Genomic DNA, 288,358 nt, shown 5'->3' with positions numbered 1-288,358 from the left:
ATTGCATAATCATAATTTTGTCTCTTTAAAGAGCACCTATCTGTCTTAATGGTAGGCACATCTGTGCTCTTGCAATATCACTCTCTTACAAGTTTAATAAGTTTCTTCTTTGCATGATCATCTAAATTCAAACTGGAAAGTTTAACCTACTCATGCTTTGGGGTTTCAAAAAGATGGTCCTGATGAAACATAATCAGCTTCTTTAGTTTCAACTGGAAAATGCCGCATTTCTGATTGTCTAGTGTAGCTGGCTACTCAATGCAGAAATCTCTAAGAGCTTCACAGCACTTTTAAAGTGCTACAGCAGTCAAATGCAGGAAATTGAGGATCTTTAAAAGTTCTAGGTTTCTGTCCTTTGCCATAGGCACCCACTTCTTTCCTGAATAACCCATTCAGGAAGAGATACTGCAGAGAGTTTAAATGGTGCTGCAAATAGGAGGATCCTGTTTACCAGGCCAACCTGGTCAACAGCCCTTTTATCTGCTCTAGGAGGTAGTGCCTTTCTTCTCAGTGGCCTTTCTGATTTGGATGTTCCTTCTGTGGTACGTGGGCTTGATCCTTGGGCAAGAATGGCTGGAGGCACTGCAAGTAGAGAAAGCAGGTAGGGTCATGGCCCCTGGCTGCAGGGCCAGCCACCTGGGGAATGCGGCAGCCACCATGTCTGCAAAAGCCACCAAGCCGGGAGGACAAGCCAAGAGGGCAAGCCAAGTTGTGTACTACTTACTGCATCACATCATGAGGCACACAATGACAAGTGTCTTATTACTGGCACATTTAATTTTGATCACTTGGATAAGGTAGTGTCTGGCCCTCTGTAAATTTACCATTTTTTCCTTTGTGATTAATAAGCAATCTGTGAGTACATATTCTGAGACTGTGTAATTAACCTTTTCCTCCTCAAACGTTCACCCAGTGGTTTTAACATTCACTGATTAATGACACAGTCATCACTATGATAGTTGCAAAATGGTGATTTTTCTAATTCTGTTGTACTTTCTACATTTATTATATGGCATTCTACTGAAGGAAGAACTTACCCATCTTCCTCTGTATTATTATTTATTTATTTTTAATTTTTTTTTTTTTTTTTTTTTTATGCCTATAGCACCTGGTCTTCCTAGGCAGTTCCCCATCCAAGTATTAACCAGGCCCGTCTCTGTGTATTACTTTTTGATCAGGGAAAAAACCCAAACGCTTAATACAAGAATTAGATACCATTCTAGTTGGAGCATGGTTGATTCTCAGTCCCCCTCAGTGTGCTGAGCCCAGCATCTGTGACTGGGACCTTCACTCTGCTTATAGAGCTCTCAGCCTGCAGGAGATCACACCAATTCGAAGCTCACTTACTACTTTGTTGTCTAGCTGGTAGTTTCAGATATTATAAAACAACACCCCAGTCTCAAAAGCTCGGGAAGAAAATGCTTTTGTGTCTCCATCTCTACCCTTTGCGTTTCATCTGTGGATCTTGCTGGGAACAGGAGATCTTCCCTCCCCCACAGCTTTCTTTAGTTCTTCTGGCTGGGATAATTATAAATAAAACTGACACAAGACTAGATTAACAGGGAAAACAATTTAATACGTGCACATGGGAGCATGACAATATGCTTAGATCATAAAATGAGGCTCAAAGAAATGATTGAACTAGGCACTTTTTTATACTTTTTAGACAAAAATTGGAGAAAAAGACAGGACAAAGAAAGTTAGTGCTCATTAGAAAGCAATCTGAGCAAACTTTGAGTATTCCTTTGTGAGAAATCTATAAGTTTGGGCTTGGTTGTAAATTAGTAAAGGCATTACAAGGTTTGTTTATACATGCTTTTCTAAACTTGCAATGTTTGTCTTAATCCTTCAGGAGCGGGGAAGGTACCTATCATGGAGATTTATTTCTTGCTGTTAAGGGTAGAAAATTTTCAAATGGCCAACTTTGTTTAATGTTAAACAGGGTATAGTTCTAGGAGATATTCTGTGCAAAGATATGCTAATGTTAAAGGTGATGTTATCCTGTGTTAAGATATATTAATGGCTAGCCTCTGCTTCTTTAAACCTGCTTGCTTGCTAGAGGGGGTTTTGGGGCTTTATAAGCTATTCCTTCTAGAGGCTGGGGCTGATTCTCTAGTGGGGAGAGTCAGTTGCTGGCCGGCTAAAAAGGCTCATAATTAATCTCAATTAGCTCTGTGGGTCTCAAATTTAACCACGCCACAACATTTGGAGGCCCCAGCAAGATTTCTCCAAAGGGGGAGATCCCCTAAGACCCACAACCCCGGCTACCTTGGGCAAGGACCTGCCCTGTCTAGGGGACGGCCGCTGAGAGACATTCCTCAGCCCCACAGGCAGATTCGCCCAGGAGGGCAGGCGGACAAAAGGTACAATTCTGTAACAATTGGGCACGAGCCATCTGGACCAGCTTCACCCACTGGTGAATCAGACTGCAGTACAGGTATCCAAGTTTCTGGGTATCTGTCGGGGAACTAGTGGAAGCCTGGACGCAGCAATACTTCCCTAGTTCGGTCAAGGTCTGAGAGGTCAGACTTGACTTCTGGTACTACAGGTATTCAGGTTTCTGAGTATTTGTCTGTGAGCCCTAGAGTTCATCTAAGTCTCGGCTTAGACCTGTCTGTGAGCTCTAGGGTACGTGTAAGTTTTGGTTTAGATCTGTTCCTGTCTGTGGGCCCTAAGAACTAGTGGAAGGCTGGACACGGCACAACTTCCCTAGTACGGTCAGGTCTGACCCAGTACCTGCCTGATAACGTTAGCGTTTTGTGTTACTTGTAGTCTGTTTTGTCTGTCTGTATTGTGTCTGTCTGTTCGGACTGGTCAAAATGCACTGTTACCTTCTTATTGCCTTGGCTTTCATAAGCGTACTCCATATATCGATGTGTGGTATTTTAATTCTCTCCTTAGATCTGGCCTCCGTGGCCCTGTCCGATTGGACGCTAGGTCAGAAGCTGATCCTAGCCCTGGCTTATTTGGCTTTTGCGGGGATCTTGCATGTTTTTACTAACATGGGTCAGGCTTCTGCCTCGAATCGTCCTACCCCCCTTCAGTGTGCCTCCTTAACCATTTTAAGGATTTCAGGAGACGAGCCCACACCTAAGGAGCCTGTGTCACTCCCTTTGACCTTCAGAGGTTCTGCCAGTTAAATTGGCCCACATTTGGAACAGGGTGGCCATCAGAGGGGTCACTCGAACTGCAAATGGCCTTTCAGGTGCGGTTCTTTTCTCACCAGCTGACCTGGGACGACTATCAGCAACTCCTCCAGGTCCTGTTTACCTTAGAGGAGTGGGAGCGGATCCAGAGAGAGCCTGCAACAGCGGTATTAGAGCCCAACGAGCAGCCTTCCACAGACCCGGCCCACATTCAACAGATTCTTGTGAACACCCGTCCGCCTTGGGACCCCGACACCGACCAAGGTAAGGAGGCTCTCCAACAGTATCGCCAGCTTCTGCTCCAGGGCCTCCGGTCTGCTGCCCGAGGACCCACTAACTTATCTAAGGTAAGGGAGGTCATCCAAACTAAGGATGAGTCGCTGGCGGCATTCCTGGAACGACTCTTAGAGTCGTACTGGTTATATACCCTTATTGACCTGGAGGACCCTAATAATAGGAGGGCTGTGAATTTAGCCTTTGTCAGTCAGTCGGCCCCAGATAATAGAAAGAAATTGCAGAGGATGGAAGGGTTTGAAGGAAAGAACCTATCTGAGCTGGTCGAGATAGCTCAACAAGTATTAGGTAGATATAGCACAGACTAAGAAGATGACCAAGGTTCTGCTTGCAACCATGCAAGAAGCCCAGCCAGAGGGATAGCCCGGAAAAGGCAGAGGCCGAGAACAGCCACCCCGGGCGAACAATAGACCCAGGAGAGTAGGGTTAGAAAAGGACCAGTGCGCATATTGCAAGAAAAAAGGACATTGGAAGAATGAGTGCCCTGAAAAAGAACAAGTCCCCCAAAAGAAGGCCCCCCTCATCCTCTTTGAGGATGCAGAATAAGGAGGTCAGGGCTCTTACATTATGGGCCCCTGGGAGCCCAGGGTAATTTTACAGGTCAAGGGCAAGCCTGTGAACTTCTTGGTGGACATAAGAGCTTTGCAGTCCACCAGACCCATGGATTTCCAATGCTTGAATCACCCAGTATCAGGTCCTGCTTCTCAACCCACCTCAAATACAGTTCCTGAAAACTGCTGCATTCAACCCAGCTACCCTACTGCCTGACGATGACCCTCGCCAAACTCTGCATGACTGCCTTGAGGTCCTAGAGAACGTCACCTGCACCAGACCGGACCTAACAGACAGCCCTTGGCCAAATCCAGACACTACTCTATTTACGGATGGGAGTAGCTTCGTCTCAGACGAGTCAGGTATGCCGGGGTTACAGTGGTTACCATCAGGACACAAGCCCTATGCCATAGAACTCCAGCTCAGCGGGCTGAACTAGTAGCAGTGACTCAAGCTCTGCGATGGGGTGAAAACAAGACTGTGACAGGCAGCAAAGGAGGCTGCCGGAAAACCAGTGGGGCCAATTGACAATGTGCCCTACCGTTAGGGTGCTAATGGACACCCCTACCTACACTTCAGAAGTTAAACTATGCACAGGAGAAGTACAAAGAGGAATCTACTGAGTGGGTTAGGCTCCCAGATGGGCCGCATTTTAGTACCTGAGGCCTTGAGCCGAGACCTTATAAGCCAGGTTCACCAGAGAACTCATTTGAGAGAAACCAAGTTAATTAAACTGTTAAAAAGAGACTATTACATACCGGGGCTGCAACGAATGGCCAAACAGGTATCAGCCCGGTGCCATATCTGCGTGGACAGGCACTGGGAAAACATTGAGAGTTGGATTTCACTGAGGTAGGTGTGGGAATCTTCGGATTCAAGTACTTGCTTGTGTTCATTGACACTTTTTCAGGATAGACTGAAGTCTTCCCCACCAAGCAGGAAACAGCTCAGGTAGCAGCAAAAAATTAGTCTCAGAAATAGTGCCTCGATTTGGCCTGCCCATAACACTGGGGTCCGACAATGACCCGGCATTCATCGCCCAGACCAGTCAATCTTTAGCCAGAGTTCTAAAAATTAATTAAAAGGTTACATTGCATTTATAGGCCTCAGAGTTCAGGACAGGTAGAAAGGATGAATAGGACCTTAAAAGAAACCTTAACTAAATTCAAATTAGAAACTGGGGAGAACTGGGTGAGCCTCCTTCCCTCCCCTCTCTTGAGGGCACAGTGCACTCCCTACTGTAGGGAGATTACACCTTGTAAATTCACATTTAAAAGACCTCCTCCACTTCTCCCCAAACTAGGGAGGATGGGCTTACAGAGGTCTGTAACTTCTCCCTTCTTGGGTCCTTGCAGGCTCTCCACCTAGTGCGCAAAGGCCTCACCAGTTGGTCTCCGTGGCCAGAGTCCCAGCTCGGTCTCTTTTGCCCAGCTGCAACCTGCCTCACCTGAGCCTCACTGACGGGGGACCCTTCCTGGTTTTAAATGTCTTTTCTGAATGTAAATATTTAAATGGAGTTTTTGTTTGTTTCAACCTTGGTTTTAGAATCTGCCTTTTCTACAGCTTAGTTTCAAAATCTCTAAAATTGGCTAACTATCTTGTTATTGATTCATACATGTAAGACCGATGTCTTCATAAAATATAGATAATTGTATAGCTCTAGGTAAAAATCTGTTTTTATGTTAATCATTCAGGCATTATTAGAAATAGTTGTGGTCAGACCAGGGCTCAGGGACAGAGAGGAGCAACGCCGAAGGACAAGGTCTTGGTGTGAGAGCGTGTTTCACTGGTCCCGTGGCTGACTACTCTGCTTTCTTCTATTACAGGACATTATTGAGACCTTATATAATTAAGTGGTTAACTACGTATGTAAAAAAGGATGCAGGCAGTAAAACTCACGGTTTTCAGAACTCACTGCCCACTGCTCCAGGTTGAGGAATCAATGATTTGAATTCCCCTAGAAAACCAGTGGGGAATGTTAAGGGTAGAAAATTTTCAAATGGCCAACTTCTGCTTCCATTGTTTAATGTTAAACAGGGTGTAGTTCTAGGAGATATTCTGTGCAAAGATATGCTAATGTTAAGGGTGTGGTTATCCTGTGTAAAGATATGTTAATGGCCAGCCTCTGCTTCTGTAAACCTGCTTGCTTGCTAGAGGGGGTTTTGGGGTTTTTTAAGCTATTCCTTCTGGAGGCTGGGGCTGATTCTCTAGTGGGGAGAGTCAGTCGCTGGCCGGCTAAAAAGGCTCATAATTAATCTCAATTGGCTCCATGGGTCTCAAATTTAACGGCACCACAACACTGCTTTTATGGGAACAGAGAGGGTAGGAGAGTTATATTTTTTAGGTAATTTTAATTAAAATAATCAATATGCCATTGTGGATTATTTTAGGACAGCCTGCAGAGCCTTGACAATCACAAAACTCGTTATTCCAATGTTTCCCAAACCAAATGTGTTTAGGATTCACCTAAATGCAGGAGAGTGTGTTTAAATTGTAGATTGCTGAGGTGCGCCTGCAGGGCCCTCTCCCCCAGGTTCCTATTTAGTGGATCTGGGTTAGGGCCCAGGGATCAGCACTCCAGGTGGTCTGCGGGTCAAACTTTGGAAAACATCAACCTGCGAAATAATGGAAGGCAACTCTCCCTTGCTCTAGAAGTCAGTGCCACTGGCAACTTGCAAAGTGCCCGCGCCGGAAAGGCTGTGTGAAATAAAAGAGGGTGTTCGTCCTCCCATGCGCCACAGGCTTTCAGAAACCTACATTTGGTTGATACCACTCGGCGGGGAAACCGAGGTGCTGGGACGAATATGGAGGCGAAGAGACCCCCCCCCACCCCCCTCATCCACAGAGTTTCTCACTTTGGGCAGAGCCAACCACTCGCGCGGAGGCGCGCAGGTGGACGGGCTGGGTGGAGATGGGGTTAGGGGCGGGTCCTGGGGAGCCTGGCCGGGAGCCCCACGCCCCCTCTCAACTCCCTCCCCCCGCGTCCGGCTGGGTGCTTAGTCACGGTGAGGCTGCGCTTGCCTCGGGCCCGCGCCCCCTCCTTCCCAGGGGACCGCCCCGGGGCCGTCCCCCTCCGCGCACTTCCGCGTGCATGGCCCTGCTCCCGGGGGCCCTGAGGCCGACCGCGCAGCCGAGCTGGCACGGGGCGGCGCGCGCCTTCCTCCGCTTCCCGCTGCCTCAGCCGCCGCCCGCCCGCGTCCTCGCCATGGCGTGCAGGCAGGAGCCGCAGCCGCAGGGCCCGCCGCCTGCCGTCGGCTCCGTAACCGCCTACGACTACCTGGTGATCGGGGGCGGCTCAGGTGGCCTCGGCAGCGCGCGCCGAGCGGCCGAGCTGGGCGCCAGGGCCGCCGTGGTGGAGAGCCGCAAGCTGGGCGGCACTTGCGTGAGTACCGGGTCCCTCCCGGCGCTTCTCGCGCCTTTGTGTCTGCAGCGCTGCTACCCGCAGCCCCGCTTTCTCTTAACGTCGGAGGGTGGGCTCCTAGTGCTCGCTTTCGGTTTTCCCACCCTCTTTCGAGATCAGGATCCCAGCAGGTTTTGATGAAAAACGTGTAGTAAAGGAGCTTCCCTGTGGCCCCCAAAACTAAACCTGTGTCTGTTCCAGTCCAGACGCAAAATTAGCGATTGCCGTAGGTAGGTAAATCTAAGATAACTTCTGCATCCTCACTTCTCAAGGTGCAAGAGTATTGTGTTCCACGCTTGAGCTCATCTCAGATCCATGAAATATAAAACTGCATTTGGAAAAATTGCACCTGGTCTGCGTGTATGTGGGCCAGGGTATGGGGTATATGCCCTTGAGCAATGTGGATCCGTGTTTTCTCCCTTCAATTTCAAGGGCAGGATGATTTATAGCAGTGGTTCTCACCCTTAGCTGCACCTTCGAATCACTTGAAGAGTTCTGCTCCCATGGCTTCTGATTTCATTGGTCTGAGGTGCAGCTTGGCCGTTGGGATTTTAAGAAGCTCTATAGGTAATTCTGAATTGCAGCCAAGTTATGAACCACTGACTACAAGTTACCTTCATGTAGGATTTACTATTAAATGAATTCTCAGACCTTTTGCCTTTCCCCCCCTTGCTTGAGGGGGATTTTAAAGCTACCTTAAAAAAGAGGGTTGTAAATCTTGCGATTGAGAAACTATACATCATTAAAAAAAAAATTTATTGCCAAGTTATTGGTGTGGCCTTTTCTATCTCAAGACCTGGGTGAGGTACTTGCCGTTAATATTAAAATGCAGTTTCCAGGAATAACCTGGGATTGGGGATGGGTTCTCCAAATTCCTTTGGAGACTGATGTTTAAGTTCTGCTAAATTGCGAACTTCTGGGCAAGGATGGATTCCTGTGTTTGTGCATCTCTTATCACCTTAACAAAATACCTTGCTCAATAACTAAATGTGAATGAATGAAACTCAAAATCAACGGCTATCACAGGGCTGACTCCCATTGTCCAGTGCTCATTTTTCAAATTCAAAATGAAAGTGGGAATGAGAAAAAAAAAGTCCCTGTTAATTATCAACTTGCATCTTGACACAGTCCTGATAGACTTGATTAGAAGTCTGTCTCTGCAGAAAGATTGATGGGTGCCACTTAGAGACCCTCTAGACATATGATAAAAGCACTTAATAACTGCTCAACTTTGTACCTCATTACTTTTCTCTGTTTTCAGCAATAACAAATTACAGTAGTTGAGAGAAAAGTTGTAATGACCACTTCTACCTGAGCACCATGGGGTGGTTTCCTGAAGGAGATAGTATGTTTTGGAATTTGAATGGATATTTTTTTGAGAGGGCAAAGGCACAGAGGCAGTATATGTTGTGTAATCAAATTTGGCTAGAGCAGAAGATGTCTCTAATAGAAAGTGAGTAGCCAGTTGGGTAGGTTGTAAAAAAGTGTAGAGTTTTGGGAAATAGGAAACTAGAAGGGTTTTGAGCAGGAGGGTGACACAAAAGTAGTTTTGTGGTAGTGGTACTATTGAGAAATGTCCCTTGGGGAAGTCAAATGAAGTTTCTTTAACATTGACTCTCCAACCAGTGTTTTCCTAAATGAAATACGTTGTCAGTAAGTGTTATAGGTGTTATCTGCAGTTTCTAAATTTTCCATGAAGTAGTCTAGTAACAAACAAAAAACTGAGTTTTTATTTTTAAGGTTTTTGTTGTTTTATACCTTCCTCCATAACAATTTAGATTCATGGAGTGATAGAACTGCAGGTGATTTTGGAGATCCACTGATTCAGTCTAACTATATACTTTTTTTTTTTAATGGAAGTGCTAACATAAGCTTGCTGACTTAAATTTTTTAGAGTAGTTTTTTAGAGTAATTCTGTCTCACTAACATTTTTATCAAGCACTTTTTTTTTTTTAATAAAAAGTAGGAGGTATAATTTCAAGTAAAGGACAGTCCTTTAAATTGAATACTTTCAGCTTGATGAAATTACATGGGCCCTGTTTTCCAGTTAAGGATTGGACTCACACAGATCCTTTTAGGAATTTAGTCCAGGACCCTCACTTTAACACACTGTCAGGTAAAATGTGGTTGAAACCGAACCAAATGTAGTATAACCTGTGGAATTAGCAGAAATCAAGGCTTTGGTTTAATTGTGTGGCGTAATTATGAGTTGATGGACGTTTTAAAGCATCGTTCTCAACTACAGGGGAAGAACCTTCTTACTCCTGCTTCTTAAGAAGCAGACATCATTTACTCTAAAAACACTTCATTAAGAACACATGGGTCTCCACCCCAGCCTTCCTGATTTAGTAGATCTGGAGTGAAGCCCAGCAGATTTTTTTTTGTTTTGTTTTGTTTTTAATTATTTTCAATTGCAGAATTCAGTTGGCATTCAGTATTATTGTATATTAGTTTCAGGTGTACAGCATAGTGATTAGTCATTTATATAATTTACGAATTGATCCCCCCCACCACTAGTCTAGTACCCACCTGGCACTGTACATAGTTAACATAATATTATTGACTATATCCTGTTCAGCAGATGCATTTTTAAGGAGCTTCATTCTGATTCTGGTGTGTATGAGTCAGACACAGTGCTGAGGTTTTATGGGAAGTAGGAACTATATGAAGACTTTCACCCCATGGAAGCGTTAGAATGAATCTGGTGAACCCCTCATAATTGTGGTCAGATGATAATGAGTTTGGTCCTAGAGTCATTCATTTCATAGTTTCCTAATTTCCTGCTTCTGAACTAACCAGCCTAGAATGCTTTCCAAGGGTGTGTGTTTTTAAGAAGCTTAGTATGAGATGACTTAACCCCATGTTGTTCTGTAGGCGATGAAAAACTTTTCCTCTGCCTTCTGGGGTCTTCAAATTAAACTGACAGTAGATTAATAGAAGAGGTTTGCTTATACGAACATGGGAGTGTTAGAGGAAAAAAATGAAAAAAAGCAAAGAAGTGGTTAAGCCTGGGAGGTTAATACCAGTTTATAAAGGGTGGTAAATTGTGGAGCAGTGACTAAACAAAGTGAAGGTGGTTGGGGCTTCTCGGGGTGGGTAAATTGTGGGAAGGTAAAATACATGGGGAAACGAACAAGATAAGGGTTACTATGCGTGTGCAGATTCATCTCAGTGCCGCCTTTCCATCTCCGCGGACAAGGGGGAAGAGTGGGAAGTGGAGCTTAGGGAAGGAAGGGATCTTTCTGATGTACAGCTTCACAAAGGGAAGTTTGTGCCTTGATTTTAGGCAGAAGACAGGGGAGCAGAGAATTCCTCCTGTGTCTGCCGTTTCTTAATTGTTTTATGCTCAAAATAATCCTATGCCAAAGTAGCATATTTCGGGATGCATATTCTTATCCCCTTCAGTTCAAAGTGAAAGAATCAATAGGAGCCAGACTGCTGCTAAACTTCTAATGATGAACTAGGTTAAGAAGCATGTGTAGCTCTAATAACATGATTTCTCTCTTAAATTAGTCTTTATTTTTCTGGATCAGGCAAAAAAAAAATTACAGTAGGATATTAGGTTAGACATTAAAAATGAGAAATTGAAAATTTATTTCCCTGTAATTCAATTAGATAAGCAATTTGTGATTGTCATTTTTTTCATGCCATAAGTTTATTTATAAATATATCTAGTATGTTGATTTCAACAGTTTGATTCATTTTTCAAGGGGACTGTACCTCTTAAAATGCTCTTCACATGTATTTCATGGATTAACCAAAACATCCTTATTTCCTAAGCAGCTGGTGTCTTACTATAAAGAAAGATGCAGCAAATCCAGATCCAAAGTACAAAGTCATCATAGCTAGCAACCGCTATTTATTTTCCACTGGAAGTGACAAATTCTCCCCTGGGCCCTCTTCATAGTGGCTTCTACAGACCACTGAGGTTGTGAACCTCCGGATGCTCTGTTTCAACATGGCACAGTTGGAAGCCCTGCAGAAGAAGCAGGGACCCAAAGCTGAGGAAATGGCAGTAGCACATCAAGTCATTTTTTCATGACCTTGTTCCCCTAGGGAAGATGGGAAATGGAAGTCATTTTTGAAGGCAGAAAAATATATGCGGTAATCTTGAAATTCAGTTTTGAGTCTCCAAAAAGCTGAATACAGTGCTTCTATCATGATCAAATGTAGACCGTGGAGAAATGCAGCGAGATTGCCCAAAGCCAAGGCAAATTAGAGCCTTCTGGGAGCTGTGTCTCTGTGGTTCATTTCTTTGCCTACGCAGATGTGGGAAGTCAGCTCAGGGAAGGGATCTTTCTGATGTACAGCTCACTCTTTGCCCCACAGCACATGTCCCAGTATTCTTGCTGCATGTACTGATTCCGTGATAGATTAACCAGGTTCTTGTGGTATAGGTGTGCACTTCTCACCAGTGAGAGTTGGGTAATAAGGATTGATCACTAGAATGAAAGCCATTTTTTAAAAAAATTTATTTATTTTTTATTGAGGTATAATTGATGTATAACCTTATATTAATTTCAGGTGTTCAGCATAATAAATATTTGTATATTTGTATATATTGCAAAATGATCACTACAAGTCTAGTTAACATCCATCACTATATATAGTTATAAAATTTTTTTCTTTAAGATCTCAGGAACTTTCAAATATGCAATACAGTATTATTTACTAGAGTCACCATGCCGTATATTACATCCCCAGGACTTCATTATGTTATAATTGGACGTTTATACCTAACAAAAGCCTTCTTGATCATTAACATCACTGGACTGTGCTGCATGGCAGGAATTGGAAAGGCGAGCTGGAAAGCTGGGGGTTTTGATGAGATCAGGGCATTCAGGGTGGTATGGCCATAGACAAGGTGGGAGCTTTGAAAGGGGCCTGAGAAACAGGCTGCTCAGTAGATTGTTTTTTTTGTGTTCACCTAGGCTGAAAATAATTACTTAGCAACACGTAATTCATTGCCTAACTTGAAAGAGATAGTGTGTACTTTGATATTATGATGTCTGAACATGCTTTTTCATACGGCTAAACTTGCTCTCTCATTTTATGGTAAGAACGTTTAGCATGAGGTCTGCCTTATTGGATTTTAAGCGTGCAATACAGTGTTGTTGACTGTAGTAGAGTGTTGTCAGCAGCTCTCTAGAGCTTACCCTGTGAAACTGAAATTCGTACCCGTTGATGACTTAACTCTCTATTTTCCGTCCCCCAGCCCCTGGCACCCACTGTTACACTCTTGACTATGAATTTGACTATTTTCGGTACCTCGTATAAGTGGAATCATACAGTATTTGTCTGTGACTGGCTTATTTCTCTAAGCTTAATGTCCCAAGGTTGAACATGCTTTTTTAAATGTGCATTTACAGAAAGGAGATCACAGTTTAAAGGAACCCTGCCCTTAGTTCCTTCATTATTGACAGGTATCCCTTACAAACAGGAAATTATTCTAAGTTGTTACTTGCGTTTAGAGTTTCTTAAAATGGGGTGCACATGTATGCTTAAGTGCTGAATAACGGGATGATCAGAAAGGGTAGGGTTAGTTGAAGTAGGCAAATCCTAATGTTGAAATTGATCTTGTAATTGACCTTATGGTTTGTTTAATCTTTTGCAGCAGTCTTATACTATATAATATTATACAATATATTGTGTTTCTGACCAACCAAGTTCTAGATTGATTAAGTCAATCTATAATATTATGTTGCCATTTGCCCCACAGAATCCACTAAATCTGCAGGGCCAGAAAATAAAAGGCTGCCTCAATCCCTCAGAGTTCCTTTTTTTTTTTTTTTTTTTAATATAGAAGGTATTTTGAACAAGTAGCAACAGAGACTATTTTCTCCTAGAGTGTGTTAGCCTAAAAGTAAAAGGCCTTTCAAAGTCAGGCAACAAGCATTTATTTGAGATCAAAGAATAGCTATTTGGGACACACTGAGTCAGGCAGAAGGACAAATAGTGTTCCAATTAGGAGACAAAGGCAATAGATATTTATGAGAAAAGGAAAGGGAACAATTACATCAATAGAAGGAATTGCATTTCCATTGGTGCAGATAACCTAACAGTGCTGTTTATTGTAAACGATTTTAATTTTCAGTCCTGTAGTCATATCTATTTTCTCGTTATTTTTGAAAACAGTTCTTTGGGGCATACGGCTGCTTTAGTCCCAGTGCAAAAAGTTATTTTGCCCTGTTTTAACATTCCAAAGATGTGAGGCATAAGTCATGCACTGCAGTTTCTCTGGCATGGCAGCTCTGGCTCCATTTTAAAGTGGCTGCATTTGTTGCTGTTTTTGACAAGTGGAATTGAAGAAATTTTATGGGAATTCTAATAATCTTCGGCATTTGTCAGTGGATATCAGTTAGTCTTAATTAATAACCATTTATCCACTAATAACCATTTATCCACTAGGTGTTGCAACATTAGAGATTAAATAGGATATGAGATCTCAGATTTTTTGGGGGGGAGGGGTGAGGAGCAGGAGATATGGGGCCAGATGTCACTACATTGGGTGGCAGGTGGTGGAGAGAATGGACACTCCTGCAGAATTTTGTCTCATAGCTATTTCTGGGTCCCCCTGGGTGCCCCAGAGTAATCTTATATGTTTTGATGATCCCTGAGACTGGGTGGGTCACGTTAATCTAATGTTCTTGTTAGCTAAGTACTGAGCAAAACAGTTTTAGTTCCAACCTGTGTTAATACCTCTTGTATCAATTCATTTTCTTGCTTTAGATTTTGCTTTACACAGAATACTTTTTCTTCTTTCTCTCTAAAGCTGAGTGCTTTCCTGGACACCAGTCTTTATCTGAAATCTGAAATTTCAAGGCTCTGCAGGTTTAGGGGAATCTTTGGATTCTGCTGCTACTGCTTGAGTCAGCATCTTTCATAGGCTGAGGGACTCTCTCTGGTTAGGACTGTGGGCTCCATGATAGCAGGGACTGTATCCTTTTAGTGCTTCGTTTTGCTTTGCATAGTGCTTGGCTCAAGTGAGTGCCTGCCTAATCAGTACTTATGAATGAATGGCCGCAAATTAAAAAAATTGAGAAGCCAAAAAGGCAGAAAATTCTAAAAAATAAGCCAAGTTTATACACTTGGCACCAGTGAAGTTCAGGCTCTCTTGGCTCTTAAAAAAGCATATTCCAAACTTAAAAAATTGCCTTAAATAACTTTCAGGTGGCTTCAAACGTACATGAGGATGTTTGTACAGGCCATTGATGAGAGGTGAGAGTGGTTCAGAGCATTTAGTGCCTTATGACAGTTTGAATTGCTTTTAAAGGTAAGGTTCCTGGGAAGCTGGAGAAGGTTGACTGGAGGACAACCAGAGTGTATTTATTTAATATGTTGAAATCAGCTCTACTTTTGGAGTCTGTCCTAGTTGAAGCATTTTAGTGAATTTAAGCTGTGAAATGCCAGGGTATAAAGGTGTGGATGGGAAGCACTTTGTCAAGTTAACTGGAAAGGCAGGTCTAATAAAATCTTCCCACACAGGGCTGGGATCACTCTTCCCACGGGGATTCAGCTGCCTTCCTCTTATGTTCTCCCACCCAGGAACACCTGCCATCCTCTGTAGAATTGACTCACTCCATTTATCCCCATGACTTCGTAAAAACACTTAGGGGTTGAGGAATAGCATATACTCTGCTATATACTCAGATGGGAGGGCAGTCTGGGTAGAAATCCATAAGTTATTCTAATTGCTACTCTCAGGTACTTTCTGAACAGTGTGCTTGTAATGCTGCTGTAGGTGTTGATTATTTTATTTTTATTTTTATTTTATTTCGCCTGAATTCCTTACCCTTCTTTTAGTTCTGTGAGTTCCTGCTTCTGTTGCCTTATGAATCCTTATTGTAACATAATCTCATGAAAAACCAAGTCCAACAGCTAGGCAGTATATGACCTAACTCTTTCTAGGAAAAACAAGATCCCAAATGACTGATAACTTGAGAACTCAATAGAAACATAACTCATTCTTTAAACTTCCTGAATGCAGAATTATAGCAAATAATACGATAATACGATTATAATGAAATTGCATCAGGTATGCTAGCAAATAGAATTTAGAACAACAGGCAGAAATAGAAGGTTTAATAAGATTCCTTTCAAACATTTGCAATCTTGATGAGATTTGGGCAGGTTCCTTTTAATGTAGCCTTTCATATAAGGTCCCTTGGCAAGTGTGTATGAAGTTTAGGTATTAGCGTAGGACACCCAGAAAGTATTCTTCTTTAAGAATAGGCTTGTATTCTTTGGGATACAGAAAACTAACCTAGTTCCTTATGGTCATGATCAGCAGAGTGATAAGTACCTGGTTTAAGTTATGTCTAGAAGGCATTTATTTCTATATAAAGGAAAAATAATTATGATAGAAAATAATAAAAATAGACAAAAGAGACCAAAGTATCACCCATCTAAATTCTACCCAGGTAAAATCATTTTAGTTTATTTCTTTAGCTAAATGAATTATACAAGTAATGAATGATGATATTCCCATTATAAAAAGCTTATAGAATAAAACAAAGTTTTTTTTCCCCTCCCAAGAAGTGGCAGTTATTAACATTTTGGAGTATTTGATTAAACTCTTTAAACGAATGTGTACATTTACAAATATATATAAATGCAAATTGAATCAAGCAATACATATTATTCTGTAACTTTCTTGATGTCATTTAATTTTCTATCTTACAACTTGTTCCATAACAGTACATAGGAATCTACTTTCTCCTTTTAAGTAGCTGCAATGTACATAGGCTCGATGTACAAAAATTTTCCTACAGTAAGACTTCCCTACTGACAGATGGTTCATTCACTATGACAGTGCTACAGAGAACATTTTTATACATGTATTTTGTGGCACTTGAGTATAACATGTGACAGTTTCTATAGGAAACACTCCTAAGCGTAGACTTGATGAACAAAATGGATGTGCTTTCTGACACAGATATGAATAATTTTTTTAATCAATAGATCTAAAATATTTTATTACTTATATTATCTTTTATCTTAAACTTTTAAAAATATAGTTTTCTATTGAATCTTGCTTTTTTCATTTTTATTACATAAATATTTTTCTATATGATAACAGTAGGCAAATGATTATACCTGTGTTTAGACATAACATCATCTTTGTGTATTTAGCTTTTGTATATCTTAGATTGATCCTTTAGGCTGAATGACTAGAAGTAGTCATAAGTCATAGACATTCTTACGAAGTCTGACATGTATTTATGTTCTCTCAAGTTTCTTTACTAATCGTTGATCAATGTCCTAAGTTCCATGCCATATATATATGGTACTATAGTACCTTATATTTTTGTGCTTTTGGTAAGTATTCACCAGTGTCTGAATATTTCGACTTTGCTCTGTGCTAATAGGCACGAATAAATATACTGATTTTTTTTTTTTTAAGATATACAATTGATACCTTGTTTAAGTTTCATTGTAGTGGCCAAGACACATCACTACACCTCCAAGTTGATGTTTATAAGGTTAAAGGGTATCCAAAATATATATTACATGGTAGGTTTCAGAGCTAAAGGGTCTTTAATTTGTCCTCCAAAAGAGAAGGATCAATCTAGTTCTCCTATAGTTAGCTCCTCTGCTAAGATATACTGAATGGTCATCCATTCAATCAAGTCCCAATTTCTTCACCCTCAAGGCACTTTAATCTCTTACTCTTGACCTTTTTTTTTTTCTTCAGTTATTAACATTAGAATGTCAAATAAACAAATGTAAACAAAAGTTTGTGTGTAAACATATGTCATAGCTAGTTTACAAGGACTTTTGAGAGGACTTTCTCTCTAGTCAAATGGACAAGAATAGTTATTTTCTTAAACAATTAGTTTTTACATGAAACCTTATATAAGTATTTGTTTTCCTTTGTGTACTGGCTCCTAGAAGGTTAAGAATCAAATTTGTGATCTGTCTCTAGCACGTATATGACTACATAGCGTAGATGAACATTACTGTTGGATTCATCATCATCCTTTGGTCCTGAAGGATAATGCGGATTTCCATGAGAGGTTTTCTCAAAGGCGGCATTTTCAGTGCTTTACCATAGATACTCCACAGTAGGTTTCCCAGAAATCCTCCAGGTTGGCCGCTCAGATGGTTCAGTTGCCCTTATTCAGCTGGTGCGTCCTCTCAGCTCTGTGCTGCTATTTCTCTTCTGCTGCTTTCTTCTGAGTTCTGTGCAAGCTCAGCTTCTGCCATCTCCTGACCTGTACTATTCCTGCAGTGCATGGCCCCCTGGAATTGGAATTCTCACTCTCTGCTCTTTTGGGAAAATGCTGATGAGGAAAATTCTCTGCCTCGTCACACAAGAAAAGTAATGTTCATCTTTTACAGCTCTGTAATAGGAAAATGGAAGTAAAGGTAGATTGTGACTTAGAACTCAAGAGTCTCCTGGGTTGATGCTTGGGGTTCATGTCTTAAAGGTTTGTTTGATGGTTTGAGTTTAATATTATTAAAATAACGTCTTTTTTCATTTTTTTTTTCCCCTCAGGTGAATGTTGGATGTGTACCCAAAAAGGTAGAATTTTTATTTCTCTTTCCTTCTACACTCCTTTTATGTATCTGGTAAATCATGATCAGAATATGATTGCTTCCAAATATATCAGTTAAAATTCTTTCTGCAAAAAATAACTGAGCAACCAACTAAAATGGCTTAAACAATAGGATAGTTTTTGTTTGTATTTTTAAATATCACTTATTAAGAAACCTAGAAGGGGGGTGGGGGAAAGAAGCCTAGAGATAGGCCATTTCTGAGATTGACTTAGCAGTTGAAGATATCTGAAGGGACCCTGGCCTCTTTCCATTCTGACATTCTACGTGTATAACGAACAGTAAACTCCCTGCTTCATGGCTGCAGGATAGCTCCAAGATCTCCAGGCAGATTTCCTCACTCAGCACCGCTTTAGCTTCTCCTGGTCAGAACTGAGCTGCCCTTGCAGGGGAGCCTGGGGGAGGGAGGGCCTGGACACTCATTGCATCATGCATGCAAAAGAAATTCATCCTGGACATTGGCCATGTGGTAAGTTCTCACCACATGGTGACAAAGTGACAGGGTTACTGTAGGGGCGCAGTGGGGAGGTAAATAGGAATGGAACACAGTGTCTGGTCTCAGACTTCTGAGGAACAAAGACCAGCCAAATATCTATAGTCATGGCACGAAAGAAAAACACTATCTATCTGCACAGGATAACTTTTCTCAATAGGGAGATCCAACAGGAAATAAAAAGTTTATAGCCAGTTCTCAGCCCAAGTGTTGATATGACCAAGACTAGGTGGATGATGGTGGCATATGGATGCTCCTCCTTCCGCAGATGGCTCTGGTTAACTGCCTGTAATCCTGGGGTGACTTCGCAGAGTGTAGGATGTTTGCCTCAAGCCATCTGGTCTTTTCACTTGTTCCAGTGCATCTCTGAATCAGTTTTCTCCAGGGAGACTGGAACTATTTTTCTCCTGGAAAGTCACGTTGAGGTTGTCATAGATTTTCTCGTTTTATTTTGTTAGTAGGAGTTTATTTTTAAACACAGACATGGATTTCCGTGTACATTAAAAATCTCACATTAAAATCATGTATTGTGACTTTGGATATCTGATGGCTACTCTAAGATTGAATTTTTTCAAGTTGCTTGAATGACAGTATTTTGCTACTTTTATGGTGAGCAGTCATTCAAGCAACTTTGCCTGTGACAAAGGGGAAGAAATGACAGCTCTTATGTCCAAAGCTGCCTCTTGCTTATACTTGCAAATAATTTTACTCTTTATTTGAATGTACTTTCAAAACATGTTATAATCTCAAGATTACAACCTTTTGTTACTGAGATTAGATAATAAATTGGCAGCTCTTTGGTGAGTAAGCAAATATCCTGAAAGATCAGTAACACACATCTGAGTTTAATTCCAGAAAGGCTTTCTACAATCTCTAGTGTAGGTAAAATTTTTTTCTGTCTTAGGAAAATTTTTTTTCCTATGGGACATTTTTCCTCAACTCTTTTGTTTTCGTCTTAGATTTTAGAATCTCTTCTACTTGGAATCATGTAATTATGGATATATGAATTGTGTAAAGTATTTCTAAGGAAGTTTTATGTAGTTTAAACCAATTATGGTAGTAAATCTGGTAGTGATTGCTGCTGCCTCATTGTTTTAAAATACCATCTGGGCTAATACTTCATAGTAGGCTAAATTTGTAATGTTTTGTTCCATGTATTTCACTTATCCCTTCTCTTCTGATCACATGTATTAGACATTTACTTTGTTTTTTTATAGGACTTTACTGATTTCAAAATACTTTTGCATTCTTGAAGTTATTTGGTAATTGCCTCTTTTTTATAGAACAGACTGAAACCTAGAGTAACTGCCCCCTGCAGAAAGGCAGAGTGAAGCGGCCATAGGGAAGGAGCCAGAGGGATGGGTCTGCTAACTGCTCGATTAGGTCCGAGCCTAAAAGCCAGTGCAGTTCATACAGAGGCACTGTCTCCAGAAGTGCTTGATGCTAAAGCATCATACATACTATAATTTGGAAGTAAATAAATATTTATTCAGAAAAATATGAGATACTGTGATGTTTCTTAAAATTACATAATGTATCTATAGTATTGATAAGTCTTTCATATGCATTAAGATAAAGAATCCAGCAGATAAAATAGTTAATACTCTATAACGTGAATTTCACCTCAGTATAAAAAAAAAATGCAATGGTCATCAATTTATTCATATTTAGGCATAAAGAGAGAAGGTGCAAAGATGGAATCTTAAATTTTGTTAGAAAAAGAGTCCAAGGCTTATCTGACAAAGAAAAATGGTAGTTTTTGTCTGTCATTGAGAGTCTTGGATGCTAGTTTGAATCCAGTTATCGTGATGATCTGTTGGCATTAAAAGGCCTCTCGAGATTATAGGCTACATTCCACAAGAGATGCATTGAACCTTTGAGTTCCAGATGTCTAATTACATATGTCTTACAAGGACATGTTTGTAGCTACTGAATACATAATAGGAGTTCATTCTCTTGAAGTTTTTAGTCCTCAACTCTGTCTAATAGCATCCTTTGAAATCACTTTACTGTGAAGTTACAGATAAAATTCCACTTCCTAGAACTAATCACAAAAGGCAGAGCTTAAAGAAATCAGGAACTTAAAAAAGAATGTAAGCAGTAATAAAGGTTAATGGAAGGACTTTGGGGCTTATAATATCCTGCTTTTACAGGGTTTATAAACTATGGAATTTAAACATAAAAGTAATTTTCCCCCAATATTTTAGCGGCCTCTCTATAAAATCTATCTAGTCATATTTCTGAACTCTTTTTAAATGTTTAATTTTAAAATGAAAATTTTTTATCTGCTGTCATAGTTATTTTTCATTCATGATTTGTTTTCCCTCAGGACTCATGCACTGTTTTGGGTCCTTTTTTCACAGGTAATGTGGAACACAGCTGTCCACTCTGAATTCATGCACGATCATGCTGATTATGGCTTTCAAAGTTGTGATAGTAAATTCAATTGGCGGTAAGTATTAATGCTTAGAAGGTTCTTTTTACAAATATAAATATTTTCTTTCATAATTAAATGAGCTGTGAATTTTGGTGTATGCGGGAGTGTTATTGTGGTAAACTATATAAAACAAGCTTTCAGAGGTGATGGGTGTTTATGGCCTTGACTGCGGTGATGGTTTCACATGTGCATACTTATCTCTAAACTCATCAAGTTATATACATTAAATATGTGCACATACAGACACACCACATAAAATGTCTATTTTAGCCATTTTTAAGTTGTCAGTGGCATTTATAGATTTGTAGTGTTATGCAACTGTTACCACTATCCATTTCCAGAACCTCTCCACCATCCTAATCAAAAATGATGTTTTTAATGTACCCATTAAACAGTAACTCCTCATCTTCTCTCCTCCGAGCCCATGGTATCACTAGGCTGCCATCCAGAAACTTTGTTTCTATGAATTTGCCTATTCTAGGTACTTTATACAATATTAGTCTTTGTATGCCTGGCTTATTTCACTTTGCGTAAAGTTTTCAGAGTTCATCCATGTTGTGACATGTGTCAGAATTTCAGTCCTTTATTTCTTTATATTTATATACCATATTTTGTTTATCCATTCATCCTTCAATGGACTTTTTTCCCCCTATTTTTGTCTCTTGTGAATAATAATGCTATGAACATTGATCCGTCTATGAGTTTGTGCTTTCATTTGTTTGGGATCTTTACCTAAAAGTGGAATTGCTGAGTCATGTGGCATTTTGTGTTTAACTTTTTGAGGAGCCTGCCATAGACTTTTTGAAGCCCTTTTGAATTTGTTAAATGAATTTTAACAAATTCATTTATTCATTCAACAAATATCAAATAACCACCAGGCACTAGGCACTATGCCAAAGCAGTTCTCCTTGTCTTCTTTGCAAAGAAAGGTCTATTTACACATCATGGATGTCAGCTGAACAGAGTGGAATAGAGCTTCTCTCCGTAGTGAGTGAAGATGGACACGGGGGTGAGGGTGACTATCTCAGAGACAGCCACTTATGGGGTTCTTATTGGTAGTCTGTGATTCTCTGCTCAAGGGCTGTTCAGGGATGGATGCCCTAGTTATAAACTGAAAGGGGAGAATCCTGTTTCTCAGTACTGACTTGGGTTTCACCACAGTGTTATAAAGGAAAAACGGGATGCCTATGTGAGCCGCCTGAATACCATCTATCAAAATAATCTAACCAAGGTGAGTGCGCTGAGTTTTAAACTTTGAGAAGGAGCTGTTCTGTTCTCTGCTGGAGTATGCTAACAAATCTGGCCAGATTAAAATGTAGCCATTACACGTATCTCTTAATGTTTCTGTAACTTCTTTTGTAATTAGTGATTTTGAGATTGACCTGTCTGAGAGAAGAAGCCTCTGACTCGGTAGGCCAGCCTCTTTTCTACGGAGTGGGCAGTGTGTGTGCCAAAGCTGGTAGACCAGGTCTCACATGATGGCTGTACCTTGAGTAAATCTGAAGCATTAGCTGGCTGGAAACCTGCCATTGTTCATTTACTCAGGTCATCCTCATCCTGAGTGGCTAGCTCTACTCAGGAGACCAAATTATGGTTCAGAGGCTGTTTTTGTGAATGAAATCTCATCCAGAAAGTTGGGCAAAGGTGTGTTTGCTTTCAGCAAATGTATGTTATCATTTATCATCTTGAGGCTTATCCTGCCTTAGTGCTTCGATATCATACCTCTGTCACCTGGGACCAGTCCGAGACATCGACAAATTATGTACCGTGCAACTCTTCTTTTTCTTCACAGCATATATCCTACCAGCTTCATTTGCCTTTTCGGTCTCACTTTTCAGTTTTTAAGATTTCAATGGAACTTGGGTTATATTTAGATTGGTAGATTTTTTTATGGTATTTGGGCCATCATAATCTCAGCAGCATGTGTATAAACCGGTTTTTAGGGTGAGTAACTAGTACAGATGGATAACCTTATATATATTTTTATATTGATTCATTTGGTTAATTTTTGGAGGGTCAAATTTTCTGACCTTAATCCCTAGTTTAAAAGGAAAATATTTGGATAATAAGAGATTTTAAGGCTGCTAGACGTGAGTGTAGAGATAGCACTTGCTACACTGAACCATTTTTTTTTTTTAAGTGTAGGTTGCTAAAGTGTAAAAGAGATAGGAAAATGACTTAAGAAACAGCATTTTAAAATACAAATCTTGGTACGTGGTAAAGCTTACTGTGAGCTCATTAGGAAGGATTTACTTATAGTTGATCCAAAAATTCTGAGTAAGAAAGGAAACTTTCAAATATCCTAAAAAATACAAATTTTGTCAGTTACCTATATTATTGTCACTTGACCCATACCCCTTTTTATGTAGCATTCCATAGGAAATTATTACCTCCCGAAGAAGGATTTAATGAAGGTTTGTGGATTTTGGCATTGATCTGATTCTACTTGATTGAGTAGGGCACCTGTTCAACAGGCCTGGAGGGGTGATTGGAAAGGAGGTGTTAACTCGTTTCAAAACCAAGCATCTTCCAAAATGTTTAAACGTTCTTTTCTGTGATCCTGCTTGCGTGATTTCCTTATCTTTGTGAATTGACCACATTCGCATGCCATTACTTGTATCGTGGCTGGCAGGAGCTCGGTGCCAGCAATCTTCGATTCCCAAATCGAGGCCCTGGCACAGAGGATTTCAGTGAGACCAATGAGAGTCTGAGTTCTCAACATCTCTAGCATGGAACTTTATTGTCATGTAGTTTTGTGGTGGTGGTCTTTTGTTTAGGAAAACGGAAGCATTGTATTTTCCTCCCTTGGCTAGAGTATTTCTCTTTTGCCTCTACTTCCTTCATCTTTATCCTTTTCTCTTAGCCTGCTGGTCTTCCTCCAGACACATCATTCTTTAGTGTGTTTGCATTGCAGGTGAGGAAGACTTCCTCTCTCAGCTCTTGGGGGCAAAGATGTAATCTTTCTCCTTGTGGGAGTGACATGCATATATTTTTTGATCTCTGGGTTTTGGCCCAAGATAGCACTCTTCTTACTGTACTCTTCCAGCATCCAGTGGCAACCCCTTACCTAAGTAAGTATCAGAAGTTCTGCAGAAACTCAAACGTTGAGCGTTGTCTTGGCCTCCACAAACCCCAAATCAGGATCCTTGGTAGAAATGAAAAAGCCGATAAGTTGCAGCAAGTGTTTTTGTTTTACCTTAAGAACAGGCTAACGTCATGGTTCCTTCTCCAGTCCAATATAGACATCATCTATGGCCATGCAGCATTCACGTGCGATCCCCAGCCCACAGTAGAGGTCAATGGGGAAAAATACACTGCTCCTCACATCCTGATTGCAACAGGTGGTGTGCCTTCACGTCCTCAGGAGAGCCAGATCCCCGGTGAGTCTTCCAACGACAAATGCTTATTAATAACAGCCAGGAGGAGTTTACCATTATGTTTAGCCTTATAAGCCATCCCAGGGGATCTGCCTATACTAGTTTTTTTTTTTTTTTTTTTTTTTTTTGGACAAGGCCACAAGAGAAGGTCTCTGCAGAACCTAAATGTAACTGGTTTAAGTGGTCCTGAGTGACAGGGCAAAGAAAGATATTTCTTCCAGCTCTAGCCTCAGACATACTACAGGTAACACAGAGAGAAAAAACAGCAAGAGCCTCATCTGTTCCTCTCAGCATTGTTTCCGCCTCAGTTTTTCACATGGGCTGCTATTTTCAAGACATACGATGTATTTACTGTTTTTGTTTAAGGGAGAGAAATCTCGTAGGGATATAACTTAATTACCTAATTAAACCTTTATATACATTCTTTTCTCATATAGAGAATGATAAAATTAAAGCAGAAAGGAATCTCAGTGATGTCTGCCTTTGCATTTTATATACACAGATGAATGATGAGCATACTGCTTTATCCTCGTATAAGACACATTGTCCATGTCTTTCTCCCCCACTAAATTATAAGGTCTTTGTGGATAGCAATCATAGTTTATACGTCTTTTGTAATCTCAATGAATTGGCTTCATAGGACCTGTGACCAACCTGAATTTATATGGAAAAATTGAGTCCGTATGGCATTTATGTAATTTTTCTTTCTGGAGAGAATTCACAAATTTTCACCAGCTTTTAAAGCAGGTTCATGACCCTCAAGAAGTTAAGAACAGCTATTATAAAAGACATAAAGGTACTGTTTTCACATAACTTAAAATTTAGTTGGGAAGATTAGATATAAGCATCCTCATATGGAACAATCTCCAAAATTATGAAATGGAAAAAAAAAGAGCAAAGTGTGGGACAGGGTATAGCATGCTACAATCCGTGTATTTTTAAGAAGGCAAGGAGACTATATATGTGCACTAGAATATCTCTGGAATGATATTCAAAGCCTAGTGATGCTGACTCCCTACAAGGAGAGGACTGGAGGTATAAAGCGTGAGACAGATCTGCTTTTTACTAGATACTCTGTTGTCTTTTTAATTTTTTAACATACACATTTTTTAATTAAAAACATACAATAAAAACAGTTGTAATGAAAATAGAAAGTAAATGTTACCAGGTGACTCTTAAACAGTGAGAGTTGGAGTGCTCATTGGTGGGACAGATTATTGTGGGCTGGTATAAACCAAAAATAATTCCCAGGAAAGGGGCTCACAAATTGAGCATTACTTGCTGAAGAAGAGGAAGACTGGAAGAACCAGTGAGTAATAAAAATGTCTTTGAGCGACATTCAACCAATATAACCAGTATTTCTAACATTGAAAATTCTGGAGGTGAATACATTGAGCTGAGACTGGAAGAGGGTCGGAGCTAAATTGTGACTTGTAAAGTCAAATTAATAAATATCTATAATTCATGACAACTGGGGTAAATAATTATTAGCTTATAAGTAAGGTAGTGACGATATCTAAGTGTTAATTTTAGAAAACGAATCTGACAGTGACTTACAGAAGAGCAAGATAAGTTAGAAAGCTGCTGCAATAGACAGGAGGTGATGATGCAGTTCTCAGCTACAGGGTTAGCATCTGAAATGTGATGGAAAAGCTTATTTCAGTTCTGCAGACAGTTACTGAGGCGCTGCTATATGTCAGGCCTCAGAGAAGAGAACAGAACAGACACAAAAGACTGAGAGAAGGAAGACTCATTTACTATATTTCATTGATTCCAGGACATTAAAAAGAATTAGTCAACACCTCTGAAATCAGGATGTGTCCTATAATCAGGATGTGCCGTGGATTTGGCGAAGTGCAATATTTTTAACAACTGATGAGATGTAAGGGGCAGTGAGAGAAGGAATCACTGATTGACAGTTCAAGATTCCATCTGGATTATTGGTGGAAGGTTGTCCCTTTAAGTGGATTGGTGAACTTGAGAGAGGGACATAGTTAAGATTCAATTCTAAATATATTGAGTTTGAAGCAAAGTAGAAGTGCATAGTGGGACAATTAGGAAATATGCAACTGGAAGCCGGGGAAGCCCTCCACAATGTGGGGAGAGTTGGTTAAATCTTTTGAAGAAAAAAGCAGAGAGAAAAGGATCGTGGCTGAGCCAACCGGTTCTTTCCTACCCTTGGGGGTGGGAGAGTGAAGCAGATCCAGCAAAGAGTCTATTCATGAGAGCTGAGAAAATTGTAGTTCCTCTGAAAAATGTATTAGTTATTTAGTCATCGCTGCTCTTATTTCTAGAGAGAAAATGAAAATGTCAACTTGGAGACTTGGTTGGCAGCTTCCGCAGTGAGGACTTTAACAAAACTTGTCAAAACAGAATGTGATGACTGAGAAAGTGTTGGGTCTTGAAGAAAATGTTACGATGATTTTCCAAGAGAAAGCTCAATCTGTGTAATCTATATTGTATTTTCTTACATAGGTGCCAGCCTAGGAATAACCAGTGATGGATTTTTTGAACTGGAAGAATTACCTAGGTAGGCCGGTTTCCTTCCTGACCTGTGTTCATTCTCCCTCAGTCTCTCCTGCTTAATTTCTCCTCCCCTCCCCCTGACATTTCTCTTCACCCCCAACCAATAAATGCAAGTATTTCTTGTATTCTATTCTCCTACCTCTTTTCTTTTTATGACCTTGGGTATCTCAACCACTAGTACCCCTCATTAAGTGACTCAGATCTTTCATGCTTTTGGTTAGAGGCCATTGCCAAGTTTTTAAAACCAGAATCAAATACAGGGTGGTTTGGAAGAATATATAGTAAAGACTTAAAACTGTCTTCTTTCTTCAGCTTGATAATGTGTCAAGTAACCGATTCTGGTACGGAAGGATCTCCATAAATGAAACCTCTGTCAGTATCACAAAAATAGATTTTTTTCTGAAATTCTTTATTTGTGTTTTTCCAAATAACCTTAGTAATCCACTGTCATGGATTTAGATACCTGAGAGGAAAAAGATAATGAGGAAGATTTTTTTCTCTAATTTGAAGAAGCTGCCAGTTGCAAGCTTTCTAGGTTAATGGGATCCTCCTTTCATTCGTGACAAGGGATGACATCCAACAACTGGAGGATGGACGCTTTTCGCCCCGAGGTCTGGCCTTTATCTCCTGAGTAACACTCTGGAGTCAGTATTGCTCAACTCTCCCACTCCCTCGGTGGTGCTGCCAATCTAGTTTGAGGTCTTAATCCCGTGCTTTTAAAGAGGCCTTCATGGAAGGTGACTAATAATCCATGTCCCTACCTTTACCCTAAGTCACCTAGAGGCACAATAAGGGACAAGAGGGCTTCTTTCTTTCCAAAGCTGCAGTGAAAATGTCCCGTTAATACCAGGGAATCTTTTGACTTTGTGAAAAGCAAACTGTCTTTTTGGATTTGCTGTCTGCAGGGCATGGAACTGTTAGAGAATATCCTTTTTCTCCTTGCGATCTACCCTGTACTGTTTGGTTTTAGGGTTGAATGTTATGACACATGTGAGAATGTTACCAGAAATGTGGTCATGACTTGTCTTGTATAGATGATATAATTCAGTCTAGACTCGCCCTCAAAGACGTTTTATTATGGATATCCCTCCATTAAATATTTTAAAATTATTTATTAAACTAGTAGTGCTAGCAATAAGTTAATTTATGCATGTCGTAAACAGAAGACTCAGAAAGATAGGAAAGTGAAATAACAATTATGTGAAATTTTTTTAGACTCATCATTTTTATGTTGATAAATAAGCAAATAATCGGCGAAAGAATAAATTCTGTAGACAAGGTATCATGTGCTGTGGGCTGTATGGTTCAGTTTTGCCCTCATTGGGCTTATGGTAGATTGGAGGCAGAAGAATGGACCCCGTGGAATGCTGTGGTACCGGTATTTCCGAGTTAAAGACAAGTGCTTTGGCGACTCAGGAGATCTAAGGTCATTTCCAGGGGATGCTTTAGTGACAGGAGGTTGAAGAGAGGTGCCTCTGGGAGCTGAGAGCCAAATGCTGAGCTGTGTATAGTTCTCTGAAGAAGCCAACTTGTTTCACACCCGTTCCTTGTATGTCCCCTTTGCTTGGAATGTATCCTTCAACCCCTGCGTGAGCCACTCATCTTTCAGGGATCTGGAACATTCTCTGAGCCCTCTTATCCTGCAAGAACTGACTGTTGACTTCTGTTCCTCAGAAAACCTCAGGAATTCCTCAAGAGCAGGGATGGATACTCATCTTGTCTAGCAAAATGCTTAACAAAAGTAATATAAGTGTTGGGGAAGAAAGAGGAGATAAAGAAGAAAGAGGGGAGACCTAAAGAAAGGAGAAAAATCATCATATAATAGTGAAGAGAGAGGTAGAGAGTGAAGAAGAACCGTTTCATATTTTCCAAACTATCTAGACATTTCTCTCTTCATACCTGGATTATAGGATAAGAGGGTGCATACTTTTTACTTGCAGCCATATGGGTTCATACTTCATCCTCCATACAGACCATAGCCTTCTGAAGGTAGGGACTCACAACATAGTACCTTAGCTGTGGAAGGAATGAAAGAGAGATTTCCTTTGTTCTTCCCTGATTACTTACTTCCTACGCAAGCACTGTAACAATGGTAGAGGATGTTGTTTGAAGCTTTAGGGAACTACAGTTTTGAATGGATTACTTTTTGCCTAGGCTGCAGCATGGAAGTACACATTATTTTTTATTCTAGGACTAGGGCCAGCTTCTCTACCATTGATGGAGTTTTATCCAGTACCTATCTAGTGTTTAGATGCTTTCTTAGACCATAATTTATGCAGGGCGTCTAGTTTTAATTCACATCTATCCTACAAGTTAAACTCTTCCTTTATTTTAAAGATTGATAGATAATGATCAAAGAGAAATCCTGAGCAGAGAATAATGGCAGTGAGAATTGGTGTCAGTTTTAGTTTCAGATGTGAAGATCTTTGCGTAAGGAATCTCTACTTTCATTGTTTTTGTGTATTTCCTCTCTGAAGAAATGAGGATAATGAACTTTTAAAACAACTAAAAATGTATTTCCTTTCTGCAAAGGGATATTGTCTACTTAAAATTGAAATGTGGTATCTGGATTGGATCTTGGAACAGAATGAATGGAAAACTGGTGAAATCTGAGTAAAGTGTGGAATTCAGTTAATAGCAGTGTACTAATGTCAACTTCTTAGTTTTGACAATTGTTCCATGATGATGTGAGATGTTCACTTCCAGAAAAACTGTAGAGGATATACAGAACATCTCTGTACCATCTTTTCATCTTTTCCTGCAAATCTAAAATTATTCCAAAATAAATTTATTTAAAAACATTAAATGTATATGCCTTACTGTTAAAGTGTACAGCTGAAACTTGTTAGATTTCGTTAACCAATGTCACCATAAAAGTACATTAATTGATTAAAAAAAAACAAATATCAACCCTCTGCTCTCATTTTAGCCGCAGTGTCGTCGTTGGCGCGGGTTACATCGCTGTGGAGATAGCTGGGATCCTTTCAGCCCTGGGTTCTAAGACATCACTAATGATACGGCATGATAAGGTAAATTTGTCCTTTTCCCTTTTCTTTCCTTGATGTTTGTCTTCTTAAACATTGCAGTGAGAATTTTCTCTCGTGTTGTCATTAAATACTAGGGTACAAAGCATGTGGTGGTCGGTTGATTTGTTCGACATGGAGTTGCATAGAAGCTTTTTGAATTAGGCCTTCTGTCTTTCACAGCTACCAGCTGCTCGTTGGTGGTAATGATTTTGATTCAATCAGACTGGCTGTTTTTTTTCATCATGAAGTGGTAGATAATATCAGATGGCTTTGTAAGGAGACATACAGGGTTAAATATAAGTATTAGTTAAAGTTTATAGACTATCAGGTTAGCTTCTTATTCTGGAAATCAATTTCATATGATCAGATAGTGTTGGATTAGTCAAAACAGTTTACTAAGTTCTTGACATTAAAAGGATACTAATAAAAAATATTTGCTTGCTTATGTTTATGGCAGCATTATTCACAATAGCCAAGAGATGGAAGCAGCCCAAGTGTCGATTGATGGATGAATGGATAAACATAATGTGGTCTATACATACAATGGAATATTATTTAACCTTTAAAAAAAAGGGTTTCCTGACACATGTTGCAACTAGGATGAACCTTGAGGACATACAAAGTGAAATAAGTCAGTCACAAAAAGACAAACACTGTATTATTCCACTTACATGAGGTATCTAGAATAGTGTGACTCATAGAAATAGAAAATAGAATGGTGCTTGCCAGGAGCTGGGAGGGAGGAGGGAATGGAGGGTTGCCGTTTCATGGGTATAGAGTTCTAGTTTTGCAAGAGGCAGAAGTTCTGGACATCAGCACAACAGTAAAAATATATTTAACAGTATGGAACTGTACACTATGGAAATGGTTAAGTTGTTAAATTTAATGTTATGTATTTTTTACCATATAATAATAAAGGAAGCTTACAGATATCTACTGAAACCTCATTTTAAGGCCAACAGAGATTTGTGACTACTAATTAGGATCAAAACTGAGAATCAACTAAGGTCTCAGAAGCCCAGAACAGTATTTTTTCTACTAAAATGCTTCCTCCATTTTTGTCGTTAATGGTGAAGTGTTGCTTTATACGTTTGCTGATTAATTGTGGCTGAGCACCCCTGGATAGTGGCTCAGTATTGAAGCTTTCAGAGACTCGGTGTGGGACAGCAATGGGTGTTGACCTAAGAATCTGGCTGATCCTAACAAGTGTGTGTCTTGGACAAGTTGCTTAATGCCTTTGGGACAGGATTTATCGGATCCCTACCACTCAAATGCTGTGATTCAGATTCCTGATGTATATACTGAGCGCTCATAAAATAAATTTTGTCAGACATAGTCCCTGTCTTCCAGAAGGATATTAACCCTCTCTGGGCTATTCCCTACTTATTTTCTTTAAATTTCTTCCATTCATAGTAGCCTACTTGCTATTTGCTGTCTGTAACGTGGTCCAAATTTTTATATTTGTATGGACTCTTTTGCTTAAACTGCTTTCCCTTCTCAAATCATCAAGATCTAATGCAGATGGTACATTCTCCCTGAAATCTTCCCTGTTCTGTATAATTTGTCTCTAATAAAACACCTTATCTGTATAGCCTAATAGTTAATTATTAGTCTTTTGTTCTAATATTTTATGTTTTCTATTTAGTAAAGCTTAATAAGTATTTGTTAATGGATTGAATGAATCAGAATTTATAGTGTCAACCTCAGTTTAGCTTGTAAAAGTTGCACATGTTTCTTCACTGGGAAGGGAACAGAAGTGTCAATATGCATATTTATATCCTCCTAGCACCTTTTAGAGTAAATTCCACAAAATAGACATTCACTGCATGTCTACTCATTTAAAATAATGATAGTGTTCCAACAAAGATTAAGTGAATGACTGCTGTGAAAAGGCGAAGTATGAGAATGTTGTTACAGCAGCAATGTTAATGAATATGTGAATACCTTGTAAGATAAAATTGACCAGTTGCACTGAGCTTCCCACCTCAGCTTGGTATGCTGAACTCAATTTAAAAAAAAAAATAAAGTGTCCCCATAGATATGGAAGGGAGATTAATGAGCCTTGGTTCCGAGGATATGAAGTCATATCTCATTACTCCTCATTTAGTGGCTCTATTAACTGGTCTGAGAGATGTGACGAAAGAATGGCCTTACTTTTACTTGAAACTAATGGGGGAAAAAAAAAAAAAGAAGAGACTTAACCTTGTTCTTCCATGGTCCTTGTGCCTTCCCACAGTCTATAGGCTTGTAAGGGATAATGGAGCAGAAATTGTCTGCCCTGGTAGGCACACAGTGGTCCATTCTTAATGGTTCCAGTGCCTTACATAGCTGCCATAATTATGGGGTGAGAAGAAGCCAGTGCACAATGTTGTGGAGTTTGATCTGAAGATTCAGGCCGATCTCAATTTGAATTCTGGTTCTAGTACTTTCTAAAAGTCACTATTTCTTAGAGTCTCGAATTTCTCATCTGAAAAAAATGGGGATAACATCTCCTACCACATATTAGAAAGATTTAAGGATAAGCAGAAGATGTATAGACAGACAAATATTCTCTAGAACAACCCCTAGCATTCCAGGAAAAAAAACCAACAGTGTTTTCAACTTTGTTGGGAACTTAATTGAAATGGATCCCACATATGCCAATCTAGGACCCTAAGTAGTTTATGATCTTAAACACGTATTAAGACTATTATAAAATAAAATAAATCTCGAAGGCCACACCGTTGACTTTTCTACCTAGATAAGGAGATTTTGCTAGAGAATCTTCCCTTAAATCATATCAAAAGGAAAGCTAGCCTTGGAGTAATAAAAGGGGAAAGAGAATTTCTGATCTCTAGGCTTATGGAAAAGGAAACTTGGAGTAGGGCCGAGATTGCCTATCTGTTTAACAGTAGAACAGGAATTTGTGAAGTCAGATGTAATACAGACATTGGCAGCTATGTAGGAAAATAGATTTATTAAAACTCCACTCAGACTAGGGCCATAAATGAAGAGATAAGAGGAAGGGTGATACTGACATTCCCTCCCGAGTTTATAGCATATCTTTATTTCCCGCCGCTCTCCTTCCGCTATCTTTGTTTGTATACAGGTACTTAGAAATTTTGATTCAATAATCAGTTCCAACTGCACCGAAGAGCTGGAGAATGCTGGTGTAGAGGTCCTGAAGTACTCACAGGTATGACCTAGCCCAAGGCAGGTTTATAGCCCTTGTCTCTCCGTGTGAATCATACTTCGTGCTTTTGGCTTCACCCTATTGGTTTTATTAGTATAAATTCTTTGTTTACCCTGGTCAGTTTATTCTTTTCTAGAGTACTACCAACTCTGCTTCATTCTAAGAAGCTGAATTTCTCACTAATTAGTTAATAAAGTCAAGGTATAAAAGATTAGAAATCTGGTAGTTGATTATAGTTTAGTAAGAACTAAAACTTTAATTTTTGTGCTCAGATGCCTTAATTGAACATCTTTATTTTCCAGGTTTATATTTATTTTTCAGGCAGTATTGTTATAGACTATTTTTAAAGCATGCCCTTTTGGGTTTTGCAGGTGGGAAGAATAACAAAGTGCTCTACTTCTCAGGAAATGACCTAAATTTCAGAATTTTCCTGGAGCATTGGCCTTGCAAAAATGGTTATTTATTTATTTATTTTTTTGGTCAGATATTTCACCCTTTCATCATAGGCCATATCAAGTAAAATAATAAATGCGAATATGCTTCGTGAATGTGAAAGTGCTAGGTCGGTGGTGGGGGTCAACATCAGAATCCCCTTGGGACCGTCACCAAACTGTAGCTGCACTCTCCCGACCTCTTACCCCAACCCCACTCCCGTTCTGGTTAAGAATGTCCAGGGAGAAGCAACGATTTTACAGTGTGAAAAAGTGTTTTAGTGTTGCCGCTGTAGCCCATTTCCTTCTCCTCTCACTCCAATCGCAAATCACTGTATTTAGATTTATGACTTAAAATTTTATCACAGTTTTTAAGAAGTAGAGTTTAAGATACTTTGTTTTTAAGTTGAAGCCTTAGGTTGCTGAAACGAGCTGACATTTCTGGCTGTTGGCTGGATGATTTGGGGGAATGTAGGAAACGGTCTTGGCTCCTAGGAGTTCTAGTGTTGGTGGCCTTTGGGGAAAAGTATATCGGCACGTAAGATTTACAGGTAGCAGTGGGTTTTTTTTTTTTAAGTGTTAAGAATTCTAGCTTTCCTTTTTGCTTTCCTTTTTCCCTCCCTTCCCCACAATTAACATGTTTATCTGCCAATAGGTCAAGGAAGTGAAAAAGACTTCCTCGGGCTTGGAACTCTGCATGGTTACTTCAGTTCCTGGTAGGAAACCCACCTTGACCACTATTCCAGATGTTGACTGCCTGCTCTGGGCCATTGGGCGGGATCCAAATTCCATGTCTCTGAATTTAAGCAAAGTGGTAAGCTGAGTTAGTTTGCACAAAACATTCTTGAATCTCTTAGTAGCCGTGTGTCTCCTCCACCCCCAGACCCCAAACTTGTAGTGGGTTTTAAGGGATTGTTTTCTGTTTATTCCATGTATCCAGTTTGTTATCAGATCTCATTGCTGCTTCTTTGAAATTTAAAAAAGGTTTTTCCTTTTTATGTCATCACCCCATATCAGGTTCCTGCCACCTCTAATCTGGATTATCCAGCAGTTTCTTGACTAGCCTCTTATAGATTTCCTTTTTTATTATGAAACTTGTCTCTTTAAAGCCCTATAATTATTCCTTATTGTCTGCAGCTCTAATCTTGATTGCTGGGTGTGTAATTTGTCCTGGACATTGTAACAGACATGAAGCTGAACTACCAGGATTACAATTAGCATTCTTATTTCTTTTAAATTTTGAAGTTAAGTCTAGTATAGTAGCTTAGAGCGTGGGTTCCAGAGTTTGATCTAATTTTGAACCTTAGTTTCATTACTTACCAGTTGTATGGCCTTAAACAAGCAGCTTAATTACTATTAAGTTTGAACAGCTTCGTGTAAATATGTTTATAAAAATAGTACTTGCCTTACTGGGTTATAGTGAAGAGTAAATGAGAGAGAGCATGCGAAGTAATTAGCTAAGATGTCAGCTTATAGTATGAACTCAGTAAATGTTAACGGTTGCTATTGACAATGATGGTGATATTTTTAATATCCTGTACTACTCTACTAGTAATAGTAGATATTTTATATGTTTGAGGTTTATATATTTGATGGAGTCTCTTGAGAAGTATAACATTGATTTACATTCTAATATTAATACCTGTTAATAATGTACTTTTTTTACATTTCTATAAAAAAGATTTTTTAGCATTAAAAAAATAAAATACCTGAGAGATGTTTTGCTTGTTTTTAATCTTATTGTTCAGTGAAATTTAGTAAAACTAGTGTTCTATTTTTATCTTAACAAAAGTAGTTATCTAGCATTTCACTTTTCAAGAGATATTTTGTCATTGTACAGATAGAGGTATTAGTAGGTCCAATTTTCAACTATATTTGCCGAATTTTTAAAAAACGAGGCATAAATTTTTGTCTCTATGTTAAGTTATATTTTTGTATTGTAAATCGAATGATTCCTGTGTATAGGTCTTGTCAACATGTTACTAACCTAATGTAATCTTTCCAACAACTTGTTGTGGGTAAGGATGAGGAAAACAGGAGCACAGAGCTAATAATTCATGGCTGTAAACTCCATGGAGCTGGGAGGACATCTATATTACTTACTACTATATTCACAGTGACTAGGTTAATGCCTCATTTGTACTAGAAGTTCAAATGTTTATTGATAAATAGGTAGTTATACAATGTCTCATAGCTAGCAAATGGCTGAGTTTTGAACTCAGATTTATCTGGCTTCAAAGGTAAATTGCTCTTGACCTCTCCAGTGCCTGCTTCCTGCTTCTGTTGTCTCTACTCACATGGGATTGCCACAAGATAAGCATGATCCATCTTGGAGCAAAAATTCGACTCGATTTATAGGACAATATTTTGGTTAAAGGAAACAGCAATATACTTTAGGATAGAATGCAAAATTTTCTTGGCTTTTCAAAAATAAAATGGTAAGCTTCACAGAAATCTTTTGATGACCACTTCAAGTTGTGCCCCTCTAGGGTATGAGTTAGCAAGCTTCAGGAGGACTGCTTCAGTGGAAAAAGGTTGAAAAACACTGTCCTAGATGGACTCCACAGACATAGCAAGTAGCAGGTCTAATGGTTGAGTGATTCTTGTTCATGTTTACCTCTCCAGTTGAGTTGTACATTGCAGATCCTGTTAAAAAGCCTCAAAATTGGATAACACATTTCTCTTTTTGATTAAACAAAAGATAGGAAACTTGCCAACTTCTGTTTTTCATCTTGTAGTTCTTGGAGATTCAGGCTGAAGAGGTAGCTGAAATGAGATAGATCCAGAGATTTGATCTGCAATTTTTTGCAGATAAGCCGGATAGTTACACGATCCTTTCTCAATTTCAGGGGATTCAGACTGACAAGAAAGGTCATATCCTCGTAGATGAATTCCAGAATACTAACATAAAAGGCATCTATGCAGTTGGTGATGTGTGTGGAAAAGCTCTTCTTACTCCAGGTAATGTTTCTTCTTTTCTTGGGTAATGGAGACTCTGTGTTATATAAAACTGTTCAGCAGTTCATAGTCAAATCAGCTTAAGCAAAATTAAAAGGATGAATGTCTTTATGTCATCAAAATTATAAAAATATTGAATTAGGTATTGGTTAGGAACCTGATGTTTTCTGAATAATATTCATTTCTACTTTAGAAATGCTTAGTGAATACATTTTTATATAGCTGATACAGTCATTGTCTGAACACTGTAAGTTAGAATCAGTTGTGTGTGGTGACAGTTTGGGAAGAAGTAATTTTGAGTGGGATTCTTATAGGACTATTTGGTCTTAATACAGCCAAGACTGACCCCCATCCCTCCCCTGAATTCCATACCTCAACCTACTTCCTGAGTTAACAGGCACCTTTTCAAGCTTTTTGTCACACTTCTATCTGTATCAACATCATTCCATCTGCTTTCACTCCATACCCCTCTGTGACCTCACCAGCCTTTCCAAAATGGCCCTGGGCCTTACCTCAGAATGGAAACTTCCCATTATACACAGCTTCTTTAAAGTTCTCTTAACCAAAGCAAAATAACAAGCAAAGTTTCAAAAACTTTATAACACAATCTTGAAAATTGTGAAAGTGAAGAAATTTCTTCTGTATCCTATGATAACTTATTTTCCGAGGGGTCAGTTTCAAGTCAAAATTAATAGCTGATGCTTTTACTGAACTCAGTCATTTATTTTAAAATTAAGACAGTGGTAAGAACAGGTTAACGAGGATAAACTTTTTAAAAATAATAAATGATTATAAAAATAGACTTTAAAAAAGTTAGTGTGAGCCAGATGTGGTTATAAAGAAGAACTGAAGATGCTTAAAGCTAAAACAGTCTGCTTCATAAATGTTGTATAGAAAAGGTGATATCCTCATTAACTAGATCACTGCCAAATGGTTGGGAACTTGTGTGTGTATCCTTTTTTTGTTATATTCGAATGTACAGAATTCACGTAGCTGATAGTTTTGAATTGTTCACTGAGCCATTGCTGTCGCCATATTGAACTCAGTATTATGAACATTGTTTAAAACGTTGTCAGAACTAGCATATTAAGCCAGGCGGCTAAACGGTAAGACCGGTTCTGCTGTGTTAAAATGAACAATAAACTAAACACTAATTTTAAAATATCTTTGCAGTTGCCATAGCTGCTGGCCGAAAACTTGCCCATAGACTTTTTGAATGCAAAAAAGATTCCAAATTAGACTATGACAACATCCCCACAGTGGTCTTTAGTCACCCACCTATTGGGACAGTGGGACTCACAGAAGGTAGGTATTTAAAAATGAAGGTCATTTATGGTTTCCTTCCCTCCACTCCCAACTTTAGATTAGATGTCAGCTTAGTAAATCTTTCTCCTTTTTGGTCACACTCCATTTTGGTTAACCTCTTGTCACGGTTCCAGTTTCCTCCCTACCATCACTTTAAGCATATAATTTCCCCCCATACAACACTGTCATCTCTTACTTTTTTTAAGCTTTTTTATTTGAACTAATTTCAAATTTAAAGAAAAGTTGTAGAAATAGTCCAGAGGACTCCTTCATAACATTAACATTTTTGCTTTATTTTTTCTTTCTCTGCATGTCACATGTGCGCATACACACTTACTCACTTGAGTATCTATTTCCTAAGAACCAGGCAGTTTCCTTACGGAATCACAGTGTAGTTTTCAAATGAGAACATATAAATTGATACAGTATTATCTAAACTTTGAGCCTTACTTAGATTTTACCAATTATCTCAAATGATGTCATTTTTAACTTTTTTATCCTGAAGTCCAGGATTCAGTCCAGGATAATCACTGTAATTAGTTTTCATACCTCTTTGGCCTCCTTTAATCAAGAGACGTAATTCTTCAGTCTTTCATCTTTTATCATATCAACATTTACTTTGTAGAATAATGCTCATTTTGGTTTTGTTTGATATTTTCTCATGATTTGATTCAGGTTATGTATTTCTTGCTCTCTCTTTGATAGGTTAGTGGAACTGTTTGCTTTTTTGATAGATTTTTTTTTTTTTTTCATGGTGCATTACAGATGAGGCCATTTCTAAATATGGAAAAGAAAATGTGAAGATCTACTCAACCACCTTTACCCCAATGTATCATGCAGTTACCAAAAGGAAAACAAAATGTGTGATGAAAATGGTTTGTGCCAACAAAGAAGAGAAGGTATGGGGAAAATCCAGTAAGCTAAAGAGCGACTTCAAGTTGGCAGGGGTTAGGGCATCTTGGTGAGGTGGGGAGGAAGGAGACCAAGTAGTTAAGTCTCCTGGTTCAACTGGAACAGACCCACTTTTATCTGCCTACATATATTGAGCATCTTCATAATATTTCATTTAGAAAGAATGTTCTACTGCAAACCAAGGGGTAAGTTTGAAAACCACAAAAAGCTCACAATCATTGGCCAGGATAGATAGGAAACTCAGAGAAATATGGGTAAATGTCAGGATTTAATGTAAGATAAACTTAATCAGTTGAGAAGAGCAAGTTTATTCAGTAGAATAATCTATTTTTGGTTTAACTTTTTAGGGACCACCAAACTATTTTCCAGTGTGGCTGCACCATTTTACATTCCCCTCAGCCTTGTATGAGAGTTCCGATTCCTCCACACTCTTGCTAAAATGCTATTGTCTTTTTTATTATGAGCATTCTAGTGGATGTGAAATAGTATCTTATGATTTTGAACAAAATTTTTAAAACATTTGGTATTAGGTCAACCTCTTGGTCTTTTCTACAAGTTGAATTAAATACTAAAATGGAACTTAGCAATATGCCTTGGGAACGTCGCTCCATGAGGGATAGTGGCTCAATTGAAGATTCAGATGTAGTTTCTAACTTTTCTTATCAGAAAGATCGTAGTCTGTATCTGATTCAGTGGCCCTGTACTCCAAAAGCCATAAGACATAGTCCCTGGCTTATAGAAGTCAACATCGTTGAGGATTGACAGACTCAGAGAATCAGCAGAGAAGAAAATAAGTGGGTTGGCAGCAAGACAAAGGTTGCTTTTTTTTCTTGTCCCAGAACGTTCGTCAGTAGCCTAAGATTTCCAGATGTAGAATCAGCAAGATCCCTTCTTACTGCTTCATTATCAGTTTATCATTCCTCCTTATCTCTTCGTACCATTTATCATTCGTTCGTTTGATAAACCTTACCTGACAGTCCGCTAAAGACTACGAACTGGAATATAGAGAGGAATAATATAAATTTCTCGCTGTCACCAGAAATTCTGGTATTGTAAATTCAGTTTAGATCACAGTATCTAAAAATCTGACTGTGTTTGATGCATATATGATACATGATTTGGGATTTGTTTGTTTTAAATTGAGATATACTTTTTTTTTTAATTGTAAAAAGCGCTTAACATAAAATTTACCACTTTAACCATTTTTAAATGTACGATTCAGTAATGTTAAGTGTATACTTGATTTGTTTTTAAACAAAATATTTTTGTAGATAAATTTTATGTTCTCTGTTTTTTAATGGACTATTTACCCTCAAAACATTTGCTGAGGGGAACATTAACTAATAGTTTTAAAGTATAGTGAGAAAGCTCATTGGAAAATGTGATTCGAAACGAGTGCCTCGTATGGTCCTTCATGCAATCATCCAGCAAGTAGGACTGAGTGCCTCCGGAGGGCCATCTTTGTGTTGGGCTGTAGGGATAGAGTGAGGAGCAAAAGCAGACAGGGTTCTTTCATCTGGAGATTAAAGTGTGCTGTGAAAGATGGACTGTGATTGTCTGGTCCCCCAAAAAATATAAATACAACATTGCAGTTGTGATAGAACCATGGTGGAGAAACATTGGTAGTGAGAGATCACGTGATAGTTTAACTTGGTTGGGAAGGAATGCATTTCTCTGAAGAATGAATGGTTTTTAACTCTCAAAAGAGGGGTTGGAAGATTGTCTAGGCAGAGGGGGAATGACTTGGGTAAAAGAGAGCATGATGGGTACCCAGGGCAGAAGGAACATCAGTGAGGCAGAAAGCCTGAGAGAGGGCTATGTGAGATGGGCTGGGAAGGGATGTTGAGTAAGGACCATGTAAGCTTTGTCATGCCTGTTGGGGTTGGAGGTGTAAGTTTTTTAAAACGTTTTTAAATATTTGGTATCTTTCTCTTTTTCCTCTTCAGGTGATTGGGATCCACATGCAAGGGATTGGGTGTGATGAAATGCTGCAGGGTTTTGCTGTTGCAGTAAAAATGGGAGCCACAAAAGCCGACTTTGACAACACGGTTGCCATTCACCCCACCTCTTCAGAAGAACTGGTCACACTTCGTTGAGAACTCAGACTCCTGTGGCTGGCAGCTAGAACAGTACACTTTCTGAAGTGAACCAAATCACATTTACTTAAATTGTTCTCATTTTATGTATTTCTTTATTGTAATCAGGGTCTTCTGACAGTGGAAATTTTCAGTAAATAATACGAATTTATTTATGTAATTGGGATTTTTTTTTGTTATGCAGGATGATTTTCATTTGATTACTTCGCAAAATAATTAATATTTTAAAGTTTTTTATTAACAGCTCTGTGCTAGCTGGTTTTGTTTTGTTTTTGTTTTTGTTTTTGTTTGAGCCTCATCCCAAGTGTAAAACTATATGAACTACAATTAAGTTAGTGTTCTTTGAATGAATGAATGAATGAATGAATGAATATAGCTTCCTACTTTTTATAGAGAAGTATAATAGCAGCTGTTCACATTTAAATAATGCAAGTGCACAGAATCTCTTTTTTTGATTTGGTTGTTTTTTTTTTTTAAAGCCAGTACTGTGCTCTGCATATTGCAAAGCTGCTTCAGGGATGTGACCTTTCTCTAAAAACATGACACAAGAGGCCTGCCTCTTTTATTCTTTCTTTCATTTTAAGTGATTAAAAATTATTTATTTTACTTTTATGAGATAAAGTACATTAAACTTGGAAAAGATTTGAGGAAGCTGGTTACATAAGTGAGGGACATTTTAGAAGTGATTCCTGCTTTCAGAAGGAGAGAGACTCAAATACTTCACAAGTCTCTCTGCTCAGAGTTCATATTCAGTGGCTCAGTGAATGATTTCAGTTCTTTTATGTGTTCTTGTCCTTTTATTTTTTTCTGGAAATTATTTCCAAAAATTTAAAAATAAAATCGCAGCTTTTTCTTCTTATAAAATTTGTTGTTATTAATTTATAGGTGACAGTTCATTTTCTAAGAATGTTGCACATTGGAGGAACAGATGCCAGCACTGAGCCAAAGGCTTAAGGCCTTATGAAGGGGAAAAGATATTTCACTTTTATAAATATAAACCAGAAGTATAAAAGAAGCATTTAGCCAATTTAATGGTTGAGTTGGAAGAACAATCTAGAAATCACTTAGGTTTTTAACTCTTTATTTCCATATGCCTTTATCATCTAGGTAAGTTAGTTCAAATTTTCCATGGCTTTTATTAGTGGCATAGTACTACTGACTTCTGTCATAAAGCTTTTAATGAATGTCTTTCTGGTTGGCCAGGTTGCTACACAGACTTCAAATAGTTCCAGTGTCAATGAAAGAAAAATACCACGTTAGTTAACTAGATTATGTGACTGTTGCAGCAAGAAAATAGGGTTTAAAAACCTGGACATGGACTGGACTGATAATAACCACACACTACTCTCTCTCCTCCTACCCGTCTTACCTGCCAGCCTACAAGATGGTGGGTCAAGATTCTGGGAAATGATAGAATTCATTTAATGTGTTTGGATAAATAAGAGTGCACGTTTATTTTGTATGGAATGTTCTTTCCCACTTGTTTACCTGATGATCCAGTTATATATTGCTGCATAACGAACTGCCTGCAAACTTAGTGACTTGAAATAGCAACCACTTTATTATATATCTCATGATTATGTGGGTTAGGAATTCGAGCAAGACTCAGCTTGCAAGGATGACTCTTCCATTGGTGTTGACAGAGATCATTTGGAGGTATTCAACTGGTAATTGGACTTGTCTAGAAAGTCTAAAACAGAATCATTCATATATCTGGCACTTAGACGAGTATGACTGGAAGGCTGGTCTCAGCTGGGGCTGTCAACCAGAGTGCCCACATGCGGTCTTTCCAGCATTGCAGCCTCAAGGTAATGGACTGATAGAGAAGCTCAGGGCTCCCAGAGATTGTTCACCAGGCAGGTGATACATGCCTTATGACCTAACCTCAAAAGTTCTAGAACATCACTTCTGCCACATGTTACTGGTTAAGCAAGTCACTAAGGCCAACCTAGATTTAAGCTGAAGTTAATGACTCTTCACCTCTCAGTCGGAGGAGCGTCACAGAATTTGTGGCCATTTTAATCACAGTACCTGGAAATCTTGTTTTACAAGGCTTGACCAAAACCAACTTTGTGAAGACTTAATACTTTTTAAAAAAAAATTATCATTACTTAAACCCGCAGCACCCGGTCTTCCTAGGTGGACTCCCATCCAAGTACTAACCAGGCCCAACCCTGGTTAGCTTTACGAGATCAGACAAGGAGCTTGTTCACATTGGCATGACTATAGACCATGAACTGTAGCTCCACTGGGGCACAAACCAAGGACCTTCTGCGTGTAAAGCAGACGTGCTAACCGCTACACTATGGAACCATGTACTGAAGGCTAATAGTTTTATTTGTTATATATTCCCATAATACCTGGTCATGCAGTAGGTTGGCACTACAGTTCACCTTGTATATGTCGTTTTACACTTGACAGTCATTTTCTATATTCTTTATGTTGAGTTTCATAGTATCATTCCTGGTATGTCATACAATGGCTTTGGTTGCAAGAGAGCAAAGGTGTGTTACTGTGATTTTTTACACTAATATCTATAGTACTAAAGCCAAAATTTTAATCCTTTATGTTTTTGAAAAATGAGTAGGCAGGATTTTCAGGTCTTCAACAGACTTTTCTCTTTCCATGAGTCTGACCTGGATGTAGGTGAAGAGCTGTTAGCGGAAGGCATAGAAGGTGGTTTCCATTATGCCCCGCTCTGAGAAATACTCTTTTATTGCCATTGCCTTTTATACAATAATTTAGCTTGTTGATTCTTCAATAAAGATCTGTCAACATCTTAAAGGTAAGTGATTAGTTATTTCTGTTTTTCACGTAGTATATTTTAAGTGCTATTTAATGTGTTAGGGCATGGTGTTAAAAGATAAAGTGTTAGATGGTAGGGCTGGGGCGACATCTAGTTTTTACATAAATTTTTATAACAACAGTTTCCCTTTTAAGTCCTTTTTCTGTAGGTTGTAGTAGCAGACATTTGTCTTTTTGGCCGTTTGTCATCCAGACTTCATAACTTTGGGGAATCCCAACCTTATGAACCTCAATAAGAGACAAAACACATATACTCACATAGAGCCCCAAAATATTAGGTGCATGCTTTTTCAGGCTCCCTCGCAGCTAGGGAGAAAGCATATAATGTAGGCTTGGCCAATCAGATGCACCCACCCCTGACTACTCAGAAACAGAGATGAGAGAATTCTAGTGGCTATGGCAACAAAATTAAGGGTTGGTCTGGCAGTAGTACCAGTACTTGCCATGTCAGTTTCTAATTACGGCAACTAGAATCCCATGGCAGCAATGCTGACCTCACTGGATCATTTCTGAGTCATGATTTTGGCCACTATGACACTAGGCGCCTAGCCTCTGAGCCTGGATCAGATCACCAGCCCTCCCAAGATTCTGTGAGCTACCCTATATAGGATACATTCATTGTACTTAAATTAGCCTACGTCAGTTTCCAATTTTTAAGGTTGCTACAGTTTTGTTTTCCTAAAATATAACCTTGAATTACAAGAAAGCTTATACATCTATTACAGCACTTGTTGAATTGACATTAAGTATAAGTCAGTATTTGCTTCTTACAAACACAGGAGTATGCTCTACATTTTTATACAGTAGTCCCCTTGCCTCCCCACCATCTATAAGGGTATATGTTTCAAGACCTCCGATGGATGCCTGTAGATAGTACCGACCCCTATACACTGTTGCTTTCTTATACATACCTATAATACTGTTTAATTTACAAATTAGACACAGTAAGAGGTTGACAATAATAAAATAGAGCAATTACAGCCATATATTGAATACAAGTTATGGGAATGTGGTCTCTCAAAATATTGTACTGTACTCACCCTTCTTGTGATATGAGATGACAGAATATCTTATTAATGCAAGAAGTTTCACCTTTTCACTTAAAGGAAGCATTTTATGGCTTCTCTTGGTATATCCGAATTGCCAGCATCACTACTCTTGTGCTTTGGGAACATTACTAAGTAAAATAAAGGTGAGCTGAACATAGGCCCTGTAATACCTTGATAATCGGTCTGCTGACCGAGTGGACTGCTAAGTGACTAACAGGCAGGGAGCATGTGCAATGTGGATACACTAGACAAAGGGCTGAGTCACAGAGAGGGACTGTGAGAGATTTCATCACAATACCCAGAAATGGCTTGCAATTTAAGACTTAAGAATTGTTTATTTCTGGCATTTTCCATTTAACGTGTTTGGGCTACAGTTGACCATGGGTAACTGAAACCATGAAAAGCAAAACTGAGCATAAGGGGGGACTGTTGTACTGTATATTCACATTGCTTATTGCAGTGCAGTGCCCAGTACTGTTGAATTGAATGACCGAAATTAATAGGTGATGATGCTAGAAAATTTGATTGTGCTATTTGGAGAGGATGTTGATCAGTGGATGAGAAGATTAGGAATATGGAATCATTGATTGTTAAAAATTGAAGATCGTTAAAGGAAGAAATGTCATAAAAGTGGGACTGGAAGATGGAAGTGGGAGGAGTAGAGAGTAGAGCGGGAGGTCAGAAACGAGACTGAGGTTGTCCACGTGAGGCAATAAAGGGCCCGGACTAGGGTGGTCTTGGTGGGAAGGGAAAGGGACACATGTAAGAAAATTTGCAGTGAAAGAGTCAACAGAATTTGTGAACTGATAGTATTTAGGACTTGAGGGAAAAGGAGTCAAAACTAGTCCTGAAGTTTCTAGTCTGAGAGACTGGGAGAAAATTGATGCCATTAATAGGAAGAACAAAGATAGGCAGAAAAACTGATTTAAAGGCAGCAGACGCTAAGTTTAGGGCATATTGAGTTAGTGATCCCAGTAGGGATCTGGAAGTTTAAAAGCTGGAGTTTAGGAGAAAAGTCAGGAATAGGGAGACAGGTTTGTGAATTATATACCTGGAGGTCATAGTTAAAGCCAGGAGTGTATATAGGAATGTGAAGAGCGAGAGGAGTCCAGAGTGTCAGTAACACCCATGTTTTAAGAGATGGATAATGGCAAAGACCTTGGAGGAAAGGGACAGAGTTGTCAGGATTAAAGACTTGGGGAAGGAGCTCAAAGGAGAATAGTACATAAGAGGCCACTGAGCCTAAAGATTTAGGAAATAGAGTTTTCCTGCAAGAAAGGAGGTACATACCTTCCCTCTATTTGCCTAAAAAAGTAGGATATAAGTTTGTAAAGGTGTCTCCCTTACTCTATCAGGAAGGACAAAAATTAATCATTGGAAACAACTTATCATTCCCAGAGATGGCTCCAGAGGAACCTACATAATAAACTTTACTAACTAGCCCTTAGTTTCCCTGTATATTTGCCTTTGCATAGTTTACCACCGCAGAAGCTCAAAGTCCTTTTCACTCAAGGTTTTGTCACGTCTTTAAAAAGTTATTGTTCTTTTGTGAAGCTGCTATACAAGCCCAAGTTCTAACCACCCCTCTGAGTTACTCATCACTGGGCACTCCCATATTATGAACAATGCACATGCTAATAAACTTGTTATTTTTCTTGCTAATCTGTCTTTAGTTTAATTACAGGATCTTAGCTTCAGAGCTTAAGTTGGGTTGAAGGAAAAAAAGATTGTTTTTTCTCCCTCTTGGCATGAATGCCAGGGAAGGATGAATGCTAATGTCTTAGCCTGGGAAGTTATTTTCAGGATGGGCAGACTGCATCAGAAGGTAGGGGAAAAGGCTCCACCAGAGGAAAGACCACCAATGCTAGAGAAATCCAGGACAGGTAATGAGCAAAGTACTTTAGGTTTTGATTTCTGTGAATGTGGGCTAATTTGCTTTGTCTGCTATTTTGAGAATTTATATATCTAGTTAGTTGAGATGGATTGCCAGATGAGGGGAATTGTAAGGCAATTGCTATTTGATGGCAGAGTGAAGTAAATTTACTTTACCTTGGTTTTACTCTTCCAAACAATTATATAATATAAAAAAATTAAGCCACTACATAAAAAAAAAAAAAATGGAGTTCAGTTACGTGCTAGGACATGGATGAACCTTTAAAACATTATGTTAAGTGAAATAAACCAGACACAAAAAGACAAATATTGTATTATTCCGCTTACATAACATATTTAGAACTAGGGCAAATTCATAGAGAAAGTATAAGGAATTACTAAGGAAGGGGGTGACGGGGAAGTTACCAAGGGCCTTGGAGTGGAGGGAATGGGCAGTTATTGCTTAATGGGTACAGAGTTTCTGTTTGGAGTGATGAAAAATTTTGGAAAGAGTGGTGATGGTTGCATAATATTGTAAATGTAATTAATGTCACCCAGTTGTACATTTTAGAATTGTTGAAATGGTAAATTTTGTGTTATGTATATTTTCCCACAATTAAATAAAATAGTGAAAAAAAGACGTGCTATATCGGAATTAATTTTGTAGTGATATTAAGTTGTGTTTTTTGGGTGGAGGAGTTTGGATTGGCCAGGACAGGAGAATGTTTTATAAAATATACAAATTATATTCCCTGAAGAAGCCAGCATATTTTCTACCAAAAAGTATGCAGGGTTTTATAAGCATTCATGAGATAAGTAAAACATAATTGCTATTGCATTAGTAGCTGGAATCAATCATTCTTCATATAAGTTGACACTAGCTCATTTGGGAACGGTTAAGTTGATCATTGTTGTAGTCGACATTGCCAACAGACAAACCTTTTTTTAGTTCATTTTTAATATGTCCATGTGTAGTTCTTCTGCTACAAAAATAGCCTAATTATAGGCCATATAGAGAGCCCATTTTTATCTTCACTTGAGGAATATCTTCAGAGTACAGGGTATCACCCAAAAGTGTTTTGAATGAATGCAGTCATTGCTTTCAGTGTTATGACCTAGTCACAGGCCGCAGGCAGTATAAACAGGAGTGATAGTACTGGTTGATAACATCTATTATTTATATATTTCAATGGTTTGCTGTAGTCTGCAGGGGAGGGTTTCAAATTGGGCGTAATAATAGCTAATATTTGGGTAAAGGAGGGGCAATTGAGATTTGGGAGTTTGGATTATAAATAACATTCTAATATTGGCATTGGAAGGGTTAACTGTGTCCAAAGTCTGTTTCAACTGGCTAAGACATGAAATAAAGGAATAATTGTGAGCATTTTGTTAAATAAACAAGGAGGGCATTAGACTGTGGTGGCTCTAATGCCTTGGTAGCCTACATTAAGCAAACTGAAACCAAAGCCAGAGTCAATGCACTTAAATTGGAGAAAATGAAATTTAAGAACTAATTGCAACCCACTAGGCTTTCCCAAATAAACCAATCGCTTAAGCTATAGTTAATCATATACTTCTTTGCTTTTTTCTGAATCTTCTCAATGAAAACTTTTCCCCAAAGTCCTGTCAGTTGAGTGTTCCTAACCATTTTTGGTTTGGAGTTGCATGATTTCAGTCAATGTCTGCAAATAAGCTCTTCAAAGTTTTAATGTACCTCAGTTTATTTTTTAACGGTTCATTGAGTGCTCTCCTTATGGTAGATCTAGTTGTGAAAGAAGCATTATTCTTTAATTTTAAGCTCATAATTCTCACGTAACTAGATAATGAGCATGTATAAAAGTTTTTTTTTTTTTTAACAAAATGTAAATAATTGAAGACCACTTACATGAGGAAAGAAATTACAGAGCTTGCTATAGCAAGGAGTCAGCCACCATCACTTGTATTTGACAGATCAGAAAGAGGGGAAGCTTTATAGGCATACCTTGGAGATTTTACAGTTTGGTTCCAGACCACTATAATAAAGCAAGTATGGCAATAAAGTGAGTTGTAATATTTTTGTTGGTGGGAGGCTCTTGCCTTCAATATATAAAAATAACACCTGTGAAGTACAATATAGTGAAGCACCATAAAATGAGGTATGCTGGTATAGTGAGAAAAAAAAAGGATGCTCCTGGTGTGTTCTTATTGAAGGTTGTCGGCAGTGGAAGCTAGTGGTGAAGTAATTAGAAGCTGATTTGGAGAACATATATGGTTTTCTCTAGTTGGTCTTGGTGCATGTGTGTATGTGTATGTGTGTCCAAAATAGGGAAGTTGGCAGCCTTTGAGCAGATCCTGGCCATTATGAGCTGATTGCTCAAGGGTTGGGGGTTGGTTTCTTATGTGGATCAGAATTTTATAATCATTTATGGCCTAGTCGTCCATTTGTATACTAATTGTCTCAAGGACACCAGCATAATGATACAACTGATTCCACAAGGGATGAGAAACTGGAATTTGTAAAACCACTGGGGAAAGGAACAATGAAATAAAGATCAATAACTTGAAACAATGCTGGCTCATGCTTCTCAGCACAATGCAGTTTTAACCTCGGATTATTTTGTGTACTTGATATCTGCTGCTCCCTATCATACCTCATCAGTTTTTTACTAGATATTTCTGGTTTTACTGGGTTTTAAAATCTTCGAGCACTGCTAAATTATTATTCAAAGTTACATTTCCCTAGAGTATCAGATGAACATCGAGTGCGTTTATACAAAATCCTCTACAATAAAACCGATTTTAAAAAGCCACACAATCATCTTTTGCCTTTATTTTCAAGTTTTGACTAAAAATTTATCTCATTTAATCTTCATAACAGCTTAATGTAAGTAACCCATTGTGGTCGTACAATTATTCCCTGATGAGAAAAACCAACACAAGTAACTTGAGTAACCAGCACTAATTAAGAGAGTCTCAGAATAGTTGAGCACTGGCTATGCTGCCGCTTTAGGTTATAAGAGGAAAAGAGCGCAGAAATCTGACACTCCAGTACGTGGCAGGCTGTATTTCTACCCTTTTATGTTGCTTCTGAATCCGAAATGTTTTTCTAAAAAAGTTCACCCGTGTGGTGGTTATGAGTTTAGAAACTGGGCTTCACGTCAGGATTTGCCTTTGCTGGTTGTGCAGTTTTGAGCAAGTCATTTAGTTTCCCTGGGCCTCTTGTTTCCTCATATGTAATAGAGCTGAAACAATGTGCTTTGGACTTTAGATGCTGGTAACAGGCATTTTAATGTAAAGTCACAAAACACCTAGTAGACAATAACTTGAAAAATCGCGTAACAGATTTCAGATGACGTTGGAGGAGGATCTGGTAGCTTTAATTTTACGCAAAGTTAAGTTCCAATTTAGCGGCTGCTAATCGCCTCGCATCTGAGTCCTGTTCTCCGCCCCGCCCCCAGCACCCTCCTGTTGTCATGGAGACCCGGAACGCCTCAGGTGGCTGGTTCTCCCGCTATACACCCAGCAGGGCACGTGATGACGCACGCGCATTCTAGGTGGCGGAGGCGCCGCGGTGGCTGCTGGGACTGAGCTCTTAGCAGCCTGATCAGGAAGTGGCGGGCGGAGCCGTGGGCCGAGTCGTCGGGTGTTGCTGCTGTCGCTGCCAGTGCGGAGACCCCGACCTGGCGGGGGAAGTGCTGGGCGTGCGTGCGGGCAGGCGGGGGGACTGACTTGGAGCCGAAAGCGACGGCCACGCGGACGTGGGCGGCTGGCGGAGGCGGAGACGGTGGGAGGCGACGGCGGGTCGCGTGGGGCGGCCCACCTTGCTCAGGTAGGGGCTGCAGCCGCGGGGCGAGGGGCGCAAAACTCTGGCCTGTTGTTTGTCGTGGGGACCACCTCCTGCCAAGGGGCGGGTGTGTCTTCCACCCATCGGGAGGTTGGTGCTGCTCTTCTCTACGAGAAGCACTTAAACACAGTAACAAACTTCTTGGGAGCATTGTCTTATAGGCCGGAGGTTTATTCAGCAAACTTTTGGGTTGTAAAGGGGAAATTCGCAGTCGGATAGCCGATTGTGCCTCTTCGTAGCCCCCGAGTTTACATTAGCAGTAGCCAAGCGAACCGTGTGTGGAGTTTGGGGAACCACGATGCCCGCTCACCTAAAAGGCTGTGATTTAGATGCTCGTCCACGGACTTTTTTTTTTTTGAAGCCGCCTTTTGGAGACCTAGTTAGTAATGATTCCTAAATTTTAGTTATAATAATTTTCTGCAAAGGCCGAAGACGTTTTCCAAAACAAAACACTGCGGTGCAGTTTTCTCCCACGTTTACATTTCTGTCATTTAAGATGTAAGCAGTTTCTTTTCTTAGCTCGCCGGCTATTCAATGTAGCAGTGTTCTTAGATTCTTAGTGACACCTCTGAGGCTTAGGCAGGGAAAGAAGCAAAAGAGGTAAGTAGAAAGGTTGAAAGAAGTCGGATATTACAGTGGAAAGAACGTGGGCTTTGGAGACGGAAGATTGTAACTTAATTTTGGCTTCTCACTGTTCGTCTGTGATACGTGGACACATGAACTCCCTGTGGTGGTGGTATTTTCTAAATGTAAAACGCTCAAGGTGGTGAGTCCTGTCTACCACACGTCAGAACATGTACAACTACAAATATTGAGTAGTCTTCTGAGAAAAAGGAAAAGTTAGACCGTGCAATGGGAAAGATAGACATAAAGCCTAGATGCTGTTGAACATTACCCATACCCACACCTTTGTTTTAGGGGTCTTGACCAGCAATTCAGGTGTGGAGTAAGAAGTACAGGCCTTTAAACGAAAGTACCTGGACAAAGACCCCAAGATCCTGACTGTTAAATCCCGTGCTCCTTACTCCACACCTGAAGTGCAGTAAAAACCTCCACGTTTTGAAAGGTTCTGGAAGATAAAGCCTTGCCTTCAAGCAGCTTACTTACACTGAGAACAGGAAAACCTTGAGCATCTGGTTTAAAAGCAATGAATAAATAAAATGTGACCTAGAGTGTGTTAGAGACCTTTGCCAGCTTTGCAGGTGTGGAGGAAGGAGCGTTTGATTTGGGAATTAGGATATTTGGGTCCTGGTCCAAGTACTTCCAGCTGTGTGACCTTAACTGTCCTTCATTTCAGATTTTACATATTAAAATAGAAATAAAACAGATACCTGTTATTTACTGGAGTTGTGAGGGGTAAGTGCTGTAAGCATTTTAGGTCATCATAAACTGTAAGGCTTTTATTTAAGTTTGTGTTAAAATCATAATTAAAAGCCCAGGTTAATTACCATGTCTTTACAGAATGAGATAAACAGATGTTTCCTATTTTACACTTGTTGCTCCTACCTTACCACTTGTGAATTCTCCTTTCTTGTCGCACACTTTACCTCCCCTCAAGACTGTCTCCTGCCTTCTTGTTATTTCTTTCAAATCCAACTGAAAATAGTAATATTTTTAAATAGCTTTACTATTTAAAAATTCTCATTTTATTCTTACAGTTGGGCTAGATGTAGGCATTAGTAATATCCTCATTTTACTTAGGAAGAATTTGGATTTAGAGAGATCTAATGGATCACCTAGGGTTATGTTACTGTTAGGGATTAGAACTGAGGGGAGAAATTCTTTGATTTAAGGTCTGGTAGTAGTTTCTTCCTTGCTTAAGTGAAGTTTATGCTGGTTATTTCTTATCAGTGCTTTTATGTATATATAATACACATTATATATATATATAAAATATATATGTAATATATATTTTATATATATATTTTTTTAACACCTACAGCACCTAGTATTCCTAGGTGGTCTCCCATCCAAGTACTAAGCAGGCCTGACCCTGCTTAGCTTCTGAAATCAGAGAAGATCAGGCGCATTCAGGATGTCATGGCCGTAGACTCTGTGTTATATTTTTAACTTTTAGCACCCTAAGTCACATTTTACGTATTGTTTTTAAACAAGGTTCTCCCTGTTTTTGTGTTCTCGAATGTAAGCGCTTGAAGGCAAGAATTTATCTTCCAGAACCTTTCAAAGCTTGGAGTACAGTGCCTCACAAACAGAAGACATTTAATAAAGGCTTGTGAAACCAATAACTGTGAGGCTAGAGCAACTTAAAGTTGTTTTTCTGTTCATTATTCATTTAACAAATTTATTGAGCTACCTTGTGCTTGAAGGTTTTCAAAATATAAGAGTCTTTTTCTTCTGGGACCTTCCTTCCTGATTTACAAACATTAATCTTAACAGTGCACAGATCATTTATGAAGTCTGTTTGTGTGCTTCCTAGACTCTCGTTGGGATTCTAGGGAGAGTTCAGATAAGAGAGGAATGTTTTAAAAGACTCATTGAATGATCTGTGGCTACCCCTATTGTATTGTAGTTGCTTACAATTATAGCGTTTAGAACTGGGAAAAAAGCCAAAGAGGTTTAGTCCTACCTCCTTCCAAGTAAGGAATTTTCTTAGATATTTCTACCAAATATTAATGCACTTAATGGTGGAGAGTTCACTAGTTTAAAATACCTATTGTTGTCTTTCTCCCCATTTCCTTTACCTCCAGCATGCTAAATACTCAGCTATAAGTTTAATACCAGCACAGTATGTATGAAATGCCAAGATAAATATAAGAAGTCAAAAAGGAAACTTTTCTTTCAAGGAGCTTACAGTATTCTAACTATTTTTTAAAATTATTTTTATTATGGTGACATTACCTTTTTCATTTATAAGCATTTCTGATGGTTCTTTTTTTTTCCCACAGTTAGCCTAAATCTGCCTAATTTCTGCCGAGTAGACCTGATGTTATTTCTAGAGTAGCATTGTCCACTAGAAATACAAAGTAAGCTGCAAAAGTGTGAGCCACATATGTAATTTAAAATTTTCTAGTAGCCTTAGTTTTGAAAAAGTTTTTAAAAAGTAGGGAAAATTAATTTTAATCCAGTATATCCAAAGTATTATATCAACATGTAATCTATCTAAAAACCTCATTCGTAATTTTAAAAGTTCCTTCTGTTATGTGTTTTAAATCTGGTGTATATTTTACACTTAGAGTATAACTCATCTCCAGCCCCATTTCAGGTGCTCAGTAAGCACATGTGACCAGTGGCTACCATATTGGACAATGTAGTTCTAGCGCATTAGAGGGTAATTCTGTTTCTCTTTCCTAGTGCCTAGCACAATGCTTGGCACATAATAGGCACTATTTAAAGATTTTTTGATTGAATGAGTAAGTGAATAAATTCAAGTGCTAGAGAACTGGTAAGGGTAATTTTGTTTGGGGAGTAACTTGTTGAGACCTATGGATTTGGCATACAGGTTTGAGTGACTGGAATTTATATTAAACATACTTATATTTATCTTTGCAGCATTATGGATCCAAGCCTATTGAGAGAACGGGAGCTGTTCAAAAAACGAGCTCTTTCCACTCCTGTAGTAGAAAAACGTTCAGTATCTTCTGAGTCATCAACATCATCGTCATCGAAGAAGAAGAAAGCAAAGCTAGAACATGGAGGATCATCAGGCTCTAAGCAAAATTCTGGTTAGTAAAATCGACTATTTAGAACTGTTTAGTTTTATTTTTCAGGAAACCATTTAGTGATGACAAGTTCATTTTTCAGTTCAATGTTCATATTGATAGGCACTTTAAGTGATGGAATGATAGAATTTTTTGTTTTTCAGATATTAATAGTCTTATGTTATAGTTAGAATTTATGTCATTGAGGTTTAATTTACATACCATACAGTTTACTCAAGTATACAGTTAAGATTTTTAGTAAATTTACAGAGTTGTGCAACTATTAGCACAATCCAATTTTAGGACATTTCCATCGCCCCCAAAAGACCCCTTGTGTCCATTTGCAGTCACTCCCTGTTCCCACCCTAGCCCCAGATAACCAATAATCTACTTTCTACCTCTCTATATTTGCCTTTTCTGGACATTTCATATAAATGGATTTGTATAGTATGTGGTCTTTAGCATGTGGCTTCTTTTACGTAGCATCTATTAAGATGATCACGTTCTTGCTCTTTATTAACATGACATATTACATTAATTGATTTTCAGATGTTAAACTAGCCTTGCATTCTTGGAATAGATCTTACTTGGTTATGGTACATAATTCTTTTTATTTGTTGTGGGATTCAGTTTGCTGATATTTTATACAAGGATTCATCCATGTTGTCGCATATTATCAGTAACTCTATTTTTTTGCCGAAGAGTATTCCATTGTATGGATATGCTACAATTTGTTTATCCCTCGCCAGTTAATAGACATTTGTTTTCCTTCCACTTTTTGGCTATTATGAATAGTGTTGCCCTGAACATTCCTGTATAGTCTTTGTTTGTTTGTTTGTTTTTCTCTTGGGTGGAGAATTAAGAGTGAAATTTCTGGGTCCTGTGGTAAGTATATGTTTAATTTTTTAAGAAACTACCAAAATGGCTGTGGCATTTTACGTTCTCACCATCAATGCTTGAGGGTTCCATTTTTTAATTCATGCTAAGATTTGTTATTCCTATCTAAATAGCCATTCTAGTGGATGTGAATTGCTATCATTGTGGTTTTAATATTCAGTTCTTTAATGACCAATGATGTTGGACATCATTTCATGTACTTATTTGACCATTTGTGTGTCTTCTTTGGTGAAATGTCTGTTCAGATTTTTTACCCATTTAAAAATATTGGATTGTCTTCCTATTGATTTATAAGATTTCTTTATATATTCTGGATATAATTTCTTGACCTAATGTCACTTGTGCTCTCAGTGTCACATCTAAGAAATCTTTGCCTAATCTAGGATCATGAGAATTTACTGTTTTCCTCTAAGAGTTTTATAGTTTAGCTCTCACATTAGGTCTATAATATGTTTGAGTTGATTTTTGTGTGTGTGGTTTAACGTAAGGGTCTAAATTCGTCTTTTTATGTGTGGTTATTGAGTGGTCCTTGCATCATTTCTTGAAAACACTATTTTCCCCATTGACTTACATTAATTGGCATCCTTGTTGAATATCAATTGACTATAAGTGAAAGAGTTTATTTCTGGTATCTCAGTTTGGTTCTGTTAATTCACATGTCTATCTTTACGACAGTACCAGACTCTCTTGATTACTTTAGCACTGTAGTTAAGTTTTGAAATTGGGAAGTGTAAGTCCTTCAGTTTTTTTCTTTTCAAGATTATTATTATTATTTTTTTCTTGGATCCTTTGTTTTTCCATATAAATTTTAGGATAATTTCACCAATTCCAGTCTGTAAAAGAACCAGCTGTAATTTTGATGGGGATTACATTAAATCTATAAATCAATTTGGGGAGAATTGCTGTTTTAACAATATTAAATCATTCGGTCAATGAACATGGATATCTTTCCATTTATTTAGATTTTTAATGTATAAATCTTACATTTATTTTGTTAAATTTATTCCTATGTATTTTATCATTTCAATATTGTGAATGAAATTGTTTCCTTCGATTTTTTTGAGTTGTTTATTAGTAGTTTATAGAAATATAATAAACTTTTCTACATTGATCTTGTATTCTGCAACCTTGCGAAACTTGTTTATTATTTCTAAATTTTTTGTGTGGATTTCTTAGGATTTTCTACATACAATAGTATGTATCTGTGAATAAGAACAGTTTTACTTTGTCCTTTCCAATACGAATGCCTTTTATTTTTCTTGTCTGGACTGGGTAGTATAATGTCGAAGAGAAGTAGTAGTGAGAGTGAACAACTTTGCCTTGTTCTGATCTTAGGAGAAAAACATTCAGTTTTTCATCAATATGTGTGATGTGGGATTTTTGAACAGAGAGATGGGACACAGAGGCTATAAGCAGGAAGCAGTGTTTATTGATGCTGGCACCAGCTCAGCGGATTCTTATCCAAAGGCTGAGCCCCAATTGTAACATAACGGGCAATTTTATACAGTCTTGTCATTCCTACACAGCTACAGATATAAGGAAGAACATTGATTGGTTGGCAAGCTATGAGAAAATTTCTGTTAGCCAGAGAGTCCTTGGAAGGTGGGGGCAGTCAGGAACGAACTCATTCGAGCAGGAAATGGCCTGGCAAGGTCAGGCTGCCGCATTCCCTCCTTTGATGCTCAAACTTGGGACTGGGTCTGAGAGCATCATTTCCTTCTTCTAATTTTTAGTATAGAGGCTAAGTACTTCCATAGCTTTTGCTGCAGGTTTTTTTTTTTTTTTTTTTTTACTATAGCCTCTATGAGGGAGGTGGTTGACCAGATACCAAGAGGCAATAGGCATGAGATGACGAGGCAGGTTCCAAGGAGGAGGAGTACTATCCCAACTAAGGTCTTAAAGCCACTGAAAGTGGAGAACCAGCCTACAAAGAGACTACCAGGGTCCCATCCTTTCCAACTTTGGACGGGCACATGAGCTATTTTCCTAATATTAGTAGCTATGGCAGTCACAGCTTTGCCATTGTCATCTCTTTTGAGGCAACAGTCAGTCTGCTTAAACTGTCCACACATTCCTCCATCTTCTGTTAATAGATAATCTAAGGCTGGGCGGTTTTGGCAGATAGCTGACTGCATCTAGGATTGTTGCCTGGCTAAAAGCTCTAAGGCAGTTTCAGTCTCATTGGTTATGATCTTAAGAACTGCTTCTAATCTAATGATTTGGTTGAGCATGTATATAGGGGTCCAGTAACTCCAGCTCCCATCTGGGGCCCAAGTTGTGGGGCCATAGTATTGGATAATATGGTGGGGTGGCCACTTATCTTCCCACCTCATTTGTTGTCCCTCTATTTCAAGTGATCTCTTAGTTCTGGCCTTTAAATTTTGATATAGGGGAACACCTAGCTCATTTCCTCCTTGGTCAGGTAGAAGGAAGAAGCCAGACTGAATGCGCCCAATGGTGCAACTTCTGTTCCAGTTCATCAGAAGTTGAGTAAAAGTCCACTTTCCACAAATCCAGAGGAGCCCATCAAGTGCTTTCTAGCTTTCGGGGCTTTTGGAATTGAGTTTTTCCCAGAATGTGCTGATAGCTGGGATAGCGTGTAAAGGGTTAGGGACTGTGCCATCCTCTGTAGTACAGTTTGTGACACTTAAGTTTTGGTTGAGAGAGTGGCCCGAGGAGGAGTTAGCTGCAGTATTATTGGCCCAATCTCAGGAAGCAGCCTTGTGCCACCAGTTTAGGTGTGTGTGATTTAAAAATAGCATTTTTTAACATGGAGTTTATCCAACCCACTGAGTGTATCCTGGACCCATCCAGCTAAGACATTCTTCCCCTACCACTTCTGAGGAGAGGACCCATTTCTGGGGTCAACCCTCTTTGCGGTGAGCCACTGTGTAGTTCCACTGAAGGAGGTAAAAGGTATCTAGGCTTGTTCCCTTCCAAGGCCAGTGTTCACTCATGAGTGCTGCTCCAAGTTCATAGGCTATCTTTCCAGCTAGGTCAACAAAGAGGTTCTTCCCTAGGGTTGGGAGGTCTAGGTTTTGGCCCAAAGCTACCTTTAGCTGATCATACATTTGTGGGCTTTGGGGCCTATAAGATGGTGTAGGCTTAGGTGTGGTCGAACTACGCAGCCCATTGGACAGTTTCTCTGACTGCTGGGCCCTCTGTATGGTTATGGACCTTTCCCCCGCTTGAGGTCTATCACCACCACACCCAGGTTTTCCTTAATTTTTTAGGCTGTTGGCGGGATTGACCACTCTCAGATCTAACCTTTATGTATCCCATCCAATATTGGAATCCCCAGTGTGTGAAGAGTGTGGCGTTTAGGGCATATCCTTTGGGTACGCTGGTTACAGAAGTGAAGCCAGTGGCAATGTTGGACCTTATCCTGTACCTTTGCATGCAATGGGTACAAGGGGAAGAAGAAGTGGGGAGACTGGTTCCATACACATGATGAGGTAGGAGAGGCAAGAAAAGAGCCTTTAGGGGTGCCATTCTGATTAGACATCGTCCTCAGGCTTCTGCTGCATGTAGATTGGTCAGCTTCCGACGTGACCAAAGTGGGGCTGACGTCTTACCCTTGGTCTTTTGGTACAGTCGTTTTTTTTTCCAGAGGGGCTCGAAGGAGTCTGGAACACATTTCTGCTTTGCAGCAGCAGGTTTAAGTCTGCCGTGATGTTTCCAGGGCATTATTTCAGCAACCTGCAGTGAGGGTAGACAAAATACAGTAAAAGGGCCTCTCCACAGGGGTTTTAGGGGCCAAATGTTCCAGTCCTTTACCCAAACAGTGTCTCCTGGCTTAAAGGAGTGAACTTCAGTAGTTAAACTGACAGGGAGCCTTTCCCTAACCCATTGGTTGAGAGTCTGGAAGGTGGTCCCTAGGGCCGGAAGCTCTTGTCCCAGAGTCAATTCACTTGTTTCCTTGAGGTCTCTTTGTAGTCCTTTGATGAGTGGTGGTAGTTGCCCATATAGGAGCTTGTAGGAGGAAAACCCAGTCTTCTTGGTTGGGGCCAACCTGATTCTTAATAGTGCCATGGGGAGGACTTCGTCCCAATGTAGATGTGTTTCCTGACTTAGTTTTCCCAACTGAGTCTTAAGGGTCCTGTCCTGAACCCTGTGGTCGATAGGCAGTATGCAATTTCTGTTAAACATTTAAATTCTTAGCTAGTAGCAGCACTATTTCTGCTACAAAGGCTGGCCCGTTATCTGAGCCACTGGTAATTGTTAGGCCAAATTGTGGAATAATTTCTCAGAGGAGCAGTGTGGCTACTTTTTGCATCTTCTCAGTTCGGGTGGGGTAAGCCTCTTCGTAACCAGAATAGGTGCATGTAAAGACCAAAAGATACTTGAGGTTCCGTGATCCAGGCATTTTAGTGAAGTCTACTTTAAGTTCCTCAAAGAGAGTGCCACCAATACTTTGGACCTCCGATGGGGCACATAGCCCTTGCCTAGGGTTGTCGCGGGCGCAGACCTCACACTATTCACACACCGCTCAGGAGATGCTAGAGAGCCAGGGGACGTACAAGTATTGGCTCAGAGTGTTTTCTAGAGCAATGCTACCAAGGTGAGTCCTTTGGTGAAACTGCTTGACAAAAGCTGGGGCTAGAGCTTCCACCATCCACAGGGCGGAGGCTCTCCTTTTCAGTCTTAAGCTAGGCTTCTTCTTGAGGCGAGTACTTGGGGTTCCATTCGGCTAGGGGATTGAAAACAGGGAAGCAGTTAGAGCCATAGGGCTGGCCATTTTCTCGGGTGCTGCCGATTTGGCAACATGGTCTGCCCTGCAGTTGCCCCGGGCTGTTAAGTTGTCCCCTTTTTGATGTCCTCTGCAGTGCATGACTACTACTTTCATGGGGGCCTACACAGCATCTGAGAGTTCTAGAATTTCTTTTCCATATTTTATGCCTTTTCCCCCTGAATTGATTAGACCCTTTTCTTTGTACAGGACTCCATGTACATGGAGGGTCAGTCTGTATATTAGCACACACTCCTGCTGCCAGCTGAAGGGTGCAGGTCAAGACAATGATTGCTCTGCCTTCTGTGCTGAGGTTCCCTTAGGCAGAGGTTTTGCTTCAGTGGTAGAATGTAGGGTCACCATAGCATATCCTGCAAAGTGTTCTCCTCCCCTCACAAAGCTGCTACCATCAGTGTAATATTCTACATCAGGGTCCTTGAGGGGCTGGTCTCTCAAATCGAGTTGGCTGGAAAACTTCATCCATGACTTCAATGTAATTGTGGTCTGGCTGGCTGGACCCAGTGGGTAGCAAGGTGGCTGGGTTCAAGGTTTTACTACCTCTAGGCAGATTCTTGGATTCTCGTGTAACATCCCTTGGTATCTGACCATCTGGGCATTGGTTAGTCAATATTGTTACATGTACTCCAGTAATGTTATTATTGAATGTGGTACTCGAACTGTTAGTTCTTGCCTCATAGTCAGTTTGTTGGCCTCTGACACAAGGAGAGTCCTGGCTGTGAGTGCTCACAAGCAGAGTGGCCAGCCCTAGGGAACAGAGTCAAGCCACAGGACAGTGCCAAGATCCTAGCAGTTGGGTTAAGAGCCCTACTGCGACACCTGTACACTCATGTACGTACAGAAAGATTTGGTTAAATATGGGAATCCTAGTCGGGGGGCGTTTGTGAGTGCCCATTTGATTTCTTCAAAGGCCTTCTGTTGGGTAGATTCCCAGAGGCTCCACGTTCTTCCTCCTTTGTGACTTCATAGAGGGGTTTGGCCAGGATGGAGAAATTAGGTATCCAGATTCTACAGAAGCCAGCTGCTCCAAGGAATTTACGGACTTGTCACCGAGTGGTAGGGATGGCGATTGAACAGACTGTTTCCTTTCTGGGCTGAGTTGGCATTGTCCCTGTGACAGGTGGAAGCTGTGGTATTTGACTCTTTCTTGGCAGCTTTGAGCCTTCCTTTGAGAGACCTCATAACCCACTTCCCAGAGGAGATTGAGGAGTAGATGCCTTCCTTCTGTGCATTCCTCATAGGTCTTTCCTGCAAAGAGGAGGTCATCTACACACTGGAGTAACGTACAGCTGTGTTGGTCTGCCGGGAATGCCTTTAAACCTGAGGCTGGAGCTGTCCTGAAATGGTGGGGGAGTTCTTGAACCCTTGAGGTAGCTATGTCCATGTTACCTGGCCCTTATTTCCGCTTTTAGGGCTTTCCCATTGGAAGGCAAAGATTGGCTGACTTCTGGATCTGTTGACAGCACAGGCCTCTGTTCCTTTAACTGCCCTCAGGAGGGCACCAAGGCTCAGGCTAGGAGGACCCTACAGTTCTCCTTTAGGCAGACTCTCAATCAAGGGGGTCGGGTGCGAACTACTGTCTCCCAGCAATCGTCATAAGGGAATTGATCTGGGTGGCCTGGTTGACTGGTAATGACTTGAGACCTTTGCAATGACTTCCCTTTCGAGAGCTCCCTCTGCTGGCCACCCAATGCCAAAAGAGGGCCAGTTGATCTCACAAAAGGTACGGAAATAGTGGGGTGAGTTTAGCTCCATAATCTCCTGAATAACTCTTTTTGAAATTCTTAAGCATATGACCTAAAGTTGTCTGCTCAGTTGTCTACCCATCCTTCCACCCATGGTCGATGTCGCACAAGCACTCAGAGATTTGCTTCGCCAGCCTTTGGCCACTCCCCTCGTGAGGTTCTTAGCAATCGTACAGGAGGTATAAACCCCCTGCTCGGATCGCTGGAGTAGATTCCTCATGGAGATACAGTGACACCACCCTAAGCCGTATGAGGTTCGCCATGGACCCACATATAGGGACCCAACTCTCGCTTCGTAGGAAGGCCACGTATTAGTCACATGCAAATGCACACCATACATACTCCACCCTCCGCCCTGTATACCTGAGAGGTCATTGTTTCCTCTAATAAATGTAATCGGGTGACCTTGGGAGTTGAGCAGACTCCCCTTCTGTCCTCTAATGGAGGCTGTTCCTGGGACCCAGGTCCTTATCACTCGGTTGGATGGTGCTCTCCGGGTTCCATTGTGCTCTCGGAGCCGCTACCCTGGTCTGCTGGAAGAGTTGTCTTCCTCTACAGACAGTAGGTCTCCTGGTGCACTAGGTGAAGTCCACTTCTCCCAGTATCCTGAGGGCCAGACCCCAAAGACAAGGGAGGTGAAAAACCTCTGTCTCTGTATCCTGGACAAGCCCCCAGAAATGTTGCGGGATTCTCTGAGAGATGAGACACCAAGGCTATAAGCAGGAAGCAGCGTTTATTGATGCCAGCTTAAAACAACAGAAGTTTGTTTCTTTCATACCACATGTTTATCATGTGTTGGCAGGAGTCTGAGCTTATTATAGTCACACAGGGGCCCAGGCTTATAGAGTGCTGGTACTTTATTTATTTTATTATTTTTAATGCCTATAGCACCTGGTATTCCTAGGTGGCCTCCCATTTAAGTACTAACCAGGCCCGACCCTGCTTAGCTTCCAAGAGCAGACAAGATCAGGCTCATTCAGGATGGCATGGTTGTAGACTGTGCTGGTACTTTAAATGTTGGTTTCAGTGCTGGGAGAAAGAGAAATCTGGAAGATCTTTCCTGGCAGTTAAATGTTCTGGCCTGGAGGTGACACGCATCACTTCCTTTCACCAGTCGTTGGCTAAATCCAGTCACAGGGCTATACCCAGCCACAGGGGTTTTTTTTGTGCTCAGAAAGAGAGCTGCATATATTGGGTATAAATACTAAAAACTACCATATAATCCTAGTTCATGTCACTATCATTAGATTTCCCAATTAGTTGTTTACCAGGTCTTCTGGTTTAGCTTCTCTGCTGTCCATTCTCTGTATCCTAGTCAGTGCTTTTTCTGTTCATAAATCTGATGATGTCATCACTTATAGTGATCGTCATTGCTTTTCTGATAAAGTCCATCTTTTCCTACCTGCTCTAGTTTCCACTCTCTTTTATGCCCGTATCTTACTCTTCTTCTTGTACTCTCTCTTAGTGATACTGACTTGTAGCTCATCTAACATGTTTTGCTCTCTTTTTTGCCTCTTGGCCTTTGCTCATATTCTTTCCTCTAACTGCAAATTTTTTCTTACCTACTTCCCTTTTTCTTATGGCTCACTCCTATTTTTTTGAGCCTTAGCTTAAAAGTTATTCTCACTTTCCTACTTGAATTCAGTGCTGAGCCTTTGAATTTTCACAGCATTTTCCAACTTTCTAAGTTACTGTGTGCCATTGTAATACTGTGATTAGTTATTTGCCTCCTATCCCTCATATATAGAAGCATTCAGTACATGTCTGTTTAATGGGTAAGTAAATTACAGGGTAAGGTAGGGAAAATTGGTAGTGTTCATTATCAGAAAATTTAGTTATTAAAGGACCTGTATCCTTTCCATTCATGGCAAGGACCCTAAAGTTTACTGTTTTTAAAAATGTGGTTTTAACAGTGCTCAGAATAGTTCCTGGTTACCAAAATATTTTGTATACCTAGGTTTCACAAGTCCTTTGAAAGTTGGTTTCATTACTTGTGTTTGTTTCTAATGTTAGGAAAAAAACAAAAACTAAGTATTTTGTGGAAAAGCCATTTCAGACTGGCACTTAAGGTTTTCTAAATTGAAAATGAGATTTTTCACATATCAAATATGTTCTATTTTGCCATAATTTTCATTAGTTTCTTAATCTGTTGACGTGCCACATTTAGTTAAAGGCTAGTTCCAATTTTTTTTTTGTTAATTTTAGTAAAGCTGTAGTAAACATCTTTGTATCTTGAGCTTTTCTCTTTAGAACTAATTTTTCGAAAAATTTTCAGGAGTTGCATTTCGGGCTTAAGGGCATTTATAGTGGTTAAGAACATGCTTTGGCTTGCTCTTTGGTGGTAGCAAATAATCCTAGGGATATAAAATATATCTGTACAGCCCTTGGAATTCCAAGAAATAAAAGTGCCATATTTCTTAATAGGTGTCGAATGGTCCTATTTTTTGACTTTTTTTTTTTTTTTTTTGCATTCTTTTCTACATTGGGTATCTTAGCCCTGTGAGTGTGAATGTGAGAAGTAAAATGAAAGCACAAGCTCAAGAAATGAAATTTATTGATGTGCTAGTAAGTTTTAGTTTGAAAATAGCTTGCCTTTCTTAGACCAGGTATTTCAACAGTCCATTTTATGAAAATTTTATGCAAGTATACTTCCGACCTTTCTGAGTATTTGGAGACTTTTTCACACTAATCCTACATAAAACTTAAGTCTTTAAAAATGTGTATGTTATCTCCAATAAACTAGAAAATGTTGCTTTTTAATAAAGACTTTATAAGTGGAAGTATTTTACTTTGGATCTAAGTAAGCATTAAATAGCATTTTTATTATCAAAACATATAGGGCACTATATTTTTTAGTCCATATGATTTGTTTAAGTATCGCTTATTTTGGCATCATTAGCCTTGCTTATGTTTTCGATTTTACCTTTTGCTGTTTAATATTGACTTCTAGGAATCTTTCATCCAGTTTTTGAAGTGTCATTTTAAATAAATTAGTAAATTATTCACATTTATGTAGTTTTACTGTATATTTAATGAAATGATACGCACACAAAGTACATATTTTTCTCTTCTGTTAGAAACAATTTTGATCAAAGTCAGTCAATTTTGTAATAATAGTTGGCCTCAGAAAAATTTTTTTCTCAATAGTTGAAGGCTGTTTTCAGAGATTTTGTTCACCTTATTTAGAGTGCTAGACCACTTCAGTTTCACGTTTTCTGATGTTGTCCATCATACTTCTAAGAGGGTTAGGTTCACTTTTCAAGTCTTTCACAGTTTTGTTTTTTACGCAGCAACAGCAGTCAAGCACTTCATAAAGGAAAGCTAGTACCACTAAAGATACCACTGTAAATATAAATAAAAGCAGAATGACGAAGCAGGCAGTGTTCCAGTTATCATGGAAAGGGTAAATTTTTTGAACTTGAAAACCAAGGTACTGATAAACAGATGTAGTGGTTTCATTCCAGAGGCTGGAGCTCAAAGAGGCCATTCTTAGAGATTTCACTTCTTATATTGCTCTTTTGGATCTGTAAAAAAGTGGAACATGAATGTATGTAACCAAAGTACAGATTTGTCAATTCAAATCTCAGTTTTAACTAAGATTTGTTAGTGAATTTGTAGAGGCAACTCGTGTCTTTTTTCCTATCAGAATGGTATTTTTAAATTGATTTAATAAAGTAATTTAAAAATAAATTTAGTATTAACTTTTTCTGTATACCAATGTATTCTGTAAACCATCCTATATATTTTTATGTATATTAGTCATTAGACAAATACATATTTTTAAGACTTATACATAGACATTAACTGCTAATGGAAGGGGGAAAAAGGCAGCTGAATTGGTTTAAAATTTGACTAAAGCAGTGGTCTACAAGAAATCTTAACATTTTAAGGCCATGTTTTGGAAATTGCCTCCAGAAAAGCTATTCCCATTACCCTTGTGGATCCTTCTTACCTTCTTGGGTCAGTGTATTTACGTCTTCTATCTCCTTCCACTCCTTTAAACTTCAAGGACAGGTTACCTGAATCAGGAAATAGTGGCCGAGTGAAAATAGTAGAGAAAGAAAAGTCAAAGTTGCCTATGAAAAGACCTTAATCTTTTAAGGATTTTTTTGTTGTGTATATGATAATCTCAAATGCTTAATATAACTAAATGACCTAGATACATGAACAGTTTAAAAACAAATTTAGTGCCTAAGATATCATTTATTAAATTATTATTCCATTTCACAGTGAGTTATTAAGTCTTGCTCTTGTTGACCTGATATTTGTTAGGCCTTAAATGGGACCATGAGGATTAAAGTTTTGATAGCAGTAAAAATGATAGAATGAATTTTTATTAATCTTGATCTTTCAAAAATATCTCTTTAAACTTATTTTTAAAAATTATAAAATATCTATAAACTAAGAAAATCTGAAAATAAGAGGAAAAAATATATCACTAATTCAATGATCGTCAGTTTATATGCTTTCTTTTATGAAAGATGACTTATTTTGTTTGCTTTTTTCCTCTACATAGTCATAAAGACTTTAATTTATTCTTGTAAACAGATGTTTATTGATTACCTACTGTGTACCAGTACTTTTCTAGGTGCTGGAGATAACTTGTGTGTGAGAGTGTCATTTAAAGAAAACTTAAGGTGGTGCAGAAGTATAAAAGTATAATGAATCCCCATATGCTCATAATACAACTTCATTTAGCAGCTCTTGGCCAGTTTATAGCTCTACCCACTGCTGCCACCCCATGGATTATTTTGAAGAAAATCCCAGACATTATGTTAATTAATCTTGTAGAAATCTCAATATAGACCTCTTAAAAGGTGAGGACCCTGTTTTTAAACATAACCATAATATTTTCACATCAAAAAAAAAAAAAAGATTAAAAAGTGGCTTAAAAAAATCCAAAGCCATAACAATATAATTTCTTAGATTTCTTTGTTTTCTTTAAAGATATCATTTTAAAACTTTAGAGTTGATAAATGAATCTTTTCTAAGGTTTTTGGTTTCTTAAATCAGATTTGCTTGGCAAATCACTTTACCTCTCTGGATGGACTTTGTTCCTCCTTTTGTGTATTTTGAAGGTTAAATTGATGATGAGGCCAGATATAAAAGACTTAAATTAATTTTTTTTTTTTTTTTTGGATTTAAGAATTTTTCAGTTTCATGGTGCTTGGTGATCCTTCATCTTGAAATGAAGGATAACTAATGGATATTTATCAGTTGCTTCTATTCTGAGACATATAGAAATACATTGTAACACAGGTATGCAACTGCTCATTACATTACATTATTTTCAGACTATGCTTGGAGACTCAGCCTTTCAAAGTTACCCTCTTTTATCTTTGAATTTTTCTGTTGTGAGTGTATTATAGAAAGCAGTGCTACTATGTTACACAACTCTAGGGAACACCATTCATGTTGTGTTATGGGGGTGTTATTCATGCAGAATACAATGTAAGTGATGCCTCTTGGAGTTGTGTAATGTGGAATGTTCTGACAGGTTATCCTTCCAACCTCTGCATTGTTGCTGCCTCTGATTTTAATTACTCTGCACACAAATAGTCAAGTAACCCATACAAACTGATTCAAATGGAGACAAAAGTCTTTTTTGACCCAGTCTTCCTAATAATGTGTGTAGGTGCACACATACACACAAATGTGTATAAAAAGTTCATCTTTGGAACTCCTTTAAGATTTTAATCACTGCTAAAAATGCAGATATTCTTGGGAGGGGTAACACCATTGTTGCAATTATTTTTACTTCAGTGTGAATGAGTTTGTCATTTTTGAAAAGCAGCGCAAACAAAGAAAGGAAGAAGAATATGACCTTGGGGAAATAAGATACAGTGCCACTTACCGTGGGTAGGTAAAGAACAGAAAGAATTGCTTGAGAGTCTCTAATAATTTTACCTGGGCTAACTAACCTAGGACCTCTCCAGCATAGATGAAAATATTCTTAGACTTTCCGTTAAGGCCTTGTAGGTTGATTCCTTTATAAAATATGGGGATGCCTTTTGAAGGATTCTTTTCTAAATCTGGCATTAGAAGTGACTGTGGAGGTGGGGCAGTGATAGGGAGGGAAAAGAGAGGTTTCCCTCTGTTTCCACATTATGCCACTCAAATTAGTTTAATCTACCTTATTAACTTAATTTAAAATGTTTTACTATTAATTTCAGAAATACAGCAATTTTAACTAAAAGTTAAAAATTAAAAGCTTCACTCAGAATCTTGTCTCTTAATAAATCAGACTTTTAATTTTCCTAGAATTGGCTATATTAATTTATAACTCATGCCTTGTTGAAATTACACTGACGTTATTGGTGTATTAATCATGAATAGGCCTCTTTATTTGTATCGACTTTAAAATTGGGGAGAAGTTGTAAAGACTGATAATATAAGTTAATTTCAAAATGAAATCTTAAAATGATTAGAAAATTGGTTTAAGGAAGTTCATATTCTATTTATTTTTGAGGTACAAGTAAACTGCTTAAAACTTTTTCAGGCTCCCATGCCGTTAGAAAAATAGATGGACAGAAAGGCGAAAAGGAGGGGAAAAGGTGGGGGCATGCAGACAAGTACACAACTAAATTTAGTTACTTGAAGTTCACTTCTACCCATCAAAGACTATTCTTCTGGTTAAAATTAATATAGAATATCAACACAATTCAATATTATGCATCAGCGAGGTAATTGTGTAGTGGTGTGGAAAGATTTTTAGGATATGTTAAGTGCAGGACAATATGTTACGGGAGAAATATATATTTTTATTTGCTTGTATCTGCACAAAAATCTTGGATATACAAGAAATTAATAACAATGATTACTTGTGGGATTGGTTGGAGAGTAGAATTGGTGGACAGGGATATGTGTGAGATTTCTCAAGATATACCTTGTAGCATTTTAGTTTTTGAACCATTTGAATATATTACTTACTCAAAACCCAAACTAATATATTTAAAAGTATCCCTTGTCTTTAGTTTTTAAAAGTCTGTTATATATCTATTTAATACATTTATTGAGTTTTCTGGAATACTTCTGAAAAAATAAAATTAGGATTAGTAAACACTTATTTTGATTACACTTTGTACTTTACACACAAATGTGCTTATAATAATTCTTGCAACGATGACAGTGGATAGTAGTGTATACCACCTGCCAGGGCACTTGTAAGCTTTGCTAGAAGCATATAAGCAGTTTAAGAAAGAGTATATACATGTCAGGTTTATGTCGTAAATGATGGCAGTTTGCCTCTTGTGAGTGTATTGATAACTGATGAGCAACTCAGAACATTCATTCTTTAGTTAGCTTCTGGGAACATTTGAAAAAAATAAATCCTTGTAATATGGAGTCATTTTCTACTTCACATTTAATGCAGTTTATTCTTTCAAAATATGGCAGAGCTTTAGTAATTTTTTGTGTTAAATTTAGGGTAAAGTCTAAGATTTACTTTGATGGATTAGATATACTTACACAAGCAGAAATATATTTACCATTAGGATTTTTTTGTATCGAGACTATTTTTGAAACTAAAATTTAAATCTATATCAAGGAAATGCTGTAAACATACCTTATGCAAAGTAAAAGAAAATGGTAAAAAAAAAAAAAAAAAGGAACTGTCTGTATTTTCAATCTCTCATAGCCCCTTTAAAATTTCATTACAGGAATGGGAAGTTTTAAAGTAAATACCATATTTTTTTAGTTGTAGTTTTTTAATGAAATACTCCCTTCACCTATTTTTCCTCCCATTTCAAAACATTCTAGTGAAATATTTATGGGGTTAAGACTTGGAACCGTTTTGGAACTTTTAATTGCCAGATCAGAAGAAAATTATGCTTTTGCTGTATTTATGGTAAAAGCCCTTGAATTGAATTTTCTAGTGCCTTTAAGCATATTACTTTGAAATATGATCAATTAATCATAATGCCCTTTAAATATAGAGCAGTTCACTCAGCCCTGCATCACCGAGTTAGGCCATGCGTCTAGTCAGTTCAGTGAAACAGCAATGAGCCTCCATCTGTGCTAACTATAGATGTATTACCAGTAAAACAAAGGCTGTTTATAGTGTTAAAATAATGTGGATGGTAGAGGTTTCTGTTTACAATTTACCTGAAATTTGAATTACAGGTTAACTCTTTTATTTGACAGAATTGTTTTTATTTTACCTGAGACTTTTTTTTTATACTTCGTATAACAGGAATGTTTTCTAGGTAACTAACCCCATTGTGTTGAACCTGGGAGATCTATCTTCTTACAGCAACCTTTGGGCCTTGTAAGGGATATTTTGCTCATATTAGCCGAACACTGGCTAAAAAAAATTGAGTAAAAATTATGAAAAAAATTCTTTAAAATTTAAGTACATTTAGCAGCAAAGAAAAGGGAAGCTGGATCTTTAGGTCAGCATGTATAGGTAATAATAGCCTGGAACTCTAGCATCTGTTAAATAACAATAATTTTTATACTCGAATATTTTAAAATTAGAAATTTGGTTAGCAGTTAGTTGATAACTAATTTTTAGTAGGCACGAATGCTTACTCTGAGCCATGAAATAATCTTATTACCTAGAAAGGAACCATACTCTCCCCCAATTCTGAGGACATTTTTATTTTAAAACATAGTTTATCAAAAAGACTTATTCTATATTTATTTGGAGGATCAGTTTAAGAATAATTTAACATTATATTGAAATTATGGTGATAAATATTTTTTTGTCATACAAAATGAAAGTGTTTAAAAAGGTTTTCATTTAATTAGCATAACTTGTATATTATACTATAGATTTAAATTTTCACTGTAAGGAATTATTTTAATTAAAATGTTACGGAAGTCTGAAGTTCTATAAGTGCTGTCTTTAATTACAGTGTAATGCATACTACGTAAAGGTACTTCATTGTCTTTTTATTTTTACATAAAAGTTACATTTGTAATTTCTCAGCATTCTCTGCATCTACACTCAAAATCACATAAAAAACAATTCAAACTATTTCCTCATATTTGTTAAAATATAACAAACTTTCTTGTGATTGCTTTTTTCTAGCTAATATAATTTGCCTATAACAGAAAGCTTTAGTCCAGGATTAGCTTTTAGTCTAGGTTTTTCTTTAAGAAAAATCCTTTGTTTAAGACAGACCAAACTGCCGAAACGAAATAGCTCAGAGAAATTGAAATTAGCAAGTTAACCACTTAACATCAAATGCTTATGGTTTACTCTAAGGTCTAAATATACATCAGGTTCATAGAAAATAGCATGAATTTTCTGTTAAGGCACAGATGGTAAGGCTGCTTATCAAATAGCATAAGGCAGTCTTCATATTTTTATAATAAAATCCTACCAAGCAATGAAATGAATACATTGCTTTTTTTGGTCTTTAGTAGGAACAAAGCTTTCTGCTTGATTTTTATAGCAAAATATTTTTATATTGCATCATAAGGACATGTATTGCTAAATGAAAAAGATGTTATAAACCTACCTCTCGTCTGAAAGGCTGCTGTTGAAGCGATGGTATCGTCTGTTTGTAATGCAGTCTAGTGCACAGCCAAGATGGAGCGGTGCTTCTATTGGCTGAACCACAGTGCAGCTGACAGTTTCTTCTACATTCATTTACATTAAGTCTTGCCACCCTTAAGAGTAAATCATTCATAAACTTGAGTAGAGCTATCTGAGATATCAACTGTCACCCCTTTTTCTTGCCTTATTTTTTGTCCTTAAGTGGAATTACTGCGTAGGAATTTGTGAGTTAGCAACAGATATTTTCTTGGTGTTTATAAATTTTCAGATCCTTCTGTGAGTATTTCAGTGCCAGGGCTAGAAGATGATGTCGAGAGAGGTAGTAACCTAGGAAACAAACAGGTTTATCAGCTTTACATTTCCTCCAGGAAATGTACATAAAATCTCCTAAAGATATTTTCTCTCCTTTAAGTGCTTGTGTTTTATATGTCTTGCCCTCTGGGAGTGATTATTTCCATGTTGTAGTTTGATTTAAGAGAGATTCTGAGGGAAAAGGAATAAGGTTTTCAGCTTTACTAGTTAGGAGAATGTTAGTTTTGGTAGGTACACTGCCTACATTAAGAAAGCAGTCTATGAAATTTAAATGGCAAAAGAATCCTCAGTCGGATGTTTAGAGACTGAATATTTTTTTTTAGATGGTGTATTAAAGTTGTGGTCTAAGCATAACAAAGTTTTTAATTACGAGAGTGGCTATTTTAACAATAGCAGGCTGTGTAATGCTTTCTCTGCAGACTTATTTTTAGATAAATCAGCACTTAAGTTTCTGGGGCCATTAAAATATCAATACCTGGAAGTTTTCCCTTCCTCTCTTCCTCTCTCCCTCCTATTCATTTATTCATTTGTTCAACGTTTATTGAGTGTTTACTATGCCTGGCATTGAGTTAAATGCTGGAGACCCCGTGGTAAACAAAATTGTTTGTGATTCATGATTGGCCATTTGCTACTAACTTATTTGTTATCCGTTTTTCATAGTCTTCCCATTTAGTTGTTTATATGTGACAAACTTAACATTTTACTAAAGTTAAACAAGAAAATATGTAGATTTCTGTACTCTGATAAAATAGCCAGTTTCAGATGGAATAATCTCAGTTAAAGACTACTTAGTTAATAATTCTTTTACAAGGTATTATCACAGGGTTTACAACTGGATATGAATCTGTATTTTGCCACTTACTGTGTTCTTATGTTTAAAAGTAGATAATATCTCTCATAGGATTTTGGGGAGGGATTAAATGAGAAAATCTTTTAGCATGGCTTTTGGCAAATAGTAAGTGTTTAATAAAAGTTTATATTATTGTTGTGAGGGTCCTAAACATCTTGAAAAATGAACCATGACAAAGCATGAAGGCACACCTGTAAGGTATTTTTAATATCATTATTTTGGGAGGCTCTGGATATAAGAGCTTTAATGTGTCAAGTAACTTGTCAGATTGTAACAAAGTTATTTTTAGAAGACAATGGCATATGAAGTCTCATTTTAGTTTCAAATATATTTTTTTCACTAAACAATGTCAAAGGAGTATTATGTTCTCATCAAGAAGCTGTTCTTTTGGATCTCTGACAATTGTTACATTTGTCTTGCAGTTCTTCTAATGCATTCTTTTGCTTAAATTGTTATTACCAAGCTGGTGCCAGATATTGACATGCCCCTCTTTTATTTAACCTCTTTTGTTTGTCAGCCACATGGGAGGGAACTTTATACTATCTAATCTGATGCCTTACTAATAGAAGTACTTTTGAAATGTTTTCTTAGTATTTATGATGAAATTTTTAAACCTGTTTTTGCCTGTGATTAATAGAATGCATTTATGATGCAACAGTAGCATTAGGGTTTCTGCCTGTTAACAGTTAACATGCAACAAAATGATAGCTGTTCTGAAACAAATTATCTTCTATACAGATTACTCCTTGTTTTATGCTATCATTCTTTATAAGCATCCATGTTTACACAATGGAAGTGCCTATCATTTTTTATTTCTAGTTAAATGCTAATGTTTACTTTAAAACTTATGGTATTCTTGATTAATTTCTATTCCCATTTAAGTTGATAAGCAGAAGTTGATGTAATAAGTAATAAATTGAACTTTTTAATCCCTCAGAGTAATCCATTCACTTCTTATAGTTTTAAGTTTGTTAGAAAAGCACTATAGATCATATTGAGATTTGTATTGTCTTATTTAAAAAGGCTTGCTTCTAATTATGGGGGAAATCTAATCAGAATTAAGGAAAGAGTGAGATGAAGGTATTTATTAAAAGAAATGTATTTTAATGCCTTTGTGTTATTTATACTTTGTTCCCGTTCTAGCAACACACTGGATAGTTTATTCCACACTCAAAGATTTTGAATTCTTTACCAAAATTTTATAGGATAGAAATCACTAGGTAGAAAAACTCAAACAAGAAAAATCTTTATCAGGGTTAAAATCATCTTAGCTGCTTAAAAGTCATAATTATATCTAATGTGAAAATGTTGTAATTGTTTTTTGAACTTCATTTTCAGATCATAGCAATGGATCATTTAACTTGAAAGCCCTATCAGGAAGCTCTGGATATAAGTTTGGTGTACTTGCTAAAATTGTGAATTATATGAAGGTAAGTACTTTTCTCAGATAAAAAGCCTCTACTTTTTTGGCAGAAGAAAGAGATTGGGATTTTTGGAAGTAAATTTTACAAAATTACATATTTCAATATGTAGTTTATTGTATGCCTATTATACCTCAAAAAAAAAAAAACTAGAAATATTTAATGCTTTAAGCTTTTTGTATCAAATTAGCATTGCATTGAGTCACCTAGGTATCTTTAATTTCTATTAATTCAAGGACACGATTTAAGCCCCACATATAACATAATAAAATTGTGCTCAGGCAGTAGATAAAGTCACTCTTAGTCAATACCTGCTTGCAAAAGATACCTGCTTGTAAAAACTATAGGAAGAGGTAAATGATTTACAGGCTATTCCATTGATGTGAGAAGTGAAAACTATACAGTTTAGGCATTTCAGGCAGATGATGATGGCTTTTCTACATCTTGGAGAAGATTCTATACAGAGAGTTATTGAGAGTCTTAGAAAAACATCGACTCACAAAATCATTAGAATGTAACGTTTGATGGAACGTTTAGTAATTTTTTTTTTTGAAGTTTTGGTAAGACATTTTAGCTTTACTAAAATCTTTGAATCTTTAATTTATCAATGTAAACTTTTATAGTTAAGATGGCCAATTGATTTCATATTTGCCCCCTCCTGGTAAACTCTTATTCCCATTTAGATAATTCCTGCACATGGTAAACAATTGTTAAAACTGACTCTATGCTATTTGTAGTGGTAATGGTGGGAATACCCAGAAAGAAAAAGATATGCCCTCATGGTTTTTAGTCTATTGAGGGAGACTGACATTTAAATGTCTTCTTTTTACTGCTTTGCTAATAATTTTTACTTATCTAAATGACCCTTATTTATAACTTTGTATATCTAGGATAGTTTTCTTCAAAATTTTACTGGTGTTCCCTAAAAGAATTTTGAAAAACTGTATGCTTTTGCAGACAATTAACTACTACAATTTTTCAATAAGTTTATACTGACAAAAGAGAATTTCTGATATATTGTACTATTTCAATAAATTATATCACTCTTAAATTTATTGAAGGGACTCTAAATAGCATTATTAATTTAAAAATATAAAAACAAATTTCAGTGGTTAGAAATTTTATTTTCCTTTTGAACTTGTTTGTTCTATTACTCTTGTAGGATAATGTTATGTATTTTTTAAATGCATTGTTATGCTTGAAAATCTTTTATTAATCATCTATCAAACTTCTTTGCCACAACAATATGTATATAAATTTAAATGAACATTTTTCCTGCGACTGTAGGCTCTAAGTATTAAAAATATTTTCTGATAATTATCAGTTGATTAGAATAACTTACATATGTGAAAATTGATGAAAATTCACTGTGTATATAATTAAATAGAAATCCATTTTTAAATGAAATTGATGGAGCTATCTTTTTCCAGTAGTTTTTGTAGCTGGAGATGTATATTAATTATTGATAGAATGAAACAGGATTTGGCACCAGTTTCTGGTCTTACTTTTAGACTTTGTAGGTTTAAGTGCTGAGAAATAAATGGTCATATAAGTTGTTCATTCTAATGGAAGTTTAGTGATAGCAGAACCTTCCAGGTTATTTGCCAGAAATCACTTAGTAATTTATCATCAAGCATCCATCAGTTGACAATTCTATTAGGTCCTCCTTCAGTTTTGTTGAAAGCAAAAGAATGTGAACCACCTAAGGTACCAAAGGATTTGTTACCTGGTCCTTAACTATTTACTTTGTTAGTTTCTAGGAAGTTTATCAAAACAGCTTTATCAGGATTTGGCAAATGTCTGTTATATTCGTTCCCCCTCTTCCCCTGTAGGCACTTTCTTTAATCTGATATATTCAGAAGTGGTTGAGAAAATATTATTTTAGTATACTTTTGCTCATGTAATTTTTTTCATAAAATGCTTTTATGTGTATAAATATACTTTTGTCAAAACTTTGAGTTGAAGGTTTAGCTTATTCAGTTTATGTAAAGTATCAGTTAACAAAGCTAGTCTCCATTGTCAAATCAACCAGCTATATCAAACTTGTTTTTTTTTTTTTTTTTTTTATCATGGAATATCTTTTAAGTTTATGTGTCTTCCAATGCTTGTATCTTCTCCTTTTTGATATTCAACTTTTGAGTATAAATAGAAGGGAATGATTCAGAAATAACTTCATTAATAAATAACTTTATTTTGGGGTAATTAATGCAGGAGAAGGATACCTATTGTTAAAAGTGAATTGATCTTAAAGCTAGCTGTGATTGTTTTTTAAATAGAAGGTAGAAATATTAAACTTTAAAAGCTGTAATGAAAATTGACTAAATGAGAACAAAAATTTCATATGATTTGACAAAATAGATTTTAACTACCACATTAAATAATTCACACTTAATTTAAAATAGTTCCTATACAGTTTTTGAAAGGTTTTTGGAACATAATTTGAAAAGTTTGGTAGTTCTGGAAAATATTTGTTACATTTAAAAGAATCAACCTCCTTAATTGATTTGCTTCAGTTCTTTAGATGTGCTTTTTCTTTAAGCTAATAAATATTCAAGGAATGAGTTTCGAGAATTGCAGAAGAGAATTACTTATACTTAAAACTTGAAAAAAATCTAGTTTTATCATTAGATATTTCTTACCAATGTCTTCTTTACTTTGTTCTTATTATACACTCCCCAAAGAGCATTCTTGGATAGCATGGAGTTGTGGACTGTGTGGAGATGGAAGAGACAAAGTTCTTTAAAGAAAACTGCTCTCAATTGTCTATGAACTATAATGTATCAAGAATTTAGAATGCCCTAGCAGGGGCCAAAATATCCTATTAACTCTTAGATGTATGTAAAACTGGAAAAGAAAAAAAGCCCTATAGTAGTAATCTGTGACACCTCAGTTATCATTTATGAAGGCTTCCCCCAAATAATGTTTTTTGACATTCTTTTCTTGGGTCCATACAGTTTATTACATCTCCAGGCAATGCATTATCAATTTTGGGTGGAGGCAAGAGTTTTACCTCTCTTTTTTTGTTGTTGAAAATAGGGGAGGGTATATTTTCAAATAGAATATATATGGAAAATGATCTGTAAACCGATGCTTGGAAAGTCTTCAACTGTCCCTTGTGTACTCTTTTTGAAGATCTGATCAAACCAAGAACTTAGCAAAAAAAAAAAAAAAAAAAAAAAAAAAAAGCAATAGTAAAAGCTCGTAGTTTCTTCATTTGCTTATAGAGAAACTCTTTGTCAATGAAAATTATTTAGAAATTATATGGAAAAAGTTCAAGGAGTACCATCAGGCTACTGTTTGAGATACATACAATGCGATTACAGGAAGAAGTATAAAATGGAAAAATTAAAAGCAGATACAAGAACTTCAAAATCATAATACTCAGAACATTTGGCACAGAGACAAACTGCCCAGCACATCTCACTAGCTCCCAAGATGGTTATTATTATATCACAGCCTAGTAGTTTATAGCAGTAACTGAGACATCAGAAAGATTAAATTATATTCGGTCAACCTATTCGACAACATAGAAAAATTTTATGCCCCATTTTAGAAAGATTTTTATTGAAACAATTAATGTAAAACAAATTTAATTGCTTAAAAGAGTAAGTCAAAAAAAAAACCACTCTGAGTTATCTTAAATTCCCTTATGAAGGACACCTCTTTCTTCATATGAGACACCGATTTAGTTCTTGGATAACAAATAATAGTACACATTATTTTTGATAGAATGATTTTTCTATTGTTCTCATCATTATCTCTGTGTGGATGTATCTCAGTTATATAAAACAAGTTGAAAAATTTGGTTAGTTTGGTTTATTCTAGCTCAGTGGTTCTCACAATGTCATTTTCCAATCAGGTATCAGCATCACTTGGGACCTTGTAAAGTGCAAATTCGTGGGCCCCTTCCTAGATCTGTTGAATCTGAAACTCTGAGAGTTCAGCTCAACAGTCCATGTTTTAATGAGCCCTTCAGATGACTGATGCATGCTAAAATTTGAGAACCACTGACTTAACTCTTGTCAATTCTGATAATTATGTTTGAGTTTAGAAACTTCAAAGTCCAGAGAGATTAAGTGACTGGCTCATAGGTGCAGAGCTAGTCAAGAACCTACATTTATTTACAGCTTTAAAGTATTTAAATTCTATATCAATGTCTCATAAATACGGGTATAAAAATACCTTGCAAAACATTGTTATACCTTCTGCTCACATGTTACCTAATCAGTAAGTTGTGCATATAATAAGTCAGAAATAATTGTCAGAAAATTTGTTTAGAACAGAGAACAATATTTTCGTCTTTATATATTTTGCCCAATTTATTATTAGCTTATTCTTTTTGCATGTGTATGTGTGTGGTTCTTCCTTCCCAGAAAGGATATCAGTTCTAATGCAAGTCAGTGACGTAAGTAGATTTCAGTTTTTTTCTTTGATTTTTTTTGTTTTTAAACCATCTCCAATTAGGCATCTTGTTCATAAATGAGCAGAAGAATCAGGGAAAGGATCCTTTACCCAGCAGTACTTTCGTGTAGATAGGAAAATAAAGTACTATTCAGTTTTGTTTTTAGTTCTTCCTGGGGAATTTAAGTAATTCTTGAGATTTACTAATATTTTTCCTCAAGCCCAAACAGCATTGCAAGATTACTTTTTGCCACGTGATTTTTCCAAAGATTCTGTTTTCCTCTGAAATCCAAAAGTCTTGTCACTTAAAGTCAGCATTTTTTCCTAGAACCTTGTAGAAACAAGTTCAGCCAGTTCACATTATTTTAAAAAATGTCTGCTAAGAAAGCTGGCTTTGCAGCCATTCTTCATCTTCAAAACAGTAAAGTATGGTGGGTCTGCTGTTTTCTTGAAAGCACTTCTGTAATTCACCTTTCAGCTTAAATGTTCTTTTGAGAACTCCTCTGCCAAGCCACTAGATTTCTGTATGTAGCAGATTTATGTGCTCAAGTGCCCTGGTCTTTATTCAGTAAAGCAGATCATTTTTTGCAGCATCATTCAAGATAATTTTCATTTCATCTCTAGGGTTTTTGATACTAGTACCTCTCTGAAGAAAGTAGTGTCTAGAGACAACATCAGAATATCTTTTTTTTTTTTTTCCAAAAGAGGGTAAAACCTGTACTGAGCCAACCATTGATGGGGCACATCTGTAAAGATAACAATGCAGTCCCTCCAAGACCTTCGCTTCCAGATATGAAGACACCACATTAAATAGGTCCTGCTCTTTGTTTATTGGTGGTAGTTCTTTGCAACAGAAAAGATTTTCTTGAAATTCACCATCATTTAAACATTTTACATATGTTACTGCATGCATTTATTGGTGAAATCTGTTTATTTGTCAACCTGGATAGACAAGCTGTTGTTTCTGAGTTTATTAAATAGAACTCTTCACCGTCATGTGACATGTCTCCAGTTTGTTGACTTATCATATTGTTTAATACTTTTCACTTCCTCATTTGCTATGCATTTTACATGTTGACATTATTATGTTCCTACCAACTGTGTGATTTCTCTTTTGCCCTTCTCCCTCTTTTCTGGGTAATAAGTTCTACTGATAACTTACTTCCTCAGGTTTTTCACTGAAGGTGACTTTAAAAAATAAATACAAAAGCTTTATTTTGATTTGAGATTCCAGTAGCTGTTTAAAATAGTACTTTGACTTGTCCAATGCCTGTGATCTATATCTAAGTGTCTTTTTAGTTGTGCTGGAGCCGTTATATATTGTTACCTCAGATGGAATAGGATACTTGGATTACCAGCTTGTGTAAAACCAATTGATTAGTAGCTTTATTGTTGTGGTAGGTGTAGTTTTTATTTTTTTTAAATTTCTTGTTGCTCTGGTGCAGTGAAATGGCACAGAAGATTGTTCTTTATTACTAACCTTATTAGAATTGTTCATGGGCCTAAGCTTAGAATCCTCTTCTGTTACAAATACCATCTACAAAAATAATCACATTAGACTGTCAGACATGATTATAAAAAAAAATGCTAATAAAACCACGGGGAATAATAGCTAACTGAATGAGAACATCACAAAAAATAACATTTCACAATATATTTTGGCTGGTTTCAGTCTTTTGATATTTCGAATATATCATTCTCTCTCCTGGCTTTAGAGTTTGTGCTGAGAAATTTGATAACTTGATGGGGTTTCCTTTGTAGGTGACTGTCTTTTTCCCTGTCTGCCTTGAGAATACTTTCTTGGTCATTAACTTTTGACAGTTTTAATATAATGTGTCTTGGAGAATGTCTTTCGTGTTGAGATAATTAGGTGTTCTGTTAGATTCTTGTACTCGTATGTCCAGTTCCTTTGCCAGATTTGGAAAGTTCTCATTGAGCATTTCTTTGAACAGGCTTTCTGTTCTTTCTTTCTTTCTCTCTTCCCTTCTGGAATACCCATTATCCTGTTGTCCTTTCTAATGGAGTCAGATAGTTCTTGTAGAATTCTTTCATTTTTAAAGATATTAGTTCTTTCGTCTCTTGCATCTGAAGCATTTCTAGATTTTTATCTTTGCGCTTGCTAGATCTCTTCCTTCTGTTTTGCTCTGTTTTTAGTGCATTCTTTATCTCATTTATTGAGTTCTTCAGCTCCAGAATTTCTGTTTGGTTCTTTTTATAGCTTCAGTCTCTTTGGCAAAATGCTCCTTCTTTTCATTAATTTTATTCCTAAGCTCATTGAACTCCCTTTCTGAGTTTTCTTGTATCTTGTTGAGTTTCTTCATGACTGCTATTTTGAATTCTCTGTTAGATCCCAATCTTTCATGACTGTGAGTTTGGTTTTTGGTGAATTGTCATTTTCTTTCTGTGTTACCTCAGTTCATTCATGATGTTTGGTGTTTCTATGCCAACACATTTGAAGTGTAAACACTTTTCTTATTTAGGTACCGTTTTGATTTTAGCAATTCAGTAGGCTGATTAGAGGTTTTTTTTGTTTGTTTTTCAATAGATAGTGCTATAGCACACATTTTTGTTTTCTCTAACCTGCTCTGCTCGCACCTCTGTAGTCTTGGTGGTTGCTGCCTGGGCGACTGGGTTGGTGGGTGCCCCTGCTGTGCATGGGTTGCCTGGGTCTTGCAGCATCACCAGTGTGGTAGTGGGGGATAGGGGTGGGCAGGTGGCAGGTTGCGGGGGAGCCAGTTTTGCTAGCCTGACTTGCTGCTACCTGATCCCCTATGGCTGCTGGCACTGCTGTGCTGTGTCTGGGATGTCATCAGTGCATCTCTGCTGCTGCTACCAGGCGCTCTGGTGATGTGAGCAGCACCACAGTCAGGAAGGAGCTGGATTCTCATGGATTCTCAGGTACCAACGCTGCTGCTGCCCTTCTTTCCTTCTGCCAGGCTGTGATGTGGGGGCTGCACCCCAATTCCTCCACCACTACTGTGTTTGCTGGGGCTGCTGGCTCGGCCAGCGCAGCCGGGGAATTGCAGCTTCAGGCACCATTCCTGTTCAGCATCTGTGTGTTTCAGTATGCCCACCTTAGATGTACCAATATGTGCATCTCTCAGACATCCTCGTATGTTGAGCAGAGGAACATTTTTGGGGTTACGGATGTTTGATTAGTTGTAGATTTAAGGGGGGATATTAAGGGATTGTCTCACTCTGCCATGATGCTAACTTCATTCTAGGAAAAAGTTTTTAATGTGAAGAAAACTAAGGACAATATATTAGATTTAAGAATCATTGATAATGGAAAATATGAATAATTATTTTGAAAGACTTGATTTTGCTGTCCTTAGACAAGTAAAATTACCCCAAATTCCTTTATTCTACTTCTAGTTTAGACTATATACTTCCAAGTACATATATCTAAAACATGCAGAAACATTTTGGAAGTCAGAAGTCCAAAATCTATTTCACTGGGATAATGTCAGATTGTAGGCAAGGCTGATTCCTTCCAGAAGCTCTGAGGGGCCTTCTGTCTGTCTGTCTGTCTGTCTATTCTGTCTCTCCTGTCTCTCTCTCTCTCTCTCTCTCTCTCTCTCTCTCTCTCTTTTTTTTTAAGCTTCTAGAGGGTGTCTGCATTCCTTGACGAATAGCCTCTTTCTTGCATCACTCCAACCTCTTACTCCCATTGGCACATCTCCTACTGTTCACACTCAATCTGACTCTCCTGCCTCCGTTTTTCCTTTATAAGGACACTTGTGATTACAGTTGGGTCCACCGGGTAATCCATAATGATCTCTCCATCTCAGGATTCTTAATCACATCAGTGAAGTCCTTTTTGCCATGTAAGGTAACAGATATAATCATCAGTTGCAAGGGTTTGGACATGGATGTCTTTGGAGGAGAGAATGCAGTATTTGGGGAGGCAGTAATGACCACAATACATTATTACAAAATTTTGTCACTAATTTTTTTTATTCAATCTCACCAATTAGGTTAGTAAAAATTCTTTCCTTAGTTCATACAAACAAAAGGGTTTATAATTTTTTATATTTTTAATGAATTGATTTCAAACTCCCAGGAGGGTTTTGTTTGGAAGACTTTTTAAAAATAAAGGCTAAAAATTGTTTGTAAAAAATTTTAAGTGTAGGCATATTTTAAATTCTGAAATCACATGATGGAAATATGTCTTAAAACATTCTTTTGCAAAATACCCTTTCCACAGCATGAATTTCTTTGAAAAAGCAGTTACTTCATTGCTTTCATACATTGTTAAAATGCTAGCTTTACTTTGAAGGAACAGAATTAAAATAATTGTTTTTAAATAATTGTTAGCAAACTATGAATAGCATCTGTCACTATAAAAGTAGCTAACATATTTGAAACACTTGCCTTTTCGGGGAGAAAAAAATTTAACTTGATTTAATCATGTGGTATATTACTTATGGATTTAAAAAATCATTGTATGGTCTGTATAGTTTAAAAGTCTTTTTAAAAGACACATAATTTACCACAATGTTGGCATCTTATAGCAGGTAAACTGCAATATGTTGATGAATGTTGAACATGGAGGAATGAATGAGGCCACACCCATGCATGTCATCATCTGAAATGCATGTTATCTGACATGAGTGAAGCCAAGGGAGCCCCTGGTGTCCATCCACGTGTTAAATGTTAGTAAAGCATAATTTTTCAGTGGAAATTTTAGATTAAAAATTCAATAAAGCTTCTGTATGGTAGTCCTCCTTCAAAGGTCTGCCTATATCCAGCTTTCTCTTTCATCTCCTCTGACTATACCTGTCTTTTTGGCAGATAATTGTATACCTAAGTTTCATAATGTTTGTTTAGCTACAACCCTATTTTGGGAGCACTTGACAGGCAGAAGCAGCAGTTTACATTTCATTGTATATCTCATTGTAGGGCTTTTGGCACGTAGGAGTTACTACTACATATTTGAATAAGTGAACGAATAATAGCAAATGCTCAATAAATTATTCTTATGTGGTATGTTAGGCTCTGTCTTTTCTGCTTTCCAAACATATCTTTTGAAAATGATTATTCTAGTTTTACAGTGGCCTGACTGAAACTTCAAGATGTTCAATAACTTGCCCAACAGTGATGGAACTTAGAGGCTGGAATTTTTTTCTTTTTAATTTAATTTAATTTTTTTAAAATTGTTTGAAAGGTAATATATCTTATGGCATAAAAAAAAAACGATATAAAAAGGCATAAATAGTCTTGTTTCCTCCTGTAATTCTACTTATTTTCTCCCCTTAATCTCTTTTATTAGTTTTTTTATGGTTATTTCTAGTGGTTCTTTATACAGAAAGTGCAAGTATATATTTTTATTTCTGCCCATTCCTATGTAAAATGTTTTATATTACATTTTTTAACGTATACTTTTTAATATTTACTTTTTTTTTTAATTGAGACAATTGACATGTAACATTCCCTTACCTCCCTTCCTCCCAACCTCTGGCAACCACCTGTCTGTTCTCTGTATCTGAAAATTCGGATGGTTTTGGTCTGGTTTTTTTTTTTTTTTTTGGATTCCACATATGAGTGAGATTATTAAGGTGTTTGTCTTTCTCTGATTTATTTAGTCTACTGCTGTCACAGTCCAACCATGTTGTTGTAAATGCAGGAGTTCCTTCTTTGTTTATGGCTAAATAATATTCCCGTGTGTGTATTGTTGTTTCTAATTGATTTAATTTTTTTAGAGCAGTTTTAGGTTCATAGCATAACTGGGCAGAAAGTGCAGAGTTCTCATATATTCACTGCCTCACCCGGCAACTTCCCACGCCGTCGACATCCTGCACCGTAGTAGTGCATTTGTTAAAATCTTCGAACCTACGTCACCCAGTTTATATTAGGATTCACTGTGGTGTTTTACATTTCATGGGTTTTGACAAGTGTATATAATGAATGTGTTCATCATTATAGTATCATGCAGAATAGTGTCAGTGCCCTAAAATTCTTCTGTCCTCTGCCTGTTCATCCCTCCTGCCCTCGTAACCCTGGGTAACCACTCAGTTATTTACTGCCTCCATAGTTTTGCCTTTTCCAGAGTGTCATATAGTTGGTATGTAGCCTTCTCAGATTGACTTTTTTCACTTTATAATATATGTTCAAGGTTCCTCCATGCCTTTTTATGACTTGGTAGTTCATTTCGTTTTGTGCTGAATAATTATCATCTGGATGTACTATATAGTTTATCAGTTCACCTACTGAAGGATATCTTGGCTGCTTTCAGGTTTTGGCATGTATGAATAAAACTGCTATAAATGTGTGAACATTCAACCCCTTTGGCTAAATACAAAGCATAATTGCTAGATCATATGATAAGAGTATGTTTAATTTTAAAAGAAACTGCCAAGGTGTCTTCTACCATTTTCTGTTTCCACCAGCAAGAAAGTTTCTCTTCCTCTACATCCTCCCCAGCATTCGATGTCTACATATGTTTTTAAATTTAATAATTTTCCTGGGTGTCTTTCCAAATTAACACGGAGAAGAGCTGCATTTTCTTTAGCATCTATATAGTAGCATGATGTGCTGCAGTTTATTTAATTGGTTCTTTATTGATGGTTACTTGGGTTATTTCTGATATTTTCCTTTTACAAACAGTGCTGCAATGACCATGCCACTTTTATGTATATCTTTAGGATAAGTTCCTAGAAATGGGATTACTGGGTCAAAGGGTGTACATGCATTTATATTATGAAATTGCCCTACATAGTAGTTGTATCAATTTGCATTTGTGCTAGTAGTGTGGGAGAGGCCTGTTTCCTTACAGCCTCACCATCAAACATAGATTTTTGCCAGTGTAATAAGTCAGGAATATCTTGACAGAAGATATTCTTTTATGTTTAAGGTCATTTGCATTTCTTAAGGTTTGTGTGTTCCTGTCTTTGGGTCATTTTCCTGTTAGATTTTGGAGCTGTTAAAATATTAAGAAGATTAGCTCTTTGTGATGTTAGTTGCAAGTATTTTCTCTCAGTTTATCATTTGATTTTATAGAGCTACAAGTTTGAACCTGGTTCTGATTTTATAGTCCATTCTCTTCATCACTGTAATTGTACTGCCTTAATACATGTTCTACATTGCTGAAAAGATTCATTCACTTTTAGCTATTATTTAATGCAACTAGCATTTTAAAACACTCTCCTAATATTTTGACTAGACACGTCATCAGCGAGGAGATACACATCCTCTAACTTTAGAAGAAATTTTGGATGAAACACAACATTTAGATATTGGACTGAAGCAGAAACAATGGCTAATGACTGAGGTAAGAATAGGCTTAAAATATTATAAAAATAAGTTAATTATCATGAAATATTTGCTATAACTAGGGTTTTCAATATATTGAAATCTGATAATTTTACTTTTTCTTAAAAGATATAGGGTCTTTTTGTTTTTTAAACATACATATTTTAAGATTGAATTAATTGTTGGTTTTTATATAATGTTATATATCTTAAAAATGTCAAAGACTTTAGCATAAAAGTTGTAAAGAAGTCAGCGTTGTATCAATTCCATTTAAGTTTTTACATAATTACCGATGCTTATTTTGAATTACAAAATTTATAATGTATGTGTTGGCAAATTATTTGTTTTTTGTTTTTTTTTTGTTTTTTTTTTTGTTTGGTTTTTTTTTGCTTTAGGACGTTGAAAGCATGAAGTGTTTGTAGGGATGGGAAGATATTTTGTTAAGATACTTGTCACACTATTATTACTGTTAAAACTTGATAGTGATGTTACTGCCTGTAGCAAGTAATTTGGAAAAATAATCGTGAACATTGTGTATGTACATACAACACTGGGGGAAAAAACCCAAAGCAATCAGTGAGCATGCTAATTTGGAAATGAATAACATTTAAAAAATTAAGATATTTGCCTCTTTTCTGTTTAAGTATGAAATGGCAATTAAGAAGACTGTTTTTTAGGACCAGTGCTATATTTTTAAAGGCCAAATGTAAAATTCCTAAAATATAATTCAATTAATTTATTTTATCAAGCAAAATACTGTTCTTGATTTTCACAATATCAGTGAACCAGATAATCACTACAATTGTAGCTCATTATATCAGTGATATACAAAAAGCGATATACAAATTAATGATATACAAGTAATCCACATTTAAATTTTGTTGCTGTACCTAATCTTGGAACTTCACAGTCTATAGATGTTAGTTAAAGATTATTTTTATTACTTTTTTATTCATCCTCCTTCTTTATTTCGTCTCTTCCTCCTTTGAGGGTCAGGCTAGCAGCTGCAAAAGAAAATTAAGTTGCTCTTTCTTGAAGAGCTTTCCTTCTGATATTGGCAGTACAACAGAACTGGCTAGGAACATAATTATATTCAGTAATTCCTGTATTCCTACTCAGTTTCATTCTTGAACTGACATCATAGGTAAATTTTTTATGCGCACTAGTTAGTCTAGTCCTTTTCAGGTGCTAGTGCCATGTGATACCACATGGGGCAGACTATTGATATGTTCTCCCCAAGGTAACGTTTCTTACATTATAATGCTTATAATGCTAACATTCAATAAACTATACTTTGAGGGTGGGATAGGCATTACCTCATTCACTTGATTAATGTTAATAGAGGTTGTATTGGTTCTTACCTCTTTTGGATAAATTCTTATCCAAAGAATTTATGTAAATGATAGTTTATAAAAGTGAGCACCATGCTGATGTTTATCGTTTTGAATCCTGAATGTCCAGTAGTTTAGATCTAGTTGATATTCACAAGATACTTTTAATTTGCCACTGTGTTGAGTATTGTTATTTTTTAAATAATTAGTAGAATTTAAGAATTTATATAGGAGATTTCATTTTGTTAACATATTCAAATTTTGTTATCGTTACAGGCATTAGTCAATAATCCAAAAATCGAAGTAATAGATGGGAAGTATGCCTTCAAGCCCAAGTACAACTTGAAAGATAAGAAGGCCTTACTTAGGCTCTTAGATAAGCATGACCAACGAGGCTTAGGAGGAATTCTTTTAGAAGACATAGAGGAAGGACTGCCCAATTCCCAGAAGGCCGTCAAGGTAACCCTCTTTTCTTTCTGTGCCTTAATATAATTTGAATTAATAATGTCTTGGTTTTAAAAATAGTAGAAATTTTAAATTTTTTATTTTTAAAGCCTCCATCATATGTAGTTGGGGTTGTGGTGAGTCAGTTGAAGATTGGAAATTTGTGTCCGATGCTACAGAGCAGGACAGAGTGTAGCATTTTTGTGTACCTTTGACGGCTCTCTTCTGTATTGTCGTCGTGTAGGACTTTTCAGAATATTTCTGGAAAGTTTTCCTCAAGGACTTTAGTGTTTTTCTCATAAGTTTTTATTTATCTATATGAGAACTGATTCAATAAAACATTGCTAACCTGAGGAACCAGAGGCATGAAAAAACCAAAGCACAGACTACTGATCTGGTTGTTTTGAATTCCGAAAGGGGCTATTGATAAATTATACAGATTACATTTCCAGTTTAAATTTGGAACTCACTTGGAAAGGCCGCTAGTCTCTATTCTTCACAATTGCTAATGATCGATGCTAACCTGTAAGCGGGTTCATTCTTTCTGTTACCTGTAGCATAGTAAAACTTGCTCCTTTCTCTGTGTTTTAGTAATTTAGTTACGTGTATTGGACCTTTTGATATTATCCCTGTGGCTGGCTCTGTTTGTTTTTTTTAACCTGTGGGATTTTCGTTGTCTTTGTCGTTGTTCTGTTGATCTAGTGTCAAGTCCACTGCCTTTCCTTGTCTACCTCCAATTTGTTGTTAAGCCCAATTGGAGAACCTTTTATTTTAGAGATTGTATTTTTCAGTTCTAGATTTTTCTTTCTTATGGTTTTGGTTTCTTAGCTCAGATTTTTCTGTTTCATTCATTATATGCAACTTTTTCATTACACCCTCGAGTTTAATTTCTTGTAGTTGTTTTCAAATCCTCCCTAATTTCAACAGCTGGGTCATCTTGGGACTGGTCTGCACCGACTTTATCTCTTGAGTATGGGTCATGTTTTCCTGTTTCTTCATATATCTAATGTTTCTGTTGTGTGTAGAACATTGTGAATTATATATGTAAAGACTCAGGATTCTGTTACATTCTTCCAAAGGGTGTTTTTGTTTGTTTTTAAGTGGTCAATTACCTTGGCTAGACTCAAACTCCAAACTTTGCCTTCTCTGCAGTAGGTGGCATATGGTAGATCTGTTGTTCTTTTAGCTCTTTTACTTTAAAAATGTCTTGTCTAGAGTTTATAGTAGTTTTCTGTGGGAGGGTTGGCCCCTTATGAGCTATTTGGCCATTACCAGAAGCAGAACCCTTATAAGATATTTAACTTAAAAATTTCTAAATTAAAAAAAAAAGGTGTCTAAACATAAACAACCTTCACAAATCTTGCAAATAATATGTAATCTGAGCTTATAAATTGTGCACTGTATAGCATGTTAAAATATAGGACTCTGCTGAATCTTGGCTTAACAGTTAAGGGTGCTAGGTCTATCTTTAGTGGCTCTGTTTTCTAAGGATTAGAGCTGAAGGGGTCTCAAAAGACAATCTATTTCATTTTCAGGCAGGATTATTTCTAAATTATTTGAAATGCAGAATTTTTATTCTATTCTTACCACATGTGTCCAATGAAATCTACTTTATTATTTTTAAAAATATTTAAGTCGTGAATAATTTACATAAAAATAAAGGGATAGTGAAAAACAGCTTTATTGGAAATTTTAATAAGAATTTAAAATAGCAAACCTTGGTATCAAGTACATGTTGGCAAAAACATCAGAAAGAGGAAAGTACGGTATTACATGTCCTTTTAGCAAAGTGAGATGACAAAGGTTCTTAGCACACAGTAATGTATGATGAAGTCCTTCCTATTGAATAACTGGGTAAAAAATTACCTTATTTCCTTTATGTCCTTAGAAATATGTTGTTCACTCATTGTTTCTTAAGCTTGAGATTATTCATCTGGTATTGTCATCTAACCACTCATAATTTGAGACTTTGTTTCTGTGGTGAATTTCACCATCATCATTATAGTCTAGAGTGCTGCTCTCAGGCTTTTGGCATTCTTGTTCTTATTAATACTAGTGAACTAACTATCTTTTGTCACTTTTCTTGTCATTGTTCTGAGGAGTAGAAATGAATTCTGAATTGTCAGTTGTGCTCAAAATTAAAAGACAACAGATTCTGCAGTCTTTTGTATCTTGAAAGATTATGCAATACTTTGGGAACTGCAATAGGAAAACTGAAATGTGGCTATTTCGCTATCGCATCATATACTCTTAGGTGATTTAATCATTCCTTCATATTTTTTCTATGTTATTTTAGCTTTTAAAACATAATTGTTAATAATTGATGGGTAACGAGTAAGTAGCAAAAGATTTCATGGTAGAGGAAAAGTAAAAAAAACTAAGATTTTACCATTTTTATTAGATTAGTGTAAGAGTCCAGTGGACCCAAATCATAATTGCCACATATGTTGAATTTATTGTTTTTTAAAAAATAATTTTTCTTTTTTATACTTTGGAAGACCTCTAAAAATAAAAGCCTTGAAATATCAGTCCTTGAAGATAGAACTGCTCAAGAAAGAACCTCAAGAACTAAAATTGAATCTAGTGGACCCTAATGTTATACTGAGGGTTAAAGAAATGGGAATATTTTGTTTTAAAAACCAAAACAAAACAAACAAAAAAAAACAAAACAAAAATTGAAGGAAGGGATGAAGTTATTTGGAGGTAACTGAAAAATTTTTCTTTATCTTTAAGGCCTTAGGGGACCAGATAATATTCGTAAATCGTCCTGATAAGAAGAAAATTCTTTTCTTCAATGATAAGAGCTGTCAGTTTTCTGTGGATGAAGGTAAGTCTCTCCGTATAAATACTTTGCTTAGTTTGCAAGTATGTTACAAATTTAGGGTGACAAAATTTGTAATGTAATACAATTATAGCTTAAATTTTATAATAATGCCACCTTTTTAGCATTATCATTTCTTAGAACAGAGCTAATAACACATACATCTAACCTCGATTCTCAAAATGGAATTCGAGCTATGTAATTTGAAAGATTTTAGGTTAATTGTACTTACAGTCATGGTATAGCAGTTTATAATTCTTTATGCTTATACCAAAAAAGTTTATTTCTCTTATTTTATGAATATTACTTCATATCTTGATATGAAAGCTTGATACAGACTGAGGAAAAAACTTTTTGGTGACCGATAACTCTCGTAACTTACTTACTCTTTCAATTATCAAATTGGATAAGGAAGGAGATTTTTTTCCTTGTAATTATATAGAGTTGGATACTAAACTATATTTTGTCCTTCACTAAATTTGTGATACCTGTAGTTTAGATTTTAGTTTAAAATATTTCATCAGTGTATGTCACATGGAGTAGCAATTAAATGGGTTTAGTCAGAAATTTCTTTGCTATATAAGTAGAAATTCTCACAAGCAAATACGATTTTTACTGTAAATTTGTATTAGTTTTGTTTTTATAAAAAAGGCAAAAGAAATTAATATTTTAATTATAAAATTTCAAAACAATACAAAGAAAATATTCTAACAATGTTAAAGTGTTCATTAGACTCCAAATAGTGAAACTATTGCTGTGCTCACCTGGTAGTCATATTGACTCTTTATGGCATTAAATAAAAGAGACCTGTGGAATTAATAATTTTGTATAAGACATGCCTTATAAGTCTTGTTTCTTTAGCCTGCACATGTCTTGATTGTGATTCTGTAATTTGTACAATACCGTAGCTTTTTTCTTATATGTTATTTGGTTATAGATATCTTCAGGCTTATGGTGCTTGTAGATAGATATGTTAGTCAACTCGAAGTTACTTAGCTGACCGTGATTTGTTTTAATAAATAGAATATTGTGTTTTCGTGAAAATCGTGATCAAGAGTACCTTGTACGTAGTTGGTTCTCAATAAATGTTTGTTAATTAAAATAAAAATTTGGAAAGTATGCCCGTTATTTTATACTGCCCTCCATAATAAACAGGTAAGTTTTTTGTGGATAAACAAATGGGTAGTAGTGAACCTCCTGTACGTCATAGTGATAGGTGCTCATTTAAGGAAGGTTTGGCTTAGCAATTTTTGTTTTGCTTGATTCTTCTTTACTTGGAATTTTGCTTTTATGTAAACTTTTGTAATTGTCAATTTATTTAAAAAAAACAAAGATGGACTTGATCTTGAAAATCTCAGTTTAAAAAAACCAACTGATTGCTTTATTCTTCAGCAGTTAATCTATTTGAAAAAATCTGCAGTATTAAAAAAGTTACCACAAGTATCACATGTTCAAATAGTAAAGAAAATCTGAAAATAAAAAGCAGCTATGCTTTACCTTATTTTAGTTTCTTTCTTTTATGACAACTGGTTTTATTTTAGATGCTTCTAGTGTTTTTTTCCGTATTGCTAAATAATATGCTTGTATGTTCTTAATTTTTCAAGTTGAAGCACTGTTATGACTTATCTTTGATTCCAACATCTGTTTCTTCTCTGCTTCCCAATATAGTACACCACTAGTTTTAGTTTATCATTTATCTTGGCACCTTCAGTAAATGAAATACTTAAAGTTTCTTAGTGGGAATATTCAGTATTAAGTCTACTTCGCAGGTGCCAGCATAGTGAAGCATATGTGTTCTGAAAATTTAAATTGTTTAAATTGAGGCAGGTGTTGAGATTGCAGTGGATTTGAAAGTGTAGTGTGGAACGCCAGGATTCTTTGATCAGTACTCCTCACGCTAATCCTTATAGTAAGCCATTAGTATTTTCTGTCCCTATCGTCTAGGCCTTTTTCTCTTTGTGTATCTTTTATTTCTATTCCTTAATATTACCCCTATTTTCATTTACTATTTTATATGACCTTTGTTGGCCTGAAATTTTCTGTCTCCTTAGTATTTGGCTGATAGAGACCAAATGAGGATTTTCACCTTTTTTTTTTTCCAGATTAGAGAAATAAGCATATACCCTTGTTAGCAAAATCCTTGTTAGCAAACTCACGTCTAGACGTAAGTTTTGTACCTAGTTTGACGTTTATTTTTCTAGTTTACTTTCTCTGCATTACAGATATTCTCTAATGAATGCTGCATGGCTAGAGTTAGTATTCCATTTTATAGGTGTACCTGATGAATGGATTTTTAAATATTTAAAAATGCTGCAGCAAATAGCCTTACTCATTGGATATGTGTCTATGTTTTATGTTAATGAAATGGACATATAAATCAGGAAGATATTGGGAAGGTAAGTTGATAAATTTTTATATATTTTAAGATCTTCGTTGCCGAGTTATTTGATATGTGGTAAAATATATTACTAGATTTCCCAATATTGAAGCATTCTCATATTTCTAGATTAACTAGTTAATTCTTTGGTTTTATGTATTTCAGGGTTCTTTTTACTTATGTATTTAAGGATTTTTGCTTTAGTACAGTCGGTTTTCCTGTTTTGTTTTTTCTCAGGTGTTAGTATAGGTATAATACGTGATTCATAAAATATAATTTTCCCTCCTTTCCCTACCCCTCCCTTTATTTTTTCTTTTCTTATGAGAATATTGAATTCCTTGAAAATTTACAAGCATACACTTGTAAATGGATCTGACTTGTTGCTTTTTAAACAGCATTCTTTTTAATTTTTTATTTTTCATTTACAGTTGACATACAGTATATATTAGTTTCAGGTATATAACATGATTAGACATTTATATAACTTATGAAGTAATCACCCCTATAGATCTAGTACCCATCTGACACCATACATAGTTATTACAATGTTATTGACTGTATTCCTTATGTCTTATGCTATACTTTACATTCTCATGACTATTTTGTAACTACCAGTTTGTACTCTTAATCCCTTCCCCCCAACCCTCTTCCACCTGGCAACCATCAGAATGTTCTCTGCATCTATGAGTTTCTGTTTCATTTGTTCATTTGTTTTTTAGATTTCACATGTAAGCAAAATCATATATTTGTTTTTCTCTGACTTATTTCACTTACATCATACCTGCAAGGTCCCTCCATATTGTTACAGATGGCAAGATTTCATTTTTTTTTTTATAGCTGAATAATAATTCATTATATAAATGTACCATTAATCTTAACCTTAACCCATTTGTCTATCGATGGGCACTTAGGTTGCTTACATATCTTGGCTATTGTAAATAATGCTGCAGCAAATATATGGATACATATGCATTTTAAAATTAGTGTCTTGGGTTTCTTAGGATAAATACCCAGAAGTAAAATTGCTGGATCCTATTTTGTCTCTTTGTTTTAAAGTCTTTTTGGTATAAGAATTGCCACTCAATTTTCATGAAATATCTTTTTCCATTCCTTTATATTCTGTATGTATCTTTCAATCTGAAGTGTAGGCAGCATAGGTAAAGAAAGGTCTTGTTTTCTTATCCATTCAGCCTCCCTTTGTCTTTTGATTGGAGCGTTGAATTCATTTACAATGAAAGTAATTGTTGAAAGATATGTAGTTATTGCCATTTTATTGTTCATATTTTTGATCTTTTTTTTCTTCTTCTTAAAGAAGTCCCCCTAACATTTCTTGTAATGCTGGTTTGGTCTTGATGAACTCCTTTAGCTTTTTCTTGCCTGGGAAGCTTTTATCTGTCCTCCAATTCAAAATGATAGCTTTGGTAGGTAAAGTAGTCTTGGTTGTAGGTCCCTGCTTTTCATTGCTTTGAATATTTCATGCCAATCCCTTCTGGCCTACAAAGTTTCTGTTGAGAAGTTAACTGACAGTATTATAGGAGCTCCCTTGTAGGTAACTGCTTTTCTCTTCCTGCTTTTAAGTTTCTCTCTTTGTCTTTAACCTTTGGCATTTTAATTATGATGTATTTTGGTGTGAGTTTCTTTAGGTTCATCATCTTTGAGACTCTCTGTGCTTCCTGGGCTTATATTCCTGTTTCTTTCACATGGTTAGGAAAGTTTTCCATTATTTCTTTGAATAGGTTTTCAATTCTTTGCTCTTGCTCTTCTTCTTGAATGTTGGTGTGCTTGATGTTGTCCTAAAGGCCCCTTAAACTGTTCTCATTTTTTTGGATTTCTTTTTCTTTTTGCTGTTCTGATTGGGTGTTTTCTGCTGCCCTATCTTCCAAATTACTGATTCAGTCCTCTGCATCATCCAATCTGCTATAGATTATCTCTAATGTAGTCTTCATTTCAGTTATTGCATTCTTCAGTTTGGATTGGTTCTTTCTTATGCTTTCTATCTTTTTATATTTCCTGTCTCTTTGTTGAAATTCTCACTGAGATCATTCAACATCCTTATAACTAGTGTTTTGAACTCTTCTCACTGAGATCATTCAACATCCTTATAACTAGTGTTTCATCCTTATAACTAGTGTGTCGAAATTCTCACTGAGATCATTCAACATCCTTATAACTAGTGTTTTGAACTCTACCTTATAACTAGTGTAGATTGTTTGTCACTATTTTCTTTAGTTCTTTTTCTGGAGTTTTGTTTTATTATTTCATTTGGGATGTGTTTCTTTGTCTCCTAATTTTGGCTGCCTCCCCGTGTTTGTTTCTTTGTATTATGTAGAGCTGCTCTGTTTCCCAATCTTGGTGGAGTGGCTTCATGTAGTAGGTGCCCTGTGGGACCCAGTGGTACAGTCTCCCTGGTCACCTGAGGCAGCCTTCATAGTTGTCGGCATGTCATTGGGAGGGATTGACCCTTAGTTCTAATTGATTGTGAGGACTGTGTGACTACAATGGAGGAGCTGTCAGGAAGGGGCTGACCCTATGGAACAAGAATCACTTTATTGGGGCTTTGATGCCTGCTGAGTCTGTCTTTTGAGTATGTCATTTGTGGAGTTGGTTGGTTGGTACTATAATGTGGTCTGAAGCTGGGCACTGGATGGGTGTGTTTTGGGGCCTTTCGGGAGGAGTTCTTGGTGCAGACTAAGGTTAGCTCCTGCCTGTGCATAGCCCAGGGCTACTTGGTGTGAGCTAAGAAGTGATCTGTAGATCTTTGGCAGTTGTGCTGGGCTTGGAGGTACCTGGGAGAGGCTAAGCTTCAAAGGAGGCTGGCTACTGTTCATGCTGGGTTTGGGGCTGCTTAGCAAGAGGTACAGGGCACACTGAGGCCAGATGCTGCTTGTTTGGGGTTTGTGAACATTAGAGATTTTAAGAAAGTCTGTAACATGAGTCAAGATGGGCCATTTGTATGGAAAAGCCACTGGAAGCTGTGTGAGTGGGCCCCTAAGTTGGTGAGGTGGGATCTCAGGGAATCACCAGGGCAGGGCACCGTGTATTAAGCTAGGTTGATGGAGATCAGATATGGTGGCTGTCTGTGTATGCCAGCTGGGCAGGGAATGGCTCAAGAAAGGAACAATGCCCTCTGCCAGCACTTCTGCCTGGAAAGAAGCTTCCCCTCCAGCCATCACCCTGAAGCCAGACAATTCAGTTCCTTTCCATATGTCCCTGGCTCTTTTCGAGCTGCTGCCCCAGCACTGGAGCTCAGTGTGACTCCAGCCAGTAAGTCTATATATGGTTTTTTAAAGAGGAGCCCCTGAAACTCCAGCAGCCATCTGTCTCACTCATCTACAGTCTCCATTGGTTTTCACAGCCAGAAGTTATGGGGACTTCTCTAGCACTGGAACCTTGGGGAGACAAGTCCTTATATTTCTGGTTGTGAAAACCTGGTGTGGGGCTGGGACCTCTCACTCCTCATGGGGGACTTTTGCAGCCAGAAACAGCCCTCCCTATTTTTAACTGCCACACATGCATGTTGGACCAGCCTGTCGGGTGTCTCTGCCCTTCCTACCAATCTCTGTGTGGCTTCTTCTATTTATCCTTAGTTATTGGACTTCTGTTCAGCTAGACTTCAGGCAGTTTTCAGTGATGGTGGTTCTGTAGTTTAGTTTTGATGCGGTCGTGGGAGGAAGCAAGCGGTTTCCTACAACGCCATTTTAGCCAGAAATTTAAACAACATTCTTAATATTTTCTTGGCTATGTCCTTATTTAAGTTCTGTCTTGTGAATTAACTTTTGTAATTTGTGTTTTCCTACAAAATTATGTTTAATTTTCAGGTTTAATAAAGTGTGATTTTTGTGGAGTGTGGTCTAGAACTTGCTTAACTTTTTTTCTCTTATTTTCCCTTCTTTTCCTAGCTTTGTGTTTGGGCTTTCTCCCTTATTTCTTTGTTATGCTAGCTATTGATTTTTCTAATTGACTTTAGTTGTGTTTTTGTTTAAAGGAAAATATCAGATAACCATTTACATAGTAGTTTTTTGACTACTTGATCTGAGTAATGATGGAGTATATGTTAAAATCTCCCATTGCTTTTATATTTTTGTGAATTTTGCCAGTATTTTCTATAGTTAACTACTTTATATATTTTCCTGCAGAGTTTTTGGTTTATAAGCATTCTTAACAGTCACAGTTTAAAGATTGCATCTGTAATCATTATAAAGTATTTCTATTGGTCATATTAATTTACTTGAAGTCCAGCATTATCTCATCTTACTATCTTAACCCCCCTGTACCTTTAAAAAAATTTTTAATATATTTTTTGCCCATTTTTTAAAAGTTATACTTGTTTTCATTATATGTATTTCTTTTGTGGATAGTATACAGTTGGTTTTAACTTTTTGACTAAGTTCTAAGTCATTTTTTTTTAATATCTTTACAAGATGATGTATTCTTCCCATTTGGAAATTGTATGATGGGGGAGGTGTTTTGTATATATATATGTGAAGTGGTTCTATTTATAGCTTTAATTTGCTTAAATTTCTAGGTATCAGTTTATCAACTTTTCTCTTTTTATTCTGTAGTTGACACTTTCTGAGATTTTTGTTCCATTTTTGCTGTTTTTTTATGAATCTATTTTTTTCAACAAATATTTGCAAAATTATATTAATGATACACACACATTTGGTAAGGATATTAAACAGAAACAGCAAGTGATTGAATAAGAAGGTATTCTGGTTATCTATTGCCGTGTAACAACTTACCCCAAATTTAGTGACTTAAAACAACATTAATATCTGTCTTGTTTCCATATTTGCACTCAACTGAGCAATCATGTTGGCAGCTGGGGCTGAAGGCTCAACTGGACTTGATGTCCAGGTTGGCAGGCAGTTGATGGCTGCTGGCTGAGAGTTTGATTGGGCTTCTCCAGACCTGGATTTCTCTTTATGATTTAGGCTTCTTACAGAATGGTGGCTGACTGCTCAGAGGGAGTGTTGCAAGAATGAGCATTCAAGATACTAGATTACTGATTTATTATGAAAGTATATAACTCAAGAATAGCCAGATGGAAGGGATACTTATGGCAAAGCATGTGGGAAGGGGCGTGAAGCTTCCATGTTCTTTTGAAGTTTGTCATTCTCCCCACATCTTCATGTGTTCACCAACTTGGGAGTTCCAACAAATATTCATTGATCTCTTGTTATAGGTCTCATTTTGTTATATGTGAGGGGTTGATGATATAAGAAATATCCAAACTTGTAGAGAGTTTTTATAAGAATTTATTTGAGGCAAACAGGATACACCTGAAAGCAGGATCTCAACAGACTGAGATAAAATGCTTTCGAGAAATGACAGTTTGCAGCTTCAGTTATGCATTTGGAATTAAGGTAGGAGAAAGCAAAGTGGGAACTGATTTACAAAATAGTTAACAAGATTCCGTGTTCTGAGGGTGGTCACACTTTAGAAGGAGGGGTCTGAAGGGTCCTCTGGCTTTAGAAGGAAAGGTCTAAAAAGAGGCATTTTAAAGGTGTGTGAACCCGGATGCACAGAAACAATGGACAGGGCTGGCTTAAGGCAAAGATAAGACTTTTACTGAGCGAAGTTAGATGATTCTGCACCATGACTTGCCTAGTTAGGAATTCATGATCAGAATGCCCTGTGATGTTACTTTCCATTGAACCCTCTTTCCATCCACAACATAGTAGCTGCGGATAGACTAATATAAATGTGATGCATTGGCAACTTATATACTGTAATCGGTGTTTTCCTTAAGTGATAAAGAATCCTTCATAAAGATCTGAAAAATACAAAATGCAGCTTTTCCGTGATTGACAAAGGTTAATACTATATTCTACATACATTATACATTATATTTTTCTAGGAAATCCAGTGTGCATTAAACCAGTATAAAAATAATTTGTTTATATATGTAAAATGGAATTGTTTTCTAGGCTTCGTTTATCATAACTTGATATTTTTCATTAATCTGTATACTTTCTAGGAAAGATGGTTGGGAGTAAGCAGGTTTTTTCAACCTTGGCAGTATTGATATTTGGTGCCAGATAATTTTTTTAGTGTCAAGTTGTCACTATAAGATGTTTAGTAGCATCCCTGATTTCTTTAGATGACAGTAACATACCTTCCCCCATATTATGACAATCAAAAATGTCTTCCGACATTACCAAATTGCCTGTGTTTAGAACTGAAGGTACAGCTTATGTTTATAAAACAGAAAAATTAAGATATGTTGTCTTTAAACTTTTCATGCAGTCTTGCATTTAGCACATTCTTTGATACAAAGAATATCAAAGTAATTAAGATTTCTGTCCTTGAGCTTACAGGCTGAGGAATAAATGACATGGTAACACATATAGTACAACATGCTACATATTGTCATTGTGATTTTCATATGGTGCTATTAGGCCTTGGGAAGAACAGTTACCCACAGGAACCTCAGGGATAAGGCATTGTTCTTTGAGTTGAAAATGTTGATATTCCATAAATCACTGATTTTAAAAAACTTAGTTTTTGTTAATCATGTAAATCATGTGTGTTTCCATAGAAGACCATTGGAAATTAATGCATATCTTAATACTGGTCTTTTTTTCTTTCTGACTTTTTTGTATTTTACTATCTTATTGATAAAGATTTTTGTTTTAGTCCACTAGATGGCAGTTTTAGCCGTAAAAAAGAAATATATGGGCAAGCTTTCAGCCACTGAAAATTCATCCTTTATTTTGTCTATAATAGAAATGTCCTAAAATGAGATATAACACAAATAAGGAAAGAATTTATTGTAAAGCAATTTTTAAAAATCTGATAGATAAGTGGACACAGAGTAGCTGGACCTAGGTATGCATCATATTTCACAAAGGCATTTAATGTCTCCTTAAGTCAGGAGCTTATTCATTTAGAGGTAATATAAATACACTGGTCAAGAGGATGTCTGAGTAGTCAAACTAAATCTTAGCTCTATTTCTAACTAGCTTAGGCAAGATACTTAACCCTCCTCTGGGATTTCTCATCTGTAAAATAGGAATAATGGTATTTGTACCTCATGGTCCTTACAAGGATTAAATGAGTTGATATAAATAAAAGTGCTTAGAACTTGGAACAGAACTTGGCACATAGAATAATAGTAACAGTAATGTTAGCTCTTATTAGTCGCCCTCCAACCCCCCTCCCCTCTGGCTGTCACCAGTTGTCCGCTATATTTGTGGAGAAGGTATCAATTTCTTTATTCAAACCAGTACTGGATGCTTTTAGTTGACTTTGCCAGCGTCATACAAAATAAAGATTATTTTTTATTTTCTATTTTCTTGCAGTAATTTTTATAAAATTAAAACCAAATTATTTCTCTTAGTACCTCTGTCAGCCAAGCATTTTCTTTCCCCACATACATTAAAAAGTAATTAGACTTGGTATCCTGTGAGATCTTGCCTCTAAAATTAGGCCTTGCCTTCTAGTGTTCATCTTAAGTATTTATGCAGTGGTAATACATTTACGTAGTAGATGTAATATTTAAATGGTGCAGCAGCATTGAGCTAAGGACAAGCAGGGATTAAAGTAGACAAGTTTTATTGCCGGGGGGCGGACAAAAAGACATTGACATATTCTTATTTTTTAGGGATTTCTCCTCTGAAAATAGTTCCACTGACATTTCTTTTAGCAAAAGAGAGTTAAGTTTTGTTTTAATATACTTACATTTCCATTGTGCCCTGAAAACTTATAGTGTTGCATATATTTTTTGGTGGTACATTAATATATAGATTATCTTTCTAGACCATTGCTGTCACTATTCTAGTAGATATTGCCTTCGTGATATAAGAGGCCTAAAGTATATAAGCTCTGTACATATCAAGTAGAATGTCAAAGTAGTTTCAGTTTTCAGGAACTGAAATTTTGCAATGCTGGTAACAGAGGCTTGGTAAAAAGTGTATTGAATAAAATTTACCATGAGTAAAAGAGTAAAAGGTGTTTTTATCTTATGCATTTTTATTCTCTTTAGCTTCTTGTTATGCGGAGAAAAGTATACAGCTTAATTGGTATTCAGTTATGTCACGTGACACTTAATTCTAATTAATGAATGCAATTTTTACGTGTTCATATAATTTAACAAGTCTGGTTAAAATCCCAGGACTATTTTTTTTATGTGTGCGACACACTTCTTCAATAGCTATGGTAAATCTGATGTGTAAAATTTTGGTTATGGTATACATTTTAAAACAATTTTGTGTGCTTTCTTTGAATTAGAGAAATGTTTTTATTGCCGACTTGGAAGGTTAACTTGAAGCTGTTTTCTCTCTCATATACCCACAGAGAACAAAGCTTGTTACATTAATCATATTGTTCTTAAAGTTTGGATAAAAAGTAGGTAGTTGGCAACTTCTGTCTTTCACTTAGAATGGAGAAAGCTGGAAAAAGCATTGTTCCCACCCTTACAACAATAGTAAACTGTATACAGCTGCAAATTTATAGTTTTCTCGAACCTATCAGAGAGCTGAGGTTGCAGGGCCACCACCTATCCTGAAATCTAAGGAAAGACAGCTAGCTAGCTCTAAGAAAAGATGGGATGGAAGCTCTTGTTTACCTAGGGCAGACAAAATGAACACCTCTCAGAGTATTCAGCTGAATTTTTTAATGAACTGCTAAAGACCTAGTGTGGACTAGCAAGAGAATATAGAACTCCCGGGGGCTGCAGACACATGGGAATTTGTACCCATCTCTATATACTACAGTGGATGCTTACAAAAAAGACAAGAGGCTTGGGCTAGGGGTACTGCCCTTGTTAGATGGGTCTGGGAATGGGGAACAGTAGATGCTTCAGGAAGGACATAAAACTCTGTCTAAATCTTTCTCCCCACCTCCTTCTTTTAGACAAATGTCTTAAATTGCTGTGGGAAGGGAACAGAAGGAAAATCCTCTACCCCAAGAAAGGGCCAGGAATATGTGTTGGGTCTAGAACTTTAGCAGAGGAGGCAGGGCAGGAACACTTGAGAAGGCTGACCCCCAGACACCAGGGAACACAGCGCTTGCTTAAGACAGAGGCTTAATCAGAATATAGAGAGCTCCTGCCCCCATACCAGGCTAACAGATGTCGATTAACAAGTTACAGTGGAATACCAGGAGGCACAAGAGCATAGAAGCAGACAGACCATCCTAAGTGGAGCATAAAAGAAAGACATAAAACCACAGGTTGAGCAAACACTGAGAAAAACCCTCTGCCAAATAAATGAGCCTCTACCCTAAGCACAGGTATGACTAGAGGAATTTGAAGCCTGTGGTGCATTATGGGTGACCATAGCAAGAACAGATTCCAAACCAAGCTCTTGTCCTAACAATAATAGGATGACCCCTCCTCCACATGCTAAAGGCCTAGGAGAAGGAAAGGTGTGTCCATATCTCCAGGCATGAAAACTACCTGTCCTACAGAAGATGGTATATCCTGCTTTCAAAAAAATGCGGAGTAAAAGCAAGGAAAAGCACATCTTTACACTACATGTGAACTGGGATAATTTTACTTGACATTAGAACAGCATGGGGACTAGGAGCACCAATACCCCACACAGTCGAAAAGCTGAGTGTAACTTTCGACTCCCCCCAAACTTAGGTACTAATAGCCTACTGTTGACTGGACGCCTAACTGATAACATAAGCAGTCAGTTAACACATATTTTGTATGTTGTATGTGTTATATTCTTACCATAAAGTAATGTGGAGAAAAGAAAATGTTATTAAAATCATAAGGCTTATCTGCGAGTTTTTTTCAAATTGTTGAAGATCTCCAAAAATTTTTCCAATATATTTATTTAAAAAATTTTGTGTATAATTGGACCTGTGCATTTCAAACACCTGTTGTTCAAAAGTCAACTGTAAACTGTTACAGCTCCTTATTCCAGCATAAAACTTTGGTTCCCCATCTCACTGTCTGTTCTTACCAATAGGAGAGGAAATGGAGTATACTAGGCTCAGGAGAGATAAGCAGGAATTTGAACTATTTCGAAAGAGAACTGATTTTTGGAATAAAAGGAGAGTGTCGACTGCCTTTGTTCTCAGGAAAGCAAGGAGGCTTTAAGCATATGGTCCTTCATTTACTAGACTAAAAATAGAATACTACCAGTCTGGCGTGTAATGATGCAGTTCGTGTTCTCAGGCCCTTGAATGTTGCTGTCTTACTTCCTTAGTTTTTATAATGAAATCTCAGTTGTGCTAATGTCAACCAGAGGAGATAATATCGAAGCCTGGATTTTGATCACTGAGACGTCGTCGCTTGTAAACCCCTATAGTAAAATAACTATCATCTTGTTGGCATAGAGTTTCAGAAACTGTGGAGGAGTGTCACCGTGGATTCAATGGACGAGGAGAAAATTGAAGAATATCTGAAGCGACAGGGTATTTCTTCCATGCAGGAGTCTGGACCAAAGAAGGTGGTATGTAATTGCTGGACAAAAATGTAGTCTAGTCCTCTGTTCTTTATAAACTGTTTGCTTGCTTTCTATTCTCTAAGAGCAGGTTGTTCTCTCTTCCAGTTTTTTCTGTGTCCTAATCCATTCATCTTGGTCAGTTGCAAACCAGATCATGTAGGGTTTATTGAGAGCTAGAGGATCTCTGTGCCCTCAGTGCTGCTCCCCAGGTACGAGAGGGTTTTCGCCATCACTCCTCCAGCTGCATTCCTGGCAGTGGCTACTCTTAAGCTCCAGCCATACCGAACTTCTCCTCCTGCCCACATGTTGGCCTCCCAGTCTCTAACCAGGAGTCTGCTTTGTCATCTTGGCCCTTGTTGTGCTCCCCTCCCCCTTGCTCCAGTGAGCCCAGTAGTCTTGTGCCCGGGTCTTCCTTAGCTCTGTTCCCTTAGGAACCACATACTGTCCTTGTAGCCCCAAATCCTGCTCAGATGAGGGATTTGTAATGGAATGAAGACTTGTAAATTGCCTTGTAAAAGCTAATCAACTATTAGTCTAAGGACAAAGCCTGGATGAGGAATAATTCACCAGCCACTCTAGACTCTAGCTGCTGTACCTCTTTCTCTCTTTTCCATGTTCATTATGAGGCAGTGTAGCTTACCTTCTCTGATTTTTCGTGTGTGTGTGTGTGTGTCTGTGTGAGATTCAGTGAATTTTTTAGAACAACTTAAAATGGAAGGTTTATTGCCAGTGATCTCCATGACTTAGTGTAATTGCAGCACTTTATGGTTTCCTGTTATTGTTTAGCTTGTTGATTTTATCATGCATTAATATTTCAAGTATACTGAAAAGCATACAGAACAGTAAAAAATCTTCATGTGCCCATCCACTTCCCAATTTTGCCATATTTCTATGTTTAGCCCTGTTTACATCAGGTCTTTTTTTTTTTATTAGTAATGATAGATATATTTTTAGACCAGATAATGATGATGAAAAATAAAGAGCTTTACCACCTCTCTTATCATCCACTTAGTGCCTGGAATAGTTCTGGTACGTTTTTGTGCCAGCCCATTTATTCCTGGTGGAGGTATGCACGTCTCCATAACAGAAAGCACTGGTTCTTATTTTCAGTTGGGAGTGTGCTGTGGAATGGTGTGTATGGAGCTGGACTACCGAGCAGAAAAACAGGTCGTTGCCACATCTCTTTGCTCCTGGTTTCTGGGCATCCTTAGTAAACCCTTACCACATTATCCCTCTGAGTAGCTTTTTTTTTTTTTTTTTTTTTTTACCTTTTCCTGCAGGCCCCTATTCAGAGAAGGAAAAAGCCTGCTTCACAGAAGAAGCGACGGTTTAAGACTCATAATGAACACCTGGCTGGGGTGCTGCAGGACTATTCTGACGTTGCTCCTGGCAAACAGTGAACAGTTTTGTAGGTGAGCAAAGAGTTACAAATACAAAGTCAAGATCTTTCTTGTCGATACTGGGATCTGAAGACTGACTGTCTTCCCATTCTGCTGCTTAGAGACTGAGGAGAGGAGCAGTTCAGTTTACAGAACAAATGCAAATTACCAAACTCAAAGCTTATTTTAATTGAATAGGCTGATGAGAAATGTGATATTCCCTGTTAACCTCTGTTACTTCTTGGAGGAAAGGCACTTAGCACGGCATGCAGGTGTCTTTGCTATTTATCTCTACTTTAAGTGGTTCCTGGTTCTATTTTTCCTCTTTTATTACTTCAGAACAAGTTTGCAAATAGTCTTGAATGCAATATTCGTTTATTCCAAAAGAACATATTTATAATAAAATCATTGTAGAAGGAGTTCTAAGAAGTTAGTAAATTCAGTTTTCTCCTTCTTGGCAGTGGCAGTTGGCAGCTTCCATCTTTGACTCACACAGGGTGTGTGTTTGGGACATTGTTGGAGACTGTGATCTGTGCCATGTTGCTGAACATATGGATTTCACATTTGGACACAAAGTGTGCCTCTTGTTTGCTTGTGAAGCAGTAGAGACACACTACATGTGATGTTTAACGTTTTTTTTTTTAAAGGATAAATTAGTATTTAGCCTCTTGGATTTTGCAAGTCATGGTCTCATGCTATCAAAGATGAATAGAGTCTTCTTGCCAACCTGAATATCAGCTTTACATCCCAACCCTTATGGGGCTCTTCTGGTGAAGAGTTCCTTTATCTCCCCATCACTGGCCAAGCTCATGAGAGCCATTATTCACCCCCCTCTCCCCACCCTCTGCTCTTCCACCCCTGACCTAAGGATGTTGCCACCTCCCCTTAAGAACTGGATCTCTGAAGGCAGAGCGTCTCCTCCCATGTGCTCACGGTACACACCTGGGGCCTGGTGCCCCCGGCATACTCGGGGGGCCTGGCACACTAGGGGTGTGGTCCGTGGCTCCACCTGGGGCGCAAACCCTGGACCTTTTGCATGTAAAGCAGAAGTGCTAACCACTACACTATGGAGCCACCACCTCATGAGAACCTTTATTAAATACATCAGTTCTTAAGAGTCGTTGATGACTTATGGGAAATCAGTGTGGTTATTCCAATCTTCTGTGGCAAACTAAACATTTTCCTTATCTATACTTGTGATATGGTCTGTGGTGATTCTTTGGGTTGATCATTACAGTCCTCATGTCACAAGTTAAAATTGTAGTGAATTATAAAAACAAAGTTTGGTATTCTCAAAAAAGGTGTACTGGTAATCCAAAGCAGTAAGTGCTTTGTGCAGATGACAAGGAACCCTTTTTGCTGCTTTAGTTCTTTTTATTTCTTCTATTTACTTCTCACCTACATTTACAGTGTTACTGCTTACCTCTTTTTCACATCCAGGCCCCAAAATATGGCATGAGAAGATGTAAAACAGAGGCTTCCCATAAGAATTTAGAACACGAGAAACTCAGCCTGTGTAGATTTGTATCAGAGGTGTTTTGTTACCATACCAATGTCTTATGGTATAAAACCAGTTTTCTGTAAAAACCTTGGAGCTGTCTTATCTCCGAGTATGCCTACTTTTTGTGATCTAGTCATACCATCCTGTTGTTTTTGCCAATTTTATTGAGATATAATTGACATACAGCACTGTATAAATTTAAGGTGTACAGCATAATGATTTGACTTACCTATATCACGAAATGATTACCACAATAAGTTAACATCCATCATCATATAAATACAAAACAATTGTTTTCTTTGTGATGAGAAATCTTAGGATTTACTCTCGTAACTTATATACCATGTAGTAGTGTTAACTATAGTCACTGTTGTATATAATATCCCTTGTGCTTATTTGTCTTATAACTTTGTACCTTTTGACCACCAGCATCTAATTTCCTCTCCCCCTCATCTCCCACCTCTGGTAACCACAAATTTGATCTCTTTTCAATGAATGTGGTTGGTTGGTTTGTGTTTAGATTCCACATGTGTGATCATGCCGCAGTTGTCTTTCGCTCCCTGATTTATTTGATGTAGCATAGTGTCCTCAAAGTCCACCCATGTTGTTGCAAATGGCAGGATTTCCTTTATGGTTAAATAATCCATCGTGTGTACACGCACACACACGCATACATGCCGCCCCCATCATCTTTATCCATTCATCTGGCAGTGGACACTTAGTTGTTTCCATGTCTTGGTTGTTGTAAATAATGCTGCTATGAACATGAGAATGCATATATCCATTCAACATAGTGTTTTCATTTTCTTCAGCTATATTTCCAGAAGTGGAATTGTTGGATTATAGGGTAGTTCTACTTTTAATTGTTTTCCACAGTGGCTGTACCAGTTTACAGTTCCACCAAGAGTGCACACGGGTTCCCCTTTCCTCCACATATTGCCAGCATTTATTTTCTCTTGTCTTACTTCTTTAATTTTTTAATTTATTTTTCACGCCTATAGCACCTGGTATTCCTAGGTGGTCTCCAATCCAGGCACTAACCAGGTCTCACCCTGCTTGGCTTCTGAGATCAGATGAGATCGGGCACGTCTCTTGTCTTTTTTGATGCCAACCATTCTAACAGGCACGAGGGGATATCTTACAGTTTTGATTTGTATTTCCATAATAATGAGTGATATTGAGCATCTTTTAATGTACTGGTTGGTCATCTGTGTATCTTTGGAGAAATGTCTATTCAGGTCCTTTGTCCACACAGCAGTGCTTTTTTGCTTTAGATTGTATGAGTTCTTTATATATTTTGGATAGTAACCCCGTATCAGATACATGGTTTACAAATACTTTTTCCCATTCTATAGGTTGTCTTTTCATTTTGTTAACATTTTTTGCTGTGCAGAAACTTTTTAGTTTGATATAGTCCCACTTTTCTATGTTTTATTTTGTCGCTTGTGATATAGGTGTCATACGTAAAAATCATTGCCAATACTCATGTCAGGAAGCTTTTTTGTTATGTTTTACTTTAGGAGTTTTGTGGTTTCTGATCTTATGTTACTATGGCTTTATAATATAACAACTCGTAATGAGAAAGTGGGATGCTTCTTGCTTTATTCTCCTTTCTTGGAATTGCTTTGGCTATTTTGGGGTCTTGTGGTTTCATATAAATTTTGGATTGTTTTTTCTACTTCTGTAGGAAGTGCTGTTGGAATTTTGATAGAGATTGCATTTAATCTATAAATGTTTTGGGGTAGTATGGATATATAAAGAATATTCCTTCAGTCCATAAACATAGAATACCTTTCTATTTATTTGTGCTTTCTTTGATTTGCTCCATAAATGTCTTATAGTTTTCAGTGTGGAGATCTTTTACTTCCTTAGTTAAATTTATTTCTAAGCATTTTATATTGTTTTTTGATGTTATTGTTAATAGGATTGTTTTCTTTTTCTTTTTCAGATAAGTTGTTAGTGTTAGGAATGCTACTGATTTTGTATGTTAATTTTGTATGCTGCAGTTTTACTGAATTCGTCGATTTGATCTAACAGTTTTTTGGTGGATTATTTAGGATTTCCTATATATAAAATCATGTTATGTGCAAATAGAGACAGTTTTACTCTTTACAATTCTGACACCTTTTATTTCTTTTTCTTGCCTGATTGCTTTGGTTAGGACTTTCTGTACTGTGTTGGGTAAGATTGATGAGAGTGAGCTCCCTTGTTCCTGATCTTAGAGAAAAAGTTGTCATCTTTTCACTATTGAATGATATTAGGTGTGGGCTTGTCATGTACGGTCTTTATTATGTCGAAGTATATTCCCTTTGTTAAGAATTTTTTTTTTATCATGAATAGGTTGTGAATTATGTCATTCTTTTTCTGCATCTATTGAAATAATATGACTGTTTTACTTTTATTCTGTTAATGTGATGTATCATATTGATTTGCACCATTTGAACCATTCTTGCATCCCAGATATAAATCCCACTTGATCATGGTGAAGATCTTTTTATTATGCTTTTGAATTTCATTTCCTAGTATTTTGTTGAGAATTTTAACATCTATATTCAATGAGGGATAGTGATCTGTAGTTTTCTGGTAGTGTCCTTTTTTGTCTTTAATATCAGAGTAATCCAGGCCTCATGAAATGAATATTCCCTCCTCTTTGATTTTTTTGGAAGAGTTTGAGAAGGATTGACATTAATTCTTTAAATGTTTGGTAAAATTCACCTGTGAGACCATTCAGTCCAGAGCTTTTCTTCATTGAAAGATTTTTGATTACTGATTCAGTCTCTTTACTAGTAATTGTTCTCTTCAGATTTTCTGTTTTTTTCCTGATTCAGTTTTCGTAGATTTTGTTTCTAAGAAATTTTCATTCTATATTGTCCAGTTTTTTAGAGTATAGTTGTAGCATAGTAGCCTCTTGTGATCCTTTGTATTTCTTTGGTATCATTTGTACTGTTCACATTTTAATTCATAATTTTGTTGATTTTGGTCCTTTTTTCTTCAATATGTCTAGGTAAAGGTTTGTTAATTTTGTTTATCTTTTCAAAGAACCAACTCTTAGTTTTGTTAATCTTTCCTATTCTGTTTCATTTACTTCTTGGGCTTTATTTTTTCTTTCCTTCTACTAATTTTGGGTTCAGTTTGTTCTCTTTTTAGTTCCTTAAGGCATAGAGTTAAGTTGTTCGAGATCTTTCTTGTTTCTTAATGTATGTGTTTATTGCCATGAACTTTCCTCTTAGAGTTGCTTTTGCTACATCCCATAAGTTTTGATATATTCTTTCCATTTTCATTTTTCTCAAGATACTTTTTATTTTTCCTTTAATATTTTCTTTAATCCATTGGTTGTATAGGAGAGTGTTGTTTAATTTCCATGTTGTGAATTTTCTAGTTTTTCTCCCATTATTGATTTCTATTTTCATACCATTGTGGTCAGAGAAGATAGTATGATTTCAGTCTTCTTGAATTTGCTAAGACTTGTTTTCGTGGCCTAACATGTGGTTTATCTCAGAAAATGTTCCATGTGTGCTTAAAAAGAGTGTGTATTCTGCTGTTATCAGATAGAATGTTCTGTATATGTCTGTTAGGTCAATTTGCTCTGTAGTGTTGTTGAAATTAGCTGTTCCCTTGTTGATTCTCTGATCTAACGATTGTTGAGGGTGGGGTGTTAAAGTCCCCAACTATTGTTTTGTATTGATGTTTATTTCTCCTTTTAGCTCTGTTTTTTACATATTTGGGTGCTTTGACATTGGGTGCATAAATATTTACAGTTGTCATACATCATGATGGATTTACCCCTTTTTCACTATATAATGGTCTTTGTCCCTTTTTAACATTTTTAGTTTAAAGTTTATTTTTGTAAGTATAGCTACCCCTGCTTTCTTTGGATCATTTGCGTGAAGTATCTATTTCCATTCCTTCACTCTTAGTCTGTGTGTGTTAAGGCTAAAGTAAGTCTCGCGCAGACATTCGAATCTTATTTTTTTATCCATTCAGACGTTTTATTTTTTTTGCATTTTGATGGAAGAATTTAATTTACATTTAATTATTAATAGGTAAAGATTTACTGTTGCTTTTATTTTCTGGCTGTTTTATAGATCAATTGTTCCTTATTTCATATCCTGTAGTCTTTTTTTTTTTGATATCTTGTATCAGTATGCTTTGACTTCTTTATCTTTTGTGTAATTACTTCAGGTTTTTCCCCTATGGTCACCATGAGGCTTACATAAAATATCTTAAATTGGTGATGCTTTGGATTAGCTTCTTGCCCTAATCAGTGGGAGAACCAGCTTCAAGGCCAGTAAGGCTCTCTGTGATCTTGACTTAGGCTGACTTGTGCCCCAAGTTCTCTGGCTGAACAGGGACACTGGATTTTCTCTGCAGACTTAATGGTTTTTTTTCTGCCAGACTCTGTGCCTGAGCATTGTGGGCTATGTAACTTTCCAGGTGTTCTGGCCAGGATTTTTCTGGTCAGGTGGGGCTGGGAGCCTCACTCAGCATGGGTGAGGCTAGAATAAGTTCCCCCCACTCCCTCCCCCCTCGCCTTGAGCAAGGGAAGACCAGGCTCCAGGGCTGGCCAATCTCTTCGAGTACCCAAATCGTGCAGACCTGCACCCTACTAAGTTCCTTGCTCGAACAGTGCAACCTACTTATTTCTGCAGATGAGCAAAGCCGTTCTTTGGTGTTAAGTGCAGTCATGAGCTGCGTAACGATGGGGGTACTGTCTGAGAAACACATCACTAGGCAATTTCATTGTTGTGTAAACATAATAATGTACTTACACAAACCTAGGTGGTATAGCCTACAGCTATAGTTGTATGTGCTAATATACTTTTATATGACTGGCAGCACATTAGGTTTGTTTACACCAGCATCACCACAAATGTCAGAAGGTATTGTGGTATGACATTATGATGGCTATAACATCACTAGGTGATAGGAATTTTCCAGCTCCATTATAACCTTATGGGACCACCATCTCTTTGTGTTCCAAAGAGACTGAACCATCCTTATGTGGTACACGAGTGCTTGGGCTGTGCAGGTAGGAACCCAAAAATTTGGTGCTGGTTGTTGCTCCTCATCTCCCCTTCTCTGCCACAATCAGATTTCCAGTGGTTAATTTCCTGTACTCCCCATGGGGTAAGACAAGAAGGGGGCTCCTGAAAAGTAACTCACAATGCTGGGGCAGCTGGATGTCTGCCCTAGGCTCTCTTTTCTCACTGGAGAGGAACTGGAGGCTCAGGGAAGACCACTCGGAATGATGCTGCACCAGCTTCGGAGAGAGGCAGTGCGATCAGTGTGTAGCTGCTGCTTTTCCCCTTCTGATGTGGTCTGTCTTGGTCTCTATGGCTCACCGGGGGCGCTACAGCCTCACTCTTAAGTTCTGGAGTTCTCACTGGTGTCTCATCCATGAATAGTTAGTGTTCTTGTGAGGGAGAATAAAACCAGGAACATCCTAGGTTTGTATCTTGGGGATATCACCTGTCACTATCTATCTTGTTGGTCAGGTCTGGAAATGCATTTTGGACATCTCACATACTTCATCTTGTTTTGCAAGGAGACAGACAGCAAGGCCTTTATCATAGGTTCTAAGATAAGATGTTTTACTGCCAGTTGTGTATTACTGGTGGTTTCTAGCTAAACCTGTCCTCGTTAGTACTTTGTGTACTGGCCTTATAGTAGATTTTCGTTATCTAGTCTAAACTCATTTCATAAATGAAGAAATTAAGATTTAGAGAAATGAAATGTCTTGCTAAATTGTTAAAATTGCAAATTCCATAGCTTTACTTCATTTGCTTACATTTTCTTGTGTTAAGTCTCCTTTGCTTACTACATTGAAGAGATTCCTCCATATACCTCATATTAAGGTACTGATATTGGATCATCCAGTGACATGTGGGGAAGGACGTGGTCTTTGTGGCAAATTGTGATAGCCCAGTTGTGTTTGAAGATTGTAATAAAAAGAAAGGAGTCTTTTCCCAATTCTTCTTGGTGTCTAAAAACATATCCACCATATTCAGATTAAAGTTACAGTCATGTTTTTGCCTCTGCCCTGATCTGGCCATTTAGAAGTGGGAATGGGCGTGGCTGGATGCTTTAAGAGATTAGTCTGTAGTGTATTTTGATCTATAATTCATCAGTCATTGAAGGCTTTTAAAGGGGGATAGCTAAGAGAAATGTAGTTGAGCTAGACCAAGTGTAAAAAATGAATCTTTGGCTGCTGCTGTCACATCTTATAAGCATGGCAGGATGATGGTGGGACTCAGGGCACAGAGGAACACTTGATACCTGTAGAGCAGAGCTATAACGAAAAGGCAGTGCAGATCCATCCCATTATTTCCGTGCTGGTGTTCGTGGGGTGGGCACTGCGGATGTACAGGCCTTGATTACTTCCGTGAGCTGTTCGAAATCACTGGTAGAAAAAACATGTTCTGAATGTGGCAGTAGGGCATCTGGATTTAAAAATTCTCCAATTCTTAGCAGCTGACAATTTCCTGAGGCATAGACGAAACTCAGTGGCCCCTCTAACTATCGTTTTTACTTGCAAATGATTCATTTGTGGAAAAGAAATTTGGGGTTTCCTAAGGGCTTATTGACTGTTGTTAACGAGCCAGGATGAGCACTGTTGCCCTGTGGCAAGGCTGGGGACAGCAAGGATGACCTATCATCAACGTATTGCTGTCTTTGGGGCTTCGTGTAGGACATATTCTTTTGCTTTCTAAGAATGTTATGAAATTGTTTGATATTGTGATAAGGTGGTAGATTAAGAGTTGAAGAGTAAGAGCAACCATGTGCTGATACCCTTAAAGTGGGTCAGAATGCTCTTTTCCAGTGATATGGAATACAGTAAGAAATGTACACATAGTCCTAGCACTAAGCATGTCTTGCTGAGAGCACTCCAAAATAGTTGACTCCTCTGTCACCCTGACACAGACACCAAAAATGCTTTCGTATTGAGATAATAGAATTCAGAGATGTTAGTTAAGCTATGCATCCTTCATTCTCAAGAATGTTCATTATGCCACACAACTCAGGACCCAAAGGTGCCATGGGTGCTGGGGTTCAGGGAACCTCAGAGATGAGGACTCTAATAACTGTGGTTTGGTTCCATTAAAGTAGGTCCAGCACGTGTGCAAACCCTGGCTCCAGTGAATTCAAACCCTAGATGGGATTAATTGGAATTATAACTTTCATTTTGCAAGTTTTAAGGTTCTTTTCCAAATTCCTTTAATTTGCAACTTTGTTAGAGGTGGAAGGCATAGTATTTAATTTTAAATGCCAGTTTTATAGTATAACTACCTTAGTCTTGTGTTTACAAGTAGCACATCTTCCCCTCCTGATGGAGGGTTCACTTGGTAATGAAACAAACTGATGGCTTAGTTACCATCTTTAGGGAGCCTACAAACTGGGGCATTATGCGTGGAATAAGCAAGAGAACAGACTTGCCTTTTCTTATCTCAAGTTCCCTATTCAGGACACTTCATCCTGCATAGTAGTGTGAGAGAAAAGGCAGTTTTTCAGACTGTAATGAGGCTGTGATGGTCAACTGAGTGATCATATATCTGAATTCCTATATATACCATCTAGACTTGTCACTAATGACCCATCAGCATGGTGATTATTGGGGCACTTATTTATCTATCCCTAAGTCCCTTGTGAAAAAGCATATGGAAGTGACTGTTCAGGTAGTGACTGTGATGGGAGGTGGCCCAAAGCAGGCAGGAGGGGCAGTAAATCACCTTTAGGGGAGATGCCCTCAATTCTAGGTTGTCTGGCCAACCTCTGGTACCTCTGAGATGGAAGGTCTCAGACGGGCTAAAGACAAAGCTGTGTGTCAAGCTTGTCCTGGAGCCATGCTGGGTGTGGCCTTCAAAGCCTGGGCAAGGTTGCAGAAAGCCTCACTTTAGTTTTCTACTATTATATTTGGGCTCCAGGGTACTGGAAGGCCAAGATGGGGACCTGCTTTTAGTGATGGTCTCCTGCAAAAGGGACATGAGATCCAAGCCACAGAACCAGTTATGTCAGGACCCAACAAAACTAATAGTTATTAGTGATTATGGCCATTACAGGAATTGAGCACTGTGGTTCCCCTTGCCCCTCCCTTTTGGGAGAAGAAGGGTTGGTTAGAGCAGTGGTCTCCAACCTTTTTGGCACCAGGAACTGGTGCTCCTATGAGAATCTAATGCCTGATGGATCTGAGGTGGAGCTGAGGTGATGACGCTGGTACTGGGAAGTAGCTGCAAATACAGATGAAGCTTCGCTCCGTGGCCCGCCGCTCACCTCCTGCTGTGCCTAGTTTCTAACAGGCCAGAGACCAGTCTGCAGTTGGGAACCCCTGGGTTAGAGGGTAAACATTTGTATCATCTTGGCTATCAATTATATATATTTTTTTAAGTTAGCAGGAAACCATAAATGACTATAGATTTCAGATAATCTAGCTAAAGCTTTGTAGGCTGAGGTGGATGTGGAGTCAGCTGAGTGCAGGAAACGACATCAAGAAAGAGCAATGCGACTCTGCCATGAGATTCCCCTGCCAGGTCAGGAAGGCTCCAGTAAGAACCCAGAGGCCTGAGATATCAGTGTCACTCACCCAAGTACCCACATTAGAGCATTTGTGGAGGTTATTCTCTGGCTCTCTTAGCTGTTTCTTCCTTTAGTTTCTTTGTCCTTAGCTCAAGGGCTAATGCTTAGCTTTGTCAAGACCTGAAAATGAGAAAATCTGCTTGTCTCCAGTTTGCAGTATAGTTTGTACTTGGTTGATCGTGCAAAAAGAAATTTGCCAAGCAGTGGTGTGACAGCTGGGATAAGCAGTTTATTTTTAAAAATGACAATAGAAAAGTACCTTTAAACAGTTTATAAAAGCATAATAGGCTGTGGAAGTGGTTTGTTTTCCTTAGAAACAAGAGTACAGAAGTCTCACCAAAAGCAGGTGATGCTGAAGCTGTTAGCAGGGCCTGAACACAGCTGTCCCCACGCTGCTGTAAGTGCTCTTTGCCTCATCTACATGAGGGTAAGAGCCCTTCTGCCTTTGCTCTTTGTCATTTTTTTGTTTTGTTTTGTGATGACCTTTAAAAGCTTCTTGACATCCGTATTTCTAATGGAAAGTAATGAAACAAGAAACCCCGAAACAAACCATATGGTCATTAAAACAAGCATTTATAATGTGAGCAGATCAATAAGGAAGATTGTGATGTTTAGCTATATCAGCATTTGAAAATTCTTAGGTCAGTATATTTTTATACATGGCTCTTCTACAAGGGGGAGAGTCTGAACTGTCACAGATTCTAGAAGTGTGTCAGCTTATGATACAAGACTGACTTTGGTTTTGGACAGGTCTTGAAGCAAGCTGAGCAGTAGTCATCCCAAACGCCCACTGGTTGTACCATCTCTGGGCTGATGTGGTAGGTAGTGTCCCAGTGAGCACATGGGATTCAAGATAAAGTTTTAAATGGCTTGTTTGGCGTGGTGCTGCCAACACTCAGCTCAGCTGATGTTTTGCAGAATCCCTTGGGAGCTATGAGCTGCCCACTGCAGCCACACAGGTTGGGCAAAGACAGCTTCCTCTTGAGGTACCATGGGCCTCCCAAGCCGAGGTTTCCCCTTCTCAGTGAGACAGACTCTGCACTGGGGGTTATGCATCTGTAGGTCACACAGTTTATATAGTCACCTGTGGAGTGTGCCGAGGCTTTCTAAGGGCACACTGAGCAGGAATTCGTACCAAGGAAAGGCTTCTTTGCCCAGCTATGAGCATGCCACCATGGAGGCTTTTGATTGTCTTGCAGGGAGCCTACACCTAGTACTGTAGACGGCACAGTTCTGTTTCTAACATCTAACACTACATTTCTAATTCACCCTGGACTCAGGCCAGGCACAGATTTCTATACATTCACAATGCGATTCTGGAAATATTTAAAAACATGCCTCAAACATGCAGCTTATTTTAAAGGAAAAAAATAGATATTTTTAATTACAAGCATTCAAAAGTCAAGCACAAAAATTGTTATCCAACCCAGTGTAAGATCATCCATCCTGCCATACTTAAATGTTTGATATAAAAATACTCATTCCTGATTTTATTGTTGACATCTTTTTTGTTTCATTTGAAAATATCTCCAAACTGTACAGAAATGTCAGACCATGCATTCACAAATAACACTATTTCTTACAATTATACAGTGTAAAAGAGTAAAACATTTATTTTTTTCTTCAAGAAAAACAGATGTGTGATAGAGGCTGTGGCAAAGTCTTGAAGGGCTCAAAACTGGGCAAGGTTTTTTCAAGCCTGAAACAGAAAGATGTGTAAGGAAAGCAGATCTCACAGGCATGTGCAGTACTTCCTCCTAGTGACAGGGCTATTTGGAGACACCTGTTGATAGAATTCATGGCTTAGAAACTTTCCCCTGGGAAAATTCATGGGTGATTCCCTACGAAAGTATATGTGTATATCACCATGGGTTGTATTTACTGACTCATCAGATAAAACCACACAAGAGTGTGAATGGTCTCACCTTAGATACATAGAGAGGACATGTTTAATTTCCATTTATCTCTTACTAGAAACTTTTCAAGACCTTCTTCCCCTGAAGTTGCAAGGAAATGCTCATATTTATCTTGCTTTGTGGCAGAAAAAAGGCCCTTCAATCACTGAGACTTTCTGACTGCTGCTGGCAGAGTCCTACAATTTTCTTAAGTATATCTGCTTTATCTCTGGATTTATTTACCTGTGTTAAAGACTGCATTGTGAAACCTCTGCTAGTATTCTGTCATTTATTTTATTCTCTTTCCAACTCCCAAGTCATTTGTTTTCCTTGCTATTATCTTACCAACATCAGACTCATGTAAATTTGTGGCTATAGAAAAAGTACATGCAAAGTAAATCAGCATATACTAGAATTCCATACAGGGGAGTACTTATTTGGGAGTGGGAGGAGGCTGCAAAGAAAATAGCATCATTACTGATAACCCATGTAATTATCCTTAAACTTAGGAAAATGTATAATTTAGCAGTAAATCTTGAAATTAGAAACAGATTTAAGTGAACGTGCAAATATAGGTAATTGAATGATTTTACTAAATACTCCTGTCCAGATCAGATCTATACAGTACCAGCTGCATCTGAACTTGACTCATTGAATCTTGTCATAGTCTAGTTTGTAGATGGCAGCACAAATGGGTAGAAATAATAATGGGCCACAAGTCAGAAGACCTAATATAATTGTAATTACCACATGCCTCTAGATTGTGGGAAGAAATCAGGGTCTAGCTTTTAAGAGAAAGGATCTGGACCTCTAAAACCTTATCTCTAACCACCTGTCTTTTTAGCTAATTGCAACTGTTAGTCCTGGCACCCACACGGAATCTCAGTCGTCCCTTCACCCCACCTCTTGCCTGTTCTCCCTTTCTCAGCAGAATTCTCTGAAATGGGGGAAGTGAACACCTTCAGAAAATTTCATTTTCTGACTCCTTTGCCTCCCCTGATGCCCAGCACAATAGGATGATCAAATCCCAACTCACCGGATGCCGGATGTGGGCCAGGCCTGTTCACACCCCATCTCTGGTGTAAGTCACATATCCTGTGATGCTTAGCAGGGCCATCAGAAGGACCCTCTCTTGAAAGCTACGTTTCTTCCTCACTGATTTCTACCTGACAGGGAATGGAGCACTGGGATACCACAATCCAGGCGTGCGTAGCATGGAGCAGCTCTGGGTAGATGGCAGGAGTGAGAGTGCCCAGGCTTGGGACATCCTTCCATGGGGTAGGAATCCCTTTGAGACCAGGCATTACCTTTAGGACATACTAGCTGACTTCCCAATGAACCCCCAACCTTCTGTCCTACCTCGCATCCCACAAATGCCTCTCTGCCCTTTAACATCCAAAAAACCCTCAAGTGTAAAGAGGCGCTGCCCCTTCTACCCAAGTCACCGTACAACAACAACAGAGGAGGAAAACTGGCTTAGAGGAACTGGATACAAGGCCAGTTTCCTTCCCCTACATTCTTGTCTTGCCAGGCCTGGAATGACATGTTCCACATCATCCCAGACTTGACCATGTGCCAGCAGCTCAAGCTGTGTGTGTTAATTCCAGGAAACTTTCTGAGGAACAACAGTCACTCTATGGCTGTTCGTACTCTGGAAGAATTCAGAGGGGATGGTACTTGGCAGCCCTTGGATTCTGGGAACCTAAGGGGCCTGCACGCTGCCAGTGGCTTCTGACAGAGCACGGACTTGGAGAGGGCCATCTTGGGGAACAGCTGAAACTGAATGTGGTGACCAGGCTCCAAGACCAACGGCATGAAACCAAAGCTGCCACACTGTTTGCAGGGACTGAGAGAGAAGGGACTGAATGAGCAGGCAAAGAAACATCGGCCACAGGTGACCTCTCCTTCCTTGGCGCTGGCCCCACTGCTCTAGGATGGACGAAGCCCCTTCCATCTCCTCCAGCCCTTGGCTGTGTCTGGTAGGGGTCTGCCTGGTCTACTTCTGCTTGCTTCTCTGGAGAGCTCACAACCATCTTTGGGCAAATGCATGCTGCTAGTCCTGGCCTTTTTCTGGTTCCATAGCCAGTTCCTGAGCAATTCTTCCGATCAGCTGTCCCCTGGACATTTGTGCCGTGACCTCAAAGGCAACATGTCTAAATTCGCCTTGCCTCACAACACAGCGCCTGACCGCTCTGCCCTGGTGTCTGTGTCCCTACGCCTGGCCCCTCGTGCTTCATCCCTGACACAGCTCTGCTCTCTCAGATCATTGTTACTTCCTGACACTGCCCTCACGGGTTTCACTCTCCTGATGTGTGTTTCTAATTTGACTCTTTGTCTGTTTTGCCTTGGGCATCAAGATGACAATGATTCCTGACATCCTCCCCAAGACCCGAATCCCTAACACATCCCTCAAGGCCCCTGAAAGCTTAGTCATATTCTCACTTCCTCCTCCTGTTCCAGTCTCCCTCATCATATACAAACCCTACTATCTTTCTCTAGCCTTCCCTGATCTCTGGCTTGCAGGGCTTTCTCCAGCAAACTCTTAAGAGCTCTCACAGTCCAAGCTACTTGTTTAGCTTTCACAAGGATTATCTTGGATTATTTTCTTCCTTAAGACTATTTCCTCTTTCTTCCACCCCAGATATAGTCACTTGCATATAGCAAAAATTTAGACACTTGGGACTACAGGTCAAATCAAACAGGAATGATCGGGTGTTAAAGGGATGTGGTCTCCTAGTCTTGGTAACGCCTTGGGCTGAAAGCCAGGAGACTATGCCTAGAGACTCATGTTGGGCTCTGCATACTTGCCCAGTGGTGCCCTGAGCAGGAAGAAAGGGTGGGGGGGGGGAGGGGTCCTGGTTAATTCTGGCTGATTAGCAAGTTTTATTTGAAGTAAAAAATATGGAAGGAGGGGGATGGGAGTCAATAGTTTCCTGAGCTTTTCCATAACTGCTATGTAAATGTAATTCTCACATGGGAAAAGAATGCGTCCACATTGCCATAGATGTTCTCAGACTGAACAGAAGGTCAAAATGTGGCTATTTCAGTCCCTGTAAACAAGGAAGGGGTTTAGCTAGGAATGGAGTTCAAACCTTGGAATGTATTAACAAGGACATTTTAAGCAGAATGCAAAGACATCCGAGAACACAGAGCACCATGGGGGGAGAGGGTCAGGCTCTGTTTAGAGAGCAGACTCTCCTCAGAGAACCTTTCCTGAAGGGGGATCAGCTGGACATGCGTGTGATGGGATAAACAAGGGAAGGAAACACATGTTTAAAATCTTGTCTGAGGTAATCACAAAGGTCCAAATTTGAAGACAATGGAGAAAGTCTCCTGATATCTTAAAGAACATTCTACAATTCTAAAACATCTCATTTCAGTTGCCCTTGATCAGAAAGACCAGAGCTCGGAGACAGCTGGATGTAGGGTAAAGGTGCTTGCTGACTGGGGGAGGGGAAGAGGGGGGCAGTGCGGAGACCTGGGAGTGGCAGCTTTGCCCTGACTCAACTTTCCCATTGGTAAGTTAGAGTCTGTCCAAGTGCCTTGTAAGCTTTTTCTCCCAATAAGAAAACTCTTTCTCTCTTGCTCCCCAGTTCGTCTACATATACAGGTGTTTCTCTACTGATGACGGGGTATAACCCCATCATAAGTTGAAAATGCATTTAATACTGAACACCATAGCTTAGCCTAGTTTATCTTAAATGTGCTCAGAACATTTATGTTAGCCTACAGTTGAGCAAAATTACCTGACACAAAGCCTGTTTTATACTAAAGTGGATTAAAGACTTAAATGTAAAACCTGAAACCATAAAATTCCTAGAAGAAAACAGACAGTAAACTGACATCTCTTGGCACTATTTTTTTGGATATGTGTTGTTGGGCAAGAGAAACAAAAGAAAAAATGGGAGTAAATCAAACTAAGAAGTTTCTGCACAGCGAAGTAAACCAACAAAATGAAAAGACAGCATACTGAATGGAAGACGATTTTTGCCAATGATACAGCTTAACACCAAAAAAACTGATTTAAAAATGGGCAGAAGACCTTAATAGACATTTCTTCAAAGAGGCCATACGGATAGCCAATAGAGATATGAAAAGATGCTCATCATTAATCATCAGGGATATGCAAATTAAAATCACAATGAGATATCACCCCACACCTGTCAAAATGGCTATCGTTAATAGATCAAGTACTGGAGAAGTTGTGGAGAAAGAGGAGCCTTTGTGCACTGTTGGTAGGATTGCAAATTGGTGCAGCCAGCTGTGGAAAACAGTATGGAGGTGCCTCAAAGAATTACCAAATGACCCAGCAACCTCACTTCCTAGGTATTTATCAGAAGAAATCCAAAACACTAATTTGAAAAGATACATGCACTTGTATGTTCACTGCAGCATTATTTACAATAGCCAAGATATGGAAGCAACCTAAGTGCCCAACAGTAGACGGTTCGATAAAGATGATGATGTACACATGACTTGGCCATAAAAAAAAGGATGAAATCTTGCCATTTTTAACAACATGGATGGACCTAGAAGATAGTACAGTAAGTAAGTCAGAGAAAGATAACTACCTTGTGATTTCGCTTATACGTGAAATCTAAAAATCAAAATGACCAAAACAGACTCAGCTACGAGAACATTTTGATGATTCCCAGATGGGAAGGATGTTGGGTGAAGGGATCAAGGAGTACAGATGGGCAGTTATAAAATGGTCATGGGGATGTAAAGTACATCTTGGGGAATATAATCAAATAACTGTACAGTGTCAGATGGGTTCCAGACTTGGCAGGGTGATCACCTTGTAAGTTATATAAATGCCTAATCACTCTGTTGTACACCTGAAACTAATACTGTATGTCAGCTGTCATTGAAAAATTAAAAAGTTATAATAAAGTGTCGACTCATGCAATTGACATGAAAACACAAAACACAATATCCAGGAAATGCTGGCAACACAGTACACTGGAGTATTGGTTGTTTACTTGTGAGGCTGACAAAACTGCGGTTTGCTGCCCAGCATCACAAGAGTATTGACTGTATCACTAGCCCAGGAAAAGATCGACATTCAAAATTTGAAGTAAGGTTTCTACTGAATGTATATCACTTACACACAATCATAAAGTCAAATCATCGTGTCAGGGACCCTCTGTATGTGACCTATTCACTAATGTTTTTATCCCCAAAAGTTTCCCTAACATTCATTTTTACCAAAAGTCAGATAAGGACTTCCCCTCCACTCGATTTCCAATAAACATGGGACAAATGACAAAAGGTTTTAAATAAGAGTGGTTTAGTTTTCATTTTATACCTGTCATCTTGCTTTTCAAAAAAATTAAATGCTGATACTAATCTGTATTAAGGCTAGTTAACATTTAAAAAGGTTCATAGTCTATAGAGTCTCCAGGGGAAACCATCTCCTGTAGCTAGAAACTGCTCTGTTCTAAAGACACATCCGCACAGTCCATACTAATCCCTGCTGGTCAGCCTGTGGCCTACCAGGTTTTGCTTGTGGACCAGAGCACCTTAGACGCCTCACCCTGAGCAGTGAGCACAGCTTTAGTGGGCTTGCGCCAGGGTGCTTCTAGACCCTGGGGAGGGAAAAATAAAGACACATCCCCTGCCACAGTAACTAGTACAGCTGTCCAAGCCGTCCATGCGTGGGTTCCAGCTCCCACCTTTGGCCAGAGATCCTCCCTCCTCACAGCTTTGCCCTCCAAGGGCAGGGTCTGACTTCAGATTTGGGAAGAGGAAAGCCTCCGCCAAAGTCATCCTTGTAACCCATGGATGGCCCATGAAGCAGTGAGCCCAACCTTAAAACACATCTAAGACACCCTCCTCCCCCTCCAGTGTGTGCTGGCCGCCCACCCCCGTACTTGGAACATCTGCAACTTGACTTTTGCCCACCCAGGACCAAGCCTCAGCTCTCCCTCCCCACTTTTTTTTGCCCCTCGTCACATGAATATCATCTATATGAAGTCACCACGTGCCAGCTGCTGCCTCCTCTGACTGCGCTTGTCTGCTCACACCCTCAGTTACTGATATTTGGGTCCATTTACTGCACTTAAAAAAATCATTATTCTAACTTGCTTCCAAAAACTTCTATGGCTGGCTTTTAATTAGTCTTTAACCCTGGAGGAGTGGGGCAACAAAATCTTGTTTTTTAAGAAAGTTTTACTAAGTGATAATATCAGTAAGAATATCATGGGTATTGTTAACTCTGACAAAAGGAAATTAGGTAGCTGGGGAATGAGTGCGGTAAATAATGACCGCCATGTGTGATGTGGAAAATGTTTACCTGCTGATAGGTTTGATTAGTGTACGAAAAAGATGTCAGTGGGAACAGAGACTCCAAGTGCAGGATGCTGGCTTCCGGCCCAGGCAGGGGAGGCAGGCTGCAAGAACCCAGTGCACCCCGAATGTGTGTACTTCTGCTCGGGCACCAAACGACGCTATTCTGAACATGAAATTACTTAAGCCCCAAAAATGTGGTAATGACTTCCTTGGCCAGAACTGCCTGGTTCTTTGTCCTTAGGAATCTTGCCCTTTTTCTGACTTCATCTTTTCTTTAGTGGCCTCTCATAAGGATGAAATTTGCCACCTTATTTGGGCTAAGATAACCGCTGTCAGCCTGCCCCTGGCATTCCTGCGGTTCTAGATCGAGCTCTGCAAACAGACTGGAAACCCCTACAAGTGGTGTATGGCAGGCCGGTCGCCTGTAGGAATGCTGTATTCTTGTTCTAAGACTACACTTACTGCTAGAAACAGAAGTGACAGCTGATAGTGACTGAACAGGCAGACAAATGACCAAAGTCATCACCTATTAGAAAAGCCCAGCAGTCTGGAGGAATTCAGTGAGAACCCTATAAAACTCAGAGATGCCCTATTTATGAAGCGGCTCATAAAAATGTCCCTGCGCCATCAAGAAAGGGCCACACGATATTCAGTATAATTGGATTAGTTAAACAGGAAAAATATATGCACTTAAGGGCCTAAAAGAAAAGCTTCATTTATTTGTAAATTCCCTTGGGCGGGTATCTCATTGGGTAAGCAGGTGTTAATGGCCTTATCTAAGTGTCAGCCCAACCTAGGCAGGCTGTGCTGAGGACCAAGTACTGGGATGCAAAACTCAGTTGCTATCCTGGGACGACATTCCCTAAGCAGGCCATGGAGAGCCAGCTTCTGACCCCAAGTTCCACACAAACATGTCCCAAGCTGGTGCACCCATCAGGATCACCAGGAGAGGTAGTAACACCCAGACTGCTGAGCCCCACCCCCTGGGCCTGGGTGATGGTCTGGACATGCCCTGCCCCAGGGCACAATGCTGCCCCAGAGACCCTGTTCAGCCTCTGACTTTGGAACTCACCAGCATGCTCCAGTTTTGTAGAATAGCTCAAGACCAGTAGCCACCATTGAAGATTGTGTTAATACCCACAAGACAGATTGCAGCCACCATCACACACCTGGAACCTGGGATGGAGAGATCACACATTAAAACCATTAACAGTGTGCAGTAATCCACCCATGGACCGGCCTGTTGTCAGGGTTCCCTAGACTTTTAAGAACTTGTTCTGAGGGCAAAGAGCGGAGTGGGTCAAAGGCAAAGGGACCAAAGGCCTCCACTGCTGAGTGGAGGACAAGCGCTACTTGAGAATGAACTTGGATCAGTGGCATGAGAAGCCCAGCACCAGGACAGCCAGCTCGAGATGTGGTGGAACAAGTGAGGGAGGCTTTCGGGGGCCAGGGAGTGTGGCCCCCAGGGACTCCCTGGCCCTGAGGCCTGAGGGGAAGTATCCGGAAAATGCCTGATGGGGGGCTTCAGGAGCAAAGGGGGAAAATCACCTGGGGGCAGGGGGCCAGCACCTGGAGGCTGCCTTTCCCATGGGCTGGAACCTCAAGACTGTCTGCAGCCCTGCTGACGAAAGGCATGGGACCCGAGGTCCCCCAAAGAGGAAGACCCCAAAACCTCACTAACTCCAGGACCTGCCGCAGACCACAGCTTTGGTCAGCCTGAGGCCATAAAAGCAATTCTGAAGAACCTTGTGGTGTCATGCACACCACTGAGCAAGATTTTGGTCCACGCACCTACTGGGAAACAAAAGAAACATTTGTGAACATGTCTTCCTATTCCTTAGGGCCTGAGAATTCTGGAATAGGAAGGTGCAGAGAGAGGCCTAGCAAATAATCTCTACTGTTCCTCCTGCAGGCATGGCTGCCTCTGTGCCAGCTGGTTTTCGTGAGAATTTCTGGTGTCAAGGAAGGGAGCCTGAATCCCAGCCCTGGAGACTAATGGCCCCGTTCCCCACTAATATTTCTCAAATTTTCAGCCTCGGTCAGCAGTACTCTCCTTCCTGCAGACAGGAGGCCGATCCTTGCACGCAGGGCTTCGTGAGCAGGAGTGCACAATGGACTGCGGCAAACCCCGGTCCCTGTAAGGGTCTCGCAAGTTTGTGGGCACAGGTGGCCCCATGGCCCTCGGGGATTCAGCTGAAACCTACCTTGGGGATTCTGGGTGAGGCTGAAGGAAAGATGGCCTTCCTAGGATCTCTCTCTTCTCAATTAAGAAAAAATGTTTTCCACAGATTTTCATTATAAAAACATTAAAAGACAAGTCGATGTGATTCTAGTTTCCTAGTAATAGTGGGGTTATTTCAGGACAGGAAAACATTCATCTTTGCAAACAAAAACTTAGAAACTCACCCAACTTCTCTCATCCTCTCCAAACTTGCCAAGAGCACGGGAGGGAGGGGAGGAGGGAGGGAACGCCCACCTGAAGATGGAGGCACTGTAGGGGCAGAGTCAGCCACAGACCTGAGCACCCTGCACCAAGGCTGTTTGTGAGATGCCTGTCCTTAAAAGAAAAGCTAAAGATTTTCTCTCAGTATGACTCAGGACTGATGAATTAAGAGTCCAGGGGTCCTAGCTGTCACTGGGGAGTATGGGGTTTTATCACCAAGCTGCTCTTTGCACTTACTACATCAACACCACCTGTCCACACACCAGTGCTCACCTGGTGGGCAGAGGAGAGAATGCATGGACCGAGTCTACGGAGACCCGGTAAGGTGACTCCCCAAGAACATAAAACACTGCAGGGAGGTACAGATGTGTTCACGTTTAACGTTACAGTGAGCACACAGGTCTGAATTTCCACTGTTGGCCTGGTGGGGCAGATGATGGAAGTGGAGGGTCAGGGCAGAGGCTCCTGGGGGTGGCTCTGACCTGTGACTGCTCTGCAGCTCCTCCGAGACTCAGCGTCCTGGTCTCTACACGTGGCTGCCCTCTTTGAACTTCTTTTAAGGGACCAGGCAGGCAGCTCTCCTGGTGTCTGTGCTTAGGGGTTGCAAAGATTTCCCAGCTAGACTTGCAGAAAACAGTGGGTGGGATCAGAGCTTTGGCTACAGTTGAGATGAGCTCAGTAAGTGCTTGTGTGGTTAGCAGAGATTTGTTTTAACTTACAAAGCCTGGAGGACTCAGCAGTGGCTAGAAGGGGTACCTACCCCCATCCCTGGGGCCCCTAGGGGGCAGGGTTTCAGGCCTGACCCTACTTTATAATTCACACGGGAAGCATAACAGACCCCAGGGCTTCTGGGAGTCAGAACCAGGGCCATGGCTTCTTGCTGGGAATATGGAGAAACCTCTCAGGGAAGGGCTGCTCAGCATGCAGGGCCAAGCTGCACAGGCTGCCTGGGGGTTCTCTGTCAACACTGTAAAGCCTTACCTGGCTTCTGCCTACTGCATTTCAAACACATTTACTTTGATTTAGCAAAAGGGGGAGGCAAGAAGAAGAGGATTACTGAAGTAAAATTATTCTCTAACTTGAATAAAGTTTTATCTGTTCTGAAAAAGGAATCCCTTATAAGTCTGGGGAAGCTTTGGGTCTCTGTTCAAGTGTCGTCAGGCTGACCCTGACTGCTCTCTCCTGCGCCTGCCAACCCATGACATTAACTCTCTTACTTTGCTTTTTTCCCTTAGCATTTCTCACCATCTCACCTATTATGTTTATTTTCAGTATGTTATTACCCGTCTTCTCCCCATTACAGAACGTCAGCTCCATAAAGGCAAGGATTTTGTCTGCTTTTGTTCACTGTTTTATCCTCAGGACCGAGAACAGTGCCTTATACACTGTAGATGTTCACCGAATATTTATTGTGTTAATGAACTTAAGTGTGATATGGAGACGTGGTTAATAGAAGAAAGGGGAACGTCAAATCAGTCACAAGTACCACCCTGGCTTCTGGGCACACTGCAGAATGAGACCATGGCACCTGGGTCTCTTCTTGAGAGGAGGCAGGGGAGACTCCAGGAGCCACAGCAGCTGTCCGGGCATGCGTGAAGACCCAGTACCTTTCCTACCCTGCTAAGCTTCAAGTTCTGCCTGGACATCCAGCACCTAGGACTCTCCTGATGACAGCTCCATTCCAAGGCCCCTGTGCTCTCAGCCAAAGACACTAGGCCATTTCTTCCAAAACTAAACATAACGAATAAGCAATTCAGATTTTGGTCTTATCTCCTTCCATGTCCTTGTCTAATTGGGGAGGGTATAACTAATGTGCTTACCATTTCTACGCTGTGGTCTTGGCTCATGGCCAGGGAATTCTCATGAGTTCTTAACACCCACATCCAGCCCAACTCCTAACTCTTCTCCCCTCCCCCGCTTTTTTGGGTTTAACTACATTTGGGTACCCAACAAGGAAAGCTGTGTAACTCATTCCATGGAAGTAGTGACTGAAAATTTGCTCATGCTTTTTCAACATTCCTGAGAAATTACTCATTTTCAATCGTTACCATATATTCTGGGGTTCTCTGCCACAGGGCTGGGCCATTAGCAAAACTCTAGTGATGCACAGACATAACTGGTAGCCCAACTAAACACCATCCATCGGGGAAGATGCTGAACAAATTAAAACACTAGTAACACCCACTGCTCTGACAGTTGTACTTACGCCGCTCATGCTAGTCGACACATACCCACACCTGACCTGGGAGCTCTCCCCACAGCAGGCTCACCTCGGAGCATCTCGAGCAGTCTCTCTCTCTCCTTTCTCTTAAAAATGTGTCCATGCTCTTGATCACTAGAATTTAAGCTTCTTAGGGGCCCCAGGAAATTTTACGAACATTATCCAAAGTTGTAACATGCATATGTGCACGCAAGAAAGTTAATACTGATAAATCTCTAAGACTCCCATGATAAAATACTGTGTAAATTATAGATGACTTACGCCTGCCTGTAACTTGAGGAAGGTTCTTTGGTGCTGGCAGCAGAGGAACTCCAATTATGTAATAAAATTCCCTGACAGCTGCCCTACAGAAACTAGCCTAACTGCTGATTCATCAAGTGGGAAGGCCGGGATTCAGTTTTTCAAGTTAGAATAGCATTCCTCACTTCTCCCTCAACTCCAGGTTAAAATCCCTCGGAAGAGCTGCACTGCCAAGTGAGCGTAATGACAGACAAAGGAAGGTGTGGGTGCCCAGACGGGATGAGCGCTGCCCATGCACTGGACACAGTTGTCATTAAAACCAAGTACTTACGTAGTATTCAGCAGAACTGACGGGACTTCCAGCCCTGAGAAGTAGCCTCGGAGGGAGGGAGCCAGCGCATCTGGAAAGACACGTGGGGACAAGGCTGTGAACCAGGGCTCCAGTCCGACTTCTTCCTCAGAGCATCCTGCTGGGCTGCCATCCCCTTTCCTGTTGCAGGCAGATGCCCACCGGTGGGCAAGTCTCCCCGACACGGGAAAGGCTGCTAAATGGTTTTCTAAGCAGCAAGTGGAGACATGGATCTGCTTCGGTGAGGAAGGAGCAGCTCATGACCATGTAGGCCAGCGCTCTGGTCTGGCCAGGACTTGAGATTCTGTTCCTATTTGTTTAGAAAAGGGGTTCTGGCTTCCGGGCACTGTGGGGTGTCGGGTACACTCTGCCCTCTGCTCACTTTGCTGAGGGGCCTGCAGCCCCATCTCTTCCATTGGTTTTCCAAAGTGGAAGGCCAGGCCCAAATACAAAGGGATTGAGTGTTACTTTGTCCACCCGGCAGACTTTTCCCAGGTCTGTACTAAGGAGAATGTGAAAAAACACAAACGAAGGGGCAAGTGCACTTCGGCTCTAACAGACGTCCCTCTGCTGGCAACATCCGCTTTGCTCCTGAGCCTTTGGACAGAGGCAAGAGATTGTTGTTTACGCTGCTTCTCTGTTCACACTGAGGAGGGACAGGCTTCCCAGCACCTGATGAGCAACCCAGGGAGCATCGCTGGGCGTGGTAGCTCGGGGGGGGGGGGGGGGGGTGGGGGGGCGGGGTGCTGCAGGTCACTCTGACTTGGGTTTGATTCAAACTGTTTGACCTGAAAATGTTTCTAGGTGTGATGCTGGGAGGAATTTTGCCCTGACAAATCTATGTCTGTGGTTTAATAAAATATATTTTGCAGTAGAAACCCTTCTCCACATGGCATCCTTTTCATATCTTCAAAGCATAAACAGATGAAGCAGCATTCTGGTTGAAATGGAGGTACAGGGGGCCTGAGGCCTGCGAGGCAACTCTGCAGAACCCAGGGACTCCAGGGGTTGATAAGACCTTATCTTACCTGATATTACAGGTGGGGAAATCAGCTGAGGCCTGGGTATTCTGAATGACACCTCTTGTGATCACTGGGCCCACTGGGCTCAGGCTTACTAGCTCTCCTGACTTGATTCTAAAACTGGCTGTCTAGGAGTGGGTCCTAGAAAGACCCACATAGTATACCCAGCCTTTTGCTCTGGTCTCCACAAAGGAGTCCTTGGATTCTCCTTCTGCCCCGTGGCCTCCTGGTTACTTCCTCTCTGGCTGCTACTGCGTGGTGAGGGGCCGCACTGAGGGACTCCCCAAACCTGGGGTAGAGGCACCTGGTCTCGCATACTTGGGAAACAAGGGCTTAAAAGGACCATGGATGCTTTCTGAGCTTCCGCCTAAACCTCATCTCGGGGAACCCTTTGGGCTCCACCTACATCCCTACATCTCGGGGAACCCTTTAGGCCAGTTGTGTGCTAGAGACTCTGTGGGGGGTGGCATAACAGATTTACTACAAATCAGATTACCAGGCTCTATTGTAAGGGGGCAAAGCTGTCTTCCTCGGAGCCACCAGCAGGCACCGAAGCTCATTATTTTCAGTACACATAGCAATTAAGGGGACGACAGACCAGGAACTCTTTGCATGCAGGTAGGCTAAAAAACATGTTACTCTGGGAATTTAGGGGTGTGTATAGGATGAAGGAGAGAAATAGGGGAAATGTGAGAGGCAGGAGGACTGGAAGGGAGAGGGAAGACAGAGGACAGGGGAAGGGGGAGGGGGCAGAAGGGAAGAGAGGAAGTCGGAGAAAGAGACAGAAAAAACTCGTACCTACCCATGGCTTATGGCTTTGTACATCTGAATCCACTTGCTCACTAAGCAAAGTGCAGAGTTGGAGCTGCCTTCCTGAGACAGGCGGTAAAGGGTGGGACGGGGGCACAGCCCAGTGGCAGGTGGAGGGCTAGGGACCTAAACACACAGTGGGAAGGGTTGGGGCTGTGCGCGCCAGGATCGGGGGAGCGCAGTGTGGCGACAGGTGCTGCCTGGGTGTGGGGCTGGGGCGCCGAGCCCCACAAGGCCAAGACATGATGGTGTTTCACAGAGGAGACACAGGAAGAGGGAGGGCTGACGGGGGGAGAGCCGCAGAGTGTATGGCATGGTTCCTGTTTCGGTGCAGGTGACGGCGAGAAGGAAGCCCCTCACCTCCCGCGCCAGCCTCTGACGACCTCCCACACACTGGCCTCTTCACTGACGCAGCCCTCACACTCTCTGTCACACACATGCCTGCGGTTTGTGGGACCAGAGTGCCACTCTCGTCAGCCTGGTCTAGCACACTGAGCACTCCAGGGTGACAGACAAGTAGGCACATTCCGAGCCGTGGGGCCTGGAATAAGTTGTGCTGAGCTGAGGTGAAGTCGGTCCACTGGCTGATTCTTAGGGAGGATGTGGTGGTGGTGGAGGAAAGATAGGCCCCGAAATTCATCACTCTTGTGACAGTCCTGCGCTTGCCAAGGGGGTGGGCTTTTCTCACCGCGTTCCAGATGCCCAAGGCTGCCTCCTCTTCCAGGTCTGAGGCGCAGGTGCACCCGCCATCCAGCAGAGGGCAGCATTCCCCCAGGGCCCAGCCAGAGCTTCTCATCAAGTTTCCACACAGGGGCAGAGCAGCAGGGCTCATGGTACAAAACCCGGGTTCAGGCAGCTGGCCCAGGGGAACAAGCTGTTTTGTGATAATCACTGCTGTCCTCAGGGGGAAAACGCAGAGGTCATCCTTACACCCACGGGGCTGCTCGTTCTGCTGCGGTTTTGGCCCCAGGTCGCTTGTGGCCACTCATGCCTATTGTCTCTGGAGTGCTTTAAGGTGCTTTAAGGCACCGGGAAAACCCACACTTCTGACTCCTGTTCCACAAACAGTTTAGCAATGATTATGTCTACATGGTTAATCTTCCATGTAAGGCAATGATCCTTCTGCAGAAAAATGTGTGTGTGCTCACACACCCATAACACACTCAAGCTGCACATTCACAACCCTGCGTACGATTCCAGGGCCTCTGAAGTCCCTGTAAGAATCTCTAACATACTATCTACAACCCAAACCAGCACCAATTATTTCCTCTGTGCCAGAGACTGCTAAGCACCTCACGTAGACTGAGACACGTAAGTAAATAAGCAACACGGAAGACCATGGGACACTTCTGTACCATAACAATAACAATTATTGTTATAATTGTTATTGTTATTGTAGTACTATAGCAATGACAATTATTTCTATTACAATTCATTATCCGGGAGCCACACTGCTTGGGATTCTACTATCATACCCTTTCAGAAATGCTCTTCTAAAATTCAAGGGCGCACTGAAGTTTCTAACAGCTTAGCAGGGTATCAGCTCCTGCGACTGGTGACAGATTAGGCAGAGCAGGAGAGCACCCAGAAAAAAAAAATAACTCAGAGAAAAGACCGAATGCTAGAGAAAGTATCCATAAAAGTGATTTCCATCCTCTTCCATTTATAGATGAGGAAATGAAAGCCCACAGAATTAATGCACATACAGACTTCACGTTCCCAACCACGTTGCCAGTGACAGGGAGACCTTGACAAGTTTCCAGGTGGAGGCCCTGCCTACAGCAGTTTGTGACGAGCCCAATGTGATTCTTTGTACTATACTATCCGCCTCTCAGTGGCTGATTCCCATCGTCACACTTGTCTTTAGAAATAGTCATGAGACATGCTGGCCAGGTGCCTGGCTCGACTATGGTAGCTATTATTAATAAATATCCTTTGATTTAGCCATTTTCTTTTCTGTGAAATAGAGGGATAGATCTAGACCAGTGGTTCTCAGTGCGGTACCCAGACCGTCAGCATCACCTGGGAACATGTCAGAAGTGCAGAAACTTGAGGCATGGGGCCCAAGCGTCTGCATTTCACAAGCCACTCCCCACCCCCGCCCCAGGTGACGATGCATGTTCTTAAGTCTGAGAGCGACTGCTCTTGAATAAGCTTTCCGAAAGCATGGCCAGACGCAGGCAAGTCTGGAGATGCTCTCCAGCCAGATAGGTTTGGAAGAACCAGTCTCCCTTCAGCAGATCTACAGACATATTAGTGCACTAAAGGCTGAGATGTTCCACAATAAAGAACCTGTCTGCCTTGATGAATTCTGCATTCCCCAAGTTTATCCAGGTGCAGAACCTTTTTATTATGTAACAGCTATTAATAGTTCTGAGTGTTGAAATACGTTGGTCTGGAAGGTCCCTTCCAGTGGTGACCTTCAGTGAATCTAAGAGGCTGAAGTGCACTAATATGGCATCCACATGTCTAGGTCTTAACAAAGCTAATGAGAGCTGGGAGATCACCAGACCAGTTGAAGCCCTGGATGTTTAATTCATAGAGAGTAGTGAAGATTTTCCTTCCTTTCCTAATGCAGATGCTACACCTTAATGCAGATTTCCCCAGCACCATATTCCGAACGAAGCTCTTATTCCTTTTTAGGGCATGGATATATTTAGACAGGTTTCTACTATTATCCCTAAGATGGAGCCCTTTACAGCCTGCCAGGGCTTTTCCGACATTGAGCCAACTGCAGCCAGCCGCTCACACATTCTCTAATTACCACAGACTCTGGCCCACTCACTCCCGGCCTCAGGATGAGTTCCCGAGCAGCATCACCAAATAAAGCCCGTCAGGTACCACAGAAAACTTTGCCAAAAGCTGCAGGGCTGAGGGACAGGGTGCCGAGCCAGAAGCATACTCCGGTCCAAGCAACTCCAAACTCACCAAACAGACTGATAATTTGCAATACCGAAAAAGAGATGACCCTCTTCATGGGATTAATTACAGGGTTCTTTTAAGTGGCAACCCTCCCCATTTCCAATAAAGCATTCACCAAACTGGAAGAATACTTTTCAGGAATTTCTTTGCTTTGAGAAATGAAGCCCACAGAGGATCACTCTGTAAAGGAACATACACCCACACTTTTTCCTCTGTCCCCCCACCCCCGAGCCCGCTACTCTTTTTTAGCAGATATAGAGAGCATGAAATGTAATCTGGATTCTTTACTACTTGTCTGGCATCTAATATTCCTTGCCTAGGGAAATTAAGCAAGTTGCCATTCTCTAAGCAACTTGTCAAGACTTATGTGAATTGGTTCAAAGGCTGTCTGCCATCTGACCCACTGCAAGAGCTGGGAAGGAGGGGAGCAAGAGTCCTGCCTGGAGGAGGCCATGCTCCAGCCCAGCCCTGTGCCCCTGCCAAGATCTCGCCAGTCTGCCTGGCAGGACATTACTGAGGTCTGAGCTCAGGCAGGAACAAGCTCTAGACCCCAAAAGCAAGGTCCTAGGCCCGTGAACACCTCCTGCTAAGACCAGTCGAATCTGGGCTTAATTAAACATAAGCCTTCGGGGGTAATTTTCTCTCCTGGGCTTTTAGACTCTTTTCCTGTCTGTCCTAAGTACAAGCCGGGCTCTTATTTCCAAACAGGCATGTGAAATGTGCTCAGACATCCCAGTTCACTCAAGACACCACTCAGGTCGAACGCACCCAAGCGTGTAACACCCTGTGTCAGATTAAGTCCACAGTGGCTGCTTGTCATCCATATTTAATTTTGTCAGTCTGTTAATTTTTAACTATGTTTGCTATCAAGGGCCATTAGAGGTCCCCGGGAGCTGAGCTCCGGTGAAGCGAGAAGTACTTCGTGGCAGAGTGGTTGAGGCTTGAAGGTGGGGTGGCCCAGTTTCCCCTCCTGTCGCCGGGTTCTGGCTTTCCCCACCAACGGCACAAATCCTGAATAAAACATGATCCCATTTGGAGTTGATTTTCCTTTTTTCCCCTGTCACAATTGGTTTTCTTCAAGAAGTTCACTTTCTTTTTATGAGGGCTACGTTTTATAATTCCAAGTTTCTTTGTAGCCTTGGTTTTGTTTCCAAAGCAGTTAGAATTTACATACTTTCACATGGCATCTGGGTGCCTGTTTCTAACGGAAAGAAGTCTAGAACCCTGGGTAGACGGCCACCTGACACAGCCAGAGCCTCAGCTTGGCACACACCTGCCCTGGCTCTAGCTGCTTTACTGAAGAACAGAGCCTGGACCCCTAGTTTTCTCTTGATAGGGTGCCAGTCCTGAGTCCCTGCATCCTAACCCCTTCTTAAGCCACAAAGGGAAGGCTTGGGAGCCTCTGGGTCATGCCAGATCAAATTTTGACAAAAAGGCTGGCTCTGCCATCGCGGAGCCTGTGGAGGCCTGCTGGGAACAGGACTTCTAAAACAACAAGTATGTCTGGAAGGCTGTGGTCCAAGGCCATTTTTGCTGCCTATAAGTGAGGTCTTCGGAACCAGAGGGAGCACACAGCTCTTCTTGAAATTAAAGGTGTTTATGCTCAAGATGAAACAGAATTCTATCCAGGCAGGAGATGTGCTTATGTGTATGAGGCAAAGAACAACACAGTGACTCCTGGTGGCAAACCAAACAAAACCAGAGTTATCTGGGGAAAGGTGACTCGAGCTCACAGAACAGCGGCGTGGTTTGCGCCGAGTTCCGAAGCAGCCTTCCTGCTCAGGCCGTTGGACACAGAATCTGTGTAATGCTGTGCCCCTCACGGATTTAAACTCTTTGAAAGTAAATAAAAGTTTTTCCTTGTAAAAAAATTTTTTGACAAAAATAAGGAAATGGAAGAGCCATTTTAATAATAATTACTACTCTATGCCAAGCATTTACTCTTTCCCTCAAAATAACCCCATGAAGTAAGGTGTTCATTCTTCTTTCTTATCGGCGGACCCGCCTCTGGTAATAATCCCGAGGCAGAGGCGGGCTCAACGGCACTACGGGCGTGACTCTGGCTCTTACTGCTCATAAAGTCAGGGGAAAACAGAGGATCTAGGAAGTTTCACAAAGGACAATATAAAACATGCTTAAGAAACCAAGAAAACAGTGTGCCGGGGAGGGCCTCTGCTACCCCCGATCAGGAGGAGGCCCACTTTGAGCTGTCCTCTCACTCATGACAACGGAGAGTTTAAGGGAACATCTTGCTGGGACCAGCGACCCTGGACAGGGCCATGCCACCAGGAGACTGACTCTGGTTTTGAAACAGCTGCTGCCGAAAGCTGCCCCGTGTGGAGAAGACTGGGCCTCAGGAGCAGCAGCTCCAGCCAAGAGAACAGCTGGGCCAGCAACGCCGGGGCTCCTGACAGGCCAGCGAGGCTGGGGCAAGTGTTTGTGTCTCTCACTTACTAACGGGCTCCTTAGTTCTCCAAATACCAACCAGCAGAGGAGGGGAATGGACGGTCAAGACGGACAGGATAGGGACAGTATTTGCTTGGCCAGGAGTGGGATCCTCGTCCAGCCATGGGGCTGTGAAGAGAACGATCTCCCAAGGCACAAGATGTAACTCTGCCACCTGGGAACGGGGCTGGGCGGAATCCTGCAGGAAGGACGGAGGGAAGAACAGGCCAGAAAGCCCAGGAAGGAATGGACCGGTGACCTGCGGGACTTTCTCTTCTCCAGTTTCTCCGATAGGAAAGCAAGATAAAGCAGCAGCTGGAAAGTTCAGGGACAACGGGTGTGAGTTAAGCAAAACACACGAACCATTTGGTCTCTCTGGGAATTCAGCTGTTTCCCACTCTTGATCTATTTCCTGTCAGGGAGAAGTTTTCTTCTGGCAGGCGTGTCCGGGCCTGGCTGTGGGGAGACTTCCTGCGGGGGACAAGTTCTGCCCTTGCTGCCACAAGCTGCAGAGACCAAACTGCTGGATGTAGGGCAGGTGCTGCCACCGGGTGATGTCCGCTGCTCCGTCACTGATGCCTTGCTCGTCTTGTTCCCGTCCTTCATTCATTCGCTCCAGCCTCTGGCGCTCCATTTGGTTGCAGCCGTGAGGACTCTGCGGCCCTATTAGTGTTGTCAAATGTGTAAGATGTCCTTAGTATTTGAACTATTACAGGCTCGTGGGCGGCTAGTCCTAGGCTTCCTTCTCTTTGCTGAAAATTCAAATGCTCCTTAAAAGGCTAATATTTACTAAGCCCTTATTGTGTGCCAGGCACTCTTTTAAGGTTTTAGATGGGGGATTATTAGGCCCACTTTACTGAAGCCCAGAGAGGTTAAGGAACTTGTTTCGTCAAGGTCACACAGCCTATATAAATAGCAGAGCCTGTGTCTGACGAGACAGCTCTGTAGCCTGCGTTTTCAACCCCATGTGAACGGCACAGACTCAGAGCTCTCCTGAAGGGCTCAAGTCCTAGTACAGGCCAGGCCTCATGGACCAGACAGGGAAACGGCCCAGGAGAGGGGACTAGGAAAGAAAAAGGGGCCCTGTGCTCCTAATAATTGGGAGATGCACAGCCCTGGGTTCACAGGAGGCTGGTGCTGTGAGCACCGTGCCTGGCCTATCTGTCCCCAGTCTCCTGTGGGAGTCAAGCCAGATGCTCCTAGATAACCAGAAAGCTGAGCAAAATTGTGGACTGGCAGGGCTGGCACATTCGGGACCACCAAGGGTCGGTGTCTTCTTATAGTCTGCCCTTCCCGGAGCTGCAGATTTTAAGGGAAAGGTAAATGTCAGAGGATTTACAGTTTCGTTTATACCTGAAGACAGTTGACAGCCTGGGGCTAAACAGCTCCAAAGGCAGCCCTGCAGTCTGTCGGAGCTTTGTCTCCCAGTCACAAGCCCTGGGCTGCTGGAACACGATACACCTCTGGGGAAGCCAGGCCTCACTCAGGGATGAGGACAGAAGGAGTTAAGGGCTGATGCCATCTGGGGTGCACAGACGTAATGCCCCCAAATCTCACCATTCCTCCCTCACCTTTGAGAGGTTGGCTGGCTGGTGAGGTGTGGAAGCTGCCTCTCATGGGTCCCAGAGACGGTTTTGTTCACAGGTCCCTTTACAGGACCAACCACCATTATGGCATTGGCTACTGCCTTCTGAACAGGAGGAGGAGCTGAAAAGGAAGAGTCCTTCCTGTGTGAGTACCAACGTGTGCCTCAACAGGATGCACCACTATGTGCTCACCTGAGTCCACGCACACCTGCCCTGCTCCCTGACTCTCTCAAGATGCTCCTTTCTCATGGTCTACATCAGTGGGACCCAACCTTTTGGCCCTAGGGACCAGTAATGCCTGATGATCTGAGGTGGAGCCGAGGCGGTGATGCTGGCGCTGGGGAGCGGCAGCTGAACGGCCCAGAGAGGTTAAGGAACAGGCCATGGACCGTGCGGCTGGCGGGTTGTGAACCCCTAGTAAATGACATCTCATGCCGAACCAGACGTTCTAGTGTTTAATTTATCTCCGTATTCTCTACAGAAAACAGTGACAGAGGAGATGCTTAATGAAAAAGCTTTTAAAAACTTCTAAAATGCAGTTCTCAGAAGGTGCACAGTGCTGCTGGGTAGGTGCCTGGACATGGCGGCGGGGGTGGGGGTGGGGGCGGCTCCGTAGCTAGGCCGCCCGCAGACCAGTCTGAGGAGCTCTTCCCCGATGATATCCCTTCCCCATCTGCTGTCTCTTTTCCCATGGTCCATTTTTGTATTTATTTTGGATTTAACCTTTATAATTTTTCCAGTGTGTCACGAGGGACCTCCCAAAGGGCATGTCTTGCCCCTGGGAAGTTTGTTATGATTTTAAAACCTTTTGTTTATGTGCAGGTGATATATTCCAGTCCAAAGCTTATGGCAGCCCAGGAAGATCTGCTGTTACTCAGGACAGACGAGGCCTCTGAAGAACAAACAGGTACCGAGGACTCGCCCTCTCGGTCCTACTTACCTGCAGAAGATGCTGACCCAACAATGTGACTCTGGTCAAGGGCAAACTGTATTGTTTCTAGAATGTAGTGAGGATAGCACGCCTTGCTGACTTTATCTCTGTCCATCGGCAACAAGACCAAAAGCAAAAACGAACCCAGACTTAAAAAGCTGAGACGTGTGAATATGAGGTGACCGGAGCAGCTGGATGTTCTCTTCAGAGTATAACTTTCCTAAAAGCTAAGGAAGAAACCTTCCTCTCCTGCTCACAGTGACTTACATAATATATGTAATAAATTTCAAATACCACTGACCTTGAAAGTAAACAGGATGATCATGTCTAAAAATATTAATGATCTTCTTAGAAGCCAAATGTTTGCTACGCCAAGTAGTTTTTTCGTCTTATAAAAATAAAGCGATGCCGAGGCTTACAGTCCTACCACCGTATCAAATAATTCTTAAAAAGTGGGATTTGATGTCAAACATGCATCTTCGATTTAGAGACGGAGGCTCCAGACCACAAGCTGAAGATGGGGCAGAACCAGACATGTGACACAACTCCTTTTCAACGACGCTTTCTGTTTCCTGGGTCTTCCTTCTTCTGGATCAGGGTGGACGACTGGAAGACACGTTGTTTGCTTCGCACAGGCTTTCCGCCAGCGGGGCACACTGTCCTGCTGAGGCGAGATCTCCGGATAGATGTGACCATCAGGTGCCAGAAGGAGAATCTTCTGATACGCAGCTTTTGATAGTTTAGGAGCCCAGGAAGGTACAGGCAGCAGCGCTGAGGCCATGGCTGTGGGCGGAGTCTCCCCCAGATGCCGCGAGTCCTCCCACAGACTGGATGCTTAGTGTCACTGGGCCCAACTCTCCCAAAGAGCTCGGCCAGAGATAACACCTTAGCTCCAAAATCACATCATCATGAAAACAAAACGCTGCAGTCTACTTGAGACCATTTTTGCTCTGATTAAAATTTTTATTGAATTCTCTCAAATGTTACCAAGAAATAGTTTTTGCAAAAGGGGGATCAAATAAGCTAACAAGCAAATTCAACCTGGGAGCTCCCTCTGCTGGTCTGCAGTAGGTTGATACGTTACAAACATATTCCCAGAGACAAATCTAATTTGCTGGAGAAGTGGACAAAAGACAGGTGTGTTGGGCTTTGCCTCAGGAGAGAAACACTAGAAGAAAAAAAAAATCCATGTCTCAAAACAGAGCACAACATTGCTGGAAAGCAAAATAACTTAAAAACTTCTCCAAGACATATAGCAAGATTTCCGAAACAAAAGCGGAATTATGGACTAAGGGGATGCTCCGTTTTGGTCTTCCCCACCGCTCTACCTCCAGTGAATAACAATTCTCTTAGGACCTTTTGGTGAAGGTTAAGTTCTGAGTCCCTCGTCTTTGCCTCCAAGTCTCTTCTTACGGGCTTCTCATCTACTTAGAGAAGAAAGATCCAAGGAGTCACTGGAGTGAGGCCTTTTCAAAATTCCATCAAAGAATAAGTCTTTGGTGAGCCAGCACTGAGGCGTGGAAAGAGCAAGGCCTGGGAGGCAGGTGACCTGGCTCTACTCATGGCAGAGCCACTTGCGACTTTGGGTAACTCTCTCCATCTTCTCCGGTCTGTTTCCTCATCTGTAAAATGGGTCAGACCAGGTGATCTGTCAAGCCTCTGCCGGTTCATTCTGAGTCTCATAATGGACAAAGAAATTTAAATAGCCATACGTATTCATGAGTCTTTAGGATACGGAACCCACGCTTGCACTGGGAGTGACTCGAAACAAGGAAGTGGGGTTGAGCACAAGGACCTCACTGAGACCAGGTGAGAATTCCACCAACTCTAGGACAGATGTGGCAGAGCCAAGTGGATTCCAGCTTGAGAAAGTGTCCAGATCAAGGAAGAACTCACAGGGTAGGGGGTGTCGCCCTGGGAAATATATCCCATTAAGTCAAATGGTTGAGTCCACCTAATCTTGGCACTGTCTCTCACCATCCATTCTCACAATGACATGGGCTTTCTAATCTCTTAAGACTCTTTAGCTACTTTTCCCACCATATCCCCAGATATTACTTTTGATTTCATCCGTTATGTGAATGAACCAAGGGCAAATTACCCAGATGTCATGGCCAAAGGCCACCATTCCCAGTCCTTTCTTGCCATTGTCAATTCTTACTTTTCCAGGGTAACGGTGAGAGACTTTGTTGCTAATTAACCAAAGCCATGGATATTCAAAAGACTATGTGAACTTGGCATTTGCCTCAGTTGTCAATTGATTAGTATCTGGGCGATCTAGCAAGAGGAAGCGGAGGAGAGGAGACACAGCCACAGACGGCAGGGACAGGGTGAGCGGGGCACGAGCAGAGGAGGCTCTTGGAGTTACTCCACGTCGTCTACAAAGTCATCCCCGAGGCCCACTAAACGCAGGCTGCTGACTCGGCGGAAGACATGCGAAGCCTCACATTTTATCCCTTCTTCCTCCTCTGGCCATTACGAGGGTGACCAAGCACTGACATGGACGAAAGGTGGAAAGGCGCAGGGGAAGAAAAAGCGACACACGGCTAACCTAGAAATGGGTAATCAAGCTGAGGATAACCCTGTTACTTGATTTTCTGTACCAAGTATTCCACCACCACCACCTACATTTTTCTTCACTACTTATTCCGCTTTCTGCCAACTCCTCCGAACACAGAGAGCAATCGCTCTGGGGCCCAGGCGGCGAGGCTGTCTCTGTAGTTTGCCTGCACGGTGTCTGGGAAACCGGGTCATCAGTGCATGTATGAAGCATGGATCACTCGGCTCAAAGGGAACGGAAGGGTGTGTGGCCAACACCACTCCTGGCCTGTGGCCTGTGAGAACCGTCACTGGGGGCTGCTTGTAGGTGTCTTACACGACACAATAAGTTAGTACAATGTGAAAGTGTTTTAAGTCAGAAGGAAGGGTTTTCTGGGAAGCTGTTTGTTTCATATAGTCTTGTAAATAAACACTAAGCAAAACAAACAAAATCCTCACCTGTGTAGGCCTGTGTTTGTTTTTAAACCGGGCTTTCCTACTTTAATGTAGAGGAGTTATACATTCAGCAAGACAAATGAAATCTATACCCAACTTATTTGCTATTGATCATCACTCTGAATCCTAACACTGATTACTACTACTTGCATTAAAAGCGAAGTTAAGAGAAAAGGTTGGTAAGCAGACAGCCATCTTTGTGAAGACATAAAACTCGGGCTATTCTTAAAAAAAAAAAAAAAAAAGCTGGTCAGAACAAAGGCCTCTACTTTGACCTATAATTACATTCTAGACATTATATTGTACCTCCTTTTCATCAGGGTTTCCTGAAAATGGGAAAGGAACCCTAATCTTTTCTGTAACATATGAAAAATAGCACAGTCTTCCTCCTGGAAGCTCCCCACCTTCCCCTTTGGTGACTAGATCTCACAGAACACGGCAGCAAAAATCTCTCAATACACAGAAACATACACAAACCACTCCTGTGACCAGTGCGCACTTCCCTCTGCAGCCCTTCCACACGACAAGGCACACACGCATCTATGCTCTGGCGCTGCCCTCGGGCTGGCTGGGAGCTGGGGAGGTAACCTGGGCCCAGGCTCTGGTGTGTGATATGAGGGTGAGATCATTAAGGAAGAGAGAGGTGTCGTTTGGGGCAAACATCAGGCAGTGGGGTGATATCATTGCTGTCAGATGGTCGTCATAAGTCCTGGAGGAGTGTCAGCTTGATTTAGAGGGGATCAGTAATCTCTTGAAGGTGGACCTGTTAGCTGGATAGGTGTTAGTTGTATGGTGTGCTCTGGGGAACCGGGTTTGAAAGGACTGGTGGTGGAGTGAGTGAAGTCGTGGCCGATGGGTATAAATTACCTGGGCATGCAGTGAAGCGGGATAGGTGAAAGCAGGAGGAGGTAGAGCAGGCGCTAACTCCGCTGGGTACAGAGGGTACGGGGCCCACACTTCAGGGCTACTGGGGTAAAGTGCAGGCACTGTGAGCTCATCTGCAAGAAAAGAATAAGGGAAGAGTTAGTGGTTACCAAACAGCTGGTTTCAAATCAGAAACAAAACACCCATAACCCCGAGCCCCAATCAATGTCAGAAGTCAAATTACTCTCATTCTTTTAATAACCTGTTGGCTTTGGTCCTCCAAACTCTAAGCAAGGGAATGGGAAGCACGAAACGGAAAAAAGCAGTGAGCATCTGCTGCCTGTCTGACCTGCTGAGATCTCAGGCCCAGGCTGCCCTGGGCACTCTGATGTCTTTCCAGCTGTAGCTGGGGGAAACCAAGAACAGTGGGGATTTCCTGCACACAACAGCAAATGTGGGCCTCTAAGGGAAAGAGGAAGAAGAAGAACCGGTAGGAGACAGTTCATGAAAACCCACTGCAGAGTCTTTGGGAGAACAATCGCTTACTGGCAGGACCCCAACAGACCGGAAGAACTGTAGGACTTTTCTGTTTATCAGTATAATTAATAGATAAATAAATCATGATCGCCAAGCATTTTACATTTAGTCCTCAGAAGCTCAGGGCCAGACATTGTGCCTATAGGGCATTTAAGATGTTTAGCCTTGAGTATCCCGATTAAAGTTAAGCTCCACAAAGGTGTAAATAAGAACGTTCACAGTGGCTATTTATAGACTATATTTTTCTTCTAGCGAAAAGTGAGTCAAGTTGCCAACTGCACGGTCTAAACGTTCCTCATACAGCCCTGATTCCATTCAGGTCAAGCTGCAGTTTGCCAGATTGAAGGGCAAGTGTCCGGGCCTCAGAACGTATCAGGAAGCAATCCATTAGCGTAACAGCAAACACATGAGGGAGCATCTCGGCAAAGGCAAAAATAACATCAGTCAATAGTTATGAATCTGGACCCTGTGAAATAGCAATCTCACACTAGGCGCTTTTATCACCTGTCAAAATCTGAAATCAAGTAGGTCAAGGATGCTATCCAGGACCGCTGAGGCAGTCAGGAAAAGGTGACTTGATAAAACCATTAGTGACACTACCATTCAGGACTTTCCAGAAGTGCACAGTGCATGTGATCCAGGAAGAGAGTCACCTCGCTCCTTCCCACCATCTAAGAAGCTACTCCAGCCCGCTCATTCCAGGTCTCCTGCCTCCTCCCCATGCCACCAAGCTCTGGCTCTGGGCCGGGTTTTCAGCATGGGAAGGGGCTAGAGGCAGAAGCCTGCTTTGCTGAGTGTGATGTGGTGACTGCTCTATGGAGCTACCAGAAAACAGCTGAGCCTGGGGGTGGGCCTGTGGATCTGGTGGCCCACAGCCAGCCAGCAGAGCAAGAGTCCCTCACAGGATGCTATGAGGGCAGTTCAGAGATCCCAGCGACGTGGTGTGATATACTGTAGTTGGATGACTGGATGGCCTCCCCGTCATCCTCTCCCTGATGCTTTCTCTCAACAAGGCAGTAGGAATGATGTCCTCAGGACGTGGAGATGGGAAGACAGACCACTTTATAGTTCTAGGCTGAAGAGCCCAGGCCAAAAGAGTGAACCGATAGTTATTATTGGGGGAGGAAAACAGTAGCACAACAAGCCTCTTGAAAATGATCAGGTCTGTACCACCGGTTCTAGGGAATGTAGGTGTCTGTAGTTTCTGTAAGGAAATTCCTTACAGGGGGCTTGAGAGAATACTTAGCAGACCTCCGTTTCCTGTCAGGATGAGACCATGTGATTTCCATGAGAGCAGCTCCTGTGGGAGCCCAGCTTGTGGAAACCGACTGCTGCCGGGACCAGGGCCGCGAGTTGTGAGCAACCACTCTGGGGAACGACGTGCCATTGTTGTTGTTGTTGTTGTTTCGGCTCCCATGCTATTTTAAGACATTCTGGATCTTTTTTTTTTTTTTTTAAATCATTCTAAGTCTTTAAAAGTCCAGAGAGTCTCAAGACCCAGCACACGATTTCTTAGCTCACGCTTGTCCAGCCCCACCGTGACGGCAGACTAAACACCATCAGAGGTGCTTGGCTGGCAACCCTCATCCGGCCGCTTAACAGGAACTGGCTAAGTGGGGGAGCTTTTACCTGATAGGTGGGTGCTTCCTTTAGAAAGTTTTAAAAATGAAACGTCTTTTAAGAGATCGGATCCTAAAGAGGTAAATAAATAATAGAGAAGAGGCAGAGCCAGAGTTTCAGCTGACTGAGATAGTTTATGGTTTCTGGACATTTCCACGTTTTCACCCTAAAATATTACTTTCCATTGGGTCTATAGTGATGCTCAGAGACAATTCACTAATTAACATGGGCACAAAATCTAGCCCAGGAGAATGGGGGATTTGCTTCCAGCTGCCCTAAACCGAAAGCTGCCGAGTAACAGCTCAGTCAGGTAGGGAAGCAGAGGCCTGAGAGAGATGAGGGTGAACTTAACTTGATAAATCTCTTGAGACGTCTCGTCATCTCTCCCTTCTCCTCTTGTGAAGGAATCACAAGAAGTTACTGTAAATGTCAACAGACATGCAGCATGCAGTGGGTTGGTTAGGAAGAGGATGAGTGCAAAATGTGTTAATGGAGATGTTCTGCGCTGGTGACAGACCACTGGGGGAGGGAATGATTTCTAACAACAAATTTTCAAGGATCTGGGTCTTACACAAGTCTGCACCCTTGGGCCAGCTCTGAGACTGACACTTAGCATGTAATCATGCTTGTATTGAATAGTACCCAATGGAAAATTCTAAAGATATGCCACTGTTTTCTGTTAAAGGAACTTAGAAAAATATCTGTAGGAACTAGACCTGAATGTGTCTCGATCCTTGCAGTACCTGTCATACACGCTAAAAAATGAAGCAAAAGGAGGCTCAAACCAGAGCAAATGTTACAGAGTGGTAATTTTTAAGTTAAAAATAAAAGCAGTGGAACCCTTTTTTCAAACTAATTTCCCCCAGAAACTGTTTTTAATTAAAGTGTAGCTATTTTGGTTGACTTGGTGGTGGGGGAGGGGAGAAAGGCTGAAGGACCTCAATCCCTGGGATAGTCCCCAAGGCACACCAGGATTCCAGAGAACACAGTTTGAAAACTGCTCTCACACAGGGATCCGCTTTAAAAGTAAGCTCCTCTTCAAAAATCTCTGTGAAGTCTCAACTCATTCCCGCAGCTCTTGGGAACCTGTCTGAGAGAGAGAGGGCAGGCAATGAGTAGCCAGAGCAGGAGAGAAGAAACAAAGAACGAGACAACTGGGATGGCGCAAACGGGCTCTCCTGACTGACGTGGACGTCAGTGCCCGAAGTACCTCGGAGCGCTGATGGAGTCCAGCAGTGAGCTTTCATGGCCTCACAAACAAAGTGCAGAGAAATCTGACCCAGGAAATGTGAACAGGTAAAATAACAGAAAACAAGTAAATAAGATAGGTGGATATTTCCTTCCTTGTCCCAAACCATAACCATGTCTTCCCGCCTGCACTGCAGCACTCACGGTACACCGCCCTGGAAGTCAGTGCTTCTCAAAATGCAATCCCTACCGGCAGCGTCAGCGTCACCTGGGAACTTGGTAGAAAAGCAAATTCCTGGCTTCACCCCAGACCCACCGAACCAGAAATTCTGTCTCCAAGTGATTCTGATGCATACTTGAGTTTGAGAACCACTGCTGCCAAGTTATTTATCTTCTTACTTGTCTTTCTCTTTTATTGTATTAGGGCTTGAGCAAAGTGTTGTGCATTTTGCTTTCAACGAGCTTAGTATAGTACCTGTTACATAGTAGTTTGTCGAATGAATAAATGAATGAAACATTTGAGTGAAAATGCAAATGAAAGCAATAATCCTGGACTTGTTTTTAGAGAGCTGAAGGGTTAATGAAGCAGTCCCAGTTGAACGTCCCTGTTTGGCTCGGAGCTACTGTGACAGGGCTGCCTAGGACAACAGGGCAGCCCGGCCCGGTCAGGAGCACGCCTCCAGTAAAGCAGCCCTCACGAACATCTACACTTCAGTACGAGGCCGGGAACTCTCTGAAAACCCACACTCTCCTTTGATGAAAGAGCATAGTAAGCTGCGTGTGAGTTTTGCATTTGTACATTCTTTACGTTTGCTAAATGTGGTCCTGAGGAAGTTGCAACAGCTCCAGACAGGTTCTCCACAGCACGAGCCAAGCCCTCCGTGCGGCCTAACCCAACTGAAGGAGTGGGCAGAAGGACAGTGGCTGGACCAGGGCGGGTTCCCCTTCCTGAGTCACTACCCATACCTACTGCTCAAATTCCATTAGATGAGAAGACTGAAAAAAGAAGTTAGCTGCAGTAGGCCCATTGGGATGAAACAGAGTTCAATGAGGGGGTAAGATTCCCCCCTGACAAAAGAGGCTGTTGACCACCCAGAATGAGCCAGGCCCCAGGGGGCCAAAACAGATCTGGAGGCCAGGGCTTTTTGTCTGGGCCTAATCTCACCCTCCTGAGAGGCTGGGTTACTCCTTTCCCATTGCACCAGATCTGGCTATGTCCTTTCTTCTCTTGCTCCTCTGAGGAAAAGGTTGAGGGTGCACAATATACAGCTGAATAAGCCTTTTTCTTAGTATAAAAATATGCAACCAGAAAAGCTCAAGTTGGATTCTGACAAACAAGGACCAGAGAGTGCAGTTGAGAACACAGGTCCAAGAGCTTTATATCAGTACTGTGTTACTTTGCCTATTGGATATTTCTATTTTGAAATATTCAACAGCAATCTCAGCCTCGACATGTTTAATACTAAACACACTCCCTCCAGTGGCCTGTCCTTTTTCCAGACTTCGGTCAACGACACCACTCAGTTGCCCAAGCCAGAGGCCTGGTAGTCACCCTACCCTCCCTCACATTCAGCTTTTCACCAAGGCCCCAGTTAACCTATCCCATCACCCACTTTGATCTTCACCACCACTGGATTACTGCGAAGGCCTCCTAACGGCCTTCCTGGCCAGCACGCTGCAGCCGGGACAACTTTTAAAACATGAAATTCGGTAAAGTCATTCTCCCACTTCAAACATTTCTATGATTTCTTTGCTCTCTGGATACCGTCTGAACTCCAGACATCATGGCCTGCAGGATCTGGCCCTTGTCTACCTCTCCAGGCCCGGATCTCACCTGGTTCTCCCGCAAAGTCTAGGATCTGTCATTTTCAATGCTCTCCCACTTCGTACACACCTGCTCTCTCTGACAGATATTCTCTCCTCCTAAACCTGGCTTAACTAATTCTTACTCATTCTTCAAAGGACTCCACTTATGGGGGTGGGGCGTTCTCCATGTTCTGCTGCATCCTGCACCTCCCAATGACAGCAGTTACCTCCAGGACTGTAACTTCTTACTCTTTGCCTACCCTAGTGCCTAGCACAGTGTATGAGAAAGTATCAAGAAGTCAATCATTTGCTCTGTATGTAATAAAATTAATGGAGAAAAAAAAATCTGCTTCCATCTTGCCCTTCAGAGGAGGAAATGATAAAACTGTAAGTTAATTGAATTTTGTCTGAGAGAGAAATATGCACAGAAAGGGGATGGATAGGAGAGCATGTAAATGCTATTCTTAAATAAGATTGCACCCCAATCCTGTTTAAATAACACCTTATATTTGCATACAAATTATACGCAGCCAAGAGCTTGTTCATCCATTACCATTCTGGAGCCTCATTAAAAGCTCTGGGGAAAGGGACAGGAATGGGTGTCTCATTTTAACAATGAGAAAAGGTCTCCCTAAGGTATCATAGCTAACTCATAGTGTCTGAACTTGGATTAGAATCCAGATCTCCTGTCTCATGATCCGGGTTCCCTTCCGCCATCTCGCCCTCCCTGAAGTAAGGAGCCACTATTACTGGCGGTGGTGAGAGGCCCCTGGAGTGCAGGTGGTCTTCATTTCTAGCTGTAGTATACTCAATTAACTAAAATAAACTCAGGAACAGAGTCCTCCAGGACAGCCTGCCTGACAGATAAAGACTTTGGCCAGAAAAAAAGGCAGCCATGACACAAAAGGCCCATGTATGATGAAAAATTACATTTTAATGGGGGGAAAACTACTATTTTGAAACAAGAAAAATAAACCAAGGATTCTTAAGCAATCAACTCTCATTCACATACTGCAACAAGTAGTTGATCTGTGTCTGTTAGGTAAATCCTTCAAAAGTCAGCCTTATGAAACTATTTTTTGAGGGACTGTCCCATGAGGACATGCTCTTCTGAGGCCCAGCACAGTGTACTCAAGCTCCTGCAGTGGGTTGACTAGTGTCCTCCCAAAATTCACATTTATCTGGAACCTCAGTGTAACCTTTTTTGAAAACAAGAATTTTGCAGATATAATTTTTTAAGGTTCGAGATGAAATCATTCTGGATTTAGGGTGGGCCCTAAATCCAATGACTGCTGTCCTTATACAAGATAATGTGAAGATGGGGAACAGACTGGAACGATAAGTCTACAGGCCAAGGGAAGCCCAAGATTGCCAGCAGCCACAGGAAGTTGAGAGAGGCATGGGACAGTTTTTCCCTCGAAGCCTCCGGAAAAAAACAACACTGTTGACAACTTGATTTCAGGCTTCTGGCCAGCTAAACTGTAAGAGAATAGATGTTTGATTTCAGACACCCAGTTGGCAATAATTTCTTGGATTGCCCTAGAAAACTATAGTCCCTATTTAAGGTCACACACCTTCACTGGGTTCCCGAGAAGTATAGGGAAAAGACTCAAAAGACCTGGTAAAAAGCTCAAAGGATATGTTTTGTACCACCTAACACAAATCAAATGTAATTTTTGTGTTCTGCACAGGAAACCAACTGTACTAAGGGATGGACACTCCATGAGAAATCAAGTTTGTGCTCAACCCACCTCTACTTCTACCTGTTCTTTTCATGGTCCTTGGCCACTTCCATTGCTTCAATTATTAATTCTATTTAGGATAACTCATAAATCTAGAGCTTTGATTTCTACTCCAATATAGACATCCTAAACTCATCAAACTTAACTTACCCAAGGAGGGAACTGTTACTCATAAACCAATTTCTCTTCTTACTTCCCCAAATTTCCCATATCCAAACAACTGCTAAGTCCTAATAACATTAAAGATGATAAAGATACTTGTAATAACAATGCTAATAGTATTAATATAGTAGCCACTGTTTATTGAACATGGTGTGCTAACATCAGCTCCTTTTATATTATGAGGAAGCAGAGGCACAGAGAGGTTAAATAACCCAATGACTCATAGCAAGTGACAGAACCAGGATGTGAAATAAAGTCCTATCGGTCCAGAATCCATGCCCTTTTAGTTCTCTGCCTCTCATATTGATTGAATTTCCTCTATGCCTTTCTTACTATCTTTTCCTTTCTGTGCTACTTCTACCACCCAAATGCAGTTCTCAGCTGGACTGTTTTAACAGTCTCTTGACTCTTAAACTGTCTTCCTAATAACTTCCACTTGCTCTCCACTCCAATTTTTCTCTCATAACACATATTCCTGGAGCAACTCTTTAAACCTGCAGGGAAGGCCAGCTCAGAACCACAAAATAAGTATGCCAAGGAAATTCCAAAAGGAAGTTGGTCTTGATTCAACTAGGCTAGAGTCACCTCCCCTCCAGTTAATGATTTTCTGCCATGCCTCTGAGCAGTCACGGCTCTCAGTACCCAGCTGTTTCAACCATGAAACAATCTCATACAATCCATAATTTTCAAAGAATCTGATCCCTGACCTGAGAGTTGAAGGGAACCCAGAGCATAAGCAGGAAGAAAATTGTTCCCCTTGGGACTTGATTTAAGTAATAATCCTGAACCTGCTTCTCCAGGCCATGATGATAAGTAATTATTAAATTTATTTTTTTTTAATTTACATAAAAAAGAAAGGTATATCCATAAGGTAATTTTGACATAAGTTCTACCGGAACTAGTTAGGAGACATACTAAGTGTACATGAACACTGAGGAGAAAGAAGGCATGGGAACTGCAGTTTCAGATCACAGAGATGATATATGAGCAATGTCGACAACCTATGATTTACTGAGAATGCCAAGGGAGTAGAAAGGAAGGAAAAGAAATTTCTTCCTCCATTTAAAGAACATTTAGTGTTTTGGTAAAACTTCCACTTGCCAATCACCTTTTTGGGTAATATGTGTATTTTTTGGTGAGGGAGGAAAATCAGGAAGGGAGAGGTATGTTTACAAGAACATACGGAGGCGTAGGTGTTTTTTTAATGAGACTGCTCTTTGGATATATCTCTAGGCTATAAAAACAGATCATCTGCAACTCTATTTTACCAAACGATAGGCTCCTCGAGTACAGGGCCTGTGTTTGTTTTGCTCACCACTGTATCCCCAGTGCCTAGCTTTGTACATGTTATGCAGCAGACATTCATATATGTTAACGAGTACTGTAATAAGGCATAAATCTTTGAGTACACCCTTTTTTCCTCTTTGAGAAAAATTCTAAGAGTAGAGTGACTATGTCTAATGTGATTAGCATTTTTAAGGACCTTGACACTCCTTGCTGTGTTAAAATGTTTCAATATATATTCTCAATAGAAAGACATGTTTGTACCAACTTGTAATATGACGATATTAGAAATCATCATTAAAAACTAAATAAAAATTGACAATTTTATAAGCAAAACATCTCTCCATTTTTTAAATGTACATTTCTTTGATAGTTAATGAAGCTAAACTAATGTACTTCCACATTCTTAGTTCAAACAAGTGCTGCTTAGAAAAGTCTTAAGGCATGCTGCTTTCTCGAAAATCCAAGATGGGTAAAATATCCTTCCTCACAGCACCCATTATGTGCAGCATGATCGTTGCACCTATCACTAATATAGAAAATAATCTCTTCTTGTGTTGTTCTCCTTCCCCAAGTCGTAATCTCTTACTACTAGCATTTATATCTGGCACACAAGATATGCAATGAAAGTTTGTTAAATTTAACTGATATAACCAAGTGCCTGCAACTTATTACACTATTGAGAGTATGTAAACAGAACTACATAGTTGACCTAATGATTTATAGTTTAGCACAGTTCTCTGACTTTTAAGAAAATGTCAGTCTAAAAATCAACACAGGTTCTAATTCTGGATAAAAAGGCAGAAATTTTAATAACTTGTCATAGCTATCAGTTTTAAAGAGATTGAAAATGACTCAGGGAACTGATGAATCAGAACTTCAAAATACGCCTTAGAGTACAAATAGCACAAATCCAGACACACACACACAAGCGCAGTGGCTTATGGGCCATGGGAGTAATTTCTGACTGGAGTTGTGTGTCTCGGCTGAGCCCCTCCTTTCATCTCCCTCCTCCTACTCTATACGCTCACCAACTACACCCTCTTTTTGGTTCTCCATCTCTGTGCATAGACTGGCCCTGGGCCATATGCCCTTGATTTATACACAGAGAACGTCATAAATATTCATAAGCCACTGGCAGAGCATAATATCCTGGCTGCACAGACTGCAAAGATCAGGGGTAGGTGGGCTACACTGGCAAAACCTCTGTCGCGGCTGCTTCCCCTCTTCTCCTTGGTTTTCTCTCATGTCAGATCAACCCTAGTCTAGAGTCTGCTGTTCTGAAAATAATTAAGGGCCCATAGACTAAAAAGTGTCAGTTGTACATAGATGATAAAAACCTGTTGAAATAAAATGCCATCTTCTCTAGAGATGAATAGCTGACACATTTTAGTATTGTTTCTCCTAATTTCTCAGGTGATACCATAATTTAGACTTTAAAATTGCAATTATAAAATTGAACAAAACAATTAAGAGAGAGGGAGCTGTGCATATCATTTACTGCTTTCCTGATTGAAGTGGCTTGTGCACTAGACTACAACCACTACCACCTCACCCCCATCCTTCTGGCTGTCTGATGCACCAAGACTGATGCAGGCAGAGAATGCACTGTGGCCAAACGGGAATCCATCAAAGTCAGGAGTATATGGTAGCCAAATTGCATGTGTGATAAATGTCAAAAAAGTCCCAAGCGTGAACAAACTTTCCCGAACTATTCCTGCCCCAGCCTCTGAATGGTACTTGGGGAATGGGAGGAAGACACAAAATAATGAGGACATCTCTCCCTCACGGCACTGTGATCATTATTTGAAATAATATTTAAAAAGTGACCTGAACGCTCAATGATGATCATCATTTCATCACTGTCCTAATGAAAGTCTTTATTCAGTAGCAGCTGTTTTAGTACCACAGTACTGGTGAAAGCTGATAAACATTTCTCTGTGCCAAAGTGATTTAGTATCTCTTTCAGGGAGGCTAGAAATCGATCATTTAAATATGAAAAGTCTCACGTTGCCAATTACTGTGAACTATGAAAAACCTATAAGAACAAAGCCATCAGTAGATCCAGAACTTCCTGTGCACAGGTAACGAAGTTGCTAGCATACAGAAAACTCAGAAACGTGCCACCCTTTTCCATCTCCTGTTTCCTTGATTCATTCAGTTTTATAAGCTGGTGGCTTCAGACTAAATCTTGAGTACAAAGCAAACTCCACTTCCAGAAACATCTGTTGCTAAGACTGCTTTCCTTCTCCCCCTACACTCTCAGAGGCCACACAGGTTCCACGTTATCATTGAAGGACAATTCCACCCACAGACTCTGTGATGGAATTGAATAAAATGTTTTCTGAGTGTTGACGCATGAGGCCCCAAGGCGGATGAAGTAATTAGGCAGTCTCCAGTTAAGAACAACAAAAAGAGACTAAGCTAGTTCTTAAAGTTAAATGCAGCTCAGAGCTGGCATGAATGAATAAATCTCGTGGTATCCAAAAATGTCAATTGAGTCAGGGCTACTTTATTTTAGATTTTATCACTTCTCTGTCAATGTCTTCAATGAATATTTACTGGGTACCCACTTTGGGCCAGATGCTGGGTGCATGCCACCATGTTTGATTTTTCCAGCCCGACTTTGGGCAGTAATGCAGAGCCACTGATGGACCTCATTATCTACAAACTTGAATGGTCAAGCCTATCTAATTAAATGTATTTTGGTGATTCTGGGGTGGGGTGGAGAGAAGAATGTATTTGAAAATGAAACTCCTTATTAATTTCATGGTGGTAGGCTGTTAGGAAGATGTGATTTGTAATCTGGAAAGTGCCAGAAGAAGTGTAAACTCTTCAGGAAGCCAGCAAATGGTCACTGAAAAGGAAATGGGCAGAAAAGAAGAAATGACCTTCTTGTATCTGTATACTACATGAGGCAATTCCAGAAACGTGGTGAGAAGTGACTCAATAAGTTTCATCTGAAAGTCAAACCAGTGTTTCTCCTCGTCAAGTTTTTTAGCTGTAAATGTTGCTAGCTGTGCAACCCTGGACAATTTACCTAATTTCTCTGAGCCTTAGTTTCCTCAGCTAAAAATATAGGCTATCATATATGTTAATTATAAAAAGTAAATGAGAATTTGAGAGGAAGTGTATGTTATCACGCAGGGTTAGTTAGCTAACAGCAACTGACACCAAACGGAAAGGGGGTAGAGACACAGTCTGGGGATGTAGATGATGTTGTCTAAGGCATAGGAAATCCCTCCCATTACGAGAAAATTCCTCGGTGCATTAAATTGTCGCGCCATACGGGCCTGGCAGAGGCAGCAGGGCGTGGCACTTTGGAATGTGTGCCACTTCTCATGTTTAACTCTGCTTCTTCCTCATTCTTTTGTGCCTCACACTTATTGTTCAGCTCTTTTTACTAGGAATAAGTTGATGATCGCTATAAGATAAAAGCTTTGTTAACTACATGGCATGTACATTTTTATTTTTAAAATAACAAAAGTGCTCTTCTTTTAAGAGCAGAAACCTTGCTTTAAAAGAAGTCTCACTGCCTTTCAATTTCTCTAAGGGAATCTGATCTGCTCAAAAGGTCCACTGAACCTCACAAATAAAACTGGCCAAGTACCTTTGGAGAGACTGATCTACACTTTCCCGATCACCCACTGCTTGGGCTACAAGACTCCCAAGTTACAACAGCAGCTCCAGGTCTCAGAGCGTCTCAGTCCCCTGGTTGACCATACTCCATCTCTGTCTCTGCGCTTCACAAAATAGCAGAAAGATTTAACCACAAAATTTGAAAACAACCATAACAAAAAGCCTAGATCTTAACTGTGCAGGAGGTTAATAGTCACATTGTTGACTTTCCAGTAAGATAAACAGTGAAAACTTGGCAAGTACTGACGTATACAACTCCCCCTCCTCCCACCCTCTCATTCCTGAAGATTATACTCACTCTTGGGATGTCAATGACAGGAAGAGTTCATCTGAGAGAACGGAGCATCCTAACCTGGTCAGAAGCACTAAAATACCAAAAGAAAACTGGAGGGATGTGAGCTGAGCTTCTTCATTTGGGGGAATGATAAGCAGTTCTGTTTCATGAAGATTTCAGGTCTGTGATGAACAGGTTACCTTCAATTTCTAAAAGGTTGCCTGTTCACGTCAGTCTTTTTTCCAGTTCTGCCCTGATACAGATCACTCGGGAAATCTGGGTGGGAGGGTCAGTAGGAAGGCTGGCTGGCTCTGGCATGACTTCTGAGACTTGCTGTGGGGGGTGGGGGCAGGTGGCAGGGTGGGGGGGGGTCTGCACAGGACCCTCCCCCCCACTGCACCCCCAGCACCAGTTAGGAGACTCTTTTAGAGTAGAAAGGGCATGCCTGAGCCATCCCAGTGCTGGCAAAATCCCTCACAAATCTAGAACTGGCAGCTGGTTAAGCATTATGAAGATGGTCACATGAGGTTTTTTGTTGTCATTTTTTTTTTAACTGAGGAGGAAAACCTAATGTTCAAACCTAGAGGCTAGGTAAGTGACTATAAAGTGGCATATTATTATAGCCATGGCGAATGATGATGCATTTACAAATATGGACAGATGTTAACAAAGCACTTGGTGAAAAAGAAAACAGGCTGCGGGACACGTATCGTATAACCCCACGAATACACACACATGTGCATGTCTTGCTCGAGGGATCGGCATAATGTTTCGACAGGCAGCCGTAGGTTTGAGCCACTTGTCAGCTATGTGGCCTGAGGTACGTTAGTAACTTCGAAGCCAAATTTCCTTATCCAAAAACTATTAAAGAAAGGGAAGAAGATGAGGAGGGGAGTACCTAGTGTCACAGGTTGTCAGGAGAATTAAATGTGACATGTAAAGGATTTTAAAACTTGCGATATAACTCATGCTTAATATTGTTGTGATTATCTCTGGATGTTGGATTTTACATTTTCTGTTTTTGTTCATTATGCTTTATGAATTTATACCATGGCCATGTATTATTCCTGTATATTTTTCTTCAAAGGGGTAAAAACATGAAAGGACATAAGGGACCTTTGGAAGATGAAAAAAGAGAACATTTATTCTTCCAATGTTATAAAAACAAACAGAACTAAATATGAAGACTCGAGGCTTTGTTTTATACTTGTTAAATCCCATGTCAGTAAAAATATGCATAAGAAAATATCTAGACCCTAGCAAATGGGCCATTTAAAAAGTAACTATTGAGTATTATTTGTCTTAAAACAACCTTGAAAGGTATGTATTTTTGCTTCCACCTTAGAGACTGAGAAAACCTAGGGTGAGAGAGGCTGAGTAACAAGCCCTAGCTCCCACAGCCAATGTGTGATAGACCTGTGTTTCAAAACCCAGGTATGCCTGGCTCTTGAAAATACTAAAAAATGCCAGGGCAACGAGGAGGTCTCTGCGACATGGAAGGATGCCCAGGACTGAAGTCAGCAGAGTCCATCCTGAGGTGGTCCTCGGCTTATGTTGTAATGCACATGCCAGTGAAAACTGGGGCTCTACACGACAACCAAAAGGTGAAAATAACTTGTGTCTATTGACAAATGAATGGTTAAACAAAATACAGTATATCAAAACAATGGAATATTATTTAGCCATAAAAGGAAAAAAATTCTAACATGTCACAACACTGATGAACCTTGAAAACATTAAGCTAAGAGAAAGAAACCAGACATTAAAAACAAATATTACATGATTCCACTTTCATGAAATATAAAATTGGCAAATTCATAGAGACAGCGAAGCAGATAAGAGACTGTTGGGGGAAGGGGATAGGGATGTTTTGCTGAATGATTAATTTGAGGCAATGAGAAAGTTTTGGAAATAGTGGTAATGGTTGCAAAACAATGTGAATATAATTAATGCCACTGAATTGTGCATTTAAAATGGTTATAAAGGCAAGTTTTACATCATATATATTTTACAATTAAAAAATGTAATATACAAAAAAATGAATTGTATATTACATTTTTTGAATTATATCTCAAAAAAGTTGTTACAAACAAAAAACACCACCTTGGACTCCGTAGACAGGTGGACCTGGCTTTGAATCCCAGATGGGCAGCTTACCAATTATGACCCTGAATGCATTTTTTAAACATTTTGAGCTGATTCCTCATTTGTAAAATAAGGATAATAATTGTACTTACATAATTCTTGTGAAGAGTAAATGAGATAACCTGAAGATTCCTAAAGGTCAAACATGTTCTACCTACTGACTCCAGGTTTTACCAGCTCTCGGAACTATGTAAGATCTAATGACCCACCATCATAGCAAGAAAGATTCAGTATATGTTCACAATCCTTTAGGCAAACACACTTGCAGGAGCTCCACCCTCCCCTGTCCCATTTGTCCCTGCAGCATCATCCATCGGCTTACCGCTCTTCGCCATTAAAATCTCACAGCAAATCAGGGGAGAGGAAACACAGGGAACAAAATCCTACAGCAGAGACTGTTTGAGCACCTTGGACCATTCGTCCTAAGCAATGTAACATCCTGCACAAAGAGAGTCCATCGCTAAATAAGGATTAAAAATGTTTAAGTATCTTTATGGATAATATATCTATGATGAAAATGAAGCAAGCAAAGGAACTTCTGACTGTTCTCTCTCAACTTCTCACTCTCTCTCCTCAGAGCTAAATCCAGCCAGTCCCGTCATCCTTTTCTCATACCAACTCCTCTTTCCCATCTTTCAATCATTTTCTTCGTGCTGGATTCCCTCCAAGTTTCTCTTTTCTCACACAGTGTGGAGGCCCAGTATGGGACACAGGCACTGGGAACAGTCTAGTAAACAGACCATACAGTCCATAGTACATCCACTGTGGAAATTGGATGGTAAATTATGAAAAGATTAGGCTGAGGCTGTGTAAGTAACCAATGGCTGTGAGACCTAGGAGTTTACAAATGTCACGTAGGAGAAACTCTTTGGAGACTTGTCTCTGGACATTTCATGAGAATTCATGAAGTGAGAATGGGAAGTTTAGTTCAGAGACCTGGTGAATTGCTGGCTGAGAGGAAGAACAAACCTCATCTAGCATGAGGCTGGGAGCCCCAGAAAAGGCCTCTCAGTGCAGCTGTGAGATCATGGCTGAGACAAAGCTTCCATGGTGAGGAGACTCCATACCAGCTCCCGGGCTGTTCCAGCTGTTAATTCCTCTGTCCTGTTGCAAATATAGAATAAGAAGCCTGCCTGAGGGTTTACAGTAATTCATCTCAAGGTTTTGTCGGAAAAGTTATTTTTTCCATACTCGCATATCTTTAGTTGCGAATCAAGTCCAAAGGGCAAATGGTACTGGAAATAGAGGTGGGGACAGTACTGGGAAAGTTTCTTGAGAGTACATGTCAGAAAAACAAGCTAACGTGTCCTTTTTTGGATGAAACCACAGAGAACTATCTGAATCATCACCCTGACACTTTGGATGATGCATTTTCAATCATTTAATTTTTTTTTTTTTTTGATGACAAAATGCCTAAAACAAAGCTACATCTCCTTCGAAACCCACTGCGGAGATCCTTCTGATAATGTAATTCCCTTCTTACAAATCTCCAATAGCACTCAACTGTTTCTGAATCAAAGACAACTCCTAACGGTAATAACAATTTTCATTTACTTCTTCCTTCTTCTTCCCATATCCACCACACACCATCAATTCACCTCGAGCTGCGTAAAATTAGTCAGGATTTCTTGAACAAAATTATTCTTGCCATTGAACTTTAAAACCTGTTTTTCCTCTTGCCTGGAATGTAAGTCATTTAAATCAAGGGGTAGCCATATAGCTTAGAATGGCTTTCCCAAGGCTATGTATGGTTCAAGTACTAATTTCAAGGCTTCCCAGCATCAAAGTTATTAATATAAAATTGAGCTAAATGAATTTGATCTCAGTGGAATGTCCTCACTCTTAAGAACTTCTTACACCTACTGTCTACCTTGAATGTAGTCAGTATCTGTGCTTTTACTTTATTGTCTTCCTTCCTTCATTAGAACAAAAACCATAAGATCTTTGCCTGCTACTCTTCAGGAGGAAAGCTATCCTTAAGTTCTCTCCTCCTGACAGCTGTTCTATAAGCAAGTAAGTATGCTATGCTCACGTGTAAGAAATCAGTCTTTCTGGAACATCTCATTCTTTCTGGGGAACTATTCTCCCAGAAATCTAGATTCTGAATGGCTATCATATAAAAGTGGGATTAGACTTGTTACATGAGGCCCAGGCAGTAAAAATTGGTCAGTGAATGGAATTTTCAGGGTATATACATTTTTAGCCAGTTGGAAGCAGAACTGGAGCAAGAATTAATTTAGCAAGTATTTATTAAACACCTACTATGTGTCTAACACTATGCAGAGCCCAATCTTATTACTCAAGAAACTTATAGACTATAGAGGGAGGTGGAGAAATAACTGGCAATTTCAATACAGTATGAGAGGTTTTCTCTAAAGGAACAGTTCTATAGCAGCAACCAACCCAGTAGGGCAATTAATCCACCTCCAGAGATTCGGACAAGCTTTCCAGAGGAGGAGACAGTTTAGGTGACTCCTGAAGGACAAGCAGCTAATTTGCAAAAGGACTAAATTTACAGGCAGGGAATGGGCACTAAAAGCAAAAATGCTCAGAGGCAGAGAGGACACATGACGTGTCAGCACAGACTCCCAGAGTTGAGCACTGATGGAGTGTAGCTTTGAGGAGGCCAGTGACCGCAGATGAGGAGCAGAGGTGCAGAACATGAAGGGCCTGCACTCTGTGCTAAGGAGGCGAGATTTTCTCTACAGGGCGATGAAGCTCTTCTCAGGTCACTACTGGGATCTGTATCTATGAAAAATATCTTTTCACCAAAAGGAGCTCTGTTATCATAAACTGATGCTAATCTAGGATTTAAATGCATCAAATATTTTATAATACATTAACACATTTCACCAAGTGGTGATGAACTCTTTCACCCATTGTGTATGCAATTCAGGGGAGAATTCAAGAGAGAAGTAGCCACAGGCATGAAAGTCTCAGGGAAGCTAGGTGAGTTTGGGAAGGCCAGCTGTGGCAGAGAGGTAGGTGCTCTGTTGGGTTGGTCCTGAGACCAGTAACCTACATGATGCCTTAGGGTCTGTGCCCTACCAACCACTTTCTCTATGCCAGGATTTACCTATAGTCCCCTCAAGGAGTTTCCATTCTCCTGAACTAAAATCTCATGATTCAGTTCAAGGAGTAACACAATTCCTTCTAGAAACTGGAAAAAAATGTTCTTGTGGTTCCATATAATCATTTTAAGGCACTTTGTTTCTCAAGTATAAAGTCTCACGCTTTTATCTGATGGTTTATATTATGGCTCCAGAATTTTAGATGACTTCAGAGAAGAGGAAGCCAGTGAACTTTGAAAGGACATCATTTACATTTGTTTGCCATATCAGGTAGCACTTAAAATATATAAATAGACTGGGGAAGGGGGGAGAAAAACAAAAATTTCTAAAGTTGCCAGAATTACTGTAGATTCTTTTTATTTTGGTGGGGGGGGGGTCAAATGGAAAGATGACTATATGATTTAAAGCATTTTAAAAAAGAATCACATAGTTTCCTGTTTGCACATCTCTTGGCATTTGTTAATATCAGAGTCTGGGTCTTGGGAGAGGCCAATATATTTTAGACTTTTTAAAAATTCACTTGGATTTAAACTGTGAGACTACTAATTGCTAAATTTACTTCTGTGCAAAATTGCTACATTCGAAACTTAGCTCAACCTTTGAGGAGTAACTATTTGCCAGAAGTCAAATTAAATTGCTATTTTAGGAAAAGAATGAAAATGAAATAAATTTGAGAAATGTTTAATATATAATAAAACAGCTTTTGAAATCCCTTTTACTGACAAAGTTTATCAAACATATCTAGATAAAATTTCTTCATAAATATATCCACTGATAAATTAAGAGAAGTGCTAGGAAAAATGGCATGTTTACGTGAAATGATCGACTAAACTTGGAATATTTCCAGAGGATTTGAGCTCTCATATTTTTTACAATGTTAATAAAAGATCTTTAAAGGACATGGGAGAAGGTACTACGAAAAAGTCTTTCTTGCTAAATTTGGAATTAAGATTCTAAAACTACTGATGTTTGGTCAAATATATATTCTGAAAAATATATAGGATCAAGCAATAAACAACATTCACACTAGAGGAAGTTATAAGACAAACCATCTGGGTTCCTCAATAAATATAATGCAAGGGCAAAAAGAGTGAGAAGGAGCACAGAGATTACTGTATTATATGAGACCAACTAAACGTAAAGATGGTGTAGACGTAGATCTTGATTCAAACAAACTATTGAAAAATTATGCTAAAATCTCTCTGTTTTTGTGTGTGTTTGAAATTTTCCATAATAAAAACTTTAAAAAATTAAGAGATGACCATTAAAAATGGTAACGCTAAAACGAGATAACAATCACCCGTAAACTCTTTTCTTGTCTACCCTACTCACTAGAAAGCAATATATTGACACAGTTATGATATCACAGTTTCTGTTTTAAGTGTAATGCAAGTTATGAACTTTGTAAGAGCCCAGGAATCAAGAAAATAAAGGTACTCCTAGAGGACCTGCATTCTGAATGACACTCCAAATGAACCTGTTTAAGCCTTGAGCCTCAAGTCCTCTTGGTGTAGCAATACTAGTTGCCATGGTGCCACTATGAAGTGCTTAACATATTTCAAAGCACATTATCTCATTCCCATTACAGCTCACTGAAGTCAAACAGAATAGGGAGTTAATTGTTATATTAAAGAGAAACCACCAGTAGTGAAGGATGCTCATATTATCAATTTTGAGGGGGAGGAAAAAGGAAAACAGAATTACCAGCTTCTCCTTTAACTAAATGATGAATTATCCACTGAACATTAACCACACTAGTCAAGAAAGCCCTGTTCTTACATATACATATCAGTAAGAAAAATAAGAAATAGATGAATGGAAAAATACCACTCTCAAATTAAAATTAAATGGCCAGTGAGTATATGACGAGAAATTAACTTTATTAAACCATTAACACCATGCCACTTTTGCCTATCAGATGGAATGAACTAGTGTATATATGATGATATATCTAATAGGAGAGGAGAGACAGGGCAATAGGTATTCTCATTCCAAAGTGCCTACCAAGTTTCCATCTTTGTGCCAGGGCACCATACTTATTGGTGGATTGATCCACTCTTTATAAACAGAAGATGAAAAGGACAAGTGAGTTCAGCCTCAGACTCAAGTGTCTAGTCTTTTGGGAGAAAAAGTTAGTGAACCCAAACAGATCATAATAGAATGACAGATGCATACTGTCTTAATTCTAGAAAGTCACCAAATTTTCAATAGTATTAAAGAGAGTGCAAAGAAACAACTAAATGGCTTATACAAATGAAGAGAAAATGTCAAACAATCCCACCCATATCACTGAGCGTCTTCTCGTCTACACATTCCATTTTAGGGACCAAGGTCAGGTGTTAAAACAAGCAGAGGAGACATGTTCCAGGAATACTCCGTCAACGGCACACTGCTACAAAGCTAACATTCCACTCTAATCTAAATATTTAACTTTCTGCCCCCTGAGCTTATTTTAAAGCATCTAGTCAATACCATTGCTCAGTCTGTTTTATGTTTATTTTACATGCATAATTCAAAGACATTCTTTTTATGAGATAAATTTCATTTCCTTTTGATGAACATCCTGGCTGTTACATGTCCCACCTTTCCATTTTTAGTTTAATTTTTATTGGAAGAAATTACTGGATACATAGAACTATTTTTCATTACTCTTCTGCTCAAATATTCTTAAAATTAAGAAAATAACCAACCCTATATAACTACTAATAATTCCAGTGTTCTACTGCAATTCCTAATTAAAGAATCTGAATAATTAGAAAACAAAACAATCTATTTTCTTTCTAAAATTTTTATCCTCAACAAGATTGCAGAAGTGGCCTTTCTGTGGATAAAAAAAGTAGCTTTGACTAAATAACCAAAGAAACCCAATGATAACAGGTCCTGTGAGCACCTAGAGACACACACAGACAAGGCACACCAAACTAGCCTGTACCACCAAGCCTCAGGACCCCATAATCCTCCAAACGAGGGGCATTCTAAAGCTTTGCCCACTATGGCAGCCCTAGAATTGCCTTCTGTCTAAAAGATGCCACTCTTTCTCTATTCCCAGGCATCACAAAGAGTAATGACTGACTGCAACACACTGAAATACCTTGAGACTATAAAAACACAAATGCATAGGGAAAGCAAAAGGAAAAAAAAGCAATAAACAAAAACCCCCAAAAAACAGTGATCGTTAACTAATGAAGATAACCAAGCACCAATCCTTTATGCTCAAAATTGGCAATGAAAGGGAAAGAACTAAATATTAATTTTTTTTGGATGAACTAACTGTATTTCAAGGGTAGACAAACAGAATTAGGAAAATCATCGTTTTTCAACCTGTTATCAAGTATTGAGGTAATGATCAATGGATGAAACCATGAAAAGGAAGTTGATAGCCTCTATTCTCTTAGCAGCACCAAACTTAGAATAACCCAAACATTAGTTACATCATAATGCAGTGCCACCTGAAGCATGGCCATCATGTATGATATATTCTTGACCAAAAAAGTGAACCTGAATTTAACCAAACCTTTCCAATCTAATCAAGCCATTCAATTTGCAGTAAACAGAGGGGACTCAAGAACAAGTAAAAGAATACTTTAAAGGAAGCACACAGAAAAACGCCGGCTGACACTGTTTTTCAACAAATCAATGGCACGAAAAAAGGAGGCTGGGGAAGGAGAACTGCATTAGAATAAAAGACACTTATGAGACATGACTAAGTCTGAACAATTCAACTATAAAAAGACTAAGGAGGAGGAGAAGAAAGGGATTTATAAAGCAAGTTGTGGTGAAATCTTGGTAACTGTTAAATATGAATAATGGCTTTCTGGAGTTGATTATACTATTCCCTCTATATTTTGTTATGTTTGAAAACAATTCGCAGAGGGAGACACTCCCCCTAAGCAAAAATAAAACAAAACTTTGAGACACCACTCTCTTCCATATTGTGAGAGAAAAAAGAAAAGTTTCTTCTGTAATGTTGCCAAGGAGACACCTACTCCCTGAGATGGGGTCCTAAGTTGTAGGTGATTTAAGTTATCCAGGGAATGTTTCATCACAGTATTTTGTTATGCAAACATGCCCCCTCCTGTCAGGGGTAATGAGAATGAGACTTTTTAATAAAGGCTTTCCTCTCCAGCTAAATTCAGGCTCTGGGTGTGAAACAATAGGTAGGCAAAACCACCAGAGGATACTTCCTTGCTCATCAGGAAGAGAAAACAGTATTCCACTTACTCTCTGCACCCTTTTCTCTATCTGTCAAATGGAGACAATACTGCTTTATGCAGTTGTCATGAGAGGTTATGATGTACATGCCTGTAATTTGGCACATGGTAGTGGCTCAATTAAATGACAGTTTTTTGTTTTTTGGGTTTTTTTTTTTTTGTAATTGTTAAAATCACACTCCTATCCAATTGCCTACAACCTAAAGATCCTGAAATCTACCACAACCACGTGGGCACGCGAGGAAGATCAGGTCAAAGTGCAGCCCCGCCAACATGTCTAGTTCAGCCTTGTGAGACCATGTTAACCTACCTGCACCTGGAATTCTGACCTGGAGAATGTGTGAAATAATAAATGTATGCTGTTTTAATAACCATCCCCTCCGAATCCACACCCCTTTATCAGTTTGCTTATTTCAAAGTGTGTATCCGTGATGACTAAAGCAGTGCACTGGTAAGATGTAGTCTGTGATGGAGTAAAAACTCTGAAACGGTTTCCTGTTCACAGAACAAAACCTGTCGCCCAGTGGCGAAATGTATGGATTTCCTACATTTGGTACAACACCCCTGTCCAGTGCTGTCGCCCTCTATTTTCCTTCTCTGCACTTCTTCAGCCTCCCCACATCACTGAGCTCTTCTGTGATCCCTTCCTTCCTACACCTTCACAGTTTTGATCTTCATGTCAGCCACCCCTGAAGTCTGTAGATCCTTTTGTAATTCTCTGCCCCAAATCTTTCTCATCTTCAGCTACTAAGCCAATAAACTTCCAGGAGGTCTTTTCTCCTTCCCTCCATAATTACCAGCTTCGTCATTATCTAAACCTTCGATTTGGCACTTTCTCTGCCTTCTATTGTAGTCATTTACAGGCTTGTTTCCCCAACTAAAGTGTAAACACCACGAGAGCAGAACTGTACCCTTATTCAGCTTTTTATCTCTCACCTCCCCTCAAATGTTTGCTAAACTTGAGAGAAAACTGGGACAGGAAGTCACCATAATATCCTGTACAGAGCTGGTAATGTTTGACCAGCTTGATCTCCTTGACCTCCTGAGAGATATTTAATTAAAAGACAGAAAGACACTCCTCCACCCTCAGTCGCTAATTAGACTACTTTAACTAGAGATGCTTCTTGTGGTTGAAGCTCCATCATTTCTCTAAAATCCTAGGGGCTATCCACACTGTGGAATGAAAAGGAAGATGATAAAGGACCTGCATTTGCATTGACATTACCTTCTACCTCAAGCCTGATATTTTTAACTCTCCAAGCAACTACCGCTTCTACTCTTTTTTTTCCCCAAGAAAGGAGCCTTGATTACAGGGTATTCCATAGTCATAGATCAGCTATAACTGCTACCTATAGTTTTAGATATCCACTGGAGGTCTTGAAACATATCCTCCATGGATAAAGGAGGGCTACTGTATCTGATTTTATAAAAGACGATTGGATTCTTCTGCTTCTAATTCAGTCTATTGCAACGTACTGCATTGGTTGCAATATATGTAAAAAAGACCTCATGGGAAGTATTTTATTATCTTTAATAAGTAACTGTGGCTATTCATTTTTTACATTACACCAAAAGATTTATTACAGTGTGAAATCTGAACTCTTATCAATGAGCTTTTCGGATTGTTGCATTAAATTCAATTTTACAGTTTAGATGGATCTTTTACCCATGCATGATTTTATAACATGATGCCTTGGTCATTTGGAAAATACTGGTTCACTGAATTATGCTGACCTTCCAATTGTCAACTCATTCTTTTTCCAGTAAAAAAAAAAAAATCATATATAATCAACACAAGTGTTGGGAAGTGGTGAAATTCATGGTTTTCAAAAAATCTAACTTTTGCTTTGGAGCTCAAGTTTTATTATTGCAACAAATACTGTTGTTTTTCTTGAAATGACGGGCTCATTGAATTTGAGAAAAAGTCTGCCAAATATACAAGTTTGAATAACCATAGTTTGTCTATCAGTTATTCCTGCAAGTGAAAAATGGCATTCATGAAGAAAGCAGCTAGTTCGAGGTCACAAGTGCAGAAGAGCTTTGTGTTCTCACCATTTGTCAAAAAAAAAAAAAAAAAAAAAGTAACAAAATAACCTGCATTCAAGAATTGAGATTGAATAAAATTAATAACTTTTACCTCTTCATCAAGGAAATTCTTAGGTGAACCTGGATTTTTTCAAAACACAGAGTATGAGGAGCAGGATGGTTACCAGCACAGTTTGGTGCCACTGTCTCGACATATACTAAGGCGCCAGGAGTTTACCCACTACTACACGATTAGAAGAACTAGTCTCATGAAAATAGGGTAGGTCTTGTAGATTCCCTGAAAGGGTCTTGGAGACCAACCAGGGGTTGGCAGACAAATACTTTGGGAATTATTGTACATGAAAAAGGACCTCTTTATTTGAGGAAATAAGAAATGCCTTCCTTTTAATGAGCAGGTGAGGAGAGTACGTGGCCTGAAAAGAATTAAGTCTATGGTAGCTGTTTCTTCTGGATTGTCCCAGGAAATAAACTCTCTTTATTCTTTCATTTCTCTGTAGAGGTAACAAATAATTCAAGTTTACAAAACACTAAAGTTGGGACTGATTTGCATTACAAAACAATTGTGATTTGACTTCCTGAGTTCTTAAGAGATTTATTTATAAGCTGGTCAATGATTAGATAAACAAGAAACACAAGTTCAAAGCAAAATGTTAATAGCCATTACTAATCAAAGAGAAGCAATTCATTAAATCATACTGTAAATAAAGTGAATCAGAGTAGCTGATCTGCATGGTGCCACAATAACTCACCTCCCACAAAACACAAGGAACATCTACATGGAAACTGGTCCTAACATAGGCATTGCCTAATATTACTTTAACATTATTGTTAAATTTAATTATTAATAATTATTAAAATTATACACATAAAGCAAAAACTAGGAATATGTACATATTTGAAGAGAAGATAGAGGTGGAAGTGGGCCTGTAAACATGCTGTGGCTCAGTGAATGTTTGATCTTTCTTTCTAAAAGGAAAACAATATTTTTGCTTTGTCAGTGTGAGACATATGTAGAAATAAACATTAGTTTAGGCCTCTGGTTTTTAAGAGTATTTGCTATCCTTATTGACTTAGTTTTGTTTCATGTTTTTAGTTCTCATAATGTCCAGGGGCCTAAGCACTGGGTGCCCTTATACATATCCTGAATGACGAATATTCATCCTGACTCTTGACAATAGGTCTTTCTCTGTGATGTGACATGACACACAGGCCCAGGAAGACCTGGTAGTTGGTGGGGAAGTGGGGGAAGGGCGCGGTGCCACTGTTCAGAAAATGTTCCGTGGGTTACTCGATCATTATGAAGTCTCGATACACAGAATCAAAATCACAGACATGTTTCTACAAATAGCACTTCTGGTAGCTTCAAACTGGTCCACAACAAGGACAGAATCCCTAGACAGCACCCACTGTGGAGCTGCCTCAGAGAGAACGGGCTCAGGAGTCGAATAAGTACAATCCTACAGGCTCAGCTTCCATTCTTTGATGTCCTCATCTCCTTTACACTCAGCAGCCAACTGCCTTCTGTCTCTCCCTGTCTGTCTCCCGGCCATTTTCCTTTACTACTTTCCAATGCCTCTGACTGCCCAGTGCCCCCCTTACAATCTTTCTCCAGAACTTCCTTTTCACACTTGGGCTCTTCTCCCATCCAGGGTCAGTACTGGATAAGTGGGAAATTCCAGTGGTGTGGCAGGAAAAGGAGGAAGGTGTCTGACTATTCACCATAGGGTTATGTGCTTTCAAGGTATTTAAGAGTAGCCGTTTAAGAGAGCATGCATTTGCTTTTTGAAGGAGTGGGGATGGCACAGGGTTGGGGGAGAAGAGCATGAGTAGGAAGGACAACTTTAAAATTCCTCGCTCTGCTGGTGATTCTCAAACCTGACTGTGCATCAGAATCACCCAAAGAGCTTTCGAATATGCAAAAAGCTTAAGGCCCAGACTAAACCCACAGAATCAGAATCCTTGGGGTTGGACTACAGGAATCTGAATTACTGCAAAATTCTAGAGCCGTCTGATATTTGCTCTATAAAATCTGAAGTGAAAGGGGAGGATTGATATAATCTGAGTAAAGGCTCTTAAGTGTTGTCTCCCTCCATCCTGAAGGGTACTATTATACTACAGTATGCTGCAAACAGTGAAAAAAGATCCAGCACATTTATTTGGTTAAATTCCGTACGTAAGACAAAACCTAACAAATTAGATATTTTAAATATGTGCATTTTATCATATCTCAATCATATCTCAATGACATTGTAAATTTTAAAAGTTCCAAATGACAAACCATAAAACAAAATTCGGTATCTTGAAAAAAATTTCACGTGCTGAATGTACAAAGGCAGAAAAACTAAGATCTCACAACTATGAGGGACAAAAGTCACATAAACATTTTTACATGCACGTATTAACAGTCACTGAGTACTATGTGGCCCTCTTCTAACTTTTATATATGTCAATTAATTCGATCCTCCCAACCCTATGGGTAGGTACATTCACTATTGCCATTTTATAGATGAGACACAAAGTTACAAAACTAATAAAGTGACAGGCCAGAATTTGAATCCAGGCTCTATCTCTTGATGTATTAGTCTGCTCAGGTTGCCACAACAAAATACCACAGACTGTGTAGCGTAAACAATAGAAATTTCCCACAGTTCTAGAGGCTAGAAGTCCAAGATTAAGGCGGCAGGTAGGTTTAGCTTCTCCTGAGGCCTCTTCCCTTGGCTTGCAGTGCCTACTCACTGTATCCTCACACGGCCTTTCCTCTGTGTGAACACATGCCCGGTGTCTCTTTTTCTTCTTATAAGGGCACCAGCCATACTGGATTAGGGCCCACCCTAACAGCCTGACTTTAATTTAATCACCTCTTTAAAGACCTTACCTCCAAATATGGAGCTACGGGGGGTCGGAACTTCAACATGAGAATTTTGGTGGGACACAATTCAATACAAACACTTAATGACCGTGTAACCTCAAGAAAGTTACTGGACCGTCCTAGGCCTCAGTTTCTTCAACTGTAAAATAGTGCTAATGAGAACCAAATGAGATAACTCATATAAAATGTTTAGCAGAGTGTCTGGCACAGAGTATCATCATTATACAGATGAGGAAAACAAAACTGAGACGGATGGTGGCTTAGAGTTCTTACACTACAGAACACAATTTTTCTGTACAACCAAATGCATAATCTAGAATAATTTTATATGACATAAATTTTCTACATCTCTTACTTCCTGCTTTCTTACAGTATTTTTCTCAATTACATGTAAGGAAATAAGAGAAGAGGAAACTCAAATTAATAAAAATTTAGTTAGGGAAGTGTAATAGCTCATGGGATTGTATATAAATTTCATTCATCCTTTTTCCTAATTTACAGACAATTGGCTACAGTCACACAGTAATGATACCTCATTAGATTAATACCTACTTTTAACTATTAGGAAAGAAAAGCACTCAATGCATTTTTAAAAAATTAAGATTGTCCTTTATATTTATTTGTCTAGTATTACATATATTACATCCATTTAATCCTCAACACAATCTTATGATATTGTTGTATTTAGCTCTATAATAATCATATGAAAGTATTATTCCCATTTTATAGCTGAGGGAACAGGAACACAGCAAGATTAAATGTTTTTCTTTAATGTCACAAAGCTTGACAATAACTGGCAGAGCCAGAACTCTCATTGACATCTTCAAGTCCAAGGTTCTCCTCTGAGGCCACCTTCTACCTTGGCAAGTTGTAAAATATGTTTTTCTTGACCTTTATGTTTGACACAGACGGAGTAGGTGCTCAACAAATAAGGTGGTCTGATTTGGAGCAATCTAGACTATGCTGCAAGGAATCTTCTACATCCTTCGTATAGGCCAAGTTTCCTAACAGCGTTGACCACCACCAGCCCCTCGGACTGACAGTTCTTTAAAGGCAGCAACCACAGACCCTTCTTCCCCATTATCTAGCACACTGGACGCTCATTTAAGTTTAACAGATATTTGAGAAATGAGAGTTCAAGTAAATATTTGTTGTATAATTGAATCATAGCAAATTCTTCCTTTCATGATGGTAATGGGAACTTCTTAGCCACCACCATATAAAAATGAAAAGAAGCATTTATTAAAAAATAAGAACACTTTCTCTCATGGAGTACAACAAAGAAGCCTACAGGGCTTTTTCCCGCCCCCGAATTCTATGATCCCATGGCAGTCTCCCTCTGAGAGGTGATTAAACCAGCACCTTGAGCACCAATTGCAGGCACAACGCAGCTGTGTTCGCCAGTTCAAAACCACCGCGGTGTTCTTAGTCTGCAGTAAGCTTCCAGGAAAGCAACAGTTCTACGTATGTGCAGGCAAGTTCACAATTCCCAGAGAGAATTGTAAGGGATGATAAGATCAATCTGAGTCACAGTGGAACTGCTTGCTGTTTGTCAAGGCCCCTATGTCATAAAACGGAGCTATATTAAGAGGAACTGTGCTTTTATTTTCTCAAGAATACACGGCTGTTTGGAATTTTTTTTTAACTTCAAGTTTGTTTTGTCAGGCAAGTTTTGACCCTGTCATGGAAACTATCTGACCACTTCGGAGCTGTTCTGTACACAAGGAAAGGACGTAGGCAGAGCTGGCCAGAGCTGTGCTCTAAATTCTGCTCTAAGCTCTCCTGTAACTTTAGTGACCTGTTCATCTCTGTTGCTTTTGTGTACCCTGCTGTGAATTGGCTGTCAACTCCCTGGCTACCTATTTCACAGAGCTGTTATAGTAGATTTAGAAAAAAAAATTGAGATACCAGAAAAAGCATTTGATAAAAAATTAAAGGGATAAAGTATTGCTGGCATTACAAGTCCTGTATGAATTAATCTTTTCAAAGTACTCTGAGAGCTGAAGCAAGACAAATTCATTACGAAGGTAAAAAAAGTTACCCCCTAGGTTCTCTTTTCTAAATTAAGGTATCCTACAAATACTCTTTTTTGATGCCTTAATCAAAAGAGAAATTTCAGGTAAAAAAAGGAATCGGCATACAAATGGAATAATTTTGCAAATAGCTAAATTAAAATATTAATTCATCCACTCATCGTCACTGTAATAAATATTTATTAAACATATGCAATGTGTAAGGCACTGAACTAGATGCTGTAGAGATACGGAATTATGTAAGAAATGTCCATATGTCCTCCTGTACTGTACCATAAGATGCAACTTTCGTTTAGATTTCCCTCCTAAATAAACAAAGGTTAAAAGTTTCCCTAGGACATGGAAGAACAAAAAGGTTTTCTCTCTTATGACTTTGTGGCTTCATAGAAAAATTTTAGAACACACTGGGAGAGAAACTCTTTTATCTATTTGCTTCCACGAACAAGCAGCAGCTTTCTCAAGAGTGAGCTACAGAATGACTAACTTCCACAATAACCTGATTAAATTTGACAGGCACATGATGGAGCGGGAGGGGACAAGCCCATGTGACCTTCGATTTCAATAAGAAAAGTTGAAATTATTGTCAGAGAAAGCAGGAAGAAGAAGATCATGTGTTTTGGAAAGAAGATAAAGAATGACAAGACAGAAATATTCCAAATAATGGCAAGTCACTTGGGACTCCTTGAATGCCCTGCCATATTAAATCACACACGGCTCTGCAATGAAAGGGAAAGTTAAGGCGTATCTCACGCCTCACTTCTGCTGCTGATTGAGCTTGAGAAAGAAAATTAAGACAACCTTTTCAAGTTATTCAATCAAAGGCAAAAATGTAGCCTTGACATTTAAGGGAATAAGCTCAGGAGGTGGGGTAAAAGGCTTGTTTAGCAATTAGTGTCCTTCCCCAATTAGCTTAAAACAAAAAGTCCCAAATTTCCTTAAAACTTTACTGGTATTAGTTTGCTGGAATGGATTATTCCAATATATAAATTGTGTTTAATTTCCCTGCCCCTAGATTTATGGCTAAACTGTTTTAAAACATAGAACAAGCCTCTTAATATCTGATTCTTTCACTTTTAATACCTTATTTTTCCAAAGCCACAGAACTGATGTTCTTCAACAAATGAAGTAGAGTGAATACTGAGAACCAGCTCTCATGTCCAAGGATGAGGAAATAAAAAATGGTTTAAGCTCCAGGGTGAATAGGGCATCCTCACAATCAGGTCAAGATCACATTAAGGAAATCTATAGCACATCGAACAAGTTTTGTAGTTATAGTTCTCATCAAGCTGAACCATCCTCAGGACAGCCAATCATAAATAAAATTGCTGTATTTGGAATTCAGATAAGAATAGGCAGTCTCTTCACAAAAATGGAAAATGACACTCAGCCAGCACTGTGTCCTGTGGCGTAATTTCACATGCAACACATGAACAATTCTGCTATTCATTTTTCTTCTTAAAAATGAAAAGGAGATTAACTTACATGGCTCTCTGGCAATGAACTGAGGTACAGTGTTGGGCAGAGGAGTACTGGGGTTTGGAGTCCCTACTAGTTTGTTCTTGGCCATCTTCGTGTTTGCCTTAGCAAACTCTAGTCGTAGTGTTTGCGGAATTTCAGGATCGAAGCGGATGCCCTTTGGAAATAAAGAACAAATGGAAGATGTTTTCATTTCCTTAGAGTCAGACCGGAATGGTGACAAAATAAACAAACCAGTAAACCCTGGCCTATTTAAAAAAAAAAAAAAATGTCAGCAAGAGCTCTCGTTCTCACTATTTACACAGAATACATGAAAACCTATAACACAACATGTCCAGAAAGCTGGGGAGATTTAGTTCACTTAATCTTTAGTTATATGGCTTCCCAATTTTTCTTCATGGACAAAAACTTGCAAGTTTTAAATTTGGACCAGCAAATTCCTAGCACAGTTAAAAACCTCAGTTAATGGTTACCAATAAGAAGAATAAATGTAAAGCCCTGTATAAGACTAGAAAGTCTAACACCTGAAATCCCAAAAGGCCTAGGCTTGACCAGTACCCCCGCACGGACTTAACACACTGCAATTCTTCAGTGCCTTGGTTTTACCATCTACAGAGGGGAAGCATTCCCATCCTTCTCTAACTGGAGAGCTTCCATAAGTGATACCTGTACTGAGTTACTAAGAAGACAGGAACTGAACAGTTTTAAAATTTCAATATAACTAGTACTATTTAATTCCAGTTAGTTTATAAATTTATATAAAATCTGAATGTCTTGATGTGGTTAGGATTTCAATTACAGCTGGCTTATTAGCTACATGGATAGAGGAACAGATTACATGGGCCAGAGAGAAGATAGTAATTTCAATTATACTTGGCACTATTACTGTAATTTACTTAAAACAAGACATATTCAATGAAATAAATATAAGACTTAGGGTAAGATAAGTCTATTTTGAAACTCTCTCATCATTTGAGAATACCTCCATTGTTAAGCATGACAAATCCTCTCATGATATCTACGTTCGATAACATGGATTCTGGACCCAAACAATCGTATCAGAAAGATATCCCAATATGTAGCACATAAATGTGCATTCAGATCAGACTTAGGGTTCATGTTTGTCTGTATGGCATGTTCTGGAAAAGGAGTGAAGTTCTGAAAATGAGTGTCCTAAAAACACGAGTGGGTCTGTGGGCCCCAAGCCCCACTTCTTAATCAGTTTGAAGAAAAGCAAGAGCAATTTCCACAAGAAATTAAGAATCTTGGACTCTGCAGACCAGAATGAACTGCTCTGAGCTTCATAGATTTAGCGCCGAAATGGGAGGAGAGCCTATGACTAAATGGTTAACAGCAATAAGACAAACGAGATGGGGAAGGGGTAGGAAACAAAGGTCTTCAGGGAGGTATGACAAAAAGCCACACAGCCCTGACCCACAGACACCCTGGAGTGGGTGGAATTTCTTTAATCAGCTTGATTTGCCTATTCTCTGAGAAGAAACCAATCGAAGGTAGCAAACAGGTAGGGGTAGGCAGGAAGAAAAGGAATCCACCTGTGTAGCCCTAACCAACAGCAAAAAGTGAAAAGGGGCTGCCAATTATATGAAACATAAGAAATTCTTTAACTAGTCTCAGTTTTTTTGTTTTGTTTTAGTTTGGGAAACCTTAGTATTATCTTGCCAAAAACATACAGAAAAAGAACAAAGCAGCATTCTGAAGCACTTGCTTACATTCGCTCCCACATAAGAATATGTTACTGTACCAAAGCTAATGTCACAACAGAATATTTCCAAATATGGACCTGAGGAGCTGTGGTCTTTGCTGGGAGGCAAGCACAGTCCCTGACTGTCATTTAAAGGTATGCTGTGGTAGATGGTAGGACTTGTATATTCATACCACAAACCCTCAGCTGCCACACAGTTAACTTGCCACTAGTTTCAGGGTGTCCTCACTGGCACTAAGCTTTTTGTGAAGAAGTGACTTTCCTACACCTGAACCCACATCTACCTGACCACTATGGCCCAGGCCATCATAACATGTGAAGAACATCCTGGGACCTAGCAGTAGTCCTCTGTAGTATCTAGCCTCAGACAGTAAGGTTGCACAGCTGAATTCTATGCCTGAGCTCTTTCACTGGTGTTCCAGGGTCAGCTGAGACTCCACACAATGTACTTGCCTCTTCTTATACAACCTGGGCTCGTGGCTCAGGTCTTAACACATGCTGAAGGGAGTCTCTCCGACTTCCTGCCCCCCTCTTTATACCCTTCCTCCCCATGTAAGCTAAAATAACACCAACATCATGTTCAAAATCAAAGTTCCAGCTCCTTATTAAAAAAAAAAAAAAAAAAAAAAAAAAAAAAACAACTCAGAAGTTAAAATGACCTAACTTGTTTGGCAGCTTATTCAGAGGCTGGAGGCTTAGAGTAAGAGCCTCGTTCCTCTGACATCTTTAGAAGCAATACCATACTTGGTAATCAATGTCCTGCTCAGCTCTGTTTCTATCCACAGGGATTAGCCAAGCCCGAAGCATTTAAGTGCTCAAGGATGATGCAGAGAAGGCAGTGGGGAGGGGTGAGGGTGAGGGGAGAACGTGGAAGTGAAGAGGAAGAAAAGAAAAAGAGGAGAAAGAAGGAGACAGATAAGGAGGAGACATGAAAAAAAAATACCTTGTGCTTTTAATTAAAACCTAATAAAATTATTCTCTGGCCACAGTGAATTCACTTTAAATGCTGTCAGGATAAAATTACTGCCAAGTCAAAGGGGGAAATCTGTGCCTTTCAAAATCAACTTTTTTCCTCTCTTGCCTATAATTAACCAATACTCTTCCTATTATGAACAGAAACTTTTCCAGTTGTAAATGTCTTGTTTACAGGGTGACCGGAAAGCAGTATGTTATCAGTGTGATACCAACTTGAGAATCAACAGTTATTTAGAAACGACCCCGTCTAACTGGCTACAGGGACAGCCGACAGTCTCTTCAAGATGGCCTAAAACACTGTGACCAAAGCAACAGAGGTTCGCCATGACCTACAAAAGCTAAACCCCCTCCCTGAGCCAGCTCTGCAGGGATAAAGACATTGTTGAGAAATAATGGATCTAAGCAGTCTAGTATACTTAGGAATACACTGGGGCAGTTTTGAATCCACATGCTTATGCGTTATGGACTGAATGTTTCATATGTTAAACCCTGATGTGATGGCTTGGAGGTAGGCCTTTGGGAGGTAATTAAGTTTAGATGAGGACATGAGATGCCCCCTATGATGAGATTAGTGCCCTTGGAAGAAGAGACACCAGAGATCTCTCTCACCAAGTGCGTACACCGAGGAAAGGCCATGTAAGCACACGATGAGAAGGTGGCTGTTTGCAAGCCCAGAAGAGGGTCCTCGCCAGATACTAAATCTGTTGGCAAACTGATCTTGGATTTTCTAGCCTCTAAAATGGAAAGCATTAAATGTGTTATTTAAACCATTCAGTCTATGATATTTTGTTATGGCAGCCTGAGCTAAGACACCATGCTAGCACAGTTTTCTTTCTTGGGCCATAGATCCTAAAATACCGCTTAGTATTCTTTCTGAATCTTTTGTGGTCCCACTCAAGTTAATCTCCCCTTCTCCACCAACCCCATCCTGTACTCCACCTTTCCCCTCACTGCAGGTGACTCAATCCACAAGAACAGTTTTATTCAACAACCTTTGCGATGCCTGATATGTGGTCACTAGAAGGCCTACTAATTCAATCTTAAAAGCTACAGAGAACAATTAGAGACATCAACGAAAAATTCAAACTCTGCATTTATATACTATGATGCTCTAAACTCAAAGAAAGTCACTTATTGCATTCAGGACTGTTACGGGAATTTTTTTTAAATCCTCTTTTTATTTCTGTTTTTGTTACATGTAAATACAGCTTAAGAACTATTTGTAAATAAAAAGATTAAAAAGAATTTGCTAGACTTATGGAGAGACTGGAATAGACCAGACAGGAAGCAATTCGAGGCTCCGTGGAAAGAGAAGTTGGTTGGGATGGCTGCTCTGTTGGTCACCCAGAGGCCAATGTCTGGCTTCTATGCCCTTACTCCCCTAACAATAGCTGATTATTTAAAAGACAGATGGTGCTGAGTGCCAGATATGTTTTTTCCTCTGAAGATTTTGACCTTGAGTATAAAAATAAAGAAAATAGAGGTAGTTGGAGCTGAGTCATCTTAATAATATCTCGCTAGAGAAAACATCTCTAAACTCCTGTCACTGAGATCTTCAGAGCTATCCTGACGCCTGGTGGAATCTTGTTTATTTGGTACATCCTTCAATTCTGTCAGCTACTAGGTATTCTAGTGTCCTTATGAATGGTTCTACCATTAAAGTCAGTCAACCAGTCCTTGATAACTAGCTTTAGGAACAACAGATGCATTCAGTAGAGGAAAAAACAGTAAAGAATAAAGCAAGGCTATACGTATTTACTGAGAATGATGTCCACAGTAATATGTTAAGGGAAACAATGAATGATGTTAAATAATCTTGGAGGGACCAGGAGAGAAAGGGAGACTCTGTATATGTGGGTGTATGTGAACACATTAGCCTATCTGTGTAAGCTCAGAAATGCTTACAATGTGACAATAAATGTTAATGGTGGTGATGGTGGCAGGGCTGGAAAAGGGGGTAGACAGGACATGATGATGTCTATTCTATGTAATTTTAGATTGTGTGAACTCACTACAAATATATATAATTTGTAAAGTAATTTATAAAATCTGACATTTTTTTTTTTTTAAAGAGGGAAGGAGTTGGAATAAGGGATTTTCTATGGAGAGGTAGCAGAGTCAGAGCAGAAACTAGAGTAGAATACATGTACACATCCTGACATAGAGTGCCTGACCAGCTAGGTTGGTGTTTTCTGTTAAGTTTTGAAAAAATATTTTATTTTGAAATAATTTCATACTTATAGAAAAGTTGAAGACATAGTACAAAGAGTTCCTGTATAACCTTTGCCCAGATTTCCCACCCAAACCTTTCCCCCAACTCCCTGAATGGTTTAAGAGTAATTTGAAAGTATGATGCTCCTTTACCGTTTACTTTCATTACCTTAAAACAAGGACACCTCGTTTTCCTGATTCACAATCTAATCCGAAATCATACATAGCATTCAACTGTCATCTCTTTAGTCTCCTAAAATATTTTCTCCAGTCTTTGTCTTTTATGACCTTGACATTTTTAAAGAGCATAGGCTATTTATTTTGTAGAATGACCCTCAATTTGGGTTTATCTGATTTATTTCTTGATTAAATTCAGGTTATACATTTTTGGCAGGAATATCACAGAAGAGACTTGTGTCATTCTCAGTGCATATCAGGAGGCACATGATGTTATTTTTGTCCCAATTACTGGTGATAATAACTTTGATCGTTTGTCAAATGTGTCACAGTAAAGTTACTATTTTTTCCCCTTTTTAATGGATAAATGCTTCATAGGGAGATACTTTGAGACTATATAAATATCTTGTTTCTCTTTAAACTTCCACTCCATATTTTTAACATCTATTGACGATTCTTACTTGAAGCAATCATTACTATGGTGATTTATTAATCCCATCATTCCACTTGTATTTGTTTTCTACTCTAAGGAAAAGCGTACCCTTAAGCTTGATTTAGTATTTATTCATTATTTTGTTCATTCACTCACTCGAACATTAGTACTGATTCATAGCTTATTTTATTCTCAGATTTATTACTATAATTTGTTTTGGTGCTCAAATTTCCCCCAATTTTTATGTACACACATGTGCACACACACACTTTCACATCCACATCTATTTAGACATATTAAAAACACAATTCTGTACTGATAGCTCCAATTTCAATCCGACGTGATTGAGTTAAGTCTAGCCTTCCTTTTCTATATTTGTAATGCTATCTCTGAATTTTCGCTCTCATGATCAACTATACATTTACCTATTTGTGTTCAATACAGGAATGCATACTAAGAAGTTTCAGAATTGCTAAACAATATCAACATAAAGAACAAACTTATTAACTACAATTCAATAATTATTTAGTTATTTTTGTCTTTAGCCTAAAAGTATATAGCCAATGTATAAATTCAAGAATTATTTGGGTTAGTCCTCCTTATTCCCCCACCTTCAGTGCGACTGTGTTATTCATTTGAAATATAGTTAGATCCATTTGTTTCTGCTTGTACTCAGTTTGGGGTCTCTCCCCATCCTAGTCTGTTTTCTCTCAAGTTATATATTTTTAGCAGGTATAAACCATTTTATCATTTAAAAAATTAAAGCTAATTCATCAACCCATTTTACCTTTTTGTTTACCCATTTATGAATAACTTTATGTATGTTGGCTAAAAAGCCGAGGATCCAGAATTTTAACAGCACCCTCCCCGCCACACACATACTTGCTGTGACTTACTGCACCTTTTGAAAGAAGATTCTAAATAACCCAAGATTTTTAATGTTGCTATAGGTGTTTTTGTTTGTTTAATTTTCAATTTCTAATGGAAATGTTTTAAAAATGAGAGGGGGCAAATAATGAGCTAAAACTATTTAGATAATGAGCTAAAATTGCTGCGATAAATAAATACTGCTAAAACGGACAGTTAAGTTTGTGGCCTGAACCAGGAGGGAGTGGGGCATTCTCAAGGCTGAGTTGTGCTTGATGCTTAGCTTCTCTTGGTGAGTCTTGAACCAAAACCTCTACGAAGTCACAATATGAGCAAATTCAAATGTTTAAGAATACTATTTCATTTGGATGAACCACATGAAACTCTACTGGAAAATAACAGACCACCCCTACCACTCATTCTATTATCAGTGGACTCTGCTGTCCCCTTAGAGACAGCTAAAAATCTCCTGGCATTTATTTCACATACACCTCATTCTGATACAGTAGATCTGAGGCAAACCTATCAAACCAGATAAACCACTTTTTGTTTGATAGAATAAAAGATAGTATAGTAGCGGCAACTTCAAAAGATTCAACTTAATATGCTGAGTTTCCAGACTGAGTCATAGAAGCTTACCGCTCTCTTCTCCATGCCTATCTCCAAATGAAAACCCAATTCTGCTTTAAGAAATGTGGGGGTATCAAGAGAACCCTACCCAGGTAGGTGTCTATGCTGAAGAGGAGAAATAAATGCTCTTTAAGTTACAGATATTAATCATTCACTGACTTTCTAATACAGAATGAGAATTTGTTACCAAAAGCTATATATACAATAAAATCTCAGTATATTAAAATACATTTTCTTTTGTAACAATCTGTTTAGTTCTTCTTCAGCCTTGAGGATCTTCTAACCTTTACAGATGAGGTCAATGAAACCTCCATCTTATGTTCAGGAAATAGAAACCTTAGGAAGGGAACTCAAGTCAAGGTCAAACTTAGTACTGACCCCTTTCTGACCTTGTAATCTAACGTCTATACCTGGGTCTTGCTTTCCCTCCTGCTTCACACCATCCTCCTTAGCTTGGTTTCTGGTATTAAATCCCAGATCTTCTGAGGATAGGAGTTCTGACATACCTCTTTAAGGTTTGTCCAAGCGCAGACCCCAGTAAATCTCCAGGGCTGCTTCATAACCTGCTGTTAGAACCTCCAGTACTCAGAGCTCCACCAGGTGGTAGCTGATCTGCCTGGTGCTTACTTCCGGCCTTTCTTATCACTGACCTAGCCTCCGTCATAATTTAGGTTTTTATTTCTCTTTTTGAAGGTTGTGATTACTTTCCTAAGAGGCAAAGGAAATCAGATAGTGTAATGGAATTGGGGGGGGGGTGGTAAAGTGATTTCATTCTAAATTATTGAAATTATCAAGCATTAAACAGAAAAGTTGAACCAACACTGCTAGTTTCTATAAACTGTGATAATTACTTCTCCTTGGGGAAAGGAGAACTAATTCAATTTCCAGGAGTAACTAAAGAGAATGGCACACTCTGCTGATGGTGTAGGGGTTTTGTAAATGATTTATATTCTAGTAAATTGAGACCACGGGTTGGTTTAGTTTTAGTCAAAATCTACTCAATCTCTCAGTAACTCCTTGGCTTCTTCCATAGGAAACTAAGTGCTCCAATACCAGTTACCTCTGCTAGTTGACAATAACAAGCTGATAAATCAGTTCTGTTGCAGACTAGAACAAGCTAATAAATAATAAATAGGACAAGCTAGTAAATAAGTAAATAAATAAGAGAATGATTCTTACCATCTATTCTTAAACAAATTGTACTCATAAGATCTCCAGTCAAAACAGCATGTGGGGGAAGATATATGGGTGAGAGATTCAGAGGTTATAGTATAATTATGGTTATAAACCAGTATAATTATGCTATAGCATAGTCAAAAGATTTTTCACTCAACCACGAAATGCATTTGAGACTTTGGCTTAGTGACGAAACACGGAAGTCTATTTTATTTATGACTTAAGTTCCTATTTATGAAATGTTAATTTAACTGAAAATTCAATGTTATTATTTTAAAAGTTACTGGAATATCATAGATTTTTAATAACCTGTTTATGGAATAAATTATATTCCATAATTGAATTCATATACCATAAAATTCATCCTTTTGTATATAATTCAGTGATTTTTAATATAGGAAGAGTTGTGCTTTAGAACATTTTCATTGCTCCCAAGAAAAACTCTGGGCTCATTAGCAGTGGCTCCTCATTCCTCCCTCTTTCCTCTACACTCACTCTCAACTGCTAATCTACTTTCAATCTTTGTAGATTTGCCCATTTATTCTGGATATTTCACATAAGTGGAATCATACAATACTGGTCTTTTGTGACTGGCTTCTTTTTCTTAGGATAATGTTTTCAAGGTTCATTTATGTTGTACCATGTAGCAGTATGTCGTTTTTTTTTTCTTTTATTGCTGAACATACCACTGTACAAATACACTACACTTTATCATTTCATCAGTTGCTGTATATTGGGTTATTTCCACATTTTTTTGGCTGCTGTGAACATTTGCTGTGACATGTGTTTTTAATTCTCCAGGAGTGGAATTGCTGGATCACATGGTAACTCTATGTTAACTTTGTGAAGAACTGCAGAATTGTTTTCCAAAGTGGTTACAATCATTTCAATCTCGTCATCAGTGTATGAGGGGGGAAAATCCCATTTTTTTTTTACATCCTTGTCAACACTTGTTATTGCCTGTCTTTTTTATTTTAGCCATCCTAGTAGGTGTAAAGTGGTATCTCATTGTGGTTTTGATTTGCTGTTATATTTTAAAAGATTTTGTAAAGAGGGCTAAGAATAAAAGCCTATTTTCAAAAGCATTTTGGTCACAAGGAAAGGAAATAACCTGGAGACCATGAATCTTTCAACATAAAAAAAAGTAGAAAGAATTTTACTTTTTTAAAGTTAAAAATGCAAGTTAGAACTATAAACTGTTTTCTGAATCTTATTGATAGATATGTCATTCCCCTCAGAAACTATGTAGGTAAATACATACTTTAGAGGTAGCCTGAGGTCTCAGGGGTCCGAACTATAGTTTTTCTGAGTGCTGTCAGCTTTCTCTTCTACTGGCAGCATAAAACGTTCAATCAGATTAGAAACAGACACTGGGCAAGGTATATGCAGGTTTCCCCAGGGGTCTGAAAACAATTGTTACATTCAGTTGGAGCCTTAAAATGACTCAATGGCATGCCATATAGAAACTCAAGCTCGGTAATCTGTTATAGTGGAGTGGATGGGGCTCATTCAGAGACAACAGTATGGAAGGAAGTGAAAGTAAGGGTTGCATGTTATATATGTAAATAGAGACATTGACTGGAGGAAAATAAATTGGGGGGAGTCGATTCTACAGTTTCAAAAATTTCTCCCAACTCAATACTATTTCTAAAAATGAATGAGTAGGAATCTTTTATCATTTCTAAATAGGTCATAGTATCACAGGTGAAAGCCTGTGATGCACAAACATAAAAAAATAAAATAAAAACTATCTGTGAGTAAAGATGACAGAAGTGAGGGGCTGGTAGAGAACTGCGTCAGGTTTTTTGATGCTAAGTAGTATAGCGTTTTCTACATACAGCATGAAATTCACAGAATTTTAGTTCTGAATTTTTGGAACCTCTAACCTAGTAGTTTTCAACCACAGGTATTCTCCTCACTGCCCCCATCCTTAGGGACATATTGAAATGTGTGAGGATGTTTTTGGACTGTTACATGACTGAAGACCATACTGGCACTCAGTGGGCAGGCCAGGATGTTAAAGTCCTACAATGAGCAGGACAGTCCACACAATATAAGAATGGCCTCATCCAAAATGTCAACAGCCCCTCTCAACACAGACGAAGATATTAAGACATAGAAAAGTCAGGTAATCCACCTAAATTCAGTTAACTGAGAGAATCCAGAATTGAATTTTCTGTTGACTCTGTGTGTGTGTGTGTGTGTGTGTGTGTGTGTGTGTGTGTGTGTGTTACGGTTCTGTAAAGTTCATTGTTTTACAATGACTACATTATTTTCAGATGATAATGGAGGTTGTTGTTCGGTTTCCCCTGTGCTGAAATTTAGGTAGACGTGGGTTCCAAAAAGGAATGAACAAGTGAGAGGAATCTGGCAGATGTAAACTGTATTTCATACTTTTCCTAAATAAGGGCATTACTTGCAGAAACATCAGGACTATTAATACAGCAGCCTGTGCTGCTGGGTCATAGCCCATTAAGAAACTATCAGACCAATTACACTTTGTTCTTTTTCTTAATCCAACTACCTCAAAGTCTTGCCCTGGATTTACTTTAGGATAATCTACTACTCATTGTCTTCCTTGTCTAAGGAGTCATTTGAAAAGAATACGTCCCTCTCCATTAGTAATACATCTAGATTATACCTTAAGAAAGAGACTCCTTTCCAAAAGCTCTCTCTAGGCATATGTGGTCATACGGGTTGAAGTTGGGCTATGAGTCCATGTACAATTTCTTGGTCCATTGCCTAATTTAAGAGTTTTCTAGTATCCCCTTCTTGTTTTTAACCCCTTGAATTAAAAAAAAAAAAAAGTATGACTGTTTCTAAACCAGATGTTCCAAAAAATACAATGAAATTTTATCCTGTTTTGAAAGTCTTAGTGACAAACGAGAATATGCATCTATGTCTAACACTAGAATGTCTCTAGAAGTTTATCCTTGATTTTAAGCCTGTGCAATTTCTCCTCTGATAATATTTTGTGACAAGCTCAGATCTTTAAGTATAATAGAATAAGCTCAGCCACAATAGAAAAATCCATTATCATCCCTCACTAGACATCTTGGGTCTGGAATAAAGGGATTTTAATAATATTTCCTAGTGACTAGGCCACTTACTAAAACATTTCATCTTTGGCTTCATTTTCATTTGTGTGAACAAGCTTTACCACTCAAATTCACACCCTCTTACCACTAAGCCAGACTTCTATGGTGGAACCTTCAAAGTGATCTGCCTCAAAAACAAAGTAAGGAAAACCTCATTTCTGTCTCTCAAAGAAGGCTTAGAACAGCAACCAGGAGATGGTGTTGGTGGACTCTCTTTCACTTATTGGTGAAGGCAATAGGAAAGTTGGTTCTCCAGTAGTATCATCATCTGTAGTTAATTATAATGACAATTTCAAAGGACCTCAATTCAAGGTCACAACCAATTTTGGGTGGAACCTCCCTACAAATGAGAGGCTTAAATTGTGACAATTACAAGTGGGCTTTGGAGTCTGACTGCCTGCATTGAAATCTACCTCCACTGTTGATCTTGAGTGTCTTGTTTAACCTTTCCATGCATGCTTCAGCATCCTCACAGAGGTGATTCTAAGAAAAAATGAGCTCTTGTCAATGGTAGATTAATGTCTGGCATATGATAAACACTCCTGTGGTCCAGTGCTCATCAGCTAAGGAGCTGCTTCCTAAACATGAACTGATAGGGGTTTCTTCTCCTTTGGACTTTCTGAAACGGTGCTGCTATCACTTGCAAAAGAGAAGGATGAGATTCATACTTGGCTCTGAGACTCCCCCACCTAGAGTTCTTAATCAGGATACCCGAGCTTCTGTCCAAGCTGGTGCTGGTAGTTTCAGAGACTTCTTTTATTCCACTTGGTTTCATTTCTCCCACAGGGAGGTGGTGCGTGTCCTGCTTCTATCGCCCACTTCTGTTGATTTATTTGCACAGTCTGAGTAGCTCTTAGGGAGATTGGCTTGGAGACTGAATCCAGTTTGTAAGAGAATTAGGGAGAAGTACTTCAGAGGTATCTGGGTCTCCGTTTGACTTGACCGTCCACCCCAACTAAATTTCTTTTCCCCTAAAGCATACTTTTTGTTAGCCAGCCACCCCCTGTATACCTAACCATGCCCTAGGAGAATCTGCTTTGTATAGGATGACTATAAAGTCTTGACAGGAGCTTTGAAGAAGCTATAAACTCATTCCTTAACATGTCAACAGAATCAGAGTCAAACAGAGTTTATTTTCCAAAGGGTTGAGAGGGCATGATTATTTGAACTTCTGCCATTATGTTCTCAAACTGTCCTGAAAAGGATGATTGAAAGACCTGGGTCCTGACAATGTTAGGAAGGGGCTGTCTCCACTTCCAGCATGGTCAGTTACCCAGTAAAGCAATATTTTACAGTGATGCTTTGAAACAGATATTATGTGGAAAGAAACAGGCCGAAGTGCAGAAGGCATTCTTTCCTTCAGGAATCCTGACGTTAACATTTTCACTCTGGAGACTTAGAAGGTAAACAGGGGTCGACTGTTCTATTAGGAACAAAATCATCCCTTGGAATCCTAAACACACAAATACTAAATGTGGCTGGTGCCGCCAGCAACCCCTTTCATTGTTTCCTCATGCCTTCTCTCGTGTCTCATTGCTGGATAGTGAATGTACCCATGAGTACCCCACCCCCCTTCTTTTCAGGGAGAAAAAGGGAGCAGCTGCATGACCACCTTTCACTCCTGCTACCTGCTGAATAAAGGCACTCAAACAAATGACACTCCTCATCGAAGCTTAAAAGGAAGTAGTTCCTAGGCAACAGTTTTTAGTTCAGTTTTTGACCTTGAGAAGATCTTTGGGTGATAGAGAATAAAACTACAAAACAAGTGTTGATGGTCTACATCTGCTTAATATTGAATACCCATGATTTTCTATGCTGATGTCTGTCACTCCACTGGACAAGAGAGTAACTTCAGCATTTTGGTGGCTAAATTCACTTTTTTGGGGGAACATCAACAAAGAGGGTCTGCCACAACCAAGTACTTCCCTGTAGTTGTCCAAAGCCTTATGGCTCCACAGGAAAAATTTCAGAGATTGAAATGATAACCTAAAGAAATGTAGGATATAAACCATACTCTGTCAATGTAAATAATTCCTAGGATATGTGATTCAGCTATTAAGACCAGATCATGGGCTTAAATCGGCTAGACTGGCACTGAGAAAAAAGAAAACTAAATAATGAAACAAAAGAAACCCCAATCCTATTCTTAGCTATAGTCTGTATTACTAAATTAGGCCAGTCTAGAAAATACACACCCTTGGTCACATAATATACCTGGTAAAAAAGGTGTTAATTATTAATCACAACTACAAAATTAACTTTTATTCGTAAAGGCCACCCATGTGCTCATATGGCTTGTGCAAAGTACAAAACTCAATATTAAATGAGGAAGGAATGAGTTTCTAGATAATAATTACATATTCAATAGCTCATTCACAGATGACTGTACAAATCTTTTAGAGATACAAGCGTTACTGGTGTTATGGTGTTGGCACCTTAAGGAAAAGACTATATACATAATTACACGTTACACTTCTAATTATTGAAAATAAGGAGACTGACCTGCTTCTGTATCCAACACATATTAGGCACATGCCAGACAAAATAAGACAATAAATGTGTGTGTTGTGTGTGTAGTGTGCTATGTGTGTAAATGCTTTATGAACTCTGAGGTATGCTGAATGATTAACACTGCAATATAAAGTCTCAGAATCATAAAACAAGTATTTCTGTATCTGTGTAAAAAAGCATATGAAGTCCTACTTGTGAAGTGGGCAGGCTAAGAAAATACACTTAACACACCTTCCTTTTAATGTCTGTTAGGTCACTTGAGGGCCCATCTTAACTTTTTGTATATGATTTAAGGATAATTTTGCAAAGTTTACTTTGAGTCTTTACTAGTGGTTGGTGTAGAAAATAAATGAGATGGGGGCGGGGTCTGTAGGAGAGGGAAACACAGTGCTGATATAAACAGTCTCTCCAATAGCATAAAGACAGTTGCCTAAACTTTCCAAAACCATTTTGAAAAGACTTCCATCTAAAGATCAGACAGAGCCCAAAATAAGCCTCCAAGTATATTTTTACAGCCCTGTTTCTGCTTCCCAGTTCTCCAGCATCAAACGTACCCCCCTCTCAACAGAATCCAGTGGAAATTCCCACGCTTGTGTGTGCATAACCAAGTTTAGGTAATCTTAACATTAAATCTTCCTTAATATTAAAGTTAGTCTTTAATTACCAAGAGGAAGTGAAAAACGTGTCCATTTTAGTTATTGATTTTTAATGGGCATAACAGGATAATGGCAATTCTTTAGAAAGAAAAGGCTGCATTACATTTAAAACGTTAAAAATATTTTTACACGTCAACAGCTTTATGTCCTCAGTTTTACTGAGTATAAAAATGAGAACCATGTACACCAACAAAATATTAATTTGGTCCTCAAAGTCATAGTCATTTATTAACATTACTATAGATAAATCAGCCCACGGGTGAGAAATCTGTTCTCTGATGAATGCTGTAAAAATACAAAAATAAGGAAAGACCTGTTTTGTAAAAACTCTAGCACAGACCATCAAATGGCTTGCAACCTCTTTCCTAATAAGAATTTGGGACTTAGGCACAAGTTAACTGAAAAGAATGTAAACAGTGAAGTCTAAACTTCGGAAGTTCACTACAAAGTACTTCCTGTGCTTCACAGAAAGCCAAAATAAAGTGAGTCAAAATGGATCTCGCCTCTGAGCAACTGAAATTGGCACTCTTGTTCCACTCTAATGCATCCCCTCTAGGCCACTTACTGGTGACCTGACAAGGCTGAGGCCGAATTTCCCCCTCTCTACAAAAAGGTTTGTCTAGACAATAAATCCTAAAGAATCTCACTGGCTGATCAATAAAATAGTTTATATAGAATGGATGTAGGCTCTTTTGGTTTTAAATAGATTGAATTGGAACCTGAAATGGAGAAAGACATCTGCCTGATTAACTTGACAGAATAAAAGGGAGATGGAGGTGTTTGTTGGCCTTACAATATTTTGAAGGTTTGAGAATATTAAGGACATTTATAACTTTGTTGCCCCAAAAAGCTCCAAGGAAGGACCAATGAATCACTTGACTATTAACTGTAATATAAATCAATGTTCATATAAATCAACATTCAGAAGTACTCTGAACCCAGTGGAATTTTGGATTCCATATATTCATTTATATATATTTTTATATTATATATATATATATGTATGTATGTATATGTGTATGTATGTATGTATGTGTGTGTGTGTGTGTGTGTGTATGTATAATCAATCTGGGAAAGGGGACTTAGGAATAAAAAACAGTCCTTTGTGAAAGTCGTCATCATCAATTATGAGAATTTTTACCATTTATTGAGTGTTAATAGCTTTAAAAATACCTACCTCATTAATTTGATCCTTTTACCCTCTGAAATAGGTATTATCAGTAGCAGGAAAACTGAGGCTCAGAGAAGAGCCTCAAATCAGTAAGTGGCAGATCTGAACGTGGTCAGCCTGACTCTAACACCTTTAATACATTGCCTTTGACTAGGAAGCCCTCCTAGGCATGAAAATCAGTTATCAAGAAGACATTTTCCTTGCTCCCCTTAGCCTCCATTTAGAGATTTAGTACCTTTTCACAGGTACAAACATACCAACGACATTTAATGTTATGTGCAAATACACAAAACTACCCCAATACATCAAAGACAATATATTTTTAACACTAGTGAATCAAAATTAATTTTTAGGATTGTTTAAAGTATGTTTTTAGAATTTGGTGAACAGCAATACAGATAAACCAGGAAGACACAGTGAAGTGTTAGGAAAATCAACATCTTTCTGCTAGTTACCTAGGACAGTCTTAAGCCTAAAAGCCTTTTCTCCATTAGTTTTGTCACTCATTTATTGAGCATTCTAAGATGTGTAAACAGGCATATTGTTTGCTTTTGTCATTGAAGTGCATCTAAGATCTGTAACCTTGAATAGTCATTTCTGCCTCTATTCAATGTTCCTTTATTTGCATGTTACATTTGGCCTTCTAACTGAATACCAAAATTCTATAACAAATAATATTGTAATATTGTGTAAATTCTAATTTTCATTTCAAGTTTTAAAAGTGTAGAAAATTTTATACCTTAACTTTCTGCTTGAGAACGTAATGTGTCTTTTTCTAAACTTGTTTTCATTTCTCATATTTCCGAATTTATTCTTTAAGTTCTGTGTATTTACTTTTGAGGGATGTCTTTTTGAGTGTAAGGCAAATAAAAGACAAAACTGATTAAATGATTCAATATTCAATACAATAGAACCATTGGTTACCAATTTTCACCAGGAATTTTCCAACCAACTACATTTTCTGAAGAAATTATATAGCCCTCTTAATTTTAAAACATTAATCTTTAAAATTAACTTGCCTCACAAGGGCTAAAAACAAAACTTACACCTTCTTATGCACTATCCAGGTTACTCAAGATATCACTTAATCTTTCAAAACATTCCCTATTGAAACTTACCACTACATTTTTAGAAGAGGAATTTTAGTCTTAAAAATATTTCATGGGTTACTTTTTCTATAAATATAAGAGATTTTAAGATGGATTTTTATTATTTTTAAGACTCTAGATTACTCAAATCATGTTTACTAGAATTGTTTTATTTTGTATTCCTCCTTTTCCTATATATACACAATGCAGTATATTTTTTTATATTCTAGAAGCATATTTACGATTTCTTCTCCCCTACTTATTTTTACATATTAAAAAATCCTTGACTATCTAAAAACATTTCCATGTAATACTTATTAAATGTCTATTAAAACAAAAAAAGTATACATTTAACTATAAAGAAGGAAAATACCTCATACTGTGTATACTTGTAAGGAAATAAGAGCACAATAATTGACATATCCTCTCAAAATATCCTATTCCACTTTAGGGGGGTTAAGTCCCACCCCCACACCCCCAATTCTTCAAAATGTTCTAATGCATTCTAACTACAGAGTAAGGCAGAGTTTCAGCTTTGTGGATCAAAAGTTTAAATCCATGCAGTTTATCAGAAACCCTAAGCCCACGTTGGAAGGAGCTCTGGTATGATCATTCACTAAAAAGTAAAAGAGCGATTTTACAACAAAGTGATTTTAAGGAGCCAAAATGTGCTGCGCTGCAGAACAATCAGTAATGCGGATGGCCTAGAGAGTGGTGATCTTTGGCTTTAAAAACTGGCTTGAATTCTTAGCAAAAGGAATCCCAACTAATAACTCATTCTTTGCACTTCATGTTCCACAAACACATATTACACATTTTCAACTTTCACTTACATTAAGGGCAAATAGATTCTCAGCATTTCTGAAATACCTAAGGAACCATGGAGAAAGGGCAAGGTCAATGATTTGGCAGTTTTAAATGGGAATCTAGATAAGTTTAAACAAGTAGATCCTCAAAAAAAGAGTCCACAATGCAAAGTCTGAGGGCGGTTTCACATAGCCAGTAATAATATCTGATGAACTCTCACTTCCACATACACTTGTCACAGGACTGTACACTGGTTTCTGTGTGAGAACCCGTGGTTCTTCCTGCCCATTTCCTTTGGGAAAGGATAATGCTAACACTTCTGGCTACTTTTCCTTCTCCAAACTTCCTTAGGATTTATTTCTTTTACTAGCATTGTATCTTACAGTTAGTTTTCTATGTGAATGCTTAATAGACTTAAATAATCTACTTTTCTCCAGGCAAAGACTCTAATTGGGAATTGAGCAAATTCCTCACATTCACCTTTATTTTTTTTTCAGAATAACTTTTAAATTACATGCTGCACCATTCCTAGGGAAGTTTTATAACAATCCAAAAATGCAGGACATAAGGAGAGGAGAGAAAAAAAGAGAGAAAGCCTATTTCAGACATTTTAAGAGGACTAGCTAAATTGAGCTGTTTGTCATGTACATGCAGTCGTTGAGAGAGTCCAACAACCCTGCATCATGGCAGCTCTGTATTGGCACAGGCACAGTCCCCAACCCGGTGATGTCAAATGACTGCCTTAAAACTGCAAGTCAAGAGTAAGCGGCCATAAACAGATTTAACGATAAACACTAGATCGAACTCATGATCTCATTTGGCAGCCCTGCATATTTCCCATCCAAGAGTCCCAGCTGGGATCACACTAATTAGGTTTCTTCAACCACTTTGAGCAACAGGCTAAGAAGACATTTAGGGAGAAATTTTTAAAACTGATAAGAAACATATTGACATGGTGCCCGGTGAGAAGAGAGCTGACACAGGCCATCTGGGTGCCTGTGTTTGTGAAAACTTTTGTTTAGTGGAAATACTTCACCTAACTCACAAGCTGTACAAATATTAAGATCAAAAGTCCTAACTTGTACAACCTGTCAGGAAAACCTGTGATACAGGAAACAGTGACTGTCATCCAAACTCCTGTCAAACCGAAGCCAAAACGTCTGAGTGGCCACTGCCGGTCTCAACTGCCCTGATGTCCCTCTGTACTCAAGAGTTTGTACCAGCGCTTTATGGCTGTATCTTTTGACTAAGAAAGTATTTTCATGGAATAGGTTCACATTTAGAGTGTTTGCAAGTGTTTTTGCTTGGTGGTTTTCCTCTAACACTTTCAGAAGTGAATAATAACACCCCTATTTCACAGATGGAGAACCTGGTATAGGAATATTGAATTATACGCAACTGTTTAGAAAAGTTAGTTGTTGGAGAGGTCAAGCTATTTAACAAAACTAAAATTATGTACAAGGCTGGAATTTTTGTGATATAAATAACTGCAGTTTTTCCTTCATCGCCAGGAATTTATGGAGATGGAAAAAGCTAAGTTTTCCTGATATCAGCTGTTTTTTCAACATGTGTCACTATCAGGTTCCTTTTCAACATGCTTTCTTACAAATTAAAAAGATTTTCCTAAAAATTCTTTTACCACGTACATTATTGAATCAATAAATTTCTTTAAAAATTAATAACTTAATACTACATATCCTCAATTTCTCTTCATTTTCCATTTATTATAAAGGCATCTTTGCACAGGAAGTTTGAATAACTGCCACCTTTTCCTTCTTCAATACCAAACTGCTTTCATCTCTTTATTCTGAAATCTATGTAGATTTTGAAAAAATATCTTTCCTTCATGTCTTATGTTTTGTATTCTTGTATATACAACATGCAAGTCTTGTATTTAAAAGAATCATCCAATAGTTGAGTTGGGTTTTCTCCACCCTTCTTTTATTAACAGGTAAACTATTTAAGGGTAAAACAGTTACACTAATTAGAACCACCATCACAGGAATGGTACTAATCCCTGTTAAAAGAAGCATTTTAAATCAGGTGGGAATCTAAAAGAACCCAACTGTACTACTGAAATCTGTCGAAAAGCATTTATCAAGAACCCAATGATTACTTCACACCTACTAGGTTGGTCATAATTAAAACAAAACAAAACAGAAAAACTCCCCCCAAAACAGAAAACAATAATTATGGGTGAGGATATAAAATAATTGGAACCTCATAATATTGCTGGTGTGAATGTAAAATGGTGCAGCCACTATGGAAAGGTTTAGAGGTTCCTAAAAATCTAAAAATACAATTACCATATGGCTTAGCAATTCTGCTCCTAAGTATGTATCTAAAGGAATTAAAAAGGAACTGTCCCTATTCAAATAAATATTTGTATACCAATGTTCAATGAAGCATTAATCACAATAGCCAAGAGGTGGCAACAATGCAAGTGTCCATCAACAGATGAATGGATGAACCAAATGTGGTATGTCCATACAATGGAATTTTACTGAGCCAAAAAGATATTCTGATTCGTGCTACAGTATGGGTGAATCTTGAAAATATTGTGCTAAGTGAAAGAAGCCAGACACAAAAGGACAAATATTTCAATACTTAGAATAGGCCAATTATTAATAGAGACAGAAAATAGATTAGAGGTTATCAGAGGCTGGAGAGAAAAAGAGGATGTACTGCTTCAAGGTTACATAGTGTCTGTTTGGGGTGATGGAAAAATTGGGTGAATTGTGGTGATGGTTGCACAACTTGGTGAATGCAATTAATGCTGCTGAATGGTACACTTTAAAAAATCATCAAAGTGAAAAATTTGTTATATACATTTTATCACAATTAAAATAACATCAAAACCACTGAATTGTACATTTTAAATAAGCAAATCACATGCCGAGTTTTATCTCAATACAGCTTATTTTAAAAAGAACACAGTAAACTTGAGGGTGCAAGGATAAATAGAGAACACATAGATCAATAAGTCTAGTTTGAAAGTCAAGCAAATTACTGTGCTAGCCTAAGCAATGTTTATTTGTGAAGGCAATTTGTATTACAGAGTTTAATAACATCAGACATCTCTGTTCTAACATAAGTTATAATAGAGACTATGATAAATCCTACCCCAATAACAGCTATTTAAAATTAGGGAGGAAGAACATCAAACGAATGGCATGTATGCTCAAAAGTCCACACATGACCTTTTAAAGTACTTCAGATGAGTGATTCCTAAATATTAGTTTTAAGACAATGCCTATTAAGGAAATGTACACAAGCAAGGAGCATGACGAGTCTATCGATCTGCTGTATTAATTACAAATCACTCTTATTAAAACACAATTTCAGATAGGCAACAATGCCAATATCAGGGTCTTCACAGTTGGTAGAAACAGCCAGAGATGGCTTATTCCCACCTCTGCTCAGGGTCTTTATCCTTGGACCTGCCCTGCTTCCTATGTTCTTAAAATTTCCACAAATCAAATTTTTACTAAGCCGGCTAACTTTCAGTATCAATGTATTTGATTTATATTCCCAAATTATAAACCAATCCTAAAAATAATTTGATACTTTAGGTTATCAGCTCCCCTTTTTTTAGCATGGAAAATGGAAAACTGCCAGTACAGAAATTACAAATGTGTGTGGAGGGTGAAGGATAGGTCAGATATTTTGCTGTCAGTTTAAAGAAAAAATGGTGTTTCTAATCAAGTGGACTAATGGGAACATAGATAACCTGAAAGGATGTTTCTAGGTTTAGGTTAGTTTTAGCTAAATTTAGGAGTTTTTGCTATAAAAACAAAATACACTATATATATTTGGAAGATATGAGTAACCCCTAATAAAAGTTCAATGATACTACTTAATTCAATCTAAGCTTTTCCATAAAGTTATCAAACTGACTGAAGCATAATCCAAAAATGGAAGAAAATGAATGGATTTAAAAAACAGTCATTTGGGGAAAAGACCAATTTTTAATACTAATTCAACCAGATAGAAACCAGGACAGAGAAATAGGAAGAGAAGTTCCAAACATGGAGAAGTGGTTCATAACACCATGAAACTCTTTTATACAGAGGGTAATACTGAATTGAGGTTTAAGTTTCTCAATAGTAGAATCAAACAAAACATTACAACATGGAACTTTCCCCAAAGGAATGTGAGAAAAGGCTTTTAAGAGAAGCCTGGACAAATGACATGAGGAGAAAATTTTGTAATAGTTTTGAGCATCATATGTTTTTAATTCACAAATGAGAAAAGATGGCCCTGAAAAAGAACATAATATGTTGGGTCATACAGAAGATGTGTCAGCTTCGCAATTAAGTATTATCCTGAAAGGGCCTATTTTTTTTCTGCAGAGAGAAGGAACCTTGCTCAATGGTCACATACCATACTTTATCATGGCTGTTTGTCCTGGACATCGTGAATTAAATAGTCTGCCATTGCCACCAGGAAAAAGATGCAAGAGGCTTACTTCTATTTGTAGCTCTAAACCTGCACTTCCTGAACTGAGCCATTTGTCCTCTCTAGGCCTCGGTTCCCTGAAATATAACAATAGGATGGTTTCTAAGGTGCATAAACCTCTACTACTTCATATTTAAAAGCTAAACACATTGAGAAAGAGATCAACCAGGAGCTCAGTAAAAGCCCTATACTCACAAGTCAGCCTCTGAGCAGAAGAAAGCTCAGGTTCAGTACTCCACAGGTAAACGTAAAGAGTTACCTTTAGCTCCACAGAACAGAATTCAACCTATTTTGCTTGGAGTTCTTCCCCAGTTATTATTACATGAGCAATAAAGAGAATAATGATAAAGGGAGAGAATACTGCTAAAGGAAGTCTTGCTGCCAGTGGAAAAAAGGAAGAGCTGAGCACAGGCAGACCTTGGGTCAAAAAAGCACAATCATCTGGGGGCATTTGGCATAGGGATGGGCTTAAACACCTATATCATTATGTTATAGCATGGCTCAATACCTGATGTTTATAATGATATAACCCTCAGGCACCAGGAAGAATTGAAATTATATTTCTGTTTTCTGCTTGTCAAGCAAGGAAACACAGCTTATAATATGACCATTTAATAACCTAGCCCGTAAGGGAATGTTGCCCTCAGATGAGAGAGGTCACTATAAAAAACCTATCTTCTTTAGACAGAGGTTCATGACATCTTTATCCACATAGCAAAGATAAAACAAAGCAATGAAGAGCCTATTCTGTGAATAAGCTTCAACTGCTGTTACTTCTTTTAGAAGAACACTGAAAAGAATCTGGTGAAAATTTCATCTAACATAACTTTGAAGGACCAGAACATTTCTGTATTTAGAAAGATGCCAAACTTCATGAAAAACACTGCCTAAATAGAAATCGTGGTTTTATTTTTGAGTTTCAATTTTTTTTTTGAGAAAATTCTTGTGTCTTTGTAATGCAAAAATCACAAAATAATTTTTATATTAAAACATTCAATTATATATTTTGCTTCAGTGTGTACCACTGGTGCTCAATAAATAACTGGTTTGTATTTTGTTCTGTGGGAGAGAAACAGACCAAGGTTATTCTGACCAGGAGGTCATTTATCCAAATCCAGAAAAATTGAGCTCTTTGGGGTTCCTGGATTCCTAAGGCTTTCCTGTATGTTTTCATGAAAAACCAACAACAATCAAACCATTTCTACCGAGAGTGTACACATTTTTTTTAAGCCCCCCCCAAACTCTGAAGATTGTGTCACAATAACACCATTATGTTGAGTAAACAGATCCCTTGGAGGCCCTTTCCCTGGACACCAAGTCATTGGGCTAGTAGGTGTCTCCTATAGCCTCACCTCAGCATGGTCCCTCTTAGCATCCGGGCATTCAGAGGAGCAACTGGCAGGGGTACATGTAGATTCTAAAGCAACACAAAGGCCAGTGACAAGTTCACAGAAGCTTACACAATGACACTCAGATTGAAACCAGTCAATTGGCCAGTTGCCTTTCCATAAGCACCCTAAACACTTTTGGCAGCATTACTCAGTCCTCATTCACAGGTGCTTAGGCCAAACACCTGGAGCAGGACGGAGCCAGATTCTTCACTGAGACTCCTCACCTGAGGATCGGCCCTTAGCATCTAGAACTAAATTAAATCGGCTTCCTTCCACCCTCTCTTGGCTTGGTTCTCTTGTTTTATTTCTTAAAACGTCAAAGGAGAAAAATATTTACTGAAGTAAAGCTGGTTTAAAGTCTCACAACATATGGCAGACAAGATGCCTGCAAACCAAATACAGCTATCTCTATTCAATTATATTTTACTATCACTTATTATATCACAGTACAGAATGTCTTTGGGAAAACTATAAATACACGTTTTTTATCAATCAGAATAAAGACTATGACCCATTTAAAAAACAAAAAAGCCACATACGTAAAATGAAAACTTCATGAAATAAGGAAAACCAAGATTTTGATCTATTCTTGCCTTAGCCTTAGCCATTGAGAGTATAATGATGGCCAAACTAAGCTCTGTACCACCATGGGATATGACTGGGCTGTGAGACCCGCATCATCAGGTATTTTGAGCAATATAGTGAAAGCTAGAGCAAAGTGTTATTTAATAGCTTGTACATCTGACCACAATTCTAGGAAAACTCTCTTTAGAGGGCTCATTAAATTGATGTTAGATTGAGAAGTCATATTCCTTCCATTCAACACTCTGTCACTTCTCCCCACCTCATAAGGAAGCCCCCAATGATTACATCATTAGTACTCACATTCAAAGCATTCTTTGCAGCTTCTGCTTCTGAGCGACTGTCAAAACTGACAAAACCTACGGGCTGAAGAAAGAAAAACAAATATGAAGGGAAAAATAATCAAGAGATAGCTATTTTTCTGGGTCAAAGGTGATATCGAACTGAAGAGCTAAGATAAAGAAATGATCATGGGTAATGGTGTAGAAATAAGAAAACCAGTCTTGAAGAATCTTGACTGAGTGGTTTAGACAAATTTCTAACACAAATAAAAGGAATTGTGAGGGTGGTTCTTCCAGGACATAGCTCTGGATTCAGAGAATCGTAAAAATAATCTAGAAGGAGTTGAAAAGTGAGCAGCAGTGAACAAGGGAACAGAAAAAAACTTGGGTCAAGAGGCTCTACTTCCTAAATCAAATTCACTGTATCTCAGTTTTTTCATCTTTTAAAATGGGAAGAGAACCAAATCACCTTTTGGTACACCGTAAGTGCAAGGAATATAATGACACAATGATAAAAGCCCCATACTCTTGTTGCATGATCAAAATTACAAAATGAACACAGTCATTGCAAATTCCCAGGGGTACCTTTCAAAAGTCCTGTGTTTAATGATATCACTTATATGTGGGATATAAACCTAAAAGCAACAGATGAACATGACAAACAAAGACTCATGGACATGGACTAGAGACTAGTGGTTATCAGAGGGTAGGGGGTGGGGGAAAAGGGGATAGGTAGACGGTTGGTTAAAGGTGGTCAAATAAGGAGGGTAGGGGGAGGGTGAAGTGAGTAAAGGGGATCAAATATATGGTAGCTGAAGGAAACTGGACTTTGGGTGGTAAACACACAATAGAATATACAGATGTCAAATTATAATGTACACCTGAAAATTATATAATTGTATTAACCAATGTTACCCCAATAAACTTAATTAAAAATAAAATAAAATAAAAAGTTCTGTGCTTAATTAGGTGTGTGTGGGTCATAATCCCTTTAGATTCGATATTTTTCGGTCCAGAAGGGTACTTGCAATTTAGCTTATGCCCAATAAAACAGAGAATACTTTGAGTAATGGAAAGTGACTGGGAGGTGACCATGCCAACCGGTCAGCATTAGAAAAAAGAATATAGCTAAAAATTTTCAAGAATCTTGCTGGAACTATGAGGACCACTGATTACCATATCCATTAAGGGTTTGAGAGACAACATGATTCTTTACCACCAGATACACCAATTGTGAAAGATTGCCTGTTTAACCTTATTTAAAAAAAAATAAATAGAATTGGGAATAAAAATGAATCTGGATAATAGTTACTTTTGAATATACAGATAACTACGCTTGTTGCACCTCATTTGCTTTCTTTGGGAGATAGTTCCAGTCATTCTAGCTGCAGACTATGGAATTGCAAATCATTTTTCTGTGTTAACTCCTAACCAATCTCACCCTCAATTTAATTTTTTCTTTTATTTCTTTTATTTATTTTTAACTTTTTAAAAGTTAAGTTTATGGGGTAACATTGGTTAATACAATTATATAATTTTCAGGTGTACATTATAATTTGACATCTGTATGTTCTATTGTGTGTTTATCACTCAAAATAAAATCCTAATGGAAATAATGTTGAACCACAGTAACATTCTTGAAGAAAGTCAATTCACACTTATTGTAGAAGTGATCATTTATATGCAAGTTTAGAATTCTTACCTGCTTAGATGTGAGCTTTATAAGAGAACCCTCATAGCCCTGAAAACAAAGAACCAAATTTAGACCTAAAAAACAGTACTGAGAAAAAGAGTAATTATAGCATCTTGTTCAAGTACAAATGACTCCTTTATGGTTATTGACTGCCTTTTTTCACAAATGCCTTTCAAGTTAACCACAAAAGCAAATTATGCACGCACACACACATACCTATGCTTATGTTTGCATTTGGGGGGCCTAAAAGTAATCAAGCTCTGAAATTCATGCATTTTTATCTGTTTTTATTCCTTATTTTTTTTAATGGTAGAAAAATGGGTATGTCTCTAACAGCAGATCTCTTTATTTTATAGAACTGGGAGAGAGAAGGGGGGTAAATTTAATACGATAGGAAGGTCAGAGTATGTTAAACTTGATTATGCAATTGCTATAAGACAATAATGAAACATTAAGAATGCACTAGATAGAAGTTGTTAATCAAAATTTCAAAACTGCCAGAAAAGGTTAAGCAAGTAGTGATGCTAAATCTTGTTGAGTTCTTTTGCTTATACACTGAATCAGCCACTTTTCATGCTGGTATTCTGATTGAGACAAGCAAAAATTCCCTTTTGGGTTTTCACTCCAGCTCATCCCGAAGGAAGATAGAAACCCTCCCTTTTACTCCCTTCCTTCATCCCTCCCTGGGTCCTTAGAATAAGGGTAACAAAGTGTTTATTTCTGAAAATAATCAATGGCTGATGGCTTGCACTGATGGATGACACAAACAGGGAAAAACACCACTTGACGTGATTGACCACTGCACATATCAGTACAGAAACAGATTTGCAGACTATGGTCAACCTCCGCAGACTTTAATTAAAAGAGGGTTGTTAGGAATGTAGCAGGGTCCTGACTTTAACACAGCACTTCTGGGCAGGATGTTGGGATTGATTCATTCCCCTATCTTCCCAGCAGAGAACTATGCAACCAATTAGCTACTGTAAACATTTTACCTCAACAGCCTTGAGCTCTTCTGGCCAAAGAGGTCATGATTCACAGCCCTGCCTCTTTCTTTTTCAAGGTGCTTTCTCTAAAATACCTGGAGGTTTAAACACCCTGAAGGCCTCAGTGGCAAAGGACAAATGGATATTTCACTGAAGTACAACACCACTGGTAGGGATATATTGTGCTCTTAAGTCATAAGAAGAAGAGTAGTATCATACAGTAGTTCAGAACAGGGATGGCAGAGCCAGATTGCTTGGGTTCAAATCCTGACCCTGCTATTTATTCTATGTGTAAACTTGAGCAAAATTTATTCAACTGCTCCAAGATCTTCCTCATTTAAAAAAATGAGGCCAACTCACTTTAAAGGATTATGATGAGAACTGAATAATTCATGTAAGGGGCTTGCTGGCTGAATCAATCAATCTCTCTCCCTCTCCCCCCCTCCCCCCCCCTCTCTATATATATATATATATATATTGTATATATATATATGTGTGTGTATACAATTTTGTACATTAATTAAGAAGATCAATTAGTTTACAAAGTCCTCATCCTACAAAAGAAATAGTAAAAATTGCAACTTTGTAAAAAAAACTCAGGAAATAAACTTTATAAAGTTGGCATTCTCTCCCCACAACACCATCTCTTTCTTTCCTACTTCCTCTCAGCTAACTTCATGCCTAACCTTTCCGTTTCCCTGTGTACCGTCATCATTATTGCTGCACTAAGGGGATGGTTGTCAGAATGGAATTATGTCCATTATTACATGATGCCTTCTTGGCACGTAAGCTAGACTGTTTCATCTTTGCTGATTTTAACTGGCTGCCCCCTCAATCTTCCCTCTTTCTTTCCTACCTAGCTGTTTTCAGCTGTCACATCCTATTCCCTCTTCTGTTTCTCAACCTGTCTTGCCTCTGTGGCTGGGGTCCTGCTTCAGGGGGGATGAATCTTTAACTAGAAATCAAAATGGTCCATCACCTAATCATAAGTGTGGCCTGGTCAGGTATTACTGCTGACATGTCTTCAATGACCAGTTCAGACATAGTCCCTGAATTTATCATACTTAGGTTTATTCCTTGAGGGCCAAGGCCTCCAGCCTACAATTTTCCCAGTCTGTCTTCTCCTATCCTCCACAGGCTAACCTTTGATTCTTCTCCATGCTTATTTCAGCTTTAGTTCAACTTCCTGCTAAGTTTTCAATCCCAACAACATTAAGTATCCCTAAAGTAGTTTTATCTCGATAGTCACACTCCATTAAATATTTCACTAAGCACCAGGAAAGAGTCCACTCAATTCATGCCACTATTTTACTTTATTTGAATTGTAGGACTTTTTTCCCATGGGAAAAAATTTAATGGTGTTAGGTTCCTAGTCTAATTCATAAAAGACTATTTGATGTGCCATGTCTCCAAAGAATAGTGTTAACAGAACTATTTCAACTAAGAAAGAATCTCCTAGGGATAGGACTTGACTTTATTATCACATTTGAAATATAAACACATAATTAGTAATTCATAATATTTTTGGTGACCTGTACTAAGAAGAGTACCTCCAACTGGCAGAGGATAAGTGGGGAGGACACTATGGCTGCCCTATGTAGAACAGAAACAGATACATGTTCACATGAATAACAGAAGTCTCTAGATTAGCTGTTGGGCAGACAAATGGCAGCTTCGGTCTTTCCTAAGTAAGACTGTACATTATAACTGAGTTGTTAAGTCTCCATTACTAACCATTTAAAAATGTCACTTTATAGGGTACCTTCTCAAACATTTCATTTCTTCCTCCAAAGAGCCCCCATGAAGCTCACCCACACACTTTTTGTTTCCTTTTGCAATTTCTGAAAGAAAGGGTACCTTAAATGGTCTGAATAGCAAATAGAGCTCCCGGGGTTTGATATCCAGAGGGAGACCACTGACGAATAGGGTCCGGACCTGGAAAATAAATGAGAAGTGATATTTAGGAGTGGAATCTAGAGAACAGCTCTCACTTAAAATTTCTAAAACGCATTTCTTCAAATATTCCACAAACCCTACCTAATTCATGTTCTTTCAATGACATGATGAATACTCTAATGTTAAGATGCCATTAAGCCAATTCTTCTATGTGGATTATTCAAAGTGAACACCTCTAGCTGATTTAAATTCAAAAAACGACTTCTTTTCCAACTAGCCACTCTCTGGTTCTAAAAAAATGTGAGACGAGAGAATCCATATAATTAAATTCTTAGCTTAAGAAAAACATGTCATGAGGACAGTAAATCTACCATTCCTTTTTTCTAATCAAATGAACAGAGAGTGGTTCAAAAATAAAATTAAAAAAAATTTTGTTTACTCCTGTTTGTCTTTTCATTGATTCCCTCATCAGCATTACAGTAATTTTAATAAATGTGGAAGTTTACTGAACAATTCAAACACATCTAAATAGTAGCTAAAATGCTTAACTCTGTACCTTCTTATTTCCAAAAGAAAAGGCCAGACCACACTGACTTATACCTATAAGGCCCAGGGTACAAACTATGTGAACAGTGTCTACTAAAACACGGAACACAGATGACACACTCCCAGCTGGAGGATCAGAAAAAACACGTTAGCATTTGAATGGGAACTTAAAAGATAGGTAGGATTTTACCACATAGATATAAAAGATGAAGTGGGATGAAGAGTCACAGGCAGAGAAGGCAATGAAAAGGGGATAGCATAGTGTATTCTGGGAGACGGGTAACCCAAATTGAACAGGTAGCTGAGGATCAAACCACAGGGGACATCAAAAGTCACTGGCTCAGGATTTGGTCTTGAATTAATAGGCAAAGAGTAACCACTGACTTATCACCACCACATTTTTTTGTACTTGGTTTAATGTATTTTGTGTGGTTTTAGTCAGTACCCTGCCCTAGCTCTAACATATAACTGACATATACCATTGCGTAAGATGTACCTATTGATTTGATATGTTGCAAAATGATTACCATCAGAGCATTAGCTAACACCTTCATCACATCACGTAATTACTATTTCTTTCTTTGTAGTGAGAACATTTAACATATACTTTCAGCAACTTTTAAGTATATAATACAGTACTGTTAACTATAATCGCAATGTATTTATTAGATTCCCAAAACTTATTTAACTTCTAACTGGAAGTCTGTCCCCTTTACGACATCTCATTTCCCTCACTTCCCAGGCCCTAGTAACCACCATTCTACTGTTTCTATGACTTCAGCTTCACTCCTGCATTTTCTATGCCTCTTCTCTACTCAGACTGATAAATGACTGAGCTCCTCATTAGAAATCATGTCGCTGAAGAAAAATTCCATGCACAATCGTTAATGTGTAAATATGAAAGGTGTTTCCTCAGTGAGAAATAGGGAGAACGTGTTCTAGAATCCTAACACTTTCCATTGACTCTGGTTGTAAAGAAGCACAAAACAAGATTCTTTTATTGATCCAGCACAATACACAGTGGAATATCATGACACTTGCATATAGATATTTAATAAACACTATGATGAGTTAAATAGCCCCAGTATGATATCTTATTTTATTTGCTTATTTATTCATATTTTACACAGCTTTATTGAAGTAAAATTGATATATAATAAACTGTACATCTTGTTTATAATTTGATATATTTTAACATATGCATAACATGTGAAACCAACACAACCATCAAGATACTGAACATGTTCATCACCTCCAAAAGTTTTCATGCCCCTTTAATCTTCCTCCCACACTGCCCTACCATTCTCATGCCCTGGCAATCACTGATATGCCTTCTGTCACTGCAGATGTACAAAACTTTGGAACATACATACTAAATGGAAGCATAAAGTATGCATTCTTTTTGTCTAGCCTCTTTCCCTTTAGTCTGATTATTCTGAGATTCATTCACATTGTTGCGTTTATCAATAGTCTTATATTTTATTACTGAGTAGGATTCTGTCGTGTGGATATGTTATAGTTCATTTATCCATTCACTTGTTGATGGGACATTGGGGTTATTTCTAGTTTTTGGCTTTTACAAATAAAATAGCTATAAAAAGTCTTTGTAAGAACATATGTTTTCTTTCTTCTTAAATACCTAGGAGTGGAATAGCTGGATGATGTGGTAGGTATACACTTTTCTTTTTAGAAAACTGCCTTCAATTCCTTGTCTTATGGCCCAGAACTTAATGAGGGTTCTCTGTGTATTAAAAACATGTGTATTCTGTTGTTGTTGGGTGGAGTGTTTTATACATGTTGATTAGGTCAAATTTGTTGTTCAATATATCTTTTGCTTCTTCTTTTCTCTCTTAGCTTTGCCAGTAATAAAGACTCTTTCCTAGGAACTTGTTAAGGCTGAATTATTGACAATTTTCAAAGGGAATCCTGCTATCTGGTGTTCCTATCATCCAGAAAGTGAACACCCATCTGTTCTATCTGGCTGCTCTGGCTAAGACACCCTGAGCAGAAAAGGAATCCCAACTTCCATTTATTCAGATTTTGTTGAGTGCTCATTATATGTCTTACACTATGCCAGGTACTGACTAGATTACAGGTATTTCCAAGGAAATAATATGATAAGCAGATGTATGTTTTAAACACTGGAGTACCATTTGTCCAGCAGGTAAACCTAACTATGCGATAGGTATCAATTAGGATTTTGGGAGTTAGCTTAGGAAATAAACTACCATTTCTAGTACTACAACAATCAAGATACTGAACACATCCATCATCTCCAAAAGTTTTCAAGTCACTTTAACCTTCCCACACTGTCTTGTCATCCTCATGCTTAAAGAAAAAGGCTTTATAAACTTGCAAGTCAAATAATTTAGCAACATCCCCACTAGAATTCTGGGGGTTATCAATGAGAAACTTGGCATAAATTAAGATTCATCTACATCCATAAAATCTAATATTATGCAACCAATGAAAATGATGTTCAAAGAAAAAGTACATATAGTTTAGTTATATTCTATAAAACAGCCAACATACATGAATTCGAAGAGGGAAAAAATGCCTTGTAGGATATACACCAAAATGTTTATATTTATATGGTTTTTGCCCTGAGTGGTAGAATAAGAAGTGATTTTAATGTTTTTTTTTATTAGCTTATGTGTATGTTCTAACTTTCTATAATAAGTATGTATTAGATACTATTAAGTTTATTTTGTTAGCTTGGGAATTATTTCATTTTTTCTTTGCTTTCTTGATTAAACTATAAATAATCCCAATATTTATAATAAAAATTATCAGGTTTATGAAGAAAATTTTCTAATATAAATGAGAATTAAAAGAGTGTCTTATCTCTGTCTCAACAGGGCACTGTTACACGTGGCAAAAAAAAACAAACCAAAAAACTGTTAGGCCTACATGTGCCACTTGCCCATAGATGACAAGAGGCTCAAAGTAACTCTTTTTTGTTCATCAAATTAGAGGCAATTAAGATGTCTGACATTTTGTTTACACGTGGACACAATTTACATTTCCTAAAACCTAGTAAAGCCCAATACTGTCACAGAAATCTGTCAGGATATGTCAGTTCTCATTGAAGAGATGTTCTCTCCTCTGACAGAACAGCTATACTAAGAAAAATAATTCTTAAATACTTACATTATGAAATTATGAGTACAACTCAAGGTCACTTAAATCCAAGCACTTGGAATCCATGTGCTTTGAATCCTTTCTAGACTTCCTCAGACTTGTCAAACTTTATGCTAAGCAAGTTTTTTTTTTTAAATCATGCATAATGAATGGGGAAAAAAAACTCTTCCTAGATATATAATTCCAAACTTCAGTAGGTTAAAAAAAAATCTTGCATATAAAGTAGAAAAAAACTCTTCTTGGCTACGTAATTCATATTTTTCTACGAATCCCAGGTGACTGGGACTGAGAATCATGAGGACATTTGAAAACATTTTAGTTTCCCTAGTCTTCTCACCACATTTTTTATCTGAGCCATTAAACAATGAAGCGCTTTTGGGTTTTGTCTTTGCTGTTTACAGAAATCACAGAGGTAGGCCATGACTCTTGACTGCAGGGAGCTTATCTTCAATGAAGGAAACGATGCACACAAGACCTTCTGTGATGACAGAAAGCTTAGCTCATTCATAAAGTAACCAATTAGAACTCAAATACTGAGATAAAAGAGTTTAAGAAACGTAAATCCATGACCAAATACTCAGGAAAAAAGTTCCCCCAAACATAGCAAATAAAAGACACCAAATGAACTTTGTGGCAGGTCAATCATTTTCCAGAGCAACCCTTAATTTACCAACAGTGTCTAAGGACACAGATGTGCCTGGCACTATGCCTTTAGTATCACAGATGTTTACTTTATCGGACACATGGGGAAACACATTTCTTAGTCAAGGACACAACATGCCTCATAGAGGTTCAAGACATAAAGCTGCTGACAGCTCTATCCCAAAGGGACTCTAATGGACTCTGTGGATGTATCTTCAACTTCATTTTTACCCCAACAAGACAAAAAGAATAAATGCTAGAAAAAATCATCCTATGCCAAACAGGAAGAGCAAGAGCCTTCTTGGCTCAGCAATTATGTACCGTTCCGGCAGAGGCCAGTTACGTTTTGGATAAAACCAACCATGTATTCTCATATGGCACTGCCAGCTACCACTGGGAAAGATACATCACATTTCAGTGACTGACTTCTAATTTAATAAACTCTAATTCAGTAAAGTCACTGGGTCAGTCTTGAGTTTTTCTGGATAGAAAGGCCAAAACAGGCCTTGAAATGGAAAGACCCCCACCTCTAATGAAGAACACAGGCATTATCTTGTAAGTAATCTAGACATTAAAATAAAAACCAATAGACAGATGCTTGTTAATTTCAGTACATAGCAGAGAATAATCAGGTCCACTTTTGAGTAGGTGACCACATCTAGTAAGCACCACTGTGTCCTAAAACCATGGGCATTTTCTGTTTATGTTTTTGTTGTTTGTGAAATGTCTTAGGGATTATCCTCTAGCTGCTCTGAGATGACGTCTTGAAGTTCCTCTTAAATTCCTAGAATGGGGAAAGGCAATTTCTCATTTTCTAATGATTCATGAATAACTGTACATGTAACCACTCATTTGAAACAGTCTAATGAGTAAAACCCTTGGGGGTGCCATCTATGATCACCTATCCTCTGCAAGCTTTTTCTCCATCTACCCACATTTTTAAAGGTACAAATGTAAACTCCAAAAGAAGCTTTCAAATGTGCTGTATGTTTAAATCATTCTTTTGGTGTAATCATTCTTTGAAATACATGTGGATTCACAGAAAGAACTTTCAGGAGGCGTTTTAGAAAGCGTTTTTGTTTTTTGTTTTGTTTTGTTTTGCTTTGCAGCGGGTAGCACAGTCCTAGGCACAGGTATATGCTCTATAAATAACTCTTAATTATTTTTAGAAATCTACAGAATAACATTGTATATTCATGGGAGATAATGTTTGCTTATAGAGACCTCTGGTACTACATGGCAAACAAAAAGAGGCTACCACATTTCCCAGTCACAATCATATCAATAAAGTTACCACAACATCAAATGATACTTAACATTATAAATGACAGAAATTTAGAAGAGGAAAAAAAGAAATGAGACAAAACAACCAGAATCAAAGGAGAAAAATGAGAAAGAAAAACAGAATGAAATTGTAACCCACAAAAAATTCAGGACTATACACCCATCAACAGTGTGCTCAATACCTGAATGTCAGTAAAATTGTTCACATTTCGAGTGATGAAGATTGAAACATACTTAGGTAAATATGTCCAATTTTAACAAATTTATGTAAATGAATAATTCAGAAAGCTTTGAAAAGATGCCCAAACTCACTAGTGTGCACAAAATGGTGAGTGGATATCTATATTTACTGATATAGAACAAAGTTCTTGATTATTAAGTAAAAAAACAAACACCAGAAAACTGTCATTTGATTTTTTCAGTTTTCATAAGGTAGTACATGCTCAAGTAAAAAAAAAATTTTTTTTTGAAAGAATTCATAAAATATTTCCTATATGTTAATGGTGGGAAGGAAAGGTGGGATTTACAGAACTTACATTTTATGTATTTATATACTTTAGCATTTAAATATTTATATGCAAAAACTATTTTAAAAAAGAGACACAAGTCCAAATGGATCTCCTTTCTTTGAAAATATAAACCTTGCGTCCTACCTCTCTACTTCTGTTCTTAGAAATTTTCATTTTCCTGCCTATCCTTGCTGCAGAAGGAACTGATCTGGTAGAAATACACATTCATGTATTTGCTTCACATTTTGAGTCTGACCACGAATCAGTATTTCCTTGTACATACTCTAAAAATAGAATCTAGCCAAAAAAAAGGGCACCAATACCTCTAGGTTAAGGCCCTAGGAGCAGGACCATCCTGGTTGCAGTCAAAAGGGTGTTCTTGCTTTGTGATCGCCCTACTTTCTACTAAGACAAAAACACAGGGATCGCTTGCTCTGTAACAGCTAAGAGAGTGCCATCTCTCTTTTGAGACCATGTAATATACAATATAAACTTGGTTTCAGGAACAGAGAAGTTAAAAAGAGCTCCACATACCTATGCAGCGTAAATCCCACAGAGCTGGGTTGTTTTAACACAAAAGGCAGGAAAAGGAAGGGGGTGTGGGTTTCCAGAGTTATGTTTTAAGTTTTATACTCTGGTTAAATTATTTTACTCTTCTAAAATGAAGTATAAATGGATTTAGTTCTTTCCTTATTAAGTCCCAACTGAAACGCTATATTGCAAAACTGAGCCTTACAGAAGACTACTGGTTATCCTGCTTCCAAAGATCGCTTTGTTGCCTGTTACGGTTTTTCATTCATGTGTTGCCACCATGGAAATGGATTACCACGATCATTATAATGGACTGTCAGGCGTTTAATTCTGATTGCAGCTCAGAAGACTCTGACAGGCCTTTGGGTCAAGCTCTAATTTCTTGTTGGCATTGGCTTCAAGATGGAACAGTGGTCAAGTTCCTTTTTCCTGACAATGGCTACCTACTGGACTTAAAAACTCACTCCTTTTCTAGTCTTGGGGAGGTATGTTTTGGTTCAAGAGTTCCAGGTTGCTACAGATGCCAAGGACTGACTAGCCATAGAATAAAAAGGATCTCTACGCTGACTCTAGGTTGTAGTTTTAAATTGATACTTGCTTTCCTTTCTAAAGAAAAAAGTCGCATAATTATCCACAATGCATACTTCCCTAGTTTTAAGGTACCCACTAGTGTTTGCTTTGAGTGACAGTCAATTGATTAACCCTATCTGCAGAATAACTAAATTTACAACTTTATTTAGGGCTCATGGAAGCCAGGTCCCTTTACCAAAGTGATCAGAAAGTTTCCAGTAGTATCAGGAAAAGAAGGAAGACTCATGGAAGCACATGTGGAAAGAGGAACATGGCCTCCCATAAACACATATATGCAGGGCTCAGGTCATGCACAACTATTGGGACAGCAAGTTAGTACTAGGTACACCATGCAAGTAAGTTCATTCTTTGAGGAGCCTATTCTAGCCCAACCCAATGTTGACATAATCAGGTCTCAATCTCTCACTTGGATAGGACCTCTTGAGATCAAAATTCAATCTAGGCCATCCCTTGCATCTGTTACACATTTGTCTAAAAGGATAAGAAAGAAATCAAGAATTTCTATGGTTTGAAAACTGCCCAAATATATGTAGGAGATGTATCTGTACATGTAAGCACTTAATCTCATTAAGAAATTTCCTTAGTGCTGTCAGACACAAAGGGAGGTGGGTACCAGAGGCAAATCAAGAATTTAAGGTTTGAATTAACTTAGATAAAAACTAGATATATAAGTGTGTGCATGTGAGAACTTAACCTCGTTATTAGTAAATTCACTGAGTGCTGTCAAACACAATATTGTTTGTCAGGTCCTGAGAGTTCAACGAGAAGTCCCTTATAGAAACAGAATTCTTTACCCCTTAATTCTGGTCCTATTTTTACCCCACCCTAGCTTCTCTTAGTTTCCTTTAACTTTCTCATGGCTTATTCTGTTCCCTGGTTTGCCTGTGGAGTCCTACTTTTCATTCAATTACACTGCTTACATTGCTAACACATGACAACTTAAAAATGTATACATTAATCCAGTGTATTGTAAACAGAACATTGAATTCTAATGCCCTGAAGTGCATGTGCCCCTAGGATTTTAATTCTATAGAGTATCCCAAAGTTGAAAGTCAAAAAAGATCACCCGGGCTACTCACAATACAGACTTTTCCCATGGCCTGACAAAATGAAATATAAGCCGAAATTATGAAAAAAATCTTACCAAAATTCTGGGACCTCTCCTCTCTCTCCTTCTGCATAGTTTGGGTGACTGTTATTTAACATAGTGGATCTGTTCAAACGAGTCACTCCACCTCTCCCAAACTAGATAGCACACAGAATTCTTCAAAGTCACTTAAAGTATCCGAAAAAAAAAAAAAAACATGTAGACAGTGGCAGATTTGGACTCACCACCACCCAGGGCTCTTAAGCATTTATTGCTTTGGTAGCAGTAGTGGACCTTTATTTTTACTGAGGACCACTGTCAACCTCAATTTGCAATGCATTCCTAATAACCATCGACAAAGCACCACAGTTTTAACAACTAAAGAAGGTATGAGAATTGCAAATTGAGAAATATGTGGAGAAAAGGTTTGCTTTCCAATATTTAATTGTGGGAAACAACCCAATATAGACTTTAAAATTTTTAGTGCCAAGTCAGCTCACCTTCAACATCAAAGTTGTTCTTTATATAAAAGTGGTAAGCATCCCAGTACTTAGCAGAAGGCAATAAATAAGTATCTTTAGAATGAACTACATGAGTAAATGCAAAAATTAAGTCACAATACTAGGAATCAGGCATGAAGAAGGAAGCCACATAATCCATAAAAATTCAGATATGGGTGAGTATGAAAAATAAAGTCATTGACATTTTAATATGCATTTAGGAGGTTAAATACTCAAGGCAGTAAAGTATATGTAGTTAAAAAAATATAAAATTCATGTGGAGCCAGGCTGCTGGGACTGAAATTCCAGTTCTCCAGCTCACACTAGCTATGCACCTTGGACAAGTCATTTAATCTCTCCATTCAGAAGTTTCCTCATTTGGAAAATGGAGACAATAAAGGTACCCATGTGAGGCAGTTTTAAAATATATCCATGAATTCTTTGTTACTCCTCCCTTCATGATGTGGAACTTAATGTCCTTCCTCATTGGTGTGGGCTTCACTTAGTGACTCACTTCAAATGGACAGTATATGATAGAAATGAGTGTGCGTGACTTTTAACATTAAGTTGAAAAAGGAACTGTGGCTTCCTCTCTAGGGGAAGATGGATACCACGTCTTAATGATAATCAAGAAGCTCCTTGGGGAACTCCACATAATAAGGGACTAAGGTCTTAGGCCAAAAAGCCATGTGAGTGAGTCATCTTAGAAGCAGATCTTTCAGTCCCAATCAAGTCTTCAGATGATTGCAGCTGCTGGTGGGAATGTAAAAAGGTATAAACTCTCTAGAAAACAGTTTGGCAGTTTCTTATTGAACAAAAAATACAATTGCTACACAAAAACCGGTATACAAATGTTCACAGATGCTTTATTCACAATAGCCAAGAATTGGAAATAAGTCAGATGTCCTTCAATGAGTGAATGGTTAAACTGTGGCACAAACAAAACCCATTAATACAAACAACTTGGATAAATCACAAGGAAATTATGCTGAGTAAAAAAACCCCAATTCCTAAAGGTTATATATAACATGATTCCATTTATATAGTATTCTTGAAATGATGAAATTACAGAGATGGAAGATAGATGAGGAGTTTGTAGAGTAAGGGATAAAGGAGAAGTGAGCAGAGGAAGGTGCATGTTACACAAAGCCAATGGCAGGGGTCTTTGTGGTGATGGGACTGTTCTGTATCCACAGAACAAAACATACATGTAAAACTGGGTAAGTTTAAATAAATGGATATCAATATCGATTATTTAGTTGTTTTATTGTGCTATAATTTCACAAGATGTTACCATTAAGAAAATTAGGCAAAGGACACAAAGGATCTCTCTGTGAACCTACAATTATCTCAAAATAAAAAGTTAAAAAAAATGTAAGTGTATATTTAGAAAAACTTTTTGACAAATAATTATACACACATTAATCAAGAGATTTATATCAGTTGGTAAAGCTGGGCAGTGAAGTTATACAGTTATGGATTCAAATGCATTTCAAATATACTTAAAGCCCTACAGAAAATATCTTTTTCCTATTAATTTTTAATTGATAAGATTCAATATTTTAAAAGACATAAGACTGAAATGTGACTTTTTTAAAAAAAGAAGTTTATTTTACTCAATTTATAATTTTCAATCACTTGTTCAATCACTTGTAGGATATCTTAGTTATGGTCTACTTTAACAGCCATACCTCATTCTAGATATATCTCACATGATATAAAAAATAAAAATGCCAAATATATAAACTTAAAATATTTTAAACTACAACCAGAGAAAAGACTAGTAACGTCAAGCCTAAGGAAGTCCACAGAGCGCAGATATACACACACAGGCTATATTGTGTATTAACAAAGTACTGCTGAGCTCACTATTAAGAACCATCCACTTTTCTAAACCTATGTCTACATGAGAGTTCATTTAGACAATATTTGTTTGCATTTAAAATACCTCATGACTGAAATACAATTTTTGGAATACACTATTTTAGGTTGGATACGTCCTTTAATTCTTATTAAAGAATTATAATGTGTTTTTATTGTGTTTATAATGTGTTTTTCTAGTAAAAGAGAAAACTTCCATTTTTCAATTTAGATCATAGGAATTTCCAATTCCAGAATACATCCAATATATTTAGGCTACAACTAATAATCCCACAACCTACTACAGAAATTACCTCTCCTCTGAGACATATTCGATTTGATAACTTATAATTATGTCTGTTTACCACTTATGTGATCTTAAATCAATTAAATATTAAGTTTACATATGTGTGTATGTATGTGTAATTATGTAAAGGGATGCAGGGCTCAGAAACTTGGCATGACTTACAAGTAGGACTATATATGTCAGCTGGGAACAATAAAAGACATATAACAAATGTCAGGGAAAAAATGGTAAGGTTTGAAGTTAAGAAATAACCTAAATTACCAACAGTAATAATGCTTTTCAAGCAGATCTAAAGATTTTTAAAGTCTCTTCAATATTTAATATGGGTTCCCATAACACTGTAAATTTTCAATTACTAAAAGAGAAGAAAAGGAAAAAACAACTGAATTGAGCCTAGTGCTTTAAATCACTCCCAAAAAACAAAAGTCCAAGACCAAAGTCCAAGACCAAATAGCTTCACTGGTGAATTCTACCAAACATTCCAAAAAGAACTAACACCAATGCTTCTCAACCTCTTCCCCCCAAAATGAATGAATGAATGAGTAAATAAAAAAATAAAAAAATAAAAGAGGAGGGAACTCTTTCAGACTCATTAGGAGACCAGCATTACCCTGATATAAAGCCCAGACAAAGATACCACAAAAAATGTACAGGTCGATATCCCTAGTGAACAAAGATGTAAAAATTCTTACCAAAATATTAACAAACCAAATTCAGCAATACATTAAAAGGATCATACACCATGGTCAAATGGGATTTATTCTAGGAATGAAAGGATAGTTCAACATCTACGAATCAGTCAATGTAAAATTACTAAAATGAAAGATAAAAATCATATAATCTCAATAGATGCAGAAAAAGCACTTGACAAAATTAAACACCCACTTATAATCACCAACAACAAAATGGGTAGAGAGAGAATGTACCTCAACATAATAAAGGCAATACATGACAAGCCCAGAGCTTCACATTTCACTCAAAGGTGAATAGCTAAGCTCAGGAATAAGACAAGGATGCCAACTCTCACTACTTTTGTTCATAGTATTAGAATTACTAGCTAGAACAATAAGACAAAAAATAAAATGCAAACAAATTGGAAAGGAAATAAAACTTTCACTATTTAAAGATGACATGATGTTATATACAGGTTCCATTAAAAACTGTTAGAACTAATAAATGAATATAGTAAAGCTTTAGGACACAAAATCAACACACAAAAATCTGCTATATTTATATACACTAACGACGAATATCAGAAAGAGAAATTAAGAAAACAGTTCCATTGACAATTGTGTCAAAAAATAAATAAATAAAATGCTTCGGAATAAACTTAACCAAAGAGGTAAAAGAACTGTTTGACACCTAAAAGACATTAATGAAAGAAACTGAAGGCAAATTAAAAAATATTCTGTGTTCTTGGATTGAAAAATTAATATTGTTAAAATGTCCACATTACCCAAAGCTATACACAGATTCAGTGCAATCCCTATCAAAATTCTAATGGCATTTTTCACAGAAATAGAAAAAAATTATAAATATTATATGAATCATAAGACACCCCGAAAGCCAAAGTAATCTTGGGAAAGAAGAGCAAAGCTAAAGACATCATGCTTGCTCATTCGAAATGTATTGCAAAGCTGTAGTAATTACAACAGTATGGCACTGGCTTAAAAACAGACATATAGACCAATGGAATAGCACAGAAAGCCTAGAAATAAACCCACTCATATATAGTCAATTAATTCATGACAATGGAACCAAAAATATACAATGGGGAAAGGACAGTTTCTTTAATAAATGGTAATGGGAAAACTGGAAAGCCACACACAAAAGGATGAAACTGGACCTCTAGCTTACACCATACACAAAAATTATCTCAAAATGGATTAAAGACTTGAATGTGAGTTAAAATTATAAAACACTTAGAAGAAAGCATAGATGGTAAATTCCTTAACATCGGTCTTGGCAGTAATTTTTTTGAACCTAGCAACGAAAGCAAAAACAACAAAAGCAAAAACAAACAAGTGAAACTATATCAAAATAAAAGGCTTCTGCACAGCAAAGCAAACCATCGACAAAATGAAAAGGTAACCTACTGAATGGAAGAAAACATTTGCAAATCATGTATCTGATAAGGGGTTAATTTCTAAAATATATATAAAGAACTGATACAACTCAATAGCAAAAAACAAACAATCCAATTTTAAAATGGGCAGAAGATCTGAACAGACATTTTTTTCCAAAGAAGATATATAGATGGCCAACAGGAACATGAAAAGATATGTATAATTAAATCATGAGGGACCTGCAAATTAAAACAATGAGATATTATCCCATACTTCTCAGAATGGCAATGATCAAAAAGGCAAAAAATAACAAGTGTTGGGCAAGGATGTGGAGAAAAGGGAACCCTAATGCACTGTTGGCGGGAATAGAACTACCATATGATCTAGCCATTCTACTTCTGGTTATTTATCCAAAGAAAACAAAAACACTAACACTAAAAGTTATATGCACCCCCATGTTCACTGAATCATTATTAACAATAACTAAGACATGGAAACAACCTAAGTGCCCATCAATGGATGGAAAAATAAATTGTGGTACATGTATATATACATATATATAATGGAATATTATTCTGCCATAAAAAAGAATCTTGCCATTTGTGACAGTATGGATAAAACTTGTGGGCATTACGGTAATGAAATAAGTCAGAAAAACAAATATAGTATCTCTCTTACATGTGCAATCTAAAAAGAAAAAAAGCCTCAAGCTCAGGTACAGAGAAGAAATTGGTGGTTGCTAGAGGTTAGGAGGTGGGTATAAATATGAGTGAAATCACTATACCCAAGCCTTGGGTGGGCTTATGTGGAAATACAAGACACAATTGAGGCAAGTAATAAAGCAATAGAAGACAATCAGGATTGACTAGAGATCTCTATGTGGAAGAACAGCTTTTTATCCTTATCTCCACCTTAGGAAAGTCCAACAGCTATGTCCCAGGTGAAATATTTATTCTTCCCAAAGGCTGTGAATATCCCCAGAGAAAAGACTTCCTCTCTCCCCCACAATCTGGCAATTAAATAATGACCAGCAAAATGGTAAAGTCCACTACTTGATAAAACCTACCGAAGTCAGCCTAGATCCCCATCAGTTTTTATTGACTCACTATTAAATATGAATGGACAAAGATTCATGGATATTTGAAAAAAGACTACACCTCAAAAGTGAGGAGCTAAGATAAGCAAACAGAAACAATAATCCTAAAGGAAACATAAAATTCAGGGAAAAAATGCTTTAAAAGAGAGCTCTACTTACTTTCCTTAGAGATATTTTAAAAAACTACATCCATAAAAAGAGCAGAATGCTATAAAAAGAAAATATGTATCAAAAAGGAATTCTTAGACATTGAAATGATTCTTACAATAAAAATTTTCAATAGAGGAACATGGAAAAAAAGTAAATTTCTTTGAAGAGCAAAAAAACAAAGAGTAATTTTTTAAAAAAATTACGAAAGATCAGTCAAGGTCCAAAATCCAACTACAAAGAAATCTAGAATTAAAGAATAGCGAAAACAAAGGGGAGAAAAGTATTTACACACACACACACACACACACACACACACACACACACACCCAAAAAGACTATCTCAAGCCTGAAAGCAGGAAGCTCCAGATTTAAAGGGTTTATTAAGTATTCAGCACATTGCTAGGTCCATAGTGAAATATTAACGCACACACACATATCTTCTCTGATGTACACACACACACCACCTACAAAGTATTGATAATGTTACTGGCAACAAATTCTTAACAAATGACACTGTAAACTATAAAACAGCAGAGCAAAAAGTTACTTGAGGTACACCGGCAGAGCAAGAAAGTACTCCTGTCAAGCTACTGGATACTGTAGCTTGACACAGAATCCAGTTAAATGGTGTCACCTCTCAAGAGCACCACTGAGACGCAGAGAAGGGTAGAATAAGAGATAGCTGCTTTTCATCATAACCTCCTTTTATAACAATTTTTTTGACATGTACAAGTATTACTTTGACAAAAACTTAATTTTTTTTTTTTTCAGGTAGCACATGTACATTAAATTAGAGGTATTAAAAATAAGAAAAAAAAAGAAGAGGGACATCCATAGCTTCACCATCTGAAACCCAAATATTGTTAAAAGTTTTGGTCTATAGTATTCCAGCCTATTTTTAAAATACAATTTTTTTTTAAATTGAAAAACCAACAGATGTGTTTGTACTGTATATATAATTTTACTGACTTTCTCACATAAACTTTTTTCTTATAGTTACATATATTTTGTAAAAAATTTAAATGACTGCAAGTATTTTACAATTAGATTTTTATCCAATCTCTATGAATTGTTTATAATTTCTAATCTTTTAGAAAATACTACAATAAATATTTTGCCATAAAAATAGTTAGCTTGACTCCACCTGTTATTTTTATTTAATCAGGCTCCCCAAGTGTTCCAGGTTCTCTATTGTAGAACCTGTCATTGTAGTTGTGGTCTCCACATCTCTGATAAGCACCAAAACCTCCTGACCTCAAAGACAGTTCCTTGTTTTAGTAACACTGTGTTTAAACTTACAAAGCGCAAGGGCGTTTCTGGGAAGCAGCATTTACAGCTTGCTCAGAACCCTGGAAACAGTCATCTTGAATGCTCAGTAAACTTGGCTGTAGCTAATAGAAAAAGGACTACTGAAATCTAATGAAAATTGAGCTAGATAATAAAGTAATCCTCATCTCACAACCTACCATTTTAGGATAAAACTGCAGATACTTCTTTTTGTTTAATGTGATAGAAACTTGAAATTTGCAATCTTGGAGTTCGAAAAACGTTTTGTTTCCTGTGTCTATTAAGTGTTTCAGTGTCAGGATTTAAGAGCTCCATTGGACTAGAGCCCCCAGATGAATAGGATATTGGCTAAAATAAATGTAGCCTGATGCTTATCCAGAAATCCTTTGCCACCCTAGACGAGGACACACAGCCATTAAAAAAAGAAAAAGTTGTGTTAAGCTACAAATTTAAAGAATTCAGCAGGGTTGTCAGTGCAAAAACAAGGCAGACGGGCTCAAGTTACTGATGTGCAGTTCGTTCACCACAGACACTCTAACAGTCATGATTAAATCTATTTGCTTGTTTTTTGTTTATTTTGTTTTTTCTCCTTGTGAGAAACAAAAGTAAAGTAGAATGTAGTGCTTAAGCACACAGACTCTGGAGCCAGAGTGCCTGGATTTGAATCCCAGCTCCAATATCTATTAGTTGATACCAGTTAACTAATTGGAGCCTCAGCTTCCCTATCTGTAAAATGAAAGCTATAAAATCTACCTCGTAGGGTTGCTAAAAGGATTGAATAAATGAGTGTTTGTAAAGCATCTAGGAAAGTACCTGGCTTGTAGTAAGCATTATACTAGTTTTTGTTAAATAAAAAATGTAACTACTCAATTGCTATCTGATAACACGTTTTGCTTGCAGGGGGCAGAATGAGCACTAAAGAATGAAATTATTCGAATCCTAAAACTCAGGAGTTCATTTAGCCAGCTGAAGATATTTTGAAAAGTTACTCATAATAAAACTTTCAAAACTAGCTATTAGGGATAAAACAAAACAAAACAAAACAAACAAACAAAAAAACAACCACTGAACAAGACGTCGACAAATATTTCATTATAAATACTGAATTTCCAGAGTGAAACTGTATTATTCCCACTCTGTCCCCAATCCCTTGGAATTTCTTTTCAGGGTTTAAAATGTTATTGGGAACATGTATTTGTAATACATTTGTAAAGAGCACAAACAAAACAATATATTTTAAGAAATCAGCTCAATATTTTCCATTTTGTGAATTTGAAACAGCTCAGGCAATTTCCAGAACTATTTTTTTCCAGATGAGGAAGAATTCTCAAAATTGTCAGAACCTGAGGGCATGTGAAGGATTTTTCATAGTGGGCATGACTCAGCCTGTCAGGGGTCTCTCTGGAACCTGATGTGCCAGCCTAGCTCTGGCCAGAACACAGGCTAAGGTATGCACAGCCAAAACAGTTCTCATCGTGCCAGAGAGTCTGTATTCTAATATGACCAAATAAAGATACAACCAATATCCTAGATATGCTCTTCTGTTGTGCCAAAACTTCTTGTTCTTCCAAATATCCACATCTAAGCTACTAATTAAAGTGTAATTTACCCAGAGCCTAGTGAAAGAATTTCCAAATGTTCTAAGTACAATAGAATATAAAACCTCATCAGTAATCTAAAAGACAGTATATATATACTGAACTATAAGATATCCATGACTAACAAAATCTTTCTATGTGATCTTTGTATGGCTCAAAGATGTTAAAAACGGAATAGATACACACACACATACACAGTTTTGGAAATGCATAATATAAACATATACAACAAAATTATTCCTTTTCTAATCTCACAATCAACACTGCTCACATCCATCAGTTTTTTCCTGCACATCAAAATTTCTGAGTCTCTGGCATTCAAATGTTCATAATTATGCTTTCCACCTTTTCTGCAACTTTTTTTCTGTAGGCTGTACTAGGTGGTCAGCCTTAACACCATACCTTGCTTATTCCTGGCTAAAAGACGTTTCTTTAGTGGTTATTCTTTTTGTGTAGAAGGCTCACTTCTTGATTTAGGAACCCAAAGCAAGTCAAATCAAAGCATATTGCTTTCCATTGACTGCTCCGACTCTTCTCTTCCTTCTTTGCTGAACTGCTATTGCACTGTTTGCACCACAGTCATATGTCTTACTTTGTTCTCTAATTGTTTCACGGGCTTTAGTTAAATCCTTTCCAGTTAAACTATAAATTCCTTGAGAGCAGTCACCGTATCTTCTTCACTGATCATTATAATCTTGAATTAGGGATCTAAATTTCCTTAGATTAGAGAATCTAAGCTTCTCTCTGCATCTGACATTCACTTGGAGAAAGCCAAGGCTGGACAGTATTTAATTTTTTCACAGAAATGGTCAAGTTTTAATTGTAAGAGGAAAAGGCTCCCTTTCTATCTATCCATCAAAAATAATTAAGACTTTAATCCATGAAAAAAATTTATAAAATACAAGAATTTGAGATTCCAAATTAGGTAACACTACCTAATTTAATCATGGATGTATACAAATAAATTCAGTGATTTCTAAGACAGTGCCCTTAAGAATTTGATAATTTATCTTCTTATCTTAATGTTCAAGATACAAGGATAGCTCTAATCTTAGAGAACAGAATTTTTTCTTTCAAAAAATGAGCTTTCTTCTGCAATTCAGAAAGAATGGCATGTGAACTATGCAATTACAAGGAAAAGGAAGCATAATTCATTTCTCTAAATAACAAAAATAATAAAAGTTTATCTCTGAGGTTAAAGCACATTCAAGAGTTAAAAGTGAACAAAGGAGTTCTAGGAGATGGCAAGCCACATATTTAACCCTTCCCCATCGCCTGCACATACTATGCATGCACATGTGTACACCACGCACACACACATTCTCATGTAGTCCTTGCTGCTTTACCATTTTACCATCTTAGATCTTGTTTCTTCCACATGCAGAATGGACGTAACACTTACTAACTTTATGACATTTTCAAAGGAATACAAAAAGTATAAAATAACTTATTAATCGAGTATTTGTAAGTCCTTGACCAGCAATAGTATGCAACACTTTAGTTACCCACATTTCCAATTTTCAGTTCTAAACTGGCAATGCTGAGCTACCTCTCTGCTGCACTTGGGGCACTATATGTTCACGAAAATAAAAGGGATGACATTATGACTTCCAAAAATATAATCAGAAAAATAATTTGCTGGTGAAAGATCACAGAGTTCGGTATTTCTCAAATATGCCTGATCAAAAGGAAGTCCAGAGTGTCTGCTAAAAAATAGATGGCTGGAATTCTTCTCCAGAAATTCTGACATAGATGATCTCAGGATGAGGCTGAGTGGTTTGAATTTTTAATAAGCAACACAGATAATTTTTCTGATCAGACATATATGGGAAACATTGAAGTAACACCTTACCAAATCCACAGGAAGTTTTTATAGTTGTAAAAGCACACACAAATGGGAGCATTTGAGATCTTGCTCCCCAACAAATGTTGTCAGTTTGGCTCAAAAAAACTTTTATAAAATTCTCTAAAAAAATAGAAGAACACGTAAGCAACATTTAATTATAGTCACTACCACAGAGATGAGGCTCTGGCCCCCTGAAAATTCCTCACTGCCAAGGGCCACAGGGCTTGTTGGGAAGACTTTCCTTGACCTTGGATCAGAGGCCTTTAAGTTAGGCCCTGAGTGAATCTCACACAGGCAGAAAAGAATTAGACCCTTCGTATGAGAAACAGATTTGCAGTCTTCCCCCAGCCAGCCATCATCATAGAGGTCAAAGATGACAGAATTACAGGAACTATATACTGAAGGAAATGAAAGGAGGATTATTTTTATGCACTAAAAGAAAATATAAAATTCTTGGGGGGTAAATTCACTCCTAAAAATAGAGCTAATAAATCTAGCTGCAACAATCATGTTCATATAGTGTCTGGACAAAATGCCAGTGATGAATACCTAACTCCAACCAGGTGATGCTCCACCTCTCCTCAACATCAAGCATTTTATTATGGTTTGGATGCCTTCTCTGTAAATGGTAATACCCAGTACAATCATCTCTGCATATCAAATATCAATTACTCATTCCTTCCTGCCTTTCCTTAGGCTGGACTTGATGAATCTTAATTTCTTGGCCACCTCGGAATAGAGATAATGGGCCGTAAGACAGCTCACATTTCAGGATAAACAAGAGGAAGGCAATGACAAGAATGTATTTTTACTGTCACCAGCATGTAGTTAAGTTGAACCTAGCACAATGCAACCTGTATTGATGACCTCTTAGAAACAGGAATGCAACCTTGCTGAGGGAAATCACAAAGGAGAAAGGTAGCGTTATCTGGAGAAAAAAGCACTTGACAGGGAATTATGAGTACTGTATTTTAGTACCAACAACTTCTGACCACTACGTCATTCCTAAAAATTATCGTCCATAGATGTGACATCTTTCTGAGAACACTTGAAATAATACTGTATCTAAAATGAAGATGGGAAAGAAACAGAGAGCCAACCACTATCTAGTGTTTCCAGGCTAATAACGGCAATACCTTACATGACACTGCATCTAGCTGCTGACTATTCTGCATTACCTAGAAGATGGGAGAGATTTGTTCAATTAACAATTTGATTTTAAAAAACAAATGGGATAAATGTGTGCATAAAAAAATAAGCCCCCAAACACTATGCAAAAATTTCCAGTTTCTCACTTTTCTCCATTCTTATCAGTATATTCACCACCAACAGACCGTTTCCTGCTGGGAAACAACAGCGAAATGGCAGTTTTCCCTGAGAAAAGACACTAGCCCTATTCACACCTCTGGAGAGCCTTAAATAATGTGAGCTATTTCTAACCAGAAAACTGTTTAGGGGAAGAGGAGATAATAATCTGTATCTATCAAAATCTCAATTTAGTTCCTGTGCAAAACATTCTTGCTTTGCTTGACAGACAACCTTCGCATGACCTAAATCAAAACACCCACTAAATAATGAAAGACATCTTAGTCTCGCCTAACCAACAAAGCCCCATGAGTAGAGACCCCGTGTCAACAGCTGAAGTAATACCTGATATACATCATTTTATACATGAAGTTTATTAGATATAGCTGAGGGAGGTATAAAAAAGAAATCTTCCGAGGCTTAGGGCACTGGGATGGCAGGTGTGAATCTAAAGACAGCAGGAGCGCAAGCCAGCGAAATGTGCTGTGATCTGCCTACTTCTGCTACAGAGCAGAAGTTATGAAAAGAAAAGAAAAAACTGCTATGTGGTAGCACCCAGGGCTTGTTCGGGACTCGAGGACTGGCACATTTCTTTTGCCATACAAATGATTAAATATTCTACTCCAGGACTTTTAAAGTAATCTGCCTCTAAACTAATAACACAATGCTGCCTGGACACCATGCTTATTGATATTTTCTAATCATTTTAATATATGTAGAATTTTTACTAAAGAAATACACCTGCCTTTTATCATTATCATAAAAGGCTAAGGAAAAATAATTTTACTTCAAAGTTTCTCTATTTTTAAATGAAAGGTTTTCTTCAGTTTAAGAAAATATATGTTTATTGCTTTCAGGCAATGGGTAACTAAATACAACCAAAAGTGACAGATAAATTAATAGCTGCACTAACCTATGTTGTTATAGAAGACTATGCTGACTTTTAGAACTCTAATTTTTCATAGTCATGCAGCTCTGGAAACAATTATGTGACATTTCATGTGATGACTTCTGCCCATTCAAGTGTTATAAAGTCCAAGGCAGATATTGGGAATAAAGGCCTGAGGTGGTTGGAGGGTTACTACCAAAAAGTAACCATTCACTCACCACTTGGAGTTCCCAGACAATATTACAAGTATGGACATGAGTGTTTTGCCCACACCCTCTAGCCCCCAGATAAAGTGACTTCCCATGCTGTCTTCTGTCCTACCCTCCTTCTCAAAGTCTAGTTCTGGGTATAAGGAATAAAGGCAAACATCAGGTTGTAACCATCTAGAATTTCTGCCACAGTGAAACTAAATATACTTGGTAGAGAGAATCAAGCCCAACTTAGTTCATCTGCAAATTCATTTCATGCTGAACCGCTTAATTATTAATTCTTAGGAGCTAACATGCAAGTGATTAAATATTCTACCACCAGGTGTTTTAAAGAAGTCTTTTAAACATATATCAAATTATTGGCTACCCATCATGTTTCTTGATTATAAAGTGACCAGATATAGTCATCTAAAATTTTATAATGTTAATCCATTCTCCTATCCTTCATTTTAAGAAGAAAGTTTTTTGGGAGAAGGAAACCATGTATTAATTCATTTTGATGTGGCAATCTACCTCCCATCTGTGTCCCTTGTAATACTTCTACTTGTTTAAAAGAAAGATAAACTGTTCTTTAGAAAGGCCTGGAGCCCTGCTTCTAAACAGGATATCCCAGTTGACTTGGAGTGTAACTAAATGTAAATTGTAATTTTTCATGATTTTTTGTTGAAACCAAATTCTGCTCATAAAACTGTAGACTCTGGTCCTAAAGGAGTTCTTCTTAAAACAGTGTAAAAGTACTCTGAGAGGCAAAATGCCTCACCGACTATCGGAAGAGCAGAAACCCCCTAGAATCTTTTTTTTAAATTTTATTTTATTAGTTTCAAGTATACAGCACACTGGTTAGACATTCATATTGTTTATAAATGATCCCCCTAATTGCTCTTTCTCTGAAACCCCCTAGAATCTTGCCTCCAGTCTGATAAGAGATGTTCCTCCAGTGAATCTCATTGGGGTTCAGTCATTCCCTGTGTGAGGCAGAGGTGGCAGTGCTTGCCTCTGTTCCCTCCTGAGAGAAGGTGGTTTGTGGAGAGGACAGACTTCATGACCTAGGAAGAACTAAGAGCTGAGGGTATAGAAAGGGAACATTAATCAAGTTGGTTCAAGATACAAAAATATGAGGCTAAGTGAGAAAAGGAAGATCGTGTTAGAGATTTTGTATTTTAACTGCAACTTGTTTAAAAAACACTGAAGTTTGTTGTTCACATTTTTCTTTCTCTTAATTTCTTATTTTCACTCTCAGTTTCAACAAAGCATTTAAAGAATATATGCCAGAATGGTAAACTGTTCGAAAGCCTGAGAATGTGGAATTAGCATTGCTCTAATCACTGTTTTCTCCTGCAGAGTTATCTAACATTCTCCAGAATTCCTAGCTGAGTGAAGAAATAATACAAAATGTAATGTGTCAAATACCCAAATTTCTAATCCTGACTTCAACTCCACATGCAGGGCAGGCAGAATACTGGATAAGAGAGACAATAAACAGAAAAGTTACTCGTAGGAGTATGGTTTCATTAAGTTTTGATATTGGATATGGTGAAGAAATAAAGGGTATATAGAGCTGTATCATACTTGCCAAACATACTATTTTACTATATGTATTATTTATTTAATTCTAACTCTGACTAGATAAACTAGGTATTACTTCAGTCATTGTTTTATAGATGTGAAAACTGAGGCTCAGAAAGCTTTAGTAACTTTTAACAAAACTAGAAAGTGACAGAGCCAAGACTTCAACCATGAACACTGACTCCTGAGTTCAAAAGCGCTAAACTATTACACCCAGTTCTATCCACTACTCTTTATACTTTCCCAATTTTTTTTTTTTTTTTTTTTTTTTACCAATTTCTATCAGCTACCCTCTCTTCTTTATATACTGCTGCTCTCATCTTGAAAAAGTCTGTACTGAACCGATATGGTGCCTCCACTTGAATTTGAGAGGCAACATAGTAAAAAGGAAGAAGGAATGGAAAGGGAGCTGGTCCCCATATCAATGGTAGGAAGGGCACACAGGGGTCAAACACTAGGAATGTTATTACCTTGCAAGCACCTTAGCATCTTCCACCAAGAATGTTATGCTGTACATTAAAAAAAGTACAAAGAACTTCACACGTGTTTAACATTATGACATAAACACAACATATAAAAAATACCAAATAATGCTTTACTAATATAAAACTAATTAAATCTTAATATTAATTAAAAAGAATTATGCGGCAATTGTCTAGAACTAGAAAATAGATTTACTTTTTAGCGTTTCATTATGAATTTAATAGTGGGTACTATAATTGTAAATCATCTTAGTTTTTGTTTGTTTGCTTTTCATGCCAGAGCCCTCTTACTTTTAATAGCATATGTATTCTCACAGAGAAAATTTAGAACACAGAAAGACCAGATCATAGATTTCTGAGGCAAAGAGGACAAAATGATCTGAGTGGCTTTAGAAATATCCTGTTTATATCAGGGAGCCATCTAGAGTTCATCATCTAGCAAAAAAATGTAATCACGAATGAAGCATGTGACAGTTTTATTAACAGTATTGTTTTTAAAATTCCCCAAATAAATGCTATACATTTTTTAAAAATGAAGATCTATATTTCTGATATAGAAAGATGTCTAAGACACATTGCTAAGTAAAACAAAACACAATTCAGATGCAATTTTGTATACTAACATGATAAAGTTCTAAAAGTATTTACTTCAGTGAAAATTAAAGACTTTTGGTTTCATTACGAATTATTTTTAATTGTGTATTTCACTTAATCATTTCCTCTTATAAAGGCTTTCCTAAATTAAGAATTAGGAGATCTCTCTCCACATGTGGCAGATTGGAAGGAACTATTTTTCAGGGATATCCAAGACTGGTGATTTATAGATCCCAATTGCTCTATGGGGTGGGTCTTTTCTTTCTTTTGGGAAATATTAATAGTGATGAATATCCACAGTTAACAAAACACTTCACTAAACATTATTCACTTTAGTATTAACTGCCAATTTTCTCCAATATCTACTCTGTTTTACATAGTAATATATCTTTGCTGGGCACAAGATTTCCCAAATTTCCTTGTTAGGAAATTTTTTTTTTATATACCATCCGATGTTCCAGAAATGACCCACTGGCAGCAAAGCAGATCTAAAGATTAAAATCGACAGGGTGGCTTTCTGTTATTAATGTGTGCTTAAGAGTGGAGGCAAGTCAAGGCAGAAGTCACAAGTCACAAAAGAACATTTAAGAAATTATTTAAAATTTCTTAAATAAATGTGTTTTTTTTGTTTTGTTTTGTTTTTAGTTTTGTTTTTTTTTTCCCTATGAGGAGCCAAGTGGTAGGGAAGGCAAGATAGGAGTTAAGGGGAACATGGAACATTTCTGCTCCACTTTGTTCTCCACTTTCCTTGCTCTTACAAGAAAAAGGGGTAGGCTTGAAACCCAAATGTAATAGTTATATGTGTCCTTGCCATATCTACTTTAAACCACAATGATTTAACTATTCTTACAAAAAATGACCTGCCAAAAGTCATTAAGTATAGAAAAAATTCAGTTATGCATATAACTTTTATATGGTGCTTGCAAATGCTTCACATATTTGGATCCAACAAACCCTAATCCACAATTTCAAAATCCAAAAGCTCTGAAATCCTAAGGTTGCATGTGTTGGGAGGATGGGGTCATACATGTAAACTCACTGGATGGCAAAACAGTAACGTATAGCTATTTGTAGTTTTAATTTATTCAACTTAGTGTTACTATTTATGTTTCATTGCAGAAATATTAATGTGCTTAATTATGAGGTACTACCTTAGACATAGCAATAATACATGGAATGTCTTATTTATCTATGGGTTATGTACTATTATTTACCTTTTAAAATATGAAAAGTTTTGAAGCACATCTAGTCCCGAGGATTTCAGGTTAGAAAGTATCAATTCAATTATCCTTACCACAACCCTATGAGATAGGATCTATTTCGCCAATGAGAAAATTGAAGGCTGAGAAAGCTAAGGTGTCCAAGATAAACAAACAAACAAACAGACAAAAACCTGGTAAGTCTTAAAGCTGGGATTAACTCAAACAGTTTAGAGCCTTAACTCTTAACCATTATGCTATGTAGCCTTCTCTTTTTACATCATCACATAGATGAAGGTTTATTTTCTAGTCTTGATTACCAAAATTATTAAGGCAGGACTTGAAAATATGTATCTTTTTAAAACCATAGTTAGGCATCAGAAAAAGTATAATAAATATTCTATTTCAAGAAAAAATAAGTTTTGGGCAAACTCATTGATATTTTATAAATAAACAACGCCCACGCAACAGCGCATTGCTTCTGACGAGGGTTGTGGCTAAACGGCAGAGCTTTAAGTAGTTCTGCCACACCTATTCTTGATATTGAGGCGCCATTGCCAGCAGTGTGGACAAGGGGCTTAAACACTTGCGTTTTTCATTGCTCCTATTATCACACACGAATGTTTCATGGGACAAATTAATATTATGATTTAAAAAAGTTATGGTGGAAATAAATGCTTGTTACTGCATCGGTACACAGAGCTAATCACCAAGTTTTTCTACTGCCTTTATCTGAAAACCCCAGTTCGATCACTAATATCACCCCAAAGGCCATCCTCTAATGTTCCCCTCCTCCCACCAGAGGAAGTTTAACATATCCCTTACAGGCGTCGGGGTTCTCTGGTGCCCTCCTATTACTGAAAGCTGACATTCTCCAACTCAGTACCAAGATGGCAGCCAGTGCGGCCTGAGAAACCGGAAGTACGACTGCACCCCTGGCACAGCTTCCGGCCTCACAGACGGCTCTGCGCAGCTGCGGGCCTCAGTCGGAGGAAGAGGAAAGCAGGCAAGCTAGATGTAGGCCCAAAGAGAACAGACTCCACTGTTAGCAAAACAGGAAGCATTCCAGAAAGACTGCAGGAGTGGGGGGAATGTAATTAAAATGGACAATGCTGTAACTGACTGCGAAGGTTTACAGAAACCTGATAAAGTGCCATCAAACCTACATTCTGGAGCTGCTAGAGTCAGGAGGTGAGGTGAGCGAGGAAAACTTTCGAGGGACATGAGCGCTAAGAAACTAAGAGCAAAGGTGAAAAAGTCACTAAAATCTGGAGAGGCAGGGAATGAAAAAATGGAATGTAAAGAATCTAAAATGTTTTCTTTCATATTTTGGTTTAATTATGCCTGTATTACCCAAGGGAACACGTGGCATACTAAAGGTCCAAAAAAGTATTGTTTATAATTGTTATTCAGTCACTACATGCTCTTAGGTCAGAAATTTTCCATGTTCTTGTATACGAGTTTACTTGATTCTCTAATATACCTAGCACATAGGAAGCAGATTATAAACTATTCCTGATATATTAAGAGGATACAAGAATAAGTTTAAAAAATACTGATGGCAGATAAATCAAACTTTCAAAATAATAGATATTTTTCTCTTTAGTATTTTTGGAGGGTTCATTTTTCAGCAGATGTAACAGAGAAAGGATGGAAATTAGGCATTATATCAAAAAAGTGAAACACTGGTGAGAGTTGAAGAGATCCGCCACCTTATCCATCTTCCTAGACTACAGTCTCTGGAGCATTTCCATTAATGGCCAAGAAACATCCCAGTGCATTGACTGTGTACACCTGTTATTTGTACACTCTTATGACATGAATAATGGTTTCCCCACAATCCATTCTACTGGACTTTTTTTTTTCCTATCAGCATACTAGTTGTGCCAAGTTGAGATCTGCAATTTTAGCTACTAAAATATTCTGGTTTTTTTCCTTCGTAGGTTAAAAGTCCCCACACAGGCTTTGCTGAAAATCAAGAAGAAAGAATGATACTCTGTACTGCACCAGACCTATTAAAAGCAAGTAAAAAGACCCATTTAAAACTCAGCTTTTTAGACTGCACACAAATCTCATACTCATGCACCTCAGGCACTCAAAATTATTTTATCCTTATAGTTAGTGTTAAAAATTAAGAAAGAAAGAGAGAGAGAGAGAGAGAGAGAGAGAGAGAGAGAGAGAGAGAGAGAGAGAGAAAAGAAAGAAAAGAACGAAAGAAAGAAAAAATACATGTCGCTGAGGATATTGAGAAGATGGAACTCATCTGCACTGTTAGTGGGAATGCTAAATGGTGCAGCCACTATGGAAAACAATAGTATGAGAGTTCCTCAAAAAGCTAACATAGAATTACCATATGATCCAGTGATCCCATTTCTGGGTACATATCCGAAAAAAATTGAAAGCAGAATATTGAAAAGATGTTTGCACACCTATGCTCACAGCAGCATAATTCACAATAGCCATGATGCAAGCAACCTAAATGCCCATCAACAAAATCAATGGACAAACAAAATGTGGTGTATGTAAATACAATGAATACTTAAAAGAAAAAGGATAGGATAAAAACAGATGGCTCAGAAATTTTACAGATTAGAGAACCCTGTTGATTAACTTATTTTACTAAAAGCCACCAGGCTATAATAAATTGTGTTCTAAGAAACAGATAAATCACTTCCTAAAACCTTTTTAAGCAAAGAATTCAGTACACAATTCTTCTGAAGGTAACTTATTTATCCAAGTGGCCTTATCCATAAGGTCAATTTTAATGTTTGTCCTATAATCCTTATGACTTAGGTCAAATTGCTATACCACATATCATGACAGAGTATATGTAAAGTTCATTATTTATTTACATTCAGAAAACATTAAGTGCCCATGAACAAGGATCGTATGAATTGAACACGATGAACCCGTGTCTTTCTTTTTAAAAGAAAACACAAGGAAACCATAAAGGCATGAAAGAATGCAAGGACACCAGCATGCTGTGGCAAATCACTTATTGCAGGCTTGGAGAAGCAAGGAAACAGGGTGACATGTGCTGAGAAATCTAATGTCGTCCTAAGTGACAGTAATGTTAGATTAAAAAAAGTAATAATGCCAACATGTTCTTCAAAGAAGGGCTGTGTTGAGAGCACAAAAGTCATCTGAAGACTGGCAGGATGAGCTAGAGACCCAGAGAAGAGCAATCAGGTCAGTAAAGAAATTAAAAACTATGGCATTTAAAAATGTTTGACCAAAGCAGAGATGTTTAGCCTGAAGGGGGAAAAGCAAGGCTCAAGTAAATTATGTAGTCCTCCAACTAGGCAGAAAGTGTACCAAGTCTTAGGAAGGTCCCAAGAGTGTGTAACCACTGGAACAATCCATAGTGAAATGGGCTGCCTTGGAGAATAAAGAACTCCTGACACCAGGAAATGTTTAGAGGTTAGGAGAAGTGGAGGAAGGCCTAAGTTGAGAGGGAGGCTAAAGCAGTTAATGTAAGAAAGGACAATTATTTTCTTCAAAAGGAAAAAGGGATAGTTATTGGAAATAACTATTCCAAGTAAGGACTCAAGGAAATGTCAGAAAAATTACTATTCCCTCCCTGTATTTACCCATATTTCAAAAAATTTTTATATCTTGGATCAATGTATTGCCAACTTAAATAGTCTAACCAGAACTTGTTTCTTTTTCTCCCAGTCGCCAACTTATCTTTAAAGTCTCTTCAAGATTATTCTTGATATGGAGTCTTCCCTAATTCATCACCACCCCCTCCCAACACAAACACCTCGTGCACATCCCCACTGGCAGCTGTTTCTATCTTCTAAGCTCCCAAGTTATCTATGCATACTACCAATACTGTACCCACTGCCCCACAAGGATTACTGATACGAATGGAATCTAAATTACAGCAAAAGTCTTCGAATTTATAAAGTCATGTAACATAAAAGACTGCTACTACTGAATTACAAAGGGCTATGACTTTATGAAAGAGAATTAATCAAATCAAACATCAATGTGCCTAAGAGGTCTCCAGAAACCATGTATTGTAGTTTAGCACCTTCATAAGGAGTTCACAACCATTTAAACCAAATGGATACGTGTCTTCTTTGGACACTTGTCCCTTAGAAATGTATTTTATGACCTTTTTCATTTTATGGCATTCAGCCTTGTTTAGATTATAAATTCTTAGAGAATGGAGATATCTTTCTTTCCCTGTCCTGCAGAACCCTTAGCAGCTGGTTAAATGGAATTCCATAAACTGCTCCCCAGGAGAAAAATATTTTACCTGGAGAAATAAACTGTGTGTGATAAGGGAGTAATTGTTAAGGTCATCTAATGTAGCTCCCTCATTTTCCAGCTTTAGAAAAGTAAAGTGACTTGTTGGTCCAGGACTGTAAAGTTCTTTCACTTTTTGTTTTTAAACTACAAATAAAATGTAGGCTGAATCACCTCAGAGAAGTCACTGCCTTGGCCTAGAACCACCTAAGACTAATGATTGCATAGTTGTTTTATTCTTCAAATAACTCATACTTGAAAGTCATCACTTAGATAACATATGTATACAATGATAAAAATCAGGACATAGAAGTTCTAGGTCCAGTCACTAATCAGTTGATAATTAGCAGACGGCTATCATTTCATGAACTCCTACTATGTACCAGACAGTTGATACAATCTTATGCATACAATATCTCAATCATCTCAATGATCCTGCCATGGCAGGTATAATTATTGCCAGTTTACAGATGAGGCAGATGAGGCTCATTTTTTCCAAAGACAAAGCCTCACAGTACAAGTCTAGATTTAAACTCAGGCCTGACGGACTTCGAAGCCTGTGCACTCTCTGCTGTGCCACTTTAAGTACTGTTTAATGGTTTCTCAGAGCTGTTCCAGTTCTCAAGGACCACATTTCTGCATGTTGGGAAAGGTGTATATAGCAAGAAAGGTGGTGTAGTTCACTAGCACCATCACTCACTGGTTCTGAATAATCAAGGCACACAGAGTAGAGAAGTATTATGATAACAGGGTAAATTTTAAGAAATGAGGTCTTATTGAATAAGAGTTATTCATAAATCATGACCCTTAAAATTCATAGCAGAGTATAATCTTCGGATGGAACCTGGTAAATTATTCCAAACTATGTATGACAGCCCTAGAGAGAGAAACTTCACCTCCAAAAACAAAAAGACATTTAAATTCCAAACATGAGAACTCTATATTTTGCCTCCCTTATGGCTGTTTATTTTGTATCACAACTAAGTGGCCATTGGAAGAATAAGTTTTTTCAAAGTTCTGGAAAGTCATCTTAAATTAGGCCCCGGAAAGAAATGGAATCTCTTTTAGTAATGACTCTTGTTTTCTTTGAAAGTTCATGTTTGGGTCAGCCAAGTTTTAAACGGTAAAATTATATCGCTGTGTTGTTAGTCAAGTTTGGGGGTGGGGTGGGGGTGAGGCCGCTAGCTATTTGGATCACTGTAGGACAGCTTATCTGGTTTCTATACTGAAAGAAGGATCTATTCTTAAGCGAAAGACATAATCATCTTAGAGAAGCTTGCATTGAATTTTTATTGAATGTTCCACATGGGAAGATTCAAGAAAAGTCTAGCTCTCTAAATAAAAGCTGTTTTCAGAGCCTGTGTGATTATTCTCTTGGGTCAATGGAATGTCTAAGCTAAAGGGTTTTTCTTTTGTTTTCCTATGTTGCAATTTAGCCAGATCGAAAACAATTCCATAATTATTTTTTTCATTTATTTATTCATTCTTTGCCCTGTTCCAACAAGAATAAAGTGGTGAATAATAATAAACTCAAACTATTGCCAAGTTACAAATAAGCTAGAGCTGTACTTGGTTTTATTATAACAGTTATTACCCTGATCTTAAATTTTTAGTCATGTAAACCTTCACACCACACTCACACTCTACTGAAGCCGACTTGACGTTAATATTACCATCTTCTTTTCTCTAACTACTTCCATGGAAGTTGTCACCGCAGTTACAGGTATGAAATTTACATGTTTTGAAAGGCAAAACATGTAAACGACACAGGTTAATGAAATAATTCCTGAAGGATAAAAATATTTCACTCGAGGAAGGATTTAAGTACTCCTTGGCACCAACATCCTCAAAGGACAGCGAAAGAAGTCATGAGAAGTCACTGACCTCTGTGGTCAGTACCATGTCAGCACCAGATCACTAGAGGGCCTGGTAGAGATTTCTTAAGAGTAAAAAATATAATGCAAATGAGATGCAGGGCTAACTTATCTGCAGTTTTCCATTAACCAAAGACTCACACCATCTCATTAGACAATGAGGTGAAAAAGAGTTAGTTTTGACTAGAGAGTCAGTTTATTTAAATAACTATAGAATCACTTTAAATTAATAAGAGATTGGTTGAAAAGTGATTGTCGGAAAAGTAAAATTTAAAAAATTTTAAACTCTTGCTTGATACAACAAAACTATAATTAATAATAAGTATACTGTTCTTTACCATCTCTTATTGTAAGAGATGCAAATGAATGAGAGTAGGCCTCTGTTCATCTTCGAACCACCTCAACTTATACATTAACAGTAAATCATATCCACAAATAATTCTACTACACTGTAATCATCTGCTTCACTTTTCGTCACTCTCACCAGGTAAGAAAAGGGCAAAGTTTTGTCTTTAAATTTTAGCCACTTGCACAGTGCCTTGTATAAGATAAGCACTTAGTTTATCTTTTTTGAAATAAATGAACTAAAAGAGGTAAATATTTTTAAAATTCGTAGCACTTTCATCTATATCTAAGTAAATAAATATGAGGTAGAGCTATAATTTTGGCCGTTAGGAGAAACTACTGAATATGGTGTTAGTACATGCCCCTCAAACATGTATGAGAAGATTGCTGCATGCTTACTCCGCACTATCCAATAGCTACCAGGAACTCAACCACTGTTCTCTTCGGCATGAAAATATCAGTAATTTTTCAAATGCTGTCATTACTGAATTTCTGTTCTTGGACATGATGCACTTTGTAATATACTTTGGAGAATGAATAAAAAGTTATTAAATAACTCATCAAAAGACTGGTTTCCTGGAAAACGTGCCCCAAGAAGTACATTTCAGGGATACACACAATGAAGCCTCTTCTTGCTTCCCGCCCTCAACTGCCTTGTTTCACATGACAGCAACTTGTTTCTTCTCTGTGTTACAGAGACACTACGGGTCTATAATGTAATAGGTATGACTGTCTCCTGTATTGCTGACAGTGGCAAAGAGACTCACAAGATTTCACTTTTTTAAAATTGCCAAATTTATATGTAGATTCTACAACCACACAGTTAAAACCTAAAGTATTTCTCTATAAATCAAAATTACTAGGGTTTGGGCATTTAAATTATGTTATCATTATTTAATTTTTTCTAAAGCACTCTCCCTTTCACTTTAAAAATAATTTAAAATCAGAAATTGACTTAAGTTTTGAAAAAGGAGATGAGAGCAAATGTGTACTATTTTTTAAATCATGGGAATCTGGAGGTAATAGTACAATTTATTGGACTGCTGAGCCTAGAGACCATGTAGACACCAAGAAGCTGAACTGTGAAAGGAAATGGCTGCACGAAGCTGAAGGAAGAGATCGTGCAGGGTGATTTGAGGATTTAATTGCTAAGGACACATTTGAGACCTACTATGATTGATTAAACTTCGATTACAAAATAAGATTATAAACTGTTTTTATATTTCACCACCAAAATTTGCAGACATGTATGTCAATCACTGGATGAGGTGGTTAAGGCTTCCAAAGCGGTCATTAGCTTAATCATTTTGTTTTTTTGTTTTTTTTTTTTTTTTTAAAGGGAAAACTAAATACCTTCTAGGAGGACTGGATTTCACCACTTTTAATGTAGGCAAAATCTAGTTATGAAGGCACAAAGGAGATAGTGCCTGAGGAGTCCAGGAAGGCTGTCTGAAAGCGAGCTGTGTGCCTGCAGGCGGGGGCTCCGGCAGAGAGCAGGTGTGTGGGCACTCTGGGCCCCGCCCCGGCCTGCCAGCCACTTGGCCGCCCATGTGAAGACGGATGGCACAGACCTGTTCTACACCCATAACACAGCGTCATGTGGCAAATATGACATGGGTGTGGAACAGGTCTGGGCCATCAGTCTTCTCAGTCTTGCCTCAGTTTTCTCATTTGTTAACGGAGAGAAAGCTAGACTAGTGAAGTTCCTTCCAGTTCTAAAAGAGTATTTTGACATTTTTAACTTTTGCAGAATGTCTCTATCCTGCCTACATATAAAACACTCCTTTGATGAAATTTTTTTCTCACCACCTAAAACTTGTCTTAGAAACAAACAAATGCTTTTGTGATTGTTTCTTATGGATTCCCACAAGGCTGAACATTACTTCTGGGGCTACACGTAGTGGGGACCTCGACACTCTCCAAAGCTTGCTTGGGCTGTTCTGAAAGTGATTCAAAAAACACAAGGTTTTGAACACATTTAAACTGTAACATTAAAATAGTGTGGACTATATTTCTTTAAAAAGTCATATTCACACAATACCAAATTCTAAATGGCTCAAAGCCCTCACAAAGATAAGTTAACATCAATACAAAGAAATGGACTGTAGAAAGTGTGTCCTACATCGAACCTCTAGTGCTCTACAAATATTAGATTGATTTGATCTATGCTGGAATTAAAACTTGCAGAATACAGAATAGACTAAATTTCTGTAATTTGAAATAATGTCTCCAATTCTGGCTGGATTATGTTTAAGGGTTTTTCATGCACTCAATAACAACACTGTTTAACATGATTAAATATCATGATGGTTAGCACTTGCCGAATATTTTACCGGGTGCCAGGCACAATATGCATTGATCTCTTCTGTCCCCAGAAGCCTACAGATGAGAAAAGAGATGCACAGAGACAAAATAATTTCAAGACAAAGTCACAAAATCAGAATATGAATCCTGGTATTCTAATCCCATAGCTCACTTGTCAAAACTCTGGAAGGCAAACATATCTAACACTTGACACCATGCTTTGTGACCAGAGATCATTAAGATAAGCACTCGGTTTACAAGCAGGGAGTCTGCCAAAAATAATAATAACAACAACAACAACAACAACAACAACAACAACAACCACCACCAACATGATGTATGTGCTGCAACACAGGCCTTTAAAAATTTCTGTGGCAATGGAGGAGAGAGGCTGCCAAGGGAGTTCAGCAAGGCTTCTACTTGAGCTGGGTACTGAAAGTGGAGCGGGCATTCCTGGGGTGCAGGAAGAATGGAAGGGCAATCCAGGTAGAGAACGACATGTGCCAAGGGACATAAAGGTGAGTGAGCTTGGGGAATCCAGTGCGGCAGGAGGAGAGAGAAAGGCAGGGCAGGAATAGTGAGATTTTACAGACCAGCTAATTGGACCCCTTTCTGCTTCAGTTCCTATCTGGCTAATGGTGGCTGGAAGGCAGGGCCCACTTGACAGTTGTCTCCTTCAGTAATAACATCTGGTGGAGTTTGAGGGAATGTATTTTCTTTCCTTCTAGGATTCTCTTCCCCTAAGTCAGGAAGATTTTAGCAAATAGTCCTGTGGTGTAAACAAAAATATAAGTATAATAAACTAATCAGTTAGCTGAATCTTAGAGCCAGGCTATCCAAACAGAGGACAACACACAGAAGGGTCAGTAAACTGGCTCCCAGTGATGAATTGCCACATACTCTGAAGCCTAGGTTTGTGGACCTTAAGGGGTTACGAACAAAACATACAGCGAATTTTCTGAGGAAAGTGTCCATGGGTTTCACCAGATTCTCTAAGGGATCGGTGACCCCAAAGAAACAGCAATCACTGCTTTCAAGCAGGTTTAGAGCCAGACCATGCATCTTATAACACCTGGAGCAACCCCAAGACACAGTAAGCAAAAAATCACTGCAAGCAAAATGAGAAAGCCATGCCATCCCTCCCTCCCTCCCTCTTGGGTTCTACTTGAAACTCTGACAAACACTTTAGCTTCAGACTCTGTTCAAAAGGCCTTGAACATTTGAGATATGTTTGCCTAACTTTATTCAAGTCATATTATGCAAGCCTGCCACTTATTCAGGACCCCAGATGTTCAAGATTTACTGATAAGGTCTAAACCCTCCAATTTGTAATCTCATTCTCCTAAGGAAAAATTTCCCTCTAAATGATGAAAACACTGAGGAAATGCAAGAAGTCAGATTCACAGGGCAGGTACTTAATTAACTTCTCTGAACTAATATTTAAAAGAAAACTTAAAAAGAAACCACACCTCAGTGAAACTCACTTTAATTTTCTACCATGAGATTAAAAGGATGACTGCCCCTTGAGGAATAATATATCACTGAGGAGTCTGAACACAGGAAACTTTATTTACAGATGGGCAATTTGGCCCCCTGGTGGAACGTAAATATTGATGCAACATCTGTCATCATCATATCTTATGTCACCGGCATTTCACCATATTTTAATGTTGTCAGAACAGCAAAACTCTACCACGTTCAACTCTGTGCTGCCATTTTAAAGCGGTGCACGGGTCAAGGAAATATAGGCAAGAAGGCTTCAAGAACTTGGCATGCTGGAGCAGAGTGGTAGTGAAGAATGCCGTTACTGGAGTCAGCCACTGCCTGGGTTCAAATGCCTTATTACACTGGAACTGCATGAGCTCAGGCAGGTTACCCTTTCTGCAGTTTCTTCACCTGTAAAATGAGGGCCATAGTTGTATCTCCTCATAGGATCATTATGAGAATTCAGTAAGTTAATGTTTGTAAAATGTTTAAGTGTCTGGTACCTAGTACGCATTTGCCAAATACACTAAATCTTACCCAAAGTGCTTGGTTAAGGAAACTAGCTATTTCAACAAAACTGAGAAAGAACAAAAGGCATGTTCAATCACATGCCCAATGTTCAATGTGAAATAGCAATTAAAAATAATCACTACAGTACAAATAGTTTAACTGACAATGGAATGAAAAATATTTAAAAATCAGGAAATCAAATGAAGTTAAAGAGACATTTTTTGAGCTACAACCTATGCTAGATGTTGGGGATAAAGAAGTCAAAATTATTCTACATGCACATTTTTAAATCACAGGTGCAGAGAGTAGGATTTATGCTTATATACATTGTAATACTTTATTGAGGAACCTAGTCTTAACTTTTAAGGAAGATAGAAACTTCTACAGAAGTAATAATGGAGTAGAGAGTTACTATTTAATAATGAGCTAATGCTGTGTGTGTGTGTGTGTGTGTGTGTGTGTGTGTGTGTGTCTCTGTCTGTCTGTTTACTGGAAAAATAAAATAATGCAGGAGTGTCAAATTTTGGCAACACCACAGCCATGTTTCCAAGGACAGAGAGCACAATGATATTGTGACATCAATTGCTCTCCTACATACAGTGCCTTAAAATTTACTATAAAGTAAAAATAAGATCTTCCTTTCTCATATTCTGTGCCAGACACTGTGTCACATGTTTTACATAAGTCACCTTATGATTTGATGAAGTAGGCATCATCATCATCATTTTCTTAAAATTAGATGAAGAAACTAAACTAAGGTTTAGAGGGGTTAAAGTTAACCCAGCCAGAAAGTGGAACAGGCTAGGAACCCAGTTATGAATCCATCATAACCATGTACTTTAAGTAACTGAGTACATTTCCAATGTCACAAAAGCCGGGCTTATTGACTGACTTCTCCATAACCAGTCTCATTCTATTTTTCCATGATAACCCTCTAGAAGTGGCTTTGCTCTTGTTGAGCACATTTTTAAAATTCCGTTGAAGCATGCTTTCTATAAACATTGCTACAGTCCATATACAACCCAATGTTGTAGAGCTTGTTATGCTCAATTTACACAGGAAGTACCAGAGAAATCAAGAACTTGCCCAAACTAACATGGCTAACAAGTGTCAGGGCCAGGTTAGGAAATCAGGATTCAAAACCTACATTGGCTGACTCCAAAGCTGAATATACTACTGTAAAGAAATCAAAAGCTCATAAATTTTCTGAATTCAGGTCCAGTGCAAAACTTTATATTCACCATCATGCCTTTCTTCTCAACTGACCTCTGTGACTTGTCTTTGAAAACCTAAACTAAGATAGTCTCTTTCCAGGAAGTCACTGACCCCTGCACCAATTCACTCCACAGATTCTTTGGTCCTAATGGGCATCAGTGCGCCTCAGATAGAAACAGAAATGAAGAACTAAAAGAGAGGGAAAGAAAAGGGGAAAAGAGTGCAAGAATAAATGGAAGGGAAGTGGCTAGTTCTCCAACAATATATTTCCTTCAGCGCCTTGAAGTACCTCCCACACTGGAAAATAAGCAAAGGCCTTCCTCTCAGGCTTCCTCCTTCCAGACCTGTCCTCCCTCTGTCACCTCAGAGGCTCAGAGGTAGGTAGCTAGGCAACCAGACCCAACATGCACAAAGAGGAAAGAGGTGCCAAACCCTGCCACATAGGTCTTCAAACGAAAGCAGACCTGGTGACCAATAAATATACATGAGGTGACAATACACATGAAGAGATAAGAGAAAAAAAGTTACAGATGTTTGAGGGTCTAGATCTCCTCAAAGAATAAAAAGACACTGGTGGACAGAAAACTGGAAGGCTGGGCTGAGAAACCAGACAGCAAAGCCCATGGCAATTCAGTACCCAGAGTAAAGAGACCGGAAGTGAGGCTGAACAGCTGTCCTATTAACACAGCACCGGAGGTCAAGGGCGTTGACTTTGTAATACCTATTCCAACTGCTCTGATGGTCTTTGAACTAGGTCCTGGCTTGTCAAACTTACTTTGGATAGGTGAATTTAACAGGTAAATGACCTCTACAAAATAAACTGAATTAGAAAAGGGTTTACTACAGTAAATACGATTCCCTGTTTACTCAATCTCCCTAATACAAATAGCAGCCGTAAACAAATATTTATTGAAAAATGCAACTTTGTTTCAGTAAAACACATTCATTCATTAAGAGAAATTGTGTTATTTCTATTTTAAAAGAAGGTGCATTTAAGTATTTTTCCTATGACTTCTTGGATGTTGGTTTACATAAGGGAAAAAATGAAGACAATGAGCCCAAAGTGGAAGGATTTTCAAAATCTACTTTCAGGTATGTCTAAGTTTACAGAAACATACATTTGGGTATCTCTTGTACGTCGCTAAGTTCCTTCAAAAGGAAGTGCCACAGAACACTCTCATGCCTCAACGCAGCCCAGATTTGTGTATAAAATAACAGTATTTAATCCTACACATCCCAGCCAAATGCTACTGCTTCCAAGAATCTTTTCTCACTTTCCAACCCAGTGATTCCTTTATTCTTATCTGTTATAGCAATTAAGCCTTTCTAACCTTGTGTTTAATACTTTGTGTGAATCTCCTGAGGGCATTACATTTGGCACATAATAGATACCTAGAAAATTTCTAAAAATTCATCCATGTGATGTTGTGATTTCAAATTTAACAAAACTAAATATAGTATTATATAATAGTTGTACTTTAAAAATTCCTTAACGGGAAAGGCATATATGCACACACAAAAAATGTAACTGTAGAGGAGTCATGAAAACATCACCAGAAGAAATAATGCCTACATTTTAAGAAATTTACTTAAAAGATGTGCTTGTCCAGAACTAAAATTAAGTTAGCCTAGTAGCTGCTGTCTGGTGATAATTTTCATAGTGCCAGGAAGTTGGTGAGTATGTGATTAAGCATGTTTCCGCCCTTAGCTTCACCCATGATGCTATCAGCTTGCTAAACAGAGGTTCTGCAGCTGACCAGCTCAAACCACGCAAAAAAAAAAAAAAAAGAAAAAAGAAAAAAAAGAAAAAAAAAAACTAAGTAAAACAAAAACTGTCAAATTTTCATACAAGTGATAAATTCTAAATCCTCACCCACCTGTGTAAGTCTTATTCACTTTCTTGATAACAGAGCATAAATTTAAAGCATAGGAGGAAAACAAATTAAAATGAGCCATTTTCATAACTTCAAACAAACATTTAGTATTTAAATATTATATTTAATAAATATATAATTTTCCCCCAAATATGCTACTTTTTAGTGATGAAATGAGAAATCCCCAAATGGAATTTTGCTAAATATTAGAATTACATCCAATCAGTTTAGAAATTAAAAAACTTCTATACTTCATGAAAAATGTCCCTAACTCTATGACCTTAAACTGGTCATTTCACAGATCTTCAGTCTCCTCAACTAGTTATTTGTCTCTTTCAACTACAACATTATACTATTTTAAAAGTTTTTCTTTTTTTATTTTTTTTAACATTTTGAAATGGGTTTTGATATCTGGTGAGGAAAGTCCCTCTTCACAGTTCTATTTTTTAAAATTTTCGTGGCATTACGTAACACTTATAACTCCTGTTGAACTTTAGAACTAGTTAAGTTCTAAAAATTACTTTGAAGTTTTTACTAAAATTGTATTTAATTTGTAAATTAACTTGGAGGAAATTGACAACTTTACAATTCCCATCTAGAAATAGTCTTTATTTTCATTTATTTAGGTCTTTTATGTCCTTTGGAATACAATATTATTCAAGTAGTTCTTGCAAATTCATCTTTACTGCTACCAAGAATAGTATCTTTTTCATTATTGGTATCTTATTCATCATTTCCAATTGATTAATACTGTTTTCCTATGCTGGTATGTTAAAAAAAAGTGTCCTGTGATTTTATGCTTATCTTGTCTGGTCACCTTACTAATGTTTGTTATTAGTTCCCTTTTTTTTTAATTGATAATTTTGGATTTTCAAAGCAGAAAGTCATACCGATAGCAAATAACGACCGTTTGGACTCTCCTAAAAAGACAAGCAAAAGACTAGGGGAAATAATTCCAAAACATATAGAGAGTACATACATTAGACAATGTTTATAATATAGAAAGAGTACCTAGAAATTAATAAAGACAACCTAATAAAGAATATAAATTGTCTGAAAACTAAAAACCAGTGAACACATGAAAATGTTAGACTTCATTAATAAGAATACAAATTAAAATAATTAATGGTTTCCTCTAACCAATGATTGCAAAGATAATATCTAATATTTGAAAAGACATGATGAAATTAACATTCTAAGTAAAATTATAAATTGATTAGTTTCTTTAGAGAGCAATTCAGCCTCATCAAAAAATTAAATGCACATAACTCTTTCATCCAGAAATTCCATTTCCAGGAATCTTTACATTATACTCAAGTTCTAGAGTTAAAGAGTAAATTATAAAATGACATGTGGTTAAAAAAAATCCTAACAATTCCTTAAATTGTTCAAGTATACGTAGTTCATTTATTCAAATATGTGTAATATACATAAACTATATCAATATACCTATCATAAAGAACACATAAGACAAAACAAAATTTTACATTTTCAGTTACATGTGTATATACATTGAATTCTAATAAGTTAAATGAATAAAATGCAACTCTAACACACTCTTTGAAATACCAGCACACCTGTGCCCAAAGATGTATATGCAAAGATGCTTCCTGCAATAGAAATACTAACAGCAAAAATACTAAAAATAACTCAAATATCAGTCAGTAGGAAAAGGTAAATTATATTTGATACATCCATACAAGGAAATACTAGGTAGGTATTAAAATATGAGCTACTACTATACATTCTGACATGGAAGACCTAAGATTTATCATCAAGTTAAAATACAAGCAGGGAGCAAATCACATGTACTGCATTTAAGAAAACATTTTTATTTGCAACTAAGGGGCATAGAAAGGTGCATATTAAACCATTGACTGTGATTACACTTCTGGAACAGGGTGGGGGTAAGAGATTGAGGGGGGAATTCCATTGTTTGTTGCATATACTTGTATATTTTTACATTTTTAAAAATTCCAAGTACTTATTATTAACAATGGAAAAATGAGAGGCCATGGTATTTATGGTTCTTTGCAACTTTCTAAAAGTTTATAAAAAACAGATTTTTCTGAGCATCTCCATATTGGTTTCAGTCACTGATATGACTTGGTTCTGTGTAGTGAAGATTCACTGTGAGGTACGGACAGTGAGAAAGAAAGCAGAAGGCATCTGACAGTTCCAAACATTCTGGTAAAAGCTTAAATATCCAGTCAACGTGATTTATTTTGTTTTGTTTCTATGTGAAAGTAAAATACCTAAATATTTTAACAAACTTTTCAGTGATAACGAACACAAAAGGTTCTTAGATTAGGTAAAGGGATCTATCCCTTTCGAAAACAAACTTCTCCCACCAAAAGAAAAACAATAAATGGAAAACATCAGAAGGGCCGAGTGAGGGTAAATAGTGGTCCTGTAAGACTGGAGTGCAAAGAACAACCTATTTCCTAGGGCTTAACATTTACACAAACACAGACTCCAGCAATGGAGGGCCTTTTCTACCCTTTATCATTTTGTTTAGTTAATATGGCCAGGATGATGCAAAACAAACCCAGAAGGTAACAGAGGACAAAGTTACTGTATATGCACGTCTTCCACCTCTTAAGTCACTGGCATTTCCAGAAGCAACAGTCTATATCTTTGCTCCCAGCTCTGAAAAACTCAGATCACAATGTAACAATGGAAAGTTACAAAAGGGATTCACTGTGTCACATTAAAATTAGCTAGTAATTATAAGTATAAAACACAAAACCAAACTGACAAACCTCAGAAGCACTTATTTTAGATGAAGAAATCAGATGTCCTTCCCTCTGTGCAATGTGCTTCCCACATAGTTCTTCCCAGGTGTCACCCTTCAAAGCCCAGCAGAAAAACAAGCTGAAATACTTCACAATTTCCACATGCCAAGCACTGTGCTAGTACATGCACTGCCATCTAATATGCCGAGCATTAACTGCATGGTCCTGGCCCGTTTTCCCAAAGATGGCCATTACAGCCTCCAGCTAAACCCACACACAGGTCTGCCTTGACGCCTCCCCATCTCCTTGAAGTGTATTCCTAAAGCCCGTTGTCTGGCATAGTTAATCAATAAAAATGCTGGCTGAATAAATGAGATGGTACATTATTAGAGAAGTGAATGGCAAAGAGTCTGAAGGAGAAAGTATCACAGATGAGGCTATCTGGCAAAGGGATGCAGTTAAAGGTTTTAAGCAGGAGATTGACAACATATTTCCATTTTTAGAAAGGTTACATCGGCTGTCTTGAAAAGCAAGGACTACAGAGAGGCAAGAAATGTGTTCTCAAGCTGGTGTAGCAGTGCAGAAAGCTCTCATGGTGGCCTGAGCCAGGACAGGTGCAGGGAAGATGGACAGAAGTCAACAGATTTGAGAAAGATGTGGGAGGATGAATTGTTGGATTTGGTGATGGACTAGTTAGGGGGGGAAAGAGTTGGACACCTAGACGAAGGGTCACTAGAGATGTGGAACACCAGGGAGCAGGTCTGAGGGTGAAGATAATGAAATCATCTGGACATGTTAAATTTAAAGTGTATGGAAGAAAACCAACCTGAGGTGGTGTAGGAACTTGGATATTTGAATCAAGAATTCAGGAAAGAGCATCATCTATGGGAGTGCAGGATAATGAGAAATGAAGACACAAGATAGAGGGCTAGGAATACTAATGTTAAGGACCAAAGGAAAAAAGATGAAAAAGAGAATGTAAGATCAAGTTCAGGAAGGTGCAGGCTGGGGGTGGGGGTGGGGTGGGCAGGAAGTCCATGATATGGAAGCCAAGGAAAGAGAATGTCAGGAATGGGAAAATCCGAAATGTAAAACCTGTCAGTAGTGGGATAACAAGTGATTTTTGTTTTCCTCCTTATGACTTTTCTGTATTTTCCTGGGACCCTCAATAGACATATTGTTATTAATCAGGAAGAAAAAATTTTTTAAAGAAAAACTATATAAAATTTCTAACTGTTTTGATATCCCCATAAATTAAAGAGCCACGAATAGTCTACTTCCCACAGCGCATGTGTTTTGAGTTTGTTTTCTGGGTCTGCTGATCTATCTGCTCCAGCTTCGTGACCAGTGACACACATCGTCCAGCCTCCTGGCCAAGGTCTGGAGTCCCAAAAGAGCAGAGCTGGCTGGCCTACACACAGATGGTCCAGTGACCTTGGGTTCATCTGCATACTGTTCTAATCAAATGAGCTAACCAGTAACAGAACCTGCCCACTTTGTCCCACTTCCCACCACTACTAAGGCCAAAGTTCCCCAACTCTGCGACATTTCCTATAAATGAGAGACTGCCTATAAACATTCACACAGATACAAGAGGTCCAAGGCTCACCAAAAATATTTGTTCATTACCTCTAAATAAGATTTATGTTTACTTACAAGGTACTTGCCCTGGCAAGCAGAAGTGTATCATTAATGAAAATGGTGGTGGCCCACTGAGCCAGCATGGATAGTGACCAATGACTCAATACCTGTTGTTCTGATGAAACTATAAAAGAAGGGCATGACCAAGATACTTCTAGAGGTCAATGGGATGTAAGAAATAACCTTCTAATTTTCTATCCCTCTCTCTTGACCCCTGAAAAAATCATTTTGGCATATTTTATGGCATTCACCTTAATAACACCCTTTTTGAAACAGGCTGAGAGGAGCATCATTCTTTGTACTTTTTAAATTAACAAACTCAAAATCTAGGAGTCATTTTACTTGACATTAAGGAATCCAGAAAGAGGTGACAGCTCTTCTTCCAGAGAGACATAGGGAATCAGTTAGAACAATGCAGCCTACTTAAAAAAGGGAGTGGGCTCTAGATCCAACCTCAGGCTTTGGCTGCCTCACTGCCCAAGTGAGGATGTTGAACAAAAGTACTTTGTAGGTCTCTTCCAGCTCAAAGCAAAAAAAAAAAACCCCACAAACCTATGACAGCATAAATCTTTATGTCATTACACCGACAACCAGAGTAGGAGGGAAAGTCTTTAAAACTGGCTTTCAAATATGTAAATTTTCATGTTTAAATACACTACTGTTTCAAAAACAATGTTTCATGAAACAAAAATAATAAACTTTTGTAGTAATTTATATTAAATATTTGTACATTTTCATTCATTGATTTGAAATATGAAACACTAATTAGAATGTTGTATCTGACATTTCTTAAACATAGCCTTTAAAAAAAGAATGGACGCACTTCAAAATAATTCCTGGGATAAGCAGCCTATCTTTCTAGGAAAACAAAATTTAAGAACTTAACATTGGCTGGAATATTTTGTGCGAATGAATTTTACTATACTTGGTTTTCAGAGGGAAAGAATCAGAGATGGGATGCTAAATATAGATGCAATAAAGCTGGGGGGGAAGTACTTGTGAGATGACAGTTACAATTAGCAAAAAAGTGGTATCGCCAGTATTAAAATAGGAAATCTGAGCCCATTCTGGGAACACTGTCATGGACTGTCACAGTCATCTAGCCTCACAGGCTGGCCCAGCTCCCCAACAGAAGTCCCTAGGCCCCAGGACAGCCTTATAAGGCAACCATGCTCAGAAAGAAGATAAGAACAACACTAAGCACTTAACATTTCCAGAGGCCTCTACAAATATTAACTCATTAATTCTCACAGTATTCCATGCTACTATCAATTCCAAAAGCGACTAGGGAAGAAAGATACCTAATTACAGTTAATTAAGCAAGGTGCGTAAGGAGCTGGTGGCTCCCCTTGGGCACCTGGTTCAGGGCCAGACTCGCCTCAGCTTTCTCAGGAACTGAGTAAACTCTTTCCTAATAACAAACTTGGAGGAGGAGGAAAATTACCCAACTTTAACAGTAAGTGAAGAATAGACCCCACCCTCCATTTCCCACAGAGTTTCCACAAGATTCCAGTCCTTAGAATTATTAAAACTTTGACTTGGGCAGCCTAGGATGGGGCAAGACGCCAGCGAGGGTCTGGATTAAGGACATGACATATAGGAGAATGTGAGAATTGCTCTCCCCAAGTTGGTTTCCATTTCCAAGGGGACACTTCCTATCCATCCTTTCGCCTTCACAAATAAATTTGGCAATTGTGATCACAGTGCCAGTAAGAGATAAGATAGCAACCTATATTGTTTGCAGTGGAATGGCCTTATTTAAAAAAAAATTAAGAAAATTAAATGTAATAGCTATTAAATAATGTTTATTGAGAATCTATACTGTATGGCGCATTAAGGCCAGGTGTTGAAAATATAGGAGTTCTTAGCTTTGTTCACTGATTTATACCAAACTGCCTACTATATGCCTGACACATAGTTATTCAACATGTACACTGAATAAATTATCTTTTTAAAAAATGAAAATTTTTCAATTATCATTTGGTTTTGGGGGGACAGGTAGCAAGAACGCTCTAAAATTAGTCATAATGGTTATACAACTCTGTGAATATACCAAATTGTATACTGAATTGTATACTTTAGAAGGGTAAACCTTAAGATAGGTGAATTATACCTCAATAAAGTTATTTAAAAAGGGGGGGGCACTATCATTAGATTAGCTGCTGGGTTAGAGGTTAAGGAGAGCCAGGGGCAGATGTTAGACACCAAATTTGGAAATGCCGGGAAGGGCCTGATCATGCAGAGCTTTAAATGTCAGCTATTGAAATCTGGATCTTACCCACTAACTACTAACACACACACACACACACACACACTGGTGTGAACATTGCTCTGCAGTCTTCAGAGCATTTTCATATATATCAGATCCTTTGATCAAAGAGCCTCCAAATGTCTTCAGGTGCTAGTTGATTTAGGGCAAGAAACACCTTTGCAAGAAGAATCTGCTATTAGTGTTGAATGGACTAAGGATGAGGGAAAGTTAATTGAGGCTCTGAGAGTCTAACAGAGTCCAGACAGGTGAGATGGGAAAGATTAGATTGTGGCAAGAAGTCAAAGGCCACCCAGATTTTCTGAAACTAGACATGCTATGTATAACTCCTTGAAAAGGAGTTACTGCTTACTGAGGGCTTAGGCAGGTCTAACGTTTTAATTCCTCTGTCTGTGAAGGTAGCATACTAAGAGGTTCTAGGCTCAAAAGACCTCTTGATTTTCTTTCAATAAGTTTCTCTGAATAAAGAGTACTCCAGACTGGCAGTAGGTTTTATGGAAGATGACAGATTTTTGAAATAACCACCCAGGTTCAAATCCAGGCTTCGCTATTTATTGTCTATAATCTAAGAGCAACTTACTCAATTCTTAAAGCCTCAGTTCCTCATCTGTACATTAGGAATAATGATGGTCAGTACCTACCTGATAGAGTAATGAGAACTGAAAGAGTTAACACACATGAAGTGATGTGAACAGTGCCTGGAAAAAAGTAAACAAGGGCCCCTTGTTACCCATCAACTATGCTTTTCCCTCATAGCACTTATCAGTTTGCAAGTCTTTATTTACTTGTGCTTTTATTTGTTTAATACATACTTCCCTACTACACTGTAAGCTCCCAGAAGGTCAAGGACAATGCCTGTTTGCTGCCCATTGTATCACCAGAGCCTAACACATAGTAAGAGCTTAATATCCTTGGAATGACTATATCACCTAGGAACTATATATTCTATGACTGAGAGCCACTTTTACTAATAAATAGCCGTGCTATCCTGAATAGGCAGAATGAAGGCACAAAGAAACAAATGCAGTCATGGCTTCATCAAGGAAGTAAAAGAGGAAAATGCTTTATTTTCCAGCATGCTAATCAAAATAACTTGTATGGCTTTGCTAGCTTAAAAAAAAAAAAAAGTTTTCAGCACTGACCTGAAATGAAGATTACTCATTGCTGATCACTTGGTTGTGTGTGTGTGTGTGTGTGTGTGTGTGTGTGTGTGTGTGTGTGTTGGGGGGGGCATGAGTGGGTGGAGCAAAAGGCTTAGCATATTGGAACAGGCCCTAGGTGAGGAACCAATGACAACTGACAAACAAAATTCTTTAAAATATACTCAAATCTTTACCATTCAGTTATTCCTTAAAAATTAACAGACAAATAAGGCTTCTCCCTGCCATATACATACGCCACATTCATTCCTACTTCCAAACTTTTACGATAGCAAAGCTCTCCTACTCTAATACCCATTTCTTTCTACCTATTTAAATCTTACCAGTTCACTAAGGCCCATCTCATTCTTCCACAAAGCCTGTTTTACTCTCATCCACAGTGCTCTCTCTTTAGATTTCTAAGCCCTGTCTGTATTACACTGTGTTAATTTACATAGGAACTCATTTTCGCATTGTTTTCTACACTGACTAGGTCTTTCCAAGCAAGCTGGAAAACTGCCTCTCTGTAAGTACTTCTACATTCTGCCGAATGGCTAAGACAATGCAGGGCTCACAGCCTATATTCAACAAGGACCAATGACTGTACCCCAGAGGCATCATACCTCTTCGGCAATCAATGTTCTTTTTGCCAACTCTTTCACTATCAACCAGAATAAAAAAAAATAAAAAAAAAACTCAAGAAAAGGCCCGTTTTTATTTGTAAAAGAGCTCCCAGTTCCTTTGAGTTGAGAAAGGTGCTATGTGCAAAAAATTTCATGACCTCAATGGAAATTTACCCTAAAATACTGTTAGATTAACTGCTAAATGAGATGTAAATTCCATTCACATGTAATAGTCAGGATGAGTCGAGACTGAGGTTTCTATTACATCCGCTCATTTCTTAGACTCACACTCTCAGAACATGTGTGTAGGCTTTGTGGAGGGTGTGTGCTCTACAAAAATGTTCTGTTAACAATTAAGGAGGCCTTGAGGGCTGGAGTTAATGGTGATTGCCTAGCCCACATGGGGAGACCTGAGCTCCACTCCTCACTCCAGTGAAAATGCTCCTCTAGGGAAGATGAGAATGCTCTGATGGTTGACATTCATACTGAGGAATACTTGTGGCAGCTTCTCACTGGAATTCCAGGCCCTCCCCTTCAATTTAGAGGGGAGGATAATGAACATTTTCACCAGTAGATGCACTGCATGGTTCACACCTAATAAAAGACATTGTTGTTTTTAACTGTATCTATAAAAGTTCCTTCCAGGGATGTAACTGGTTGGTTGGCCACCAAAACTTATGTCTAAGAGTCTCTATTCTCACCTGAAGAGCAAACCAGCCATGTGACCAGAAAAGTAGAGATAAAGCATATCCACCAGTTCTGATACATTTTTCCACGATGTAACATCTCTGAAATTGGGATGCATCTTAGAATAGTTTGTTATTAGTTCACCTGATAAATGTTGGAACTGCTTCAATGAAATTCTGTACATGCACACAGAATACTCAAGATATTGGTCTCATCATCAGTTACTAAGTTTATAGCCAGCAATATATATCAAGGACCTAAAATACAAGATCACAAAATCAACACTTTTCTTCGTGTTCAATGAACTTAAGAATGACATCTCTAGAAATTATCTGCTAAGCATTTTAGTGCCCACAGCAGTACCTGAAATAATTGGGTGATGCTTTAAAATGGGGTTAAAAAAAAAAGGTCAACATGTAACATCCAGGTGTTGTATAGATCAGACTGGGATATTAATTATGAGTCACAGAAAGAATACAAATGTGAATAACACAGTGAAGAGGCAACCTTTGAGACACTTTCAAACTGCAGTGGCAGGAGATACAGAAAAATGGGCCGCTGATACTCTTGCTGGGAGTATAAGTTACTACATTGTTTCTAGAGAAGATGTGGCAATAAACATCTATCTTAAAAAGAATGTATGCCCTTTGACCCAGAAATTCCACTTCTAAAAGTTTAGGCTAAGGAAATCACTATGGGTGTACACACAGATTTGGCTAAGAGGATGTACAACACTGTTTACATCTCAAAGCTGGAAACAAGCTAAACGCTCAGCAATACCCACAGGCATGCAAAGATGTTCATAATAGAATGTCAAGTGAAAAAAAAATCAAATGTAAATATTATAGTGTGAATTCATTTGTTAAAATAGAGGTGTGTGTGTGCACACAAAGAAGTTTAAAAATATACACATACAATGGTTTTAGAGAAAGGAACTGTAGAACTGTGTGGGTTTTTTTTTCTTATTTGTATTTTCTGAGAGGGGAGGGAATCAGTGAATTTATTTGTCAATTGGAAAAAAAACAGATCTTGTTCTAAAAAAAACAGTGAAAAAAAACTTGGGCACCATGTAATCCAATTAAGTGAACAAATGGCTTATGAATCTTGGTAGTCTCAATCCTAAAAATCAAATGAATTAGAAATCCAATGTATTTATTAGCACTATTTTTTTTAAATCTCTAAAATCGAAGGAATATATTACTATCTTTTGAAAAATGCTGAGAGAAATGACCCAGAGAATTAAGTGCATAAAGGGATTTAAAATAGGCAAAAATCTCCCAGGAGATAATCTCTGTACACTGTACACTGAAGCTATGCTCCAGTCCACAGCTAAAAGAGGGAGAACAATTGTCCAATACAACGACAGAAAATTGCATTTCTATCCTAGAGCTTCCAATAATGGGAAACCACCTCAGGACCATACAATGTTTATTTTCTATCCCATCCTTATATGAGAAAATTTCTAATTTGTATCCCTACAGATTAATCTGTTAGGGGTGGGGAAGAAGGTGAGGTATTTATGGCAAGCTTCCCAAGGAATATGATTGCAATTTCAATTTGGAAAATACAATGCTCATTATGTTCATGGAGATAGTTCAGAGAGCACTAGAATTAGTGGGAAGACCCAGATCAAACTGCTGGATTTCTGTGCCTGGGCCTCTCGCACTGAGCAGAGTCCAAGCTTTGCCTGGGCTGACTTTATCAGTGCGTAAGTCAACCACTTCGTTGTTGACTTCAGGATAAGCTCACACCAATAGGATTCCTCTGTATAATCATGACCCATAATTTATGACAATAGCAATAAGAGCAATTTTCATGTTGACAAAAGGCCTGTGGGTTTTTAGAAAGGGAGATGACGAGATAGTTGATAGTTAAAACTTCTTGAATGTATATTTGCCAAAACCAGAAACTCAGAATATTCCAAGCCCCATAGCACCTTTGAGTCTTTGCTCCCTCCCCACTGATTTTTAAGATAGAGTCAGCAGGTTGGGTGCACTATGACCAAATGGCAACAGATGCTGGTCTTGCAAAGGGCAAGATGCTTCCCTTTGATCATCCAAGAACATGGAGAGAATGGACAAACATTCCTAACTAGGACATGGTTGGTCAGTAGCTGCATGAATGTGAAGAACTACAGGAAAAAGCTGTCCCTCTACTCAATGAAACAAGACACATTCCATTCCCAAATCCATCTAAACCACAAATGAACCTATGTAAAATATGCCAGGTGGGAACGCTTGGAAGGCTGAGGCAGATTTTAGTGCCTATATTACATTTCTAAGGAGCTTAATGTAATGTATTTTCATGTTTTCCTAGTAAAAATAAAAGGGATGTTACGTAGATAATAAATGGAAAACTGATACTCTAAATGAAAAACATGTCAAATGTATACTGTATATAAACCTCCAAATTAATCTAAATCAATACCTATTTCCATACTTGTAAATAACCGTAACCTTTCTCAAAAGTTTGTCAAAAACGTGAGAAAACTTATCGACACATTAGACACTGGAATTTTCAATAAGAATAATTTTCCCTGGAAACCTTGGAATTTACAGTGATCACATCTCTCAAACGATAGGGCACCTTCACTTCCCATTCAAGATATAGGGTCTTCCAGGATGTTTCAAAACCCTTTCAGACTTTGATCTGAGTATCAGCTTTAATCTTATCTCTGCGATTCTGTTAAGTACCTGGTGCTATGAAGTAAACCACCTCTCTAGCCCCAACATAGTACCCACCATATATATCAGCGGGCCTTTGTAAAAACAGTTATAATGTAAAGCCTAAAAATAATGGTGCAACAATGTTTTCTTTCTTTTGAAAAGATGTTTGTCATTTTCAAGTGTTCCGAAAACTAAGTAAACCACAAAACCATTTTTTTAAAAAATGTGTTTCTAATTATTAGTGGGAAGATTTATATTGGGGGGGGGGGTGGGGAGGAGTGGTTAGAGGGAATGGTGTGCCTGGAAAAGAAGTTTGTTGGTGCAAGTCAGCAAGAATTTGTAAAGGCAAAATAATTTTGATAAAACATAACTACTTTCCTAGCAATATAAATTAAGGATCCTGCTGTACAAATAGACATCGTAAACAATCACTTTCAAGTGAAGAGAGGGAGGATTCCAAAACGGGGGCAAAGCCTCACAGTTCTTCACATGGTCCAGCTGTCTAACAGCAATGCCCATGAATCCTGTTAGTCAAGGGGCAGAAGTCCCTCTTACTGTCAGGTTGTCAGTTTGGATTTAGAAAAATGAGGATAGTAGTTAACCCAATCATTCAAATCTTCAATTTACTTATGGGGTATTTATTAGCAAAACACAGGACCCCAACTTTAACTTACAGTGATATAGATCATACAAAACTCGTTCTCCTTCTTCCTTCAATTCTGTATATCTGCATTTCACTGGTGACAGGTTTTTCGAGCAAAGACTGAAAGCCAAGGTTAAAGCTGAATGTCACATTGGGTATAATCCTGCCCAACCTGGTTCCTTCTTGCCTGTTGGGGGTATGAGCCCACACTCCCCAGAAGAACCTCTGGTGGTTTGGTGGGTACTGCCTGGCACAGACGTTTGGGAGGGCAGGCTGGTTAGAAATCCTCCTTCCTCCCCTTCCCCATCAGAATGGCTAAAGCAGAGATTACATCTCCTAGTTCTGGTTTTCTGCATAACCCTCCTCATAACACAAAAACTCAGGATGGGCCTTAAAGAATTCTTTTGTTTAGAGAAGGCCATTTCCTGCCATTCGCTCACACCCAGACACTCCCAAACCTATTTCTTAAGGAGAGGCATTTTTAGTAAAAAAACAAAAACAAAACGAATTTCAGGCTTCAAGCTAGCCCCCACCCAGACGGCCTATTTCTCCGTCCCAGATGTATGTTGGCCCGTGTGCCGCCACGGCACTGCGCGTTACCACGGGGGAATGGAAAGTGGGATAAGTGGGAACATGAGCGCGCAGCCACACCAGGCCTTGTCTGTCCGATCCTTACATTTTAGTTAAGAAAACAGAGGGTTAAATGACCTGTCAAAGAGGAGCAGCTTGAATGACTTGTCCTAGGGGCCCTAAAAAAATAAGAGATGAGAATAAAATGAAGACTACTGATGATTTGGTCAAGAACGGACAAGGATTTATATACCATCGTTGCAGATCGGAGGTTGGTGTCGCCCCAAAGATAGCGGGGAGGAAGAGGGATAACAACGCCCAGATGTGTACATTAGCATTTTTCCTTGGTTCTTCCTCAAATGATACACGCAGTGAAGAATCACAGGTCATTGAGATTTAATAGTTTTATTAAAAGTATGTTTTAGAAAGAAAAAGTATGCCCCCAAGGAGGCACGTGGTCCCAGCACTGTAACCAACAGAAAGGGGCCAAAATGGCTACAAAAGGGTAAAAAGGCCACCAAAAAGAGAACCCAGAAGGGCAAAAAAAGACCCAGAAGTGGGCGTGTCTGCCTTATATTTGGGCCATGATGGGTGGTTCCAAAGGCATTCCTAGGTGACTGGCAAGTGAGGTCATTTTGATTGACACTTGATTGACACTAGGCAGTAACTTCGCCTAGTGTGCATGTGCATACCCAGAATTCTACTGCCATTGGGGTGTTCTCCCGGGCCGTCTCTAGGCTGGGCCCCAATTCCTTTGTTCTCCCTTGTTGCTCATGTCAGACTAGCTACCTAACAGTTCTAAGACTATCAGACAATGGATGACGGTAAAGTTTTAAGGGTTTGCTCAAGGTCAAGTATTACGACATAAATGCCAATGGTCTGCATTTTCATGAGAACGTTAGTGTGCTCAACTAACAGCTGGTCCAACGACCAAAGTAATGACTTAACATTTCTTTTATTGTGAAATGTCATCTGTTCTGCTTTACAATATATAGCTCCCGAGTCTGTGAGGCTGACCAGTCGGTATAAATTGTGACTGTGAGGAGCTTCCCTAAGGGTTCACAAAACCCACATTAGACACTCTTTTGTGGCTACCTACTCAGGTGCTTAAAGGCTGGATTTGTCCAGCTAAAGCCTGCATTATCCTGAGTTACAGGACTTTCTAGTGTGTAGGCAAACAGAGGAAAGCACTTTGAGCTTGAGGCTAGACTAAATCAAAATGACTGAGTGCTAAGTCTATCTCCTAATCAATTCCACCTGGGTTACTAACATTAACCCTTAGCAACCCAACAGTCATATCTACAAAGGGAATCGAATTCGTCTTGCCTTACTTTTACTTATCACCCATACCCGGCCCACATTTTACGCCTGGTTCTGTGGAATTATGCACTAGCTTTCCATTCTAACTGAACAAAGGGAGAGATTCCTTTAAATGTGAGACTGCCACATAACCCCCAATCTACGCCTCCCCCGCCCCCCCCCCCACACACAAGGGATCCATCACCACCCCCAAATTTCTGGCTTAAAAGCATGTGAGAATTGTATTTTGTGATGTAATTAAGTGGGGGATGGGGATCCAGAAAAGATCATTTTGAAGGCAGCAATAATTAAAATTTAATCTGAAAACTACTAGAAAAATTTAGGACGATGCCGTATATTGTACAGGCCTCAGAGTTTGACAGATTGCTTTTTATTCTAGTCATTTAAAACAACGAATGTATGGGACAGTTCCAGGCATTGTTCTAGGCACTGGGGGGTTAACAACCTTAAGTAAGACAGAGGTCCCTGTGGCCAGGGACTCACAGTTCGGGAGTGCAAAACAAATAAGAACAAGGTAATGTCAGTGACTAAGAATTACTATGTGGAAAATAAGAGGGATGTGACAGTGATTGGGAAGGTGGGGCTGCTTTAAGCTTGGAGGTCAAAAGTCTCTCTGGGCAACATCTGGAATGAGATCTGAATGAATGGCATGGATGAGGCTGCCCCGTAAACATCTGAGTATAGGGTTTTCCAGGCAGACAGGATAGCCCGCACAAAGGCCCTGAGGCAGGAACAAGTTTGGCAAGTTGGAGGTAAATAAGGCCCAAACAGCTGAAGCATAATGAATGAGGCTGTAACTCCAGGCAGATGAGGTAAGAGAAACCAGCAAGGCCCAGATCACATGAACCTCGTAACCACTGGAGAAATTTTAAGCTTCTACCCACCAGCTGTAAGACCTTAGACAAATTAATCTTTCGAAGCCTCAGTTGTCTTCTCTAAACGTGGAATGATAATACTTTATTTGGTTTGTTAAAGTGCAATGTTTAAAACAGAATAGACATTACTAATTAATTCATTAAGTGGTTAATGAATTAATGTGCAAGATGCATAAATGCTTTTACAAGTCTGATTATATTTGGATATGCACCTGATATTCAATTCTCTCTCATATTTTCTTAACACATCAAGTAAGACTGAAAAGGAAATTTGGGCAAAGAATGTCTTAGCATTTGCTCTAATAATTCTTTTGCTCATTAATGGGAAGATGTTTGGAGGACCTGGAAAAGAAAGAATTGGGCTTAGAAAAGTGGAGATGGGAGAAGGTGGAATAAGAACACAGCGATGTGGCCTTGCAGCCGCTGACTGGTACTCCAGCACCTCCCATGTGCATTCTACTGCTGAGCAAGGCTCTGACAAGCAATTACCGACATTTTCAGTCCCCTGTCCCCCAGCATCCTTGGACAGGACGGAAGTGTGTGTGTGTGTGTGTGTGTGTGTGTGTGTGTGTGTGTGTCCATCTGTTCCTACCCTACCCCAAAACACATCCTGCCGGTTTAGAGGGATACTGTATTTAAAAACAGATGCCTCTTTGGAAACTCACACATTTAAGTCCTGTAAATCACACATGCTGGGTAAAGCAATTACATGTTTATAGCACTTCCCCTCTGAGCACAAAGGAAATTCTGGTACTTCTGTAACAAGATAGCACTTTCTATGCTGCACCTTCTCTCATGAGGCCCAAACTATCCATCTTATAGGTGGGCATAAGAGAAATTTTCGCAAAATAGGATCCTGGGGATTTGAGGCAAAAAAAATTTTTTTTAACCTTTAGAATCTCAGGATAATGTTGGCCACCTGCCAACATATCTACCTGGTGACATAAGTCAGAGTAGAGGAATGTCATGTAAAAATCAACTGATAACGATTAATCAAAAGTAGAAAAGAGCCTCTAACTTATTTTCCTGGCTTGGTGAGATGCACCTCAATTTGAGACTCCCAGATTTCTTATACCTTTGCAAAAACCAAGGGCTGAGAGAATTGAGCTAGGCTGCTTCAGTATTTCCTCGGAATTTAAGTTTGTATAACAATACTGTATTATAGCCTGGAAATTGAAACTAATTTTTCTGATGTTATTGACATTTATTACTGCTATTTCCCTTTTTTCTCCAGTATTCAATATAAGATGCATCATAATGGTTGCAGCAGGGTTAAAACCAGAGAAATACAATTGCAAGTTATTTTCTTAAATTTCTAGACTTTTATTTTTCTTACTTTACCAGCTGACACTTAGCCATGAGCAGAGAAGCTGCAAACTTTTAGGAAAGCTCGAAATGAATAAATAGAAAATATGACCCACAGCATAGATGACTTTGGGCTCTGCCAAAGGCTCATTCTACTATTCACCTCCCTCTCCCGATAAAGTCAAAAAAGAAAAGAGCGAGTTGGGGAACTTTTCTCTTATAAAAACCATCTAGCCTGTCCAGGCCGTCTACCTTTACTTTCCAAACCCTTCTACAAATTTTATGATAGCTTAATCTTCCCTTCTAGGTTCAGGGTTGGGAAAAGATAACTTGGACACGTGAAGGCCTGGGAATTAACTGCAAATTTTAGAGGAAAACAATTTCCAGAGACTGTATACAAAAGCAAAAAAAAAAAAAAGAGAGAGAATGAGAAATACTGCATATACCTAGATTTTTCTAAGCCGTCACATGCAAGCTTTCAAATGGGTAAAGTATACCGAATACTATTATGTTATAATTAGCAGATTATATGTAATACATTTTTATGTTCCTAAAGAGTGCTTTAAACTTTTGCTTTCGTTTCCCCCAAGAATTTCCAAGTTTCTGCTCCCCCAAACATTTTTTTACATAGATCAAATTTTAAGTAAAATTTCTCTTTTGTTGCCTATACACACAGGTTTCCTAGGAACTAGAGTCCCAATGCCTCTCTTTAATTTTCTGGGCACTGTCATTAGTTACCTTTCCAGTTACTAGCTATGTGTTCTTGAATTGTTCTGAAAATCATTTACGATTAGACCTCTCCTCTGCATATCAAACCCAACATCTTCACCTCCTCGTTGCCTACTTTTCAGCCCCTTTCAATCTAATTTCTACAAATACAGCCACTATATAGCTAGTTATTTACAGGAGGATGCCGCCCCCTCAACCTCCAAGAGGCTTTCGAGATGAAACCTGTCTTCTCTCCCGTATATCTGACACTTATCAAGGCCCCTGCACACCCATCACAGCCTCTCTGGCTCAGTCACCACTGCCAGCCACTGCCTTACTTTGAGAGCAGGACTCTCAAAACCTCTTCCGAGACCCATGGCATCCCCTTCTCCACTGGAAGATCCCAGAATGCCAGGTCTCAGCTGCCCAGCAGCCCAGCTCCCATCTAAGGACAGAGTCAGACTCTGGCATGGAGGGCCAGCTCCTCCACCATCTCCCCGCCACTGTTTCCCTCCCTTCCCTTCTCTCCTGCCATGCTTAGCTTGCTCTCCCCAAAAGGGTCCGTTTTAAGCCTCTGTATCTTCATTTAGACTAACCTCTCCCCCCTACCCCATGGTCTCAACCCTTTCCTCGTCTGGGTGAGTCTAAATCGAGACTTAGTTCAAATGTCACCCTTTTCAAAGCTTTGACTCAGCTCCATCACCCTGTCCTCCCTGCAGTGTTGACTGTTCCCAACACGCACAACTACCTTCGCTTTAACACAGTGCTTTATTATACCTATTTGTTTATACAGGGCCATCACCACCCCACTGGGAACAGCTACCTCTCATAGATCTTGGCACTTCCAGAATTTGCACATGTAGGCCTCATTACTCAATTTCTCAGTTCCTCAGCCACTCCCCATAAAATGAAGTTCATCATCATGGTGATACCCACATCAGCTTGTCGTGAAGATGAAATAATGTAATAAAGTATTTGGCCAGTACTTAACATATAGCAAATACTCAAAAGTTAAACAATTATTTTCTGAGTGAATGGATGAAAGGAGTTTGGTAATATTCTTAGGATCAACTATTCCAATATTTTCTTTTTTCTGCTATCAGTAAAAATGACAAACTGGGCACCTCTATTCTGTAAGCTCAAACATATACCTTCCTCAAGTATGCAGTCAAGTACCACTACCACCCTGCTTCAAAACACACACACACACACACACACCCATATTGAACTTGTTTAAAATATTCTCCCAGCATTCTTTAAATAGTCATACCCAAATTATCCCCAGGCATCAAATAAGCTCATCACCATCAGGGAGGACATCCTGATACCAACATAGTACCAATTTAAATACCTGGTCCCACATGGCATCAAGCCTACTGAGCCAAACAGCCACTTTCACTACGGCTATTATTAAGGTTCATTCCCCTCATTCCTTCCCAGGTTTTTTTCTTTGACCAAAGCAAGCACACTGTTCAGGAGGAACATTTGCATTCCCTTTCTCCTACCCCCAGGCAGACACTTAGGTGCCAAATGAAACTGAACACAAACATTCCAAAGTGGCTGTCACAGAACATTTGTTTGGGAACCCAAGGAGCTGTGTGAGCTCTTCCACCTAACCAAGGCTTATAGGAGCCCATGTCCAAAAGGTCAAAGTGAGTTCCATCGCAGAAAACAAATTCTAACACTGAAAACCCAAATGCACCTCGGAACGAGTGGGCCGTCGGTGGCTGTAGGATGGACCCGGCAATGCTCACCTGTGCACTCAAATGGAAACTATGGATGACAGGTGGAGGGCGTTAAATTTCCCAGCTGATCCATCATCCATGACTTCTCTAAAGCCCCTGTGGACAAGGGACCTCAATAGTAAACAGTGGCTGCTTTTTTTTTTTTTTTTTTTTTAACAGCTTACCTATACAACCCATTATCACCAACCCTACCGATAAGGCTATTTCATGTTTATACAGTACGCATTTATCAAGAAGAGAGTGAGTGAGTGAGTGAGTGAGTGTGTGTGTGTGTGTGTGTGTGTGTGATACTTCTCTGGTGCTGGGATACTTACTATCTTTGGGTAGCTGTTGAGTATTGAGAATACCATGACGTCATGGATCTTTTTTAAGAAAGACATGGAAGAAGGTAACGATTCAAGAGTAAAATGGAGATCACAAAAACTAACTTCTACTGGAAAGTAATCTCTTTGGGAGGGGACATTCAGTCGATGGGATCCTGTAAAAAGGTAGACTGAAACTTGACTCCTGCCTTGAAAGCAGCTCAAGCTAGACCGAGAGGGAAAGGTAGTTGAAGCAAATTGTTTGCTGAGTAGAGAGGTACATTGAAGCAATCTTGAATGTCAGGTTTAGACTTGTGTGGAGAACAGGAGTGCCGAAGGATCTGGGGCCATCAGGAGATCCAGCAGCATGGTACAGGGATGGATTGAGAAAGCATATTAGAAAAGGAAAGCTGCTAAATTTACTAATATGAGCCAGGATAAAGAAATGAGTGAGCTAAACATAAAGGCCAGCAGGTACAGAACTGGTCCAATTCCTGCGGCACAGCTTGTGAATAAAATTAAATATAATTAGCCCAATGGTCTGTGACACAGATATTTAGTAAATTTAGTGAAATCTTCAAAGCAAAAGATATTTGTTTTTGTTTACATGTTCATTTCAGAAAGTTTAGAAAGTACAGAAAGCATCAGAAAATAAAAATTATCTGTAATCCACCAGATAACTTTTATTAATTTTAAAAATATATTTGTTTATGTATATTTTTAATGAATTGGCATCATATAGTATAAAACTTTCAAATCTGTGCTTTTCATTTAAGTTATAACATTGATAATATCTCCTCAATTAAAATGTAGTCAGAAGCTGGAAGAGACAAAATCAGATTCTCTCATACAGCCTTCAGAGAGAGACTAACAATGTTGACACCTTGATTCCAGATTTCTGGTCTCCAGAACTGTGACAGAATACATTTCCTGTTGTTTTCTTTAAAAACATGGCTTTTAATGGCTACATCATATTCTCTTTCAGGAATTATACCATAGTTTACTTAGCAATTTCCCTAAGTTAGACGTAGAGTCTTTGTGAATTTTCACTATCACAAGTAACTCTGGAATAATCATTCCTACAAATAAATCTTTGTGCATGCTCCTTATTTCATTAGCGTAACTTCTTAAAAATGAAAGTACTGAATCAAAGGGCTTAAAAATATTTTGATAATGCCGAAGTCCTCCAAAAAGCTGCACTAATTTATATCACCATCACAATACATAAGACTTCCCACTTTATTGTCCCATCAACAACACTGAAAATTTTGGCTTCAAAGCAAAAATATGAACCTACAAAAATTACATAAAAGCATCTCCAAAAAGAATCCTATCCAAACTATCCAATAAACAAATGCCATTGGAAACAAAGACTGCAAGTGAGCATAAGGGTTTATCAGGGAAATTTTAAAACCACTACTGGAAAAATAACAGAACTACAGGTCATATTGACAGTGGTCTTACAGTATCATTTTACTATGAAGTAGGCACATTTCCACCTAATTCTAATCTATGACTGAAATATAAGTTTATTGTATTAGATTTGATTTGGAATAAGAGACTTCAGATTTGGTTAAATTATATAAAACCATTCTGTACTTTCCCCAAGTCACAATGTAGATTCATCATAATGCTTGATACAAACCTGAGGTTGCCACATCAAATTGATCTGATACTCTTTCTGTGCTAATTATAAGAAACAATTTTCTTTATGACCTCAATATTTTGACAAAATTACTAAGCACTTTAAAAGAAGAAATGTGAGGTAAAGATTTCTATCAACTTTGAAAGAATTAACTTTACTACATGATTTCTGTCCATCTTTTTAATCAATATTCCAGCACTGTCAAGCTTTTTGCTTTAGCTTTAAGAACAAGAAATTTCAGTCAAAGCAACTTAAGGAGAAATAACTCGAACACCAGCACATCAACAAAACATCTTTTAAATAATTCGTAATCAGCCTGAAAAGTACCCAATATCACAAATAAAAATAAAACCAAAGTACATATTTACCTGATTTCCAAAAAAGAAATTTCTATTTTGAAATTTCAGTGACCAATAATAAATTATTTCTATCTACTACTAGGTTAAAAAAAAAGGCTCAATATTTAAAACTGATAAGTATGAGTCTATTACTTATCTATTTATTAATTTTAATAAAGTCCGGTCACATGCAAACTGCCGAAGGTTTCTTAAGAGAATACTGCCTAGTCCAAAATTAGAAGCAAATTCTAGGAATGATTTTCTTGTAAAATGATGTAATAAATCACCTAATGCCCTATATATAAGCCTCATAAATCTTAGATCCCAGTAAGACTTTGACAATCGTTTTTTCTCTATAGGAACAACTTGCTTAGGGACCCACATGTATAGCATACTAGAGGCCAGAAAGCCAAATGTATTCTTACATAGTTGGCTAGCTAAATCTTAAAATTATTATTCCTCAAAGTTTTAAATACTATCCAAAGCAGAAGTCTATGTCCTGCCCAAGTTCTCAAAAACTTCCAAACCTAAAAAGCTGCAAAGTCTCCTAAACCCTAGACTGTTCAATCCATACAGTTGGAACCAAATAAGTGTTTCTATCTCAATTTCGGATTAAGCTTTAGAAGCTCTTAAGCAGAGCCCAAACGTTCTGTAAGATAAAAGGAACTCACTTAAAAAAAAAAATAGAAAAAAAACCCACTTGGATTCTGCAATGCGACAAAGAAAGCCTAAATTACCCTGATGATGTATGAAATAAACTATTTTCTCTTAATGATGATTGGACTTGCTCTTCCCTGTCAATGTAATCACCACCAGAAACTACAAGAAAACACATTTTTCCTCTCATCATGTGTATATACATTTTATGTGTGTGTGTGTGCTGTTACTGGAGTCCTCGGCCAAGACTTTTTAAATGTGTTTAAGGACAAATTGCTGATCACTGGGTGGTCAGGAAAAGGGTCCAGTATGGTGGTTTTGTATAATGCTGAGCACATTAATGGGACTCACTGAAAACCATATTTATTTTTACTTGTGGCTTTTTGAGTTAGACAAAAGAGGTTAGAAGATTTTCAAAATCAAAACATAAACCCCAGATGGAATTAGGGCAAAATTACCTGGATCATTCAGGCCCAACTTACTTTCTTTTCCTGAATTTTTAACAGAATAAAGCCTTTCTCTTAATGGTGTATTTGTTTCGCGCACTCCACCTGTACAACTTGGGTTATGAAATCTTCCAAACTGTGCCTTTATTTTTAAAATAACAAGTGTCTTGTTAAAGCTACTGACACTAGAGCAACATGCCAATCCCACCTAAAATCAAACACTGTCAGGGCAACAGCAGAGGTAAAAGGTAGTAACAATATTGGGATCACCTGCATTTCTACTTGGACACAACCTCACACTTCTAGTTAAAGTGACCAGGCAGGCAGATCACAGCTCAGTACTGGCGGCAGTTAGGGCGAGAAAGGTCAAGCAGAAAAATGTGACTTTTCTCTATTGAATTTTATCACGTCAAGTAGGTTATGGTTTGGGGACACTCAACCCTCTTTTGCTACCTACGAAAAACAAAAAGAAAGAAAGAAAAAAACTTTGGTTTGCCTGATTAACTGTTTCCAAGTTTTCCCAGTGAACAGAGAAAGGTGGTTTCATACAATCTAGTCTTACCCTTAGAAGTAAACATATTGCCAACCTATCAGAAATAGATTTCTGAAGCAATTATTACCTTGATGTTAGGTAAACTAGTTAAATACAGCAATTCATAAAAAAGGCAAACTCGTCATCGTTTCTTAAATTGTTTTAGTGGTAGAGAAAATAAATAGCAAAGAAGACACAAGGTTCTAGAAAAAAGTGGAACTTGTAGTTTAAATCTTCGTCTCTCTTTGAAAAAGGAAATGTCAATAGTATTCCTTCCCTTGCAGTTAAAACAAAAGGCATGTGAATGATGCTTTTCAAAATAATACTTTATAACAAAAATAAATGGAAGGTTCCTCAGGGGAGAAGGCAATTTTTGGCTTACTGCAATTCATCTAGAGTGCACTACCATACAACTGTTTAAAATCTTGTATTAATTTTGCAGGAGACTTCTTAGGTCTCCATCTTCCCAATTTACAAGTGGACAAAGTGCTGAGGGATTATATGTATTAATTAAATCTTCCGCAAAGTTAGTTTCACTATTAGAATTTAGCTTGTACCTAACAGAATCCCAATAATCATCTCACTATCCCAACTGCTTTAGAATCAGCTTGCCGTTCTGTTAACTTTATGTTAGGGTGCAATACTTGTAAAAGTGTTTTATAGGTCACATCTAGACACATACTTTCTTGCACCTACACACTCTAAAACTCCTTTTAGAATGTCTAAGAACTCAACTAGGTGGGATCTTAAAAAGGAGAAAAATATTCTTTCTTGGGCTCCAGAAAATAAACCTGCAGGAACAGAGCCATTTAATAAGTGTCACAAATATCCTAATTACGGAATTTTGAAACGTGTTTTCAGGAGTCCCCTCCGACACACTTACTGAATTGTTTCTACCAGAGGAACGCTTCGCAGCCGGAACATTTTTATCCTTATTGCGGACGCACCACATAAAATTTACCCTCGGAAGTCAAAGTCCTACTAAAATAGGCTCGATGATCATTTGGTGAACTGTCCGTAAAGTTTTAAGCTTGGATTCCGCTCCCCACGTCGCATCGCCCTAAATTTACAAAACCTAATCACCCAGGTTCAGGGTCTTTGACTCATCAGAGAAGAATGTGGCTGAGGAGTTATCTATTAATCCAAAACGCCTCAGCTGGAAACATATTTCACTAACAACTTAGAAAGTTGAAAGGGAGGGGGCAGGGAACAGAAGATATCCTCTAAGACGAACTTTCCCCGATTTCTTCCTTAAACCACACGCAAACACCCCCCCCCCACACACACACACACACGCACACGCAACTTCCAGCGCCGGACACAGAACTAAGTCCTGACCCTGTGGGTCCCAATAATCTGAGGTCACCCAGGAGTCAGCTCTCGATTCCGCTTTTAAAATCTCGGGCAAACAAAGCTGAGCATTATACTTTCAAAAGTCTCCAAAAAGTCCTCAAGTTACGCAATTTTAGGCACGCACCCACAGAAACACACTCTCCGAAGAGACACCCTGCCGGGGCTACAGTCTGGGGCAATTCCCAGCCCCTGGACTGCGGCGCCCCGGGACCAGCGCCCGCGCCCGCCCGGCCGCCCGCACTGGGGGGAAAGCGCGGCTTGGGTCCCGGGTCGCACCCGCCACCGCACAGAGCCACTCAGTCAGTACCTCTTCCTCCTGAAGGTTGGCCTCGTTCGGGGTGTTCTCCTTCTCGGCTTTGACGCCGTTGTTCATCTTCCCGGTCCTCCCTCGCCGGGCAGGGCTGGGCGCGGGGCTGGGCGAGGGCGCGCTCGCCCGCTGTTCCCTTCCCCGGGCGCGGCGGCTGCGGCCGGGGCAGCGGCGTCTGGACTTCGGGCTCCGGGCGACCCAGGAAGTGCGCGAGACCCGGCAGGGCGAGGCGAGGCGCGGGCGGGCTGAGCAGGGGACGGAGACAATCGGGACCCGGGCGCGAGACCTGGACAGGGAGGCGGGCTCGAGGGAAGGAAGAAAGGATGGGGCGAGGACGCGCGTCCCAGGAGTGACCCCAGGGAGTTGGGGATGGGGCCGGGTAGGGGCTGGGGGCGGCCGCAGCCCGAGCCTAGCAGCTGCTGGAGGGAGGGGGCGAGGGGCGCCGGGAGAGGCGGAGCGGCGGGGCGCGGCTGGGACACGGGGACCGGGGAGTCGCTGAGTGCGCGCTCCTGGCTGGCTCTGGGAAGTCCGGGATCCGAGCAGCGCCCTTTCTCTCGCCTTCCTCCCTCCCCGCTCCCCGCTCCCCTCCCTCGCCTCCTCCCTCCGCCCTCCCTGGACGTGGACTGCAGCCCGTCGCCGGCAGGAACGCGACGCGGACCGCGAAGCCCCCGCGGGAGGAGGGGCGGCGCCGACGGCAGCGGCCCCGCGGCCCAAAGCCGTGCGCGCGGGACGGACCCCGGGCGGAAGCGCCGACCCCCGCCCCCGACTCCCCTGGAGGTCGCGGGGCTGGGGCCGCGGAAGGAGGGGAGGTCAGGCTCTCCCGGGGGCCCTGCCCCTGGGGGCCCTGACGGCTGTGCGGGGCCCGAGTGGGCGAGCTAGTGCTCGTGAGCTTGGAGGAGCCAGGCCCTGCCAGCGCGCCCCCCGAGAAGTGCGATGTGTTACTCTTGTTTGGTGGCTTCTCCCGAGGGATTTACACCCACATCCCTAAGCCTAGTCCTCCTTTTCTGTCCCGGGTTACACCCATTTCTTCCCTTCTAGTTGGCAGCTGAAAATGACAGCATGCAAGAACTCCAGTGACACCCGGGGACAGCCCGCGCCCGGCGGCCGTTCTCAGGGCGCTGCTTGGAGCCCACCTCGAAAGCTACGGGGTCCTCCAGAACCCCTGCAGTGTCCCCGCAACGCCGCCTTGCTCTCCGCTAGGCTCCCCGTGGCCGCTGCTCAGACTCCTCTCACAGTCCTTATCAGATTGTTCTGGAATTATGTTTACCTGGCTGTCTTTCTCACTCTTTTGAGAGAGATCCTCCCTGGAAGACAAGACCATACCTTTTAATCCCACGGCTTTTTAAATACTCTACCTGGTATATTAGCAGACACTCGATACATATTTGTCGGCTAAAGGAACATTCCTTACGGCGCGCCGAAGTGGAGGCCAATACAGAGTAACTGCAGAGGGTCAAAGCAGCTTGAAGGAGAAAGGGGCTAGGCATTCTGGGAGGTCAGCGCACGACGCTTTATGCACCAGCCACGCAAGGACCATGTGTTTTCCTTTTCTCACCTGTGAACTAGGAGTTTTATTTATCTCCCAGGAGTTTGCTATTAGAGGAGATTTTAGTTTGATAGAGCCATAGCACCTAGCACCCATTCTTACCCCGTTTAAATTTACGATACATGGAACTTAACATTATTAAGATAATTTCCACTTTTCCCGCGCCATGGAGAGCTTTTCCAATATTGTATTATTTAAGCTTTCAAACGTGACTGCTACAAGCACATAAATTTAAAACTCCATGTATCAGTAGGTTCTCCCTCACTTTCCACCTCCACGAATTCTCTCTCCCAGCACAGACCGATCACAATTTCTATTTATTTATTTATTTGCCTGCTCACCGTTTATCTCTCCCCCCCCCCCCACTAGACATTCTTTACCCTATACTGGTTTTAAGTGCTGCTGGGTATGGGTGAGGGTGGCAGTGGGAATTGGAGATAAGGCTCCCGCTGTTAGGGAGTTTAAAGTGGTGTTGTGGAGACAAGATACCCAAAACAACTCCACGGTAACGGAATCTCAGATCTTGGTTCAAATTGTGGAAAGCAAAGAAAATATTTGCTTGAAGAACAGTAAGAAGAGAAAAACAGTAGTGAAACTTGAATTTCACATTGGATTTTTCTTGGTGATTAGGGGAGTCTGAAGATTTTGATAAAGAGATTTAATTGCTGTCACGTTGCCATTTCTCCCTGTGAGGGGGAAAAAAAATGTATCCTGGATGAAAATAAACACAGAGTCTATTGAAATTGCAGCTGAAGTTCAGAAGAGGCAAGGGCTGCAATTAATCTGGAAACTTGGACAGCTGTTTCCATTTCCAGTTCCTCTCTTGGTTATATGCGGAACCACAAGGGGGCAATGTCTTCCTGAGCAATGGCTAAGTGGTGGTCTTGGGCCCCTGTGCTGACCAACAATGCCAGCACTTTACCCTCCTTGGCCTTTCTTGCCTGTTACGGAGTACACGTCATAGAAAAGCACTGTCTTGCTGGAGTCTGGCAAAGGCCCAAGAAAAATGACAGTTGAACTAGTCATTGATGATGGTTCCAGTCAGACTCCACTTTTAAGTAGGTGGAAGATGCGTAATTCCAGGATTCTGGGAGAACTTCCCCCACCCCCACCCCCACCCAGGGAAATGTGGCTTAATTCCAAACATAGAACCTGATACCTTTGTCTTTAAGCCAAGTCAGCACTTTGTTCATTGTTAAAAGTCAAAAACCTCTGGGATAAAAAATTAATAATAAAAGAATAAGTTCCATGAGTGGAACCTTGTCTAAATTGTTCATTATTATGTTCCCAACATCTAGATAGTGGGTAACACATAGTAGGCACTCACTAATTATTTTTATATACATGAGCACACCGTCTTATCGGTTTTGATTCTCGGGCTCGAATGACATTATCAGGTCCTTCCAAGACCCTGCAGGAAGGACTGAATCAGTGGAGGCATCTCAGCACGGAGAGCCACCACAAGGGCACTAGGCAGATTCATGGTAGCAGTCTTTAGTCACTACTTTGCAGAGGGGAGACCCTAAATAGAGAACTTGTGCAGAATGGGACAACTGATGAGATTTCAAGAAATAAAACATAAAATTGCACTGCTCAGCACAAGGGCCCAAGACCACCAGTTAACTGACACATCGAATGGTTGACAACAAAGCGGGGAGATCTAGAAGATAGTCAGTGGTGAGCTTGAAGTTCAGGTGGTTTCAGAAAAAGTGTATGGGGATGGGGTAATATGCCAGTAAAAGGAGGACTCCTATTTTGTCCTTTCATTAAGGCTGGTTTAGACTTATTTGAAAGAACAATATAGTCGTGTTGCCAACAAAACTCAATGAAAACCTGTAAATTTGGCTATTTATAAAAACATGTGAGTGTGGAAAAAGTGTGTGTATCTGTGAGGGCAGAGGGGGGAATGTATGTTCATTCAGGATGATCTTTATGACCTGTTTACTACATCAAAGAAAGTTTCTAAAGTGAGATATCCTCAGTAGCAATAGTTTCCAGACACACCAAGAATTATAAGACAACAAAGGGATTTTATATCCTAGAAAAACAGGGCCAATGACCAAGAAACATCTGCTTTCTTTCCTGCCTGCCACCCTACTGCATTGCTTCTGGTTTACCAGGTTACATGCTAGATTGATAAGAAAATATTCTATGCACCTATAGTTTTTATTACTCATTCTATTTCTCTGTGTTCACTTTGAGGTGTGCTTTAAGAAATCAAACCTATAATTGTGTCTTAAATGTTTGTCTCTGGTAATTACAGACATTAAAAGTCTGGTTTGAGGCATAGACTTTGTACCTATGTTAGCACTGCAACAGGCAGCTGCAGTATCTACCATATGTGTTGTGATAGTAAACTCTTCTTCATCCCCTGCTGGACCTAAAATATATTTGAGGCCAGAAGCCGTTTTTTGGTTTTTGTCATCCTTAATATTTCTTTCTCTTCTACCCACTCCCACCTATCTCCAGGCCATCATAATCTTCCCCTGAGTTTATTTATTACTTTTTAACTGTGGCTAAAAATCACACAACACAGTATATACCATCTTGGCCATTTTTAAGTGTATAGTTCAGTAGTGTGAAGTATAGTCACATTGTTATACAACATTCTCCTGATCTTTACCTCCTAAATACTTCTGAGATTCAATCACTTCCCTCCAATTATTTGTGGAAACTCACACAGCCATGTAGAGAGGCTCATGTAGGAGAGAATTACAGCCCCAGCTGAGCATTCAGTGGACAGCCGGAACCAATTGCCAGCCTTGTGAGGGAGTAATCTTGGAAGTGGATAATCCAGCCCTAGTTTAGCCCCAGCTGACGCCACATGAAAGAGAGATGAGCTGTCTTCACTGAGTTGAGCCCAAATTGCAAAATTGTTAGCAAAAAAGTGAATGCTATTGTTTTAAAACACTAAGTTCTTGGATGGTTTATTTTACAGCAATAGATAATTGAAACATATTTGCCTACCTAGACGTGAGATCCTGCTGTCACAGAAACCTAAACCTGTGGCAGTGGCTTTGGGACCAGGTGGAAGTTAGAAGCTAGAAGAACTTCCAGGAATCTGCTAGTGAAGAGCATTATTAAAGGACAGTGAAAGTATTGCTATCACAGACTGGAGTAAAGGGAACCCCGTTTATATGCTGGAAGAACAATTAGCTAAATTAAGCCTTTGTTATATGAAAGAAAAGATACCTAATGAACATGTGGATCTGGCTAAGGAGATAGTTGGATAGAATGTTGAAAGGGTTGAATGGTTTCTTTTAGATACTTACGATATAGTACAAGATACATGACATGAGCTGAAAAAAAGGAACTGTTCCATATTCAATCAGAATTTAGAGGAAACAAAGAAGCCAGGACTTACAGGATTTGAAATAAAACTAGTTGTCATTCTTAGCTTCTCCAGAGGACAAAACTCTCAAAATAAGAAATAGCCTAATGGCAAAGGTCCAGTCTAAGGTGATATCATGAAAGTATAGCCTTACGTGAAGTTCAAGACAAGGGTGTAGCTCGAAGACTCTGTAGTAGAAAGCCTCTATAATGACCCCCAATGATCCCTACCTCCTGATATTCAAGCCCTTGTGTAATCCCCTCCCCTGAGTGTGAGCTGGAACTAATGACTTGCTTTTAATAAATAGAGCATGGCAAAAGTGATGGATATTACTACCAGGTTAGATTACAGAGACCATGGTTCCCAACTTACATACCCTCTCTTGCTCTCTCACGTGCTGTCTTTGATGGAAGCCAGCTGTTATGATGTGAGCTGCCCTATGGAGAGGCCTATGTGACAAGAAACAATGGAGGCTTCCATCCAAGAGTCAGAAAGGAACTGTGGCTTTCCAGCAACTCACCAGGAAATGAATCCTGCCAACAACCATGTGAGAGAGCTTAGACGTGAATCTCCCTAAGTGCAGCCTTAGAGAGACCTATTATGGACCAAAGGTTAAAATCTCTACAAAATTCATATTATAAAGCAATATCCCAATGCAGTACTATAGGGCTTTGGGGAAGTAGTAAGGTTATATGAAGTCGTGAGAGTGGATCACCCATGATGAGATGAGTGCCCTTATAAGAAAAGAAAGACACCAAAGCTTCCTCTTTCTACCATGTGAGGATACAATGAGAAGGTGGCCATCCATAAAGCAGGAAGATGGCCCTCACCAAGAAACAAGCTGACTGGCACCTTGATTCAGGACTTCCCAACCTCCAGAACTATGAGACATGACTGTCTGTTGTTTAAGCCATCTGGTCTGCGATATTTCATTAATGGTAGCCTGAGTCAACTAAAACAAGACTATAGCCTGGCTGATAATCTTAACTGCAGTCTTCTAGAGACCATGAGGAAGGGGGACCGAGCTAAGCAGAGCCTTGGATTCCTAACAGAAATTGTGAGATAATCTCAGATTGTTGTTTTAAGCCATTAAGTTTGAGGGTAACTTGTTATATAGCAATAGATAAGTTGATACCTCAGAAAGATTAAGATAGTACCTCATAGATCTTTTTACTAGCAGGGCTTCTAAGAATTGAAATGTTGCCCATAACAGTCTCACACTTGCCCAAGGTAGAGAAAAAAATATAAATATGATTATATACTCACCTGTATATGAGATTATTATAAATTGAAGTATAAGAAACTAAATCTATGGCTATTTAAAATCTCTACTAACTTGCACTAAAGTAGAGATTTTTCATAATGAGTAGAGGCCTCTGGAACTTCAACTTTACAGGCAGGAAGCAGGTTGAGTAAGCTACTCATCTACAATTACGGGCTATTTCCAAAAGGGAAGATGACTTAAGATGGAGGAAAGAACCACTGAAAATCATTTCTGAAGAGCAGAAGTGGACTGAAGTAAGAAACTGATATCATTTGACTAGTTGGATTTCAGAATTGCTATGGATCACTTTCCATGTCTTTCTTATTTTCTCCCCTTTTGGAATGGGAGTATCTATTATAGGTTTTCTGCCCCTGCCTTACCATTAGATATTAGATAAATGAGAGACAGATTCTTTGTCTCTTTAGTTCACTGGTCTTCAGATCAAGAGGAAACATGTCCGAGGTGCCATAGTTAAGGAACCGCATCCAAGGAGCCGCATCTACATTTGGATCTGACTTAGATGCTGATATCCTAGACCAGAGTTGGCAAACTTTTTCTGTATAGCATCAGGTAGTCGATATTTTAGGCTTCGTAGTCACATGTGTGATCTCTCTCTCACATTTTTGTTTTTGTTTTTCATAACCCTGTGAAAATATAAAAACCATTTTTATCTCAGGGGCTATACAAAAATAGTCTGCAGGTCAGATTTGGCCCTTATGCTGTGGTTTTTCAACTCTGTCCTAGGCTATGAAATGACGTGTAATGGAATAAGATATTCGGATATCTTAGAGGAAGAAATGGTGTATTTTTCCTATGGGGCGGGGGTAAATGTATTGTTGTGGCCATAGGGTGGATGGTGGTAGTCAGTCTTCAAACGCAGTCCCACGTTACATCACCTTTTTGTGCATGCTCACCCCTCTTGCCATTAAGCATTGGAGCTTATACGCCCTTCCCTTAAATCTGAGCTGGCCCTGTTTCTGCTTTGACCAATAGAATATGGAGGAAATAAAATTCTAGGAATTCTGAGCCCAGGCATTAAAAATTCTGGCAGCTCCTGTGTCCTCCTTCTTGGTGCTCAGCTTCTATATAATGACAAAGCCCAAACGGTTACCCAGAGTGGCCCACATGGAGGAAATTCAAGCCCTAGCCCTTCCGCCCCTACCCCCTACCTGAGCTACCTGCAACATTCAGCACCAGCAACCAGCCTTGCGAGGTCTTTTATGTTGATCCATGCTAGCTGATATCACGTGGAACAGAGATAAACTGTCTTCCCAAAACACTGCCCAAACTGTAAATATACTTGTGAGCAAATAAATGATTATTGTTTTAAGCCATTTATAGTATATGTGATTTCAATTTTTACTTCAGAAAAATAATTAACGAATGCCTCTGGCCTTTTAGAGAGTCATTTATAAACAAAGGGTTAAATGCTAAATTTAAGAAGTTTAAATATCTATTGTACTCTAACTTATCTAGAATGTAGAGGATCTATAAGTGAGTGTTAGAAGGTAAGGCTAAAGATTTAGTTCATTTAGTCATAATTAAAAACTACCATTTAGAAAGGTATCTTCAGTGTCTAGTAAGGTAGATTTGAGTGAGGCAAGACAGGAGATAAGAAAAAATGACTTTGAATGACTCATGATAAGCAGTGAAAAAAGGATGGAAATGAAAGCCATTTCCAAAAGGGAAGTTACATAATTTGACCAATGATCAAATGTAGCGGACAAGGAAAAACAAAGGCATTTGCTGTAACAGCCAGGTTTCAAGGATTTTATGATGGCCAACTCCAAAAAGAAAAGAAAAAGATACAGATGTCCAGAGGAGAAAGAAGCCTTGATTGTATAGATAGATGAGGAGTTTAGCATCAAGCATATGAAGTTTGCTAGTGTCAGGATCATGCCGATTGTTGGAAAATGAGGTTGTAGCCCAGAAGAGATAGGAGATAAACCATATATTTGAGTGCCATCTGAACTGAAGTCATAGGTGGGCTTTAACAATAACAAGGTGGGAGAACAGAGTCTTAAGAAATATCTATGCTTAGGGCAAAGAGAAAGACCAGCCAGAAAAGAGGTAGACCAAGCAGTCAGATGCAAGAGGAGACAAGCACACAGATAAAAGTAATAGCTGCTAGCATCACTAAACAGGGGACCATGCTACAAACTCTACATAGATTGTCACATTTTATTGTTTGCAAATGGCAGATTAAACATAAACATTTTTATCCACTCTGTTCCAAAACCTCTAATAAAAGCACAGAAAGGATTTGTTATTGTCATTATTTTAAGACATAAAATAACAAGGGTAAAGAGAATGAAAGAAAAAAACAGCAATAAAATTTGGGAAGCTGCAAAGCATATAAATAAATACTGAGGAAACTTAATCATGAGCTGGATGGGGGAAAATTGAGAAGCAACCTTACACTGAAGAATCCCCAAAAGACTCAAGCCTTGATAGCAGCTGGCACCTTGAAGTGAGAGTGAAAATGGGACTGTCACCTGGAGGATTGATCCAAAGGAAAGTGGTTTATACCCAGATACACTCCACCCGCCGCGCCCCACCCCTGGAGGATTGATCCAAAGGAAAGTGGTTTATACCCAGATACACTCCACCCGCCGCGCCCCACCCCCAACATTTTATTGTTGAATCAACATTTTAAATTACTCTCCTTTTTGGAATAGCCAACAGGAAGAAAAAAAGGGCATTTCTTTTTTATCCTTTTTTTCCTTTATAGGTACTGAATTTACTGCTAGGGATTGGAATAACCTTGGGATTTGAGTAAACTTGCAATGAGTGACAAAAGGGGAATTAAAAAAGACAACTTCCTATATTGTGGCTATTATATCTGTATGCATAATAATTAATGTGAAATTTATATGCTTGTAATTTGTAAATGCTAAGGGGACCATGTGCATCAGGGGAAGTTATAAAGAAAAAAATATTAATGTTCAGAACTCCCTTGTTTTTTTCTTTTGACCTTTTGCCCTATTGACCCCCTTCATTCATTTCTCCCATCTCTCAACTCCCACCCACGTCTGGCAACCACCAGTCTGTTCTCTGTATTGATGAGTTTTTTTCTGTTTTTTAAGATTCTGTATATAAGAGAGATCACACAGTATTTGTTTTCCTCTGTCTGACTTATTTCACTTAGCATAACGCCCTCGAGGTCAATCCATGTCATCACAAATGGTGTTTCATTCTTTTGCAGATGTATAATATTCCATTATATTTATATTTATATTTACATATATATATGGTATATGCATCACAATTTCTTTAGCCATTCATTCATTGATAGTTGGTCATTTCTACGCTTTTTTGGAAAAATGTCTATTCAGATCATCTGCCCGTTTTTTAAATGGATTTTTTTGTTTTTCTATTGAGTTTTTTTGTATGTTTTGGATATTAGCCCCCTATCTGATATATGATTTATAAATATTTTCTCTCATTTGGTAGATTGCTTTTTCATTTTGCTGATGGTTTCCTTAACTGTTCAGGAGCTTTTTAGTTTGACGTAGTCCCACTTGTTTATTTTTGCTATTGGTGTCATTACCAGGAAATCAAGCATTTCTTCATTTTTATTAGACATTTATTTCTCTTCATATGAAGAAAGTGTTATCAAATCAGCTGAAGTATAATATAAATATACAAATTTTTAAGAGGCAAAAACCATGACTAATTGGGTAAGACAAGCGTCAGTGCCTGAAAAGTTGCAAAATTAGATCTTTGTGTGTGTTTGTATAAATTTAGAGTTCCAGTAATCCTAAGCATTACTATAATTTTCACCCTAAGTGACCCACTTTAAAATTCGTATCTTTCTCGAGTATGAGTAATCATCGTAAATGTAAAGTGGACATTCTCTTACTGAAAACGTTCAAAACTAGTGACTAGATATATTTATCTTGGTCCAGTGTGTTCTTTGAAAAGTATGTTTCAACTGGTTTATTAATTGGTTTGTTTTAAATTTGGTTTTTATCAATTTTTAACATATAGTTTATGGCATCATTACATACTAATACTCTATACTTGTTTTTTTCAATTAAATATATTTTATAAACATTTATAGATATAAACATCTATATTAAGACATCTACGTTTTTAAGTCTCATCTTTTGAAAATGTAGATTTCCGCTGTGTACACAAGCTCTATATGGATGAACATTTAAGTTGTTTATAGATTTTTAATATTAATGCTGTGGTGAACATCCATACACAAATATCTTTGTACATTGATTGATTATTTCCTTAGGATACATTCTAAAGAAATAACTAGGTTGCACAGTAGAGAAATTTTAAATGTTGGTATTTAGGTTTAGAAAGTTAATACAATTTTACATTCACTTCTACAGTGTGTGAGAGTACCCGTTTCATTACAGCATTCCCAACACTGGGGAAATCTTATTATCTTTTTATTATTATTATTATTATTTTTACCTTTTGACCCCCCATTTACCCACTTCTTTCATATTATTCTTTTTAATTTTCATATCTTAATTATTAGAGGGTCCAACCATCTTTTCCATCTGTTTATAACAATCTGGACTTGCCTATTATTTTTTGTGCATTTTTCTAGTGAGATGTTTGCCTTTTTCTAACTGATCTTTGAAATTATGTTGATGCTTAGGATATAATAATGAACAAGAGAGACACAGACCTTGCTTGCATGGGTTAGATAATTTGTTAAGCAGTTATGATAAAATGGAACATATGCTATAACTGAGGAAGTTCACATTTCTAGGAACTTCATAAATGTGGCAAATACATATCCCAGGTGGTCAGCAGAGGCTTCTAGGAGGATGTGACATTTCACCGAGTCCTAAAGGATGAGCAATAATGGACAGTAAAACTAGGAGTGGTAGGAGTGAAGAGTGTTCCAGTTAGAAACCAGGCTGAAGGAAAGAGAGAGGACTTTGTCTGGAGAATTGAGAAAAACTGAAGAATGAAAACAATGGTGAGAGATTAGCCTAGAGAAGTAAAGGCAGGCCAGATTAGTAAGCATTTAAGAACTTCATAAGTTACAGGAAGTAATTTGGACTTTATTCTAAGGCAGTAATAAAATATACTCATTAGAGTATTTTTAGATGCAAGTAACAACAACAAAAGACTTGACTAAAAATGATTTAAACAAGGAAAATATAAAAATTTTACATAGTGAGAAGTGTGATACTTGGGTTGGTTTATTGTTTCACTCAGCCATTCTTAATGCGTGTAATACCTCTCAAGGTCCCATAACATATCCCTTCGTAGTTCCCAAATAGTCCCATGACATATTCCTTTGTAGTTCCCAAATAGCTGCAGTAATTCCAAGCATCATATCCTTACACAAAACAATAATGTTCAATGGCCTGGAAAAGGTGGCAGACTCTGTCAACAGGAAGTAGTCTTTTCCAGAAGCTTCTATCAGAATTCCCTGTCTCTCATTGGCCAGAACCAGATTACATGGGAATCTCTAGCTACACTGAATGCTGGGAAAATAGGTATCTGGCATTTTCATCTTTTGTAATGGGAGATGGTATCTATCTGCAAGAAAGAAAGGGAACCATAATAGCTATTAGATAGGAAACCAACAGTGTTGCTCGAGAATTTCAAGGAGTTTGAGCAAACAAGTGATGTAATCAGATTTACATTTAATATTCTTTCCCTCCAGGTCTTCTTCATCATTTCATTCTTCATTACCCCCATCCTGTACCTTCAACCACCACTTTTCTATCTAGTTCTCTCACTTTTTTTCAAGCAAAATGAACTCATTCTCTACAGCATCTCTAAAATTCATGACCATTTGATTTAATTCTAATATAATTCTGACGATATCTATAGCATGTGACATGAACACTTCAGAAAGTGCCTTAGCTGATATTAAAATATGTATATTCTAAAATTACTAACAGTTTGGGTTTCAAGCATGCTCAGGTAGGCTTGGTATATTTTATTTTAACCACAACTTACTTAATATCCATCATTATAATAAGAAAATGATATATTCACTTAGGTTGTGTGCCTGGCACATAGTCAATAAATATTTGTAGATGAATAGCTTTTAAGTGAAAAATAGTTTCTAAACTATGCCTTTACTTCACCACCTTTAAAAAAATGGGAGCAAGGATATGAATTTTGCTGGAATATTCATTCACTTTTAAAGACTAAATAGTGACAGCCTCATCTGATACTTCCATTATATCTCTTTATGCCATATTTAAAACATGTGAAAACCATTTTGGGAAGACTTGGTTGGATAATTCCTATTTTCAACCATGATATAAATCTACTTATTTTCTTTCAAGTTTGATGCCACATTAGGTAAGCATTCTGGAAAATGTTAAATGTTTTTTTTTTTTTTTTTTTTTTAAGCGTTATGTGTTCTGAAGCTGTCTGGAATTTTTTTGAGTGCTGATCTTGACTTCTGCTGAGCAGACATGATCAGACTTGTTATCACAGATTATGGGCTATAACCAACCTGGTCTGATTCAGCAAATTTTATCTGCATCTTGAATGTCAGTCTGAACTGAACAGCAGCAGCCAGTCAAGAAATATTAAAGAACATATGTGTGGAGATTATGAAAGAAGGTGTATGCTTCAGCTTCTGTACCATAATCACTAACATTTTAAGTACTTGTTGGTACTTCCATTAAAAGTTAAATGTTTTCAAATGAGTTATATATGAATACTTTATATTAGCTATTATCGAACTAATGAGCTTTTGAGTTATACATGATAAAATATGAACAATGGTTTTATCATGGGTTATTGCTTATGTTGATTCATGATTCTTTTGAGTGAGACTGGTGTCATGGAAATTGCAGCAAATTTAGAGATATTGAACCCAGCCTCTGCCATTTGTAAGTATCAGCTTTGGGAAAGGTGCTTCATCTTTAGATGAAGGTTTCCTTATTTGTAAAATTGGACTGGAGAATGGCTTCCATCCTGCTTATAGTCAAGACTATATTAGAGAGTACACATATTTCTTTTAACAGAAGTACAGACATAAATTAGGACATAAGTCACCAGTCCCTAAGTTCCTTGATTGATATGCTTACACATGACCACATGAAATAAATTTGCCTTAAGCAATGTCTCTACAATACAGAATGAATTGCTAAAACATAACCTGCTTCTCTGGAGATTAACTCAGCTTAGCTAAGGACATGGTATTTCTTCATCTTTATGATGAAATACGAACTTCCTATTAAAACAGGTATCCTTTATTTGAAAAGGGTGAGTAGGATGATTCTCAAAAAAGAAGAAAAAAAAGAAAGAGCATTCCAGATGGTTAAATTTAGGTCTGAGCCCATTCTGAGAATAGCGTCTGGCCCTAGGTTCACAGTACTACATTTTTATTGAATTTTGAACTGTGTGCAATTTCTTCATTTTAAACTTTTGCTTTTCAATATATAGTTGTTCTTGAGATTGTGGCAATAATCACATTGACCTTAGTAGGTCTGCCTCCTTTTCTGATTGATCTATTTCTATAATATTTTTACTAATTAATCCACATTTTTTATTTGCTGAAATATTTTCACTAAAGGCCTATAAAGAAATATTGATATTTTATAGCCACATGAACCTTCATTTCTTCTTCCATTTAAAGAATTTTCTTTCATCTATTTACCATAAAGAAGAGGTTATTTGAGTATTCTGCCCTGCGTCTGACTACAAATTCGGGACTCCCCTCACTTTTTTTTGTTTATAATTTTTTCTATTTCTTTTTTCTTTTGAAATAATTTCAAACTTATGAAGAAAACTGCAAGAATAGTACAGGGAATCCCCATATACTGTTCACCCAGAGACACCATCAGTTTTCATTAACCGTCTCAATAATGTCCTTTAAAGTAACAGGATCTAATCTAGGGTTATGTGTGTTTGTGTATTTTGTGTCTCTTCAGTGGCCTTAAGTCTAGAATACTTCCTTGGTTATTTTGTAGAATATCCCCCTGACATTTCTTACCTCATGATTAGGTTAAGGTTATGCGTTTTTGGCAGGGATGTCACAGAAATGATGCTGTGCTTTTCTTCCTGCATCCCCATCATATAGCACATGTCAGTTTATCACAAAATAATTGTAATCATGTCTGATGGCAAAATTACTTTTTTCCGCCTATAAAACTAATCACTGTTTTGTGGGAAGAAACTTTGAGGCTGTGTAAATATCCTGTTCTCATCCAACTTTCACCTTCTGGTTTTAGCATCAATCGATGTTCCCTGCCTGAATTAATTGTTACTATAATGATTGACAAGTGGCAATTTTCTAACTCCATCACTCCTTTTAAACTTAATAGGTGGCCTTCGACTCCAAGAAAGAATTTTATCTTCTCTCCATGTGTATATTCATTCGTCCATTTCCATCAGTGTAAACTCATAGATTCTTATTCTACTTAATGGAATGTAATCTGTTACCATCATTATTTATTTCAATGCTCAAATTGTCCCAGATTTAGTTCAGATTTAGACTCTCATTCAAGGTGACTCCTGTGTCCTTTTGATATGTCCCATCAGTCTATCGGTATTTTCTTGCTTTCTGGTTACAAGAAGATGCTGTAGATTCATATTGTAGACCCAGACCTAGAATTAGCCATTTCTGTGAGGAGCCCTTTTAGTAGAGAATTGTATTTAGATACCAAGATCTGGCGATAGGTGTGCTCACTGTTACAGGTCATCTTATTGGACAGAGCTGGGGAATATATAAACGTGTGCACACACACACTTTTTTGAATATATATGTATATGTATACAAACACATATATTTATTTTTACATCTCTATTTACATCAATCCCTTTAATTCCAATCCAACACATAAAAGTAATTCTAGTTTTTTCATTTTCCATATTTGTAATTACCATCTCCAACAGTGAGAAACCTGTCTCTCATCATCCTCAGTACATTTTCTTATTGCTCGATTCCCCTGTATATACTCTTCTAATGCCTGCCAGGCTGTCACCCTGCTTAGCTGCTTTCCTTGTGTAAACTCCAGCCACCTTCCACGCTCAGACCAGCAAAATGATGTTTAAATTAAATTATGAGTGAAGAAAGAGAGGAAGAAAGGAAAGAAGATTGTTCATGATTATTAAAATCTTTAATTAATTAAATAAATTTACCATCACTAATATTTAAGGCACCTTTCAATACACAATAGAAAAGCGGTCAAAGGATATAGAGAGGCAATTCACTTAAGAAATGTAATGTTTAGATATTGCACACAACCTAAATGATCATAAGTAGAGGATTGAATCAATAAATTATATCACTCGGTGTAAACTGAGCAACCATTAAATAGGATTCATATAGAGCCTATTTATTAAAGACTTCCATGATATACTACATGAACAAATCATTACAAAATATTACCTATTTTTATCCTATTTTTTTTGTGTATGTGTGCATAGAAAAAAGCATAAGAGGTTATAAAGGAAAATATTAACACTTTTCCTGAGTCTCACAATAATATATATTATGAGCAATTCTTAGGAGATATCCTGAAACTTCTCTTTGCCAAACACTTGGGTTCAAATAAACGTTGACTAGCTAGGTCTGTGCGTCTTTTTCAAGAAAGTAAAACTTTATATATATTCAAGTAAAGAGAATGTAGGACATTTGTAGAATTCTGTAAGAAGTCTTTTGTGAAGAAAAGAATACTTGCTTGGTATTAAATAGCTTTATTGGAGAACAGAGACAGACTCTTCCCTCGGTACCCATGGGTGAGGTAACAAAGTTGTTAATCTTGTTGACTGAAGTGGAACTCAAGGATTGCCCAATAATCGAGCTAAATAATAAGCATCTTATATGATACCTTCCTGAATGTCTCTGTATTTCCAAACCCCACAATTTTATCCAGCTACCATCGATGAAAATCAGAGGTTCTAAAACCTGTGGATTTTAGCTATTTAAGTCTATTACTATTTACAGAACACATTCCTACTTGAAATTTGTTATTAGCTATTATTTTTGACTCAAGATGGTAGACTAACCAATACATTGAAATTTAAGTGTGATTTAATGGAAACCTGGATTTATGTTTTGTTTCTGTCACTAATCCAAGGCTCTGAGAAGTTTTGCTATGGGGAGAACCTCTTAGTATTGTTTAATCTAGTGTTCCCCAAACTAATTTGACCACAAAGCTTTTCTTTTGTTTTTGTTGCCACAAAATATCTACAGATATCTTAGAACTGCTGTTCTGAAGAATAGAATTGGAAAATGCTGCTGACCAACCCATTTTCTAGATGAGGGAACTTGGGTTAAGAGAAGTGAAGATTTGTGCAAGCTCACAGGACTAGTAAGTGGGGTAGATGGGTCTAAAATCCAGGTTTCCCAAATTTTGACAATCCTGTATTCTTTGCATCATACCACACTACAGGTCCTAAGGCTGCTGAAAAACAACAGAAAATTGTTTTCAAAAATTTTATTATATTTCTATACATATGTTTTTATAACATATGTGGAGTAAAAAAAGTATATTAAAATAAACACTCATCACCCAGCTTAAGAGGTAGAATATTACCAGAACCTTTGAAGCCCCTATAGGCCTCTACCTAATTGTATCACCCTATGTTTATCAGGCACTTGCTTTTCTTTATAGTTTATATATATATATATATATATATATATATATATATATATATATCCCTAAAATATGTTATTCTATTTTGCAAGTTTTAAATCTCATTAATGGCATTACCGTAGTATTCTTCCGTAACTTACAAAGTTTTTGCTCATTCATTTTGTGATTCATTCATTTTGATTATATAACTCAGTCATTGTATAGAATTCCATTGTGTAAATATGCCATAATTTATTCATTCCCCTGTCAACTGATGTTTGTGTTGTCTCTTTCCCTTTTTATGTTGGCTTATTATAAAAAATGTTGTGTGAACTGTCTTACATGTACACACAAGTATGAGCACATGTGCTAGTGTTTCTCTAGCTTACAACCTCAGAGAAAAATTGCTGGGTTATAAGACATACCTATCTTTAGTTTTACTAGGTGACATGAATTAGTTGTTCAGTTTACAATTTACATTCTCACCACTAGTGTATGAGGGTTTCCATTATTCCACATCCTTGGTAACATTATCTTGTCAGACATTTTGAAAAACCCTTATATTATGGAAAATTTCAAAAACGTAAAAGAATTATATTATAAGCCATCCTTCGATTTCAACACTTAACTCACGGCAAGTCTTCCATGAGCCATTTTGGAGTATTTTAAAACTAATTCTAGACATATTGACATTTCAACTGTAAAAATTTCAGAGTGAATCCTTTTTTTTTCTTTTTTAAAAAAGGACTCTACCTTTTAAAAATACATACAGTAAAGTGCCCAACTCTTAAGAGTATATATAGCTCAGTGAATGATGAATCTTTATACATTCCCACAACTGTGAAACCACCATCCAGATCAAGATCTAGAAGGCAGCTGGCTTCAAGCCAAGAAGAGAGGCCTCACTAGAAACAGAACTTGCCAGCGCCTTGATCACGGACTTCTAGCTTCCTCTCTTGATCTGTTCAGGCTGCTAAAACAAAATACCACAGACTGGGTGGCTTATAAACAACAGAAATTTATTTCTCACAGTTCTAGAGGCTGAAAGTCCAAGATTAAAATGCCAGCACAGTCACATTCTGGTGAGGCCTCTCCCCGTTTCATAGCTTGCACCTTCTTCCTGTGTCCTTACACTGTGGAGCGGGCTAGGGAGCTTTGTGGGGCCTCTTTTATAAAAACACTAGTCCTATTTATGAGGGCTCCACACTCATGACCTAAGCACCTCCCAAAGGCCCACCTCCTAATTCCATCATCTCTGGGGGTTAAATTTCGACTTATGAATTTGGTGGGGACACAAACATTCAGACCGTAGCACTTCCAGAACTGAGAAAATAAATTTGTTGTTTGATCCACCTAGTCTGTGGTATTTTGTTATGGTGGCCCAAGGAGACTAATATACAGAGTCAGGACAAAATGGGCAAGAAGAATCCAGCTATAGCAAGTGGTCTGGCCAAGACTCTTTCTCTCTGTCCAGGGAGTCTGGGGAAGCTGAGGGGACAAAGAACAAAGCAAGAGGAATTATTCTACCCAATATTAAGGCTTATTATATGGCCATAGTAATCGAGATAGTAATCAAGTATTGTCAGAGAGATAAACATATACAGAAATGGAACAAAAAAAGATTCCAGAAATATGCTCAATTAATTTTTAACAAAGGTACAAAAGCAATTCAGTGGAGGAAAATTAGCCTTTTCAACAAATGGCACTGGAACAATTGACAATTTGTATGCAAACAAACAAACAAACTTGACCTAAACCTTACACCTATATGAAAATTAACTCAAAGTGGATTATTAATTTAATGTAAAATTCAAAACTATAAAATTTTCGGAAATAAAACATGGGAGAAAACCTTTATGATCTAAGTGTCCTTAGACCTGACATGAAAGCATGATCCATAAAAGGAAAAGTTTTTTGATAAAGTGGACTTCATCAAAACTGAAAACATTTCCTCTGCAAAAGACCCTGTTAAGAGAATGAAAAGACAAGCCACAAACTAGGGATGAATATTTGCAAACCACATATCTGACAAAGGACTCATATCTGGAATACATAAAAAACTCAATAAAATAAAAGAACTTGCAAAGTTCAACAGTAAAAAACCAAACAATTAGAAAGTGGGCAAAAGACATGAACAGACATTTCAATGACGAGAATATAAAACTGGCAAATAAACTACATGAGATGTTTAACATCATTAACACTCAGGGGAATGCAAATTAAAACCAGAATGAGATATCACTACACATTTATCAAGATAGTTAAAATTTTAAGTCTCAACACTGAATGTTTGTGAGGATGTAGAGAAACTGGATCACTCATATATTGCTGGTGGGAATATAAAACTATACAGCCAGTCTGGAAAAACAGTTTGACAGTTTCTTATAAAACCAAACATACAACTACCATATGACCTACCAATTAGATTCTTGGGTATTTATCCCAGAGAAATGAAAACTTGTATTCACATAAAAACCTGTACATGAATGTTCATAGAAACCTTACTTGTAATAAGCAAAAGCTAGAATCAGCCTAGATGTTCTCCAACAGGTTAATGGTCAAATAAACTGTGGAACATCCATACCGTGGACTACTACTCAGCAATATAGAGGAATGAATGTTGATACCCCAGGACAACTTGGATGAATCTCTAGGGAATTATACTTAGTGAAAAAAGCCAGTCCCAAAAGGTGGCATACTGTATGATTCCTTTTATGCAACATTTTTTATATGACAAAATTTTAGAATTGGAGGAAAGAGGATGTCAGAGAAAGGAACTTGGGACTGGAGGATGGGGTAGGGAAGGAAGGGGTTAGTTGTGGTTTAAAGGGGCAACATGAGGGGTGGGGGCCTTGTGGTACTGGAATATTCACTTTCTTGAGTCTGGTAGGACTACATGAGGTTACACAGGTGATCAAATTGTAAACATTTAATAAAGACTCACACATACATGCACACAAATGAATATTAGTAAAACCAGGAAAATTTGAAAAATGTCAGTGGATTGTAGGCATGTCAATAGCTTGTGATTTTATTCTATAATGTCACAAAATGTTATCATTAAGGGAAACTGGATAAAGTATAAGGAATCTTGCTGTATTACTTCCTGGAACCACATGTAAATCTACAATTATTAATAAAAATTTCTATTAAAAATATTGTCTAAGTACTTAGATACCGTAGTCAATAGCAACAGGGACAATTTTGCAATTGCTCAGAAGAGTAAATGACACTATACAAAAGGAAGATAAAGGAATTTGAAGGCAATTAAGAAAAACAAGAAAGAGAGAAGGTAGAAATAAAACTGCCTGATGGCCCCTCTGAATTTTGGAAGTACGAATAACATACTAAGTTGCTAAAAGAATTGAAATGCCCTCTTCATGTATTGTCTACATTCGATTTCTTACTCTTATTGCAGCTAGTCTATTTGTAGTATAGAGGCGTGGAGCTTTAAATCCATCTGGATCTAATTTGATTGAATTCTCTCCATTTTAGGATGGGTATATCTTATCCCCCTGATTTTCAGTGTACAACTCAAGCAATTTTAAACATTTCTGGCAATGATTAATTTACTTTTGATTTGTCATGTGCAATCCTGTAATTTTAGGTTTTCCTTCCAATCTTTTGACTATGTGCTTCTTGACATAAATAGTTTACCTTGAAAATTGTCCAGTGTTTTATAAATGTATCCATATGAGGCATGATCAAACAGTATTGCCTCCTAATTTTCATCTTCCTTGTCAGTGATCAGTCATTTGCCAAAAATTGTTCTTCGATGTTCCTGGATCTCTTGTTTCTACTTCTGAAATTACATGAAAGAACAATGGTTAGAAGCTAATTAGAAATAGCTTTGTAGCAAAGAGACTCCCGAGCTTAGTTGCATTATATGATCTACGGGCTCTTAAAATATCAGATACTAGACCCTATCCCATGCTTAATAATAACTAATTTCATCCCATTAACAACTCTGTGAGGTATGTTATTGTTCTTGTCCTAATTTTATAGATGAAGAGATTAAAGTACAGAAAAGATATGTGACTTGCTCACAGACACACATAGTAAGCCAGGGAGCTAGAATCTGAACTCAGGCAAACTGACTCCAGAATGCATTCTCTCAACCTCTAAGCCTCTTATACTTTCTGAATCAGAGCCTCTTATACTTTCTGAATCAGGGGTTGGTGTCTGAGTGCTTCTCATTTTATAAAACAAGGGAATCTCCACAGTGCCAGGCTTTGGGATCTCTAGGTTAAAAACTGTTTTATTGGATACACTCACGAGCTGAGGGAGGTGCTTATGCTCAAGCAGGAGTTAACAGCTTCCTTCTTGACTGACCTGGTTGTCCAGAAATAGGTATCATCTGTTGTTAAGTGTTTTACATACATTTTCTCCTTACAACTGCCCTTCAAAATAAATATTATCAACCTTATTTTATAGAGGAAGAAACTGAGGCTTGGAGGAGATAACCTGCCCCAGGTCACTATCAGCTAGTAAGTGACAGAGGCAGGATTTAAACTCTGAAGCCCCAGCTCTTAACATTAATATTGCCTCTTCCTTTAAAGATCCACCAATCTTGATCAACCGGTTAGAGCACCTGTTCTGAGGTTTTAGCGAAGAAGTGTTCCCAGAGGTGCTTTGTAATCTTCAAAGCAGAGCTATAAACATGATTAGCTTTCAAGACTCCAGGGGAAAAGTGTAATGGTAGAACCTCAGACACTGTGATAAATCTGTAGGAGAGATATATGGGAGCTTGGAGGTCTGCTCAACACCTTCTCAGATTACGTCATTTCTGTGGAAGAGCAACCTATGAGTACCCACTCACTGCATCCCAAAAAGCTGCCTCTGGTGAAACAGTAACAGTGAGTTGGCTCTATCTTAGTCAGTTCTCACTCTTCCTTTTCCATCTTCAAATCTACCATAAAACTTTGTCATGTGCCATACAATGTAGAGAACATTTTAAAAAAGAATATTCTGGATATGATGGTTAATGTTTGTCCAACTTAAATAAAACGCTGTTCATTGTATTGAATATAATGATGAAACTCATTAACTGCATAATGGTTTCATGCTCCCTGGTCTAAAATATAGAATATGCTCAATATTAAAAAATTAAAATTAAAATTCATCAAAATCTAATGGCTAAATAAGGATATTAAAAAGTAAGAGGCATTATTTGGATCCATGTAAAATTGTCACAGGATTCATGAAAATAATTGGCAAATTTTGACACAGGACAGAGCCTGAGGTAGAAATAAAAATCTTGTGCAGACCAGATCACAGATTCATGATGTCCATTTTCTGCAAGGGTTCACCTGATTATAGCCGCATCTCAGCATCTCAGCTCGATTGTGTCATTAGCTCCTCCCCACCTTTCAGCCACTAGCTCTCTCTCAGGGTCACTGGGGGCACAGACACTAATTTGAAGACGGAGTGGTTCTGACTCTTAAATCAGACTTGAGTTTCCTGCACTAACTTTGTCATCAGCTCATTGCAGTATTTTAATAATTTTGAAATCTTTCCTATTGGGTCTCTGCCTAACTTCATGAAGCCTCTGTTGCCGTTTGTTATTAAAATTTGCATTGGTGTACTGAGTGTGTCTTTACATGACTAAACAATAAATGAAGTGTTGGTAGATCTACATGGCCAATTTTTTTGTATTAGTTTAAAACTAACTTCAAGGCTTACGGTTTTCTCCTCATTCTTCAGGGAGTTATATTTGATGATTCATAAATTCTTGTCACTTATCAGTCTTTTGAATCACACAGGTGCTCTCAAGACATAAAGAGAACATACCATCTTTGAAAGTGGAAAACAAAATCTTTTATGTTATTCACTAATCTGAAAGAGAAATATGGATTTAGTTTTTTTAAACTACACTTTTCCTTTTAGAAAATTTATTGTATTTTATAGTTTATTTTATAAAGTAATATATGTTCATTTTAGAATATTCTTTGAAATAGGTAAAAGAGGCAAGAACTACCACATAGAATTCCACTGCCCCAATGATAATCTCATTTGAAATTTTTGGTTCATTTATTTAAAGTAATTTTTTCCTTCTGAATTTTTACTGAAAAGTACTCATACTAGACACTATAAAATGTATTTTCATATGTTATATAAGCAACATTTTCAAGAAATATGATATTCTGTTTAATAAATATATAATTTACATAAGCATTCAAAAATTTTTGGACAGTTTAGACTGAAGCCCCTGGAGCCATCTTGAATTCTTCTTGTCTGTCACCCATCACATCTGATCTTCCAAGGAAGACCGGTTAATTCTGTCTATATTTATTCTTTCTTTATCATTCCAAAACTAGTCAGGGCCTTATAATAACCTCCTAACTGGTTTTCACGTTCCAGTCTACCCTACATACCAACAAGTTGTTTAACTCATTCGACCTACTTGAAAACCTTCCAGTAGCTTTCATTTGCTTCTGGATAAAATCCAAAATCTTTAGCATGGCCCTCTGGACCTTTCATAATCTTAATCCAAACTACCATTTGAGCCTGATTTTAGCAACTTCCCACACAGATCTTTATCTCTTAGCCAAATTGGTTCATTCAGTTTTCCACACTCATGCCTTGTATGCTTTTGTGCCATTTTGTTCCTTTCCTTATGCTGGCCACATACCTGGAATGCCGTTCCTTCTATTTCCATCAAAATCTTCTCCAGCCGTCGAAGAGTTCCCACATGCAGTCTTTTGGAAGTCTCGAAGGATTCCCTGATAAATAAGCATCTCTTTTCTCTGCCCAGGTTATGAAAATTTGACAAATAAAACAAAGAGGAGGCTTTGCTGATAGAGAATGGTCGAGGACTTAGTTCAGTGTGAGGGCCAGTTGGGCCTGACGTCCAAACCACAGGAGCGAGCGGACCCACCCACCCACTGGGCTCAGTCACTGCCAGGAGGAGCTAAAGAGACCTCTTGCTTTCTGTGCTAGCTCACTCCCAAGAGGAAGAAGGGCTGAGACAAACTCTTCACAAGAAGAAAACAGATTGAAGAAAAGGGCTTCTGCAATCCCACCATCTATGATTAAGAACTGATACCAGCTTTTTATCCCCGAATCCATCCACTTCTTTCCTCCAATGTCACCATCATCTACTACCTGGAGTAGTGTAATTGCCTATAGTTGGTCTTCTGGAGCCCTACAATGTGGTTAGAATAGTGTTTTTAATAGACAAATCTGATCGTCTCTTCTTCCGAAACCCCTTTGACAGATTCTCATTGCTTTTGGGAATAAGACCAAAGTCCTCACCTGGTAGGCCCTGAGCAGTCTGGCTCTAGTCTCTTCTTCCTCCTCCCTCTTCCCTATTATTTTTGTTCCATCTACTTGGGGCGGGTTTAATGTTTTAAGTTGCTGTGTTCACTCCTGCCTCAAGAACTTTGTACTGTTTCCTTTGACTGTAATGCTACTCGCATCTCCTTTCTTTATACTTTTCTTTTTTCCTAGTTAACTGCTGCTCGTTTATAGATCTCGGATGTCAGATCCCTTCCATAGACCCCTCTCCTTGGTGCCCTCACAGCTCCCTCTAGTTCTTTCATTCATCTTACCATGAGTTATCATTTACAACTGTATGATCATTTGAATTAATGACTATGTTCCTTATAGGCTTCCATAGGACCATAGGCTATGTCTGTTTTGCCCACTCTTGTGTCCCCCAGCAATTAGCACAGTACCCAGTCCTCAGAGACACCCAATAAATACATATTGAATAAACAAAAGCCCAGCTCAGCTCGAACTTCCTCTGTTAAGCCAGAAATTTTCTCTCCCTTCTCCAAAATCTTATGGCTCTTGAGATCCCCACCACTAACACACAGGGCACTTATGGCACACTGCCTAGTAGTGTGGCTAATTGCACAAGTCTTATCTGCCCAGTGAGATTGTGAGTGCCTGTGGGCCAGGGATCACAGCTTCCATGTAACTGTAACTCTCACAGTGCCTTGCCCGATTTCCAGCCCTTGACATGTAAGCAGTAACAATTTATTCAAAGAATTAATAAAGATGTTGGCTTTTTTTTTTTTTTCCTAGCTGTAGCAGAGTTGGTGGTGATGGGAGGAAGTTATAATTCCCTGATGTTTGGAAATGCATTTTATAGGTTAGAGCTAGGAAAAGATATTAGGATGCTGTTCTTTTATTGTAAGAACATTCCCTCTGCCAATTTGCTTGGCAAAGCACAGCCTTTTCTATACAGAGCAACTGGTTCTAATTTTATGCAAAAAAGGAGAATATAACCAAAAAGCTGCATATTCACACAAATGTGTTGTTTTTAT

At 38.6% G+C, this 288,358-nt stretch overlaps 4 protein-coding genes, 1 non-coding gene and 5 pseudogenes across 20 annotated transcripts; 4 read left to right on the top strand and 6 right to left on the bottom strand.

Moving 5' to 3' along the window:
- The window catches only part of LOC107505798, a 964-nt pseudogene extending 305 nt beyond the window's left edge, over nucleotides 1–659 (bottom strand).
- Nucleotides 660–7,002: 6,343 nt separating this feature from the next.
- Nucleotides 7,003–41,505, top strand: GSR (glutathione-disulfide reductase). 2 transcript variants are annotated; one of them, XM_016136133.2, is made up of 13 exons: nucleotides 7,003–7,374; nucleotides 17,891–17,917; nucleotides 20,806–20,894; nucleotides 22,041–22,110; nucleotides 24,112–24,259; nucleotides 26,732–26,786; nucleotides 29,712–29,811; nucleotides 32,897–32,983; nucleotides 34,067–34,225; nucleotides 36,261–36,372; nucleotides 37,543–37,674; nucleotides 38,440–38,573; nucleotides 40,533–41,505. In XM_016136133.2, the coding sequence occupies exons 1-13, from the start codon at nucleotides 7,084–7,086 to the stop codon at nucleotides 40,680–40,682; spliced, it is 1,554 nt and encodes a 517-aa protein (XP_015991619.1). In that variant the 5' UTR covers nucleotides 7,003–7,083; the 3' UTR covers nucleotides 40,683–41,505. The 2 variants fall into 2 exon arrangements, with proteins under 2 accessions (XP_015991619.1, XP_015991621.1); XM_016136135.2 differs by lacking the exons at nucleotides 22,041–22,110; nucleotides 24,112–24,259; nucleotides 26,732–26,786 and having other exon boundaries at nucleotides 7,069–7,374.
- On the bottom strand, nucleotides 11,161–11,352 carry LOC107505803 (annotated as a pseudogene).
- Nucleotides 41,506–49,994: 8,489 nt separating the features above from the next.
- GTF2E2 (general transcription factor IIE subunit 2) lies at nucleotides 49,995–140,237 on the top strand. 6 transcript variants are annotated; one of them, XM_036228709.1, is made up of 10 exons: nucleotides 49,995–50,216; nucleotides 53,742–53,914; nucleotides 73,282–73,373; nucleotides 84,928–85,035; nucleotides 86,624–86,806; nucleotides 89,525–89,618; nucleotides 102,283–102,398; nucleotides 103,503–103,559; nucleotides 103,673–103,804; nucleotides 136,890–140,237. In XM_036228709.1, exons 2-9 carry the CDS (start codon nucleotides 53,746–53,748, stop codon nucleotides 103,790–103,792), a joined length of 939 nt encoding a protein of 312 aa, XP_036084602.1. In that variant the 5' UTR covers nucleotides 49,995–50,216; nucleotides 53,742–53,745; the 3' UTR covers nucleotides 103,793–103,804; nucleotides 136,890–140,237. The 6 variants fall into 6 exon arrangements, with proteins under 6 accessions (XP_036084602.1, XP_015991623.1, XP_036084601.1 ...); XM_016136137.2 differs by lacking the exon at nucleotides 136,890–140,237 and adding an exon at nucleotides 127,136–127,997; XM_036228708.1 differs by lacking the exon at nucleotides 136,890–140,237 and adding an exon at nucleotides 117,270–125,376.
- On the bottom strand, nucleotides 52,165–52,283 carry LOC118609759 (annotated as a pseudogene).
- On the bottom strand, nucleotides 62,159–62,277 carry LOC118609796 (annotated as a pseudogene).
- Nucleotides 63,670–73,283, bottom strand: SMIM18 (small integral membrane protein 18). Of its 2 annotated transcripts, XM_016136145.2 has the most exons (3): nucleotides 70,744–73,235; nucleotides 65,232–65,298; nucleotides 63,687–64,803 (listed from the first exon to the last, which is right to left on the bottom strand). In XM_016136145.2, the coding sequence occupies exon 3, from the start codon at nucleotides 64,764–64,766 to the stop codon at nucleotides 64,470–64,472; it is 297 nt and encodes a 98-aa protein (XP_015991631.1). In that variant the 5' UTR covers nucleotides 64,767–64,803; nucleotides 65,232–65,298; nucleotides 70,744–73,235; the 3' UTR covers nucleotides 63,687–64,469. The 2 variants fall into 2 exon arrangements, with proteins under 2 accessions (XP_036084605.1, XP_015991631.1); XM_036228712.1 differs by lacking the exon at nucleotides 65,232–65,298 and having other exon boundaries at nucleotides 63,670–64,780; nucleotides 70,740–73,283.
- RBPMS (RNA binding protein, mRNA processing factor) lies at nucleotides 114,048–264,043 on the bottom strand. 9 transcript variants are annotated; one of them, XR_004953357.1, is made up of 10 exons: nucleotides 263,422–264,043; nucleotides 199,731–199,808; nucleotides 196,897–196,935; nucleotides 195,217–195,279; nucleotides 170,966–171,116; nucleotides 140,860–140,990; nucleotides 129,107–129,240; nucleotides 127,265–127,334; nucleotides 123,102–123,205; nucleotides 114,048–115,626 (listed from the first exon to the last, which is right to left on the bottom strand). XR_004953357.1 is itself a non-coding variant. In XM_036228710.1 (9 exons), exons 1-9 carry the CDS (start codon nucleotides 263,485–263,487, stop codon nucleotides 123,191–123,193), a joined length of 747 nt encoding a protein of 248 aa, XP_036084603.1. In that variant the 5' UTR covers nucleotides 263,488–264,043; the 3' UTR covers nucleotides 114,048–123,190. The 9 variants fall into 9 exon arrangements, 5 of the variants coding, with proteins under 5 accessions (XP_036084603.1, XP_036084604.1, XP_015991629.1 ...); XR_004953356.1 differs by having other exon boundaries at nucleotides 114,048–115,542; nucleotides 263,422–264,042; XR_004953358.1 differs by lacking the exon at nucleotides 129,107–129,240 and having other exon boundaries at nucleotides 263,422–264,016.
- LOC118609481 lies at nucleotides 121,196–121,329 on the top strand. Its single transcript, XR_004953457.1, has one exon. It is a non-coding gene; the product is annotated as a small nucleolar RNA SNORA52 (small nucleolar RNA).
- Nucleotides 133,157–133,867, top strand: LOC107505801 (annotated as a pseudogene).
- Nucleotides 264,044–288,358: the final 24,315 nt, after the last annotated feature.

The sequence above is a fragment of the Rousettus aegyptiacus genome, unplaced genomic scaffold, assembly GCF_014176215.1.
Source record: "Rousettus aegyptiacus isolate mRouAeg1 unplaced genomic scaffold, mRouAeg1.p scaffold_m13_p_11, whole genome shotgun sequence".
Lineage (NCBI taxonomy): Eukaryota > Metazoa > Chordata > Mammalia > Chiroptera > Pteropodidae > Rousettus > Rousettus aegyptiacus.
The sequence above is the reverse complement of the archived record's forward strand: the minus strand, read 5'-3'. Positions and strand labels throughout refer to the sequence as shown.

What these genes read in the sequence shown, in the direction of transcription:
- GTF2E2 (XM_036228709.1), top strand. Translation starts at nt 53,746, where the DNA reads ATGGATCCAAGCCTATTGAGAGAACGGGAGCTGTTCAAAAAACGAGCT. An exon ending in AAATTGTGAATTATATGAAG is followed by an intron (nt 73,374 to 84,927) that starts GTAAGTACTTTT and finishes TATTTTGACTAG; the next exon opens with ACACGTCATCAGCGAGGAGA. An exon ending in AGTCTGGACCAAAGAAGGTG is followed by an intron (nt 102,399 to 103,502) that starts GTATGTAATTGC and finishes TCTTATTTTCAG; the next exon opens with TTGGGAGTGTGCTGTGGAAT.
- RBPMS (XM_036228711.1), bottom strand. Translation starts at nt 262,713, where the DNA reads ATGTGGTGCGTCCGCAATAAGGATAAAAATGTTCCGGCTGCGAAGCGT. An exon ending in TAAAGCTCACATCTAAGCAG is followed by an intron (nt 195,280 to 196,896) that starts GTAAGAATTCTA and finishes TTCTTTCTTCAG; the next exon opens with CCCGTAGGTTTTGTCAGTTT. An exon ending in TACAAAGCCATAAGCCATGG is followed by an intron (nt 127,335 to 129,106) that starts GTAGGTACGAGT and finishes GTGTCTTTCCAG; the next exon opens with ATGCGCTGGCTCCCTCCCTC.
- GSR (XM_016136133.2), top strand. Translation starts at nt 7,084, where the DNA reads ATGGCCCTGCTCCCGGGGGCCCTGAGGCCGACCGCGCAGCCGAGCTGG. An exon ending in GATAGTAAATTCAATTGGCG is followed by an intron (nt 20,895 to 22,040) that starts GTAAGTATTAAT and finishes GTTTCACCACAG; the next exon opens with TGTTATAAAGGAAAAACGGG. An exon ending in GAACTGGAAGAATTACCTAG is followed by an intron (nt 26,787 to 29,711) that starts GTAGGCCGGTTT and finishes CTCTCATTTTAG; the next exon opens with CCGCAGTGTCGTCGTTGGCG.
- SMIM18 (XM_036228712.1), bottom strand. Translation starts at nt 70,914, where the DNA reads ATGAATGATTTACTCTTAAGGGTGGCAAGACTTAATGTAAATGAATGT. An exon ending in GCCTTTCAGACGAGAGGTAG is followed by an intron (nt 64,781 to 70,739) that starts GTTTATAACATC and finishes CAATATAAGAAG; the next exon opens with TGAAATCTCTAAGAATGGCC.